Source organism: Hevea brasiliensis, chromosome 16, assembly GCF_030052815.1.
Source record: "Hevea brasiliensis isolate MT/VB/25A 57/8 chromosome 16, ASM3005281v1, whole genome shotgun sequence".
Lineage (NCBI taxonomy): Eukaryota > Viridiplantae > Streptophyta > Magnoliopsida > Malpighiales > Euphorbiaceae > Hevea > Hevea brasiliensis.
The window spans coordinates 12058456-12346813 of NC_079508.1; positions in this window are offsets into that span (position 1 = coordinate 12058456).

Here is a 288358-nt window from a genome sequence, read left to right on the forward strand (position 1 = left end):
ATTATGCTCTTTTAATCAAATTGGTCCTCCCACTAACTTAGCGAATCTTACACTTCCAAAGTAGAAAATAGAAATCCTAGTTGGATGGATTTCTAGTGGTGATTAATTCTTATAATTCTATTGATCAACCTCAGGTACATCTATTATTGGAATTACAATAAACTATAAGTGAGCAACTCCTTGCCCATCACATCTCATGTGAGGTTCAATCCTTTACCTAGCCCCTAATGCTCAAAATCTCAGGTACATCCATTATTGACTTATCGTGCATTATTTAAGTTGATCCTATTGAGCTAGTAATTATCCTAATATTTTTAATGTCCTCAGGTACATCCAATATTGGCCACCAAACCATTTACATATTTACAACATCTCATGCTTAACAATTATTCTTAAGAAAATCTCTTCAATTAATTGCATATTATACAACTATTTAAAATTTCTTAAAATAATTGCCCAAATGGAGGGCCTATATTATAATTACTTTAATTATAGCATTTCCAACAATCATTTGTTTGGAAGATTTTATGGTCATCCTAATTACTATTGAGGTCTCACTTTGCACATTATCCATTTAGCATGCATATATCATATAATTGCATACATTCCCATACATCTCATGCATTCATGGATAAGCCGTAAATCTGGTATGATCATGGACTTTCTCAGGGATTCAATTCTGAGCCACCAAGAATTGAATCATGGCAGTCCTAGGTGCATTTCATTCATTCATTTTACAAGAGTTGCTGAAGGAGTACATAATCAACACTTGATCTTGAATTCCTCCCACTGGTCCCACCAACGCTTTTGACCTCCTTGAACTTCTTGCAATCTAATATTACATAGTAATCCTTGGCATACCAAGGCAAATTTATAAGAACTTAAATAAATGAAATTACTACCCAAAAATTATTACAAACTTAATAATACATGCCCAAAATAAATAAAATAAATTAATTAATTTACAATCTCAAAGAAACATAAACGAAATAAATCCAATCACATTGGTCTTTTATAGTTCATGATCATCCATCATGCATATCACTATTTAACAATTAAATAAAAAATACATGCGTAAATTAAATTGAATATCTCATATTCAACTTAAAAATCCATATTTGAATATGATTCAAATAAATTTAAAAATTCAGATTTGAACCTCATTCAAACAAATTTAAAAATTCAGATTTGAATCACATTCAAATAACCTTAAAAACTCAGATTTGAATCACATTCAAACATTTTTTAAAAAATCAGATTTGAATCACGTTCAAACATTTTTTAAAAAATCAGATCTGAATATTATTCAATCAACTTAAAAAAAAATCAGATTTAAATATGATTCAAATAACTTTAAAAATTCAGATTTGAATCACATTCAAACAACTTTTAAAATTCAGATTTGAATCACATTCAAATAATTTTTAAAATTCTGATTTGAATTATAATTTAATTGTGTGATTAAAACTACTAATTAAACACTTTAATTAGTCAAAGAATAGGTCTTAGATCATACAACAATTGCAGAATTAAAAGCCAAACCTTGAACAATGCGCACCATTGATGGTGTTTTTTAAGCATGCTGCCAAACCTCCATTGCAACCAGCAATGGATAAATCATCTCATGATCATAACACACAATTAAATCATATAATCAACAATCTAAATGGAAAATATAGTGGCTCTGATACCAATTGAAGGAACAAAAGCGTGAAAAATACATGTTTATTTCATTGAATTCAAAATTTTCACCTAGGGTTACATGTATCATGCAAGATTTATTTTTATCTATTTGATTTCAATGATAAATAACATATTAAAACTCTTTTAATATAAATTTAACTTATACTATACATCCAATAATCTAGATTTAGTTTCAAGTCATGCTAGGGACTTTGCAATCTAATTGCAAACCAAACCTATTTAATTAATCAATTAAACTCTTTCATTAATTAATTAAATCATATTTAAATAGGTGATAACTTGTGTATGTGTGTGACTTACTAGGCTCATCACTAATTGGCAATGAGACATGATATCAACTCTTAATATCATCAGACCTCTTTCTTACCATAAATGATTTCTCTAAATCATTTTATGCACCTCATAGACCATGGTTAACACCTAGCATAACATGCCATGGCCACCCAATTAGTAATAAGGTTTACCTTAAATGAACCTATAATCATATGTTACCATGCACTAGAATCTCTATGCTACAAAATCCCAACTCAAGCTAGAGTCATGGTTTATGCCAAACTCCATTTGCTATGAATATTATGTTCTCTTTTAATTCCAGTTCTTGATTAAAAAGATTTTCTCATCAGAAACTCTTTTCTGATTAAATCTATCTGTCCTAGCTAGGAACTTGAAAATCAAGAACAATTAAATGAACATAGGATTTTATCTCTATTTACTTAGAGGAACAGATTCCATCTTGATCAACACCTACCTCCATATATAACTAGTAGGAGCTAACACATGCCCATATACCCATACACAGTATAAGTATGAAAGCAGTATCAAACTCAAACTATCTATATACAAGATAACTGTGCTATCTCAGGTCTAAAGATTATATTCATTGATATGATTTATGACAAAACATTGGCAAGAGTAAACTCCATGTGCTTGTCATAAGTGTCCTTAGTTGACCTACTTATCATTTATAAGTACCTATCATGTTTGTCATATGGCTTGAGACTCACCATTCCATCTTATTTATATCTCATATAAATAACTTGGGAACAAACATGAATACATTTTTTCTGGATAAGTCATGTCCTTATTATGAAGTATCCTCGATTGTGAAGCTATTTATGATACTTTGTGCTAGAAATAATGTCACTCATATTCTTAACAACTTAAGAATAATATTTCTAACAAAATATCAATGGACCTTTTCTATTACACATAAATATATTATGTAAATAGAAAAGTGAAAAAGCCTTTTATTAATAAAAATATGTACAAGATATATACTAAATGATATGCTCTAGGGCATACTACTAACACCTCGCGCAGGTACTGATGCTAAAACCAGTAGACTATCGACTGAGATTTTTGGAGTCCGGATCTGCAGAAGTGTCAGAAGAGTTCAAGATTGTCACCTCCTCAGCAATGCATGTAGATAGGGCTTATTTTAAGCATGTTTTATAATCTGTACATTATAATTACTGCTATTATTGTAATGTGAATTAATGCTGTAATTTTATTTATATATCCTGTACTTGATAAATTTATGTACTTTATTGGCAAATTATATACGTTAATGAAATATAAAAATTCTAATATCTGAGTTGATTATGTAATCATAATGATCCTGAATGAGATTGAGTTTGAGAAATTTTGAGACTGAATCTGAGTTTGAGAAACTGTTGAGAATGCTTTGAGACAACTTGAGTTATGAATTTGAGTATATATTAAAATTATTTTTAGCGGAGTTCAAAGAAATTTGTTAGTCTAAATTCTTTAGGCACTCTGTGGATTGTCATTAAAATTTTTGAATTTTCGAAATTAGTCAGATTTTGATAAACAGTAAAAATAGCCTAAACCTCAGATAAAGTTTTTGAACAAGTAAATCTATAACTATAATGAAATCAGATAAGATCAGCTCCGACACTTCGTGTGACACGCCTTACTCGGCTACTTTGTAGCGGGTGAGCGGTGTTACATTAGGTTATTTTTGGTATTTTGTATTTTATAAACTTTTGTAATTAGACTTTTATTTTACCATGTATATTATAAACTCATGTAATTATCTATAAACCATGTTCAGTAATAAATTTGAGTATTTCTTATTGAGTTGAGTATGAAATGAAACGAATTGAATTTTGAAATATTGAAGTCATTTGAGAAATTGTAGAAATATGTTGGTGGTTAACTGAGATTGATAATATGATTATATTGGAAGTGTTTTTAACAGATTCAGAAGAACTATTTTTCCAATTTACAGCCGGCACTCTGCCAAATTTTCTATAAAATTTACGAAAAATTCAGATTAATCAAATTGTAAATAAATGAATTAAAAAGGGTAAATTGTAATGAAAATATGATTTGGTGCTCCGGCACACTGTGTGGCATATCTTGCTCGGCTACACTGTAGATAGGTAAGGGGTGTCACAGGAACAGCTGTCTAGATATCTCATACCTAGCATTCCTGCTGTGCTCACCATACAACTTTTGTAGGTGAAGGAGGATCTCACTCACACTCTGCATGTTTTCATGCTGGTTCTGTAACTCATTACTCATGGAAGCAAGCATGTAATACTTAGCTCTCATATCATGCTCCTTCCACTTGTCCAAAGTTTCATGTTCCTCTTGAGTGGCCTCTAGAGGTAAGGGACGAGGAACATTTGAGTCTAGAACATATCCTATATGTTCAAGGTTCAGGACAAGTTTCAAATTTCTCAACCAATTAGACAGATTAGATCCTATCAACCTCTTGTGATCAAGTATGCTTGCAAGAATATTGGATGGTGGTGGCTGTTCTGTGCTCATTATTATCAAAAAATTGACTATAGAAAATAACCAGATTAATGAGCAAATGTATCATGTAATTTGTAACATCCTCATTTTAGCTAGTCAGTACAATCTACTGTTCCGGTGACCAGTGTCTGTCGGACAGTTAGAATGTTCGGAAAAATATTTAAACTAAAGTAAGGAACCAAAAATTAACTCAAATATTAATAAGAAAAAAAAATAAGGAAAAATTATAAAAAAAATTTTGGGACTCTAGAGAAGGGTCATTGAGGTTCTTATGGCATTAGAATGCCAAGAAAATACTTAGAAAAATTTTTCAACAGGTACAGACAATTTTGGCCTATTAAGCCAAACGGAGGGCATTTTGATCATTTCGTCTTCAGAGATGATTTTTGGGCCAACTTGTCCAGTTAAATAAATAATTTATATAACATAAAATATAAATAAATATTGTCAAAAATTTAATTGCAATTAAATAGATAAAAAATATAGAGGAAATGAAAGAAAATGGATTTATGACATCATCATGATGTCATTAAAACTCACCCAACCAACCCAATCTTGACACATGGCATAAACATATATAAAAGAGGTAAAATGGGCTGGAAAAAGAAAGAAAAATCAGTTGCTTCTTCAACCTTTGGGGCAGCCAAAAACGTGGAGAGAGAGAGAGAGGAAGGAAAAACTCCGTTAAAGCTCACCCAAGCTCCCAACCTCACCAAATCTCACTTCAAAACCCTAGCCTTCTTCACAAAAAATTAACCTAGCACCTTGAGGAAGCTTTGGGCAGCAAAAAGAAAGAAAAATCAAGAATTTTTCTAAGCTAGGGAAACTCTCCAACAAAGGTTAGTGACCTAACCGTGAATTTTTCTTTAAATTCATATTAAGAACTTTGAATATGTGTAAATTGCAAAGAAAAAAATTGTTGAATACCATTTGTATGTAAACCTTAGATTTTTGGTAGTCATAGTTAGGGTTTGATTGTGTTGAGTTTAATGAAATTAAAAGACTATCATGGCTGCCCATAATATGTATTTACTAAGTGGATTGAAGAAATGCAATGAAAATGCATGAAAGGTAATGTGTGAGTTAGGGTTTGGGGTGGAAAAATGGGATTTTGACCATGTGATGATGAAAATAGGTTTTAATGGTCAATTAGTGACCATTTAGTTCTGTTTAAATAAAAAATGAATTGTGTTGAGTGATGGGATTGGGTTTGGTGTGGCTGCCATGAAAGTGACCTGCAGAATGGAGTGACCTGCAGAATTGGACTTGAGTCCAGCAGGTTTGGGCAGCCATAACTTGAATTGTAGAGGTTCAATTGGTGCAAGGCCAATTGTACATGAAACTAGACACAAAATGGCACAACTTTGGTGAAGAAACCATGCCCATAAAACCAAAACAAGTGGACCAAAAGCCTTTCCTAATCCGGGTGACCTACAGTCTATTTCTGCAGAATGACCAAATGAACAGTGATTGTTCATTTAGCCATAACACAAGGTAGAAAGGTCCAATTGACCTGAAATTTTATCAGCAACAAGCTGAGATATAGACCAACAACTTTTATGAAGGAACCTAACCCAAATTATGACTAGAACCTATCCAACAAGTGAGTTGTAGTCACTATTCACTGCCTTTGTAGATATGGTCAGTCCAAAAAATTTCAATCTAGCCAGTTGCGGTTTTGGACCATAACTTGAGCTACAAAACTCCAAATGGAGTGATTAAAAAAGATATTCAACTAGACAAAATAAGGAACAACTTTTATGTTGATCATTTTGCCAAATTCCCACTGCAAAATTGACCAATGGAACAGTAAAAATAAGGTATGAAAACTGAAAATTCTGCTCAATTAACATTAAGCTTAGAAATGGTATTGGCATCCAATACCAACAAATTTTGAATGCAAAATGTGGTATGTTGGGAGTATTAAAACCAATATACCTATTGTATATGCAAAAGTCAACATTTTGGTTGACTAGTGAAGTGAATAGTAACACCAAAACTTGAAATTCAAATATACCCTAGTATACCTAACAAGATTGGTTTGGATAGCTTGGCATGCCAATAGGGTTACATTAGCGATGCGCATATGGCTTCATGCCATTCTGTGTTTCATGGCTCCCATGCCATTCTGTGACATAATATCCTTTGGCTGTGTTATTTGAGATGATATACTTGGTTTTGAACCCTGATAATTATTAAAGCTTATTAGGTACATTACATTGCGCCAAGGAGAACGCAGTGTGACCGATGGTGTGATGGTCCGAGGTACTTAGTACCCAGTGCCAGTTTACCCGTTTATCCAGTCCAGTCAACTAGTGTGGGTTACTCGGGCAATGATAATAAACCTTATCAAATTTTAAGTGAATAATACTACAAATAATACCAGAAATTAAGTCTACAATAAAATGAAATCATACATTCTGCATAATTATTTTATTCTATTTTATTTTATTTTATATTGTCACCACTAAGCAGAATTGCTTAGCGCGTCGCTTTTGCCACGTGCAGGTACTGGAGACCTAGCTGGGGAGCCCAGCAGATATCAGACGGGGTGAGTCTTCAGAGCTGCATCAGGAGTCCAGAGTCACCTCACATCTGCATCGCATATGGTAGGACATTAGGACTATAGGTGGCCCTTTTGTATTTTGCATTTTGTATTAGTTTGGATTGTAACTATAAACTCCTGTAATTATGTATTTATGTAAATATATGAAATTTCACATTATTGAGATTTTCTGCATTATGTATGTTGATAAATAAAATGTTGAGAATTATTTGTGAATATGCTTCTAGTGATGAAGTGAACAGAAAAGTTTTGGAAATAGTATTGTGATTTGAGATAGAGAGTTAGAGATTGACTTGAATATGTATAATGGAGTTTGGATTTAGAAATTATTTTGGAAGTGTTTTTAAACAGGTTGGAAGAAGCTGTTTTCAATTCTGGTAAGCACTCTGTCGGATTTTCTATAAAATTTGTGGATAAATTCAGAATTATCAAAATTGAAAATAAATGAATTTTAAAGGGATAAATTGTAATAGAAAAATAAATTGGTGCTCCGACACACTGAGTGGCATAACTTGCTCGGCTACTGCTGTATACGGGTAAGGGTGTCACATTTAGTGGTATCGAGCATCGGTTTAGGCATTTACGGGCCTAGATAGAGTGCATACCTTTGCATTGCATTTGTAAGTGTTGAGGTGACAACGATGCAGATCTGTTTATTTTCTTATTTTGAATAGGATATGTATCACCTTAGCAAAGCGATTGAGGAAGAGGTGGAAGTCATGCTCCACCAAGGGTGAAATCTGAGGGACGGGGAGAATCTGCTCCACCAGCGGTGGCGCTGTCCAACCTCGGTTGCTCTGTTTCAACAAATGACCAGTTTCTGCAAATGATGAGGGCAATTCCACCACCACAACCACGACCACAACCACCATGACACCACGAAATCTCATTTGGAGAAATTGAGGAAGCATGGGCTGTGGACTTCTTTGGGAAGAGGAAGATGATCCCATGGCCACGAGAAAATTGGTTGGATAGAACCATCAGTCTTTGAAAGCTAAATTGCACCCCAGCGAGAACTGGTGGGTCTTTGTGTCCCTACTTGAGGATGATGCATATCGGTGGTAGGACCACGATGGCAGTGAGTGCAACTGAGCGGATCACACAGGAATTCTTCCTCACAGATTTCGGGAAGAAATATATTAGCAAAGTGTATTTAGAAGAAGCGAAAAAGAGAATTAATCGATGCGAGACAAAGGCGTTGTCAATGGCTAAGTATGGCGTGAGTTTGTCAGTTGAGCGGATATGGGAGGAGATAGTCCCTCTGAGGCGAGAGGTGCGAAGGTTTGAAGAAGGACTCAATGATAACATCAAAGTCATGATCATAGCATTGAAGATCACAGATTTTGCTAAGCTAGTGGATGCTATATCAAAAGTGGGAAGAATCGAGAATCAATGAACAAATTAGAAGGAAAAACGAGAAGAAGTGCAGGTCGGTCAATACATTTCTGCTCCCAGTAAGAAGAGTAAGGGTCCTCCTGCTCAGAGTTTAGGATCACCACAAGGTCAGGGTCAGTTTCAGGGGCCCAGACCACAGTTCACACCTAGGAGAGGCCAGTCCACACCATCAATGGCGGCTCTCGGGGGCGGTGTTTAGGGACCAGCCTGCATCTTCTTATTGTCGATCTTGTCGGAAGTGGCATAAGGGGATTATTGGCGAGTGACCGGTGCATGCTTACGGTGTGGATCGGCGAGAACACGGATCAAGAATTGTCAGAAGAGGCTGCTCTGATTGCTCCAACACAAGCGATAGACTGTTCTGCACCACAAAGGGGTTGGAAGTCAGGTAAACTGAGGCGGTGGTCCATCAGAGGCTTACATGCGAGTTAGGTGAGAGGCGGACACTAGAATACCAGCCGGGGCCTATGCCATGAGCTCGGGAGGAGCAAGATGCCGGATGTCATCAGTGTATGTTTGCCTCTACAACATACGTACATGCATTGGTGGATCGGGGATCCACTCATTCCTACATTTGCATCAAACTACCCATAGAGAGGAGTTCGGTGAGAGAGTGATCAAGACATTCTAGTCACAAATCCACTAGGCCACAGTGTGGTAGTGAATAAGGTGTATAAAGGTTGCCCATTGAGGATTCAGGGGTATAAATTCTTGGCAGACCTAATTGAGTTGGCCTTCCACTATTTTGACATGATTTTGGGTATGGACTGGTTGTCACGTCATCAGGCAATAGTTGATTGCAAATTGAAGAGGATTTCTCTGAAAACTTCTAAGGGTAATGAGATCACTGTTGTGGGTGAAAGAATGATTTCTGTCAATGTTATCTCAGCCATGGTTGCAAGAAGATTGATGAGAAAAGGCTGTGAAGCTTACCTAGCACACGTGGTTGATACTAGGCAAGCTAAGCCAAACTTGAGTGATATACCCACAGTGAGAGACTTCCCAGATGTATTTCCTGAAGAGTTGCCTAGTTTACCACCAGAAAGGGAAGTCGAGTTTGCTATTGAGGTAATGCCGGGTACAGCACCCATTTCTATTGCTCCTTATAGGATGGCACCCACTAAATTGAGGGAGTTGAAAACTCAGTTGCAAGAGTTGCTTGGTAAGGGGTTCATACGCTTGATGTGTCACCATGGGAGCTCGGTCTTTGTTTGTGAAGAAGAAAGATGGAACCTTGAGATTGTATACTGATTACCAGCAGTTGAACAAAGTAACTGTGAAGAATAAATATCCGTTGCCCAGAATTGACGATTTGTTTGATCAGTTGAAGGGAGCCGGTGTATTTTCAAAAATTGATCTCAGATCAGGGTATCATCAGTTGAGGGTAAAGGATGCAGATGTGTCAAAAACTGCATTCAGAACCCAGTATGGGCACTATGAATTTCTAGTGACGTTTATGTTAACAAATGCACCAGCAACATTTATGGACCTTATGAACCGTATCTTCCATCCATACCTAGATCGGTTTGTAGTGGTCTTTATTGATGAAATTCTGGTGTATTCCAAGACCAAGGAAGAACATGATGAACATTTGAGGATTGTTCTGCAAACCCTGCTAGAAAAGAAGCTGTATGCTAAGTTGTCCAAGTGTGACTTTTGGATGAGTGAGATCTCTTTTCTTGGACACATAGTATCAGCTGAGGGGATTAGAGTGGATTCTAAAAAGATAGAAGCAGTGATGGAATGGAAGCCTCCCAGAAATACAACTGAGGTCAGAAGTTTCTTGGGGCTAGCTGGGTATTACAGAAGATTTGTGAAGGGGTTCTCTCTTATAGCTGCTCCAATGACCAAGTTGTTGCACAAGAAAGTGAAATTTGGCTGGAATGACAAGTGCCAAGCAAGTTTTGAGAGGTTGAAGGCTATGTTGATAGAAGCACCAGTGTTAACACAGTCAGTGTCAAGAAAAGACTTTGTGGTCTACAGTGATGCCTCACATAATGGGCTAGGGTGTGTATTGATGTAAGAGGGGAAAGTGGCTGCCTATGGTTCCAGATAGTTAGGGCCACATGAACAGAACTACCCTACTCATGACCTGGAGTTAGCAGTAATTATCTTCGCACTGAAGATATGGAGACATTATTTATATGGTGAAAAATGCTACATCTATACAGACCACAAGAGTCTAAAATATTCGCCAACCCAGAAGGAGCTCAATCTTAGACAGAGGAGATGGATTGAGTTTCTCAAGGACTATGATTGTGTGATAGATTATCATCCTTGGAAGGCAAATGTAGTTGCTGATGCTTTGAGTAGGAAGTCCATCACAGCTTTAAGATCACTAAATGCCTATCTATCCTTAGCTCAAGATGGAGCTATTTTGGCTGAGTTGTAAGTGAGGCCAACCACACTCTGACAGATACAAGATGGGCGGAGGGTAGATGAAAAATTAATGGCCATTGTGGGTAAAATTCTTGAGGAAGGAAAGCTGAATATGAGGTGAAAGCAGATGGGTGTCTGTACTACAGAGGATGAGTGTGTGTACCAAATGATGGGGAATTGAAAGCCAGTATTCTGAAAGAGGCACATACCAGTGTTTATGCTATGCACCCAGGAAGTACAAAAATGTATCATGATCTGAAGTTTAAGTATTGGTGGATTGGTATAAAGAAGGACATAGCTGACTATGTGACTAAATACTTGACATTTCAGCAAGTCAATGCAGAACATCAAGTTCCATCGGGATTGTTATAGCCTATCGTATACCTGAATGGAAATGGGATTGGGTCATTATGTATTGTGTAAGTGATCTACCTCTCACCCTAAAGAAGCATGATGCAGTATGGGTGATAGTAGATAGATTGGAAAGTCGACACACTTCTGCGATTGAGTGACTACTCACTAGAGAAGTTAGCAGAATTATATATCAGTGAGATAGTTAGACTATATGGAATCCCACTTTCCATCATATCTGATCGAGACCCAAGGTTTACATCAAGATTTTGGAAGAAGTTGCATGAATCCTTGGGTACACAACTCCACTTCAGCACAGCTTTCCATCCTCAGAAGGATGGGCAATCAGAAAGAGTAATCCAGGTAAACAATTGAAACCAATTGAACTAATACAAATATTGAAACGAAATGATAATAATAACATGAAATATATGTCAGGTCCTTGAGGATATCTTTGAGGAGTTGTGTCATTGAGTTTGAGGAAGTTGGGATAGATACCTTCCTTTGCGAATTTGCATACAACAATAGCTACCAAGCTAGCATCCAAATGGCCGTATGAAGCACTGTATGGGAGGAAATGTAGAACCCCTGTGTGTTGGACTGAATTGGGCGAAGATAAGCTGGTAGGACCAGACCTGGTGAAACAGACTGAGGAGAAAGTGAAGATAATCAAAGCTAACCTGAAGGTTGCCTCAGATAGACAAAAATCATATGCCGACTTAAACAGAAAAGAGATAGAGTATGCAGTTGGTGATAAAGTATTTCTCAAAATCTCACCGTGGAAGAAAATACTGAGGTTTGGGAGAAAGGGTAAGTTAAGCCCTAAGTTCATTGGCCCATATGAAGTCATTGAACGTGTGGGACCAGTGGCCTATCGGCTAGCTTTACCACCAGAACTGGATAAAATACACAGTCTATTCCATGTTTCTATGTTGAGAAGATATCGCTCAGACCCTTCACATGTTATTTCCATAGAAGAAATTGAAATCCAATCGGACTTGACATACATAGAAGAACCTATACAAATCCTAGCTCGGGAAGTGAAGGAACTGAGAAATAAACAAATTCCACTGGTGAAAGTGCTTTGGAGGGACCACAACACTGAAGAGGCAACTTGGGAAAGTGAAGAGATAATGAGGCAAAAGTTCCCTCAATTGTTTGCATCAGGTAAATTTTGAGGACGAAATTTTTCTTAGAGGGGAAGAGTTGTAACATCCTCATTTTAGCTAGTCCATACAGTCTACTATTCCGGTGACCAGTGTGGGTCCGGACAGCTAGAACGTTCAGAAAAATATTTAAACGAAAGTAAGGAAACAAAAATTAACTCAAATATTAATAAGAAAAAAAAAATTAGGAAAAATTATAAAATAATTTTTGGGACTCCAGAGAAGGGTCATTGAGGTTTTTATGGTATTAGAATGCCAAGAAAATACTTAAAAAATTTTTTCAATCGGTACAGACAATTTTGGCCTGTTAAGCCAAACGGAGGACATTTTGGTCATTTCGTCTTCAGAGATGATTTTTGGGCCAACTTGTCCAGTTAAATAAATAATTTATATAACATAAAATATAAATAAATATTGTCAAAAATTTAATTGCAATTAAATAGACAAAAATTGGAGAGGAAATGAAAGAAAATAGATTTATGACATCATCATGATGTCATTAAAACTCATCCAACCAACCCAATCTTGACACATAGCATAAACATATATAAAAGAGGTAAAATGGGCTGGAAAAAGAAAGAAAAATCAGTTGCTTCTTCAACCTTTGGTGCAGCAAAAAACGTGGAGAGAGAGAGAGAGGAAGGAAAAACTCCATTAAAGCTCACCCAAGCTCCCAACCTCACCAAATCTCACTCGAAAACCCTAGCCTTCTTCACAAAAAAATTAACCTAGCACCTTGAGGAAGCTTTCGGCAGCAAAAGGAAAGAAAAATCAAGAAGTTTTCTAAGCTAGGGAAACTCTCCAAGAAAGGTTAGTGACCTAACCATGAATTTTTCTTTAAATTCATGTTAAGAACTTTGAATATGTGTAAATTGCAAAGAAAAAAATTGTTGAATACCATTTGTATGTAAACCTTAGATTTTTGGTAGTCATGGTTAGGGTTTGATTGTGTTGAGTTTAATGAAATTAAATGACTATCATGGCTGCCCATAATATGTATTTACCAAGTGGATTGAAGAAATGCAATGAAAATGCATGAAGGGTAATGTGTGAGTTAGGGTTTGGGGTGGAAAAATGGGATTTTGACCATGTGATGATGAAAATAGGTTTTAATGGTCAATTAGTGACCATTTAGTTCTGTTTAAATAAAAAATGAATTGTGTTGAGTGATGGGATTGGGTTTGGTGTGGCTGCCATGAAAGTGACCTGCGAAATGGAGTGACCTACAGAATTGGACTTGAGTCCAGTAGGTTTGGGCAGCCATAACTTGAATTGTAGAGGTTCAATTGGTGCAAGGCTAATTGGACATGAAACTAGACACATAATGGCACAAATTTGGTGAAGAAATCATGGCCATAAAAACAAAACAAGTGGCCCAAAAGCTTGTCCTAATCCGGGTGACCTGCAGTCTGTTTTTGCAGAATGATCAAATTAACAGTGATTGTTCATTTGGCCATAACTCAATGTAGACCAACAAGAAGAAAGGTCCAATTGACCTGAAATTTTACCAGCAACAAGCTGAGATATAGACCAACAACTTTCATGAAGGAACCTAACCCAAATTATGACCAGAACCTATCTAACAAGTGAGTTGCAGTCATTGTTCACTGCACTGTAGATATGGTCAGTCCAAAAAAATTTCAATCCAGCCAGTTGTGGTTTTTGGACCATAACTTGAGCTACAAAACTCCAAATGGAGTGATTCAAAAAAAAAATTCAACTAGACAAAATAAGGAACAACTTTCATGTTGATCATTTTGCCAAATTCCCACTGCAAAATTGACCAATGGAATAGTAAAAATAAGGTATGAAAACTGAAAATTCTGCTCAATTAACATTAAGCTTAGAAATGGTATTGGCAACCAATACCAACAAATTTTGAATGCAAAATGTGGTATGTTGAGAGTATTAAAACCAATATACCTATTGTATATGCAAAACTCAACATTTTGGTTGACTAGTGAAGTGAATAGTAACACCAAAACTTGAAATTCAAGTATTGTAAAACTCAAATGTGTAAAATGCCCTAGTATACCTAACAAGATTGGTTTGGATAGCTTGGCATGCCAATAGGGTTCTGTTAGCGATCGCATATGGCTTCATGCCATTCTGTGTTTCATGGCTCCCATGCCATTCTGTGACATAATAGCCTTTGGCTAAGTTATTTGAGTTGATATACTTGGGTTTTAACCCTGATAATTATCACAGTTTATTAGCTGTTCTGTTGCACATCGAGAGACACAATGTGACCAATGGTGTGATGGTCTAAGGTACTTAGTACCCAGTGTCAGTTTACCCATTTATCCAGTCCAGTCAACTAGTATGGGTTACTCGGGCAATGATAATAAACCTTATCAATTTTTAAGTGAATAATACTACAAATAATACCAGAAATTAAGTCTACAATAAAATGAAATCATACATTCTCCATAATTATTTTATTCTATTTTATTTTATTTTATATTGTCACTACTAAGCAGAATTGCTTAGCGCGTCGCTTTTGCCACGCGCAGGTACTGGAGACCTAGCTGGGGAGCCCAGCAGATATCAGACGGGATGACTCTTGAGTTGCATCAAGAGTCGAGTCACCTCACATGCATTGCATATGGTAGGACATTAGGACTATAGGTGGCCCTTTTGTATTTTGCATTTTGTATTAGTTTGGATTGTAACTATAAACTCTTGTAATTATGTATTAATGTAAATATATGAAATTTGATTATTGAGATTTTAGAATTATGTATGTTGATAAATAAAATGTTGAGAATTATTTGTGAATATTCTTCTAGTGATGAAGTGAACAGAAAAAGTTTTGGAAATAGTATTGTGATTTGAGATAGAGAGTTAGAGATTGACTTGAATGTGTATAATGGAGTTTGGATTTGGAAATTATTTTGGGCATTTTTAAGCAGTTCGGAAGAAGCTATTTTCAATTCTGTAGGCACTCTGTCGGATTTTCTATAAAATTTGTGGATAAATTCAGAATTATCAAAATTGAAAATAAATGAATTTTAAAGGGATAAATTGTAATAGAAACATAAATTGGTGCTCCGGCACACTGAGTGGCATAACTTGCTCGGCTACACTGTAGATGGGTAAGGGGTGTCACATAATTAACCAAAATGATTATGGTCTTTTAATCAAATTGGTCCTCCCACTAACTTAGCGAATCCTACACTTCCAAAGTAGAAAACGGGAAATCCTAGTTGGATAGATTTCTAGTGGGTGGTTGAATTCTTATAATTCTATTGATCATCCTCAGGTACATCCATTATTGGAATTACAATAAACTATAAGTGAGCAACTCCTTGCCTATCACATCTCATGTGAGGTTCAATCCTTTACCTAGCCCCTAATGCTCAAAATCTCAGGTACATCCATTATTGACTTATCTTGCATTAGTTAAGTTGATCCCATTGAGCCAGTAATTATATAAATAATTTTAATGTCCTCAGGTACATCCAATATTGGCCACTTTACATATTCACAACATCTCATGCTTAACAATTATTCTTAAGAATATCTCTTAAATTAATTGTATCATATGCAACTATTTAAAATTTCTTAAAATAATTGCTCCAATGGAGGGACCATGTTATAATTACTTTAATTATAGCATTTCTAACTTAGTCATTTGTTTGGAAGATTTTATGGTCATCCTAATTACTATTAAGGTCTCACTTTGCACATTATCCATTTAGCATGCATATATCATATACTTGCATATATTACCATACATATCATCCATTTATTGATAAACAATAAATATGGTATGATCATGGACTTTCTAAGGGATTCAATTATGAGCCACTAAGAATTGAATCAGGGCATCCCTAGGTGCATTTCATTCATTCATATTACAAGAGTTATTGAAGGAGTACATAATCAACACTTGATCTTGAATTCCTCCCCCTAGTCCCACCAATGCTCTTAACCTCCTTGATCTTCTTGCAATCTAATTACATAGTAATCCTTGGCATACCAAGGTGAATTTACAAGAGCTAAATAAATGAAATTACAACAAAAAAATTATTACAACCTTAATAATACATGCCTAAAAATAAATTGAAATAAATTAATTTAAATTACAACCCAAATAAACATAAAAGAAATAAATCCAATCACATTGGTTTTTTATAGTCTATGATCATCCATCATGCATATCATTATTTAACAACTAAATAAAACATACATACTTAAATTAAATTGAATATCTCATATTCAACTTAAAAATTCAGATTTGAATATGATTCAAACAAATTTAAAAATTCATATTTGAATTACATTCAAACAAATTTAAAAATTCAGATTTGAATCACATTCAAACAAATTCAAAAAATTCAGATTTGAATCACATTCAAATAACTTTAAAAATTCATATTTGAATCACATTCAAATAACTTTTAAAATTCAGATTTGAATCACATGAAAACAACTTTAAGAATTCAGATTTAAATCTCATTCAAACAACTTTTAAAATTCAGATTTGAATGACATTCAAACAACTTAAAAAATTCAGATTTGAATAACATTCAAACAACTTTTAAAATTCAGATTTGAATCAAAATTTAATTGTGTGATTTAAAACTCTAATTAAACAATTTAATTAGATATAAAATGTACATAATTATGAGCATTAGATCATACAACAATTGAACAAATATTGCTTAAAACCATGCACACCATAAGGGATGAACAAACCTTGCGCACACAATGGTGTTCATCACCAAGCCGCCACCTTTCTTTACAACCAGCAATGGATCTATCATCTCATGATCATACCACACAATTAAATCATATAATCAGCAATCTAAATGGCAAATATAGTGGCTCTAATACCAATTGAAGGATCGGAAGCATGAGAAACATAAGTTTATATCATTGAATTCAAAACTTTTTCACCTAGGGTCACATGCATCATGCAAGATTTATTTTTATCTATTTGATTTCAATGATAAACAGCATATTAAAACTCTTTTAATATGTTTTTGGATCTACATTTGCCATTTAAGATTTTAGAATTAATCAGATTAATTTTAAGAACCCTAGATTAGATCAAGAACAAGTGCACTAACCTCTTGATGCACTACAGTATGTTTGGCACCTTTGGGATGCGTCTTTAGGACACCAGATGTTGTCCCTCTAGTTTGTCCACACCAAGATCACCTATGGCAGCTCTTGAACAGCTTCTAAAGCTTTTCTATGAATTAGAAAATCAAGTTTTGCCTTTTGAGAGATTACAAATGTAAACAGGACACTAGAAACAATTTCTAGTATTTTTAATTTAAGAGATTATTTACTAATCTCTTTAAAATGATGAGAGATGAAGAAGAAGAGAAGGGAGGGGAGCCAAGGGTGGCAACACCTTTTGAGAATGAGCAGATTGTGTGTTTGTTCTTTCATCCTTACACTTATATAGCTAGATCACCACTTAAAACCCTTGCCACATGTTACCTTCTGATTGGCTCTAGGTTTAATTGGCCCAATCACATTGTGTCAAGTGTCAAATCAATATTTCATCTTGACTTTGATCATCTTACATGAATAAAAGACATTTAGCAAGCTTATGTGTAGTGGAATGTGTTACCATCTCATGATGCCATATGTCACCCTATGAAATGACCAAAATATCCCTGTGTCTTAATTTTGAGTTCTCAACCCAAAATAATTATTTCTCTTCTTCTAATCAATTTATATCAAATATAAATTAATTAATTAATTAATATCTATTAATTAATTTCTCATTAATTAATTTCATATTTAAACACTTTAAATATAAACTTAACTTATACTATACATCCAATAACCTAGATTTGGTTTCAAGCCAAGCTAGGGACTTTGCAATCTAATTGCAAACTAAACCTATTTAATTTATCAATTAAACTCTTTAATTAATTAATTAAATCATATTTAATTTGGTGATTACTTGTGTATGTGTCTGACTTGCTAGGCTCATCACTAATTGGCAATGAGACATGATATCAATTCTTAATATCATCAGAACTCTTTCTTGCCATAAATGATTTCTCTAAATCATTTTATGCACCTCATAGACCATGGTTAACACCTAGCATAGCATTCTATGGCCACCCAATTAGTAATAAGGTTTACCTTAAATGAACCTATAATCATGTGTTACTATGCACTAGAATCTCTCTGTTACAAAATCCCAATTCGAGCTGGAGTCATGGTTTATGTCAAATCCCATTTGCTATGAATATTATGTTCTCTTTTAATTCCAGTTCTTTATTAAAAAGATTTCCTCATCAGAAACTCTTTTCTGATTAAATCTATCTGTCCTGGCCAGGAACTTAAAACATCAAGAATAATTAAATGAACATAGGATTTTATCCCTATTTACTTAGGGTAACAGATTCCATCTTGATCAACACCTACCTCCTTATATAACTAGTAGGAGCCAACACATGCCCATATACTCATACACAGTACAAGTATGAAAGCAGTATCAAACTCAAACCACCTATATACAAGATAACTGTGCTATCTCAGGTCTAAAGATTATATGCACTAATATGATTTATGACAATACATTGACAAGAGTAAACTCTATGTGCTTATCATAAATGTCACTGGTTCGGCTTACTTATCATATATAAGTGCCTATCATGTTTGTTATATGGCATGAGACTCACCATTCCATCTTATTTATATCTCGTGTAAATAACTTGGGAACAAACGTGAATACAATTTTACTGGATAAGTCATGTCCTTATTGTGAAGTATCCTCGATTGTGAACCTATTTGTGATACTTTGTGCTAGAAATACTGTCACTCATATTCTTAACAACTTAAGAATAGAATTTCTAACAAAATATCAATGGACCTTTTCTATTACACATAAATATATTATGTAAACGGAAAAGTAAAAATGTCTTTTTTTAATAAGAGATGTACAAGATACATATTAAATGATATGTTCTAGGGCGTACTACTAACACATGGCACAAGTCATGTTATAAGTAAAAGTTTGGGCAGTTGCTGGTAACAAGTCCATCCTACGTGAAATATTTGTGATGTGAAAACCTATGTGAATGATGCATAGCATTTTTATGAATAAATGATATTGTTAATGTTGGTTAGTTTACTCACTGAGCTTGTGTAAGCTTAGCCCATTCCCCTACCCCTCAGATGCAGGGTTATAAGACTAGAAGAGTTATTTGAAGAGAGAGCATCAGGGGTAGCTTTAGCCATCCCTTTAGGTATGATGTATGGGTAGATGGACATATAAATGTGGATGGATAGTACTGTGCTAGTAATTTAAAGAATTTGAAGTTATGTAATATTTTTAAATATGATGATGTATATTTTATACTACCCTTTCTTGGGAGTATGTGTGTTGGACCATTGCACTTTAGAACTTATATATGTTAAGGTTTAAATTATGAACCATTTTTATGTTAAAGACCTTTATGTATGGTTGAAAGGACTAAGATGTAATAGTTTGAAGCATACTTAGAAGGTAAGGTACAGGAAAATGTGTATGTTTTATAGGCTTTAGGCTTGCTTGAGTTAAACTGACCTTAAGTTGACCGATCCTGGCGCGATGTGGACCCCTTGGCTTGGGTTGTTACAAAGTTAGTATCAAAGTTCTAGGCTAGATGAGTGGTCCTATATGCTAGTAAAAATATAAAAGAGAGGTTAAAGGAAGTATGTTGACTAGCATAGTTAGGAAAATACATGTCCAGAAAGGTTGAGTCCTTATATGTTAGGTTTCATGTTATGCTTGATTATATGTTGTGTGTTTAGATTAATGCACATGAACTTTTTATGTGTTCAGTTCTTGTTTGTTTCAAAAATACAAGGTTCAAGATGGTCCACTTGGTTGATGGTGCTCTACCTGAGAATGAAGTTATTGAAGCCTTACCCACTAACCCTATTGTCAAGGAGAGAGCAAGCAAAAGTGGAAGGGGAGAATCTTCAAGAAGTCCTAGAATGTCCTTTGAAGTCAGTAGGGAGACTGCACAGGTGCACGAAGGAGTTCCCATGGCTTCTCACAATAGCATGAGAATCCTGAGCCTTTTGGTATGGGAAGGATGGGAGAAGATAGTTTTAAGGAAGGAGGAGATGAGTCAGAGTTTGTATCTCCTCCACAATCAGGACCAAAGTATGGGTTTAGGTATTGATATCATTAATAAGGAAGTTTTGGAAACCTTGGGTTTATGGGCTATTCCCAATATCCTCTTTCCATGCCCTACCCACCTTACTTCCCTCTGTACATCCTATATCGCTGTGCCCTCCATAATAGTACCCCTAAAGTTCTTCAACCACCATGGAAACTCAAAATCCCATGGAGGGAGTTATAAGAGAACAAGTACCATAGCCACCCCTTGTAGCTCCTACATTTCCTATATAAGAGACTATAATAAGTAGTCAAGGTAAAGAAAAGATGATGAACTACTTAAAGCTGGATGCTCCTAAGTACAAACAAGGGGATGATCCTTTCGAGTATGTTAGGGCAGTCAAAATGATAGCCTACAAATTGAATGCCAGTAATAGTAGGGCCATTCAGATGGTCAGCTTTACCTTAAAATGTAAGAAGGGAAGGATTGGTATAAGTCCTATATTGTTGACGGGGCCGACAGTATGACTTGGTCTCAGTTTATGATAGAATTTACCAATTAGGGTTTCCTAGAAAGCTTTAAGGAACTGAAGGTGGTGGAGTTTGCGCAATTAAGACAGACTACTGATATGAGTGTTGACGAGTACACATATAAGTTTGTTGATCTTTTGTAACATATGGATCAGAAGTATGATATGGATAAGAAAGTGAAGAGGTACACTCAGAGGTTGCACTCTAGATATTTCTCATTGATTTTGGCTACAAAAACCCACAACTTTCATTCCATAGTAGATGTTGCAAGAAAGATGGAGGCTGGGGCTATCATTGAAGGGAGTCTAAAGTTGAAAAGGAGCGAAAGCATGAAAAATTGTTCATTAGAGCATTGAATTACAAAAATTTTCTTCTAGGCTTACATGCATCATACCACATACTTTATGTGCCTAATTAATTTTAATGCTCAATTGCATATTAAAACACTTTTAATATGTATTAGGATCTATGTTTGCTATTCAAGATTGTGAATTAACAAATTAATTCATTTAAACCCTAGTTTAAAAGAGGAGTTAGAGCACTAACCTCTTTGATGCACTATGGATGTGATTGGCACCTTTAGGAAGCACTTAGGACCCCAAGTGTTATCCCTCTAGCTTGTCTACACTAAGATCACCAATGTGCATCCCCTAATCTTACTTCTCAAGCCTTGCCAACTAATTATAAATTGGGTTCTTACCTTTAGAGAAGTTGTATATGTATATAGAACACTAAAAACAATTTCTAGCAATTTTAATTCAAAGAAATTTTGGCAATTCTCTTTGAATTGATGAGACAATATGAAGAGGAGAGGAAGAAGAATAGGTGCCGCCACACATAAGAGAGAATGGAGAGAGTGGCTAAATTTTTCTTTCTTTTCCCTTTTATAATTAGGTCATCACTTAAAACCCTTGCCACATGTCATAACCACATTGCATCTAAATTTTAATTGACTTAATCACATTAAGCCAAGTGTTAAAGCTAGACTTAATCTTGACTTTGATCATCTTACATGATAGGAAGACAAATGGCAAGCTTATATGGTGCCACATGTCACACTGTGAAATGACCAAATTACCCTTATATTTTAATTTTGAGTCTCAACCCAAAATCATTATTTCTTCTCTTCTAATCAATTTATATCAAATATAAATTAATTAATTAATCTTCATTAATTAATTTCTCACAATTAAATTCATATTTAAACACTTTAAATATAAATTTAACTTGTACTATACATCCAATAACCTAGATTTGGTTTCAAGCCATGCTAGGGACTTTGCAATCTTATTACAAATAAAAGCTATTTAACTAATCAATTAAACTCTTTAATCAATCAATTAAATCACATTTAACTTGGTGATTAACTTGTGTATGTGTGTGACTCACTAGGCTCATCACTAATTGGCAATGAGATATGATATTAACTCTTAATATTATCAAAACTCTTTCTTACCATAAATGATTTCTCTAAATCATTTTAGGCACCTCATAGATCTTGGTTAATACCTAGCATAGCATGCTATGGCCACCTAATCAGTAATAAGGAATACCTTAAATGAACCTATAATCATATCTTACCATGCACTAGAATCTCTCTGTTACAAAATCCTAATATGAGCTGGAGTCATGATTCATGTCAAACCCCATTTGCTATTGTAACACCCCTTACCCGTCTACAGTATAGCCGAGTAAGATTTGTCACACAGTGTACCAGAACTCCCTATTTTATTTCATTCATTTTTATCCTTCCTAATTTATTTTTTTCAAAGTTATGAAGTACAATTTGTGAAATATAATTCATTTAAGTCATTTATTGAAATTATAATTTATTTGAGGTTTATAAATTTTATAGAAAACCCGGTAGTGTGCTGGCTAAAAATGGATAAAACAGTTCTTCGAAACCTGTGAAAAGCACTTCCAAAATTTTCTATCATTCCCAAACTTCATTTCATTAACAATGTCTCAATATATTTCAACAATATTTCCATTTCACATTCATTCATTTCACATAATATTCATATACAAGTCATAAATAAATACTCAATATTCCATTCATAAACACAATTTCCACTATTTACATTAATATCAAAATACATTACATAAGTCATAATTATATATGAGAAAATAAAAGTTTGATTACATAATACCAAAATGAAACCTAGTGTCCTACCAATGCACTGAAGACGGTGAGGTGACACGGACACTATGCAGAGCTGCAGATGGTCTCACTCAGTCTGTGGTCTACTGGGCTCTCGGTCGGTCTCTCCAGAACCTACGCGTGGCAAAAAGCAATGCGCTAAGCAATAGTGCTTAGTGGTGTCAATAATAAAATAAAAAGAAATAATAGAAAATAAATATGCAGTGCATGTTCTGATTTCTTATGCAGACAATTTTTTTATCATTATTAGCAATCTTATTTATTTTGTATTTGTTATATTCATAATTTCATTAAATTTATCCATTTCCATTTTTAGTTGCCCAAGTAACCTATACTGGATGATTGGACTGGATAAATGGGTAAACTGGCACTAGGTATCAAGTACCTCGGGCCGTCACACCATCGGTCACATATGTATCTCCCGGTGTGCAACAGAACAGCTAATGAGCTGTAATAAATATTAGGCACAAGGCCAAGTATCAACACAATGTCAGAATGGCTAAAAGCCATAAAATCACAGAATTACATAATGCCATGTGCAGTACTGCTAACTGAACCCTATTGGCATGCCAACCTATCCAAACCAATCTTGCTAGGTGTACTAGGGCATGTTACACTTTTAAACTTTACAATTCTTGAAATTTGAGTTTAGGTGTTACTATTCATTTCATTAGTCAACTAAAATATTGACTTTTGCATAGACAGTAGGTACATTGGTTCTAATACTCCCAACATACCACATTTTGCATTCTAAAGTTATTGGTATTGGTTATCAATACCATTTCTAAGCTTAATGTTAGTTATTCAAAATTTTTAGATTTCAAGCCTCATATTTATTGTTCCATTGGTCATTTGTACAGTAGGAATTTGGCAAAATTGTCTTCATGAAAGTTGTTCCTTATTTTGTCTAGTTACATTTCCTTTTTTGAATCACTCCATTTGGAGTTTTTTAGCTCAAGTTATGGCCTAAAAACCATAACTGGCCGGATTGGACAAAATCCAAAATTATGGGCAAAACTGGTTCTGCCAGATTTGGTAACCTAAGTTTGGTTGGCAATTTGACTAGGCTATGGTCAGGATTTGGATTTGTGTTCTTCATGAAAGTTTTAGGTCTATGTCTCAAATTTCTGCTGGTAAAATTTTAGTTCAATTGGACTTTTCTACACTGAGTTATTACTAAATGAATAAACACTGTTCATTTGGTCATTTTGCCTAGGCATAATGCTAGTCACCCGGATTAGGGCAATTTTTAGGTCAACTTGATTTGGTTTTCTCGGCAAGGTTTCTTCACCAAAATTGTGCCATTATGTGTCTAGTTTCATGTCCAATTGGCCTTACATCAATTAAACCTCTACAACTCCAGTTATTGCTACCCAAACCTGCTGACTCATGGTCAGTCCTGCAGGTCAGCCAAGGGCAGCTTGCCTAACCTCAATTCCATTGTTCGAAACCACTTCAATTCCTCCTCACATATAGTCAAATGGTCACTAATTGACCATTACAATTTTCATATACCATTATATGAGCAAAACCTAATTTTGTTCAAGTCTCCAAGTTTTTTAGTTCCATACATACATTTCACTTGCACTTAAATGTTTGAACACTCATCTCATGTCAAGGCAGCTCACATACCATTTAGTTTCAAGGAAATTGATGAAACCCTTAACATCCCTAAGCTGCAAAAATTGTAAAGATAAGTGCACATAAATTATATTATGTTTTTATGACAATTTCCACTTGACTCATGGCCTTAAACATGAATTAAGCAAGAAAAGGAGGAGATTGGACACTAACCTTTTGAGCAAAATTTTTCCACTCAAAATTCCTTCACTTTCTTTGGCTTTCTTGGCAGCCAAACACATGCTCAAGATGTAGAGACAAATGTTGTTGAAGTGGACTTAGGGTTTCAAGTGAGATTTGGGTGGGTTATAAAGCTTGGATAAGCTTTAATGGTGGTAAGGGTTAGGAGAGCTACGGATGGAAGAAGAAAGTAAAAAGAAAACAGATTTTTTTTTTCTTTCATTTCTGCCCATTTAACTCATTTTAAGTGAGTTATAGCCATGTGTCACCATGTGATTAGGTGGAGGCACACTAATGACATCATGTGATGTCATAATTTCTTCTTTAATTTATTTTCTTTTTTTTTTCTTTTCTGCTCAATTTCAATTTAATTTGTAGTAATATTTATTCATATTTTATGTCATAATAATTATTTACTTAACTAGACAAGTTGGCCAAAAATCATCTCTGAAGACGAAATGACCAAAATGCCCTCCGTTTGGCTTATTGAGCCAAAATTGTCTGTACCGATTGAAAAATTTTTCTAAGCATTTCCTTGTCATTCTAATGCCATAGAAACCTTAATGACCCTTCTCTAGAGTCTGAAAAATTATTTTATGAATTTTCCCCAGGGTCTAGGACTCTTAGTTGCAAGAATCGCAACATCCCATTAGGTTACCCATCACTAGGGCGTCGACTCATTTAACTTGGTTGTATTTTATTTTTAAAATTTTTTCTATTTTTTTTTATTAATATTTGAGTTAATTATGGTTCCTTGCTTTAGTTTAAATATTTTTCTAGACGTTGTAGCTGTCCGGACCGACACCGGTCACTGGAACAGTAGAATGTACGAAATTGCCACAGGGAGGGTGTTACAACTCTTCCCCTGTAATTTAAATTTCGTCCTCGAAATTTACCTAATGCAAACAGTTGAGGGAATTATTGTCTCATCATCTCTTCACTTTCCCAAGTTGCCTCCTCGATATTGTGGTGCCTCCAAAGCACTTTCACCAGTGGAATCTGCTTATTCCTCAACTCTTTCACTTCCCGAGCCAGGATCCATATGGGTTCTTCTTCATATGTCAAATCCGGTTGTACTTCAATTTCTTCCATAGAGATGACATGTGAAGGATCTGAGCGGTATCTTCTTAGCATAGATACATGGAACAAATTGTGGATATTGTCCAGCTCTGGTGGTAAAGCTAACCTAAAGGCCACTGGACCCACACGTTCAATGACTTCATATGGGCCAATGAACCTAGGTCTTAACTTACCTTTTCTTCTAAACCTCAGTATCTTCTTCCACGGTGATACCCTGAGGAATACTTTGTCACCAACCGCATATTCTATTTCTTTTCTCTTTAGGTCGGCATAAGATTTTTATCTATGTGAGGCAACCTTCAGATTGACTTTGATTAGTTTTCCCTTCTCCTACGTCTGTTTCACCAGGTCTGGCCCTACCAATTTATCTTCGCTCAATTCAGTCCAGCACACTGGAGTTCTACATTTCCTCCCATACAGTGCTTCATACAGGGCCATTTGGATGCTAGCTTGGTAGCTATTGTTGTATGCAAATTCTGCCAGTGGGAGGTATCTATCCCAACTTCCCTCAAATTCAATGACACAACTCGTCAGCATATCCTCAAGGACCTGACATATATTTCATGTTATTATTATCATTTCAGTTCAATATTTGTGTTAGTTCAATTGGTTTCAATTGTTTACCTGGATTACTCTTTCTGATTGCCCATCCGTCTGAGGATGGAAAGCTATGCTGAAGTGGAGTTGTGTACCCAAGGATTCATGCAACTTCTTCCAAAATCTCGACGTAAACCTTGGATCTCGATCAGATATGATGGAAAGAGGGATTCCATTCAGTCTAACTTTCTCATTGATATATAATTCTACTAACTCAAGGAACGGAAGCGTGAAAAACACAAGTTTATACCATTGAATTCAAAATTTTTCACCTAGGGTCACATGCATCATGCAAGATTTATTTTTATCTATTTGATTTCAATGATAAACAACAAATTAAAACTCTTTTAATATGTTCTTGGATCTGTATTTGCCATTTAAGATTTTAAAATTAATGAGATTAATTTCAGAACCCTAGATTAAATCAAGAACGATTACACTAACCTCTTGATGCACTGCAGCGTGTTTGCGCCTTTGAGATTTGTCTTCAGGACACCAAATGTTGTCCCTCTAGCTTGTCCACACCAAGAACACCTATGGCAGCCGTTGAACAACTTCTAAAGCTTTTTCTATTAATTAGAAATTCAAGTTCTGCCTTTTAAGAGATTAGAGATGTAAACAGGACACTAGAAACAATTTCTAGTGTTCGTAATTCAAGAGATTGATGGCTAATCTCTTTGAATTGATGAGAGATGAAGAAGAATAGATGGAGAGCCTCAAAATGGCGTGACAAAGGAGAGGAGTGGCTGTTGGTTGTTTTTCTTTTTCATAACAACACTTATATAGCTAAGTTAACACATTAAACCCTTGCCACATGTCACCCTTTGATTAGCTCTAGGTTTAAGTGACTCAATCACATTCTGCCAAGTGTCAAACTTATATTTAATCTTCATTTTAATCATCTTACATGATTAAAAAAAAAAACATTTGGCAAGCTTATGTGTAATCCCATGTGTCACCATCTCATGGTGCCACGTGTCACACTGTGAAATGACCAAAATGCTCATGTGTCTTAATTTTGAGTTCTTAACCCAAAATAATTATTTTTCATCTTCTAATTTATATCAAATATAAATTAATTAATTAGTCTCTATTAATTAATTTCTCATTAATTAAATTCATATTTAAACACTTTAAATATAAATTTAACTTATACTATACATCCAATAATCTAGATTGGGTTTCAAGTCATGCTAGGGACTTTGCAATTTAATTGCAAACCAAACCTATTTAATTAATCAATTAAACTCTTTAATTAATTAATTAAATCATATTTAAATAAGTGATAACTTGTGTATGTGTGTGACTTACTAGGCTCATCACTAATTGGCAATGAGACACGATATCAACTCTTAATATCATCAGAACTCTTTCTTACCATAAATGATTTCTCTAAATCATTTTATGAACCTCATAGACCATGGTTAACACCTAGCATAGCATGCCATGGCCACCTAATTAGTAATAAGGTTTACCTTAAATGAACCTATAATCATATGTTACCATGCACTAGAATCTCTCTGTTACAAAATCCCAACTCAAGCTAGAGTCATGGTTTATGTCAAACTTTATTTGCTATGAATATTATGTTCTTTTTTAATTCCAGTTCTTGATTAAAAAGATTTTCTCATCAGAAACTCTTTTCTGAATAAATCTATCTATCCTGTCCAGAAACTTGAAACATCCTATACAAGATAACTACCTATATACAAGATAACTGTGCTATCTCAGGTTTAAAGTTTATATGCACTGATATGATTTATGACAAAACATTGACAAGAGTAAACTCCATGTGCTTGTCATAAGTGTCCTTTACTTGACCTACTTATCATTTATAAGTGCCTATCATGTTTGTTATATGGCATGAGACTTACAATTCCATCTTATTTATATCTCATATAAATAACTTGGGAACAAATATAAATACAATCTTTCTGGATAAGTCATGTCTTTATTATGAAGTATCCTCGATTGTGAACCTATTTATGATACTTTGTGCTAGAAATATTGTCACTCATATTCTTAACAACTTAAGAATAATATTTCTAATAAAATATCAATGGACCTTTTCTATTACACATAAATATATTATGTAAACGGAAAAGTGGAAATGCCTTTTATTAATAAAAATATGTACAAGATACATACTAAATGATATGCTCTAGGGCATATTACTAACAATCTCCCACTAGCACTAGAGCCATTCATTACAATATCTTAGACCTATATTATCAAGATGTCGGTCTAACTGAGTCTGTGACATAGGCTTAGTGAATGGATCAGCTGGATTTTTAGCTGATGTTATTTTCTGAATGGCTACATCGCCTCGTCCAACTATTTCTCTGTTAATGTGGTAGCGCCTTTCTATGTGTTTGGATTTCTAGTGAGACCTTGGTACCTTAACCTGTATGACTGCTCCATTGTTGTCATAGTGTAGTGGAACTGCTGACTCAATGGTAGGAACTACTGTAAGTTCTGTCACGAACTTCTTTATCCAAACAGCTTCCTTTGCAGCATCTGATGCAGCAATATACTCAACCTCTGTAGTGGAATCTGCAGTCGTGCTCTGTTTGGAACTCTTCCAACTGACTGCACCTCCATTACAAATGAACACATATCCAGAGGTAGACTTTCTATCATCGATATCTAATTCGAAATCAGAATCAGTATAACCATCCAATTGCAAGTCTCCACCTCCATAAATCAAGAATAAATCCTTAGTTCTTCTCAAGTACTTAAGGATATTCTTGACAGCTATCTAGTGTTCCAAACCTGGATTGGATTGATACCTGCTAGTCAAACTAACAGCATATGCGATATCTGGCCTAGTACACAACATTGCATACATTAAACTTCCAATAGCCGAAGCATATGGAATCCTAGCCATCTTATCTCTTTCTTCAGGTGTCTTTGGAGACATCTCTTTAGAAAGGTGGATACCATGTCTCACTGCTAACAATCCTCTCTTGGAATCAAGCATGTTAAACCTCTTTAACACCTTTTCCAAGTATAGACTTTAGGATAAACAAATTATTCTTTTCGCTCTATCTCTATATATGCGAATCCCAAGAATATAGATTGCCTCCCCTAAGTCTTTCATGGAGAATGTATTTGACAACCATACCTTTATAGTTGTCAACATACCTGTGTCATTACCCATCAACAGTATGTCATCCACATATAAGACAAGGAAAGTGATAGCACTGTCACTAACCTTCTTATATACACATGGCTCATCCTCATTTTTTTATAAAACCAAAGGATTTAATGGCTTCATCAAAATGGATGTTCCAACTCCTCGAAGCTTGTTTCAACCCATAAATGGATCCCTTTAGCTTGCATACCTTGGAACCATCTTAGGATTCAAAACCCCTAGGTTGTTCCATGAAAATGTTTTCTTCAATGTATCCATTGAGAAAAGCTGTTCTGACATCCATCGGCCAAATCTCATAATCATAGTATGCAGCTATTGCTAATAAAATTCTAATTGATTTAAGCATGGCAACAGGCGAGAAAGTCTCCTCATAGTCGACTCCTTGCCTTTGGCGAAACCCTTTCACTACTAGCCTTGCCTTATAGGTCTCTACCTTTCCATCAGAACCAATTTTCTTCTTGAAAACCCATTTGTTCCCTATAGGTACAATACCTTCAGGTGGGTCAATAAGATCCCAAACTTGATTCTTATACATGGAATCAATCTCAGATTTCATAGCATCAATCCATTTTAAAGAGTCTATATCTGATATAGCTTCTTCATAGGTAAGTGTATCATCTCCATGATCTACTTCTTCATGAGTAGACAACTCTTGTTCTTCTTCATGAAGAAAACCATATCTCACTGGTGGGTGAGATACCCTGGTTGTTCTACGAGGAACAGCTATAGATGTTTCATCAACGGGTATAGATTGACTAGATGGATCTATATCCATCTGATCTGTTGGTTTGTCAGAATTCTCTAATTCTAACTCTATTTGCCTTCCTTTGCCTCCTTCTTGAACAAACTGTTGTTCAAGAAATGTGGCATCTCTACTTATCACAACCTTTTGTGAAGTAGGCAAATAAAAATAATATCCAAAACTATCTTTCGGATATCCAACAAATAGACCTTTTTCTGATCTGGTCTCCAATTTATCAGTGTTTAGCTTTTTGATATAAGCTGGATAACCCCAAATCTTAACATGCTTAAGACTTGGTTTTCTTCCATGCCATATCTCATAAGGTGTGGAAGAAACTGATTTTGATGGAATCCTATTCAGAATATACAGAGCTGATTCTAATGCGAATCCCCAAAAGAAGATTGGCATATAGCTCATCATACTACGTACCATATCCAATAGGGTACGATTTCTCCTTTCAGATACACCATTCAGCTGTGGCGTTCCTGGAGGAGTCAGCTGAGACACAATGCCTTGCTCTCTCAAGTAATCATCAAATTCAGTACTCAAATATTCACCTCCACGATCTGATCGAAGAGCTTTAATACTCTTTCCTGTTTGATTTTCTACTTCAGATTTAAATTCTTTAAACTTTTCAAAGGATTCATGTTTGTATTTCATCAAATACAAATACCCAAATCTTGATTTATCATCAGTAAAGGTAATAAAATAATGAAAACCGCCTCTAGCCATTTCCTTAAATGGACCACATACATCACTATGTATTAGCTTCAAAATATTTTCAGCTCTTTGCCCTTGTCCAACAAAGGGTGATCTAATCATTTTGCCTTGAAGTCAAGATTCATAAGTTGGAGTAGGCTCAGAGCCCAATGAGGATAGAATCCCCATTTTCTCCAGTTTTGCAATCCTATCTTCTGCAACATGACATAACCTTAAGTGCCAAATATATTTTGAACTTGAGTTGGTTTTCACCATGGCATTGCATTCTTTTAGATCACTTTCATTCAATTTGTGTTTGTCATTATAATCCAAATAATAAAGATCATCATTCATATAACTCGAACCCACATATTTATTTCCAAAATAAATATTGCAAATATGATCTGTGAACTGAAATTCATAGCCATTTCTAGTCAAACTAGATATAGAAATGATGTTCTTAAAAGCATCAGGTACATATAAAATATTATCCAAACACAAAACATGTCCAAACATATAAAAAGATTTAGATCCTATGGCTAAAGCTTCAACAGTTGAGCCATTGCCAATCCGGACTCTAATATCTTGAGAACGCAAGTCGCTACTATTTGCTAGTTCTTGTATATCATTAGAAATGTGAGAAGCGGCACGATATCTAAAACCCAAGCTATAGATGAACTATGAGTATCATCATAATCTAAATAATAAGATATGGACATACCTTCCGAAGGTGTATCCTTCTTGTCCTTCAGAGAAGCAAGATACTCTGGGTAGTTCCTTTTCCAGTGCCCATCCTTTTGGCAGTGGAAACACTTTCCTTTGCCTCCATTAGCTTTAGTCTACCTTTTCTGTTTAGCTATTTTCTTGGAAGGACCAGCAATCTGAGGTTTCTTTTTCTTATTGCCCTTCTTCTTGTTGGACTTTCCAGTGAAGAAGATGCAATCAAAGTTACCTCTTTTCCTTTATTGCCCGGCATATTCTTTTGGGCAATAACTAGCATGTTGAGTAAACCAGCTAAGGTGCATTCCTGTTAAGTCATATGGAAATTTGTCACAAAATTCCCAAAAGACTCAGGAAGGGACTGAAGGATCAAATCCGTCTGTAGTTGGAAATCCATGTTGAAGTCAAGATGTTCCAAGCTGCTCAATCACCGAATCATTTTGTGGACATGATCCCCAACATTACATCCCTTGGACATCCTCATACGGAATAGCTGTCTAGATATCTCATACCTAGAATTCCTGCTGTGCTCACCATACAACTCTTGTAGGTGAAGGAGGATCTCACTCGCACTCAACATGTTCTCATGCTACTTTTGTAACTCATTACTCATGGAAGCAAGCATGTAACACTTAGCTCTCATATCATGCTCCTTCCACTTATCCAAAGTTTCATGTTCCTCTTGAGTGGCCTCTAGAGGTAAGGGACCAGGAACATTTGAATCTAGAACATATCCTATATGTTCAAGGTTCAGGACAAGTTTCAAATTTCTTAGCCAATCAGACAGATTAGGTCCTGTCAACCTATTACGATCAAGTATGCTTGTAAGGATATTGGATGGTGGTGATTGTTCTGTGCTTATTTTTATCAGAAAATTAACTGTAGAAAATAACTAGATTAATTAGTAAATGTATCATGTAATTAACCAAAATGATTATGGTCTTTTAATCAAATTGGTCCTCCCTCTAACTTAGTGAATCCTACACTTCCAAAGTAGAAAATGAAAATCCTAGGTGGATGGATTTCTAGTGGGTGATTGAATTCTTATAATTCTATTCATCATCCTTAGGTACATCCATTGTTGGAATTACAATAAACTATAAGTGAGCAACTCCTTGCCCATTACATATCATGTGAGGTTCAATCCTTTACCTAGCCCCTAATGCTCAAAATCTCAGGTACATCCATTATTGACTTATCTTGCATTAGTTAAGTTGATCCCACTGAGCCAGTAATTATGCAAATAATTTTAATGTCCTCAGGTACATCCAATATTGGCCACCAAACTATTTACATATTTACAACATCTCATGCTTAACAATTATTCTAAAGAAAATCTCTTAAATTAATTGCATCTTATGCAACTATTTAAAATTTCTTAAAATAATTGCCCCAATAGAGGGCCTATGTTATAATTACTTTAATTATAGCATTTCTAACTTAATCATTTGTTTGGAAGATTTTATGGTCATTCTAATTACTATTATGGTCTCACTTTGCACATTATCCATTTAGCATGCATATATCATATAATTGCATACATTCCTATACATCTCATGCATTCATGGATAAGCAATAAATATGGTATGATCATGGACTTTCTAAGGGATTCAATTCTGAGCCACCAAGAATTGAATCAGGCCATTCCTAGGTGCATTTCATTCATTCATTTTACAAGAGTTGCTGAAGGAGTACATAATCAACACTTGATCTTGAATTCCTCCCACTAGTCTCACCAATGCTCTTGACCTCCTTGAACTTCTTACAATCCAATATTACATAGTAATCCTTGGCATACCAAGGCGAATTTACAAGAACTTAAATAAATGAAATTACAACCCAAAAATTATTACAAACTTAATAATACATGCCCAAAATAAATTAAAATAAATTAATTAATTTACAATCCCAAAGAAACATAAAAGAAATAAATCCAATCACATTGGTCTTTTATAGTCCATGATCATCCATCATGCATATCACTATTTAACATTTAAATAAAACATACATACTTAAATTAAATTGAATATCTCATATTCAACTTAAAAATTCAGATTTGAATATGATTCAAATAAATTTAAAAATTCAGATTTGAATCTCATTCAAACAAATTTAAAAATTCAGATTTGAATCACATTCAAACAACTTTAAAAATTCAGATTTGAATCACATTCAAACATTTTTTAAAAAATCAGATTTGAATCACATTCAAATATTTTTTAAAAAATCAGATCTGAATTTTATTCAATCAATTTTAAAAAATCAGATTTAAATATGATTTAAACAACTTTAAAAATTCAGATTTGAATCACATTCAAACAACTTTTAAAATTTAGATTTGAATCACATTCAAACAATTTTTAAAATTCTGATTTAAATCATAATTTAATTGTGTGATAAAAAATTCTCATTAAACAATTTAATTAGACATAAAATGGATCTTAGATCATACAACAATTGCACATTCACCATCTATTTACCTTTGCACACCATTGTGGTGCATCAACCATGCGCACCATGGTGTTCATCATTTGTGTCGCCACCTTGGCTTTGCAACCAGCAATGAACTTTTGATCTCATGATCAAACACACAATTAAATCATATAAACAACAATCTAAATGGCAAATATAGTGGCTCTGATACCAATTCAAGGAGGCAGGCGTGAAAAACACAAGTTTATTCCTTTGTATTCAAAAATTTTCACCTAGGGTCACATGCATCATGCAAGATTTATTTTTATCTATTTGATTTCAATGATAAACAATATATTAAAACTCTTTTAATATGTTTTTGGATCTTTATTTGCCATTTAAGATTTTAAAATTAATAAAATTAATTTTAAAACCCTAGATTAAATCAAGAACGATTACACTAACCTCTTGATGCCTTCGCAACGTATGCATGCCTTTGAGATTTGTCTTCAGGACACCAAATGTTGTCCCTCTAGCTTGTCCACACCAAGAACACCTATGGCAGCCTTTGAATAGCTTCTAAAGCTTTTTCTATTAATTATAAATACAAGTTCTGTCTTTTAAGAGATTAGAGATGTAAACAGGACACTAGAAACAATTTCTGGTGTTCGTAATTCAAGAGATTGATGGCTAATCTCTTTGAATTAACGAGAGATGAAGAAGAATAGATGGAGAGCCTCAAAATGGCGTGACAAAGGAGAGGAGTGGCTGCTGGTTGTTTTTCTTTTTCATAACAACAATTATGTAGCTAGGTTAACACATTAAACCCTTGCCACATGTCACCCTGTGATTAGCTCTAGGTTTAAGTGACTCAATCACAATATGCCAAGTGTCAAACCTATATTTAATCTTGATTTTAATCATCTTACATGATTAAAAAAAATATTTGGCAAGCTTATGTGTAATCCCATGTGTCACCATCTCATGGTGCCACATGTCACAATCGTGAAATGACCAAAATGCTCTGTGTCTTAATTTTGAGTTCTTTACCCAAAATAATTATTTTTCTTCTTCTAATTTATATCAAATATAGATAAATCAATTAATCTCTATTAATTAATTTGTCATTAATTAAATTCATATTTAAACACTTTAAATATAAATTTAACTTATACTATACATCCAATAATCTATATTTGGTTTTAAGTCATGCTAGGGACTTTGCAATTTAATTGAAAACCAAACCTATTTAATTAATCAATTAAACTCTTTAATTAATTAATTAAATCATATTTAAATAGGTGATAACTTGTGTATGTGTGTGACTTACTAGGCTCATCACTAATTGGTAATGAGACATGATGTCAACTCTTAATATCATCAGAACTCTTTCTTACCATAAATGATTTCTCTAAATCATTTTATGAACCTCATAGACCATGGTTAACACCTAGCATAGCATGCCATGGATACCTAATTAGTAATAAGGTTTACCTTAAATGAACCTATAATCATATGTTACCATGCACTAGAATCTCTCTGTTACAAAATCCCAACTCAAGCTGGAGTCATGGTTTATGTCAAACTTTATTTGCTATGAATATTATGTTCTCTTTTAATTCCAGTTCTTGATTAAAAAGATTTTCTCATCAGAAACTCTTTTCTGAATAAATCTATCTATCCTGGCCAGAAACTTGAAACATCAAGAACAATTAAATGAACATAGGATTTTATCTCTATTTACTTAGAAGAACAGATTCCATCTTGATCAACACCTACCTCCATATATAACTAGTAGGAGCCAACAGATGCCGATATACCCATACATAGTACAAGTATAAAAGCAGTATCAAACTAAAACTACCTATATATAAGATAACAGTGCTATCTCAGGTCTAAAGATTATATGCACTGATATGATTTATGACAAAAAATTGACAAGAGTAAACTCCATGTGCTTGTCATAAGTGTCACTGGTTCGGCCTACTTATCATTTATAAGTGCCTATCATGTTTGTTATATGGCATGAGACTCACCATTCCATCTTATTTATATCTCATATAAATAAAGTTTGATTACATAATACCAAAATGAAACCTAGTGTCCTACCAATACACTGAAGATGGTGGAGTGACACGGACACTATGCAGAGCTACAGATGGTCTCACCCAGTTTGTGGTCTACTGGGATCTCGGCCGGTCTCTCCAGAACCTACGCGTGGCAAAAAGCAACGCGCTAACCAATAATGCTTAGTGGTGCCAATAATAAAATAAAAAGAAATAATAGAAAATAAATATGCAGTTCATGTTTTGATGTCTTTTGCAGACAATTTTTCAATCATTATTGGTAATCTTATCTATTTTGTATTTGTTATATTCATAATTTCATTAAATTTATCCACTTCCATTTTTAGTTGCCCAAGTAACCTATACTAGATGACTGGACTGGATAAACAAGTAAACTGGCACTGGGTATCAAGTACCTCGGGCCGTCACACCATCAGTCACGTATGTATCTCCCAGTGTGCAATAGAACAGCTAATGAGTTGTAATAAATATTAGGCACAAGGCCAAGTATCAACACAATGTCAGAATTGCTAAAAGCCATAAAATCACAAAATGGCATAATGCCATATGCAGTACTGCTAACTGAACCCTATTGGCATGCCAACCTATCCAAACCAATCTTGCTAGGTGTATTAGAGCACGTTACACTTTTAAACTTTACAATTCTTGAAATTTAAGTTTAGGTGCTACTATTCATTTCATTAGTCAACTAAAATATTGACTTTTGCATAGACAATAGGTACATTGGTTCTAATACTCCCAACATACCACATTTTGCATTATAAAATTGTTGGTATTGGTTGCCAATACCATTTCTAAGCTTAATGTTAGTTATTCAAAATTTGCAGATTTCAAGCCTCATATTTACTATTCCATTGGTCATTTGTACAGTAGGAATTTGGCAAAATTGTCTTTATGAAAGTTGTTCCTTATTTTGTCTAGTTACATTTCCTTTTTTGAATCACTCCATTTAAATTTTTGTAGCTCAAGTTATAGCCTAAACACCATAACTAGCCGGATTGGACAAAATCCAAAATTATGGGCAAAACTGGTTCTGCCAGATTTGGTAACCTAAGTTTGGTTGGCAATTTGACTAGGATATAGTCAGAATTTGGATTTGTGTTCTTCATGAAAGTTTTAGGCCTATATCTCAGCTTTCTGCTGGTAAAATTTCAGGTCAATTGGACTTTTCTACACTGAGTTATGACCAAATGAATAAACACTGTTCATTTGGTCATTTTGCCCAGGCAGAATGCAAGTCACCTAGATTAGGGCAATTTTTAGGTCAACTTAGTTTGGTTTTCTGGGCAAAGTTTCTTCACCAAAATTGTGCCATTATGTGTATAGTTTCATTTCCAATTGGCCTTGCATCAATTGAACCTCTACAACTTCAGTTATTGCTGCCCAAACCTACTGGACTCATGGTCAGTCCTGCAGGTCAGCCAAGGGCAGCTTGCCTAACCTCAATTCCATTGTCCGAAATCACTTCAATTCCTCCTCACATATAGTCAAGTGGTCACTAATTGACCATTACAATTTTTCTATATCATTATATGAGCAAAACCTAATTTTGTTCAAGTCTCTAAGTTTTTTAGTTCCATACATACATTTCACTTGCACTTAAATGTTTAAACACTCATCTCATGTCAACGTAGCTCACATACCATTTAGTTTCAAGGAATTGATGAAACCCTTAACATCCCTAAGCTGCAGAAATTGTATAGATAAATACACATAAATTATATTATGTTTTTATGACAATTTCCACTTGACTCATGGCCTTAAACATGAATTAAGCAAGAAAAGGAGGAGATTGGACACTAACCTTTTGAGCAGAATATTTCCACTCAAAATTCCTTCACTTTCTTTGGCTTTCTTGGTAGCCAAACACTTGCTCAAGATGTAGAGACAAATTTTGTTGAAGTGGACTTAGGGTTTCAAGTGAGATTTGGGTGGGTTATAAAGCTTGGATAAGCTTTAATGGTGGTAAGGGTTAGGAGAGGTACGGATGGAAGAAGAAAGTAAAAAGAAAACTATTTTTTTTTCTTTCATTTCTGCCCATTTAACCCATTTTAAGTGAGTTATAGCCATATGTCACCATGTGATTGGGTGGAGGCACACTAATGACATCATGTGATGTCATAATTTCTTCTTTAATTTATTTTCTTTTTTTTTCTTTTCTGCTCAATTTCAATTTAATTTGTAGTAATATTTATTCATATTTTATGTCATAATAATTATTTACTTAACTGGACAAGTCGGCCAAAAATCATCTCTGAAGACGAAATGACCAAAATGCCCTCCGTTTGGCTTGTTGAGCCAAAATTGTCTGTACCGATTGAAAATTTTTTCTAAGCATTTCCTTGGCATTCTAATGCCATAGAAACCTCATGACCCTTCTCTGGAGTCTCAAAAATTATTTTATGAATTTTCCCTCGGGTCTAGGGCTCCTAGTTGCGAGAACTGCAACTTCCCACTAGGTTACCCATCGCTAGGGCACCGGCTCATTTAACTTGGTTGTATTTTATTTCTAAAATTTTTCCTAAATTTTTCTTATTAATATTTGAGTTAATTATGGTTCCTCACTTTAGTTGAAATATTTTTCTAGACGTTCTAGCTTTTCAGACCGATATCAGTCACTATAACAGTAGAATGTATGTAATTGCTACAGGGAGGGTGTTACAGCTGTCACACCCTACTCCTTATAAGATGTAACATGCTCCCGTTGTGACAACCCTTACCCGTGTACAGTATACCCGAGTAAGCAATGTCACACGGTGTACCGGCACACTCTATTATACCTTAATTAATTTTTATCATGCTTTTAAATATAATTTGTGAAATATAATATCTATGAGCCATTTTTCAAAAGTATAATTTATTGAGGTTCCGAAAATTTTATAGAAAATTCGGCAGAGTACCGGCTAAAAATGGAGAAAACAGTTCTTCGGAACCTGTGAAAAACACTTCTAATATTCATACTCAATCAATCTCAAACTCTAATATCGAAATCTCAACATTTTTCAATTTCATTTCTCAATCATTCATCTCATATAATATCATGTATAAATCACAATCAAACATTCACTTTTCCATTCACAAACACAATTCTCATTATTTACATGAACATCAAAATACATTTCATAAGTTCAACTACATATGAGAAAATAAAAATTTAGTTACAAAATACCAAAATGAAGCCTAGTGTCCTACCAATGCACTGTAGATGGTGAGGTGACACGGACACTGTGCAAAGCTGCAAGATGGACTCACCCAGTCTGCGGTCTACTGGGCTCAATATCAGTATCTCCAGAACCTACGCATGGCAAAAGCAACGCGCTAAGCAATGATGCTTAGTGGTGCAAAAATAAAATAAAAGAAAATAGCAGAAAATAAATATATATTTAATGTATATGTCTTATTTGTTTTGTATCTGTTATATTCATTTATTTCTTTAACTTTGTCCATTTTCATTCATTTGGTTGCCCAAGTAACCTATACTAGGCATCGGATGGATAAACGGGTAAAGCGCCTTTGGGTATTAAGTACCTCGGGCCGTCACACCATCGTTCACAAATGTATCTCCCGGTGTGCAACAGAACAGCTAACAAGCTGTAAATAATATTAGGCACGAGGCCACATCTCAATACAAGGTCAGAATGGCTAAAAGCCATGAAATCACAGAATGGCATATTGCCATGTGCGATCGCTAATCGAACCCTATTGGCATGCCAAACTATCCAAACCAATCTTGTTAGGTATACTAGGGCATTTGATACTTTTGAATTCTTCAAATTTTGAATTTCAAGTTTTGGTGTCACTATTCACCTCATTGGTCAACAAAAATGTTGACTTTTTGGTAGAAAATAGGTACATTGGTTTTGACACTCCCAACATACCACATTTTGCATTTAAAACTTGTTGGAATTGATCACCATTACCATTTCTAAACTTAAAACCAAGAGAGCAGAATTTTCAGTTTTTGAAGCCTAACTTTACTGTTCCATTAAGCACTGTTGCAGTGGTAATTTGAGGAAATGGTAAACATGAAAGTTGTTCCTTATTTTGTCTAGTTGAATTTATTTTTTTGAATCACTCCATTTGGAGTTTTGTAATTCCAGATATGGTTCAAAAACCACAACTGGCCGGATTTCAATTCTGCATAATTTACCAAATCTACAGTACCATGAACAGTGACTGCCACTGCCTTGTTGGATGGGTTCTGGCCATAATTTGGGGTAGGTTTCTTCATGAAAGTTGTTTGGCTATGTCTTATCTTGTTTCTGTAAAACTTTCAGGTCAATTGACCATATCTACAGTGAGTTATGGCCAAATGAACAGTTACTGTTCATTTGGTCATTCTGCAGAACCTGTTTGCAGGGTATCCGGATTGGGGCCAACTTTTGGTCCTCTTGCTTTGGTCTTTTGGACATGGTTTCTTCAGAAAAATTGTGCCATTATAAGTCTAGTTTCATGTACAATTGGCCAAACACCAATTGAATCTACACAGCCAAAGATATGGCAGTCCAAACAGGCTAGACTCATAACCTCATTTCTGCTGTCTTTAGGCAGCCTTCCCATTTCAGTTTGCCATGCATTAGCTCACTTCAAATTATGATTAACTTGCCTTAAATGGTCACTAATTGACCATTAGAATGTCCATTAATCATTTCATAAGCCAAGTCTAATTTTTCACTCCCAAAACCCTAATTTTCATTTCAATTCACCCATACACCTAATTAAACACTTTCATTCATTATATATGTGTATATACACCTTAAACATAATCTCTAATTCATTCTAAGTCCATTAAAACAATCAAACTCATTCCTTCCTTAGGGCTGCCGAAATTCATGTACACATATACATGAGTTTTTGTCCATTTAAATTACAATTTCTTACTAAATTCAAGTCCCTAATCATGAAATTAAAGAGTTTTAGGTATATAGATGCACTAACCTCTTGTAGGGCAGAATTTTCCAAGTTTAATCTTCACTTTCTTTCCTTTTCTAGGCTGCCAAACACTTTCCCAAGATGAGTGGACAAGTTTTAATGAAGAGAAGAAAGGATTTTATGGTGGGGAGTGAAGGGAATCAAGCTTGAGACAAGAGCTTCAATGGAGGGAGAGGGGAAGGGGTTTCGGCTGGTTTGGTTCTAAGGAGGAAGATGACTTTTTTTTTTTCTTATTTTCAGCCTCTTTTATTTGCTTTATATGTATTTGTTATATGGTTATTAGTGGACAATTTTAAATGACATCTTAATAATGTCATTATTTCCATTATTTTGATTTTTCTTTTCTTTTCTTTTCTTTTCTACTAGCTTTACATTAATTTTTCATCAACATTAATTCATATTTTATGTTATAATAATTATTTACTCAACTGGACAAGTCGGCCAAAAATCACCTCTGAAGGCAAAATGACCAAAATGCCCTCCGTTTGGCTTAACGGGTCAAAATTGTCTGTACCGATTGAAAATTTTTTCTAAATATTGTCTTGGCATTCTAATGCCATAGGAACCTCAATGACCCTTCTATGGAGTCCCAAAAATTATTTTATGAATTTTTACCCGTGTCTAGGGCTCCTAGTTGCGAGAACCGCAACTTCCCTCTGGGTTACCCATCGCTTGGGCACCGGCTCATTTAACTTGGTTGTATTTTATTTCTAAAATTTTTACTAAATTTTTCTATTTAATATTTGAGTTAATTATGGTTCCTCACTTTGGTTTAAATATTTTTCCGAACGTTCTAGCTGTCCGGACCGACACCGGTCACCGGAACAGTAGAATGTATGGAGTTGCTACCGGGAGGGTGTTACAACTCTTCCCCTCTAATTTAAATTTCGTCCTCGAAATTTACCTGATGCAAACAGTTGAGGGAACTGTTGCCTCATCGTCTCTTCACTTTCCCAAGTTGCCTCCTCAGTGTTGTGGTGCCTCCAAAGCACTTTCACCAGTGGAATCTGCTTGTTCCTCAATTCTTTTACTTCCTGAGCTAGGATCCGTAGAGGTTCTTCTTTATATGTCAAATCCGGTTGTATTTCAATTTCTTCCCTGGAGATGACATGTGAAGGATCTGAGCGGTATCTTCTGAGCATGGATACGTGGAACACATTGTGGATCTTGTCCAGCTCTGGTGGTAAGGCTAGCCTATAGGCTACTGGACCCACACGTTCAATGACTTCATATGGGCCAATGAACCTAGGGCTTAACTTACCTTTTCTTCCAAACCTCAATACCTTCTTCCAAGGTGTGACACCCCTTACCCATGTACAGTATACCCGAGTAAGTAAGGCCACACTGTGTACTGGCACACTATAATATACTGTACTTAATTTGTGTCATGCTTTTGAAGTTAATTTATGAAATATGATTTATTTTAACCATTTATCAAAAGTATCATTCATTTAAGGTTCCGAAAATTTTAAAGAAAATCCGGCGGAGTACCGGCTAAAAATGGAGAAAACCGTTCTTCGGAACCTGTTAAAAACACTTCCAATATTTTTTTATTCCATCATCTCAAACTCCAGTATTCAAAATCTCAATAATATTTCTCAATAGCAAATTCTCAATAATCTTTTCATTTCTCAACATCCATTTCTCATATACAAGCAATAAATACATGCTCAAATCTTGCATTCATAGTTATAACTTTCATTATTTACATAAACATCAAAATATATTACATGAGTTCAAATACATATGAGAAAATACAAATCTGCTACAAAATATCAAAATGACAAAATGACACCTAGTGCCCTACCGATGCACTGCAGGTAGTGAGGTGACACGGACAGAGCGTAATCGCCGGATGGACTCACCCGATCGTGGTCTACTGGGCTCACGATCGGGATCTCCAGTACCTACGCGTGGCAAAAGCAACGCGCTAAGCAATAATGCTTAGTGGTGCAATAATAAAATAAAAGAAAATAGCAAGAAAACAAATATATAGTGAATGTGTATGATTCATTTGTTTAGTATGGTTATATATACATTAATTCAGTAACTTGGTTCATTTTATTCATTTGGTTGCCCAGGTAACCTACACTAGACGACTGGACTGGATAACGGGTAAACTGGCACTGGGTACCTAGTACCTCGGGCCGTCACACCATTGGTCACATACGTATCTCCCGGTGTGCAACAGAACAGCTAACAAGCTGTAAATAATATCCGGCACAAGGCCAAGTCTCAATACAAAGTCAGAATGGCTAAAAGCCATGAAATCACAGAATGGCATTTTTGCCATGTGCAGTACTGCTAACTGAACCCTATTGGCATGCCAAACTATCCAAACCAATCTTGTTAGGTATACTAGGGCATTTGAAACTCTTAAATTTGTCAATTGTGAATTTCAATTTTTTTGGTGTTACTATTCATCATTGGTCAACAAAAATGTTGACTTTTAGAATAAAAATGTGTACATCAACTTTGGCACTCCCAACATACCACATTTGGTGTTTAAAACTTGTTGGCATTAAGTGTTTTTACCATTCCTAAGCATTAAACCAAAGGAGCAGATTTTTCAGATTTTGTACCATAAATTCACTGTTCCATTGGATACTGTTACTGTTGGAATTTGAAGAAATGTAAAACATAAAAGTTGTTCCTTATTTTGTCTAGTTCAATTTCCTTTTTTGAATCACTCCATTTGGAGTTTTGTAACTCCAGATATGGCTCAAAAACCCAAGCTGTCCGGATATGCACTCTGCAGAAATTTACCATATCTACAGTGCATGAACAGTAGCTTGAGTCACTTGGTTGAATGGGTTCTGGCCATAATTTGGGATAGGTTCCTTCATGAAAGTTGTTTGTCTATGTCTTAACTTGTTACTGTAAAAATTTCAGGCCAATTGACCAAATCTACAGTGATTTATGGCCAAATGAACAGTTACTGTTCATTTGGCAAATTCTGCAGAATTCAGTTTTAGGGTTCCCGATTGTGGCTGAGTTTTGACCCTTTTGCTTTGGTCTTTTGGGCATGGTTTCTTCAGCAAAAATGTGCCATTATAAGCCTAGTTTCATGTCCAATTGGCCAAACATCAATTGGACTAGCACAGCCCAAGTTATGGCTGTGCAAAGGGATTGAAATTTCAGTCCCTATGCTGCTGTGCATAGGGCAGCCTGCAACCTCACATTGCCATGGTATTTTTCAGTCCCATTTATGGTCAATACATCTAAAATGGTCACTAATTGACCATTACAATGTGCCCTAACAATTTCCTAAGCCAATTCACACTTTCACCTTTCCAAACCCTAATTTCTATATGAATTTTTCACAACATGCTTTAATTAACTATCTCTTTCAATAATCACATGCATACATGGTTTAATCTTGATATCTAGTCCACTTTAAGTCCATCAAAACACTCATACCTTTTCATTCAATAGGGCTGCCAAAACTTAGGGCATGGATAGACATAGATTTCATTCATTTTAGTTATAAATTCCTACTTATTCCAAGTCTCTAACATAGAATTTAAAAAGCTTTAATTGTATATATGTACTAACCTTGTTTGGGCAGAATTTTCCCAAGCAATTCCTTCACTTTCTTGGCTTTTCTTGGCTGCCAAAGGCTTTAGCAAGGTGCTAGGGCAAGTTTTAGTGAAGCTAGGTTAGGATTTTATGGTGAGACAAGGTAGGAAATCAAGCTTGCTTGATTGAGCTCCAATGGAGGGTGGAAGGAAGGGTTCACGTTTTTGGTGGAGAAGAAGGAGAAGAAGAGCAGCTGATTTTTGGTCCTCATTAGTCTTCATTTATCTCTTTAACTTGTTAGTCAATGTAACACCCCTAAGTTCGATAGTGCGTTCTGCTGTTCCGGTGACCAGTGCTGTCCGGACAGCTAGGATGCCTATAACTACACTTCTATATGAGTAAGGAGACATAAAATAATGAAATACAAGAAAAGAAAATACAAGAAAAACAAAGGAAAAATCATAGCAAAGAAATGTAACCAAGTTAAGCGAGCCGGGAACCCTAGCGATGGGTGACCGCACCGGGAAGTCACGGCGTGGACCGTTGACTAGCCCTGGACTGCGGGGAACCCTAGAAAACATTTTTAGGACTTAAATAGACCCTTATTGAAGTATAAATATCATTAGAAAAATCAAAGAAAAATTAAATAATTAGTACAAAGAAAAGTGAGAAATCGAAAAACAAACAAAACCCGGTGTTATCGAAAAATCGGGAATGCAACCCGAACAGGGGCATTATGGTCATTTGACATCCCGAATTGTCTTTTGACCTAAATTTCCATTAAAAATAAATAATATTACACTTAGAAAATAAAATGAAAAAATTAAATTGAGGGTACCTAAAATAAATAGCAAAAATTTATGGGTTTAATGTGGAATAAGTAAAAGTTTCATTAAACAAATATTATCTTAATACTTAGTGGACCACTAAGGGATTTTAAAATGGATTAAATATAACCATAAGTGGGCAGATTACTCCCACTCAAACATCATCTTCCTCATTTTAAACCTCCATTGCCGTGAATGAAATTCTCCAAAAAAGCTCCCATGGCCGCCCACCTTCAAGGCTTAAAAATCCCATGATCAAGCCTCCTTTTCCCACACCTAGCTTCATGAAAGTTTGTCTACTCATCACAAGGAAGAGTTTGATACCAAATTTGAGAAGTTTAAGCAAGGTTTAACAAGCTCCAACCATAAGGTAAGTTAGTATTTTGAAGATAGCTTTGTTAAGTTTTGTGTGCATGTTATGGGTGTTGGATTTGTGAAGAAAATTTTTGAGTTTGAAGAGTTATTGTTGTGTTCATTTTGGACAGCCATGTAGTCATGTAATTGATGAAATAATTGTGCATATAATTGATGAGAAATGGTGTTGATCATGATGATTTAATAACCTAGTGAATTACTTCACATGTATATGGTGAATTTTGCACTTGGAATGGGATTTAATGAATTGTAGGACACTTTGATGTTGAAGGACAATTTCGGCAGCCTTGAAACTCTTGGATAAGTGTATGTGTTCATGAAGATATGGGCAGAATTGTGGCATTAAGGATTGAAGGATATGTGTATGAAATTATTGTGTAAAGAGTATGTAAAAACTAGTAATGTTATGTGTATGTGTAATTGTGTTTGGACCTTGGGAATTAGAGCTATATTTGGTGTATTGAAGATAATTGTAATCTGCCCAAAGTGAGGATAATGTAAAGTAATATATAGTTTTGGTAATGTACCAAAACAGATTTGGTAGGGAAGTAAACATATTGCAAGGTAAATGTGTGTAATTGATGTGTGTTAAGCAAAGTAACCAAGGGCAGTGTACATTTTAGCCAATAAGTTTAAATGTGTAACCTCAATTGGTATGAGACCAATTGGAGGTGAAACTAGGCACAAAATGTGCAAACTTTCATTGAGAAAACATACCAAAATTCTGCTTGCAAGGTGACCTAAGAAAATGACCAATTCGGATTAGGTACAATTAGGACCTGAAAAATGACCAATTGGGCAGCAGTGAGTGTTTAGGCCATAACTCACTCAAAACAGGTCCAATTGACCTGAAATTTTAACCATGAATAGTTAAGACCACCCATACCTACAAGTCTTATGAAGACATCAAAGCCCAGAAATGACCATAAGCAAGTCAAACAACTTGCACAAGTTCGGGTCCAAAAACTGGCCGAACCAGAGTTGACCAAATTGACCTAGAATTGACCTAATTTGATACCATTTGACCAGCAATAGTATAATGACCATAACTTGGTCTACTTAACTCGGATTGACCTGAAATTTTGCCCCGCGTGCAATAAGACATAGATCTACAAGTTTGTAGTTTTGACCATAACCCGAAAACCGAGGGAACTAGGTCGTCCGGCTAGGTCAAACTAGTATCCCGGAATCCAACAAGTTGCATTAAAATGCACTAAACAAGGAAATGAGTTTAGCAAAACGTACCAACCCTAAAACCCTATCGAATGTGACATATTAACGACACTAAAACCTAATTTACCTAGAACGCATCGAGGGTCGGTATATTAGGTGATTAAGCAAATAAAGGTATTCAATGAATTGTTTATCGAACATTATCGTTAGAGACAGTTTAATTTAGTACTGAAACACTTCAAATTGTGTTTCTCAGTTACCAAAGACTCAGGAAAAGGGAAGGAAACACTGAGTCCAGACCGAGAGACAGTCATCAGAGGTTTGTGCACAACTAGTTTTTAACTGATTTTGTTTTGAATATTTCATATGATTAAATGACATATTTTTCTTATGTATTATGTTCAGCAAGCATTGGATTTAATTCAATGATTATTGAAACTGTTATAGTATGTATGAATTTAGCTTTGCGAAATGGTATTTCCACAGGTATTAAGCATTGTTATGGATTGAATAAATTATGTTTTGGAAATTTGTGATAGAACATGTTTTGAATTGTGATGGTAATTTTCATGGAAAAATGCAAATTTATGATTTGAATTGTGATGAGCATAAAAATTATTGGATATTGGAATTGACTTTGAATCGAATTGTATTGTGATTTATGCTCACTAAATGGATTGTAATATTGTTTTACATCTCACTATAGATGCTTGACTAGGTTATTACCCGTCTCACTCATTTGTTGAGAAGACAATGGAGATAGTTGTGTTTTGATTACCATGGTACGTGCACAGCTTAGATTTTCCTCCGATTTGAGGTTAGATCTAAGTTTATTTTATCGTTATGGCCCTTGCGGAAGATTCATTATTGTGATGGTGCATGCACGATGATTCGACCTCCCCGACCATAGGGAGTTAGAATCTGATTCGACCTCCCCGACCATAGGGAGTTAGAATCACATCGAATATGGCCCTTTCGGATTAGTCTTGCATAGTTAGTGAGATAAAGAATGAGTTTTGAGATACAGTATGATTTTTGAAATACAGTATGATTTTTGAGATACAACATGATTTTTGAGATACATAATGATTTTTGAGATATAGAATGGCTTTTGAATGGTAAGGAATGGTGATTTCAATTATGGTTTATGTATAATTGATTTTGTTGGAATTACTTAAATGGATAGTCAAGATTTGATAAATTGAATTTTGTGCTCCAAGTCATTTATACAAATGATTTACATTATTGGCAATGAATATTTTGAGTTGTGAAATTTGATCAGTATTCAGATTCTCAAATTATTTACTGTAAAATTTGTCAATGTATATTGTACTATGTTTTAAATTATAGTTGTGCACCATCGAAGTTCACCACTCGTGATAGCTTTGCATCTTTATCGCAGGTAAAAAGAGCATAGAGCAGTGATTAAGTTGCTTTGAGGACACTTTCAGATAAGCTCCAGGTATATCATAGGTATACCCATGTACATAGGTTTTGATGTATGCATGTAATAATATGTATGTAAATTATTTGAGCAGTTGTATAAAAACTCTTGTAAAATATTTTGGTATGTAATTAAATGTAAATTATCGTGAATGTAAATTTGAGATTTCATTTACTTGAATAGTTTTGTATTATATTTCTTGTATCCCAGTCTTTTAAGAATCACTATGGATTTGAGTTGAGAAAAATGTTGGAGTTGAGATTTGCAAATACATATTGAAGTGCTTTTTACAGGTTTTCTAAAGAACTGTTTTATCCAAAATACAGATGGCACTCTGCCAAAATTTTTACAGAAATTCCAAATAATTTAAATGTGTTAGCTCTATCACTTCAGTTCAAAAAGGTTTTTAACACCTGTAAATAGTGCTCACCATCAGAAAAGAAATAAGAAAAGTTTTTTAAAATCCCTTGTAGTGTATTTAATGGGTTATCAGTAGACGGAGTTGGTAATTCATTAGGTATACTACGGAATCATGTTACATCTTACAGAGGGGTAGGGTGTGACATGTTTTAGTGGTATCAGAGCAATGGTTTTAAAGTAAATTTCGAACTGTGAATTTGAAATCTTTTTGTCGGTAACTACAACTGCTCAAATGTTTGATACATATAGTACATTTACATCATAAATATGAACTAATGGAGAGGAATCTCCTTATGTTGGTTGTACAGGAATAGAGAATCTTGTGAAAAGATATGGAAGAGAAGAATGAGACAGTAGAACAGTCCGTAATGGCAGAAGTACAAGTTGAGGCCCCAGCTCCACAAAGTGTCGAAGGCCCGACTGTACCAGTTTTACCGGTGCCAATTACTGCACAAATGGCCCAACAAATGGCCACTTTCTTCCAACAAATGGCTGATAATCTGTCAGCCCAAACCCAAGTACAGACCCAACCTCCACAAGGGCAACATGAAATAGAGAAGAGGGAGAAACCTATAGGTCAGAGCTCGAACAGTAATTTGAGAAAGAGAAAAGAATTTGAGGAACCCCGAGCTCAGGGATACGATAGAGGTGGATCATTAAGACAGAGACCACCAAGGTCCAGTCGTCGAACAACTAGAAGTTCCTACCCTTCCCGCCAATGTGAAACTTGTGGAAAATATCATGGTGGGATATGCTATAAGACCTCTGGAGCCTGCTACAATTGTGGAAAACTTGGACACTTTGCTAAAAATTGTACTAAACCACCTCGATCTACTCTCCGGAGTTCACAGACCGTCAGTCAGAGTCAAGATAGAAATAGAGTTAGTACTCCTCACCACTATAACACAGTGAATCAACCCGAATATAGTAGCGCACCAGTCAGAGCGTCCACTATGCGCCAAGGAGAAAGAGCAGAAACTTCAGATGTAGCTGCTGGTAAGTTCTTAATTTTTGAAAGAAACAATTAGTTATTATTTGATCCCAGCACTACTTAGTTGTGTGTTAATGTCAGAACTATATGTTCTGTTGTTATTCCCTTACATGGGAATGAATTTTGATGTATTAGTGACTAGTCCTTTAGGATAATAATTATAATAACAAGTATGATTGACATTAATTTTGGAAGAATTGTTAGTTAAAAGTATTTTCTAACACACCATAAATTATAAAGCTAATTGGCAAGCCTACTTAATGTAAGGCATGAGGACCGAAAAGTAAGTTACAGTAATAGAATTGCTCTAGATGAGGGCAAAGATGTTACTGTTAGTAATTATTAATGGATATTGTAATCGGAATCGATTTAGGATATTAGTGGATTCGAGAAGGATAAGATGTTAGAAAACCTAGTCCATGAGGTTATAACGTAGTGACTATATAATGTTCTCAATGTTTGTATTATAAGCTGCAGATTACAGTACCGACATGAGATTATTGTGTAGAGCTACGTGCTTCCTTGTGGTATAATAAATTAAGAATAATTGTAAGTAATCTATAAATTGATACAGTTGCACCCGAATAGAGTATTATTATTAGAAATAAATGTGGAAATTTTAGTCATAAATTTAAAACTTCAGAACTAGCCTATCAAACGACTACACTTGTAAGGTAGCTAGAGTCAGTGACTCGGTTACATTAATGTGAATTACCTGTACCACAGTAATTGCTATAAGCTTAGAGATATCAGTACGACTTATCATCCTCAGATGGATGGACAGTCGAAACAAGTGATTAAGGTAAATTTTGAAATTCGTTGAGTTTCTATAAATAATGAAATGAAATGATAATAATAACCTGTAAAATGTAATAAACCCTCGAGAATATACTGAGAACTTCTGTCCTTGAATCCGAGGGGAGATGGGACAGATACATCCCACTAATAGAATTTGTATACATTAATAAGTGTCAAGCTAGCATACAAGTGGCACCCTATGAAACATTGTAAGGGAATAGATAACTATGGATTTTGTGATGAGATTTCCGAGGACACAGAATAGTCATAATGCAGTATAGGTTATAGTTGATAGACTAACCAAGTCTGCTCACTTTTTGCCAGTTCGGATGGATTATAGTTTGGAAAGATTGGCCAGATTGTACGTATATGAGATTGTAAAACTACATGGAATGCCAGTATCAATTGTGTCTGACAGAGATCCTAGGTTCACTTCTAGATTCTAGGGTAGTCTTCAGAGAGCCCTAGGACCTAGATTGAACTTCAAAGACAAAGATTCCACCCACGCATGCATGGCCACCCGAGAGGGTTATTCAGATATTAGAGGGTATGCTACGGGCTTGTGCGATTGAAATTGAAGGTAGTTGGGATACACACTTGCCTTTGATTGAGTTTGCTTATAACAACAGCTACCAATCAAGCATAGGGATGCCTCCATATGAAGCTTTGTATGGCAGAAAGTGCAGAACTCCCTTATGTTGGGATGAAGTAGGTGAAAGAAAGGTGATTGGGCCAGAAATTGTTCAGCAGACATAAAAAAAAGATCAAATTGATTAGAGATAGACTCAAGGCTGCGCATCATCGTAAGTCTTATGTTGATCTGAAGAGAAGAGATATTGGATATGCAGTGGGTGATAAAGTATTCCTCAAAGTTTTTCCTTGGAAGAGGAATGTGAGATTTGGCAAAAAGGGGAAACTGAGTCCTCGTTTCATTGGATCATATGAGGTTTTGGAAAGAGTGGGTCCTTTGGCATATCGGTTGGCATTACCTCTAGAATTAGCAAGGATACACAGTGTCTTCCATGTGTCCATGTTAAGGAGGTACATATCAGACCCATCTCATGTACTATCAGTTGAAGAGATTGAGGTAAATCCAGACCTCTCACATGAGGAAGAACCCATACAAATTCTGGCTTATGAGGTGAAGCAGCTGAGAAACAAACAGATACACCTGGTTAAAGTGCTGTGGAACCATCATTCAGGCCAGGAAGCTACTTGGGAACGTGAAGAGGATATGAGGAGACAGCACCCACAGCTGTTCAGAGACTAATACCAGGTAAAATTTCGAGACGAAATTTATTTAAGGGGGGGAGAATTGTAACACCCCTAAGTTCGGTAGTGCGTTCTGCTGTTCCGGTGACCAGTGCTGTCCGGACAGCTAGGATGCCTATAACTACACTTCTATATGAGTAAGGAGACATAAAATAATGAAATACAAGAAAAGAAAATACAAGAAAAACAAAGGAAAAATCATAGCAAAGAAATGTAACCAAGTTAAGCGAGCCGGGAACCCTAGCGATGGGTGATCAGACTGGAAGTCACTAGTGGACCGTTGACTAGCTCCTCGGATCATGGAACCCTAGAAAACATTTTTAGGACTTAAATAGACCCTTATTGAAGTATAAATATCATTAGAAAAATCAAAGAAAAATTAAATAATTAGTACAAAGAAAAGTGAGAAATCGAAAAACAAACAAAACCCGGTGTTATCGAAAAATCGGGAATGCAACCCGAACAGGGGCATTATGGTCATTTGACATCCCGAATTGTCTTTTGACCTAAATTTCCATTAAAAATAAATAATATTACACTTAGAAAATAAAATGAAAAAATTAAATTGAGGGTACCTAAAATAAATAGCAAAAATTTATGGGTTTAATGTGGAATAAGTAAAAGTTTCATTAAACAAATATTATCTTAATACTTAGTGGACCACTAAGGGATTTTAAAATGGATTAAATATAACCATAAGTGGGCAGATTACTCCCACTCAAACATCATCTTCCTCATTTTAAACCTCCATTGCCGTGAATGAAATTCTCCAAAAAAGCTCCCATGGCCGCCCACCTTCAAGGCTTAAAAATCCCATGATCAAGCCTCCTTTTCCCACACCTAGCTTCATGAAAGTTTGTCTACTCATCACAAGGAAGAGTTTGATACCAAATTTGAGAAGTTTAAGCAAGGTTTAACAAGCTCCAACCATAAGGTAAGTTAGTATTTTGAAGATAGCTTTGTTAAGTTTTGTGTGCATGTTATGGGTGTTGGATTTGTGAAGAAAATTTTTGAGTTTGAAGAGTTATTGTTGTGTTCATTTTGGACAGCCATGTAGTCATGTAATTGATGAAATAATTGTGCATATAATTGATGAGAAATGGTGTTGATCATGATGATTTAATAACCTAGTGAATTACTTCACATGTATATGGTGAATTTTGCACTTGGAATGGGATTTAATGAATTGTAGGACACTTTCATGTTGAAGGACAATTTCGGCAGCCTTGAAACTCTTGGATAAGTGTATGTGTTCATGAAGATATGGGCAGAATTGTGGCATTAAGGATTGAAGGATATGTGTATGAAATTATTGTGTAAAGAGTATGTAAATACTAGGAATGTTATGTGTATGTGTAATTGTGTTTGGACCTTGGGAATTAGAGCTATATTTGGTGTATTGAAGATAATTGTAATCTGCCCAAAGTGAGGATAATGTAAAGTAATATATAGTTTTGGTAATGTACCAAAACAGATTTGGTAGGGAAGTAAACATATTGCAAGGTAAATGTGTGTAATTGATGTGTGTTAAGCAAAGTAACCAAGGGCAGTGTACATTTTAGCCAATAAGTTTAAATGTGTAACCTCAATTGGTATGAGACCAATTGGAGGTGAAACTAGGCACAAAATGTGCAAACTTTCATTGAGAAAACATACCAAAATTCTGCTTGCAAGGTGACCTAAGAAAATGACCAATTCGGATTAGGTACAATTAGGACTCAAAATTGACCAATTGGGCAGCAGTGAGTGTTTAGGCCATAACTCACTCAAAACAGGTCCAATTGACCTGAAATTTTAACCATGAATAGTTAAGACCACCCATACCTACAAGTCTTATGAAGACATCAAAGCCCAGAAATGACCATAAGCAAGTCAAACAACTTGCACAAGTTCGGGTCCAAAAACTGGCCGAACCAGAGTTGACCAAATTGACCTAGAATTGACCTAATTTGATACCATTTGACCAGCAATAGTATAATGACCATAACTTGGTCTACTTAACTCGGATTGACCTGAAATTTTGCCCCGCGTGCAATAAGACATAGATCTACAAGTTTGTAGTTTTGACCATAACCCGAAAACCGAGGGAACTAGGTCGTCCGGCTAGGTCAAACTAGTATCCCGGAATCCAACAAGTTGCATTAAAATGCACTAAACAAGGAAATGAGTTTAGCAAAACGTACCAACCCTAAAACCCTATCGAATGTGACATATTAACGACACTAAAACCTAATTTACCTAGAACGCATCGAGGGTCGGTATATTAGGTGATTAAGCAAATAAAGGTATTCAATGAATTGTTTATCGAACATTATCGTTAGAGACAGTTTAATTTAGTACTGAAACACTTCAAATTGTGTTTCTCAGTTACCAAAGACTCAGGAAAAGGGAAGGAAACACTGAGTCCAGACCGAGAGACAGTCATCAGAGGTTTGTGCACAACTAGTTTTTAACTGATTTTGTTTTGAATATTTCATATGATTAAATGACATATTTTTCTTATGTATTATGTTCAGCAAGCATTGGATTTAATTCAATGATTATTGAAACTGTTATAGTATGTATGAATTTAGCTTTGCGAAATGGTATTTCCACAGGTATTAAGCATTGTTATGGATTGAATAAATTATGTTTTGGAAATTTGTGATAGAACATGTTTTGAATTGTGATGGTAATTTTCATGGAAAAATGCAAATTTATGATTTGAATTGTGATGAGCATAAAAATTATTGGATATTGGAATTGACTTTGAATCGAATTGTATTGTGATTTATGCTCACTAAATGGATTGTAATATTGTTTTACATCTCACTATAGATGCTTGACTAGGTTATTACCCGTCTCACTCATTTGTTGAGAAGACAATGGAGATAGTTGTGTTTTGATTACCATGGTACGTGCACAGGCTTAGATTTTCCTCTGATTTGAGGTTAGATCTAAGTTTATTTTATCGTTATGGCCCTTGCGGAAGATTCATTATTGTGATGGTACTGTGCACGATGATTCGACCTCCCCGACCATAGGGAGTTAGAATCTGATTCGACCTCCCCGACCATAGGGAGTTAGAATCACATCGAATATGGCCCTTTCGGATTAGTCTTGCATAGTTAGTGAGATAAAGAATGAGTTTTGAGATACAGTATGATTTTTGAAATACAGTATGATTTTTGAGATACAACATGATTTTTGAGATACATAATGATTTTTGAGATATAGAATGGCTTTTGAATGGTAAGGAATGGTGATTTCAATTATGGTTTATGTATAATTGATTTTGTTGGAATTACTTAAATGGATAGTCAAGATTTGATAAATTGAATTTTGTGCTCCAAGTCATTTATACAAATGATTTACATTATTGGCAATGAATATTTTGAGTTGTGAAATTTGATCAGTATTCAGATTCTCAAATTATTTACTATAAAATTTGTCAATGTATATTGTACTATGTTTTAAATTATAGTTGTGCACCACTGAGTTCACCACTCAGCGATAGCTTTGCATGCTGTCGCAGGTAAAAAGAGCATAGAGCAGTGATTAAGTTGCTTTGAGGACACTTTCAGATAAGCTCCAGGTATATCATAGGTATACCCATGTACATAGGTTTTGATGTATGCATGTAATAATATGTATGTAAATTATTTGAGCAGTTGTATAAAAACTCTTGTAAAATATTTTGGTATGTAATTAAATGTAAATTATCGTGAATGTAAATTTGAGATTTCATTTACTTGAATAGTTTTGTATTATATTTCTTGTATCCCAGTCTTTTAAGAATCACTATGGATTTGAGTTGAGAAAAATGTTGGAGTTGAGATTTGCAAATACATATTGAAGTGCTTTTTACAGGTTTTCTAAAGAACTGTTTTATCCAAAATACAGATGGCACTCTGCCAAAATTTTTACAGAAATTCCAAATAATTTAAATGTGTTAGCTCTATCACTTCAGTTCAAAAAGGTTTTTAACACCTGTAAATAGTGCTCACCACCGTAAAAGAAATAAGAAAAGTTTTTTAAAATCCCTTGTAGTGTATTTAATGGATTATCAGTAGACGGAGTTGGTAATTCATTAGGTATACTACGGAATCATGTTACATCTTACAGAGGGGTAGGGTGTGACAGTCAAAGGATGGCTTATTTGTGATTGGTCCACATTTCCTTAATGACATCACTTTGAGGTCATAATTTGCATTTGTTGCATTTTTCTTTTCTTTCCTCCACTACTCATTTTCAATTTAATTTCTAGCAATATTTCTTCATATTTTATGTCATATTAATTATTTACTCAACTGGACAAGTCGGCCAAAAATCATCTCTGAAGGCAAAATGACCAAAATGCCCTCCGTTTGGCTTAACGGGTCAAAATTGGTCATCTGATTGAAATATTTTTCTAGGTATTTTCTTGGCATTCTAATGCCATGGGAACCTCAATGACCCTTCTCTGGAGTCCCAAAAATTATTGTATAATTTTTCCCTCGGGACTAGGGCTCCTCGTTGCGTGAACCGCAACTTCCCGCCGGTGACCCATCGCTGGGCACCATTGCTTGACTCGGTTGTATTTTATTTCCAATATTATTACTAAATTTTTCTGATTAATATATAAGTTAATTAGTGTTCCTGAATTTAGTTTAAATATTTTTCAGGACATTCTAGCTGTCTGATCGACACCGATCTCGGAACAAGAGAATGTACGAGTGGTTACCGGAGGGTGTTTCAACTCTTCCTCTAATTTAAATTTCGTCCTCGAAATTTACTCGATGCAAACAGCTGAGGGAACTGTTGCCTCATCGTCTCTTCACTTTCCCAAGTTGCCTCCTCGGTGTTGTGGTGCCTCCAAAGCACTTTCACCAATGGAATCTGCTTGTTTCTCAACTCTTTCACTTCCCGAGTCAAGATCCGTAGAGGTTCTTCTTCATATGTCAAATCCGGTTGTATTTCAATTTCTTCTCTGGAGATGACATGTGAAGGATCTGAGCGGTATCTTCTGAGCATGGATACGTGGAACACATTATGGATCTTGTCCAGCTCTGGTGGTAAAGCTAGCCTATAGGCCACTGGACCCACACGTTCAATGACTTCATATGGGCCAATGAACCTAGGGCTTAACTTACCTTTCCTTCCAAACCTCAATACCTTCTTCCATGGTGACACCTTGAGGAACACTTTGTCGCCAACCACATATTCTATTTCTTTCCTCTTTAGGTCGGCATAAGATTTCTGTCTGTCCGAGGCAACCTTCAAGTTGGCTTTGATTTGTTTCACCTTCTCCTCACTGCTTCACTAGATCCGCCCTACCAGCTTGTTCGCCAATTCAGTCCAAAGACACCGAGTTCTACATTTTCTCCCATATAGTGCTTCATATGGGGCCATTTGAATGCTAGCTTGGTAGCTATTGTTGTATGCAAACTCGCGGTGGGAGGTATCTATCCCAACTTCCTCAAACTCAATGACACAACTCCTCAAAGATATCCTCAAGGACACGCAAGTATTTCACGTTATTGTTATCATTTCAATTCAATATTTGTATCAATTTCATGGGTTTCAATTGTTTACTGATTACTCTTTTCGATTGCCCATCCGTGCGAGGATGGAAAGTCAGGTTGAAATGGAGTTGTGTACCCAAGGATTCATGCAACTTCTTCCAAAATCTCGATGTAAACCTTGGGTCTCGATCGATATGATGGAAAGTGGGATTCCATGCGCCTAACTATCTCACCGATATACACCGCTAACTTCTCCGGTGAGTAGTCACCCTAATCGGCAGAAGTGTGCCGACTTCACAATCTATCAACTATCACCCATGCTGCATCATGTTTCTTCCGGGTGAGAGGTAGACCACTTACAAAATCCATGGTGACCCGATCCCATTTCCATTCAGGTATGCGTATAGGCTGTAGCAAACCTGATGGAACTTGATGTTCTGCCTTGACTTGCTGACATGTCAAGCATTTAGTCACATAGTCACCTATATCCCTCTTCATACCAGGCCACCAATACTGGAGTTTCAGATCATGATACATCTTTGTACTTCCTGGGTGCATAGCATATACACTAGTGTGTGCCTCTTTTAGAATACTAGCCTTCAATTCCCCATTATCTGGTACACACAGTCTTCCTTTGTAATACAAACACCCATCTGCTTTCACCTCATAGTCAGTTGCTTTTCCCTCTGAGATCTTGCTCCTACTAACCCTTAAGTTTTCATCCGCTTTTGCCCATCTAAAATCTGTCAGTAGCAGAGTTTGGCCTCACTTGCAACTCACCAAAATAGCTCCATCTCGAACCAAAGTTAGGCGGGCATTCAATGATCTCAAAGCTGTCATGGATTTTCTGCTCAAAGCATCAGCAACTACATTTGCCTTCCCAGGATGGTAGTCAATTACACAGTCATAATCCTTCAGGAACTCAATCCATCGCCTCTGTCTAAGGTTGAGCTCCTTCTGGGTTGGCAAATATTTCAGGCTTTTGTGGTCTGTGTAAATGTAGCACTTTTCACCATACAAGTAGTGCCTCCATATCTTCAGTGCGAAGATAATTGCTGCAAGCTCTAGATCATGGGTAGGGTAGTTCTGCTCATGTGGCCTTAGCTGCCTGGAAGCATAGGCGATCACTTTCCCCTCTTGCATCAACACACACCCTAACCCATTATGAGAGGCATCACTGTAGACCACAAAGTCCTTCCCTGACACTGGCTGTGTTAACACTGGTGCCTCTGTCAACATAGCCTTCAATTTCTCAAAACTGGTCTGACACTTGTCATTCCAGTCAAATCTGACATTCTTGTGTAACAACTTGGTCATTGGAGCAGCTATTAGGGAAAATCCCTTCACAAATCTCCTGTAATACCCAGCTAACCCCAAGAAACTTCGACTCGGTTGTATTTCTCGGGAGGCTTCCATTCCATCATCGCTTCTATTTTTTGGGATCCACCTAATCCCATCACCGACACTATGTGTCCAAGGAATGCAATCTCATTCACCAAAAGTCACACTTGGACAACTTAGCATACGCCTTCTTTTCCCGCAGGTTTGCGAACAATCCTCAAATGTTCATCATGTTCTTCCTCGGTCTTGGAGTACACCGTAATGTCATCAATAAAACCACTACGAACCGATCTAGGTATGGATGGAAGATACGGTTCATAAGGTCCATGAACGCCATTGGTGCATTTGTTAGGCCAAAGGGCATCACCGTAAACTCATAATGCCCATACCGGTCCCGAATGCGCCTTGGGCACATCTACATCTTTCACCTCACCGGTGATGATACCTCGATCCGAGATCAATCTTAGAAAATACTCCTGCTCCTTCACTGATCAAACAGATCATCAATTCTAGGCAACGGATATTTGTTCTTCATACCACTTTATTCAATCGCCAGAATCAATGCATAGCCTCAAAGTCCCATCCTTCTTTTTCACAACAAAGACCTGGAGCTCCCCATGGTGACACATTTGGGCGTATGAACCCTTATCCAAAGAATCCTTGCGGTTGAGTTTTCAACTCCTCAATTCGGTGGGTGCCATCCTATAAGGAGCAATGGAAATGGGTGTCAGATCTTGCAGTTGTCTCAATAGCAAACTCGACTTCCCTTTCTGGTGGCAAACCAGTCAACTCTACTGGAAATACCTCTGGGAAGTCTCTCACTGTGGGTATATTCCTCAGGTTTGGCTTAGCCTGCCTAGTATCAACCACATGTGCTAGGTAGGCTTCATGACCTTTTCTCATCATTCTTCTTGCAATCGTTTCGAGATGACATTGGACAAGAAATCATCCTTTCCCCACAACCGTGATCTCATTACCCTCTCAAGTTTTTAGAGAAATTCTCTTCAATTTGCAATCAACTATTGCCGATGACGTGACAACCAGTCCATTCCCAAAATCACGTCAAACTCATGGAAGGGCAACTCAATCAAGTCCGCCAAGAATTCATACCTCAATCCTCAACGGGCAACCTTTGTATACTTTGTTCACCACTACACTGTGGCCTAATGGATTAGTGACCGAATGTCTTGGTCACTTTCCCTACCAAGATCCCCTTTCTACGGGTAGATTGATGCAAATGTAGGAATGAGTGGATCTGGATCCACCAATGCATGCACAGGAGTAATGTAGAGGGAGAACGCACCCGATGACGCCCGGCATCTTGCTCCTCCCGAGCTCGTGGCATAATTTCGGCAGTGGTCCATTATCCGCCTCTCTCGCCGCTCGATGTAGGCCTCGAGATGGTCCCACGGCTGATTTACCCGACCTTCTACCCCTTGGTGGTGCAGAGCGTGTCCGCTTCACTTGTGTCTGAGCAACGTAGTAGTTCTGCGTGGGCGGTTCCTAAGTTGATGTTCTGTCGACCCACATCTCAAGCAAGCACCGCCACTCTCCAACATTCCCCCTTGTGCCATTTCTCGATGCAGTGGACATGCGTAAGATGCCGGGCTGGTCCTCGAACCCCATCCTCGGAGAGCTACCCACCGATGGTGTGGGTGACCTCTCCTAGGGGTGAACCGTGGCCCGGGCCTCGAGACCGACTCGCCCCGTGCTCGACCCGAACTCGTGTGAGGACCCTTAAACTTCTTCCCTGATGCAGGAGCTGAACTCGACTGACCCGATCCCCTCTTCTGCTGCCTCTCTCTTCTAGTCCACTCACTAATTCTCACTTTTTCAACCTTTATGGCAGCTTCCACTAACTTGGTAAATTCGGTGATTCCCAAGGCAAAGGAGCTGGATCTTGATGTTATCATTTAGTCCCTATACAATACACTTGAATCTTACACCTTCATTTGGGAAAATCTCCATTCCGTAGCGGCTTAATCGGACGACTTCTTTCTCATATTCAGCCACCGACATTTGTCTCGCTCAGGTTAATAAATTCCCTTCTTCTCTCTTCTAGGTATACAGAACCAACAAACTTCTACTTGAATTCCGAGAGAAAGAAATCCCAAGTTACAGCATAACCCTGCAATTCACTGGACACAGTGTCCCACCATTCATAAGAAACGACTTGTAGTAAAGAGATGGCGACTTCTGTGTTTTGCTCGAGTGCGGTGAAGTTGTTTTAGTATCGCCTGCCTGCTCAACCAATTCTCGGCTGCAACAGAGTCATCTTCTCTCTTACCATAGAAATCCACTACCCCAAATTTTCTTAACCTTTCCAGGTGTGATTTCTGCTGTGGAGCTGGTGGTGGTGGTGGTGGTGCTGGCATTACCCCAGCCATCTGTCTAAAGAAGTCGGCCATTTGTTGGAACATGGCCTGTGGAGGCCGAAAGGTGCTCGCTTGAGTCGGAGCAGATTCTCTCATGCCCCCAGTCTCAGCTGCTGCATGTGGAGTATGACTCTCCACTTCCTCCTCGACTGCCCTCTGCGATGAAGGGTCCATATCCTATTCAAAATAAGAAAGATAGACAGATCTGCGTTAGTGTCACCTCGACTCTTACAAATGCAATGCATGGTATGGACTCAATCTAGGCCCAGAAACGCCTAAACCGTGCTCTGATACCACTAAATGTGACACCCCTTACCCGTGTACAGTATACCCGAGTAAGTAAGGCCACACTGTAATCGCACACTATAATATACTCAGACTTAATTTGTGTCATGCTTTTGAAGTTAATATATGAAATATGATTTAATATAAACATTTAACAAAAGTATCATTCATTTAAGGTTCAAAATTTTAAAGAAAATCCATGAGTACCGCTAAAAATGGAGAAAACTGCTCTTCTGAACTGTTAAAAACTCTTCCAATATTTTTTTATTCCATCATCTCAAACTCCAGTATTCAAAATCTCAATAATATTTCTCAATAGCAAATTCTCAATAATCTTTTCATTTCTCAACATCCATTTCTCATATACAAGCAATAAATACATGCTCAAATCTTGCATTCATAGTCATAACTTTCATTATTTACATAAACATCAAAATATATTACATGAGTTCAAATACATATGAGAAAATACAAATCTGCTACAAAATATCAAAATGACAAAATGACACCTAGAGCCCTACCGATGCAATCGCAGTAGTGAGGTGACACGGACATCGAGCGTAATCGGATGGACTCACCTACCGTGGTCTACTGGGCTCACGATCGGGATCTCCAGTACCTACGCGTGGCAAAGCAACGCGCTTAGCAATAATGCTTAGTGGTGCAATAATAAAATAAAAGAAAATAGCAAGAAAACAAATATATAGTGAATGTGTATGATTCATTTGTTTAGTATGGTTATATATACATTAATTCAGTAACTTGGTTCATTTTATTCATTTGATTGCCCAGGTAACCTACACTAGACGACTGGACTGGATAACGGGTAAACTGGCACTGGGTACCTAGTACCTCGGGCCGTCACACCATTGGTCACATACGTATCTCCCGGTGTGCAATGTAGCTAACAAGTGTAAATAATATCCGCACAAGGACAAGTCTCAATACAAAGTCGAATGGCTAAAAGCCATGAAATCACAGAATGGCATTTTTGCCATGTGCGATCGCTAATCGAACCCTATTGGCATGCCAAACTATCCAAACCAATCTTGTTAGGTATACTAGGGCATTCGAAACTCTTAAATTTGTCAATTGTGAATTTCAATTTTTTTGGTGTTACTATTCATCATTGGTCAACAAAAATGTTGACTTTTAGAATAAAAATGTGTACATCAACTTTGGCACTCCCAACATACTACATTTGGTGTTTAAAACTTGTTGGCATTAAGTGTTTTTACCATTCCTAAGCATTAAACCAAAGGAGCAGATTTTTCAGATTTTGTACCATAACTTCACTGTTCCATTGGACACTGTTACTGTTGGAATTTGAAGAAATGTAAAACATAAAAGTTGTTCCTTATTTTGTCTAGTTGAATTTCCTTTTTTGAATCACTCCATTTGGAGTTTTGTAGCTCCAGATATGGCTCAAAAACCCAAGCTGTCCGGATATGCACTCTGCAGAAATTTACCATATCTACAGTGCATGAACAGTAGCTTGAGTCACTTGGTTGAATGGGTTCTGGCCATAATTTGGGATAGGTTCCTTCATGAAAGTTGTTTGTCTATGTCTTAACTTGTTGCTGTAAAAATTTCAGGCCAATTGACCAAATCTACAGTGATTTATGGCCAAATGAACAGTTACTGTTCATTTGGCAAATTCTGCAGAATTCAGTTTCAGGGTTCCGGATTGTGGCTGAGTTTTGACCCTTTTGCTTTGGTCTTTTGGGCATGGTTTCTTCAGTAAAAATGTGCCATTATAAGCCTAGTTTCATGTCCAATTGGTCAAACATCAATTGGACTAGCACAGCCCAAGTTATGGCTGTGCAAAGGGACTGAAATTTCAGTCCCTATGCTGCTGTCCATAGGGCAGCCTGCAACCTCACATTGCCATGGTATTTTTCAGTCCCATTTATGGTCAATACATCTAAAATGGTCACTAATTGACCATTACAATGTGCCCTAACAATTTCCTAAGCCAATTCACACTTTCACCTTTCCAAACCCTAATTTCCATATGAATTTTTCACAACATGCTTTAATTAACTATCTCTTTCAATAATCACATGCATACATGGTTTAATCTTGATATCTAGTCCACTTTAAGTCCATCAAAACACTCATACCTTTTCATTCAATAGGGCTGCCAAAACTTAGGGCATGGATAGACATAGATTTCATTCATTTTAGTTATAAATTCCTACTTATTCCAAGTCTCTAACATAGAATTTTAAAAGCTTTAATTGTATATATGCACTAACCTTGTTTGGGCAGAATTTTCCCAAGCAATTCCTTCACTTTCTTGGCTTTTCTTGGCTGCCAAAGGCTTTAGCAAGGTGCTAGGGCAAGTTTTAGTGAAGCTAGGTTAGGATTTTATGGTGAGACAAGGTAGGAAATCAAGCTTGCTTGATTGAGCTCCAATGGAGGGTGGAAGGAAGGGTTCACGTTTTTGGTGGAGAAGAAGGAGAAGAAGAGCAGCTGATTTTTGGGTCCTCATTAGTCTTCATTTATCTCTTTAACTTGTTAGTCAAAGGATGGCTTATTTGTGATTGGTCCACATTTCCTTAATGACATCACTTTGAGGTCATAATTTGCATTTGTTGCATTTTTCTTTTCTTTCCTCCACTACTCATTTTCAATTTAATTTCTAGCAATATTTCTTCATATTTTATGTCATATTAATTATTTACCTCTGAAGGCGAAATGACCAAAATGCCCTCCGTTTGGCTTAACGGGTCAAAATTGGCTGTACCGATTGAAATATTTTTCTAGGTATTTTCTTGGCATTCTAATGCCATGGGAACCTCAATGACCCTTCTCTGGAGTCCCAAAAATTATTTTATAATTTTTCCCTCGGGTCTAGGGCTCCTCGTTGCGAGAACCGCAACTTCTCTCCGGTGACCCATCGCTTGGGCACCGGCTCGTTTGACTCAGTTGTATTTTATTTCTAAAATTTTTACTAAATTTTTCTTATTAATATTTAAGTTAATTAGGGTTCCTGACTTTAGTTTAAATATTTTTCCGGACGTTCTAGCTGTCCGGACCGACACCGGTCTCCGAAACAGTAGAATGTACGGAGTGGTTACCGGAAGGGTGTTACACAAGGTGACACCTTGAGAAACACTTTGTCGCCAACCGCATATTCTATTTCTTTTCTCTTTAGGTCGGCATAAGATTTCTGTCTGTCTGAGGCAACCTTCAAGTTGGCTTTGATTAGTTTCACTTTCTCCTCAGTTTGTTTCACCAGGTCTGGCCCCACCAGTTTGTCTTCGCCCAATTCAGTCCAGCACACTGGAGTTCTACATTTCCTCCCATACAGTGCTTCATATGAGGCCATTTGGATACTAGCTTGGTAGCTATTATTGTATGCAAATTCTGCCAGTGGGAGGTATCTATCCCAACTTCCCTCAAACTCAATGACACAACTCCTCAGCATATCCTCAAGGACCTGACATATATTTCATGTTATTGTTATCATTTTAATTCAATATTTGTATCAATTCCATTGGTTTCGATTGTTTACCTGGATTACTCTTTCGGATTGCCCATCCGTCTGAGGATGGAAAGCTGTGCTGAAGTGGAGTTGTGTACCCAAGGACTCATGCAACTTCTTCCAAAATCTCAATGTAAACCTTGGGTCTCGATCAGATATGATGGAAAGTGGAATTCCATGCAGTCTAACTATTTCATTGATACACAATTCTGCTAATTTCTCCAGTGAGTAGTCAGTCCTAACTGGCAGAAAGTGTGCTGACTTTGTTAATCTATCCACTATCACCCATACTGCATCATGTTTCTTCCGGGTGAGAGGTAGACCACTTACAAAATCCATGGTGACCCGATCCCATTTCCATTCAGGTATGCGAATAGGCTGTAGCAAACCCGATGGAACTTGATGTTCTGCCTTGACTTGCTGACATGTCAAGCATTTAGTCACGTAGTCAGCTATGTCTTTCTTCATACTAGGCCACCAATACTGAAGCTTCAGATCATGATACATCTTTGTACTTCCTGGGTGCATAGCATATACACTGGTGTGTGCCTCTTTCAGAATACTGGCCTTCAATTCCCCATTATCTGGTACACACAGTCTTCCTTTGTAATATAGACACCCATCTGCTTTCACCCCATAGTCAGTTGCTTTTCCCTCTGGGATTTTGCTCATAATAGCCATTAACTTTTCATCTGCCTTTTGCCCATCTAAAATCTGCTGTAGCAGGTTTGGCCTCACTTGCAACTCAGCCAAAATAGCTCCATCTCGAATCAAAGTTAGACGGGCATTCAATGATCTCAAAGCTGTGATGGACTTTCTGCTCAAAGCATCAGCAACTACATTTGCCTTCCCAGGATGGTAGTCAATTACACAATCATAGTCTTTCAAGAACTCAATCCATTGCCTCTGTCTAAGGTTGAGCTCCTTCTGGGTTGGCAAGTATTTTAGGCTTTTGTGGTCCGTGTAAATGTAGCACTTTTCACCATACAAGTAATGCCTCCATATCTTCAGTGGGAAGATAATTGTTGCAACCTCTAGATCATGGGTAGGATAGTTCTGTTCATGTGGCCTTAGCTGCCTGGAAGCATAAGCGACCACCTTCCCCTCTTGTATCAATACATACCCTAACCCATTATGAGAGGCATCACTGTAGACCACGAAGTCCTTTCCTGACACTGGCTGTGTTAGCACTGGTGCCTCTGTCAACATAGCTTTCAACTTCTCAAAACTGGTCTGACACTTGTCATTCCAGTCAAATCTGACATTCTTGTGTAACAACTTGGTCATTGGAGCAGCTATTAAGGAAAATCCCTTCACAAATCTTCTATAATACCCAACTAGCCCCAAGAAGCTTCTGACCTCAGTTGTATTCCTGGGAGGCTTCCATTCCATCACTGCTTCTATTTTCTTGGGATCCACCCTAATCCCATCAGTTGACACTATGTGTCCAAGGAATGCAATCTCATTCAACCGAAAGTCACACTTGGACAACTTAGCATACAGCTTCTTTTCTCTCAGGGTTTGCAGAACAATCCTCAAATGCTCATCATGTTCTTCCCTGGTCTTGGAATACACCAAAATATCATCAATAAAGACCACTACGAACCGATCTAAGTGTGGATGGAAGATACGGTTCATAAGGTCCATGAATGCCGCTGGTGCATTTTTTAGTCCAAAGAGCATCACTAGAAACTCATAATGCCCATATCGGGTCCTGAATGCAGTCTTTGGCACATCTGCATCCTTCACCCTCAACTGATGATACCCTGATCTGAGATCAATTTTAGAAAATACTCCTGCTCCCTTCAACTGATCAAACAGATCATCGATTCTAGGCAACGGATATTTGTTCTTCACAGTCACTTTATTCAATTGCCGGTAATCGATGCATAGCCTCAAAGTCCCATCCTTCTTTTTCACAAACAACACTGGAGCTCCCCATGGTGACACACTGGGGCATATGAACCCCTTATCAAGCAACTCTTGCAACTGAGTTTTCAACTCCCTCAATTCAGTGGGTGCCATCCTATAAGGAGCAATGGAAAAGGGTGCTGTACCCGGCAGTGTCTCAATAGCAAATTCAACTTCCCTTTCTGGTGGCAAACTAGGTAACTCTTCAGGAAATACCTCTGGGAAGTCTCTTACTGTGGGTATATCACTCAGGTTTGGCTTAGCCTGCCTAGTATCCATGTCATACCCTACCCCTCTGTAAGGCATAACATGATCCCGTAGTATACCTAATGAATTACCAACTTCGTCTACTGATAACCCATTAAGTACACTACAAGGGATTTTTAAAAACTTTTCTTACTTCTTTTACAATGGTGAGCACTATTTACAGGTGTTAAAAACTTTTGTGAACTGAAGTGAAACAATTAACTCATTTGATTTATTTGGAATTTCTGTAAAAATTTTGGCAGAGTGCCATCTGTATTTTGGATAAAACAGTTCTTCAGAAAACCTGTAAAAAGACATTTCAATAATTTTCCAAATCTCAACTCCAATACATTTCTCAACACAACAATTTATCAACTCAATTCCATAGAAATTTTTCAAAGTCTGAGATAAGGAAATATAATACAGTTTTACAAGTCAAATAGCTCATAATTAATTTACAACTTCAAGGTACAATTTGAATTTGCAACTGCTCAAAACCAAAAACAAAATGTACATACAGTGTCATACATTATAGTACAAAATGCAAAATATTGGTATACTCATTATACTGTAATCCCTCCTTTGGATGTATTAGCGGCCTAGTCTGCACATACTGTCTCTCTACCGCAATGACAATAAAAGCTATCGCTGAGACAATGTCTCAGTGGTGCACAACATTAACCAAATACAATTTTAATTCACAATTCATAAATCATATCAATAGTGGATACTTAAAACCATAGTTAAATTCAAGACAATGAATGTCATAAGGAATTTAAACTCCAATTCACAAATTATCAAAATTCTTAATAACACAATTTAGTCAAATAGTTTAAGAATACCGTATTGCCAATTCATGCACAATTTGATCAAATAACTGAATAATACCTTTTTGCAAATCAATAACACAATTCGATTAAATAACTGAATAATATCGTTTTGCAAATCAATAACACAATTCAATCAAATAACTGAATAATATCGTTTTGCAAATCAATAACACAATTGATCAAATAACTGAATAATATCGTTTTGCAAATCAATAACACCATTCGATCAAATAATTGAATAATATCGTTTTGCAAATCAATAACACCATTCGATCAAATAATTGAATAATATCGTTTTGCAAATCAATAACACAATTGATCAAATAACTGAATAATATAATGTTGCCAATCAATAACACAATTTAGGCCATGACACAAATTTTTTCCATATATGCCGTGTTGTACACCACGACAAGACATACTCACCCCAATAATCGAAATCAATGAGGGAGGAAGCTAGCTATATAATGAGTACTCATCCATACTCACCTCAGACTGGGAAGTCAAAGAGGGAGGAACATAATCATACTCACCCTGTGGTAAGTCAAAGAGGGAGGAATAACCACACTCACCCCATTAATGGAGGAGGAACATAGTATCAGTGTCATGCCAATTGTGAGTCAAAACAATTCCAAACATTTTATTCAAATGATCCGTAAGAATCCAATAAATTTCCAAAGTTATAATTTCATTCACAAAATGGCAACACAATTCGTAATTCACTTCAATTTCCACAAAAACCATTTACAGTGCTTTTCAATCAATAAGTATCCATCAATATCATTCAAACAATTTTTCACAGTTTCAAACCATTCACAATGTTTTTCAATCAATAAGTGTCCATCAAACACATTTCCACAATTTAAAACAATAATATACAAATAGTCAATATTTATTTCAATTGAAAATAATTCAAAAGAAACAGTTGTTGTGCACAAACCTCTGATATTTGTCTCCTGGTCCTGACTCAGTATTTCTTTCCCTTTTGCTGAGTCCTTGTTAACTGAGAAACACAATCTGAAGTGTTTCAGTACCAAATTAAATTGTCTCTATCGATGGTGTTTGGTAAATAATGCATTGAACTCAATTATTCACTTAATCACCTAATATACCGACCCTCGTTGCGTTTTAGGTAAATTAGGTTTTAGTGTCGTTAATATGTCACATTCGATAGGGTTTTAGGTTTGGTACGTTTTGCCAAACTCGTTTCCTTGTTTAGTGCATTTTAATGCAACTTGCTGGATTCCGGGATACTGGTTTGACCTAGCCGGACGGCCTAGTTTCCTCGGTTTTCGGGTTTCGGTCAAAACTACAAACTTGTAGATCTAGGTCTTATTGCACGCGGGGAAAAATTTCAGGTCAATCCGAGTTAAGTAGACCAAGTTATGGTCATTATACTATTACTGGTCAGTTGGTATCGAATTAGGTCAATTTTTGGTCAATTTGGTCAACTTTGGTTCGGCCAGTTTTTGGACCCGAACTTGTGCAAGCTTTTTGACTTGCTTCTGGTCATTTCTGGGTTTTGGTGTCTTCATAAGACTTTTAGGTATGGGTCTTAACTATTCTTGGTCAAAATTTCAGGTCAATTGGATCTGTTTTGAGTGAGTTATGGCCTAAACACTCACTGCTGCCCAAATGGTCAGTTTTTAGGTCTCAAGTGTACCTAATCCGAATTGGTCATTTTTCACATCACCTTGCATGCAGAATTTTGGTATGTTCTCTCAATGAAAGTTGGCATATTTTGTGCCTAGTTCCACCTCCAATTGGTCTCATACCAATTGAGGTTACACATTTAAACTTATTGGCTAAAATGTACACTGCCCTTGGTTACTTTGCTTAACACACATCAATTACACACATTTACCTTGCAATTTGTTTACTTCTCTACCAATCTGTTTTGGTACATTACCAAAAGCATTTTCTACATTACATTAACATGACTTTGGGCAGATTACCATTACCCTCAACACACCAAATATAATTCACATTTACAATTTCTAAGTACCATTACATACACACCTAACCATTACAAATTTTACATACACTTTACAATATCAATCTACATACATATCATCAATCCTTCTAGGTCAATATTCTGCCTACACTTCCTTCAATATATACATTTACTCAAGTGTTCCCAAGCTGCATAAACCTTCTTCAACATCAAAGTGCCGTCCAACTTACCAATTCCCATCCAAGTGCATAAATCACCATATAAACATGAAGTAATTCACTAGGTTACTAACTCACCATGATCAACATTATTTCTCATCAATTATATGCATAATAAATCATTAAATGTGTGACCCCATGGCTGTCCAAAAATGGCTATCTCAATAACTATTTAAACTTTAAAATTTCCTTCACAAAACTAACACCCATAACATGAACATAAAGTTTAACAAAGGAATTCTCAAAAGTGTAAACTTACCTTTGATTGTAACTTGCTAAACCTTCACCAAACTTCTCAAATTTGGTATCAATATCTTCCTTGTGATGTGTAGACAAAGTTTAATGAAGAAACCTAAGAGGTTGGAGTTGAAAATGGAGAGTTAAGAAAGCTTGCATGAAAAATGGCTATGGAGTTTCCTCTCACCTTCATTCACGGCAATGTTGAGATAACTTTGAGGAAGATGAAGTTCAGCTGGTTAGTGGACTTGCATCAGTACCTTTTTATGTTTAATTAAATCTTTAGTGGTCCACTAACAAAGATTAAATCATATAATAAGGTAATTGTTCATTTATTCCACATTTAACCCATAATTTCCACTATTTATTTTAGGTACCACCAATTTAATTTTTCATTTTATTTTCTAAGTGTAATACTATTTATTTTTAATGGAAATTTAGGTCAAAAGACACTTCGGGATGTCAAATGACCATAATGCCCCTGTTCGGGAGGCATTCCCGATTTTTCGGTAATACCGGGTTTTGTCTGTTTTTCGATTTCTCACTTTTCTTTGTACTAATTATTTAATTTTTCTTTGATCTTTCTAATGAGATTTATTCTTCAACAAGGTTCTATTTAAGTCCTAAAAATGTTTTCCAGGGTTCCCTGCAGTCCAGGGCTAGTCAACGGTCCACGCCGTGACTTCCCGGTGCGGTCACCCATCGCTAGGTTTCCCGGCTCGTTTAACTTGATCACATTTCTTTGCTATCATTTTTCCTTTGTTTTTCTTGTACTTTCTTTTCTTGTATTTCATTATTTTATGTCTCCTCACTCTCATTGAAGTGTGGTTCTAGGCATCCTAGCTGTCCGACAAAGATCGGTCACCTGGAGCAATGAACGCACTACCGAACTTAGGGGTGGTACAATTCTCCCCCCCTTAAATAAATTTCGTCCACTAAATTTTTACCCAGTAGCCATCTTACAATAGTCATACGTTTATTTCTCCTTTCTATATGATCGTAAGACTTTTAACAATCTAATACAATGTTTAATTTGTTTGGATAACACCAATCTCCTCTTACTATTATCTTTGTCTAATATTTTGGTTCACGTTGCTCCTTGAATGACCCTTGAGGTCATGTTAGAATCATTCATCAGTCATTGGTCCTCGACCATTCTAGTCCATAGTCTTCCTCACATTTGTAATATTTCTTTGTTACACATGAATCAACATTCAATTCTCTACTTTCATAACTCTTTTTATCTGTCAATATTCTATAACTTACTTCCTTTTGTATTGAACTATAACCTTTCGATATTTTAACTTTTGAGTTTTAGATCCCTAAGTAGGATTTTCAAACTTATTTCTAACAATTAAATTCTGTCATGGCATAACTATACCAAAACAGATGCCGTTGGCAACTATTCTTATCTAGGTGTACTATCGGGTAGTACGTAGCTCTACACAATAATCTCAAGTCGATCAGTGTCTGCGACTTATAGTATAAACATCAAGAACATTGCATAGTTACTACGATACATCCCAATAGATCAAACTTTGTTATCTTTTATTCTTTTGAATTCAACGATATTCGAATCTTATTCTGATTACAATATCCATTAGCAATGTCTAACAGTAACCTACTTGCCCTCATCTAGAGCAATTCCATTACTGCATCTTACTTTTACGTCCTCTTTCCTTACATTAAGTAGGCTCGCCAATTAGCTTTATAATTTATGGTGTGTTAGAAAATACTTTTCGCCGATAAACTCTTTCAAAAGTAATTTCACTTATTATCACAATCCTTATCTCAAGGACTAATCACTAATGCATCAAAATTTATTCCCCTGTAAAGGAATAACAACAGAACATGTAGTTCTAACACTAACATAAAAGTATGCAAACTCGTGTCAAACAATACATATATATATCTTTGTTGATAATTGATAAAGTACCAGCAATGTTTTCAAAAGTCTCGATCTCTTTTCAGATATAGCGTATACTCTAGTTGAAGCATCACCTGTTTTGGTGATTCACGTGAGTCGACTTCTAGGTGTACTACCCCTACCTCTACCTTTGCCTCTACTAACTGATGGTGAACTATTTGGGGTAGAAACTTGGGTTGATCCCTTTGGTGTAGTAAATGATCCAGAACGACCTGGATTTACACAATCCCTACCAAAATGGCCAGTCTCTCCACAGTTAAAACATGCTCCTACGGCTCTATAACATACCCCACTATGTGGTTTACCACAAGTTTCACAAAGTCGATCTGACAGCGCATTTCTGGGTTTCTGTTGAGTTTGCTGATCGGATCGGGGTGGTTTCTGTCCAAAAGATCTATCTCTACCGGACTTCTTACTATCTCTGTCGTATCCCCCAAAGTTTTTCCTCTTTCCAGTAGGACCACTAGAACTCTGTTCTGCTGACTTTCCCTCTTTTTCTGTCTTCTCTGATTTCTTTTTCTCAAGAGCCGCTTCATATTCAATTCTTTCTAATTCTAGTGCTTGAGAAATAAGTTCAGAGAAGTCGTTATGTTTGAATCCGACCACTTGTAATCTGATACTAGGCTTCAAGCCGGTTTCAAACCTCTTACATCTCTCCCTGCTGGTAGAAAGTAAGTAGACTTACTGCATAATGGCTTAGACGGGAGAATTCCCTTTCATACTCAGCCACTGATCTGCCCCCGTGTTTCAGACTTAGGAATTCTTGCAGCTTCTGGTCTACATAAGCATCGGGGACATATTTTTGCCTGAATTCCCTGAGGAAGTCATTCCATGTTAGCACTGTAGGTTCTATCAGACTGTGGGGAATGGTTTTCCACCAGTCATAAGCATCCCCAGTAGCAAAGATCGAGTATTCAAATCTAAGCTCCTCTGCGGTCTGGTTTCTTGAATACCCTATCCATCCTCTCTAACCATTGTTCTGCCTCTAGAGGATTTACTGTCCCCTTGAACTCTGTAGCCCCATATTTCATCAATTTATCGTACTGCCTTGCAGAAGACTGTGGTTGTACCACTGGTGTCTGTATTGGGACTTGAGTAGGCACATTACCAGCCATTTGTTGGGACATTGCGACCATCTGGCGGCTGACCGAGCAGAAATCGCAGATCGTATCAGAGTGGTCTTCTTGAACCACTAACATTATGTACGGCTGGGGCATCCCTTTGCACCTCAGCCTCTATAGATTGATCGACTAAACGATCACCCTCTTCCATAGTCAATGCGAGGATTCTAGACCTCCTGTACAATAATACAAGGAGATTTCCTCCCGTTAGTGCATATTTATAATGTAATGTACTGTATGTATCAAACAATGATATTGAGCAGTTGTACTGTGAAGAAAGAATATTCAAATAACATGTTAAAGAGTAATTTAAAAACTTTGCTCTGATACCACTAAAACATGTCACACCCTACCCCTCTGTAAGGCATAACATGATCCCGTAGTATACCTAATGAATTACCAACTTCGTCTACTGATAACCCATTAAGTACACTACAAGGGATTTTTAAAAACTTTTCTTACTTCTTTTACAATGGTGAGCACTATTTACAGGTGTTAAAAACTTTTGTGAACTGAAGTGAAACAATTAACTCATTTGATTTATTTGGAATTTCTGTAAAAATTTTGGCAGAGTGCCATCTGTATTTTGGATAAAACAGTTCTTCAGAAAACCTGTAAAAAGACACTTCAATAATTTTCCAAATCTCAACTCCAATACATTTCTCAACACAACAATTTATCAACTCAATTCCATAGAAATTTTTCAAAGTCTGAGATAAGGAAATATAATACAGTTTTTACAAGTCAAATAGCTCATAATTAATTTACAACTTCAAGGTACAATTTGAATTTGCAACTGCTCAAAACCAAAAACAAAATGTACATACAGTGTCATACATTACAGTACAAAATGCAAAATATTGGTATACTCATTATACCAGGTAATCCCTCACTGGATGTATTAGCAGCCTAGTCTGCTGCCCTGTCTGTCTCTCTACCTGCGACAGCAATAAAAAGCTATCGCTGAGACAATGTCTCAGTGGTGCACAACATTAACCAAATACAATTTTAATTCACAATTCATAAATCATATCAATAGTGGATACTTAAAACCATAGTTAAATTCAAGACAATGAATGTCATAAGGAATTTAAACTCCAATTCACAAATTATCAAAATTCATAATAACACAATTTAGTCAAATAGTTTAAGAATACCGTATTGCCAATTCATGCACAATTTGATCAAATAACTGAATAATACCTTTTTGCAAATCAATAACACAATTCGATTAAATAACTGAATAATATTGTTTTGCAAATCAATAACACAATTCAATCAAATAACTGAATAATATCGTTTTGCAAATCAATAACATAATTGATCAAATAACTGAATAATATCGTTTTGCAAATCAATAACACCATTTGATCAAATAATTGAATAATATCGTTTTGCAAATCAATAACACCATTCGATCAAATAATTGAATAATATCGTTTTGCAAATCAATAACACAATTGATCAAATAACTGAATAATATAATGTTGCCAATCAATAACACAATTTAGGCCATGACACAAATTTTTTCCATATATGCCGTGTTGTACACCACGACAAGACATACTCACCCCAATAATCAAAATCAATGAGGGAGGAAGCTAGCTATATAATGAGTACTCATCCATACTCACCTCAGACTGGGAAGTCAAAGAGGGAGGAACATAATCATACTCACCCCAGACTGGTAAGTCAAAGAGGGAGGAATAACCACACTCACCCCATTAATGGAGGAGGAACATAGTATCAGTGTCATGCCAATTGTGAGTCAAAACAATTCCAAACATTTTATTCAAATGATCCGTAAGAATCCAATAAATTTCCAAAGTTATAATTTCATTCACAAAATGGCAACACAATTCGTAATTCACTTCAATTTCCACAAAAACCATTTACAGTGCTTTTCAATCAATAAGTATCCATCAATATCATTCAAACAATTTTTCACGATTTCAAACCATTCACAATGTTTAACAATCAATAAGTGTCCATCAAACACATTTCCACAATTTAAAATAATAATATACAAATAGTCAATATTTATTTCAATTGAAAATAATTCAAAAGAAACAGTTGTTGTGCACAAACCTCTGATATTTGTCTCCTGGTCCTGACTCGGATTTCTTTCCCTTTTCTTTGAGTCCTTGTTAACTGAGAAACACAATCTGAAGTGTTTCAGTACCAAATTAAATTGTCTCTATCGATGGTGTTTGGTAAATAATGCATTGAACTCAATTATTCACTTAATCACCTAATATACCGACCCTCGTTGCGTTTTAGGTAAATTAGGTTTTAGTGTCGTTAATATGTCACATTCGATAGGGTTTTAGGTTTGGTACGTTTTGCCAAACTCGTTTCCTTGTTTAGTGCATTTTAATGCAACTTGCTGGATTCCGGGATACTGGTTTGACCTAGCCGGACGGCCTAGTTTCCTCGGTTTTTGGGTTTCGGTCAAAACTACAAACTTGTAGACCTAGGTCTTATTGCACGCGGGGCAAAATTTCAGGTCAATCCGAGTTAAGTAGACCAAGTTATGGTCATTATACCATTGCTGGTCAATTGATATCAAATTAGGTCAATTTTTGGTCAATTTGGTCAACTTTGGTTCGGCCAGTTTTTGGACTCGAACTTGTGCAAGCTTTTTGACTTGCTTCTGGTCATTTCTGGGTTTTGGTGTCTTCATAAGACTTGTAGGTATGGGTCTTAACTATTCTTGGTCAAAATTTCAGGTCAATTGGACCTGTTTTGAGTGAGTTATGGCCTAAACACTCACTGCTGCCCAAATGGTCAGTTTTTAGGTCTCAAGTGTACCTAATCCGAATTGGTCATTTTTCACATCACCTTGCATGCAGAATTTTGGTATGTTCTCTCAATGAAAGTTGGCATATTTTGTGCCTAGTTCCACCTCCAATTGGTCTCATACCAATTGAGGTTACACATTTAAACTTATTGGCTAAAATGTACACTGCCCTTGGTTACTTTGCTTAACACACATCAATTACACACATTTACCTTGCAATTTGTTTACTTCTCTACCAATCTGTTTTGGTACATTACCAAAAGCATTTTCTACATTACATTAACATGACTTTGGGCAGATTACCATTACCCTCAACACACCAAATATAATTCACATTTACAATTTCTAAGTACCATTACATACACACCTAACCATTACAAATTTTACATACACTTTACAATATCAATCTACATACATATCATCAATCCTTCTAGGTCAATATTCTGCCTACACTTCCTTCAATATATACATTTACTCAAGTGTTCCCAAGCTGCCGCAAACCTTCTTCAACATCAAAGTGCCGTCCAACTTACCAATTCCCATCCAAGTGCATAAATCACCATATAAACATGAAGTAATTCACTAGGTTACTAACTCACCATGATCAACATTATTTCTCATCAATTATATGCATAATAAATCATTAAATGTGTGACCCCATGGCTGTCCAAAAATGGCTATCTCAATAACTATTTAAACTTTAAAATTTCCTTCACAAAACTAACACCCATAACATGAACATAAAGTTTAACAAAGGAATTCTCAAAAGTGTAAACTTACCTTTGATTGTAACTTGCTAAACCTTCACCAAACTTCTCAAATTTGGTATCAATATCTTCCTTGTGATGTGTAGACAAAGTTTAATGAAGAAACCTAAGAGGTTGGAGTTGAAAATGGAGAGTTAAGAAAGCTTGCATGAAAAATGGCTATGGAGTTTCCTCTCACCTTCATTCACGGCAATGTTGAGATAACTTTGAGGAAGATGAAGTTCAGCTGGTTAGTGGACTTGCATCAGCACCTTTTTATGTTTAATTAAATCTTTAGTGGTCCACTAACAAAGATTAAATCATATAATAAGGTAATTGTTCATTTATTCCACATTTAACCCATAATTTCCACTATTTATTTTAGGTACCACCAATTTAATTTTTCATTTTATTTTCTAAGTGTAATACTATTTATTTTTAATGGAAATTTAGGTCAAAAGACACTTCGGGATGTCAAATGACCATAATGCCCCTGTTCGGGTGGCATTCCCGATTTTTCGGTAATACCGGGTTTTGTCTGTTTTTCGATTTCTCACTTTTCTTTGTACTAATTATTTAATTTTTCTTTGATCTTTCTAATGAGATTTATTCTTCAACAAGGTTCTATTTAAGTCCTAAAAATGTTTTCCAGGGTTCCCCGCAGTCCAGGGCTAGTCAACGGTCCACGCCGTGACTTCCCGGTGTGGTCACCCATCGCTAGGTTTCCCGGCTCGTTTAACTTGATCACATTTCTTTGCTATCATTTTTCCTTTGTTTTTCTTGTACTTTCTTTTCTTGTATTTCATTATTTTATGTCTCCTCACTCTCATTGAAGTGTGGTTCTAGGCATCCTAGCTGTCCGGACAGCACTGGTCACTGGAACAGCAGAACGCACTACCGAACTTAGGGGTGTTACAATCCAGTACATGTGCTAGGTAGGCTTCACAGCCTTTTCTCATCATTCTTCTTGCAACTGTGGCTGAGATGACATTGGACAAGAAATCTATCCTTTCCCCCACAACTGTGATCTCATTACCCTGAGGAGTTTTCAAAGAAATCCTCTTCAGTTTACAATCAACCATTGCCTGATGACGTGACAACCAGTCCATTCCCAAAATCACGTCAAACTCATGGAAGGGCAACTCAATTAGGTCTGCCAAGAATTTATATGCCTGAATCCTTAACGGGCAACCCTTGTATACTTTGTTGACCACTACACTGTGGCCCAATGGATTAGTGACTAGAATGTCTTGGTCACTCTCCCCTACTAGTATCCCCCTTTCTACGGGTAAGTTGATGCAGATGTATGAATGGGTGGATCCTGGATCCACCAATGCATGCACAAGTGTATTGTAGAGGGAGAACGTACCCCTGATGACGTCCGGGGCATCTTGCTCCACCTGGGCTCTAATGGCATAGGACTCTGCCTGTTCTGTTCAACCAATTTTCGGCTGCAACAGAATCATCTTCTCTCTTGCCGAAGAAGTCCACTGCTCCAAACTTTCTTAATCTTTCCAGGTGTGATTTCTGCTGTGGAGCTAGTGGTGGTGGTGGTGGTACTGGCATTACCCCGGCCATTTGTCTAAAGAATTCGGTTATTTGTTGGAACATGGCCTGTGGAGGCTGAGCAGGCTCTGCTTGAGCTGGCGGAGCAAGTTCTCCCATGCCCCCAGTCTCAGCTGCTGTAGGTGGAGCATGACTCTCCACTTCCTCCTCAACTGTCCTCTGAGATGTAGGGTCCATACCCTATTCAAAATAACAAAGACAAACAGATCTGCATTAGTGTCACCTCGACTCTTACAAATGCAATGCATGGTATGGACTCAATCTAGGCCCAGAAACGCCTAAACCGTGCTCTGATACCACTAAATGTGACACCCCTTACCCGTGTACAGTATACCCGAGTAAGTAATGTCACACGGTGTACCGGCACACTCTATTATACCTTAATTAATTTTTATCATGCTTTTAAATATAACTTGTGAAATATAATATCTATGAGCTATTTTTCAAAAGTATAATTTATTGAGGTTCCGAAAATTTTATAGAAAATCCGGCAGAGTACCGGCTAAAAATGGAGAAAACAGTTATTCGGAACCTGTGAAAAACACTTCCAATATTCATACTCAATCAATCTCAAACTCCAATATCGAAATCTCAACATTTTTCAATTTCATTTCTCAATCATTCATCTCATATAATATCATGTATAAATCACAATCAAACATTCACTTTTCCATTCACAAACACAATTCTCATTATTTACATGAACATCAAAATACATTTCATAAGTTCAACTACATATGAGAAAATAAAAATTTAGTTACAAAATACCAAAATGAAGCCTAGTGTCCTACTAATGCACTGTAGATGGTGAGGTGACACGAACACTGTGCAGAGCTGCAAGATGGACTCACCCAGTCTGCGGTCTACTGGGCTCACGATTAGTATCTCCAGAACCTACGCGTGGCAAAAGCAACGCGCTAAGCAATGATGCTTAGTGGTGCAATAATAAAATAAAAGAAAATAGCATAAAATAAATATATATTTAATGTATATGTCTTATTTGTTTTGTATCTGTTATATGCATTTATTTCTTTAACTTTGTCCATTTTCATTCATTTGGTTGCCCAAGTAACCTATACTAGACGACTGGACTGGATAAATGGGTAAACTGGCACTGGGTATCAAGTACCTCGGGCCGTCACACCATCGATAACATATGTATCTCCCGGTGTGCAACAGAATAGCTAACAAGCTGTAAATAATATTAGGCACGAGGCCACATCTCAATACAAGGTCAGAATGGCTAAAAGCCATGAAATCACAGAATGGCATATTGCCATGTGCAGTACTGCTAACTGAACCTAATTGGCATGCCAAACTATCCAAACCAATCTTGTTAGGTATACTAGGGCATTTGATACTTTTGAATTCTTCAAATTTTGAATTTCAAGTTTTGGTGTCACTATTCACCTCATTGGTCAATAAAAATGTTGACTTTTTGATAGAAAATAGGTACATTGGTTTTGACACTCCCAACATACCACATTTTGCATTTAAAACTTGTTGGAATTGATCACCATTACCATTTCTAAACTTAAAACCAAGAGAGCAGAATTTTTAGTTTTTGAAGCCTAATTTTACTGTTCCATTAAGCACTGTTGTAGTGGGAATTTGAGGAAATGGTAAACATGAAAGTTGTTCCTTCTTTTGTCTAGTTGAATTTTCTTTTTTGAATCACTCCATTTGGAGTTTTGTAGCTCCAGATATGGTCCAAAAACCACAACTGGCCGGATTTCAATTCTGCAGAATTTTCTAAATCTATAGTACCATAAACAGTGACTGCCACTACCTTGTTGGATGGGTTCTGGCCATAATTTGGGGTAGGTTTCTTCATGAAAGTTGTTTTTCTATGTCTTATCTTGTTGCTGTAAAAATTTCAGGTCAATTGACCATATCTACAGTGAGTTATGGCCAAATGAACAGTTACTGTTCATTTGGTCATTCTGCAGAACCTATTTGCAGGGTATCCGGATTGGGGCCAACTTTTGGTCCTCTTGCTTTGGTCTTTTGGAGATGATTTCTTCAGCAAAATTGTTCCATTATAAGTCTAGTTTCATGTACAATAGGCCAAACACCAATTGAACCTACACAGCCAAAGATATGGCAGTCCAAACAGGCTGGGCTCACAGCCTCATTTCTGTTGTCTTTAGGCAGCCTTCCCATTTCAGTTTGCCATGCATTAGCTCACTTCAAATTATGATTAACTTGTCTTAAATGGTCACTAATTGACCATTAGAATGTCCATTAATCATTTCATAAGCCAAGTCCAATTTTTCACTCCTAAAACCCTAATTTTCATTTCAATTCACCCATACACCTAATTAAACACTTTCATTCATTATATATGTGTATATACACCTTAAACATAATCTCTAATTCATTCTAAATCCATTAAAACAATCAAACTCATTCCTTCCTTAAGGCTGCCAAAATTCATGTACACATACACATGAGTTTTTGTCCATTTAAATTACAATTTCTTACTAAATTCAAGTCCCTAATCATGAAATTAAAGAGTTTTAGGTATATAGATGCACTAACCTCTTGTAGGGCAGAATTTTCCAAGTTTAATCTTCACTTTCTTTCCTTTTCTAGGCTGCCAAACACTTTCCCAAGATGAGTGGACAATTTTTAATGAAGAGAAGAAAGGATTTTATGGTGGGGAGTGAAGGGAATCAAGCTTGAGACAAGAGCTTCAATGGAGGGAGAGGGGAAGGGGTTTCAGCTGGTTTGGTTCTAAGGAGGAAGATGACTTTTTTTTTTTTTCTTATTTTCAGCCTCTTTTATTTGCTTTATATGTATTTGTTATATGGTTATTGGTGGACAATTTTAAATGACATCTTAATGATGTCATTATTTGCATTATTTTGATTTTTCTTTTCTTTTCTTTTCTACTAGCTTTACATTAATTTTTCATCAACATTAATTCATATTTTATGTTATAATAATTATTTACTCAACTGGACAAGTCGGCCAAAAATCACCTCTGAAGGCGAAATGACCAAAATGCCCTCCGTTTGGCTTAACAGGTCAAAATTGTCTGTACCGATTGAAAAATTTTTCTAAATATTGTCTTGGCATTCTAATGCCATAGGAACCTCAATGACCCTTCTCTGGAGTCCCAAAAATTATTTTATGAATTTTTACCCGGGTCTAGGGCTCCTAGTTGCGAGAACCGCAACTTCCCTCTGGGTTACCCATCACTTGGGCACCGGCTCATTTAACTTGGTTATATTTTATTTCTAAAATTTTTACTAAATTTTTATATTTAATATTTGAGTTAATTATGGTTCCTCACTTTGGTTTAAATATTTTTCCGAACGTTCTAGCTGTCCGGACCGACACCGGTCACCGGAACAATAAAATGTACGGAGTTGCTACCGGGAGGGTGTTACACCTGTAGTACACCTAATGAATTACCGTACCTTGTCTACTAGTAACTCATTAAATATACTACAATGAATTTTGAAACAATTTTCTTACTATTGATAAGTGGTGAGCATTTTCTAATAGGTATTAAAATCATTTATTAGAAGTTGAAACTAGTTAAAATTTTTGGCCCATTTTATTTTTCCACAAATTTTATAAAAATTTCGACAGAGTGCCATTTGTATTTTGAGAAAACAGTTCTTCAAATTCCTATAAAAAGCACTTTCAATAATTTTTTTCTCAACAACTTCTTCAAAAGTCACAATCATCTCAGTCAATTTCAACAGATTTATCAACTTCCAAACTTCAAATTCACCATTTCCAATATCCAACAATTATCAAAATACCATTAATGAATTTCATTCAATTTAAAATAAAATACTACCAATCATATTTCATTAATGACAACATATTTTATATATACATGTCACATCCTACCCCTCCGTAAGGCATAACATGATCCCGTAGTATACCTAATGAATTACCAACTTCGTTTACTAATAACCCATTAAATACACTACAAGGGATTTTTTTTTTTTTTTTTTTTACAGTGGTGAGCACTATTTACAGGTGTTAAAAACTTTTTGAACTAAAGTGATAGAACTAACACATTTGAACTATTAGTAATTTCTGTAAAAATTTTGGCAGAGTGCCATCTGTATTTTGGATAAAACAGTTCTTAAGAAAACCTATAAAAAGCACTTCAAATATATTTCCCAATCTCAACTTCAACAGTTAAATTACACAATATTTTTCTCAACTCAAATCCACAATAATTTTTCAGTATTTTCAAAGGATGAGATAAAAGAAATATAATACAAATTTTACAAGTCAAAATGACTCATAATTTACTTTACAACTTTAACATACAATTTTAAAGTTTACAACTGCTCAAAACCAAGAACAATATGTACATATAGTGGTCATACATTACAGTACAAAATGCAAAATGTGGTATACTCGTTATACCCGATAATCTCTCGCTGGATGTACTAGCAGCCTAATCTGCTGCCCTGTCCGTCTGTCTATCTGCGACAGCAATGAAGAGCTATCGCTGAGACAATGTCTCAGTGGTGAACAACATTAACAAAATACAATTTTAAATCACAATTCATAAATCATATAAATGATGGATATGTAAAATCATAGTTAAATTCAAGACAATTAATTTCATAAGGAATTTAACACAATATCACAATAAATCTCAGAGATCAAAACATAGTTAACTTCAAAAGACAGATAATGTCGATAAGAGCTTAAATTCATTTCACAATCTCAGAATACATATCAATAAATCACACACAGCTTAATCATGTTCCAAGGTTCAATTCGTCCCAAAAGTCGATGGCTTATGAGGTATTCAATTCGTCCCAAAAGTCGATGACTAATGAGGAATAACATAGCTAGCTAGCAAAAATATGAGTACTCATTCTATTCGTCCTCAACAGGCACACACCTCAACACTTCAGCCAGAGAGGGAATTCAATTCGTCCCAGTAAATAAGCTAGCGAGGAATACAATCAATATACATGATAGCTTTGGTTTCAAATCATTTCCAAAGCTTTTCAATCAATAAGTATCCATCAATATCATTCAAATAATTTCTCACAGTTTCAAATTTTTGCCTCTAAACCCTAGGTGTCCAAAACCCTAATTCACCAATTAATTACATTTAACCACTTCAATGCATATCAATCTCATTACCACATTCATACAAGCTTGCCTAACATATTAAATTCAATCAAAACACAAGCATATGCGCAGCAACCCTAGTTGGCCAAATTTTCAGTTTGGTCCTTCACAAATGTTTTTATTTCATTTTAAGTTAAGATCTAAGTGACCTATACCAAGAACACAAATATTAAACATAAATTTTCAATTTAAATTCACTAACCTTAAACTTTGAATTTCAATCTTCAATTCCACCACTCTTTCCTTCTTTCTTTCTTGCTCAATCCTCTTCTTAAGTGAGGTTATCAAGTTCTAATGGATTAATTTGGGGTCAAGGTAAAGTTTAGTGGGAGTTTTAAAGCTTGAACTCAAGCTTCAATGGAGTTTCTTCCATGGTGGCTTATGGAGAGGTGGGGCGGCAACTAAGGTGATGGAAGAACACTTTTTGGTTTTTTTTTTTTTCTTTCTTTTCTTGTATTTTTATCTCTTAGGAAGACCATAAATCGATTTAATTAAATTTATTAATTATAACATTTATGGCACCATGCATGATGTCATCTCCTTTCACCTTTTCATTTTCTTCTTTTTTTTTTTTCTATTAGTTCTTTAATTTAATTCCAGACTCCGAAATTTTCTTTTCTCCAATTTTATTTGACAGTTAGGTCAGGAGTCAGCTCTCGAAGTCAATTGACCAAATTGCCCCTCATCGGTTCAACCCCATTTGCAAATAATTCAATATTTCTTTTGGCTCCCTGACCTAATTATTTGACTGACTTAACAATTCTTTTTCGTGATTTTCTCTTTTCCACTGTGTTCGTAATGGTCCTAAGGACCGCGGCATCACATTTTATGGTTCGAAATTTGAGTTTGAATTGACTTCGCAGTTGTTCCTGAGAAGGTCACCCATCGCTGTGACTCTCGGCTCGTTTAACTTCTTATATTCTGTTTTTCTTATTTATACTTAACTAATTGACAATTACTAATTATTTGTGTTCAGGGATTAACTAGGTGTCTTAAACACAGTTCTAATCCCCTTAATTGTCCGGACCGATACCGATCACCGGAATAGTAATATATACCAGACTATGCAAATAGGGGTGTTACAACAGCTATGAATATTATATTCTTTTTTAATTCCAATTCTTGATTAATTAGATTTTCTTGCCAGAAACTCTTTTTTGACTAAATCTGTCTGTCCTGGCCAGGAACTTGAAACATCAAGAATAATTAAATGAATATAAGACTTTATCCCTATTTACTTAGGGTAGCAGATTCTATCTTAATCAACACCTACCTCCACATATAACTAGTAGGAGGCAACACATGCCCATATACACATACACAGTATAAGTATGAAAGCAGTATCAAACTCAAACCACCTATATAAAAAATAACTATGTTATCTTAGGCCTAAAGATTATATGCACTGATATGATATATCACAATGCATTGACAAGAGTAAACTCCATGTGCTTGTCATATGCGTCACTGGTTCGGCCTACTTATCATGTATAAGTGCCTATCATGTTTGTTATATGGCATGAGACTCACTATTCTATCTTATTTATATCTCATATAAATACCTTAGGAATAAACATGATTGCAATCTTTCTGGATAAGTTATGTCCTTATTATGAAGTATCCTCGATTGTGAACCAATTTATGATAATTTGTGCTAGAAATACTGTCACTCATATTCTTAACAACTTAATAATAGAATTTCTAAGAAAATATCAATGGACCTTTTCTATTACACATAAATACATTATGTAAACGGAAAAGTGAAATAGCCTTTTTATTAATAAAATATGTACGAGATACATACTAAATGATATGCTCTAGGGCATACTATTAAAAATCTCCCACTAGCACTAAAGCCATTCATTATAATATCTTAGACCCATCTTCTCAAGATGTCGGTCTAACTAAGCTTGTAACTTTAACGATCGAACTGTAACCACTAGAGGAATTGTCCGCTTTGGCCGTAAGCATTACGATTTTGTCCCATAGGTGGAATGGAGAACTTCTCACGAGATCACCCATCCTAGGTTTTCTCTCAAGCGAGGACGCTTAACCCTGGAGTTCTTCCAACTCTCCAGGCCATTCCACCAAAAGGCACCTCTAGTGATTAGTTCCCCCATTTTATATATCATTACTTTTTGAACCCAAGACCATCTCCGTGCTTTACCAAAAGGTCTGTGACACCCCTTACCTGACTACAGTGTAGCCGAGCAAGTTATGCCACTCAGTGTGCCGAGCACTCTATTTTATCTTAATTCATTTTTATTCTTTCTTTTGAATATAACTTGTGAAATATAATTTATTTAAGCCATTTATCGAAATTATAATTTATTTGAGGTTCCGAGAATTTTATAGAAAATCCGGCAGAGTACCGGCTAAAAATAGAGAAAACAGTTCTTCGGAACCTGTGAAAAACACTTCTTATGATCATATTCAATCATCTCATCACTCTCAAACTTCAATATCAAAATCTCAACATTTTTCACCATTCATTTCTCAATCATTCATCTCATGTGATAATCATGTACAAGCCACAGTTATGTATTCACTTTTCCTTTCACAAATGCAATTTTCTTAACAATTCCTCTATTTGCCATTCATTCATTTCACATCATCATTAGACTCAAATCATAAATAAATTCTCACATGTGATTTATAATCACAAATTACAAGTACTTACATTAATACAAAATTATATTACATTTGTTTCAAATACACATGATAAAATAAGAGTTTAATTACAAAATTTATAAAAATCTCAAAATACAAAATGGGACCTAGTGTCCTACCAATGCACTGTAGCCTGTGACATGACACGGACACTATGCAGAACTGTGAACTGCCTTACCGAATCTGTGGTCTACTGGGCCCTTTATCCAAATCTTCAGTACCTACGCGTTGCAAAAGCGACGCGCTAAGCATAAAGCTTAGTGGTGCCAATAATACAAGAAAATATAATATGCAAATAAAAATAATAATTTCTTAGCCATTGTGTTCATAAGAACTGAATAATTACTAACTTATTGTTTAGTCGAGGGCTAATCATGTTTTATGATATTAACTTCTTCATGCATTTCGTTAATTATTTTCTTTTTTCATGATCTTGAGCTTCTTTGTATTTTTATAATCATTTCTGATACTTAATTTTCGTATTTTCTTTAATAATCAGTTCACAGTTATACTTTTCCATGCCCAAGTAACCTATACTGGACGACTGGACTGGATAACGGGTCGTTGGCACTGGACACCATGGTGCCTCAGGCCGTCATACCATGGGACGCAGAACGTCAACCATGTATGCAGTCAGTATGGCTAAAAAGCCATGATATCACATAATCGGGCATAAAAGCCATGCATACGGGCATAAAAGCCATGAATACGGGCATAAAGCCTTTCGCAGTACTGCTAAAACAATACCCTATTGGCATGCCAAACTATCCAAACCAATCTTGTTAGGTATACTAGGGCAATTGATACTTTAAATTCTTCAATTTGTGAATTTCATGTTTTGGTGTTACTATTCACCTCATTGGTCAACAAAAATGTTGACTTTTGGATAGAAAATATGTACATTGACTTTGGCACTCCCAACATACCACATTTGGTGTTTAAAACCTGTTGGAATTAAGTGTTAATACCATTTCAAAGTATAAACCCACACAAGCAGAATTTTCAGTTTTGGTGAGTCAACTTCACTGTTCCATTGGACACTGTTACTGTGGGAATTTGAAGAAATGTAAAACATGAAAGTTGTTCCTTATTTTGTCTAGTTGAATTTCCTTTTTTGAATCACTCCATTTGGAGTTTTTTAGCTCCAGATATGGTCCAAAAACCACAGCTTGCCGGATTCCCATTCTGCAGAAAATACCATATCTACAGTAACAGGAACAGTAACTTCCACTACCATTTGGGTTAGGTTATGGCCATAATTTGGGGTAGGTTCCTTCATGAAAGTTGTTTGTCTATGTCTTAACTTGTTTTTGTAAAAATTTCAGGTGAATTGACCATATCTACAGTGAGTTATGGCCAAATGAACAGTTACTGTTCATTTGGTCAATTCTGCAGAACCAGTTGCAGGGTATCCGGATTGGGGCCAAGTTTTGGTCCTCTTGCTTTGGTCTTTTGGGCATGTTTTCTTCAGCAAAAATGTGCCATTATAAGCCTAGTTTCATGTCCAATTGGCCAAACACCAATTGGACTAACACAGCCCAAGTTATGGCAGTGCAAGTGGACTGAAATTTCAGTCCCTATGCTGCTGTCCTAGGGCAGCCTGCAACCTCACTTTGGAATCCCATTCTTCAGTCCATTTGTTGGTCAAATTACCTAAAATGGTCACTAATTGACCATTACAATGCTCTCTAATAATTTCCTAAACCAAGTTTACATTTTGCTCACAAAACCCTAATTCAAATCCTTGTTTTTAAACAATATGTCTTAGTTAGCTTTTTAATCATTGTTCTTGTATTTATAAACTTCCAACATAACTCTAATTCACTTCAAGCTCATAAAAACACTCCCTCCTATTCCATAGCTAGGGCAGCCGAAATTCACAAGCTCAAACACATAGGTTTATGTTCATTTAAATCACAATTCTCACTAAGTTTAAAGTCCCAAACCATGAAAATAAAGAGTTTAATGAATATAGGTGCACTAACCTCAAGTGGCAGAATTTTTCCAAGCCCCAAACTTCAATTTCCTTCCTCTTGTTGGCTGCCAAGAGCTTGTTTAAGGTGTGGGGTAAAGTTTTAATGAAGAGGGGTTAGGGAAATATGGTGGAAATGATGGAGATCTAAAGCTTGAAAAAGCTTGAATGGAGGTGGCTATGGAGGTGAGTTTCGGCTGGTCTTTTGGGGAGGGTGGCTGCTGCAATTTCTTTCTTATTTTGGTCTTCTTTTATGTCTTTTAATAGTTTAGTCAAATGGTAGATTAATTGTGATTGGTCATAGTTTATAAATGACATCATCAAGATGTCATAAATGAGCTTTTCTTGATTTTTCTTTTCTTTTCATCACTACTCAATTTCAATTTAATTTCTAGTAATATTTCTTCATATTTTATGTCATATTAATTATTTACTTAACTGGACAAGTTGGCCAAAAATCACCTCTGAAGGCGAAATGACCAAAATGCCCTCCGTTTGGCTTAACGGGTCAAAATTGTCTGTACCGATTGAAAAATTTTCCTAGGTATTTTCTTGGCATTCTAATGCCATAGGAACCTCAATAACCCTTCTCTGGAGTCCCAAAATTTATTTTATAATTTTTCCCCCGGGTCTAGGGTTCCTCGTTGCGAGAACCGTAACTTCCCTCCGGTTACCCATTACTTTGGCACCGGCTCGTTTTACTTGGTTGTATTTTATTTCTAAAATTTTTACTAAATTTTTCTTATTAATTTTTGAGTTAATTATGGTTCCTGACTTTAGTTTAAATATTTTTCCGGACATTCTAGCTGTCCGGACCGACACCGGTCACCGGAACAGTAGGATGTACGGAATTGCTATCGGGAGGGTGTTACAACTCTTCCCTTCTAATTTAAATTTCATCCTCGAAATTTACCTGATGCAAATAGTTGAGGGAACTGTTGCCTCATCATCTCTTCACTTTCCCAAGTTGCCTCCTCGGTGTTGTGGTGCCTCCATAGCACTTTCACCAGTGGAATCTGCTTGTTCCTCAACTCTTTCACTTCCGAGCCAAGATTCATAGAGGTTCTTCTTCATATGTCAAATTCGGTTGTATTTCAATTTCTTCTCTGGAGATGACATGTGATGGATCTGAGCGGTATCTTCTGAGCATGGATACGTGAAACACATTGTGGATCTTGTCCAGCTCTGGTGGTAAAGCTAGCCTATAGGCCACTGGACCCACACGTTCAATGACTTCATATGGGCCAATGAACCTAGGGCTTAACTTACCTTTCCTTCCAAACCTCAACACTTTTTTCCATGTTGACACCTTGAGAAACACTTTGTCGCCAACCCCATATTCTATTTCTTTTCTCTTCAGGTCGGCATAAGATTTCTGTCTGTCTGAGGCAACTTTGAGATTGGCTTTGATTGATTTTACCTTCTCCTCAGCCTGTTTCACCAGGTCTGGCCCTACCAGTTTGTCTTCGCCCAATTCAGTCTAGCACACTGGAGTTCTACATTTTCTCCCATACAGTGCTTCATATGGAGCCATTTGGATACTAGCTTGGTAGCTATTGTTGTATGCAAATTCTTCCAGTGGGAGGTATCTATCCCAACTTCCCTCAAACTCAATGACACAACTCCTCAGCATATCCTCAAGGACCTGACATATATTTCATGTTATTGTTATCATTTTAATTCATTATTTGTACTAATTGAATTGGTTCAATTGTTTACCTGGATTACTCTTTCAGATTGCCCATCCGTGCGAGGATGGAAAGTCATCTTTGAAATGGAGTTGTGTACCCAAGGATTCATGCAACTTCTTCCAGAATCTCGATGTAAACCTTGGGTCTCGATCAGATATGATGGAAAGTGGAATTCCATGAAGTCTAACTATCTCACTGATATACAATTCTGCTAACTTCTCCAGTGAGTAGTCAGTCCTAACTGACAGAAAGTGTGCTGACTTGGTCAATCTATCCACTATTACCCATGCTGCATCATGCTTCTTTCGGGTGAGAGGTAGGCCACTTACAAAATCCATGGTGACCCGATCCCATTTCCATTCAGGTATGCGTATAGGCTGTAGAAAACCCGATGGAACTTGATGTTCTGCCTTGACTTGCTGACATGTCAAGCATTTAGTCACATAGTCAGCTATGTCTCTTTTCATACCAGGCCACCAATACTGAAGCTTCAGGTCATGATACATCTTTGTACTTCCTGGGTGCATAGCATATACACTAGTGTGTGCCTCTTGCAGAATATTAGCTTTCAATTCCCCATCATCTGGTACACACAGTCTTCCTTTGTAATACAGACACCCATCTGCTTTCACCTCATAGTCAGTTGCTTTTCCTTCTGAGATTTTGCTCATAATAGCCATTAGCTTCTCATCTACCTTTTGCCCATCTAAAATCTGCTGTAGCAGGTTTGGCCTCACTAGCAACTCAGCCAAAATAGCTCCATCTCGAATCAAAGTTAGACGGGCATTCAATGATCTCAAAGCTGTGATGGACTTTCTGCTCAAAGCATCAGCAACTACATTTGCCTTCCCAGGATGGTAGTCAATTACACAATCATAGTCCTTCAGGAACTCAATCCATCGCCTCTGTCTAAGGTTGAGCTCCTTCTGAGTTGGCAAATATTTTAGACTCTTGTGGTCTGTGTAAATGTAGCACTTTTCACCATACAAGTAATGCCTCCATATCTTCTGTGCGAAGATAATTGCTGCAAGCTCTAGATCATGGGTAAGGTAGTTCTGTTCATGTGGCCTTAACTGCCTGGAGGCATAGGCGACCACCTTCCCCTCTTGCATCAATACACACCCTAACCCATTATGTGAGGCATCACTGTAGACCACGAAGTCCTTTCCTGACACCGGCTGTGTTAACACTGGTGCCTCTGTCAACATAGCCTTCAACTTCTCAAAACTGGTCTGACACTTGTCATTCCAGTCAAATTTGACATTCTTGTGTAACAACTTGGTCATTGGAGCAGCTATTAAGGAAAATCCCTTCACAAATCTCCTATAATACCCAGTTAGCCCCAAGAAGCTTCAGACCTCAGTTGTATTCCTGGGAGGCTTCCATTCCATCACTGCTTCTATTTTCTTGGGATCAACCCTAATCCCATCAGCTGACACTATGTGTCTAAGGAATGCAATCTCATTCAGCTAAAAGTCACACTTGGACAACTTAGCATACAGCTTCTTTTCCCGCAGGGTTTGCAGAACAATCCTCAAATGTTCATCATGTTCTTCCCTGGTCTTGGAGTACACCAGAATATCATCAATAAAGACCACTACGAACCGATCCAGGTATGGATGGAAGATACGGTTCATAAGGTCCATGAATGCCGCTGGTGCATTTGTTAGGCCAAAGGGCATCACCAGAAACTCATAATGCCCATACCGGGTCCTGAATGCAGTCTTGGGCACATCTACATCTTTCACCCTCAACTGATGATACCCTGATCTGAGATCAATCTTAGAAAATACTCCTGCTCCCTTCAACTGATCAAACAGATCATCAATTCTAGGCAACGGATATTTGTTCTTCACTGTCACTTTATTCAACTGCCGGTAATCAATGCATAGCCTCAAAGTCCCATCCTTCTTCTTCACAAACAGCACTGGAGCTCCCCATGGTGACACACTGGGGCGTATGAACCCCTTATCTAACAACTCTTGCAACTGAGTTTTCAACTCCCTCAATTCAGTGGGTGCCATCCTATAAGGAGCAATAGAAATGGGTGCTGTACCCGGCAGTGTCTCAATAGCAAATTCAACTTCCCTTTCTAGTGGCAAACCAGGCAACTCTTCAGGAAATACCTCTGGGAAGTCTCTCACTGTGGGTATATCAATCAAATTTGGCTTAGCCTGCCTAGTATCCACCACATGTGCTAGGTAGGCTTCACAGCCTTTTCTCATCATTCTTCTTGCAGCTGTGGCTGAGATGACATTGGACAGGAAATCTGTCCTTTCACCCACAACTATAATCTCATTACCCTTTGGAGTTTTCAGAGAAATCCTCTTCAATTTGCAATCAACCATTGCCTGATGACGTGACAGCCAGTCCATTCCCAAAATCACGTCAAACTCGTGGAAGGGCAACTCAATCAGGTCTGCCAAGAATTCATACCCCTGAATCCTTAACGGGCAACCCTTGTATACTTTGTTCACTACCACACTGTGACCCAATGGATTAGTGACCAGAATGTCTTGGTCACTCTCCCTTACTAGTATCCCCCTTTCTACGGGTAGGTTGATGCAAATGTAGGAATGAGTGGATCCTGGATCCACCAATGCATGCACAGGAGTATTGTAGAGGGAGAACGTACCCCTGATGACGTCCGGGGCATCTTGCTCCTCCTGAGCTCTCAAGGCATAATTTACGGCGGGTGGTGCATTATCGGCCTCTCTGGCGGCTCGAATCGAGCCTGCGAGATGGTCCCACGGCCGGTTTACGGATCTTCTACCCCTTGGTGGTGCGGAGGCGGTGCATGCGCTTGTGTTGGAGCAATTGTAGTAGTTCTGCGTGGACAGTTCTTCAACTGATGCTCTGTTGACCCACACCTCAAGCAGGCACCAGTTACTCTCCAACATTCCCCCTTGTGCCATTTCAGGCAATGCGGACATGCAGAAGATGTTGGGGCTGGTCCCCTGAACCCCATCCTCGAGGCGCCCGCGATGGTGTGGGTGACCTCTCCTAGGGGTGAGCGTGGCACAGGCCCCGAGGTGACCCTGACCATGTGGCTGAGCTGAACTCTGTGCAGGTGGACCCTTGAACTTCTTTCCAAATGCAGGAGCTGAACTAGACTGACCGGATCCCCTCTTCTGCTGTCTCTCCCTTTTGGTCTGCTCAGTGATTCTCACTTTTTCAACCCTTATTGCTACTTCCACTAGCTTGCTAAATTCTGTGATTCCCAAGGCAATGAGCTGGATCCTGATATTCTCATTCAGTCCCTCTTCGAATCTCTTGCACCTTTCAGCTTCATTTGGGACTATCTCCCTTCCATAGCAGCTTAATCGGACGAATTCCTTTTCATATTCGGCCACTGACCACTGCCTCTGCCTCAGGTTAATAAACTCTCTCCTTCTCTCTTCCAGGTATACAGTACCCACATATTTCTTCTTGAATTCGGAGAGAAATAAGTCCTAAGTTACAGCTTCTGGCTGCACTTCACTGGACACAGTGTCCCACCACTCATAAACATCATCTTGCAACAGAGATATGGCAGCTTCCAGGTTTTGCTCTGGAGTGCAGTGGAGTTGTTTTAGGACTCTGCCTGTTCTGTTCAACCAATTCTCGGCTGCCACAGAGTCATCTTCCCTCTTGCCGAAGAAATCCACCGCCCCAAACTTCCTTAATCTTTCTAGGTGTGATTTTGGTTGTGGAGCTGGTGGTGGTGGTGCTGGCATTACTCCGGCCATTTGTCTGAAGAAGTCGGCCATTTGTTGGAACATGGCCTGTGGAGGCTGAGGTGCTCTGCTGGTGGCGGAGTAGGTTCTCCCCTACCCCTAGTCTCAGCTGCTGCAGGTGGAGCATGACTCTCCACTTCCTCCTCAACTGCCCTCTGAGATGAAGGGTCCATATCCTATTCAAAATAAGAAAAACAAACAGATCTGCATTAGTGTCACCTCGACTCTTACAAATGCAATGCATGGTATGGACTCAATCTAGGACCAGAAATGCCTAAACCGTGCTCTGATACCACTAAATGTGACACCCCTTACCCGACTACAGTGTAGCCGAGCAAGTTATGCCACTCAGTGTGCCGAGCACTCTATTTTATCTTAATTCATTTTTATTCTTCCTTTTGAATATAACTTGTGAAATATAATTTATTTAAGCCATTTATCGAAATTATAATTTATTTGAGGTTCCGAGAATTTTATAGAAAATCCGGCAGAGTACCGGCTAAAAATAGAGAAAACAGTTCTTCGGAACCTGTGAAAAACACTTCTTATGATCATATTCAATCATCTCATCACTCTCAAACTTCAATATCAAAACCTCAACATTTTTCACCATTCATTTCTCAATCATTCATCTCATGTGATAATCATGTACAAGTCACAGTTATGTATTCACTTTTCCTTTCACAAACACAATTTTCTTAACAATTCCTCTATTTGCCATTCATTCATTTCACATCATCATTAGACTCAAATCATAAATAAATTCTCACATGTGATTTATAATCACAAATTACAAGTACTTACATTAATACAAAATTATATTACATTTGTTTCAAATACACATGATAAAATAAGAGTTTAATTACAAAATTTATAAAAATCTCAAAAAACAAAATGGGACCTAGTGTCCTACCAATGCACTGTAGCCTGTGAGGTGACACGGATACTATGCAGAACTGTGAACTGCCTTACCGAATCTGTGGTCTACTGGGCCCTTTGTCCAAATCTTCAGTACCTACGCGTTGCAAAAGCGACGCGCTAAGCATAAAGCTTAGTGGTGCCAATAATACAAGAAAATATAATATGCAAATAAAAATAATAATTTCTTAGCCATTGTGTTCATAAGAACTGAATAATTACTAACTTATTGTTTAGTCGAGGGCTAATAATGTTTTATGATATTAACTTCTTCATGCATTTCGTTAATTATTTTCTTTTTTCATGATCTTGAGCTTCTTTGTATTTTTGTAATCATTTCTGATACTTAATTTTCATATTTTCTTTAAAATTTTCGGAACCTTCAATGAATAATACTTTTGATAAATGGCTTAAATAAATTGTATTTCATAAATTATGCAAAAGCATGATATAAATTAATTGAGAAATATTAGAGTGTGCCGGTACACTGTGTGGCATTACTTACTCGGGTATACTGTACACGGGTAAGGGGTGTCACAAGGTCCCTTAGGCAAATCCCACATCGGCAAAGCACGGAGATGGTCTTGGGTTCAAAAAGTAATGATATATAAAATGGGGGAACTAATCACTAGAGGTGCCTTTTGGTGGAATGGGCTGGAGAGTTGGAAGAACTCCAGGGTTAAGCGTGTTAGTAGTATGCCCTAGAGCATATCATTTAGTATGTATCTTGTACATATTTTTATTAATAAAAGGCATTTCCACTTTTCCATTTACATAATATATTTATGTGTAATAGAAAAGGTCCATTGATATTTTGTTAGAAATATTATTCTTAAGTTGTTAAGAATATGAGTGACAATATTTCTTGCACGAAGTATCATAAATAGGTTCACAATCGAGGATACTTCATAATAAGGACATGACTTATCCAGAAAGATTGTATTCATGTTTGTTCCTAAGTTATTTATATGAGATATGAATAAGATGGAATGGTGAGTCTCATGCCATATGACAAACATGATAGGCACTTATAAATGATAAGTAGGCCGAACCAGTGACACTTATGACAAGCACATGTAGTTTACTCTTGTCAATGTTTTGTCATAAATCATATCAGTGCATATAATCTTTAGACCTGAGGTAGCACAGTTATCTTGTATATAGGTAGTTTGAGTTTGATACTGCTTTCATACTTGTACTATGTATGGGTATATGGGCATGTGTTGGCTCCTACTAGTTATATATGGAGGTAGGTGTTGATCAAGATGGAATCTGTTCCTCTAAGTAAATAGAGATAAAATCCTATGTTCATTTAATTGTTCTTGATGTTTCAAGTTCCTGGCCAGGACAGATAGATTTATTCAGAAAAGAGTTTCTGATGAGAAAAATCTTTTTAATCAAGAACTGGAATTAAAAGAGAACATAATATTCATAGCAAATGGAGTTTGACATAAACCATGACTCCGCTTGAGTTGGGATTTTGTAACAGAGAGATTCTAGTGCATGGTAACATATGATTATAGGTTCATTTAAGGTAAACCTTATTACTAATTGGGTGGCCATGGCATGCTATGCTAGGTGTTAACCATGGTCTATGAGGTTCATAAAATGATTTAGAGAAATCATTTATGGTAAGAAAGAGTTCTGATGATATTAAGAGTTGATATCATGTCTCATTGCCAATTAGTGATGAGCCTAGTAAGTCACACACATACACAAGTTATCACCTATTTAAATATGATTTAATTAATTAATTAAAGAGTTTAATTGATTAATTAAATAGGTTTGGTTTGCAATTAAATTGCAAAGTCCCTAGCATAACTTGAAACCAAATCTAGATTATTGGATGTGTAGTATAAATTTAATTTATATTTAAAGTGTTTAAATATGAATTTAATTAATGAGAAATTAATTAATAGAGATTAATTAATTAATTTATATTTGATATAAATTAATTAGAAGAAGAAAAATAATTATTTTGGGTTGAGAACTCAAAATTAAGACACAGGGGCATTTTGGTCATTTTGCAGTGTGACACGTGGTACCATGAGATGGTGACACATGGGATTACACATAAGGTTGCCAAATGTTTTTTAATCATGTAAGATGATTAAAATCAAGATTAAATATAGGTTTGACACTTGGCACAATGTGATTGGGTCACTTAAACCTAGAGCTAATCAAAGGGTGACATGTGGCAAGGGTTTAATGTGTTAACCTAGCTATTTAAGTGTTGTTATGAGAAAATAAAACACAACCAGCAGCCACACTCCTTTGTCACGCCACTTTGAGGGTTTTCATCTCTTCTTCTTCATCTCTTATCAATTCAAAGAGATTAGCCATCAATCTCTTGAATTAAGAACACTAGAAATTGTTTCTAGTGTCCTGTTTACATCTTTAATCTCTTAAAAGGCAGAACTTGATTTTCTAATTAATAGAAAAAGCTTTAGAAGCTATTCAAGGGCTGCCATAGGTGTTCTTGGTGTGGACAAGCTAGAGGGACAACATCTGGTGTCCTGAAGACGAATCTCAAAGGCGCAGACATGCTGCAGTGCATCAAGAGGTTAGTGTAATCGTTCTTGATTTAATCTAGGGTTCTAAAATTAATCTGATTAATTTTAAAATCTTAAATGGCAAATACAGATCCAAAAACATATTAAAAGAGTTTTAATATGTTGTTTATCATTGAAATCAAATAGATAAAAATAAATCTTGCATGATGCATGTGACCCTAGGTGAAAATTTTTGAATTCAATGGTATAAACTTGTGTTTTTCACGCTTCCGTTCCTTCAATTGATATCAGAGCCACTATATTTGCCATTTAGATTGTTTATTATATGATTTAATTGTGTGATTTGATTATGAGATGATTGATCCATTGCTGGTTGGATCAAGAGGTGTGGCGGCATGCTTGATGAACTCCAACATGGTGCGCATGGTTGTTATTAAATTCTGCAATTGTTGCATGATGAAAGGTTCATCATATGACTAATTAAAATGTTTAATTAGGAATTTTAATCACACAATTAAATTATGATTCAAATCAGAATTTTAAAAATTGTTTGAATGTGATTCAAATCTGAATTTTAAAAGTTGTTTGAATGTTATTCAAATCTGAATTTTTAAAGTTGTTTGAATCATATTTAAATCTGATTTTTTAAAATTGATTGAATAAAATTCAGATCTGATTTTTTTAAAAAATGTTTGAATGTGATTCAAATATGATTTTTTAAAAAATGTTTGAATGTGATTCAAATCTGAATTTTTTAAGTTGTTTGAATGTGATTCAAATCTGAATTTTAAAATTTGTTTGAATGAGATTCAAATCTGAATTTTTAAATTTATTTGAATCATATTCAAATCTGGATTTTTAAGTTGAATATGAGATATTCAATTTAATTTAAGTATGTATGTTTTATTTAATTGTTAAATAGTGATATTCATGATAGATGATCATGGACTATAAAAGACCAATGTGATTGGATTTATTTCTTTTATGTTTCTTTAGGATTGTAAATTAATTAATTTATTTTAATTTATTTTGGGCATGTATTATTAAGTTTGTAATAATTTTTGGGTTGTAATTTCATTTATTTAAGTTCTTGTAAATTCGCCTTGGTATGCCAAGGATTACTATGTAATATTGGATTGCAAGAAGTTCAAGGAGGTCAAGAGCATTGGTGGGACCAGTGGGAGGAATTCAAGATCAAGTGTTGATTATGTACTCCTTCAGCAACTCTTGTAAAATGAATGAATGAATGAAATGCACCTAGGAATGCTCTGATTCAATTCTTGGTGGCTCAGAATTGAATCCCTTAGAAAGTCCATGATCATACCATATTTACTGCTTATCCATAAATGCATGAGATGTATGGATATGTATGCAATTATATGATATATGCATGCTAAATGGATAATGTGCAAAGTGAGACCTTAATAGTAATTAGAATGACCATAAAATCTTCCAAACAAATGATTAAGTTGGATATGCTATAATTAAAGTAATTATAACATAGGCCCTCCATTGGGGCAATTATTTTAAGAAATTTTAAATAGTTGCATGAGATGCAATTAATTTAAGAGATTTTCTTAAGAATAATTGTTAAGCATGAGATGTTGTAAATATGTAAATGGTTTGGTGGCCAATATTGGATGTACCTGAGGACATTAAAATTATTTACATAATTACTGGCTAAATGGAATCAACTTAACTAATGCAAGATAAGTCAATAATGGATGTACCTGAGATTTTGAGCATTAGGGGCTAGGTAAAGGATTGAACCTCACATGAGATGTGATGGGCAAGGAGTTGCTCACTTATAGTTTATTGTAATTCCAATAATGGATGTACCTGAGGATGATCAATAGAATTATAAGAATTCAATCACCCACTAGAAATCCATCCAACTAGGATTTCCGTTTCTTACTTTAGAAGTGTAGGATTCGCTAAGTTAGTGGGAGGACTAATTTGATTAAAAGACCATAATCATTTTGGTTAATTACATGGTACATTTACTAATTAATTTGGTTATTTTCTGCAGTTAATTTTCTGATAAAAATGAGCACAAAACAACCACCACCATCCAATATCCTTGCGAGCATACTTGATCACAATAGGTTGACAGGACCAAATCATGCGATTGGCTAAGAAATTTGAAGCTTGTCCTGAACCTTGAACATATAGGATATGTTCTAGATTCAAATGTTCCTGGTCCCTTACCTCCAGAGGCCACACAAGAGGAACATGATACTTTGAACAAGTGGAAGGAGCATGATATGAGAGCTAAGTGCTACATGCTTGCTTCCATGAGTAATGAGTTACAGAAGCAACATGAGAACATGCAGAGTGCGAGTGAGATCCTCCTTCACCTACAAGAGTTGTATAGTGAGCACAGCAGGAATGCTAGGTATGAGATATCTAGACAGCTATTCCGTATGAGGATGTCTGAGTGACAGAATGTTGGGGATCATGTCCACAAGATGATTCGGCTGATTGAGCAGTTGGAACATCTTGACTTCAACATGGATTTCCAACTACAGATGGATTTGATCCTTCAGTCCCTTCCTGGGTCTTTTGGGAAATTTTGTGACAAATTTCCATATGACTCAACAGGAATGCACCTTAGCTGGTTTACTCAACATGCTGGTTATTGCCCAAAATAATATGCCAGGCAATAAAGGAAAAGAGGTAGCTTTGGTTGCATCTTCTTCTGCTGGAAAGTCCAACAAGAAGAAGGGCAATAAGAAAAAGAAACCTCAAATTCCTGATCCTTCTAAGAAAATAGCTAAACAGAAAAGGAAGACTAAAGCTGATGAAGGCAAAGGAAAGTGTTTCCACTGCCAACAGGAAAGTGTTTCCATTGCCAATAAGAAAGTGTTTCCATTACCAGTAAGAAAGTGTTTCTACTGGCCAGAGTATAGCAATCTAAATGAAAGCAATGCCATGGTGAAAAACAACTCAAGTTCAAAATATATTTGGCACTTAAGGCTATGTCATGTTGCAGAAGATAGGATTACAAAATTGGAGAAAATGAGGGTTCTATCCTTATTGGACTCTGAGCCTACTCCAACTTGTGAATCTTGCCTTCAGGGCAAAATGACTAGATCACCCTTTGTTGGACAGGGGCTAAGAGCTGAAAATATTTTGGAGCTAATACATAGTGATGTATGTGGTCCATTTAAAGAAATGGCTAGAGGGGGCTTTCATTATTTTATTACCTTTACTGATGATAAATCAAGGTTTGGGTATTTGTATTTGATGAAATACAAACATAAATCTTTTGAAAAGTTCAAAGAATTTAAATCTGAAGTAGAAAATCAAACAGGAACGAATATTAAAGCTCTTTGATCAGATCGTGGAGGTGAATATTTGAGTACTGAATTTGATGAATAGTTGAGAGAGCATGGCATTGTTTCTTAGCTGACTCCTCCAGGAACGCCACAGCTGAATGGTGTATCTGAAAGGAGAAATCATACCCTATTGGATATGGTACGTAGTATGATGAGCTATACTGATATGCCAATATTCTTTTGGGGATTTGCATTAGAATCAGCTTTGTATATTCTGAATAGGATTCCATCAAAATCAGTTTCTTCCACACCTTATGAGATATGGCATGGAAGAAAACCAAGTCTTAAGCATGTTAAGATTTGGGGTTGTCCAGCTTATATCAAAAAGCTGAACACTAATAAATTGGAGACCAGATCAGAAAAAGGTCGATTTGTTGGATATCCAAAAGATAGTTTTGGATATTATTTTTATTTGCCTACTTCACAAAAGGTTGTGATAAGTAGAGATGCCACATTTCTTGAACAACAGTTTATTCAAGAAGGAGGCAAAGGAAGGCAAATAGAGTTAGAATTGGAGAATTCTGACCAACCAACAGATCAGATGGATATAGATCCATCTAGTCAACCAATACCCGTTGATGAAACATCTACAGCTGTTCCTCGTAGAACAACCAGGGTATCTCACCCACTAGTGAGATATGGTTTTCTTCATGAAGAAGAACAAGAGTTGTCTACTCATGAAAAAGTAGATCATAGAGATGATTCACTTACCTATGAAGAACCTATATCAGATATAGACTCTTCAAAATGGATTGATGCTATGAAATCCGAGATTGATTCCATGTATAAGAATCAAGTTTGGGATCTTGTTGACCCACCTGAAGGTATTATACCTATAGGGAACAAATGGGTTTTCAAGAAGAAAATTGGTTCTGATGGAAAGGTAGAGACCTATAAGGCAAGACTAGTAGCGAAAGGGTTTTGCCAAAGGCAAGGAATCGACTATGAGGAGACTTTCTCGCCTGTTGCCATGCTTAAATCAATTAGGATTTTATTAGCAATAGCTGCATACTATGATTATGAGATTTGGTAGATGGATGTCAAAACATCTTTTCTCAATGGATACATTGAAGAAAACATTTTCATGGAACAACCTAGAAAATTTGAATCCCAAGATGGTTCCAAGGTATGCAAGCTAAAGCGATCCATTTATGGGTTGAAACAATCTTCGAAGAGTTGGAACATCCGTTTTGATGAAGCCATTAAATCCTTTGGTTTTATCAAAAATGAGGATGAGCCATGTGTATATAAGAAGGTTAGTGACAGTGCTATCACTTTCCTTGTCTTATATGTGGATGACATATTGTTGATGGGTAATGACACAGGTATGTTGACAACTATAAATGTATGGTTGTCAAATACATTCTCCATGAAAGACTTAGGGGAGGCAACCTATATTCTTGGGATTCGCATCTATAGAGATAGAGCGAAAAGAATAATTAGTTTATCCCAAAGTCTATACTTGGAAAAAGTGTTAAAGAGGTTTAACATGCTTGATTCCAAGAGAGGATTGCTACCAGTGAGACATGGTATCCATCTTTCTAAAGAGATGTCTCCAAAGACACCTGTAGAAAGAGATAAGATGGCCAGGATTCCATATGCTTCGGCTATTGGAAGTATAATGTATGCAATGTTGTGTACTAGGCCGGATATCGCATATGCTGTTAGTTTGACTAGCAGGTATCAATCCAATCCGGTTTGGAACATCTGGATAGTCACAAGAATATCCTTAAGTACTTGAGAAGAACTAAGATTTATTCTTGATTTATGGAGGTGGAGACTTGCAATTGGATGGTTATCTCGATTACGATTTCCAATCGATATTGATGATAGAAAGTCTACCTCTAGATATGTGTTCATTTGTAATGGAGGTGCGATCGATTCGAAGAGTTCCAAACAGAGCATGATAGAAGATTCAACTACAGAGGTCGAGTATATTCTCGCATCGATGTCGCAAAGGAAGCTGTTTGGATAAAGAAGTTCGTGACAGAACTTACAGTAGTTCCTTCCATTGAGTCAGCAGTTCCACTACACTGTGACAATAATGGAGTAGTCATACAGGCTAAGGAACTGAGGTCTCACCAAAATCCAAACACATAGAAAGGCACTACCATATTATCAGACATATAGTTGGGCAAGGCGATATAGCCATGCAGAAAATTAATATCAGCTGAAAAATCCAGCTGATCCATTCACTAAGCTTTTGTCACAAGTTCAGTTAGACCGACATCTTGAGAAGATGGGTCTAAGGTATTGTAATGAATGGCTCTAATGCTAGTGGGAGATTGTTAGTAGTATGCCCTAGAGCATATCATTTAGTATGTATCTTCTACATATTTTTACTAATAAAAGGCATTTCCACTTTCCCGTTTACATAATATATTTATGTGTAATAGAAAAGGTCCATTGATATTGTAACATCCTCCCGGTAGCAATTCCGCACAGTCTACTGTTCCGGTGACCAGTGTCGATCCGGACAGCTAGAACTTCTAAAAAAAATATTTAAACTAAAGTGAGGAACCATAATTAACTCAAATATTGATGAGAAAAATTTAGTAAAAATTTTAGAAATAAAATACAACTAAGTCAAATAAGCTGCATTCTAGCGAGGGTAACTGGAGGGAAGTTGTTTCGCAACGAGGAGCCCTAGACCTGGGGGAAAAATTATAAAATAATTTTTGGGACTCCAGAGAAGGGTCATTGAGGTTCCTATGGCATTAGAATGCCAAGAAAATACCTAGAAAATTTTTTCAATCGGTACAGATGATTTAGACCCGTTAAGCCAAACGGAGGGCATTTTGGTCATTTCACCTTCAGAGGTGATTTTTGGCCGACTTGTCCAGTTAAGTAAATAATTAATATGACATAAAATATGAAGAAATATTGCTGAAAATTAAATTGAAATGTGGTAGAAAAGAAAAGCAAAGAAAAATCAAAATAATGCAAATAATGACATCACATGATGTCATTTATAAATTACCAACCAATCACAAGCTAATAAGCTTTCTTAAATACTTAAAAGAGACAAATTAAAGACCAAAGGAAAGGAAAAAAAACGTGAGCAGCCAGCTTCATCCTCCCAACCAGCCGAAAATGTCTTTCTCTCCTCCATAAACATTTTCTTTCATCTCTCTTTCATTCCCATGAATTCTCACCATCAAAACCTAAATTGCCTTCATTAAAAATTGTCTACCTCTTTTGGGGAAGTGTTTGGTTACTAAGAAAAGTTAAGGAAATGAAGGATTGTGAAGGGACAAAAAGCTCATGCAAAGGTTAGTGCTTACTTATGCTAATATTCCTTTATTTCCATATTAAGGACTTGAATTTAGTATGAAATTGTAAGTTAAATGGACTAAATTCATGTGTATACATACCATGGATTTCAGCTGCCCTAAGGAAGGAATAGGATTGAGTGTTGATGATGGACTTAGAATGAATTAGAGCTTATGTTTAAAGTGTATAAACACATATATAATGAATGGAAGTGTGTAACTAAGGTGTATGGGTGAATTGCAATGAGAAATTAGGGTTTTAAGGGTGAAAATTGGACTTGGCATTTGAATTGAGTAATGGACATTTTAGTGGTCAATTAGTGACCATTTTAGGTATGTTGACCATGAATTGGACTGAAAAATAGGATTGCAAAGTGAAGATGTAGGCTGCCCTAGGACAGCAGCAGAGGGACTGAAAATTCAGTCCAATTACACAGCCATAACTTGGGCTGTGTTGGTCCAATTGGTGTTTGGCCAATTGGACATGAAACTAGGCTTATAATGACACATTTTTGCTGAAGAAACCATGCCCAAAAGACCAAAGCAAGAGGACCAAAACTTGGCCCTAATCCGGATCCCCTGCAACAGCACCCGCAGAAATGACCAAATGAACAGTAACTGTTCATTTGGCCATAACTCACTGTAGATTTGGTCAATTGACCTGAAATTTTTACAGAAACAAGTTAAGACATAGAAAAACAACTTTCATGAAGAAACCTACCCCAAATTATGACCAGAACCTAATCAAATCATTGAGCAAAGTGAAGTTTACTGTACTGAGATTTCCAGAATTTTCACTTGAGCAGTAATGTTTGGATGGCTATAACTCTCTCTAGAAAACTCGGATTTAGGCGATTCTTGAACCGATGGAAACCTAAGGTATGGTAGAACATTTCATAAGAAGAAAGTTAGAACAAATTATGAACTTAACTTGATCAAATTACTGACCAAAATTGGACCAAAAATCTGCCAGACCCAAAATCTCAGCATGAACAGTGCACGTGAACAGTAAACTTATTTTGACCATAACTTGAGCTACAAAACTTCAAATGGAGTGATTCAAAAAAAGAAATTCAACTAGACAAAATAAGGAACATTTTCTATGAAGGAAGTTTTGTCAAATTCCAACAGTAAATCGACCAATGAAACAGTGCAACTTCGGAGCACCAAAACCGAAAATTGGCAATTTTGCCAAAATGACCTAAGCTTTGAGAAAGTGACCAAAACCAACAAGTTTTAAATGAAAAATGTAGTATGTTGGAAGTGCCAAAGTCAATGTACATATTTTCTATGCAAAAGTCAACATTTTAGTTGACTAATGAAGTGAATAGTGACATGAAAACTTGAAATAAGCTTAGAAATGGATTTGGTAATTGATTCCAACAAGTTTTAAATGCAAAATGTGGTACATCGGGAGTGTTAAAACCAATGTACCTATTGTCTATGCAAAAGTCAATATTTTTGTTGACCAATGAGGTGAATAGTGACACCAAAACTTGAAATTCAAAATTTGAAATTAGAAATGCATCTAGGGACTTTAAATTGCAATTGGCAATTAATACTAGTAAATGTAAAACTCAAAATGTGGGATCTTGGTGTAATTAGAATTAATATATACATTAAGTATAAAAGGTCAACATTTTGGTTGACTAGTATGGTGAATAGTAATCAAAATGATTAGTGAATTAAGATGAAGACCTAGAACCAATTCTAAGCTTAAATGCTTAGAATTGTATGACAAATATGGACTATGCATCCTAGTCAAATTTGTTAAAAAGAAATTTAGGCCATAAATTTGAAATCCATGAAATATTCATGGATTACTTGAAACATGAAAAATAAGTCACCTAATTGATGTGAATAGATAGTTAGGGCATATATGCCCATCACAAATGGAATTCATAAAATATTAGTAACTCAACTTGAAATATAAAATTTGTAATTACATAAGTAGATTCTTGAATGTATAAATGAGAAAGGAAAAATGTTTTGAATACAATGGTACATGTGAACCATTGTTTAGAATTGTGATCAATATGAATAACATAATGAATGGATAAATAAACCACACTAATGTATGAATGAGACATTAGTTCTCATTATTGTAAAGAGGAAAAGTATTTTGAGTACAATGGTATAAAAGGATAATTGATGTGAATTGTGATCACATAAATGATCAAATGAATGTATGAATTATGATTGAAATTTATCATGAAATAATGAAGTCATAAAGCACAATATATTAAAGAATTTTAAATTATCAAATGCCCTAGTATACCTAACAAGATTGGTTTGGATAGTTTGGCATGCCAATAGGTTATTGTTTTAGCAGTACTGTGAAAGGCTTTATGCCTGTATTCATGGCTTTATGCCCGTATTCATGGCTTTTATGCCCGTATGCATGGCTTTTATGCCCGATTATGTGATATCATGGCTTTTTAGCCATACTGACTGCATACATGGTTGACGCTCTGCGTCCCATGGTATGACGGCGAGGCACCACGGTGTCGGTGCAATGACTCGTTATCCATCCGATCATCTAGTATAGGTTACTTGGGCGATCAATTAAAGTATAATTCAATTAAGGCATCTAAGTTAAGTTAAGTATAATGAAAATCCAATACAATTAAATTAAGTATTGAATGAATAAAAAAAAGAGATTAGCAAAAGAAACATAACAAAAATATAAATTGCAGAACCGTATAGACTTGAAATACAATACAGATAGAATAAATTATATACCTGCTAGTATTACTGAAAAGTTATAAACTAAGCACTTCCAAAGAGGAACAAACTAGTATATAAGATCGTTGATACTAGAAATACCATACCAAATTAAATTGATTCTTGAGTATCTGAATTATCATTTATTTCTTTCTTTACTTGTATATATTATTTCTGGTTATATTATTGCACCACTAAGCAGAAATGCTTAGCGCGATGGAATTGTTTCCTCGCGCAGGTACTGAAGGTAAAACCAGATGGTATCGATCGAGATTTTTGGAGTCGGATCTGCGAAGTGTCGAAGAGTTCAAGATTGTCACCTCCTCAGCAATGCATGTAGATAGGGCCCATATAGATCATATTTTGTATTTTGTATAAAATGCTAGATATTGTATTATAATGTAGATTATGAACAGGTAATTAATAGGAATGCGATGTAAATTAATTAATTAGCTTTTTCATATGTACTTAATTTATATATCATGTAAATTATGAAATTATGTAAATTAAAGAAATTTGAAAATTTTACTTATGTGATTTGAACATGAATGAGATTGTATGGATTCGAAGACAGATTTGAAATATATAGATAATGCATGAAAATGAATATGAAATTGAGATATATGAATGAGATGTGAATTATGAGATAGTTATGAAAATAATTGATGAGATTTTATTTGTAAAATATTATTGAAACTTTCAAACAGGTAAATAGTAAAATACGTCAACTGGTAATAAAATAGGGGAAACTCCGCTGGTTTCTCTGTCGAAAAATAATTAATATTAAAATATAACGAGATCAAAATATGAAAGGAATAAAGTAAGATAAGATAGGGTGCTCCGGCACCGAATGTAGCACACTTTGCTCGGCTACACTGTAGTCGGGTGAGGGGTGTTACATCTAGTTGTATCAGAGCGCGGTTTAGGCGTTTCTGGACCTAGATAGATTGCATATCATGCATTGCATTCATAAGAGTCGAGGTGACACTATTGCAGATCTGTATTTCCTGTTTATTTTAGGTTAAGGTATGGAATAAGAGAGTGAAAAGACAATGAGATAGTGAATGGAGATGAGAAGGAGACTGTATTTAAGATGAAAAAGGATGAGTACATAACTGTTTGAGGATAGGATTGAGACTAAGGAGAAAGTGAAGTAGGATAACACGGAAAGGTGAAGAAATAAAGAGGTAGTAGCTCCTTGGCTATTTACATTGGATAAATTTCGAGGACGAATTTTAAATTAGAGGGGAAGAGTTGTAACATCCTCCCAGTAGCAATTCCATACATCTCTTGCTCGTGACCATGTCGGTCCGAGCTAGAACTTCGAAAAAATATTTAAACTAAAGTGAGGAACCATAATTAACTCAAATATTGAAGAGAAAAATTTAGTAAAAATTTTAGAAATAAAATACAACTAAGTCAAATGAGCCGGTACCCTAGCGAGGGGTAACCAGAGGGAAGTTGCGGTTCTATAACGAGGAGCCCTAGACCCGGGGGAAAGATTATAAAATAATTTTTGGGACTCCAGAGAAGGGTCATTGAGGTTCCTATGGCATTAGAATGCCAAGAAAATACCTAGAAAAATTTTTCAATCGGTACAGACGATTTAGACCCGTTAAGCCAAACGGAGGGCATTTTGGTCATTTCGCCTTCAGAGGTGATTTTTGGCCGACTTGTCCAGTTAAGTAAATAATTAATATGATATAAAATATGAAGAAATATTGCTAAAAATTAAATTGAAATGTGGTAGAAAAGAAAAGCAAAGAAAAATCAAAATAATGCAAATAATGACATCACATGATGTCATTTATAAATTACCAACCAATCACAAGCTAATAAGCTTTCTTAAACGCTTAAAAGAGACAAATTAAAGACCAAAGGAAAGGAAAAAAAATGTGAGCAGCCAGCTTCATCCTCCGAACCAGCCGAAAATGTCTTTCTCTCCTCCATAAACATTTTCTTTCATCTCTCTTTCATTCCCATGAATTCTCACCATCAAAACCTAAATTGCCTTCATTAAAAATTGTCTACCTCTCTTGGGGAAGTGTTTGGTTACTAAGAAAAGTTAAGGAAATGAAGGATTGTGAAGGGACAAAAAGCTCATGCAAAGGTTAGTGCTTACTTATGCTAATATTCCTTTATTTCCATATTAAGGACTTGAATTTAGTATAAAATTGTAAGTTAAATGGACTAAATTCATGTGTATACATACCATGGATTTCAGCTGCCCTAAGGAAGGAATAGGATTGAGTGTTGATGATAGAGTTAGAATGAATTAGAGCTTATGTTTAAAGTGTATAAACACATATATAATGAATGGAAGTGTGTAACTAAGGTGTATGGGTGAATTGCAATGAGAAATTAGGGTTTTAAGGGTGAAAATTGGACTTGGCATTTGAATTGAGTAATGGACATTTTAATGGTCAATTAGTGACCATTTTAGGTATGTTGACCATGAATTAGACTGAAAAATAGGATTGCAAAGTGAAGATGTAGGCTGCCCTAGGACAGCAGCAGAGGGACTGAAAATTTAGTCCAATTACACAGCCATAACTTGGGATGTGTTGGTCCAATTGCTGTTTGGCCAATTGGACATGAAACTAGGCTTATAATGACACATTTTTTCTGAAGAAACCATGCCCAAAAGACCAAAGCAAGAGGACCAAAACTTGGCCCCAATCCGGATCCCCTGCAACAGCACCCGCAGAAATGACCAAATGAACAGTAACTGTTCATTTGGCCATAACTCACTGTAGATTTGGTCAATTGACCTGAAATTTTTACAGAAACAAGTTAAGACATAGACAAACAACTTTCATGAAGAAACCTACCCCAAATTATGACCAGAACCTAATCAAATCATTGAGCAAAGTGAAGTTTACTGTACTGAGATTTCCAGAATTTTCACTTGAGCAGTAATGTTTGGATGGCTATAACTCTCTCTAGAAAACTCGGATTTAGGCGATTCTTGAACCGATGGAAACCTAAGGTATGGTAGAACATTTCATAAGAAGAAAGTTAGAACAAATTATGAACTTAACTTGATCAAATTACTGACTAAAATTGGACCAAAAAACTGCTAGACCCAAAATCTCAGCATGAACAGTGCACGTGAACAGTAAACTTATTTTGACCATAACTTGAGCTACAAAACTTCAAATGGAGTGATTCAAAAAAAGAAATTCAACTAGACAAAATAAGGAACATTTTCTATGAAGGAAGTTTTGTCAAATTCCAACAGTAAATCGACCAATGAAACAGTGCAACTTCGGAGCACAAAAAACCGAAAATTGGCAATTTTGCCAAAATGACCTAAGCTTTGAGAAAGTGACCAAAACCAACAAGTTTTAAATGAAAAATGTAGTATGTTGGAAGTGCCAAAGTCAATGTACATATTTTCTATGCAAAAGTCAACATTTTAGTTGACTAATGAAGTGAATAGTGACATGAAAACTTGAAATAAGCTTAGAAATGGATTTGGTAATTGATTCCAACAAGTTTTAAATGCAAAATGTGGTACATCGGGAGTGTTAAAACCAATGTACCTATTGTCTATGCAAAAGTCAATATTTTTGTTGACCAATGAGGTGAATAGTGACACCAAAACTTGAAATTCAAAATTTGAAATTAGAAATGCATCTAGGGGACTTTAAATTGCAATTGGCAATTAATACTAGTAAATGTAAAACTCAAAATGTGGGATCTTGGTGTAATTAGAATTAATATATACATTAAGTATAAAAAGGTCAACATTTTGGTTGACTAGTACGGTGAATAGTAATCAAAATGATTAGTGAATTAAGATGAAGACCTAGAACCAATTCTAAGCTTAAATGCTTAGAATTGTATGACAAATATGGACTATGCATCCTAGTCAAATTTGTTAAAAAGAAATTTAGGCCATAAATTTGAAATCCATGAAATATTCATGGATTACTTGAAACATGAAAAATAAGTCACCTAATTGATGTGAATAGATAGTTAGGGCATATATGCCCATCACAAATGGAATTCATAAAATATTAGTAACTCAACTTGAAATATAAAATTTGTAATTACATAAGTAGATTCTTGAATGTATAAATGAGAAAGGAAAAATGTTTTGAATACAATGGTACATGTGAACCATTGTTTAGAATTGTGATCAATATGAATAACATAATGAATGGATAAATAAACCACACTAATGTATGAATGAGACATTAGTTCTCATTATTGTAAAGAGGAAAAGTATTTTGAGTACAATGGTATAAAAGGATAATTGATGTGAATTGTGATCACATAAATGATCAAATGAATGTATGAATTATGATTGAAATTTATCATGAAATAATGAAGTCATAAAGCACAATATATTAAAGAATTTTAAATTATCAAATGCCCTAGTATACCTAACAAGATTGGTTTGGATAGTTTGGCATGCCAATAGGTTATTGTTTTAGCAGTACTGTGAAAGGCTTTATGCCTGTATTCATGGCTTTATGCCCGTATTCATGGCTTTTATGCCCGTATGCATGGCTTTTATGCCCGATTATGTGATATCATGGCTTTTTAGCCATACTGACTGCATACATGGTTGACGTTCTGCGTCCCATGGTATGACGGCCCGAGGCACCACGGTGTCCAGTGCCAATGACTCGTTATCCAGTCCAGTCATCTAGTATAGGTTACTTGGGCAGTCAATTAAAGTATTATTCAATTCAGGCAGCTAAGTTAAGTTAAGTATAATGAAAATCCAATACAATTAAATTAAGTATTGAATGAATAAAAAAAAGAGATTAGCAAAAGAAACATAACAAAAATATAAATTGCAGAACCGTATAGACTTGAAATACAATACAGATAGAATAAATTATATACCTGCTAGTATTACTGAAAAGTTATAAACTAAGCACTTCCAAAGAGGAACAAACTAGTATATAAGATCGTTGATACTAGAAATACCATACCAAATTAAATTGATTCTTGAGTATCTGAATTATCATTTATTTCTTTCTTTACTTGTATATATTATTTCTGGTTATATTATTGCACCACTAAGCAGAAATGCTTAGCGCGATGGAATTGTTTCCTCGCGTAGGTACTGAAGGTAAAACCAGATGGTATCATTGAGATTTTGGAGTCGGATCTGCAGAAGTGTCAGAAGAGTTCAAGATTGTCACCTCCTCAGCAATGCATGTAGATAGGGCCCATATAGATCATATTTTGTATTTTGTATAAAATGCTAGATATTGTATTATAATGTAGATTATGAACAGGTAATTAATAGGAATGCGATGTAAATTAATTAATTAGCTTTTTCATATGTACTTAATTTATATATCATGTAAATTATGAAATTATGTAAATTAAAGAAATTTGAAAATTTTACTTATGTGATTTGAACATGAATGAGATTGTATGGATTCGAAGACAGATTTGAAATATATAGATAATGCATGAAAATGAATATGAAATTGAGATATATGAATGAGATGTGAATTATGAGATAGTTATGAAAATAATTGATGAGATTTTATTTGTAAAATATTATTGAAACTTTCAAACAGGTAAATAGTAAAATACGTCAATGGTAATAAAATAGGGAAACTCATTGGTTTCTCTGTCGAAAAATAATTAATATTAAAATATAACGAGATCAAAATATGAAAGGAATAAAGTAAGATAAGATAGGGTGCTCCGGCACCGAATGTAGCACACTTTGCTCGGCTACACTGTAGTCGGGTGAGGGGTGTTACATCTAGTTGTATCAGAGCGCGGTTTAGGCGTTTCTGGACCTAGATAGATTGCATATCATGCATTGCATTCATAAGAGTCGAGGTGACACTATTGCAGATCTGTATTTCCTGTTTATTTTAGGTTAAGGTATGGAATAAGAGAGTGAAGAGACAATGAGATAGTGAATGGAGATGAGAAGGAGACTGTATTTAAGATGAAAAAGGATGAGTACATAACTGTTTGAGGATAGGATTGAGACTAAGGAGAAAGTGAAGTAGGATAACACGGAAAGGTGAAGAAATAAAGAGGTAGTAGCTCCTTGGCTATTTACATTGGATAAATTTCGAGGACGAATTTTAAATTAGAGGGGAAGAGTTGTAACATCCTCCCAGTAGCAATTCCGCACAGTCTACTGTTCTGGTGACCAGTGTCGGTCCGAACAGCTAGAACTTCTGAAAAAAATATTTAAACTAAAGTGAGGAACCATAATTAACTCAAATATTGAAGAGAAAAATTTAGTAAAAATTTTAGAAATAAAATACAACTAAGTCAAATGAGCCGGTACCCTAGCGAGGGTAACTGAGAGGAAGTTGCGGTTCTATAACGAGGAGCCCTAGACAGGGAAAGATTATAAAATAATTTTTGGGACTACAGATAAGGGTCAATGAGGTTCCTATGGCATTAGAATGCCAAGAAAAAACCTGAAAAAATTATTCAATAGGTAAAGACGATTTAGACCCGTTAAGCCAAGCGGAGGCATTTTGGTCATTTCGCCTTAAGAGGTGATTTTTGGCCGACTTGTCCAGTTAAGTAAATAATTAATATGATATAAAATATGAAGAAATATTGCTAAAAATTAAATTGAAATGTGGTAGAAAAGAAAAGCAAAGAAAAATCAAAATAATGCAAATAATGACATCACATGATGTCATTTATAAATTACCAACCAATCACAAGCTAATAAGCTTTCTTAAACGCTTAAAAGAGACAAATTAAAGACCAAAGGAAAGGAAAAAAAATGTGAGCAGCCAGCTTCATCCTCCGAACCAGCCGAAAATGTCTTTCTCTCCTCCATAAACATTTTCTTTCATCTCTCTTTCATTCCCATGAATTCTCACCATCAAAACCTAAATTGCCTTCATTAAAAATTGTCTACCTCTCTTGGGGAAGTGTTTGGTTACTAAGAAAAGTTAAGGAAATGAAGGATTGTGAAGGGACAAAAGGCTCATGCAAAGGTTAGTGCTTACTTATGCTAATATTCCTTTATTTCCATATTAAGGACTTGAATTTAGTATAAAATTGTAAGTTAAATGGACTAAATTCATGTGTATACATACCATGGATTTCAGCTGCCCTAAGGAAGGAATAGGATTGAGTGTTGATGATAGAGTTAGAATGAATTAGAGCTTATGTTTAAAGTGTATAAACACATATATAATGAATGGAAGTGTGTAACTAAGGTGTATGGGTGAATTGCAATGAGAAATTAGGGTTTTAAGGGTGAAAATTGGACTTGGCATTTGAATTGAGTAATGGACATTTTAATGGTCAATTAGTGACCATTTTAGGTATGTTGACCATGAATTAGACTGAAAAATAGGATTGCAAAGTGAAGATGTAGGCTGCCCTAGGACAGCAGCAGAGGGACTGAAAATTTAGTCCAATTACACAGCCATAACTTGGGATGTGTTGGTCCAATTGCTGTTTGGCCAATTGGACATGAAACTAGGCTTATAATGACACATTTTTTCTGAAGAAACCATGCCCAAAAGACCAAAGCAAGAGGACCAAAAATTGGCCACAATCCTGATCCCCTGCAATGACACCATGAAATGACCAAATGAACAGTAACTGTTCATTTGGCCATAACTCACTGTAGATTTGGTCAATTGACCTGAAATTTTTACAGAAACAAGTTAAGACATAGACAAACAACTTTCATGAAGAAACCTACCCCAAATTATGACCAGAACCTAATCAAATCATTGAGCAAAGTGAAGTTTACTGTACTGAGATTTCCAGAATTTTCACTTGAGCAGTAATGTTTGGATGGCTATAACTCTCTCTAGAAAACTCGGATTTAGGCGATTCTTGAACCGATGGAAACCTAAGGTATGGTAGAACATTTCATAAGAAGAAAGTTAGAACAAATTATGAACTTAACTTGATCAAATTACTGACTAAAATTGGACCAAAAAACTGCTAGACCCAAAATCTCAGCATGAACAGTGCACGTGAACAGTAAACTTATTTTGACCATAACTTGAGCTACAAAACTTCAAATGGAGTGATTCAAAAAAAGAAATTCAACTAGACAAAATAAGGAACATTTTCTATGAAGGAAGTTTTGTCAAATTCCAACAGTAAATCGACCAATGAAACAGTGCAACTTCGGAGCACAAAAAACCGAAAATTGGCAATTTTGCCAAAATGACCTAAGCTTTGAGAAAGTGACCAAAACCAACAAGTTTTAAATGAAAAATGTAGTATGTTGGAAGTGCCAAAGTCAATGTACATATTTTCTATGCAAAAGTCAACATTTTAGTTGACTAATGAAGTGAATAGTGACATGAAAACTTGAAATAAGCTTAGAAATGGATTTGGTAATTGATTCCAACAAGTTTTAAATGCAAAATGTGGTACATCGGGAGTGTTAAAACCAATGTACCTATTGTCTATGCAAAAGTCAATATTTTTGTTGACCAATGAGGTGAATAGTGACACCAAAACTTGAAATTCAAAATTTGAAATTAGAAATGCATCTAGGGGACTTTAAATTGCAATTGGCAATTAATACTAGTAAATGTAAAACTCAAAATGTGGGATCTTGGTGTAATTAGAATTAATATATACATTAAGTATAAAAAGGTCAACATTTTGGTTGACTAGTACGGTGAATAGTAATCAAAATGATTAGTGAATTAAGATGAAGACCTAGAACCAATTCTAAGCTTAAATGCTTAGAATTGTATGACAAATATGGACTATGCATCCTAGTCAAATTTGTTAAAAAGAAATTTAGGCCATAAATTTGAAATCCATGAAATATTCATGGATTACTTGAAACATGAAAAATAAGTCACCTAATTGATGTGAATAGATAGTTAGGGCATATATGCCCATCACAAATGGAATTCATAAAATATTAGTAACTCAACTTGAAATATAAAATTTGTAATTACATAAGTAGATTCTTGAATGTATAAATGAGAAAGGAAAAATGTTTTGAATACAATGGTACATGTGAACCATTGTTTAGAATTGTGATCAATATGAATAACATAATGAATGGATAAATAAACCACACTAATGTATGAATGAGACATTAGTTCTCATTATTGTAAAGAGGAAAAGTATTTTGAGTACAATGGTATAAAAGGATAATTGATGTGAATTGTGATCACATAAATGATCAAATGAATGTATGAATTATGATTGAAATTTATCATGAAATAATGAAGTCATAAAGCACAATATATTAAAGAATTTTAAATTATCAAATGCCCTAGTATACCTAACAAGATTGGTTTGGATAGTTTGGCATGCCAATAGGTTATTGTTTTAGCAGTACTGTGAAAGGCTTTATGCCTGTATTCATGGCTTTATGCCCGTATTCATGGCTTTTATGCCCGTATGCATGGCTTTTATGCCCGATTATGTGATATCATGGCTTTTTAGCCATACTGACTGCATACATGGTTGACGTTCTGCGTCCCATGGTATGACGGCCCGAGGCACCACGGTGTCCAGTGCCAATGACTCGTTATCCAGTCCAGTCATCTAGTATAGGTTACTTGGGCAGTCAATTAAAGTATTATTCAATTCGATGACTAAGTTAAGTTAAGTATAATGAAAATCCAATACAATTAAATTAAGTATTGAATGAATAAAAAAAAGAGATTAGCAAAAGAAACATAACAAAAATATAAATTGCAGAACCGTATAGACTTGAAATACAATACAGATAGAATAAATTATATACCTGCTAGTATTACTGAAAAGTTATAAACTAAGCACTTCCAAAGAGGAACAAACTAGTATATAAGATCGTTGATACTAGAAATACCATACCAAATTAAATTGATTCTTGAGTATCTGAATTATCATTTATTTCTTTCTTTACTTGTATATATTATTTCTGGTTATATTATTGCACCACTAAGCAGAAATGCTTAGCGCGATGGAATTGTTTCCTCGTGCAGTCTTGAAGGTAAAACCGATGGTATCGTGAGATTTTTGGAGTCGGATCTGCGAAGTGTCGGAAGAGTTCAAGATTGTCACCTCCTCGAATGCATGTAGATATGGCCCATATAGATCATATTTTGTATTTTGTATAAAATGCTAGATATTGTATTATAATGTAGATTATGAACAGGTAATTAATAGGAATGCGATGTAAATTAATTAATTAGCTTTTTCATATGTACTTAATTTATATATCATGTAAATTATGAAATTATGTAAATTAAAGAAATTTGAAAATTTTACTTATGTGATTTGAACATGAATGAGATTGTATGGATTCGAAATGATTTGAAATATATAGATAATGCATGAAAATGAATATGAAATTGAGATATATGAATGAGATGTGAATTATGAGATAGTTATGAAAATAATTGATGAGATTTTATTTGTAAAATATTATTGAAACTTTCAAGCAATTAAATAGTAAAATACGTCAGCTGGTAATAAAATAGGAAACTCACTGGTTTCTCTGTCGAAAAATAATTAATATTAAAATATAACGAGATCAAAATATGAAAGGAATAAAGTAAGATAAGATAGGGTGCTCAGCACCGAATGTAACACACTTTGCTCGGCTACTGCTGTAGTCGGGTGAGGGGTGTTACATCTAGTTGTATCAGAGCGCGGTTTAGGCGTTTCTGGACCTAGATAGATTGCATATCATGCATTGCATTCATAAGAGTCGAGGTGACACTATTGCAGATCTGTATTTCCTGTTTATTTTAGGTTAAGGTATGGAATAAGAGAGTGAAGAGACAATGAGATAGTGAATGGAGATGAGAAGGAGACTGTATTTAAGATGAAAAAGGATGAGTACATAACTGTTTGAGGATAGGATTGAGACTAAGGAGAAAGTGAAGTAGGATAACACGGAAAGGTGAAGAAATAAAGAGGTAGTAGCTCCTTGGCTATTTACATTGGATAAATTTCGAGGACGAATTTTAAATTAGAGGGGAAGAGTTGTAACATCCTCCCAGTAGCAATTCCGCACAGTCTACTGTTCTGGTGACCAGTGTCGGTCCGAACAGCTAGAACTTCTGAAAAAAATATTTAAACTAAAGTGAGGAACCATAATTAACTCAAATATTGAAGAGAAAAATTTAGTAAAAATTTTAGAAATAAAATACAACTAAGTCAAATGAGCCGGTACCCTAGCGAGGGGTAACCAGAGGGAAGTTGCGGTTCTCGCAACGAGGAGCCCTAGACCCGGGGGAAAGATTATAAAATAATTTTTGGGACTCCAGAGAAGGGTCATTGAGGTTCCTATGGCATTAGAATGCCAAGAAAATACCTAGAAAAATTTTTCAATCGGTACAGACGATTTAGACCCGTTAAGCCAAACGGAGGGCATTTTGGTCATTTCGCCTTCAGAGGTGATTTTTGGCCGACTTGTCCAGTTAAGTAAATAATTAATATGATATAAAATATGAAGAAATATTGCTAAAAATTAAATTGAAATGTGGTAGAAAAGAAAAGCAAAGAAAAATCAAAATAATGCAAATAATGACATCACATGATGTCATTTATAAATTACCAACCAATCACAAGCTAATAAGCTTTCTTAAACGCTTAAAAGAGACAAATTAAAGACCAAAGGAAAGGAAAAAAAATGTGAGCAGCCAGCTTCATCCTCCGAACCAGCCGAAAATGTCTTTCTCTCCTCCATAAACATTTTCTTTCATCTCTCTTTCATTCCCATGAATTCTCACCATCAAAACCTAAATTGCCTTCATTAAAAATTGTCTACCTCTCTTGGGGAAGTGTTTGGTTACTAAGAAAAGTTAAGGAAATGAAGGATTGTGAAGGGACAAAAAGCTCATGCAAAGGTTAGTGCTTACTTATGCTAATATTCCTTTATTTCCATATTAAGGACTTGAATTTAGTATAAAATTGTAAGTTAAATGGACTAAATTCATGTGTATACATACCATGGATTTCAGCTGCCCTAAGGAAGGAATAGGATTGAGTGTTGATGATAGAGTTAGAATGAATTAGAGCTTATGTTTAAAGTGTATAAACACATATATAATGAATGGAAGTGTGTAACTAAGGTGTATGGGTGAATTGCAATGAGAAATTAGGGTTTTAAGGGTGAAAATTGGACTTGGCATTTGAATTGAGTAATGGACATTTTAATGGTCAATTAGTGACCATTTTAGGTATGTTGACCATGAATTAGACTGAAAAATAGGATTGAGAAGGGAAGATGTAGGATGCCCTAGGGCGTGAGAGGGACTAAAAATTTAGTCCAATTACACAGCCATAACTTGGGATGTGTTGGTCCAATTGCTGTTTGGCCAATTGGACATGAAACTAGGCTTATAATGACACATTTTTTCTGAAGAAACCATGCCCAAAAGACCAAAGCAAGAGGACCAAAACTTGGCCCCAATCCGGATCCCTGCAACAGCACCATGAAATGACCAAATGAACAGTAACTGTTCATTTGGCCATAACTCACTGTAGATTTGGTCAATTGACCTGAAATTTTTACAGAAACAAGTTAAGACATAGACAAACAACTTTCATGAAGAAACCTACCCCAAATTATGACCAGAACCTAATCAAATCATTGAGCAAAGTGAAGTTTACTGTACTGAGATTTCCAGAATTTTCACTTGAGCAGTAATGTTTGGATGGCTATAACTCTCTCTAGAAAACTCGGATTTAGGCGATTCTTGAACCGATGGAAACCTAAGGTATGGTAGAACATTTCATAAGAAGAAAGTTAGAACAAATTATGAACTTAACTTGATCAAATTACTGACTAAAATTGGACCAAAAAACTGCTAGACCCAAAATCTCAGCATGAGCGATTGCGTGAGCAGTAAACTTATTTTGACCATAACTTGAGCTACAAAACTTCAAATGGAGTGATTCAAAAAAAGAAATTCAACTAGACAAAATAAGGAACATTTTCTATGAAGGAAGTTTTGTCAAATTCCAACAGTAAATCGACCAATGAAACAGTGCAACTTCGGAGCACAAAAAACCGAAAATTGGCAATTTTGCCAAAATGACCTAAGCTTTGAGAAAGTGACCAAAACCAACAAGTTTTAAATGAAAAATGTAGTATGTTGGAAGTGCCAAAGTCAATGTACATATTTTCTATGCAAAAGTCAACATTTTAGTTGACTAATGAAGTGAATAGTGACATGAAAACTTGAAATAAGCTTAGAAATGGATTTGGTAATTGATTCCAACAAGTTTTAAATGCAAAATGTGGTACATCGGGAGTGTTAAAACCAATGTACCTATTGTCTATGCAAAAGTCAATATTTTTGTTGACCAATGAGGTGAATAGTGACACCAAAACTTGAAATTCAAAATTTGAAATTAGAAATGCATCTAGGGGACTTTAAATTGCAATTGGCAATTAATACTAGTAAATGTAAAACTCAAAATGTGGGATCTTGGTGTAATTAGAATTAATATATACATTAAGTATAAAAAGGTCAACATTTTGGTTGACTAGTCGGTGAATATTAATCAAAATGATTAGTGAATTAAGATGAAGACCTAGAACCAATTCTAAGCTTAAATGCTTAGAATTGTATGACAAATATGGACTATGCATCCTAGTCAAATTTGTTAAAAAGAAATTTAGGCCATAAATTTGAAATCCATGAAATATTCATGGATTACTTGAAACATGAAAAATAAGTCACCTAATTGATGTGAATAGATAGTTAGGGCATATATGCCCATCACAAATGGAATTCATAAAATATTAGTAACTCAACTTGAAATATAAAATTTGTAATTACATAAGTAGATTCTTGAATGTATAAATGAGAAAGGAAAAATGTTTTGAATACAATGGTACATGTGAACCATTGTTTAGAATTGTGATCAATATGAATAACATAATGAATGGATAAATAAACCACACTAATGTATGAATGAGACATTAGTTCTCATTATTGTAAAGAGGAAAAGTATTTTGAGTACAATGGTATAAAAGGATAATTGATGTGAATTGTGATCACATAAATGATCAAATGAATGTATGAATTATGATTGAAATTTATCATGAAATAATGAAGTCATAAAGCACAATATATTAAAGAATTTTAAATTATCAAATGCCCTAGTATACCTAACAAGATTGGTTTGGATAGTTTGGCATGCCAATAGGTTATTGTTTTAGCAAGATCTTGTGAAAGGCTTTATGCTGTATTCATGGCTTTATGCCCGTATTCATGGCTTTTATGCCCGTATGCATGGCTTTTATGCCCGATTATGTGATATCATGGCTTTTTAGCCATACTGACTGCATACATGGTTGACGTTCTGCGTCCCATGGTATGACGGCCCGAGGCACCACGGTGTCCAGTGCCAATGACTCGTTATCGATCCGATCATCTAGTATAGGTTACTTGGGCGATCAATTAAAGTATTATTCAATTCAGACTAAGTTAAGTTAAGTATAATGAAAATCCAATACAATTAAATTAAGTATTGAATGAATAAAAAAAAGAGATTAGCAAAAGAAACATAACAAAAATATAAATTGCAGAACCGTATAGACTTGAAATACAATACAGATAGAATAAATTATATACCTGCTAGTATTACTGAAAAGTTATAAACTAAGCACTTCCAAAGAGGAACAAACTAGTATATAAGATCGTTGATACTAGAAATACCATACCAAATTAAATTGATTCTTGAGTATGAATTATCATTTATTTCTTTCTTTACTTGTATATATTATTTACGGTTATATTATTGCACCACTAAGCGAAATGCTTAGCGCGATGGAATTGTTTCCTCGCGCAGTCTTGAAAGGTAAAACCGATGGTATCGACTGAGATTTTTGGAGTCCAGATCTGCAGAAGTGTCAGAAGAGTTCAAGATTGTCACCTCCTCAGCAATGCATGTAGATAGGGCCCATATAGATCATATTTTGTATTTTGTATAAAATGCTAGATATTGTATTATAATGTAGATTATGAACAGGTAATTAATAGGAATGCGATGTAAATTAATTAATTAGCTTTTTCATATGTACTTAATTTATATATCATGTAAATTATGAAATTATGTAAATTAAAGAAATTTGAAAATTTTACTTATGTGATTTGAACATGAATGAGATTGTATGGATTCGAAGACAGATTTGAAATATATAGATAATGCATGAAAATGAATATGAAATTGAGATATATGAATGAGATGTGAATTATGAGATAGTTATGAAAATAATTGATGAGATTTTATTTGTAAAATATTATTGAAACTTTCAAACAGGTAAATAGTAAAATACGTCAACTGGTAATAAAATAGGAAACTCATTTGGTTTCTCTGTCGAAAAATAATTAATATTAAAATATAACGAGATCAAAATATGAAAGGAATAAAGTAAGATAAGATAGGGTGCTCAAACCGAATGTAGCACACTTTGCTCGGCTACTTTGTAGTCGGGTGAGGGTGTTACATCTTGTTGTATCAGAGCGCGGTTTAGGCGTTTCTGGACCTAGATAGATTGCATATCATGCATTGCATTCATACGAGTCGAGGTGACACTATTGCAGATCTGTATTTCCTGTTTATTTTAGGTTAAGGTATGGAATAAGAGAGTGAAGAGACAATGAGATAGTGAATGGAGATGAGAAGGAGCGTATTTAAGATGAAAAAGGATGAGTACATAACTGTTTGAGGATAGGATTGAGACTAAGGAGAAAGTGAAGTAGGATAACACGGAAGGTGAAGAAATAAAGAGGTAGTAGCTCCTTGGCTATTTACATTGGATAAATTTAGAGGCCAATTTTTAAATTAGAGGAAGAGTTGTAACATCCTCCCGGTAGCAATTCACGATCTCATTGCAGTGACGATGTCGGTCGAAACGCTAGAACTTCTGAAAAAAATATTTAAACTAAAGTGAGGAACCATAATTAACTCAAATATTGAAGAGAAAAATTTAGTAAAAATTTTAGAAATAAAATACAACTAAGTCAAATGAGCCGGTACCCTAGCGAGGGGTAACTGAGAGGAAGTTGCGGTTCTATAACGAGGAGCCCTAGACAGGGGAAAGATTATAAAATAATTTTTCGGACTCCAGAGAAGGGTCATTGAGGTTCCTATGGCATTAGAATGCCAAGAAAATACCTAGAAAAATTTTTCAATCGGTACAGACGATTTAGACCCGTTAAGCCAAACGGAGGGCATTTTGGTCATTTCGCCTTCAGAGGTGATTTTTGGCCGACTTGTCCAGTTAAGTAAATAATTAATATGATATAAAATATGAAGAAATATTGCTAAAAATTAAATTGAAATGTGGTAGAAAAGAAAAGCAAAGAAAAATCAAAATAATGCAAATAATGACATCACATGATGTCATTTATAAATACCAACCAATCACAAGCTAATAAGCTTTCTTAAACGCTTAAAAGAGACAAATTAAAGACCAAAGGAAAGGAAAAAAAATGTGAGCAGCCAGCTTCATCCTCCGAACCAGCCGAAAATGTCTTTCTCTCCTCCATAAACATTTTCTTTCATCTCTCTTTCATTCCCATGAATTCTCACCATCAAAACCTAAATTGCCTTCATTAAAAATTGTCTACCTCTCTTGGGGAAGTGTTTGGTTACTAAGAAAAGTTAAGGAAATGAAGGATTGTGAAGGGACAAAAAGCTCATGCAAAGGTTAGTGCTTACTTATGCTAATATTCCTTTATTTCCATATTAAGGACTTGAATTTAGTATAAAATTGTAAGTTAAATGGACTAAATTCATGTGTATACATACCATGGATTTCAGCTGCCCTAAGGAAGGAATAGGATTGAGTGTTGATGATAGAGTTAGAATGAATTAGAGCTTATGTTTAAAGTGTATAAACACATATATAATGAATGGAAGTGTGTAACTAAGGTGTATGGGTGAATTGCAATGAGAAATTAGGGTTTTAAGGGTGAAAATTGGACTTGGCATTTGAATTGAGTAATGGACATTTTAATGGTCAATTAGTGACCATTTTAGGTATGTTGACCATGAATTAGACTGAAAAGTAGGATTGCAAAGTGAAGATGTAGGCTGCCCTAGGACAGCGGAGGGGATGAAAATTTAGTCCAATTACACAGCCATAACTTGGGATGTGTTGGTCCAATTGCTGTTTGGCCAATTGGACATGAAACTAGGCTTATAATGACACATTTTTTCTGAAGAAACCATGCCCAAAAGACCAAAGCAAGAGGACCAAAACTTGGCCCCAATCCGGATCCTACATGACACCATGAAAATGACCAAATGAACAGTAACTGTTCATTTGGCCATAACTCACTGTAGATTTGGTCAATTGACCTGAAATTTTTACAGAAACAAGTTAAGACATAGACAAACAACTTTCATGAAGAAACCTACCCCAAATTATGACCAGAACCTAATCAAATCATTGAGCAAAGTGAAGTTTACTGTACTGAGATTTCCAGAATTTTCACTTGAGCAGTAATGTTTGGATGGCTATAACTCTCTCTAGAAAACTCGGATTTAGGCGATTCTTGAACCGATGGAAACCTAAGGTATGGTAGAACATTTCATAAGAAGAAAGTTAGAACAAATTATGAACTTAACTTGATCAAATTACTGACTAAAATTGGACCAAAAAACTGCTAGACCCAAAATCTCAGCATGAGCGATTGCGTGAACAGTAAACTTATTTTGACCATAACTTGAGCTACAAAACTTCAAATGGAGTGATTCAAAAAAAGAAATTCAACTAGACAAAATAAGGAACATTTTCTATGAAGGAAGTTTTGTCAAATTCAAACAGTAAATCGACCAATGAAACAGTGCAACTTCGGAGCACAAAAAACCGAAAATTGGCAATTTTGCCAAAATGACCTAAGCTTTGAGAAAGTGACCAAAACCAACAAGTTTTAAATGAAAAATGTAGTATGTTGGAAGTGCCAAAGTCAATGTACATATTTTCTATGCAAAAGTCAACATTTTAGTTGACTAATGAAGTGAATAGTGACATGAAAACTTGAAATAAGCTTAGAAATGGATTTGGTAATTGATTCCAACAAGTTTTAAATGCAAAATGTGGTACATCGGGAGTGTTAAAACCAATGTACCTATTGTCTATGCAAAAGTCAATATTTTTGTTGACCAATGAGGTGAATAGTGACACCAAAACTTGAAATTCAAAATTTGAAATTAGAAATGCATCTAGGGGACTTTAAATTGCAATTGGCAATTAATACTAGTAAATGTAAAACTCAAAATGTGGGATCTTGGTGTAATTAGAATTAATATATACATTAAGTATAAAAAGGTCAACATTTTGGTTGACTAGTATGGTGAATAGTAATCAAAATGATTAGTGAATTAAGATGAAGACCTAGAACCAATTCTAAGCTTAAATGCTTAGAATTGTATGACAAATATGGACTATGCATCCTAGTCAAATTTGTTAAAAAGAAATTTAGGCCATAAATTTGAAATCCATGAAATATTCATGGATTACTTGAAACATGAAAAATAAGTCACCTAATTGATGTGAATAGATAGTTAGGGCATATATGCCCATCACAAATGGAATTCATAAAATATTAGTAACTCAACTTGAAATATAAAATTTGTAATTACATAAGTAGATTCTTGAATGTATAAATGAGAAAGGAAAAATGTTTTGAATACAATGGTACATGTGAACCATTGTTTAGAATTGTGATCAATATGAATAACATAATGAATGGATAAATAAACCACACTAATGTATGAATGAGACATTAGTTCTCATTATTGTAAAGAGGAAAAGTATTTTGAGTACAATGGTATAAAAGGATAATTGATGTGAATTGTGATCACATAAATGATCAAATGAATGTATGAATTATGATTGAAATTTATCATGAAATAATGAAGTCATAAAGCACAATATATTAAAGAATTTTAAATTATCAAATGCCCTAGTATACCTAACAAGATTGGTTTGGATAGTTTGGCATGCCAATAGGTTATTGTTTTAGCAGTACTGTGAAAGGCTTTATGCCTGTATTCATGGCTTTATGCCCGTATTCATGGCTTTTATGCCCGTATGCATGGCTTTTATGCCCGATTATGTGATATCATGGCTTTTTAGCCATACCGATCGCATACATGGTTGGCGTTACGTCCCATGGTATGACGACCCGAGGCACCACGGTGTCGGTGCCAATGACTCGTTATCGATCCGATCATCTAGTATAGGTTACTTGGCGATCAATTAAAGTATTATTCAATTCAGCTAAGTTAAGTTAAGTATAATGAAAATCCAATACAATTAAATTAAGTATTGAATGAATAAAAAAAAGAGATTAGCAAAAGAAACATAACAAAAATATAAATTGCAGAACCGTATAGACTTGAAATACAATACAGATAGAATAAATTATATACCTGCTAGTATTACTGAAAAGTTATAAACTAAGCACTTCCAAAGAGGAACAAACTAGTATATAAGATCGTTGATACTAGAAATACCATACCAAATTAAATTGATTCTTGAGTATCTGAATTATCATTTATTTCTTTCTTTACTTGTATATATTATTTCTGGTTATATTATTGCACCACTAAGCAGAAAAGCTAATCGCGATGGAATTGTTTCCTCGCAGTAGTCTGAAAGGTAAAACCAGATGGTATCATGAGATTTTTGGAGTCCAGATCTGCAGAAGTGTCAGAAGAGTTCAAGATTGTCACCTCCTCAGCAATGCATGTAGATAGGGCCCATATAGATCATATTTTGTATTTTGTATAAAATGCTAGATATTGTATTATAATGTAGATTATGAACAGGTAATTAATAGGAATGCGATGTAAATTAATTAATTAGCTTTTTCATATGTACTTAATTTATATATCATGTAAATTATGAAATTATGTAAATTAAAGAAATTTGAAAATTTTACTTATGTGATTTGAACATGAATGAGATTGTATGGATTCGAAGACAGATTTGAAATATATAGATAATGCATGAAAATGAATATGAAATTGAGATATATGAATGAGATGTGAATTATGAGATAGTTATGAAAATAATTGATGAGATTTTATTTGTAAAATATTATTGAAACTTTCAAACAGGTAAATAGTAAAATACGTCAACTGGTAATAAAATAGGGGAAACTCCGCTGGTTTCTCTGTCGAAAAATAATTAATATTAAAATATAACGAGATCAAAATATGAAAGGAATAAAGTAAGATAAGATAGGGTGCTCCGGCACCGAATGTAGCACACTTTGCTCGGCTACACTGTAGTCGGGTGAGGGTGTTACATCTAGTTGTATCGAGGCGCGGTTTAGGCGTTTCTGGACCTAGATAGATTGCATATCATGCATTGCATTCATAAGAGTCGAGGTGACACTATTGCAGATCTGTATTTCCTGTTTATTTTAGGTTAAGGTATGGAATAAGAGAGTGAAGAGACAATGAGATAGTGAATGGAGATGAGAAGGAGACTGTATTTAAGATGAAAAAGGATGAGTACATAACTGTTTGAGGATAGGATTGAGACTAAGGAGAAAGTGAAGTAGGATAACACGGAAAGGTGAAGAAATAAAGAGGTAGTAGCTCCTTGGCTATTTACATTGGATAAATTTCGAGGCAATTTTAAATTAGAGGAAGAGTTGTAACATCCTCCCGGTAGCAATTCATACGATCTCATTGCAGTGACGATGTCGGTCGAACAGCTAGAACTTCGAAAAAATATTTAAACTAAAGTGAGGAACCATAATTAACTCAAATATTGAAGAGAAAAATTTAGTAAAAATTTTAGAAATAAAATACAACTAAGTCAAATGAGCCGGTACCCTAGCGCGGGGTAACCAGAGGGAAGTTGCGGTTCTATAACGAGGAGCCCTAGACCCGGGGGAAAGATTATAAAATAATTTTTGGGACTCCAGAGAAGGGTCATTGAGGTTCCTATGGCATTAGAATGCCAAGAAAATACCTAGAAAAATTTTTCAATCGGTACAGACGATTTAGACCCGTTAAGCCAAACGGAGGGCATTTTGGTCATTTCGCCCAGAGGTGATTTTTGGCCGACTTGTCCAGTTAAGTAAATAATTAATATGATATAAAATATGAAGAAATATTGCTAAAAATTAAATTGAAATGTGGTAGAAAAGAAAAGCAAAGAAAAATCAAAATAATGCAAATAATGACATCACATGATGTCATTTATAAATTACCAACCAATCACAAGCTAATAAGCTTTCTTAAACGCTTAAAAGAGACAAATTAAAGACCAAAGGAAAGGAAAAAAAATGTGAGCAGCCAGCTTCATCCTCCGAACCAGCCGAAAATGTCTTTCTCTCCTCCATAAACATTTTCTTTCATCTCTCTTTCATTCCCATGAATTCTCACCATCAAAACCTAAATTGCCTTCATTAAAAATTGTCTACCTCTCTTGGGAAGTGTTTGGTTACTAAGAAAAGTTAAGGAAATGAAGGATTGTGAAGGGACAAAAGCTCATGCAAAGGTTAGTGCTTACTTATGCTAATATTCCTTTATTTCCATATTAAGGACTTGAATTTAGTATAAAATTGTAAGTTAAATGGACTAAATTCATGTGTATACATACCATGGATTTCAGCTGCCCTAAGGAAGGAATAGGATTGAGTGTTGATGATAGAGTTAGAATGAATTAGAGCTTATGTTTAAAGTGTATAAACACATATATAATGAATGGAAGTGTGTAACTAAGGTGTATGGGTGAATTGCAATGAGAAATTAGGGTTTTAAGGGTGAAAATTGGACTTGGCATTTGAATTGAGTAATGGACATTTTAATGGTCAATTAGTGACCATTTTAGGTATGTTGACCATGAATTAGACTGAAAAATAGGATTGCAAAGTGAAGATGTAGGCTGCCCTAGGACAGCGGAGAGGGATGAAAATTTAGTCCAATTACACAGCCATAACTTGGGATGTGTTGGTCCAATTGCTGTTTGGCCAATTGGACATGAAACTAGGCTTATAATGACACATTTTTTCTGAAGAAACCATGCCCAAAAGACCAAAGCAAGAGGACCAAAACTTGGCCCCAATCCGGATCCCCTGCAACACCCATGAAATGACCAAATGAACAGTAACTGTTCATTTGGCCATAACTCACTGTAGATTTGGTCAATTGACCTGAAATTTTTACAGAAACAAGTTAAGACATAGACAAACAACTTTCATGAAGAAACCTACCCCAAATTATGACCAGAACCTAATCAAATCATTGAGCAAAGTGAAGTTTACTGTACTGAGATTTCCAGAATTTTCACTTGAGCAGTAATGTTTGGATGGCTATAACTCTCTCTAGAAAACTCGGATTTAGGCGATTCTTGAACCGATGGAAACCTAAGGTATGGTAGAACATTTCATAAGAAGAAAGTTAGAACAAATTATGAACTTAACTTGATCAAATTACTGACTAAAATTGGACCAAAAAACTGCTAGACCCAAAATCTCAGCATGAGCGATTGCGTGAGCGATAAACTTATTTTGACCATAACTTGAGCTACAAAACTTCAAATGGAGTGATTCAAAAAAAGAAATTTAACTAGACAAAATAAGGAACATTTTCTATGAAGGAAGTTTTGTCAAATTCCAACAGTAAATCGACCAATGAAACAGTGCAACTTCGGAGCACAAAAAACCGAAAATTGGCAATTTTGCCAAAATGACCTAAGCTTTGAGAAAGTGACCAAAACCAACAAGTTTTAAATGAAAAATGTAGTATGTTGGAAGTGCCAAAGTCAATGTACATATTTTCTATGCAAAAGTCAACATTTTAGTTGACTAATGAAGTGAATAGTGACATGAAAACTTGAAATAAGCTTGGAAATGAATTTGGTAATTGATTCCAACAAGTTTTAAATGCAAAATGTGGTACATCGGGAGTGTTAAAACCAATGTACCTATTGTCTATGCAAAAGTCAATATTTTTGTTGACCAATGAGGTGAATAGTGACACCAAAACTTGAAATTCAAAATTTGAAATTAGAAATGCATCTAGGGGACTTTAAATTGCAATTGGCAATTAATACTAGTAAATGTAAAACTCAAAATGTGGGATCTTGGTGTAATTAGAATTAATATATACATTAAGTATAAAAAGGTCAACATTTTGGTTGACTAGTATGGTGAATAGTAATCAAAATGATTAGTGAATTAAGATGAAGACCTAGAACCAATTCTAAGCTTAAATGCTTAGAATTGTATGACAAATATGGACTATGCATCCTAGTCAAATTTGTTAAAAAGAAATTTAGGCCATAAATTTGAAATCCATGAAATATTCATGGATTACTTGAAACATGAAAAATAAGTCACCTAATTGATGTGAATAGATAGTTAGGGCATATATGCCCATCACAAATGGAATTCATAAAATATTAGTAACTCAACTTGAAATATAAAATTTGTAATTACATAAGTAGATTCTTGAATGTATAAATGAGAAAGGAAAAATGTTTTGAATACAATGGTACATGTGAACCATTGTTTAGAATTGTGATCAATATGAATAACATAATGAATGGATAAATAAACCATACTAATGTATGAATTAGACATTAGTTCTCATTATTGTAAAGAGGAAAAGTATTTTGAGTACAATGGTATAAAAGGATAATTGATGTGAATTGTGATCACATAAATGATCAAATGAATGTATGAATTATGATTGAAATTTATCATGAAATAATGAAGTCATAAAGCACAATATATTAAAGAATTTTAAATTATCAAATGCCCTAGTATACCTAACAAGATTGGTTTGGATAGTTTGGCATGCCAATAGGGTATTGTTTTAGCAGTACTGTGAAAGGCTTTATGCCTGTATTCATGGCTTTATGCCCGTATTCATGGCTTTTATGCCCGTATGCATGGCTTTTATGCCCGATTATGTGATATCATGGCTTTTTAGCCATACTGACTGCATACATGGTTGACGTTCTGCGTCCCATGGTATGACGGCCTGAGGCACCACGGTGTCCAGTGCCAATGACCCGTTATCTAGTCCAGTCATCTAGTATAGGTTACTTGGGCAGTCAATTAAAGTATTATTCAATTCAGGCAGCTAAGTTAAGTTAAGTATAATGAAAATCCAATACAATTAAATTAAGTATTGAATGAATAAGAAAAAGAGATTAGCAAAAGAAATATAATAAAAATATAAATTGCAGAACCGTATAGACTTGAAATACAATACAGATAGAATAAATTATATACCTGCTAGTATTACTGAAAAGTTATAAACTAAGCACTTCCAAAGAGGAACAAACTAGTATATAAGATCATTGATACTAGAAATACCATACCAAATTAAATTGATTCTTGAGTATCTGAATTATCATTTATTTCTTTCTTTACTTGTATATATTATTTCTGGTTATATTATTGCACCACTAAGCAGAAATGCTTAGCGCGATGGAATTGTTTCCTCGCGTAGTCTTGAAAGGTAAAACCAGATGGTATCGTCGAGATTTTTGGAGTCCAGATCTGCAGAAGTGTCAGAAGAGTTTAAGATTGTCACCTCCTCAGCAATGCATGTAGATAGGGCCCATATAGATCATATTTTGTGTTTTGTATAAAATGCTAGATATTGTATTATAATGTAGATTATGAACAGGTAATTAATAGGAATGCGATGTAAATGAATTAATTAGCTTTTTCATATGTACTTAATTTATATATGAAGTAAATTATGAAATTATGTAAATTAAAGAAATTTGAAAATTTTACTTATGTGATTTGAACATGAATGAGATTGTATGGATTCGAAGACAGATTTGAAATATATAGATAATGCATGAAAATGAATATGAAATTGAGATATATGAATGAGATGTGAATTATGAGATAGTTATGAAAATAATTGATGAGATTTTATTTGTAAAATATTATTGAAACTTTCAAACAGGTAAATAGTAAAATACGTCAACTGGTAATAAAATAGGGGAAATTCCGCTGGTTTCTCCGTCGAAAAATAATTAATATTAAAATATAACGAGATCAAAATATGAAAGGAATAAAGTAAGATAAGATAGGGTGCTCCGGCACCGAATGTAGCACACTTTGCTCGGCTACACTGTAGTCGGGTGAGGGGTGTTATAGATATTTTGTTAGAAATATTATTCTTAAGTTGTTAAGAATATGAGTGACAATATTTCTAGCACGAAGTATCATAAATAGGTTCACAATCGAGGATACTTCATAATAAGGACATGACTTATCCAGAAAGATTGTATTCATGTTTGTTCCCAAGTTATTTATATGAGATATAAATAAGATGGAATGGTGAGTCTCATGCCATATGACAAACATGATAAGCACTTATAAATGATAAGTAGGTTGAACCAGTGACACTTATGACAAGCACATGGAGTTTACTCTTGTCAATGTTTTGTCATAAATCATATCAGTGCATATAATCTTTAGACACGAGGTATACAGTTATCTTGTATATAGGTAGTTTGAGTTTGATACTGCTTTCATACTTGTACTATGTATGGGTATATGGGCATGTGTTGGCTCCTACTAGTTATATATGGAGGTAGGTGTTGATCAAGATGGAATATGTTCCTCTAAGTAAATAGAGATAAAATCCTATGTTCATTTAATTGTTCTTGATGTTTCAAGTTCCTGGCCAGGACAGATAGATTTATTCAGAAAAGAGTTTCTGATGAGAAAATCTTTTTAATCAAGAACTGGAATTAAAAGAGAACATAATATTCATAGCAAATGGAGTTTGACATAAACCATGACTCCAGCTTGAGTTGGGATTTTGTAACAGAGAGATTCTAGTGCATGGTAACATATGATTATAGGTTCATTTAAGGTAAACCATGGCATGCTATGCTAGGTGTTAACCATGGTCTATGAGGTTCATAAAATGATTTAGAGAAATCATTTATGGTAAGAAAGAGTTCTGATGATATTAAGAGTTGATATCATGTCTCATTGCCAATTAGTGATGAGCCTAGTAAGTCACACACATACACAAGTTATCACCTATTTAAATATGATTTAATTAATTAATTAAAGAGTTTAATTGATTAATTAAATAGGTTTGGTTTGCAATTAAATTGCAAAGTCCCTAGCATGACTTGAAACCAAATATAGATTATTGGATGTGTAGTATAAATTAAATTTATATTTAAAGTGTTTAAATATGAATTTAATTAATGAGAAATTAATTAATAGAGATTAATTAATTAATTTATATTTGATATAAATTAATTAGAAGAAGAAAAATAATTATTTTGGGTTGAGAACTCAAAATTAAGACACAGGGGCATTTTGGTCATTTTGCAGTGTGACACGTGGTACCATGAGATGGTGACACATGGGATTACACATATGGTTTCCAAATGTTTTTTAATCATGTAAGATGATTAAAATCAAGATTAAATATAGGTTTGACACTTGGCACAATGTGATTGAGTCACTTAAACCTAGAGCTAATCAAAGGGTGACATGTGGCAAGGGTTTAATGTGTTAACCTAGCTATTTAAGTGTTGTTATGAGAAAATAAAACACAACCAGCAGCCACACTCCTTTGTCACGCCACTTTGAGGGTTTTCATCTCTTCTTCTTCATCTCTTATCAATTCAAAGAGATTAGCCATCAATCTCTTAAATTAAGAACACTAGAAATTGTTTCTAGTGTCCTGTTTACATCTTTAATCTCTTAAAAGGCAGAACTTGATTTTCTAATTAATAGAAAAAGCTTTAGAAGCTATTCAAGGGCTTCCATAGGTGTTCTTGGTGTGGACAAGCTAGAGGGACAACATCCGGTGTCCTGAAGACGAATCTCAAAGGCGCAGACACGCTGCAGTGCATCAAGAGGTTAGTGTAATTATTCTTGATTTAATCTAGGGTTCTAAAATTAATCTGATTAATTTTAAAATCTTAAATGGCAAATACAGATCCAAAAACATATTAAAAGAGTTTTAATATGTTGTTTATCATTGAAATCAAATAGATAAAAATAAATCTTGCATGATGCATGTGACCCTAGGTGAAAATTTTTGAATTCAATGGTATAAACTTGTGTTTTTCACGCTTCCGTTCCTTCAATTGGTATTAGAGCCACTATATTTGCCATTTAGATTGTTTATTATATGATTTAATTGTGTGATTTGATTATGAGATGATTGATCCATTGCTGGTTGGATTAAGAGGTGTGGCGGCATGCTTGATGAACTCCAACATGGTGCGCATGGCTTTGGAAGATCATGGTGCGCATGGTTGTTATTAAATTCTGCAATTGTTGCATGATGAAAGGTTCATCATATGACTAATTAAAATGTTTAATTAGGAATTTTAATCACACAATTAAATTATGATTCAAATCAGAATTTTAAAAATTGTTTGAATGTGATTCAAATCTGAATTTTAAAAGTTGTTTGAATGTGATTCAAATCTGAATTTTTAAAGTTGTTTGAATCATATTTAAATCTGATTTTTTAAAATTGATTAAATAAAATTCAGATCTGATTTTTTTAAAAAATGTTTGAATGTGATTCAAATATGATTTTTTAAAAAATGTTTGAATGTGATTCAAATCTGAATTTTTGAAGTTGTTTGAATGTGATTCAAATCTGAATTTTAAAATTTGTTTGAATGAGATTCAAATCTGAATTTTTAAATTTATTTGAATCATATTCAAATCTGGATTTTTAAGTTGAATATGAGATATTCAATTTAATTTAAGTATGTATGTTTTATTTAATTGTTAAATAGTGATATTCATGATAGATGATCATGGACTATAAAAGACCAATGTGATTGGATTTATTTCTTTTATGTTTCTTTAGGATTGTAAATTAATTTATTTATTTTAATTTATTTTGGGCATGTATTATTAAGTTTGTAATAATTTTTGGGTTTTAATTTCATTTATTTAAGTTCTTGTAAATTCGCCTTGGTATGCCAAGGATTACTATGTAATATTGGATTGCAAGAAGTTCAAGGAGGTCAAGAGCATTGGTGGGACCAGTGGGAGGAATTCAAGATCAAGTGTTGATTATGTACTCCTTCAGCAACTCTTGTAAAATGAATGAATGAATGAAATGCACCTAGGAATGCCTTGATTCAATTCTTGGTGGCTCAGAATTGAATCCCTTAGAAAGTCCATGATCATACCATATTTACTGCTTTTCCATAAATGCATGAGATGTATGGATATGTATGCAATTATATGATATATGCATGCTAAATGGATAATGTGCAAAGTGAGACCTTAATAGTAATTAGAATGACCATAAAATCTTCCAAACAAATGATTAAGTTTGATATGCTATAATTAAAGTAATTATAACATAGGCCCTCCATTGGGGCAATGATTTTAAGAAATTTTAAATAGTTGCATGATGCATGTGACCCTAGGTGAAAATTTTTGAATTCAGTGGTATAAACTTGTGTTTTTCACGCTTCCGTTCCTTCAAAGCATGCTCACTTGAGAGAAATCCTAGGATGGGTGACCTCCTGAGAAGTTCTCCATTCCACCTATGGGACAAAACTGTGATGCTTATAGCCAAAGCGGACAATTCCTCTAGTGCTTAGAGCCCGATCGTTACAATTGGTATCAGAGCCGCTCACGTGTCCTCTTGAGCGATGGTGGGGCAAACCTCAGCGAGGACGCTGAGTCCTGAAAGGGGGGTAGAAAGGTCCCTTAGGCAAATCCCACATCGGCAAAGCACAGAGATGGTCTTGGGTTCAAAAAGTAATGATATATAAAATGGGGGAACTAATCACTAGAGGCGCCTTTTGGTAGAATGGCCTGGAGAGTTGGAAGAACTCTAGGGTTAAGCGTGCTCACTTGAGAGAAATTCTAGGATGGGTGACCTCCTGAGAAGTTCTCTATTCCACCTATGAAACAAAACCGTGATGCTTACGGCCAAAGCGGACAATTCCTCTAGTGCTTAGAGCCTTCATGAATGGATCAGCTAGATTTTCAGCTGATGCTATTTTCTGCATGGCTACATCGCCTCCCCCAACTATCTCTCGGATAATGTGGTAGCGCCTTTTTATGTGTTTAGATTTCTGGTGAGACCAGGGTTCCTTATATCCAAACAGTCTCTTTTGCAACATCTGATGCAGCATTATACTCGGCCTCTGTAGTGGAATTTGTAGTCGTACTCTGCTTGGAACTCTTCCAACTGACTGCACCTCCATTACAAATGAACACAAACCCAGAGGTAGACTTTCTATCATCGATATCTGATTGGAAATCAGAATCAGTATAACCATCCAATTGTCAGTCACCACCTCCATAAATCAAGAATAAATCCTTAGTTCTTCACAAGTTCTTAAGGATGTTCTTGATAGCTGTTCCAAACCTGGATTGGATTGAAACTTGCTAGTCAAACTAATAACATGTGCGATATCCGGCCTAGTACACATCATTGCATACATCAAACTTCCAATAGCTGAAGCATTTGGAATCCTGGCCATTTTATCTCTTTTTTCAGGTGTCTTTGGAGACTTCTTTTTAGAAAGGTGGATACCATGTCTCACTGGTAACAATCCTATCTTGGAATCAAGCATGTTAAACCTCTTTAACACCTTTTCCAAGTATAGACTTTGGGATAAACCAATTATACTTTTTGCTCTATCTCTATAGATGCGAATTCCAAGAATATAGGTTGCCTCCCCTAAGTCTTTCATGGAGAATGTATTTGACAACCATACCTTTACAGCTGTTAACATACCTATGTCATTACCTATTAACAAAATATCATCCACATATAAGACAAGGAAAGTGATAGCACTATCACTAATCTTCTTATATGCACATGGTTCATCCACATTTTTTATAAAACCAAATGACTTTATGGCTTCATCAAAACAGATGTTCCAACTCCTCGAAGCTTGTGTCAACCCATAAATGGATCGCTTTAGCTTGCATACCTTGGAACCATCTTGGGATTCAAAACACCTAGGTTGTTCCATGAAAATGTTTTCTCTAATGTATCCATTGAGAAAAGCTGTTTTGACATTCATCTATCAAATCTCATAATCATAGTATACAGCTATTGCTAATAGAATCCTAATTGATTTAAGCATGACAACAGGCGAGAAAGTCTCCTCATAGTCAATCTTTGCCATTAGCGAAACCCTTTCACTACTAGCCTTGCTTTATAGGTCTCTACCTTTCCATTAAAAGCAATTTTCTTCTTGAAAACCCATTTATTCCCTATAGGTACAATACCTTTAGGTGGGTCAACAAGATCCTAAACTTGATTCTTATACATGGAATCAATTTTGAATTTCATAGCTTCAATCCATTTTGAAGATTCTATATCTGATATAGCTTCTTCATAGGTAACTGGATCATCTCCATGATCTACTTCTTCATGAGTAAACAACTCTTATTCATCCTCATGAAGAAAACCATATCTCACTTGTGGGTGAGATATCCTGGTTGATCTGCGAGGAATAACTGTAGATGTTTCATCAATAGGTGTAGGTTGACTAGCTGGATCTATATCCATTTAATCTGTTGGTTGGTCAGAATTCTCCAATTCTAACTCTATTTGCCTTGCTTTGCCTCCTTCTTGAATAAACTGTTGTTCAAGAAATGTGGCATCTCTACTTACCATAACCTTTTGTGATGTAGGCAAATAAAAATAATATCGAAAACTCTCTTTTGGATATCCAACAAATCGACCCTTTTCTGATCTGGTTTCCAATTTTTCAGTCTTCAGCTTTTTGATATAAGCTGGACAACCCCAAATCTTAACATGCTTAAGACTTGGTTTTCTTCCATGCCATATCTCATAAGGTGTGGAAGAAACTAATTTTGATAGAATCCTATTCAGAATATGCAAATTTAATTCTAATGCAAATCCCCAAAAGGAGATTGGCATATCAGTATAGCTCATCATACTACGTACCATATCTAATAGGGTACAATTTCTCCTTTCAGATACACCATTCAGCTGTGGCGTTCCTAGAAGAGTTAGCTGGGAAACAATGCCATGCTCTTTGAAGTATTCACCAAATTCAGTACTCAAGCATTCACCTCCACGATCTGATCAAAGAGCTTTAATACTTTTTCCTGTTTGATTTTCTACTTCAGATTTAAATTCTTTAAACTTTTCAAAGGATTCATGTGTTTGTATTTCATCAAATACAAATACCCAAACCTTGCTATATCATCAGTAAAGGTAACAAGGTAATGAAAACCGCCTCTAGCCATTTCTTTAAATGGACCACATACATCACTACGTATTAGCTCCAAAATATTTTCAGCTCTTAGTCCTTGTCCAAAAAAGAGTGATATAGTCATTTTGCTTTGAAGGCAGGATTCACAAGTTGGAGTAGGTTCATAACCCAATGAGGATAAAATCCCCATTTTCTCTAGCTTTGCAATCTTATCTTTTGCAACATGACCTAATCTTAAGTGCCAAATATATTTTGTGTCACACCTTACCCCTCTGTAAGGCATAACATGATCCTATAGAATACCTAATGAACTACTGAACTTCACCTACCGATAACTCATTAAGTACCCTACAAGGGATTTTAAAACAATTTTCTTACTTTTTATAAGTGGTGAGCATTTTCTAATTGGTATCAAAACATTTAATTAAAGTTGAAAGCTAGTTGAAATTTTTGGCCCATTTTATTTTTTCGCAAATTTTATAAAAATTTTGATAGAGTTCCGTATGTATTTTGAGAAAATAGTTCTTCAAATACCTGAAAAAAAACACTTCCAATAATTTTTCTCAATAACTTCTACAAATTCACAATCAATCTCAATCAATTTCATCACATTATCAACTTCCAAAATTCAAATCCACCATTTTCAATAACCAACAATCATCAAATACCATTAATGAATTTCATTCAATTCAAAATAAAATACTACCATTCATATTTCATTAATGACAAAGTAATTTATATACATCATTGCAAAAATTTACATTAAAAGAAATTTAAACTAAATTTTATTACAAACTTTATACAAACTTTGTACAAGCTGCTCAATACCCATTTTACATGTCCATACATTTATGTGCAATACATACATCAAAATAAATATTTATAATCAGGGTATAATTTATACCTGATAGCTTAAAAGCAGGAAGCTCTTCTGTCCTCAGCAGCTCAATCTGCTGCTCCTCTAGTCTCTATATCTGCGATAGTAATAATAGCTATCGCTGAGTACTAAGACTCTGTGGTGCACAACATACTAAAATAATCTTTATGCATAATTTAAATCACATTTATTCAAAAATTGAACTGAACATGAGAATTTAATACAAAACATGAATCATGAGATTTTAATCCAAACAAGTTCATTTCGAAGTGCCAAAACACATTTCATAAAACCCACAGTTATATCATGCCATTCGAAACAAATATAATCTCAATAGCTAGAGGCTAAGGAGAAGTCACATCACAAGGCTAGCTAGCTCAAATATATGGATATCCATTGAATTTCTTCTTCTACTGGCACACACCTCAACACTTCAGCCAGAGAAGGAATCAAAATTCGAAGCTGATTACCCCCACTAGTCATGCTAGTGAGGTGTTCAAATATATGGTCATGACACTATGGTTTCAAAACTTATCTTAACAATTTGCTAAACATTGCCATTTCAAATATACACAATTAACTTTCAATAATTTAAACCAAAAACATCATAAGAATGTCATAATTCAATATTTCACATTATCCAAAACAATATGCAGAAGATAATTTACAAAGTTATATGTTGTGCACAAACCTTAAGTGAGTCGCCTCTTGGCCTTGAGTTGATTCCTCGGGTTCTTTCTCAGTGTTCTTTTCAATTGAAACACACAATTTTACAGTGTTTCAGTACCATAACTTAACATAAATCCAAAAATAAATTTAACTTCACTTTTACCTAGCTCTAATGTGCTAAACTCGACATTCTTTAAATTTTTTTATTTCGGGGTTACTATTCACTATACTATTCAAGACAAATTCTTGACTTTCTAAGGCTTAATAGGTATGGGAATTCCAACTTCACCCACATACCACATTTTGGTCACTAAATTTGTTGGTTTTGGTTGTTTACTCAAATCTAAGTCTTTTAGGCAAATTTGCAAATTTTCAATTTTGGTGTCTTAAGTTGCACTGTTCCATTGGTTATTTTTCTGTTGGAATTTAGCAAAACTTTCTTCATAGAAAATGTTCCCTATTGTCTTAAGTTTATTCTCCTTTGTGAATCACTCAAATTGGAGTTTTGTAGCTCGAGTTATAGCTATTTGAACCATGGCTACCGGATTGGACTTATCCCAAATTTTCTGGGCAAATTTTGGTTCTAGAAGTTTTAGGTCACCAAATTTGGGTGGCCAAATGACTTGGCTAATGGCATAATTTGGGTTTGTGTTCTTCATGAAAGTTTTAGGTCTATATCTCATCTATCCAATGATAAAAGTTCAGGTCATTTAGACCTGCCTAACTCAAGTTATGGCCAAATGAATAAACACTGTTCATTTGGTCAGTTTGTACAGGGCAGACTGAGATATTCCGGATTTGGTTAATTTTTTCACTAGGTTTTGGTCACTTTTTAGGCATGGTTCCTAAATGAAAATTGTGTCATTTAGTGTCTATTTTCATTCCCAATTGGTCTCATACCAATTGGACTTGTAAATTTTCATTTTTGGTCCCTCAAAGGGACCTTGGTCATGCTGCTAGCAGCATGACCACACTCAATCCGAATTTGATCTCAACTCCAACACTTTCAACATACTTCATTTGGTCACCATTGACCATTTCTCACTTCAAACTAGGTCAAAGACATCATTTACCAATTTCTCACATTTTTGTTTCTAAACCTTACTTGCCAAAACCCTAACTACACTAATTGTTTCAATTCATGCAATTTCAATACTTTAAACATACATATAACTTCACTAACCTTAGAATTCATATTCAATTAGGTTAAAGCACACTAAACCCTAACCACTTATAGCTGATCGAATTTCATATAGTTCTTAAACATATCATTTTTTTTCATTTTTCAACAAATCATCACTCCATCAAGTTGCCTAAGTATATATGTAAAGATACAAAAAAGAGAACTCAACTAACCTTTTATGCAAAATTTTTTTTTTTCCTTCAAAACTTCTTCCTTTCTTTTTCTTTTTGTTGTCAAGCTCCTTATCAAGGTCTAACTACAAGATTTAATGTTGGAGAGTAAGGTTTCTATGGTGGAATTTAAAGTTTATGAAGCTTAGTTTAATGCTTCAATGGAGTTGTGTGAGAGAACTTAGGGAGAGGGATATGTCACGGCAACAAGAAGAAGAATGACTTTTATTTTTTTTTCTTTTCTTTAGTTCTTTTAATATAATTCTGGGTTATGAAATTTTCTTTTCTCCAATTTTATTTGATAGTTAGGTCAGGAGTCAGCTCTCGGGGTCAATTGACCAAATTGCCCCTCGTCGGTTCGACTCGGTTTGTAAATAATTCAATATTTCTTCCGGCTCTCTGACTTAATTATTTGACTGGCTTAACAACCTTTTTCCATGATTTTCTCTTTTCCACTGTGTTCGTAAAAGTCCTAAGGATGGTAGCGTCACATTTTACGGTTCGAAATTTGAGTTTAAATCGACTTCGCAATCCTTCCCGAGAAGGTCACCCATCGCTGTGACTCTCAGCTCGTTTAACTTCCTATGTTATGTTTTTCTTATTTATACTTAACTAATTGACAATTACTAATTATTTGTGTTTATGGCTTATCTAGTTGTCTTAAGTATGGTTCTAATCTCCTTAATTGTTCGGACCGACTCCGATCACCGGAATAGTGAAATATACCAGGCTATGCAAATAGGGGTGTTACAATTCTCCCCCCCTTAAAATAAATTTCGTCTTGAAATTTTACCTGCTATTAATCTATGAACAGCTATGGGTGTTGTTTCCTCATGTCCTCCTCTCGTTCCCAAGTAGCCTCCTGGTCCGAATGATAGTTCCACAGCACTTTTACCAACGGTATCTGCTTGTTCCGTAGCTGCTTTACCTCATAAGCCAGAATCACTATGGGTTCTTCTTCATATGTGAGGTCTGGATTCACTTCAATTTCTTCGACTGGTAGTATATTAGATGGGTCTGATCGATACCTCCTCAACATGGACACATGGAAGACATTATGTATCTTCTCCAACTCTGGAGGTAGTGCCAAACGATATTCTAAGGGACCCACTCCTTTTAGAACCTCATATGGCCCAATGAAACGAGGATTCAGTTTCCCCTTTCTGCCGAATCTCATAATTCTCTTCCAAGGAGAAACCTTGAGGAATACTTTCTCACCCACTGCATACTCAATATCCCTTCTCTTTATATCAATATAGGACTTTTGACGGTCTGATGCAGTCTTAAGTCGATCTCTGATCACTCTGATTTTCTCTTCAGTTTACTGAACAATTTCGGGTCCAATCATCTTTCTTTCACTCACGTCATCCCAACACAACGGGGTTCTACATTTTCTGCCACACAAAGCTTCATATGGAGGCATCCCAATGCTTGATTGGTAGCTGTTGTTATAAGTAAACTCAATCAAAGGCATGTGTGTGTCCTAACTGCCCTCAAATTTAATCACACAAGCCCGTAACATGTCCTCCAATATCTGAATTATCCTTTCAGACTGGCCATCTGTCTGTGGGTGGAATGCAGTACTGAAGTTCAATCTAGTTCCTAGGGCTCTCTGAAGACTACCCTAGAATCTAGAAGTGAACCTAGGATCTCTGTCTGACACGATGGATAATGGCACTCCATGCAGTCTCACAATCTCATTAATGTACAACTTGGCCAATCTTTCTAAACTGTAGTCCATTCGGACTGGCAGAAAATGAGCAGACTTGGTCAGTCTATTAATAATAACCCATACTGCATCATAACTCTTCTGTGTCCTCGGAAGTCCCATCACAAAATCCATCGTTATTCTCTCTCATTTCCATTCTGGTACTAGCAGTGGATGTAACAACCCAGCAGGTACTTTGTCACACCCTACCCCTCTGTAAGGCATAACATGATCCCGTAGTATACCTAATGAATTCCCAACTTCGTCTACTGATAACCCATTGAATACACTACGAGGAATTTTAAAACTTTTCTTACTTCTTTTTACAGTGGTGAGCACTATTTACAGGTGAAAAAAAAATTTTTGAACTGAAATGATAATACATTTGAATTATTGGTAATTTCTGTAAAAATTTTGGCAGAGTGCCATTTGTATTTTGAACAAAACAGTTCTTCAGAAATCCTGTAAAAAGAACTTCAAATGTATTTCTCAATCTCAACTCCAACAGTTAATCAACACAATATATTTCTCAACTCAAATCCACAATAATTTTTTTTTTCAATATTTCCAAAGGATGAGATAAAAGAAATATAGTACAAATTTTACAAGTCAAAATAACTCATAATTTATTTTACAACTACAATGTACAATTTTAATTTATAACTACTCAAAACCAAGAACACTATATACATACAGTGAACATACATTACAGTATAAATTGCAGAATATGGTATACTCAATATACCCGATGATCTCTCACTGAATGCACTAGCAGCCTAGTCTGGCCGCATCCATCTGTCTACTGCGACAAAGAATGAAAGCTATCGCTGAGACATTGTCTCAGTGGTGCACAACATTAACCAAATACAACTTTAAATCTAAAATCATCAGTCATATAAATAGTGGATACTAAAACCATAGTTAAATTCAAGACAATGAATGTCATAAACAATTTAAACTCCATTTCACAATATCACAATAAATCTCAATAAGTTAAAACATGGTTAAAATCAAAAGACAGTGAATGTCAATAAGAATTTAAACTCCATTTCAAAATCTCACAATACATATCAATAAATCACACACAGCTTAATCATGTTCCAAAGTTCAATTCATCCCAAAAGCCAATGGCTAATGAGGTATTCAATTCGTCCCAAAAGCCGATGGCTAATGAGGAATAATATAGCTAGCTAGCAAAAATATGAGTACTTATTCTATTCGTCCTCAACAGGCACACACCTCAACACTTCAGCCAGAGAGGGAATTCAATTCGTCCCACTAGACAAGCTAGCGAGGAATTCAATCAATATACATGATAGCTACGGTTTCAAATCATTTCGAATGCTTTTCATTCAATAAGTATCCATTCAAACACATTTCCACAAGTTAAAACAATAATAAACAAATAGTCATAATTTATTTCAATTGAAAAATTTCAAAAGAAAAACTGTTGTGCACAAACCTCTGAAAACTGTCTCTTGGCCTTGACTCAGTGTTTCCTTCCCTTTCCCTGAGTCTTTGCTAACTGAGAAACACAATTTGAAATGTTTCAGTACTCATTTAAACTGTTTCTAAGAATAAGGTTCAATAATTAATTTATTGAATTCTATTATTTCCTTAGTCAACCTAATATGTTGACCCTCGATGTAGTCTAGGTGAATTAGGTTTTAATGTTACCAATATGTCACATTTGTAGCCTTTTAGTATTGGTACATGTTACCAAATTCATTTCCATGTATATTGCGCTTTATTACAATTTGTTGGATCTCGGTATACTAATTTGTCCTAGCCGGACGACCTAGTTTCCTCTATTTTCGGGCTTCGGTCGAAACTAAAAACTTGTAAATCTATGTCTTATTCCACGCGAGGCAAAATTTCAGGCTATTCCGAGTTTACTAGACCAAGTTATGGTCATTTTACTATTGCTGGTCAAAGTGCATCAAAATTGGTCACTTTAGGTCATTTTAGGTTCGGTCAGTTTTTGGACCCAAACTTGTGCAAGCTATTTGACTTGCTTATGGTCATTTCTGGGCTTTGGTGTCTTCATAAGACTTGTAGATATAGGTCCTAATTCATGGTAAAAATTTCAGGTCAATTGGACCTGTTTTGAGTGAGTTATGGCCAAAACACTAACTGCTGCCCAAATGGTCATTTTTTAGGCCTTAATTGCACTAATCCAGATTTGGTCACTTTACAAGTTACCTTACAAGCAGATTTTTGGTAAGTTTCCTTCATAAAAGTTGGCACATTTTGTGCCTAGTTTTACCTCCAATTGGTCTCATACCAATTGGAGCTACACACTTAAGGTTCTAGGCCCAAAACATAAACTGCCCTCTTGCATTTTGTTCATTACTCATCAAGGACACTTTTAACATTTACCAAACTACACATTCATGCCTATTTTGGTTTGTACCATAACCTAAACACATTTCACAACATATTTTTGGCCACTTTGGCAGCTAATAACCACACTCAATATGTACCATATAGTACAGAATTTTTCAAGCTCAAATTTCAACAATTCAATCACCTAACCTAGCTCATTTACTTGTCCAACCTCACACCATCATACATACACACAAGCTGCCATAACAAGTACCACAATTCAACATTAATATTCCATAAACCAAACATGAAATAACATTTTTATGGTTCACCAAATCAAGCTGTCGATTCATACACATCTCTCCATTAATTTCCAAGCTTCCAAATTCAAGTACACATTCACATATACTAAGTATACATCACCCAAATTAATTCCTACACACATAAACATTTAATCAACCCTTTAATCTACCATTTACAAGCAAGAATAAACTGTCCTTAAGGAGTTTCTATGGCTGCCAAAAGTACACATCTCCCTTTAAACATCAAACCTCAAAAATCTCTCCACAATTCAAGTACCCATAACATCCTTACAAACTTTAATGAAACAATAATAAAAAACACAAACTTACCACTTTGGAAATTCTTCAAAACCTCACAAAAAATTCTTAAAATTGCTAACAAATTCTTTTTTGCAAGGTGAGGATAAACTTTAATGAAGACAAGTGTGGGAAAAGATGGCTTGATCATGGAGTTTTAATAGCTTAAAGGTGGGCGGCCATGGGAGAGGTTTTGAGAGCTTCCATTTGGCTAATTGAACTTTTCAAGTGAAGAAGATGGATTGTAGATTGTTAGTGGATATTTTTGTCCACTTATGATATAATATGTTGTATAATGGTCCACTAACATAGTGTAATAATAAATAAATATTAATCTTTCCATATTCCCACATTAAGCTCCTAATTTTTGTTAATTGAATTAGGTACCATTAATATAATTTTCATAACATTTTCCAAGTGTAATATCATATATTTATAACGGAAATTTAGGTCAAAAGACAACTCAGGGTGTCAAATGACTACAATGCCCCTGTTCGGGTTGCATTCCCGATTTTTCGGTAACACCGGGTTTTGTCCGTTTTTCGATTTCTCACTTTTCTTTGTACTAATTAATTAATTTTTCTTTGATATTTCTAATGGTATTTATACTTCAATAGACATTTATTTAAGTCCTAAAAGTATTTTCTAGGGTTCCCCGAGATTTAGGGTTAGTCAACGGTCCACGCCGCGACTTTCCGGTGCGGTCACCCATCGCTAGGGTTCTCGGCTCATTTAACTTGGTTACATTTCATTGCTATATTTTTTCCTTTATTTTTCTTGTATTTTCTTTTCTTGTATTTCATTATTTTATGTCTCCTCACTCGTATCCAAGTGTAGTTCTAGGCATTCTAGCTATCCGGACAACACTGGTCACTGAAACAGTAGAACGCACCACCGAACATAGGGGTGTTAAAATTCTCCCCCCTTAAAATAAATTTCGTCTCGAAATTTTTCCTGGCATTAGTCTCTGAACACCTGTGGGTGTTGTCTCCTCATATCCTCTTCACGTTCCCAAGTAGCTTCCTGGCCTGAATGATGGTTCCACAACACTTTAACCAGGTGTATCTGTTTATTCCTCAGCTGCTTCACCTCATAAGCCAGAATTTCTATGGGTTCTTCATCATATGAGAGGTCTGGATTTACCTCAATCTCTTCAACTGATAGCACATGAGATGTAACACCCTCCCGGTAGCAACTCCGTACATTCTACTGTTCCAGTGACCAGTGTCTGTCCGGACAGCTAGAACGTCCGGAAAAATAATTAAACTTAAGTGAGGGACCAAAATTAACTCAAATATTAATAAGAAAAATTTAGTAAAAATTTTAGAAATAAAATACAAACAAGTTAAACGAGCCGGTGCCCTAGCGATGGGTAACTAGAGGGAAGTTGCGGTTCTCGCAACGAGGAGCCCTAGACCCGGGGGAAAAATTATAAAATAATTTTTGGGACTCCAGAGAAGGGTTATTGAGGTTCCCATGGCATTAGAATGCCAAGAAAATACCTAGAAAAAATTTTCAATCGGTACAGACAAATTTGACCCGTTCAGCCAAACGGAGGGCATTTTGGTCATTTCGCCTTCAGAGGTGATTTTTGGCCGACTTGTCCAGTTGAGTAAATAATTAATATGACATAAAATATGAATAAACATTACTAGAAATTAAATTGAAACTTGATAGAAAAGAAAAGAAAGAAAAAGGAGCTAAATTGGGAATTATGATGTCATGCTTAGGTAATTAAAAGTGTATTGGCCAATCAAATTTAAGCAAGTCCGTTAAAATGAAATAAAAATGGGTAATGAGGCAGAATTCTAGAAACACAAAACCAGCTCCCTCTCTTCTTCTTCACGCCACCCACTCACCCTTACCCATTCCACCATTAACAACCTTTCATCCTTCATCTTTCTTAGCTTTCTTCCACTAAAAACCCTAATTACCAACACAAAAATTCATTCTATCATCTTGGTGATTATTGTGGGAGAAAAAAGAAAAGGAAACCAAGACTTTGAGGAAGGGAGAAAAGCTCCTAAGTGAGGTTAGTGCATAATAACTTCCTAATCTTGTTTACTTATTGAAATTTAGTTTGAATATGAATAAATAATTAAGAAATTGAAGAAACTCATGTGTGAAATTGAGAAGCAAATTTTGGCCAGCACTTATAGGATGAGGAATTGATGAGTTTTATTGGGCTAAAATCTAAATACAAGCTTAGATAAATGACATATGAATGATTGATGACCTTAATTGGGATGTGTTGCATGATTCATGGATTGGAAGCTAGGGTTTTGGGGAGTGAAAATTGATTTGGCTTATGAAATTGTTAGAGGACATATTAATGGTCAATTAGTGACCATTTGAGGAGATTTGACCTTAATATGGACTGAAAAATAGCATGGAAAAAGGGAATGACTATGCTGCCTATGGACAGCAGAAATGGACTGAAATTTCAGTCCGATTACACAGCCATAACTTTGGCTGTGTTAGTCCAATTGATGTTTGGCCAATTGGACATGAAACTAGGCTTATAATGGCACATTTTTGCTGAAGAAACCATGCCCAAAAGACCAAAGCAAGAGGACCAAAACTTGGCCCCAATCCGGACACACTGCAACAGCCCCTGCAGAATTGACCAAATGAATAGTAACTGTTCATTTGGCCATAACTCACTGTATATTTGGTCAATTGACCTGAAATTTTTACAGCAACAAGTTAAGACATAGACAAACAACTTTCATGAAGTAACCTACCCCAAATTATGGCCAGAACCCATCCAACCAAGTGACTCTAGTTACTGTTCATGCACTGTAGATATGGTAATTTTCTGCAGAATGCACATTCGGCCAGCTTGGGTCTTTGGACCATATCTAGAGCTACAAAACTCCAAATGGAGTGATTCAAAAAAAGAAATTCAACTAGACAAAATAAGGAACAATTTTCATGTTTTACATTTCTTCAAATTCCTACAGTAACAGTGTCCAATGGAACAGTGAAGTTGACTCACCAAAACTGAAAATTCTGCTTGTGTTGAGTTACACTTTGAAATGGTATTAACACTTAATGCCAACAAGTTTTAAACACTAAATGTGGTATATTGGGAGTGCCAAAGTCAATGTACATATTTGCTATCAAAAAGTCAACATTTTAGTTGACCATAGAGGTGAATAGTAACACCAAAACTTGAAATTCAAAGATTGAAGAATTTAAAAGTTTCAAATGCCCTAGTATACCTAACAAGATTGGTTTGGATAGTTTGGCATGCCAATAGGGTTCAGTTAGCAGTACTGCATATGGCAATATGCCATTCCGTGATTTCATGGCTTTTAGCCATTCTGACTTTGTATTGAGACTTGGCCTTGTGCTCGATATTATTCTGACTTGTTAGGCGTTACATTTACTGCCGGGAGATGCATATGTGACCGATGGTGTGACGGCGAGTACTAGGTACCCGGTGCGGTTTACCGTTATCGATCCAGTCATCTAGTGTAGGTTACTTGGGGCAACCAAAGGAATAAAAGTGAACAACGTTAATAAGACAATGAATATATCAATACCAGACAAAGAAAGCATATACATGCAATACATATTTATATCTGTTATTTCTTATTATTTTATTATTGCACCACTAAGCATTATTGCTTAGCACGTTGCTTTTGCCACGCGTAGGTACTAGAGATCCTGATCGTGAGCCCAGTAGACCACAGACTGGGTGAGTCCATCCTGCAGTTCTGCGCAGTGTCCGTGTCACCTCACTACCTGCAGTGCATTGGTCGGGCACTAGGCATCATTTTGTCATTTTGATATTTTGTAGTAGATTATTACTTTTTCATATGTATTTTAACTCATGTAATATATTTTGATGTCCATGTAAATAATGAAAGTTATGACTATGAATGCAAAATTTGAGCATGTATTTATCGCTTGTATATGAGAAATGGATGTTTGTGAAATGAAAAGATTATTGAGAATTTGCTATTGAGAAATATTGTCGAGATTTTGAATATTGGAGTTTGAGATGATGGAATAAAAATATTGGAAGTGTTTTTAACAGGTTCCGAAGAACGGTTTTCTCCATTTTTAACCGGTACTCCGCCGGATTTTCTTTAAAATTTTCGGAACCTTAAATGAATAATATTTTTGATAAATGGTTTAAATAAATTGTATTTCATAAAATATATGCAAAAGCATGATATAAATTAATTGAGGAATATTAGAGTGTGCCGGTACACCGTGTGGCATTACTTACTCGGGTATACTGTACACGGGTAAGGGGTGTCACATTTAGTGGTATCAGAGTACGGTTTAGGCGTTTCTGGGCCTAGATTGAGTCCATACCATGCATTGCATTTGTAAGAGTTGAGGTGACACTAACGCAGATCTGTTTATCCTTCTTATTTTGAATAGGATATGGACCCTTCATCTCAGAGAGCCGTTGAGGAGGAAGTGGAGAGTCATGCTCCACCTGCAGCAGCTGAGACTGGGGGCATGAGAGAATCTGCTCCGCCAGCTCAAGCAGAGCCTGCTCAACCTCCACAGGCCATGTTCCAACAAATGGCCGACTTCTTCAGACAAATGGCTGGGGTAATGCCAGCACCACCACCACCGCCACCACCAGCTCCACAGCAGAAATCACACCTGGAAAGGTTAAGAAAGTTTGGGGCGGTGGATTTCTATGGCAAGAGAGAAGATGACTCCGTGGCAGCCGAGAATTGGTTGAACAGAACAGGCAGAGTCCTAAAACAACTCCACTGCACTCCAGAGCAAAACCTGGAGGCCGCTATATCCCTGCTGCAAGACGATGCCTACGAATGGTGGGACATCGTGTCGATGAAGTGCACCGAAGTCAGTAACACAGGACTTCTTCCTCTCTGAATTCAAGAAGAAATATGTGGGTACTGTATACCTGGAAGAGAGAAGAAGAGAGTTTATTAACTTGAGGCAGAGACAGTTGTCAGTGACTGAATATGAGAAGGAATTTGTTTGATTGAGCCGTTATGGAAGGGAGATAGTCCCTAATGAAGCTGAAAGATGCAAGAGATTTGAAGAGGGACTAAATGATAACATCAAGATCCAGCTCACTGCCTTGGGAATCACAGAATTTACCAAGTTAGTGGAAGCTGCAATAAAAGTTGAAAAAGTAAGAATTAGTGAACAGATCAGAAGGGATAGACAGCAGAAGAGGGGACCAGGTCAGTCTAGTTTCGCTCCTAGATTTGGGAAGAAGTTTAAGGGTCCTCTTGCACAGAGTTCGGGTCGACCACGAGTCGTGGTCGGTCTCGGGGCCAGTCACAGTTCACCCCTAGGAGAGGTCAGTCCACACCATCAGTGGGTAGCTCTCCAGGGATGGGGTTCAGGGGACCAGCCCCAACATCTTCTGCATGTCCGCATTGCCTGAAATGGCACAAGGGGGAATGTTGGAGAGTGACTGGTGCTTGCTTGAGGTGTGGGTCAGCAGAGCATCAGCTGAGAAACTGTCCACGCAGAACTACTACAGCTGCTCCAACACAAGCGATGGACACGCTCTGCACCACCAAGGGGTAGAAGGTCCGTAAATCCGGCTGTGGGACCATCTCGAGGCCTACATCGAGGCCAGAGAGGCGGATAACGGACCACCTGCCGAGAAATTATGCCACGAGAGCTCGGGAGGAGCAAGATGCCGGGCGTCATCGAGTGCGTTCTCCCTCTACAATACTCCTGTACATGCATTGGTGGATCCAGGATCCACTCATTCCTACATTTGCATCAACCTACCCGTAGAAAGGGGGATACTAGTAGGGGAGAGTGACCAAGACATTCTGGTCACTAATCCATTGGGCCACAGTGTGGTAGTGAACAAAGTATACAAGGGTTGCCCGTTAAGGATTCAGGGGTATGAATTCTTGGCAGACCTAACTGAGTTGCCCTTCCATGAGTTTGACGTGATATTGGGAATGGACTGGTTGTCACGTCATCAGGCAATAGTTGATTGCAAATTGAAGAGAATCTATCTAAAAACTTCAGAGGGAAATGAGATCACAGTTGTGGGGGAAAGGACAGATTTCTTGTCCAATGTCATCTCAGCCACAGTTGCAAGAAGAATGATGAGAAAGGGCTGTGAAGCCTACCTAGCAAATATGGTGGATACTAGGCAGGCTAAGCCAAACTTGAGTGACATACCCACAGTGAGAGACTTCCCAGAAGTATTTCCTGAAGAGTTGCCTGGTTTGCCACCATAAAGGGAAGTTGAATTTGCTATTGAGACACTGCCGGGTACAACACCCATTTCCATTGCTCCTTATAGGATGGCACCTACTGAATTGAGGGAGTTGAAAACTCAGTTGCAAGAGTTGCTGGATAAGGGGTTCATACGCCCTAGTGTGTCACCATGGGGAGCTCCAGTGCTGTTTGTGAAAAAGAAGGATGGGACTTTGAGGCTTTGCATTGATTACCGGCAGTTAAACAAAGTGACTGTGAAGAACAAATATTCGTTGCCTAGAATTGATGATCTGTTTGATCAGTTGAAGGGAGCAGGAGTATTTTCTAAGATTGATCTCAGATCAGGGTATCATCAGTTGAGGGTGAAGGATGCAGGTGTGCCAAAGACTACATTCAGGACCCGATATGGGCATTATGAGTTCCTAGTGATGCCCTTTGGCCTAACAAATGCACCAGCAGCATTCATGGACCTTATGAACCGTATCTTCCATCCATACTTAGATCGGTTCATAGTGGTCTTTATTGATGATATTTTGGTGTATTCCAAGACCAGGGAAGAACATGATGAGCATTTGAGGATTGTTCTGCAAACCCTGCGGGAAAAGAAGTTGTATGCTAAGTTGTCCAAGTGTGACTTTTGGCTGAATGAGATAGCATTCCTTGGACACATAGTGTCAGATGATGGGATTAGGGTGGATCCCAAGAAAATAGAAGCAGTGATGGAATAGAAGCCTCCCAGAAACACAACTGAGGTCAGAAGCTTCTTGGGGCTAGCTGGGTATTACAGGAGATTTGTGAAGGGATTTTCCTTAATAGCTGCTCCAATGACCAAGTTGTTACACAAGAATGTCAAATTTGACTGGAATGACAAGTGTCAGACTAGTTTTAAGAAGTTGAAGGCTATGTTGACAGAGGCACCAGTGTTAACACAGCCGGTGTCAGGAAAGGACTTCGTGGTCTACATTGATGCCTCACATAATGGGTTAGGGTGTGTATTGATGCAAGAGGGGAAGGTGGTCGCCTATGCCTCCAGGTAGTTAAGGCCACATGAACAGAACTACCCTACCCATGATCTAGAGCTTGCAGCAATTATCTTCGCACTGAAGATATGGAGGCATTACTTGTATGGTGAAAAGTGCTACATTTACACAGACCACAAGAGCCTGAAATATTTGCCAACCCAGAAGGAACTTAACGTTAGACAGAGGCGATGGATTGAGTTCCTGAAGGACTATGACTGTGTAATTGACTACCATCCTGGGAAGGCAAATGTAGTTGCTGATGCTTTGAGTAGAAAATCCATCATAGCTTTGAGATCATTGAATGCCCGTCTATCTTTGATTCGAGATGGAGCTATTTTGGCTGAGTTGTAAGTGAGGCCAAACCTGCTACAGCAGATTTTAGATGGGCAAAAAGTAGATGAAAAGTTACTGGCTATTATGAGCAAACTCCCAGAGGAAGCGGTGACTATGAGGTGAAAGCAGACGGGTGTCTGCACTACAAAGGAAGACTGTGTGTACCAGATAACGGGGAATTGAAAGCCAGTATTCTAAAAGAGGCACACACTAGTGTATATGCTATGCACCCAGGAAGTACAAAGATGTATCATGATCTGAAGCTCCAATATTGGTGGCCTGGTATGAAGAAGGACATAGCTGACTACGTGACTAAATGCTTGACATGTCAGCAAGTCAAGGCAGAACATCAAGTTCCATCGGGTTTGCTACAGCCTATACGCATACCTGAATGGAAATGGGATCGGGTCACCATGGATTTTGTAAGTGGTCTACCTCTCACCCGGAAGAAACATGATGCAGCATGGGTAATAGTGGATAGATTGACAAAGTCAGCACACTTTCTGCCAGTTAGGACTGACTACTCACTAGAGAGGTTAGCAGAATTGTATATCAGTGAGATAGTTAGACTGCATGGAATTCCACTTTCCATCATATCTGATCGAGACCCAAGGTTTACATCGAGATTTTGGAAGAAGTTGCATGAATCCTTGGGTACACAACTCCATTTCAGCACAGCTTTCCATCCTCAGACGGATGGGCAATCAGAAAGAGTAATCCAGGTAAACAATTGAAACCCATGAAATTGATACAAATATAGAACTGAAATGATAATAATAACATGAAATATTTGTCAGGTCCTTGAGGATATGCTGAGGAGTTGTGTCATTGAGTTTGAGGGAAGTTGGGATAGATACCTCGCTCTGGCAGAGTTTGCATACAACAATAGCTACCAAGCTAGCATTCAAATGGCCCCATATGAAGCGTTGTATGGGAGAAAATGTAGAACTCGGTGTCTTTGGACTGAATTGGCGAACAAGCTGGTAGGGCGGACACAGTGAAACAGGCTGAGGAGAAGGTGAAATCAATCAAAGCCAACTTAAAGGTTGCCTCAGACAGACAGAAATCTTATGCCGACCTGAAGAGAAAGGAAATAGAATATGTGGTTGGCGATAAGGTGTTCCTCAAGGTGTCACCATGGAAGAAAGTATTGAGGTTTGGAAGGAAAGGTAAGTTAAGCCCTAGGTTCATTGGCCCATATGAAGTCATTGAACGTGTGGGTCCAGTGGCCTATAGGCTAGCTTTACCACCAGAGCTGGACAAGATCCACAATGTGTTCCACGTGTCTGTGCTCAAAAGATACCGCTCAGATCCTTCGCATGTCATCTCCAGAGAAGAAATTGAAATACAGCCGGATTTGACATATGAAGAAGAACCTCTACGAATCTTGGCTCGGGAAGTGAAAGAGTTGAGGAACAAACAGATTCCACTGGTGAAAGTGCTTTGGAGGCACCACAACACCGAGGAGGCAACTTGGGAAAGTGAAGAGACGATGAGGCAACAGTTCCCTCAACTGTTTGCATCAGGTAAATTTCGAGGACGAAATTTAAATTAGAGGGGAAGAGTTGTAACAACCTCCCGGTAGCAACTCCGTATATTCTCTTATTCGGTGACGATGTCGGTCCGCATACCTAGAACGTCCGGAAAAATAATTAAACTTAAGTGAGGGACCAAAATTAACTCAAATATTAATAAGAAAAATTTAGTAAAAATTTTAGAAATAAAATACAAACAAGTTAAACGAGCCGGTGCCCTAGCGATGGGTAACCAGAGGGAAGTTGCGGTTCTCGCAACGAGGAGCCCTAGACCCAGGGGAAAAATTATAAAAATAATTTTTGGGACTCCAGAGAAGGGTTATTGAGGTTCCCATGGCATTAGAATGCCAAGAAAATACCTAGAAAATTTTTTCAATCGGTACTGACAAATTTGTCCCGTTCAGCCAAATGGAGGGCATTTTGGTCATTTCGCCTTCAGAGGTGATTTTTGGCTAACTTGTCCAGTTGAGTAAATAATTAATATGACATAAAATATGAATAAACATTACTAGAAATTAAATTGAAACTTGATAGAAAAGAAAAGAAAGAAAAAGGAGCTAAATTGGGAATTATGATGTCATGCTTAGGTAATTAAAAGTGTATTGGCCAATCAAATTTAAGCAAGTCCATTAAAATGAAATAAAAATGGGTAATGATGCAGAATTCTAGAAACCCAAAACTAGCTCCCTCTCTTCTTCTTCACGCCACCCACTCACCCTTACCCATTCCACCATTAACAACCTTTCATCCTTCATCTTTCTTAGCTTTCTTCCACTAAAAACCCTAATTACCAACACAAAAATTCATTCTATCATCTTGGTGATTATTGTGGGAGCAAAAAGAAAAGGAAACCAAGACTTTGAGGAAGGGAGAAAAGCTCCTAAGTGAGGTTAGTGCATATTAACTTCCTAATCTTGTTTACTTATTGAAATTTAGTTTGAATATGAATAAATAATTAAGAAATTGAAGAAACTCATGTGTGAAATTGAGAAGCAAATTTTGGCCAGCACTTATAGGATGAGGAATTGATGAGTTTTATTGGGCTAAAATCTAAATACAAGCTTAGATAATGACATATGAATGATTGATGACCTTAATTAGGATGTGTTGCATGATTCATGGATTGGAAGCTAGGGTTTTGGGGAGTGAAAATTGATTTGGCTTATGAAATTGTTAGAGGACATATTAATGGTCAATTAGTGACCATTTGAGGAGATTTGACCATAATATGGACTGAAAAATAGCATGGAAAAAGGGAATGACTATGCTGCCTATGGACAGCAGAAATGGACTGAAATTTCAGTCCAATTACACAGCCATAACTTTGGCTGTGTTAGTCCAATTGATGTTTGGCCAATTGGACATGAAACTAGGCTTATAATGGCACATTTTTTCTGAAGAAACCATGCCCAAAAGACCAAAGCAAGAGGACCAAAACTTGGCCCCAATCCGGACACACTGCAACAGCCCCTGCAGAATTGACCAAATGAACAGTAACTGTTCATTTGGCCATAACGCGCTGTAGATTTGGTCAATTGACCTGAAATTTTTATAGCAACAAGTTAAGACATAGACAAACAACTTTCATGAAGGAACCTACCCCAAATTATGGCCAGAACACATCCAACCAAGTGACTCTAGTTACTGTTCATGCACTGTAGATATGGTAATTTTCTGCAGAATGCACATTCGGCCAGCTTGGGTCTTTGGACCATATCTAGAGCTACAAAACTCCAAATGGAGTGATTCAAAAAAAGAAATTCAACTAGACAAAATAAGGAACAATTTTCATGTTTTACATTTCTTCAAATTCCTACAGTAACAGTGTCCAATGGAATAGTGAAGTTGACTCACCAAAACTGAAAATTCTGCTTGTGTTGAGTTACACTTTGAAATGGTATTAACACTTAATGCCAACAAGTTTTAAACACTAAATGTGGTATATTGGGAGTGCCAAAGTCAATGTACATATTTGCTATCAAAAAGTCAACATTTTAGTTGACCATAGAGGTGAATAGTAACACCAAAACTTGAAATTCAAAGATTGAAGAATTTAAAAGTTTCAAATGCCCTAGTATACCTAACAAGATTGGTTTGGATAGTTTGGCATGCCAATAGGGTTCAGTTAGCAGTACTGCATATGGCAATATGCCATTCCGTGATTTCATGGCTTTTAGCCATTCTGACTTTGTATTGAGACTTGGCCTTGTGCCTGATATTATTCTGACTTGTTAGCGTTACATTACTGCCGGGAGATGCATATGTGACCGATGGTGTGACGGCCCGAGGTACTAGGTACCCAGTGCCAGTTTACCCGTTATCCAGTCCAGTCATCTAGTGTAGGTTACTTGGGGCAACCAAAGGAATAAAAGTGAACAACGTTAATAAGACAATGAATATATCAATACCAGACAAAGAAAGCATATACATGCAATACATATTTATATCTGTTATTTCTTGTTATTTTATTATTGCACCACTAAGCATTATTGCTTAGCGCGTTGCTTTTGCCACGCGTAGGTACTGGAGATCCTAATCGTGAGCCCAGTAGACCACAGACTGGGTGAGTCCATCCTGCAGTTCTGCGCAGTGTCTGTGTCACCTCACTACCTGCAGTGCATTGGTAGGGCACTAGGCGTCATTTTGTCATTTTGATATTTTGTAGCAGATTATTACTTTTTCATATGTATTTGAACTCATGTAATATATTTTGATGTCCATGTAAATAATGAAAGTTATGACTATGAATGCAAAATTTGAGCATGTATTTATCGCTTGTATATGAGAAATGGATGTTTGTGAAATGAAAAGATTATTGAGAATTTGCTATTGAGAAATATTGTCGAGATTTTGAATATTGGAGTTTGAGATGATGGAATAAAAATATTGGAAGTGTTTTTAACGAGTTAGAAGAGCAGTTTCTCCATTTTTAGCCGGTACTCCGCCGGATTTTCTTTAAAATTTTCGGAACCTTAAATGAATAATATTTTTGATAAATGGTTTAAATAAATTGTATTTCATAAATTATATGCAAAAGCATGATATAAATTAATTGAGGAATATTAGAGTGTGCCGGTACACCGTGTGGCATTACTTACTCGGGTATACTGTACACGGGTAAGGAGTGTCACATGAGATGGGTCAGATCTGTACCTCCTTAACATGGACACATGAAAGACACTGTGTATCCTTTTTAACTCCAGAGGTAATGTCAACTGATATGCCAAAGGACCCACTCTTTTCAGAACCTCATATGGTCCGATAAAGCGAGGACTCAGTTTCCCTTTCTACCAAATCTCATAATCCTCTTCCAAGGAGAACTTTGAGGAATACTTTATCACCCACTGCATATTCAATATCTATTCTCTTCAGATCAACGTAGGACTTCTGACGGTCTGATGCAGCCTTGAGTCTATCTCTGATTAATTTGATCTTTTCCTTTGTCTGCTGAACAATTTCTGGCCCAATCATCTTCCTTTCACCTACTTTATCCCAACATAAGGGAGTTCTGCACTTTCTGCCATACAAAGCTTCATCCCAATGCTTGATTGGTAGCTGTTGTTATAAGCAAACTCAATCAAAGACAAGTGTGTATCCTAACTACCTTCAAACTCAATCACACAAGCCCGTAGCATATCCTCCAATATCTGAATAACCCTCTCGGGTGGCCATCATGCATGCGTGGGTGGAATCTTTGTCTTGAAGTTCAATCTAGTTCCTAGGGCTCTCTGAAGACTACCCCAGAATCTAGAAGTGAACCTAGGATCTCTGTCAGACACAATTGATACTGGCACTCCATGCAGTTTTACAATCTCATATATGTACAATCTTTCCAGGCTATAGTCCATCCGAACTGGCAAAAAGTGAGTAGACTTGGTCAGTCTGTCAACTATAACCCATACTACATCGTGACTATTCTGTGTCCTTGGAAGTCTCGTAACAAAATCCATAGTTATTCATTCCCATTTCCACTCTGGTACTGGCAAAGAATGTAACAAACCAGCTGGAACTTGATGTTCTGCCTTTAGTTGCTAACAAGTTAGGCATTTGGAAACAAATTCAGCTATATCTCTCTTTATAACCATCCACCAGTAATGCTCTTTTAGCCCTCTGTACATTTTAGTTTCACCAGGGTGCAAAGCAAAAGGAGAGTTATGTACTTCCTTCATAATGATCTGTCTCAATTCAACATCATTAGGAATGCACATTTTGCCCTGATGTAGCAATAAACCATCATCTTTCACAGAAAATTCAGGTTTCTTGCCCTGCTGGACTTCTTTCAATAGCTTCTGATATTTATCATCACTCTGAGCAGCCATTCTTATCTGATCAATCAATACTGGCTGTACATGCCATGCAACTATTGTCTGTCCCTCATCATCAATCTCTAAACTGGCATGTTGTGCTTTCAATTCATATACCATGGACAAAGGAGAAACTCTGAGACTTGCCATAGTCTTGCGACTTAAGGCGTCAGCCACCACATTTGCTTTCCCTGGCTGATAGTCTATTAAACAATCATAGTCTTTAATTAGTTCTAACCATCTCCTCTACCTCAAATTCAATTCCTTCTGGGTGCCTAAGTACTTAAAGCTTTTGTGATCTGTGTAAATGTAACATTTCTCCCCATAAAAATAGTGTCTCCAGATCTTCAGAGCAAAAATAATAGTTGCTAGCTCCAAATCATGTGTTGGGTAGTTCCTCTCATGCGGTTTCAGCTGGTGTGATGCATAAGCAATGACATTCCGATCTTGCATTAGTACACAGCCTGACCCATTGTGAGAAGCATCACTATAAACTGTGTATTCTTTACCCGGAGTAGGTAAAGTAAGGACTGGAGCTTCAGTCAAACACCTATTCAACTCATCAAAACTCTGCTGACATTTGTCTATCCACTGAAATTTTACATCTTTCCGAAGCAGCTTGGTCAGTGGAAAAGATAACATAGAAAACCCTTTCGCAAACCGACGGTAATATGCAGCTAAACCCAGAAAACTGTGAATTTCTGTGATGTTCCTGGGTGGCTTCCAATTAAGGATAGCTTCTACCTTGCTAGAATCTACCTTGATCCCTTCAGCTGACACAACATGTCCCAAAAAGGAGATTTCTTTCAGCCAAAATTCACATTTCGACAATTTGGCATATAACTGTTTCTCCCTTAAGGTCTGCTGTACAATCCGCAGATGTCTGTCATGCTCCTCTGCATTCCTCGAATATATCAAAATGTCATCAATAAACACCACCACAAATTGGTCAAGATATGGTCTGAAGATAGTGTTCATCAGATCCATAAAAGCAGCTGGAGCATTTGTTAACCCGAATGACATTACCAGAAACTCATAGTGGCCATACCGAGTTCTAAAAGCAGTTTTTGGAATACTCTGCTCTTGCACCTTCAACTGATAATAACCAGATCGCAAATCAATTATGGAGAATATAGCTGCACCCTTCAACTGATCAAACAGATCATCAATGCGAGGCAATGGATATATGTTCTTCAACTGATCAAACAGATCATCAATGCGAGGCAATGGATATCTGTTCTTTATTGTCACCTTATTCAACTGCCGGTAGTCAATACATAAGTGAAGAGTGCCATCCTTCTTCTTAACAAACAATACTGGCGCTCCCCACAGTGACACAATAGGGCAGATGAAGCCCTTTTCAAGTAATTCTTGCAACTGTACCTTCAACTCTACTGGTGCCATTCTGTATGGTGTTATGGAGATTGGATCCACACCAAGCAAAACATTAATTTCAAACTGCACTTCTCTTTCCGGAGGTAATCCTGGCAATTCATCAGGAAGCACATATGGAAAGTCATATATTATAGGGATGTCCCTCAATGCTGGACTCCCCACTTGGGTGTCTACCACATGTGCCAAGTATGCTTCAGACCCCTTTCTGATCATTTTTCTTGCTAGTGCAGCCGAAATGATGTTTGATGGCAATAGCTGCCTCTCCCCATGTATTACCACATCACTGTACTGAGGGAAACCAAAAGTGACTGTCTTCAGCCTACAGTCAATCATGGCGTGATGCCTGGCTAACCAATCCATGCCCAAGATGATATCATAATCTCTGAAGGGCATTTCAATTGGATCAGATAGAAAAGTGTGTCCTTGGATCACCAAAGGACAATCCCTATACATTCTATTAACCCTGTCCTCCTATCCTAATGGACTCGTTACTAGCACCTCAAAGTCCATTTTTGTACATGGAACAGTAATGCAATCAATGGTGCTAGCACTCACATAAGAATGGGTAAAACCCGGATCAAATAACACAAACACATCTTGATTAAAGGTTGAGAAGGTACCAGCCACAACATCAGATGTCTCGGCCTCTTCTCTCTGTCTCATTGCATAGACTCTGACCGGACCACTGTCTTGCTCTGATTGTTTCACTGTGCCTTGGCTGCCTGCTAGGCTACCTCTACCCCTGCCTCTACCTCTGCTGGGTGGTTGTGAACTTCTGATGACAGGGCTCTGAACTGACTCTTCTACAGTAGTAGGAGGTGGTCTAACTCTGCGAGCACTGGTGCAGTCCTTAGCGAAGTGTCTTGTGCCTCCACAGTTATAACAGGCTCCAACAGCCTTGTAGCATATCCCACCATGATTTCTTCCACAAGTTTCACATTGGCAGGGAGGGTAGGAACCTCTGGTACTCTACTGACCAGATAGAGGAGGTTTCTGTCCTGAATATCTTCCCCTACCGGACTTCTTGCCACCTTTGCTATGTCCCCCATGGTTCTTTCTCTTTCCAGTAGGACCACTGGAACTCTGTTCTACTGATTTTCCCTCTTTCTCTGTCTTCTCTGATTTCTTTTTCTTAGGGGCAGCTTCAGATTCAACTCTTTCTAACTCTAGGGCTTGAGAAATAAGTTCAGAGAAGTTATTATGTTTGAATCCGACCACTTGTAATCTGATACTGGGCTTCAAGCTAGTTTCAAACCTCTTGCATCTCTCCCTGCTGGTAGAAAGTAAACTTACTGCATAATGGCTTAGGCATGATCTACTCCCTTGTTTCAAACTTAGGAACTCTTACAGCTTCTGGTCTACATAAGCATCAAGGACATATTTTTGTCTGAATTCCCTGAGAAAGTCATTCCATGTTAGCACTACAGGTTCTACCAGACTGTGGGGAATGGTTTTCCACCAGTCATAAGCATCCCCCTGTAGCAAAGATACTGAATATTCAAATCTGAGCTCATCTGTACAATGTAGCTTCTTGAATACCCTATCCATCCTCTCTAACCACTGTTTTGCCTCTAGAGGATCTACTGTCCCCTTAAACTCTATAGCCCCATATTTCATCGGTTTGTCATACTGTCTAGCGAAAGACTGTGGTTGTACCACTGGAGTCTGTATTGGGACTTGAGTAGGCACATTACCAGCTATTTGTTGAAACATTGCAGCCATCTGCTGAGTGAATTGAGCAGGAAACTGTGGTACTGCAAGGGCTGGTGCTACTGAACCACTGACGTTGTGTAAGGCTGGGGCATCCCCTTGCACCTCAGCCTCTATCGATTGATCGACTGAACAATCACCCTCTTCCATAGTCAATGCGAGGATCTTAGACCTCCTGAACAAATAACACAAGGAAATTTCCTCCCGTTAATGCATTTTTATAATGTAATGTACTGTATGTATCAAACAATGACATTGAGCAGTTGTACTATGAAGAAAGAATAGTCAAATTACAGGTGAAAACAGAATTTAAAAACTTTGCTCTGATACCACTAAAACATGTCACACCCTACCCCTCTGTAAGGCATAACATGATCCCGTAGTATACCTAATGAATTGCCAACTTCGTCTACTGATAACCCATTAAATACACTATAAGGGATTTTAAAACTTTTCTTACTTATATTTTACAGTGGTGAGCACTATTTACAGGTGTAAAAAATTTTTTTTTAACTGAAGTGAAATAGCTAATACATTTGAATTATTAGTAATTTCTATAAAAATTTTGGTGGAGTGCCATTTGTATTTTGAACAAAACAGTTCTTCAGAAAACATGTAAAAAGCACTTTAAATATATTTCTTAATCTCAATTCCAACAGTTAATCAACACAATATATTTCTCAACTCAAATCCACAATAATTTTTTTTTTCAATATTTCCAAAGGATGAGATAAAAGAAATATAGTACAAATTTTACAAGTCAAAATAACTCATAATTTATTTTACAACTTTAATGTACAATTTTAATTTACAATTGCTCAAAACTAAGAACTCTATATACATATAGTGAACATACATTACAGTATAAAATGCAGAATATGGTATACTCAATATACTCGATGTTCTCTCACTGAATGCACTAGCGACCTTAGTCTCGCTGCCTCGTCTGTCTACTGCGACAAAGAATGAAAGCTATCATTTGAGACATTGTCTCAGTGGTGCACAACATTAACCAAATACAACTTTAAATAAAAAATCATCAGTCATATAAATAATGGATACTAAAACCATAGTTAAATTCAAGACAATGAATGTCATAAAGAATTTAAACTCCATTTCACAATATCACAATAAATCTCAATAAGTCAAAACATGGTTAAATTCAAAAGACAATGAATGTCAATAAGAATTTAAACTCCATTTCACAATCTCACAATACATATCAATAAATCACACACAGCTTAATCATGTTCCAAAGTTCAATTCGTCCCAAAAGCCGATGGCTAATGAGGAATAGCATAGCTAGCTAGCAAAAATATGAGTACTCGTTCTACTCGTCCTCAACAGGCACACACCTCAACACTTCGGCCAGAGAGGGAATTCAATCCGTCTCACTAGACAAGCTAGCGAGGAATTCAATTAACCTACATGATAGCTGTGGTTTCAAATCATTTCTAATGCTTTTCAATTAATAAGTATCCATTCAAACACATTTCCACAATTTAAAACAATAATATACAAATAGTAATAATTTATTTCAATTGAAAAATTTCAAAAGAATAACTGTTGTGCACAAACCTCTGATAACTGTCTCCTGGTCTTGACTCAGTGTTTCCTTCCCTTTCCCTGAGTCTTTGCTAACTGAGAAACACAATTTGAAGTGTTTCAGTACTCATTTAAACTGTTTCTAAGAATAAGGTTCAATAATTAATTTAATGAATTCTATTATTTCCTTAGTCAACCTAATATGTTGACCCTTGATGCAGTCTAGGTGAATTAAGTTTCAATGTTACCAATATGTCACATTTGTAGCCTTTTAGTATTGGTACATGTTACCAAATTCATTTCCATGTATATTGTGCTTTATTGCAATTTGTTAGATCCCGGTATACTAATTTGTCCTAGCCGGACGACCTAGTTCCCTCGGTTTTCTAGTTTTGGTTGAAACTACAAACTTGTAGATCTATGTCTTATTGCACGCGAGGCAAAATTTCAGGTCATTCTGAGTTTACTAGACCAAGTTATGGTCATTTTACTATTGCTGGTCAAAGTACATCAAAATTAGTCACTTTATGTCATTTTAGGTCATTTTAGGTTCGGCCAGTTTTTGGACCCGAACTTGTGCAAGCTATTTGAATTGCTTATGGTCATTTCTGGGCTTTGGTGTCTTCATAAGACTTGTAGATATAGGTCTCATGGTAAAAATTTTAGGTCAATTGGACCTGTTTTGAGTGAGTTATGGCCAAAAAACTAACTGCTACCTAAATGGTCAATTTTCAGGCCTTAATTGCACTAATCCGGATTTGGTCACTTTTCAAGTTACCTTACAAGCAGAATTTTAGCAAGCTTCCTTCATGAAAGTTGGCACATTTTGTGCCTAGTTTTACCTCCAATTGGTCTCATACCAATTGGAGCCACATACTTATGGTTCTAGGCCCAAAACATAAACTGCCCTATTGCATTTTGTTCATTACTCATCAAATGACACTTTTAACATTTACCAAACTACACATTCATGCCAATTCTGGTTTGTACCATAACCTAAACATATTTCACAACATATTTTTGGTCACTTTGGCAGCTTATAACCACACTCAATATGTACCATATGGTACAAGATTTTTCAAGCTCAAAGTACAACAATTCAATCACCTAACCTAGCTCATTTACATGTCCAACCTCACACCATCATACATACATACAAGCTGCCATAACAAGTACCACAATTCAATATTAATATTCCATAAACCAAACATGAAATAACATTTTTATGGTTCACCAAATCAAGCTGCCGATTCATACACATCTCTCCATTAATTTCCAAGCTTCCAAATTCAAGTACACATTCACATATACTAAGTATACATCACCCAAATTAATTCCTACACACATAAACATTTAATCAACCCTTTAATCTACCATTTGCAAGCAAGAATAAACTGTCCTTAAGGAGTTTCCATGGCTTCCAAAAGTACACATCTCCCTTTAAACATCAAACCTCAAAAATCTCTCCACAATTCAAGTACCCATAACATCCTTACAAACTTTAATGAAACAATAATAAAAAACACAAACTTACCACTTTGGAAATTCTTCAAAACCTCACCAAAACTTCTTAAAATTGCTATCAAACTCTTCCTTGCAAGGTGAGGATAAACTTTAATAAAGACAAGTGTGGGAAAAGATGGCTTGATCATGGAGTTTTAATGGCTTAAAGGTGGGTGGCCATGGGAGAGGTTTTGAGAGCTTCCATTCGGCTAATTGAACTTTTCAAGTGAATAAGATGGATTGCAGATTGTTAGTGGATATTTTTGCCCACTTATGATATAATATGTTGTATAATGGTCCACTAACATAGTTTAATAATAAATAAATGTTAAACTTTCCATATTCCCACATTAAGCTCCTAATTTTTGCTAATTGAATTAGGTACCACTAATTTAATTTTTCTTGAAATTTTCCAAGTGTAATATCATATATTTTTAATGGGCATTTAGGTCAAAAGACAACTCAGGGTGTCAAATGACTACAATGCCCCTGTTCGGGTTGCATTCTCGATTTTTCGGTAACACCGGGTTTTGTCCGTTTTTCGATTTCTCACTTTTCTTTGTACTAATTAATTAATTTTTCTTTGATATTTATAATTGTATTTATACTTCAATAGACATTTATTTAAGTCCTAAAAATATTTTCCAAGGTTCCCCGTGGTCTAGGGTTTGTCAACGGTCCACGTCGCGACTTCCTGGTGCGGTCACCCATCGCTAGGGTTCTTGGCTCGTTTAACTTGGTTACATTTCATTGCTATGATTTTTCCTTTGTTTTTCTTGGTTTTTCTTTTCTTGTATTTCATTATTTTATGTCTCCTCACTCGTATCCAAGTGTAGTTCTAGGCATTCTAGCTGTCCGGACAACACTGGTCACTGGAATAGTAGAATGCACCACCGAACATAGGGGTGTTACATACTTGATGCTCTGCCTTTACTTGCTGACAAGTTAGGCATTTGGATACAAACTTTACCACATCTCTTTTCATACCCATCCACCAGTAATGCTCCTTTAGCCCTCTATACATTTTTGTGCCACCAAGGTGCATGGCAAAAGGAGACTCATGTGCTTCCTTCAAAATGATCTGCCTCAAATCAACATCATTAGGAGCACACATTCTGCCCTGGTGTAGCAGTAGACCATTATCTCTTATTGAGAAATCTAGTTTCTTGCCCTGCCTGACTTCTTCCAACAGCTTCTGATACTTTTCATCATTCTGAGTAGCCATTCTGATCTGATCAATCAACACTGGCTGTACATGCCATGCAACTGTTGTCTGCCCCTCATCATTAATCTCTAAGTTGGCATATAATGATCTCAACTCATGTACCATAGACAAAGGAGTAACATGTAGACTTGCCATAGTCTTGTGACTTAAGGCATTAGCCACAACATTAGCTTTCCCTGGCTGATAGTCTATCAGACAATCGTAGTCTTTTATCAATTCTAACCATCTCCTCTGTCTCAAATTCAACTCTTTCTGGGTGCCCAAATACTTCAAACTCTTATGATCTGTGTAGATGTAACATTTCTCCCCATACAGATAGTGTCTCCAAATTTTAAGAGCAAACACTATAGCTGCAAGCTCTAAGTCATGTGTTGGATAATTCCTCTCATGTGGTTTTAGCTGGCGTGATACATAGGCAATGACATTTCGATCTTGCATCAGTACACAGCATAACCCATTGTGAGAAGCATCACTATAAACTGTATATTCTTTACCCGGAGTAGGTAAAGTTAGGACTGGAGCTTCAATCAAACATTTCTTCAATTCATCAAAACTTTTTTGGCATTTATCTGTTCACTGAAATTTCACATATTTTCTAAGCAGCTTGGTCAATGGAGATGCCAACATGGAGAATCCCTTCATAAATCGACGGTAGTATCCAGCTAAACCCAGAAAACTACAAATCTCTGTGACATTTCTGGGTGGCCTCCAATTAAGGACAGCTTCAATCTTACTTGGATCTACCTTGATGCCCTCTCTTGATACTACATGCCCCAAGAAAGATATTTCCTTTAGCCAAAATTCACACTTCGATAATTTGGCATATAGCTGTTTCTCCCTCAAAGTCTGCAGTATAATCCACAGATGTCTATCATGCTCTTCTGCATTCCTCGAATAGACCAATATATCATCTATGAATACCACAACAAATTGGTCGAGGTATGGTCTGAAGATAGTGTTCATCAGATCCATAAAAGCAACCGGAGCATTAGTTAACCCGAATGGCATGACCAAGAACTTATAATGGCCATAGCGGGTTCTAAAGGCAGTTTTAGTAATACTCTGCTCTTGTACTTTCAGCTGATAATAACCTGATCTTAGATTAATTTTGGAGAATACAGCTGCACTCCTCAACTGATCAAACAAGTCATTAATGCAGGGCAATGGATATCTATTCTGTATTGTCACCTTATTCAACTACCGATAGTCAATGCACAACCGGAGAGTGTCATCCTTCTTCTTTACAAACAACACTGGTGCTCCCCAAGGTGACACACTAGGGCGGATAAAGCCCTTATCAAGTAGCTCTTGCAACTGCACTTTCAACTCTTTCAATTCTGCAGGTGCCATTCTATACAGTGTTATGGAGATTGGGTCCACAGCAGGCATAACATCAATCTCAAATTGCACCTCTCTTTCTGGAGGAAATCCTAGCAATTCATTAGGAAACACATCCGGAAAGTCACATACAGTAAGGATGTCCCTCAATGCTGGACTCCCCACTTGGGTGTCTATCACATGTGCCAAGTATGCTTCACACCCCTTTCTGATCATCCTTCTGGCTAGTGCAGCCGAAATGATGTTTGATGGCAGTAAATGCCTCTCCCCATGTATTACCATATCATCGCATGCAGGAGACCAAAAGTGATATCTTGATCTACAAATCAATCATGGAGTGATGCCTGGCTAACCAATCCATGCCCAAGACAGTATCATACTCTCTGAAATGCATTTCAATCAAATCTGATAGAAAACATGTCCTTGGATCACCAAAGGACAGTCTCTATAAATTCTATTAACCTGGACCTCTTATCCTAACGAACTAGTTACTAGCACTTCAAAACCCATTTGGACACATAGAACAGTAAGTGAACTGATTATACTAGCACTAACATATGAGTGGGTTGAACCTGGATCAAACAACACAAATAGTTATTGATCAGAGATAGAAAATGTACCAGCTACCACATCGAAAGTTTCAGCCTCTTCTCGATGTCTCATCATGTAAACTCTGGCTGAAGCACTTCCTCAGCCGATCGACCAACCGCACTCGATCGCCGTAAGGTGCCTCTACCTCTACCTCTTCTTCTGCTAATAGGTTGTGAACTTCTGGAAGCAGGACTCTGAATAGATCCTTCTGCAGTCGTAAGAGCTGGACCGTATCTCGGAGCACTAGTGCAGTCTTTAGCAAGATGGCCCTTGCCTCCACAGTTAAAACAGGCTCCAGTGGCCCAATAGCATTCCCCCCCATGAATCTTGCCACAAGTCTCACAGGGGCGGGCAGGATATGAACCCTTGCTCGACTGCTGACCAGACCTAGGGGGTCTCTGTCCAGAAAATCTGCCTCTTCCAAATCTTCCACCTCGACCCCTACTGGGTCTACTAAATTTCTTCTTCTTTCCAGAGGTACCACCAGAACTTGGCTTTACTGACTTTTCCCCCTTATCTTTTTCTGATTTCTCAGCTTTCTCTGATTTTTCTTTCACTAGGGTTGCTTCTAATTCAATTCTCTCCAACTCAAGTGCTTAAGACATGAGTTCTGAAAAATTGCTGTGTCTGAATCCCACTACTTGCATTCTCAAACTGGGCTTCAAACCAGTCTCAAATCTCTTGCATCTTGCCTTGCTGGTAGAAAGGAGAGTCCCACCATAATGACTTAAGTGGGAGAACTCCCTCTCATACTCTGCCACTGATCGGTTCCCTTGTTTCAAACTTAAAAATTCTTGCAATTTCTGATTAACATATGCATCTGGGATGTATTTTTGTCTGAATTCTCTGATGAAGTCATCCCAGGTCAGTACTGGTGGTTCAGCTAAGCTGTGGGGGATGGTTTTCCACCAATCATATGCATCCCCTTGTAGTAGCGATACAAAATATTCAAACTTCAGTTCATCTTGGCAGTGCAGCTTCTTAAATACTCTATCCATTCTTTCAAGCCATTGCTCTGCCTCTAAAGGGTCCACTGTACCCTTAAATTCTGTAGGCCCATACTTCAGTAATTTATCATACTGTATGGCTGGAGGCAATGGTTGTGCCACAGGTGTCTAGGGTGGAGCTTGACCAGGCATACCCCCAGCCATTAGTTGAAACATCGTAGGCATTTGTGGGGCTGGTGCTACTGATCCACTGACATTCTGTAGAGCTGGGGCTTCCTCTTGTGCCTCAGCTTCAATAGATTACTCGACTGAGTGATCTCCTTCTTCCATTTCAGTCTGAAATTAGGGTATCTCCTGAACAAGTAACACATAGAGATTTCCCTCCGTTAGTTCATATTTATGATGTAATGCACTGTATGTAACAAATATGGACATTGAGCAGTTGCACTTAATAAGGAAAGACACAAATTCACAAGTTAAAACATACTTCAAAAATTTTGCTCTTATACCACTAAAACATGTCACACCTTACCCCTCTGTAAGGCATAACATGATCCCGTAGAATACTTAATGAACTACTGAACTTCACCTACCGATAACTCATTAAGTACCCTATAAGGGATTTTAAAACAATTTTCTTACTTTTTATAAGTGGTGAGCATTTTCTAATTGGTATCAAAACATTTAATTAAAGTTGAAAGCTAGTTGATATTTTTGGCCCATTTTATTTTTCCGCAAATTTTATAAAAATTTTGACAGGTTTTGTTTGTATTTTAAGAAAACAATTCTTCAAATACCTGAAAAAAAACACTTCCAATAATTTTGCTCAACCACTTCTACAAATTTACAATCAATCTCAATTAATTTCATCACATTATCAACTTCCAAAATTCAAATCCACCATTTTCAATATCCAACAATCATCAAATACCATTAATGAATTTCATTCAATTCAAAATAAAATACTACCATTCATATTTCATTAATGACAAAGTAATTTATATACATTATTGCAGAAATTTACATTAAAAGAAATTCAAACTAAATTTTATTACAAACTTTGTACAAGCTGCTCAAGACCCATTTTACATGTCCATACATTTATGTGCAATACATACATCAAAATAAATATTTACAATCAGGATATAAATTATACCCGATAGCTTCAAAGCAGGAAGCTCCTCTATCCTCAGCAGCTCAATCTACTGCTCCTGTAGTCTCTATATCTGCGATAGCAATAACAGCTATCGCTGAGTACTAGGACTCAGTGGTGCACAACATACTAAAATAATCTTTATGAAGAATTTAAATCACATTTATTCAAAAATTGAACTAAACATGAGAATTTAATACAAAACATGAATCATGAGATTTTAATCCAAACAAGTTCATTTTGAAGTGCCAAAACACCTTTCATAAAACCCACAGTTATATCATGTCATTCGAAACAATATAATCTCAATAGCCAGAGGCTAAGGAGAAGTCACATCACAAGGCTAACTAGCTCAAATATATGGATATCCATTGAATTTCTTCTTCTACTGGCACACACCTCAACACTTTAGCCAGAGAAGGAATCAAAATTCGAAACAGATTACCCCCACTAGTCATTTTAGTGAGGTGTTCAAATATATGGTCATGACACTGTGGTTTCAAAACTTATCTTAACAATTTGCTAAACATTGCCATTTCAAATATACACAATTAACTTTCAATAATTTAAATCAAAAGCATCATAAGAATGTCATAATTCAGTATTTCACATTATCCAAAACAATATGCAGAAGATAATTTACAAAGTTATATGTTGTGCACAAACTTTAAGCGAGTCGCCTCTTGGCCTTGACTCGATTCCTCGGGTTTTTTCCCGGTGTTCTTTTCAACTAAAATACACAATTTTACAGTGTTTCAGTACCATAACTTAACATAAATCCAAAAATAAATTTAACTTCACTTTTACCTAGCTCTAATGTGCTAAACTCGATGTTCTTTAAATTTTTTTGTTTCGGGGTTACTATTCACTACACTATTCAAGTCAAATTGTTGACTTTCTAAGGCTTAATAGGTATGGGAATTCCAACTTCACCCACATACCACATTTTGGTCACTAAATTTATTGGTTTTGGTTGTTTACTCAAATTCCAAGTCTTTTAGGCAAATTTGCAAATTTTCAGTTTTGGTGTCTTAAGTTGCACTGTTCCATGGATTATTTTTATGTTAGAATTTGGCAAAACTTTTTTCATAGAAAATGTTCCCTATTGTCATTCTCCTTTTTGAATCACTCCAATTGGAGTTTTGTAGCTCAAGTTATAGCCATTTGAACCATGGCTGCCGAATTGGACTTATCCCAGATTTTCTGGGCAAATTTTGGTTCCGGTAGTTTTAGGTCACCAACTTTGGGTGGCCAAATGACTTGGATAATGGAATAATTTGTGTTTGTGTTCTTCATGAAAGTTTTAGGTCTATATCTCATCTGTCCACTAGTAAAATTTCAGGTTATTTAGACCTGCCTAACTCAAGTTATGGCCAAATAAACAAACACTATTCATTTGGTTAGTTTGTACAGGGCAAACTGAGATTTTCCGGATTTGGTCAATTTGTTCACTAGGTTTTGGTCACTTTTTGGGCATGGTTCCTGAATGAAAATTGTGTCATTTAGTGTCTATTTTCATTCTCAATTGGTCTCATACAAATTGGACTTGTAAATTTTCATTTTTGGTCCCTCAAAGGGACCTTGGTCATGCTGCCAGCAGCATGACCACACTCAATTCGAATTTGATCTCAACTCCAACACTTTCAACATACTTCATTTGGTCACCATTGACCATTTCTCACTTCAAACTAGGTCAAAGACATCATTTACCAATTTCTCACATTTTTTTCTCTAAACCCTAATTGCCAAAACCCTAACTACACTAATTGTTTCAATTCATACAATTTCAATACTTTAAACATACATGTAACTTCACTAAGCTTCGAATTCATGTTCAATTAGGTTAAAGCACACTAAACCCTAACCACTCATAGCTGATCAAATTTCATATAGTTCTTAAACATATCATTTTGTTTCATTTTTCAACAAATCATCACTCCATCAAGTTGCCTAAGTATATATGTAAAGATACAAAAAAGAGAACTCAACTAACCTTTTATGCAGAATTTTTTTTTTCCTTCAAAACTTCTTCCTTTCTTTTTCTTTTTGTTGTCAAGCTCCTTATCAAGGTCTAACTACAAGATTTAATGTTGGAGAGTAAGGTTTCGATGGTGGAATTTAAATTTTATGAATCTTAGTTTAATGCTTCAATGGAGTTGTGTGAGAGAACTTGGGGAGAGGGATATGTTACGGCAACAAGAAGAAGGACTTTTTTTTCTTTTTCTTTTCTTTAGTTCTTTTAATTTAATTCTCGATTATGAAATTTTCTTTTCTCTGATTTTATTTGACAGTTAGGTCAGGAGTCAGTTCTCAGGGTCAATTAACCAAATTGCCCTTCGCCGGTTCGACCTGGTTTGCAAATAATTCAATATTTCTTCTGGCTCTCTAACCTCATTATTTGACTGGCTTAACAACCTTTTTGCGTGATTTTCTCTTTTCCACTATGTTCACAATAGTCCTAAGGACCGCAGCATCACATTTTACGGTTTAAAATTTGAGTTTAAATCGACTTCGCAGTCCTTCCCGAAATGGTCACCCATCACTGTGACTCTCGGCTCATTTAACTTCTTATGTTCTGTTTTTCTTATTTATACTTAACTAATTAATAATTACTAATTATTTGTATTTATGGCTTATCTAGTTGTCTTAAGTGTGAATCTAATCCCCTTAATTGACCAGACTGACTCCGGTCACCGAAATAGTGAAATATACCAGGCTATGCAAATAGGGGTGTTACATTTTGAACTTGAGTTGATTTTCATCATGGCATTGCATTCTTTTAGATAACTTGCATTCAATTTGTGTTTATCATTATTATCCAGATAATAAAGACCATCATGCATATAACTCGAGCCAACATATTTATTTCCAAAATAAATATTGCAAAAAACATTTGTGAACTGAAATTCATAACCATTTCTAGTCAAACTAGATATATAAATGATGTTCTTAAAAGCATTAGGTACATACAAAATATTATTCAAATACAAAACATGTTCAGACATGTAAAAAGATTTAGATCCTATGGCTAAAGCTTCAATAGTTGAGCCATCGCCAATCCGGAGTCTAACATCTCTAGCATGCAAGCTGCTACTGTTTGCTAGTTCCTACATATCATGAGAAATGTGAGAACTGGCACCGGTATCTAAAACCCAAGCTGTAGATGAATTATGAGCATCATCAGCATCTAAATAACAAGATATAGACATACCTTCTGAAGGTGTATCCTTTTTGTACTTCAAAGAAGCAAGATACTCTGAGCAATTTCTTTTCTAGTGCCCATCCTTCTAGTAGTGGAAACACTTTCCTTTGCCTCCATCAGCTTTGGTCTTCCCTTTCTGTTTGGCTATCTTCTTGGAAGGTCCTAGAACTTGAGATTTTTTTTTTTCTTATTGCCCTTCTTCTTGTTGGACTTTCCAGCAAAAGAAGATGCAATCAAAGCTACATCTTTTCCTTTCTTGCCCAGTATATTCTTTTGGGCAATAACCAGCATGTTATGTAAAGCAGCCAAAGTGTATTCCTACTTAGTCATATGGAAATTTATCACAAAATTCCCAAATGACATAGGTATGGACTGAAGGATCAAATCCGTTTGCAGTTGAAAATCCATGTTAAAGTCAAGATGTTCCAACTGTTCTATAAGCTGAATTATCTTGTGGACATGATCCCCAACATTCTGTCCCTCAGACATCCTCATTCGAAGTAGCTGCCTAGATATCTCATACCTAGCATTCCTACTATGCTCACCATATAACTCTTGTAGGTGAAGGAGTATCTCACTTGCACTCTACATGTTCTCATGTTGCTTTTGAAACTCATTACTCATAGAAGCAAATATGTAACACTTGGCTCTCATATCATGCTCCTTCCACTTGTCCAAAGTGTCATGTTCCTCTTGAGTGGCCTCTGGAGGTAAAGGACCAAGAACATTTGTGTCTAGAACATATCTAATACATTCTAGGTTAAGAACAAGTTTTAAATTTCTTAGCCAATCTGAAAGATTAGGTCCCGTCAACCTTTTGTGATCAAGTATGCTTGCAAGGATATTAGATGGTGGTGGTTATTGTATGCTTATTATTAACAAAAGAATAACTGTAGAAAATAACTAGATTAATTAGTAAATGTATCAAGTAATTAACCAAAATGATTATGGTTTTTTAATCAAATTGGTCCTCCCACTAACTTAGCGAATCCTACACTTACAAAGTAGGAAACGGAAATCCTAGTTGGATGGATTTGTAGTGGGTGATTGAATTCTTATAGTCTTATTGATCATCCTCAAGCACATCCATTATTGGAATTACAATAAGCTATAAGTGAGCAACTCCTTGCCCATCACATCTCATGTGAGGTTCAATCATTTACCTAGCCCCTAATGCTCAAAATCTCTGGCACATCCATTATTGACTTATCTTGCATTAGTTAAGTTGATCTCATTGAGCCAGTAAACATGCAAATAATTTTAATATCCTCAGGCACATCCATTATTGGCCACCAAACTATTTACATATTTACAACATCTCATGCTTAACAATTATTCTTAAGAAAATCTCTTAAATTAATTGCATCATATACAAGTATTTAAAATTTCTTAAAATAATTGCCTCAATGGAGGGCCCATTATATAATTACCTTAATTATACCATTTCCAACTTAATCATTTGTTTGGAAGATTTAGTGGTCGGCTTAATTACTATTATGGTCTCACTTTGCACATTATCCAATTAGCATGCATATATCATATACTTGTATACATTCCCATACATCTCATGCATACATGGATAAACATAACATATGGTATGATCATGGACTTTCTAAGAGTTTCAATTCTGAGCCACCAAGAATTGAATCAGGGCATTTCTAGGTGCATTTCGTTCATTCATATTACAAGAGTTGCTGAAGGAGTACATAATCAACACTTGATCTTGAATTCCTCCCACTGGTCTCACCAATGCTCTTGACCTCCTTGATCTTCTTGCAATCCAATTATATTATAATCCTTGGAATACCAAGGCGAATTTACAAGAATATGGACTTTAAAGTCCTCAAATAAATGAAATTACAACCTAAAAATATTAAAATAATTATAATACAATGCCACCAAAATAAAATTAATTATTTTACGACCCAAAGAAAAATAAAAGAAATAAATCCAATCACATTGATCTTTTATTGTCCTTGATCATCCATCATGCATATTAAAATTTAACAACTAAATAAAATATACATCCTAAGAAATTAAATTGAATATCTTATATTCAACTAAAAATTCATATTTGAATCTCATTCAACCAAATTTAAAAATTCATATTTGAATCACATTCAAACAAATTTAAAAATTCAAATTTGAATCTTATTCAAACAAATTTAAAAATTCATATTTGAATCTCATTCAACCAAACTTAAAAATTCAGATTTGAATCTCATTCAAACAAATTAAATTTAGAAAATCTTTCCAAATTTAATACCTAGAAAACAATTTTCAAATTTTAATTGTGTGATTAAGATACCTAATTAAACAATTTAATTAGATATAATATATATACAACAATTGTATAAAGGATCACCAAACCTTGCGCACCCTTGGTGCCCTATACATGCCACCACCTATGGTGACTCCATCATGTATGCCGCCACTTTTGATGAACCAAACAGCAATGAATCAATCAAATTTAATCAAATCACACAATTAAATCTCATATTAAACAATCTAAATGGCAAATATAGTGGCTCTGATACTAATTGAAGGAGCGGAAGTATGAAAAATTGTTCATTAGAGCATTGAATTATAAAAATTTTCTTCTAGGGTTACATGCATCATACCACATACTTCATGTGCCTAATTAATTTCAATGCTCAATTACATATTAAAACACTTTTAATATGTATTAGGATCTATGTTTCCCATTCAAGATTGTGAATTAACAAATTTATTCATTTAAACCCTAGTTTAACTAACCTCTTTGATGCACCATGGATGTGATTGGCACCTTTAGGAAGCACCTAGGACCCCAAGTGTTGTCCCTCTAGCTTGTCCACACAAAGATCACCAATAGGCAGCCCCTAATCTTGCTTCTCAATCCTTTCCCACTAATTATAAATTGGATTTTTACCTTTAGAGAGGTTATATATGTATATAGAATACTAGAAACAATTTCTAGCAATTTTAATTCAAAGAAATTTTAGCAATTCTCTTTGAATTGATGAGACAAGATGAAGAGGAGAGGAAGAAGAATAGATGCCACCACACATAAGAGAGAATGGAGAGAGTAGCTAAATTTTTCTTTCTTTTTCCTTTTATAATTAGGTCATCACTTAAAACCCTTGCCACATGTCATCACCACATTGCATCTAAATTTTAATTGACTTAATTACATTAAGCCAAGTGTCAAAGCTAGACTTAATCTTGACTTTGATCATCTTACATGATAGGAAGACAAATGGCAAGCTTATATGGTACCATGTGTTACCATCTAATGGTGCCACATGTCACCCTGTGAAATGACCAAATTACCCTTATGTTTTAATTTTGAGTTCTCAACCCAAAATCATTATTTCTTCTCTTCTAATCAATTTATATCAAATATAAATTAATTAATTAACCTCCATTAATTAATTTCTCATAATTAAATTCATATTTAAACACTTTAAATATAAATTTAACTTGCACTATACATCCAATAACCTAGATTTGGTTGCAAGTTATGCTAGGGACTTTGCAATCTTATTACAAACCAAACCTATTTAATTAATCAATTAAATCACATTTAACTTGGTGATTAACTTGTGTATATTTGTGACTCACTAGGCTCATCACTAATTGGCAATGAGATATGATATTAAATCTTAATATCATCAAAACTCTTTCTTACCATAAATGATTTCTCTAAATCATTTTAGGCACCTCATAGACCATGGTTAACACATAGCATAACATATCATGGCCACCCAATCAGTAATAAGGAATACCTTAAATGAACCTATAATCATATCTTACCATGCACTAGAATCTCTCTGTTACAAAATCCCAATTCGAGCTAGAGTCATGGCTTACGTTAAACCCCATTGCTATGAATATTATGTTCTCTTTTAATTCCAGTTCTATATTAATTAGATTTTCTTATCAGAAACTCTTTTCTGACTAAATATGTCTGTCATGGCCAGGAACTTGAAACATCAAGAACAATTAAATGAATATAGGACTTTATCCTTATTTACTTAGGGTAGTAGATTCCACCTTGATCAACACCTACCTCTATATTTAACTAGTAAGAGCCAACACGTGCCCATATACCCATACACAGTACAAGTATGAAAGCAGTATCAAACTCAAACCACCTATATACAAGATAACTGTGTTATCTCAAGTCTAAAGATTATATGCACTGATTGATATATGACAATGCATTAACAAGAGTAAACTCCAGGTACTTGTCATATGCGTCACTGGTTCTGCCTACTTATCATGTATAAATGCCTATCATGTTTGTTATATGGCATGAGACTCACCATTTCATTTTATTCATATCTCATATAAATACCTTGGGAAGAAACGTGATTATAATCTTTCTGGATAAGTCATATCCTTATTGTGAAGTATGCTCGATTGTGAACCAATTTATGGTACTTTGTGTTAGAAATACTGTCACTTATATTCTTAACAACTTAAGAATAGAATTGCTAATAAAATATCAATGGACCTTTTCTATTACACATAAATATATTATGCAAACGGAAAAGTGAAATTGCCTTTTTATTAATAAAATATATACAAGATGCATATTAAATGACATGCTATAGGGCATACCACTAACAGATAAAAGCCGAGCAATTTGCAATTCCTAAGGCTACAGATGCAGGGAGGTTCAGTCATTTAACTAAGACTATTTTCTCATCCGAAACCAAGAAAGATAAAGGGGGAAAGTTTTTCAAGAAGCAAAAGAAGAATAAGTTCTAGAATAGAATCAAGTCAGGCCTTGGGATGGGAGGCGAATCTAGTTCAAGTTCAAATATGTCTGATTGTGTCAGATGTGGGGAAGCCTCATCTAGGAGTTTATAGGCTTGGAACCTCCCAATGCTACAGGTGTGGTTAGAAGGGGCACATGTCTAGGGAATGTCCTAATATAGAAAGGGTAGCCTCATAATAGCAGACTGGGTCAGGCAGTGTGGCTCAACCAGACTTCTTTGGGTCCCTTATCAGGAAGAGGATAGGGTAGAGGACAAGGTTCTTCTTTTTCTTCTATAGTAGGCTTACAAGGGAGTGGTTTGACAGCACTGGCATGGATCTTTGCCATGACACAATAGGAAGCCAATACATCCAACACAGTGGTGTCAGGTAGCCTCTATATTGGAAATTCAATGTGCATGTTTTGATTGATCCCAGTGCATCCCATTCTTTTGTTAAACCCAAAGTAGTTTTAAGATGGGGTTTAGTAGTTTGAAGTCTACGATGTCTGTTGCTTGTTAGTGGGCCCAAGTGTGATCCTTCGATAACAAAAATGATAAGGTATGCCTATCCAATAATTGTGGAAGATAAATGCTTTCCAACTCACCTGGTGATCCTAGAATTGATGAATTTTGATGTTATCTTAGGGATGAATTGGCTCTCAGCAAATTATGCTACTTTAGATGGTAGAAACAAGGTAGTAAGGTTTATAGGACAGGATAAGTCAGAGGTAGTCTTTCAGGGAGATCAAATATCAACAGTGAAGGGGATGATCTCCGCCATGCAAGCTAGGAAGATGCTTCGAAAAGGATATAGTGGGTTTTTAATCCATGTTAGAGAGGTTGTGGAAAACAGAAGTGGACCAAAATTAATTTGTGCAGTAAGAGAGTTTCCATATGTGTTTCCAGAGGAACGACCTAGTTTGCCACTTGAGAGAGAGATAGATTTTGAAATTGATCTAGTGCCTAGTACTATACCCATATCTATTTCTCCTTACAGGATGGCTCCTACGGAGTTGAAAGAGCAGCTACAGGAATTAGTGGATAAGGGATTCATACGATCGAGTACCTTTTCTTTTGGTGCTCCAGTACTATTTGTAAAGAAGAAGGGTGGATCCTTGAGGTTGTGCATTGACTCTAGCCAATTAAATAATGTAACTATAAAGAACAAGAACCCTTTTCCCTGTATTGATGACTTGTTTGATCAATTAGCCAAAGCTAAGATAGATTTGAGGCCGAGATATCACTAGTTGAGGATAAAGGAGTCATATATTCTAAAGATTGCCTTGCATACTAGATATGGGCATTATGAGTTTATTGTGATGCTGTTTGGGTTAACTAATGCCCCGGCTAGATTCATGGACCTCATGAACAAGGTATTCAAGCCTTATCTGGATCACTTTGTAATTGTCTTTATTGATGACATACTAGTGTATTCCAGAAGTCCAGAAGAGCATGCACAATGTCTAAGAATGGTTCTTCATATATTGAGGGCATCAGTTTTATGCTAAGTTCTCTAAGTGTGAGTTTTGGCTAAAAAACATATTCTTTTTGGGGCATATAGTGTCAAATAGTGGAATAGAAGTAGATCCTAAGAAGGTAGAAGTAGTGGCAGATTGGCCAAGGCCAACTACAATGATGGAGATTAAGAGTTTCCTAGGTTGTGATGAAGTCAAATTATATAGACATTTAAAGCTAATATTCATTACATCATGTTAGCATTTTGTCTTTTTTATGTTTATTTTTAAGTGTTTTTAGTAATATTTTAGAAAACATGTTAATCCAATCTAATTCATTGATTTTTATACTTTATCAATATTTTTATGCGATTTTAGAACCAAGGACGAGTTTGAAAGAGGTCTGGAGGTCAAAACGTGAAGAATAAAAGGCTAGAAGCTTTACATGGCCAGTGTAACCTACCCCGTGCAACTTCCGACACCTTATGTAACCTTCTGGATGAAAGAAAACTTAAAGATTCAAGCTACAAAAAATTATACGGGGTACCCTATGTAATGTTACACGGCCCGTATACTGTTCCCAAATAGTAATTTTAACTCGACTTTTCTGACGGAGCGGAAGCATAAAAAACACAAGTTGAAATCATTGAATTCAAAAATTTTTCATCAAGGGTCTCATGCATCATGCAAGATTTATTTTTATCCATTTGATTTTAATGATAAATAGCATATTAAAACTCTTTTAATATATTTTTTTGATCTACATTTGCCATTTAAGATTTTAGAATTAATAGATTAATTCATTACAACCCTAAATTACATCAAGAACAAGTGAACTAACCTTTTTGATGCACTGTAGTGTGTTTGGCACCTTTGGGATGCGCCTAGGACACCAGATGTTGTCCCTCAAACTTGTCCACACTAAGATCACCAATGGCAGCCCCTTAAACAGCTTCTAAAGCTTTTCCAATCAATTAGAAAATCAGGTTTTACCTTTTGAGAGATTACAGATATAAACAGGACACTAAAAACAATTTTTAGTATTTTTAATTCAAGAAATTATTGGAAAATCTCTTTGAATTGATGAGAGATGAAGAAGATGAAAAGAAGAACACTCCAAGGGTGGCGGCACCAAGAGAATACAGCAGCTTGTATTTTTGTTCTTTCATCCTTACACTTATATAGCTAGGTCACCACTTAAAATCATTGCCATATGTCACCTTCTGATTGGCTCTAGGTTTAATTGACCTAATCACATTATGCCAAGTGTCAAACCTAGATTTAATCCTGACTTTAATCATCTTACATGATTAAAAGACATATGGCAAGCTTATGTGTAGTGCCATGTGTCACCATCTCATGGTGCCACATGCCACCCTGTGAAATGACCAAAATACCTCTGTGTCTTAATTTTGAGTTCGCACCCCAAAATAATTATTTCTCTTCTTCTAATCAATTTATATCAAATATAAATTAATTAATTAATCTCTATTAATTAATTTTTCATTAATTAAATTCATATTTAAACACTTTAAATATAAATTTAACTTATATTATACATCTAATAACCTAGATTTAGTTTCAAGCTATGCTAGGGACTTTGCAATCTAATTGCAAACCAAACCTATTTAATGTTAGTAGTATGCCCTAGAACATATCATTTAGTATGTATCTTGTACATGTTTTTATTAATAAAAGGCATTTCCACTTTTCCGTTTACATAAGATATTTATGTGTAATAGAAAAGGTCCATTGATATTTTGTTAGAAATTATATTCTTAAGTTGTTAAGAATATGAGTGACAGTATTTCTAGTATAAAGTATCATAAATAAGTTCACAATCGAGGATACTTCATAATAAGGACATGACTTATCCAGAAAGATTGTATTCATGTTTGTTCCTAAATTATTTATATGAGATATAAATAAGATGGAATAGTGAGTCTCATGCCATATGACAAACATGATAGGCACTTATAAACGATAGGTAGGCCGAACCAGTGACACTTATGACAAGCACATGGAGTTTACTCTTGTCAATGTTTTATCATAAATGATATTAGTACATATAATCTTTAGACCTGAGATAGCACAGTTATCTTGTATATAGGTAGTTTGAGTTTGATACTGCTTTCATACTTGTACTGTGTATGGGTATATGGGCATGTGTTGGCTCCTACTAGTTATATATGGAGGTAGGTGTTGATCAAGATGGAATCTGTTCCTCTAAGTAAATAGAGATAAAATCCTATGTTCATTTAATTGTTCTTGATGTTTCAAGTTCCTGGCCAAGACAGATAGATTTAATAAGAAAAGAGTTTCTGATGAGAAAATCTTTTTAATCAAGAATTGGAATTAAAAGAGAACATAATATTCATAGCAAATGGAGTTTGACATAAACCATGACTCCAGCTTGAGTTGGGATTTTGTAACAGAGAGATTATAGTGTATGGTAACATACGATTATAAGTTCATTTAAGGTAAACCTTATTACTGATTGGGTGGTAATGGCATGCTATGCTAGGTGTTAACCATGGTCTATGAGGTGCATAAAATGATTTAGAGAAATCATTTATGGTAAGAAAGAGTTCTGATGATATTAAGAGTTGATATCATGTCTCATTGCCAATTAGTGAGGAGCCTAGTAAGTCACACACATACACAAGTAATCACCTAATTAAATATGATTTAATTAATTAATTAAAAAGTTTAATTGATTAATTAAATAGGTTTGGTTTGCAATTAGATTGTAAAGTCCCTAGCATGACTTGAAACCAAATCTAGATTATTGGATGTACAGTCTAAGTTAAATTTATATTTAAAGTATTTAAATATGAATTTAATTAATGAGAAATTAATTAATAAAGATTAATTAATTAATTTATATTTGATATAAATTGATTAGAAGAAGAGAAATAATTATTTTGGGTTGAGAACTCAAAATTAAGACACAGGGGCATTTTGGTCATTTCACAGGATGACATGTGGCACCATGAGATGGTGACATATGGCATTACACATAAGCTTTCCAAATGTCTTTTAATCATGTAAGATGATTAAAATTAAGATTAAATATAGGTTTGACACTTGGCACAATGTGATTGGGTCAATTAAACCTAGAACCAATAAGAGGGTGACATGTGGCAAGGGTTTAATGTGTTGACCTAGCTATATAAGTGTTTTTATAAAAAAAAAAAAAAAAAGAAGACAACCAGCTGCTACTCTCATTTGTGCCGCCACTTTAAAGCTTTCCCTCTCTTCTTCTTCATCTCTCATTTATTCCAAGAGATTAGCAAGCAATCTCTTGAATTAAAAATACTAGAAATTGTTTCTAGTGTCCTGTTTACATCTTTAATCCCTTAAAAGGCAGAAATTGATTTTCTAAATAATAGAAAAAGCTTTAAAAGCTGTTCAAGGGCTGCCATAGGTGTTCTTGGTGTGGACAAGCTAGAGGGACAACATCTGGTGTCCTGATGACGCATCTCAAAGGCATAAATACACTGCAGTGCATCAAGAGGTTATTGTGTTTGTTCTTGATTTAATCTAGGGTTCTAAAATTAATCTGATTAGTTTTAAAATCTTAAATGGCAAATACAAATCCAAAAACATATTAAAAGAGTTTTACTATGTTGTTTATCATTGAAATCAAATAGATAAAAATAAATCTTGCATGATGCATGTGACCCTATGTGAAAATTTTTGAATTCAATGGTATAAACTTGTGCTTTTCATGCTTCCACTCCTTCAATTGATATCAGAGCCACTATATTTGCCATTTAGATTGTTGATTATGTGATTTAATTGTGTGTTTTGATCATGAGATGATTTATCCATTGCTGGTTGCAATCGATGTGTGGCGGCTTGCAAGAGAACACCTAATGCTGCGCAAGGTTTGCGGTTCCATGGGTGGCTCAAGGTTTGGCTTTTTAATTTGAAATTGTTGCATGATTTAAAAGCTCATCCTATGTCTAATTAAATTGTTTAATTATAATTTTAATCACACAATTAAATTTTGATTCAAATCAAAATTTTAAAAATTGTTCGAATGTGATTCAAATATGAATTTTAGAAGTTGTTTGAATGTAATTCAAATCTGAATTTTTAAAGTTGTTTGAATCATATTTAAATCTGATTTTTTAAAATTGTTTGAATAATATTCAGATATGAATTTTTAAAAATTGTTCGAATGTGGTTCAAATCTGATTTTTTTAAAATTATTTGAATGTGATTCAAATCTGAATTTTTAAGGTTGTTTGAATGTGATTCAAATATGAATTTTTAAATTTGTTTGAATGAGATTCAAATCTAAATTTTTAAATTTATTTGAATCATATTCAAATCTAGATATTTAAGTTGAATATGAGATATTCAATTTAATTTAAGTATGTATGTTTTATTTAATTGTTAAATATTGATATGCATGATGGATGATCATGGACTATAAAAGACCAATGTGATTGGATTTAATTCTTTTATGTTTCTTTGGGATTGTAAATTAATTAATTTATTTTAATTTATTTTGGGCAAGTATTATTAAGTTTGTAATAATTTTTGGGTTGTAATTTCATTTATTTAAGTTCTTATAAATTCGCCTTGGTATGCCAAGGATTACTATGTAATATTGGATTGCAAGAAGTTCAAGGAGGTCAAGAGCATTGGTGGGACCAGTGGGAGAAATTCAAGATCAAGCATTGATTACGTACTCCTTCAGCAACTCTTGTAAAATGAATGAATGAAATGCACCTAGGAATGCCCTGATTCAATTGTTGGTGGCTCATAATTGAATCCCTTAGAAAGTCCATGATCATACCATATTTACTGCTTATCTATGAATGCATGAGATGTATGGGAATGTATGCAATTATATGATATATGCATGCTAAATGGATAATGTGCAAAGTGAGACCTTAATAGTAATTATGATGACCATAAAATCTTCCAAATAAATGATTAAGTTGGAAATGCTATAATTAGAGTAATTATAACATGGGCCCTCCATTGGGGCAATTATTTTAAGAAATTTTAAATAGTTGCATAAGATGCAATTAATTTAAGAGATTTTCTTAAGAATAATTTTTAAGCATGAGATGTTGTAAATATGTAAATGGTTTGGTGGCCAATATTGGATGTACCTGAGGACATCAAAATTATTTGCATAATTACTAGCTTAATGGGATCAACTTAACTAATGCAAGATAAGTCAATAATGGATGTACCTGAGATTTTGAGCATTAGGGGCTAGGTAAAGGATTGAATCTCACATGAGATGTGATGGGCAAGGAGTAGCTCACTTATAGTTTATTGTAATTCCAATAAAGGATGTACCTGAGGATGATCAATAGAACTATAAGAATTCAACCACCCACTAGAAATCCATCCAACTAGGATTTCCATTTTCTACTTTGGAAGTGTAGGATTCGCTAAGTTAGTGGGAGGACCAATTTGATTAAAAGACCATAATCATTTTGGTTAATTACTTGATATATTTACTAATTAATCTGATTATTTTCTACGGTTAATTTTCTGATAATAATGAGCACAAAACAACCACCACCATCCAATATACTTGCAAGCATACTTGATCGCAATAGGTTGACAGGACCTAATCTCTCTGATTGGCTAAGAAATTTGAAACTTGTCCTGAAGCTTGTGAAGGAATGGAAGTGTGAAAAACACAAGTTTATACCATTGAATTCAAAAATTTTCACCTAGGGTCACATGCATCATGCAAGATTTATTTTTATCTATTTGATTTCAATGATAAACAACATATTAAAACTCTTTTAATATGTTTTTGGATCTGTATTTGCCATTTAAGATTTTAAAATTAATCAGATTAATTTTAGAACCCTAGATTAAATCAAGAACGATTACACTAACCTGTTGATGCACTGCAGCGTGTCTGCGCCTTTGAGATTTGTCTTCAGGAAACCAAATATTGTCCCTCTAGCTTGTCCACACCAAGAACACCTATGGCAGCCCTTGAACAGCTTCTAAAGCTTTTTCTATTAATTATAAATTCAAGTTCTGCCTTTTAAGAGATTAGAGATGTAAACAGGACACTAGAAACAATTTCTAGTGTTCTTAATTCAAGAGATTGATGCCTAATCTCTTTGAATTGATGAGAGATGAAGAAAAATAGATGGAGAGCCTCAAAATGGCGTGACAAAGGAGAGGAGTGGCTGCTAGTTGTTTTTCTTTTTCATAACAACACTTATACAGCTAGGTTAACACATTAAACCCTTGCCACATGTCACCCTTTGATTAGCTCTAGGTTTAAGTGACCCAATCACATTGTGCGAAGTGTCAAACCTATATTTAATCTTGATTTTAATCATCTTACATGATTAAAAAACATTTGGCAAGCTTATGTGTAATCCCATGTGTCACCATCTCATGGTGCCACGTGTCACACTGTGAAATAACCAAAATGCCCCTGTGTCTTAATTTTGAGTTCTTAACCCAAAATAATTATTTTTCTTCTTCTAATTTATATCAAATATAAATTAATTAATTAATCTCTATAAATTAATTTCTCATTAATTAAATTCATATTTAAATACTTTAAATATAAATTTAACTTATACTATACATCCAATAATCTAGATTTGGTTTCAAGTCATGCTAGGGACTTTGCAATTTAATTGCAAACCAAACCTATTTAATTAATCAATTAAACTCTTTAATTAATTAATTAAATCATATTTAAATAGGTGATAACTTATGTATGTGTGTGACTTACTAGGCTCATCACTAATTGGCAATGAGACATGATATCAACTCTTAATATCATCAGAACTCTTTCTTGCCATAAATGATTTCTCTAATACATTTTATGAACCTCATAGACCACGGTTAACCCCTAGCATAGCATGCTATGGCCACCCAATTAGTAATAAGGTTTACCTTAAATGAACCTATAATCATATGTTACCATGCACTAGAATCTCTCTGTTACAAAATCCCAACTCAAGCTGGAGTCATGGTTTATGTCAAACTCCATTTGCTATGAATATTATGTTCTCTTTTAATTATAGTTCTTGATTAAAAAGATTTTCTCATCAGAAACTCTTTTCTGAATAAATCTATCTGTTCTGGCCAGGAACTTGAAACATCAATAACAATTAAATGAACATAGGATTTTATCTCTATTTACTTAGAGGGACAGATTCCATCTTGATCAACACCTACCTCCATATATAACTAGTAGGAGCCAACAAATGCCCATATACCCATACATAGTACAAGTATGAAAGCAGTATCAAACTCAAACTGCCTATATATAAGATAACTGTGCTATCTCAGGTTTAAAGATTATATGCACTGATATGATTTATGACAAAACATTGACAAGAGTAAACTCCATGTGCTTGTCATAAGTGTCACTGGTTCGGCCTATTATCATTTATAAGTGCCTATCATGTTTGTTATATGGCATGAGACTCACCATTCCATCTTATTTATAACTCATATAAATAACCTGGGAACAAATATGAATACAATCTTTCTGGATAAGTCATGTCCTTATTATGAAGTATATTCGATTGTGAACCTATTTATGATACTTTGTGCTAGAAATATTGTCACTCATATTCTTAACAACTTAAGAATAATATTTCTAACTAAATATCAATGGACCTTTTCTATTGCACATAAATATATTATGTAAACGGAAAAGTGGAAATGCCTTTTATTAATAAAAATATGTACAAGATACATAGTAAATGATATGCTCTAGGGCATATTACTAACAGCTTGAACATATAGGATATGTTTTAGATTCAAATGTTCTTGGTCCCTTACCTCTAGAGGCCGCACAAGAGGAAGATGAAACTTTGGACAAGTAGAAGGAGCATGATATTAGAGCAAAGTGTTACATGCTTGCTTCCATGAGTAATGAGTTACAGATGCAGCATAAGAACATGCAGAGTGCGAGTGAGATCCTCCTTCACCTATAAGAGTTGTATGGTGAGCACAGTAGGAATGCTAGGTATGAGATATCTAGGCAGCTGTTCTGCATGAGAATATCTGAGGGACAGAATATTGGGGATCATGTCCACAAGATGATTCGGCTGATTGAGCAGTTGGAATATCTTGACTTCAACATGGATTTCCAACTATAGACGGATTTGATCCTTCAGTCCCTTCCTGAGTTTTTTGGGAATTTTGTGACAAATTTCCATATGACTAAATAGGAATGCACCTTAGCTAGTTTACTCAACATGCTGGTTATTGCCCAAAAAATTATGCCAGGCAATAAAGGAAAAGAGGTAGCTTTGATTGCATCTTCTTCTGCTAGAAAGTCCAACAAGAAGAAGGGCAATAAGAAAAAGAAACCTCAGATTCCTGGTCCTTCAAAGAAAAATAGCTAAACAGAAAGGGAACACTAAAGCTGATAGAGGCAAAGGAAAATTGTTTCCACTGCCAGAAGGATGGGCACTGGAAAAGGAACTGCCCAGAGTATCTTGCTTCTCTGAAGGACAAGAAGGATACACCTTTAGAAGGTATGTCCATATCTTGTTATTTAGATTCTGATGATACTCATAGTTCATCTATAGCTCGGGTTTTAGATACTGGTGCCAGTTCTCGCATTTCTAATGATATGCAGGAACTAGCAAATAGTAGCAGCTTGCGTTCTCAAGATGTTAGAGTCCGGATTGGCAATGGCTTAACTGTTGAAGCTTTAGCCATAGGATCTAAATCTTTTTACATGTTAGGACATGTTTTGTGTTTGGATAATATTTTATATGTACCTGATGCTTTTAAGAACATCATTTCTATATCTAGTTTGACTAGAAATGGCTATGAATTTCAATTCACAAAAGATGCTTGCAATATTTATTTTGGAAATAAATATGTTGGTTGGGGTTATATGAATGATGGTCTTTATTATTTGGATAATAATGACAAGCACAAAATGAATGCAAGTGATCTAAATGAATGCAATGCCATGGTGAAAACCAACTCAAGTTCAAAATATATTTGGCACTTAAGATTATGTCATGTTGTAGAAGATAGGATTGCAAAATTGGAGAAAATGGGGATTTTATCCTCATTGGGCTCTGAGCCTACTCCAACTTGTGAATCTTGCCTTCAGGGTAAAATGACTAGATCACCCTTTGTTGGACAAGCGCTAAGAGCTGAAAATATTTTGGAGCTAATATTTAGTGATGTATGTGGTCCATTTAAGGAGATGGCTAGAGGCGGTTTTCATTACTTTATGACCTTTACTGATGATAAATCAAGGTTTGGGTATTTGTATTTGATGAAATACAAACATGAATCTTTTGAAAAGTTCAATGAATTTAATTCTGAAGTAAAAAATCAAACAGGAAAGAGTATTAAAGCTCTTCGATCAGATTGTGGAGTTGAATATTTGAGTACTGAATTTGATGAATACTTGAGAGAGCATGGCATTGTTTCCCAGTTGACTCCTCTAGGAACGCCACAATTGAATGGTGTATCTGAAAGAAGAAATCGTACCCTATTAGATATGGTACGTAGTATGATGAGCTATACTGATATGCCAATCTCCTTTTGGGGATTTGCATTAGAATCAGCTTTGTATATTCTGAATAGGATTCCATCAAAATCAGTTTCTTCCGCACCTTATGAGATATGTTATGGAAGAAAACCAAGTCTTAAGCATGTTAAGATTTGGGGTTGTCCAGCTTATATCAAAAAGCTGAACACTGATAAATTGGAAACCAAATCAGAAAAGGGTCGATTTGTTGGATATCCAAAAGATAGTTTTGGATATTATTTTTATTTGCCTACATCACGAAAGGTTGTGGTGAGTAGAGATGCCACATTTCTTGAACAATAGTTTGTTCAAGAAGGAGGCAAAGGAAGGCAAATAGAGTTGGAATTGAAGAATTCTAACCAACTAGCAGATCAGATGGATATAGATCCATCTAGTCAACCTACACCCATTGATGGAACATCTACAGTTGTTCCTCGTAGAACAACCAGGCTATCTCACCCACTAGTGAGATATGGTTTCCTTCATGAAGAAGAACAAGAGTTGTCTACTCATGAAGTAGTAGATCATGGAGATGATCCATTTACCTATGAAGAAGCTATATCAGATATAGACTCTTCAAAATGGATTGATGCTATGAAATCTAAAATTGATTCCATGTATAAGAATCAAGTTTGGGATCTTGTTGACCCACCTAAGGGTATTGTACCTCTAGGGAACAAATGGGTTTTCAAGAAGAAAATTAGTTCTGATGTAACGGTAGAGACCTATAAGGCAAGGCTAGTAGTGAAAGGGTTTCGCCAAAGGAAGGAATCGACTATGAGGAGACTTTCTCACCTGTTGCCATGCTTAAATCAATTAGGATTCTATTAGCAATAGCTGCATACTATGATTATGAGATTTGGCAGATGGATGTCAAAACAGCTTTTCTCAATGGATACATTGAAGAAAACATTTTCATGGAACCTAGGAGTTTTAAATCCCAAGATGGCTCCAAGGTAGGCAAGTTAAAGCGATCCATTTATGGGTTGAAGCAAGCTTTGAGGAGTTGGAACATCCATTTTGATGAAGCCATTAAATCCTTTGGTTTTATCAAAAATGAGGATGAGCCATGTGTATATAAGAAGGTTAGTGACAATGCTATCACTTTCCTTGTCTTATATGTGGATGATATACTATCGATGGGTAATGACATAGGTATGTTGACAACTGTAAAGGTATGATTGTCAAATACATTCTCCATGAAAGACTTAGAGGAGGCAACCTATATTCTTAGGATTCACATCTATAAAGATAGAGCAAAAAGAATAATTGGTTTATCCCAAAGTCTATACTTGGAAAAGGTGTTAAAGAGGTTCAACATGCTTGATTCCAAGAGAGGATCATTACCAGTGAGACATGGTATCCACCTTTCTAAATAGATGACTCCAAAGACACCTGAAGAAAGAGATAAGATGGCCAGGATTCCATATGCTTTGGCTATTGGAAGTTTAATGTATGCAATGTTGTGTACTAGGTCGAATATCGCATATGCTGTTAGTTTGACTAGCAGGTATCAATCCAATCCAGGTTTGGAACATTGGATAGCTGTCAAGAATATCCTTAAGTACTTGAGAAGAACTAAGGATTTATTCTTGATATATAGAGGTGGAGACTTGTAATTGGATGGTTATACTAATTCTAATTTCTAATCAGATATCGATGATAGAAAGTCTACCTCTAGATTTGTGTTCATTTGTAATGGAGGTGTAGTCAGTTGGAAGAGTTCTAAACAAAGCACGACTGCAGATTCCGCTCGAGAAATTTGAGTATATTCTGCATCAAATCTCGCAAAGGAAAATTTGGATAAAGAAGATCGTGACAGAACTTACGATAGTTCCTTCCATTGAGTCGATAGTTCCACTACCTTTGTGACAACAATGGAGCGATCATCTGAGCTAAGGAACCCAGGTCTCACCAGAAATCCAAACACATAGAAAGGCGCTACCAAATTATCAGAGAAATAGTTGGATGAGGCGATGTAGCCATGCAGAAAATAGCGTCAGCTGGAAATCCAGCTGATCCATTCACTAAGCCTATGTCACAGACTCAGCTAGACTGACATCTTGAGAAGATGGGCCTAAGATATTGTAATGAATGGCTCTAGTGCTAGTGGGAGATTGTTAGTAGTATGCCCTAGAGCATATCATTTAGTATGTATCTTGTACATGTTTTTATTAATAAAAGGCATCTTCACTTTTCCATTTACATAAGATATTTATGTGTAATAGAAAAGGTCCATTGATATTTTGTTAGAAATTCTATTCTTAAGTTGTTAAGAATATGAGTGACAGTATTTCTAGTACAAAGTATCATAAATAGGTTCACAATCGATGATACTTCATAATAAGGACATGACTTATCCAGAAAGATTGTATTCATGTTTGTTCCAGGGTTTTTTATATGAGATGTAAATAAGATCAAATGGTGAGTCTCATACCATATGACAAACATGATAGGCACTTATAAATGATAGGTAGGGTGAACCAGTGATACTTATGACAAGCACATAGAGTTAACTCTTGTCAATGTTTTGTCATAAATCATATCAGTGCATATAATCTTTAGACCTAAGATAGCACAGTTATTTTGTATATAGGTAGTTTGAGTTTGATACTGCTTTCATACTTGTACTGTGTATGGGTATATGGGCATGTGTTGGCTCCTACTAGTTATATATGGAGGTAGGTGTTGATCAAGATGGAATCTGTTCCTCTAAGTAAATAGAGATAAAATCCTATGTTCATTTAATTGTTCTTGATGTTTCAAGTTCCTGGCCAGGACAGATAGATTTAATTAGAAAAAAGTTTCTGATGAGATAATCTTTTTAATCAAGAACTGGAATTAAAAGAGAACATAATATTCATGGCAAATGGAGTTTGGTATAAACCATGACTCCAGCTTGAGTTGGGATTTTGTAACGGAGAGATTCTAGTGCATGGTAACATATGATTATAGGTTCATTTAAGGTAAATCTTATTACTGATTGGGTGGCCATGGCATGCTAGGTGTTAACCATGGTCTATGAGGTGTATAAAATGATTTAGAGAAATCATTTATGGTAAGAAAGAGTTCTGATGATATTACGAGTTGATATTATGTCTCATTGCCAATTATTGATGAGCCTAGTAAGTCACACACATACACAAGTAATCACCTAATTAAATATGATTTAATTAATTAATTAAGAAGTTTAATTGATTAATTAAATAGGTTTGGTTTGCAATTAGATTACAAAGTCCCTAGCATGACTTGAAACCAAATCTAGATTATTGGATGTATAGTATAAGTTAAATTTATATTTAAAGTGTTTAAATACGAATTTAATTAATGAGAAATTAACTAATAAAGATTAATTAATTAATTTATATTTGATGTAAATTGATTAGAAGAAGAGAAATAATTATTTTGGGTTGAGAACTCAAAATTAAGACACATGGGCATTTTGGTCATTTCACAGGGTGACATGTGGCACCATGAGATGGTGATACATGGCGTTGCACATAAGCTTGCCAAATGTCCTTTAATCATGTAAGATGATTAAAATTAAGATTAAATATAGGTTTGACACTTGGCACAATGTGATTGGGTCAATTAAACCTAGAACCAAACAGAGGGTGACATGTGGCAAGGGTTTAATATGTTGACCTAGCTATATAAGTGTTGTTGTAAAAAAAAAAATTAGACAACTAGCTGCTACTCTCATTTGTGCTGCCACTTTGAAGCTCTCCCTCTCTTCTTCTTCATCTCTCATCTATTTCAAGAGATTAGCAAACAATCTCTTGAATTAAAAATACTAGAAATTGTTTCTAGTGTCCTGTTTACATCTTTAATCTCTTAAAAGGCAGAACTTGATTTTCTAAATAATAGAAAAAGCTTTAAAAGTTGTTCAAGGGCTGCCATAGGTGTTCTTGTTGTGGACAAGCTAGAGGGACAACATCTGATGTCCTGAAGACGCATCTCAAAGGTGCAAATACACTGCAGTGTATCAAGAGGTTAGTGTGTTTGTTCTTGATTTAATCTAAGGTTCTAAAATTAATCTGACTAATTTCAAATCTTAAATGGCAAATACAGATCCAAAAACATATTAAAAGAGTTTTACTATGCTGTTTATCATTGAAATCAAATAGATAAAAATAAATCTTGCATGATGCATGTGATCCTAGGTGAAAATTTTTGAATTCAATGGTATAAACTTGTGTTTTTCGCGCTTTCGCTCCTTCATTTAATTAATCAATTAAACTCTTTAATTAATTAATTAATTTATATTTAATTTGGTGATTACTTGTTTATGTGTGTGACTTACTAGGCTCATCACTAATTGGCAATGAGATATGATATCAACTCTTAAAACCATCAGAACGCTTTCTTACCATAAATGATTTCTCTAAATCATTTTATGCATCTCATAGACTATGGTTAATACCTAGGATAGCATGCCATGGCCACCCAATTAGTGATAAGGTTTACTTTAAATGAACCTATAATCATATGTTACCATGCATTAGAATCTCTCTGTTATAAAATCCCAATTCGAGCTGGAGTCATGGTTTATGTGAAACCCCATTTGCTATGAATATTATGTTTTCTTTTAATTCTAGTTCTTGATTAAGAAGATTTTCTCATCAGAAACTCTTTTCTGAATAAATCTATCTGTCCTGGCCAGGAACTTGAAATATCAAGAACAAGTAAATGAACATAAGATTTTATCCCTATTTACTTAGGGTAACAGATTCCATTTTGATTAACACTTACCTCCATATATAACTAGTAGGAGTTAACACATGCCCATACACCCATACACAATACAAGTATGAAAGCAGTATCAAACTCAAACCACCTATATGCAAGATAATTATGCTATCTTAGGTCTAAAGATTATATGCACTGATATGATTTATAACAATACATTGACAAGAGTAAATTCCATGTGCTTGTCATAAATGTCATTGGTTCGGCCTACTTATCATTTATAAGTGCCTATCATGTTTGTTATATGGCATGAGACTCACCATTCCATCTTATTTACATCTCATATAAATAACTTGGGAACAAACAAGATTACAATCTTTCTGGATAAGTTATGTCTTTATTGTGAAGTATCCTTGATTGTGAACCAATTTATAATACCTTGTGCTAGAAGTACTATCACTCATATTCTTAACAACTTAAGAATAATATTTCTAACAAAATATCAATGGACCTTTTCTATTACACATAAATATATTATATAAATGGAAAAGTGAAAATGCCTTTTGTTAATAAAATATGTATAAGATACATACTAAATGATATGCTCTAGGGCATACTACTAACAATCTCCCACTAGCACTAGAGCCATTCATTACAATATTTTAGACCCATCTTCTCAAGATGTCTGTCTAGCTGAGTTTGTGACATAGGCTTAGTGAATGGATCAGCTGGATTTTCAGCTGATGCTTTTTTCTGTATGGCTATATCTCCTCGTCCAACTATTTCTCTGATAATGTGGTAGCGCCTTTCTATGTGTTTGGATTTCTGGTGAGACCAGGGTTCCTTAGCCTGTATGACTGCTCCATTGTTGTCACAATAAAGTGAAACTGCTGACTCAATGGAAGGAACTACTGTAAGTGCTATCACGAACTTCTTTATCTAAATAGCTTCCTTTGCAGCATTTGATTTAGCAATATACTCAGCCTCGGTAGTGGAATCTGTAGTCGTACTCTGTTTGGAACTCTTCCAACTAACTGCACTTCCATGACAAATGAACACAAACCTAGAGATTGATTTTCTATCATCAATATCTGATTGGAGATTAGAATCAGTATAACCATCCAATTGCAAGTCACTACCTCCATATATCAAGAATAAATCCTTAGTTCTTCTCAAGTACTTAAGAATATTCTTGATAGCTATCCAGTGCTCCAAACCTGGATTGGATTGGTACCTACTAGTCAAACTAATAGCATATGCAATATTCGACCTAGTACATAACATTGCATACATTAAACTTCCAACAGCCGAAGCATATGGAATCCTGGCCATCTTATCTCTTTCTTCAGGTGTTTTTGGAGACATCTCTTTAGAAAGGTGGATACCATGTCTCACTGGTAATGATCCTCTATTGGAATCAAGCATGTTAAACTTCTTTAACACCTTTTCCAAGTATAGACTTTGGGATAAACCAATTATTCTTTTCGCTCTATCTTTATAGATGTGAATCCTAAGAATATAGGTTGCCTCCCCTAAGTCTTTCATGAAGAATGTATTTGACAACCATACCTTTGCAGTTGTCAACATACCTGTGTCATTACCCATCAACAAAATATCATTCACATATAAGATAAGGAAGGTGACAGCACTATCACTAACCTTCTTATATACACATGGCTCATCCTCATTTTTGATAAAACCAAATGACTTAATGGCTTGGTCAAAACGGATGTTCCAACTCCTCGAAGCTTGTTTCAACCCATAAATGGATCGCTTTAGCTTGCATACTTTGGAACCATCTTGGGATTCAAAACCCCTAGGTTGTTCCATGAAAATGTTTTCTTCAATATATCCATTGAGAAAAAACGTTTTGACATTCATCTGCTAAATCTCATAATCATAGTATGCAGCTATTGCTAATAGAATCCTAATTGATTTAAGCATGGCAACTGGTGAGAAAGTTTTCCTCATAGTCAATTCCTTGCCTTTGGCGAAACACTTTCGCTCTTCGCCTTGCTTTATAGGTCTCTACCTTTCCATCAGAACCAATTTTCTTCTTGAAAACCCATTTGTTCCTTATAGGTATAATACCTTTAGGTGAGTCAACAACATCCCAAACTTGATTCTTATACATGGAATCAATCTCGGATTTCATAGCATCAATCCATTTTGAAGAGTCTATATCTGATATAGCTTTTTCATAGGTAAGTGGATCATCTCCATGATCTACTTCTTCATGAGTAGACAACTCTTGTTCTTCTTCATGAAAGAAACCATATCTCACTAGTGGGTGAGATACCCTGATTGTTCTACGAGGAACAGTTGTAGATGTTTCATCAATAGGTGTAGGTTGACTAAATGGATCTATATCCATCTGATCTGTTGGTTGGTCAGAATTCTCCAATTCTAACTCTATTTGCCTTGTTTTGCCTCCTTTTTGAACAAATTATTGTTCAAGAAATGTGGCATCTCTACTTATCATAACCTTTTGTGATGTAGGAAAATAAAATTAATATCCAAAACTATCTTTTGGATATCCAACAAATCGACCCTTTTCTAATATAGTTTTCAATTTATTAGTGTTCAACTTTTTGACATAAGCTAGATAACCCCAAATCTTAACATGCTTAAGACTTGATTTTCTTCCATGCCATATCTCATAAGGTGTAGAAGATACTGATTTTGATGGAATCCTATTTAGAATATACAAAGCTGATTCTAATGCAAATCCCCAAAAGGAGATTGGCATATCAGTATAGCTCATACTACGTACCATATCCAATAGGGTACGATTTCTTCTTTCAGATATACTATTCAGCTGTGGTGTACCTAGAGGATTCAGCTGGAAACAATGCCATGTTCTTTCAAGTATTCATCAAATTCAGTACTCAAGTATTCACCTCCACAATCTGATTGAAGAGCTTTAATACTTTTTCCTGTTTGATTTTCTACTTCAGATTTAAATTCTTTGAACTTTTCAAAGGATTCATGTTTGTATTTCATCAAATACAAATACCCAAACCTTGATTTATCATCAGTAAAGGTAATAAAATAATGAAAATCGCCTCTAGCCATTTCTTTAAATGGACCACATACATCACTATGTATTAGCTCCAAAATATTTTCAGTTCTTAGTCTTTGTCCAACAAAGGGTGATCTAGTCATTTTGCCTTGAAGGCAGGATTCACAAGTTGGAGTAGGCTCAGAGCCCAATGAGGATAAAATCCTCATTTTCTCCAGTTTTGCAATCCTATCTTCTGCAACATGACCTAACCTTAAGTGCCAAATATATTTTGAACTTGAGTTGATTTTCATCATGGCATTGCATTCTTTTAAATTGCTTGCATTAGATTTGTATTTAATATTATTATCTAGATAATAAAGTCTGTCATGCATATAACCCGAACCAACATATTTATTTTCAAAATAAATATTGCAAACATCATTTGTGAACTGAAATTCATAACCATCTCTAGTTAAACTAGATGTAGAAATGATGTTCTTAAAAGGTATCAGGTACATGCAAAATGTTATTTAAATACAAAACATGTCCACGCATGTATAAAGATTTAGATCCTATGGCTAAAGCTTCAAAAGTTGAGCTTTTGCTAACCCAGAGTCTAATATCTCGTTAGTGCAAGTTGCTACTACTTGCTATACTCTGGGCAGTTCTTTTTCTAGAGCCCATCCTGCTGGCAGTAGAAACACTTTCCTTTGCCTCCATCAGCTTTAGTCTTCCCTTTCTGTTTAGATATTTTCTTGGAAGTTCTTAGAACTTGAGGTTTTTTTTTTCTAATTGCCCTTCTTCTTGTTGGACTTTCTAGCAGAAGAAGATGCAATCAAAGCTATCTCTTTTCCTTTATTGCCCGGCATATTCTTTTGGGCAATAACCAGCATGTTGAGTAAACCAGCCAAGGTGCACTCCTACTTAGTCATATGGAAAATTGTCACAAAATTCCCAAATGACTCAGGAAGGGACTGAAGGATCAAATCCATCTGCAGTTGGAAATCCATGTTAAAGTTAAGATGTTCCAGCTGCTTAATCAGTCGAATCATCTTGTAGACATGATCTCCAACATTCTGTCCCTCAAACATCCTCATGCGGAATAGTTACCTAGATATCTCATACCTGGCATTTTTGTTGTGCTCACCATATAACTCTTGTAGGTGAAGGAGAATCTCACCCGCACTCTGCATGTTCTCATGCTGCTTCTGTAACTCATTACTCATAGAAGCAAGCATGTAACATTTGGCTCTCATATCATGCTCTTTCCATTTGTCAAAAGTTTCATGTTCCTCTTGTGTGGCCTCTGGAGGTAAGGAACCAGGAACATTTGAGTCTAAAACATATCCTATATGTTCAAGGTTCAGGACAAGTTTCAAATTTCTTAGCCAATAAGAGAGATTAGGTCCTATCAACCTATTGTGATCAAGTATGCTTGCAAGGATATTAGATGGCGGTGGTTGTGGTGTGCTCATTATTATCAGAAAATTAACTGCAGAAAATAACCAGATTAATTAGTAAATGTATCATGTTTTTAACGAAAATGATTATGGTCTTTGAATCAAATTAGTCCTCCCACTAACTTAGCAAATCCTATACTTCCAAAGTAGAAAACGGAAATCCTAATTGGATGGATTTTCTAATGGGTGATTGAATTATTATAGTCTTATTGATCATCCTCAGGTACATCCATTATTGGAATTACAATAAACTATAAGTGAGCAACTCCTTGCCCATCACATCTAATGTGAGGTTCAATCCTTTACCTAGCCCCTAATGCTCCAAATCTCAGGTACATCCATTATTGACTTATCTTGCATTAGTTAAGTTGATCCCATTGAGCCAGTAATTATGCAAATAATTTTAATGTCCTCAGATACATCTAATATTAGCCACCAAACTATTTACATATTTATAACATCTCATGCTTTACAATTATTCTTAAGAAAATTTCTTAAATTAATTGCATCTTATGCAAGTATTTAAAATTTCTTAAAATAATTGCCTCAATGGAGGGCCCATGTTATAATTACTTTAATTATACTATTTCCAACTTAATCATTTGTTTGGAAGATTTTGTGGTCATCCTAATTACTATTAAGGTCTCACTTTGCACATTATCCAATTAGCATGCATATATCATATACTTGCATACATTTCCATACATCTCATGCATTCATGGATAATAAATATGGTATGATTATGGACTTTCTAAGGGATTCAATTCTGAGCCACCAAGAATTGAATCAGGGCATTTCTAGGTGTATTTCATTCACTCATATTTCAAGAGTTGCTGAAGGAGTACATAATCAACACTTGATCTTGAATTCCTCCCACTGGTCCCACCAATGCTCTTGACCTCCTTAATCTTCTTGCAATCTAATTACATAGTAATCCTTGGCATACCAAGGCGAATTTACAAGAACTAAATAAATGAAATTACAACCAAAAAATATTACAACCTTTATAATACATGCCCAAAATAAAATTAAAATAAATTAATTAATTTACAACCCAAAGAAACATAAAAGAAATAAATCCAATCACATCGGTCTTTTATTGTCCATGATCATCCCTCATGCATATCACTATTTAATAATTAAATAAAACATACATACCTAAAATAAATTGAATATCTCATATTCAACTTCAAAATCCAAATTTGAATATGATTCAAACAAATTTAAAATTTTATATTTGAATCACATTCAAACAAATTTTAAAATTCAGATTTGAATCACATTCAAAAAATTTTAAAAATTTCAGATTTGAATCAAAATTTAATTGTGTAATTAAAACTCCTAATTAAACACTTTAATTAGTTATGGGCCTCATTATGGGCCTTGGAACCAAGCCCACAAACAAACCCAAACAGCCATGCACATGGTTGAATAGATCAAACCATGCGCACCATGGTGTTCTTCCATAAGCCGCTAACTTTGTTGGTCCAACCAGCAATGAAACAATCATCTTATGATCAACTCACACAATTAAATCACATAATCAACAATCTAAATGTCAAATATAGTGGCTCTGATACCAATTGAAGGAGCGGAAGCATGAAAAACATAAGTTTAGATCATTGAATTCAAAAATTTTTCATCTAGGGTCTCATGCATCATGCAAGATTTATTTTTATCCATTTGATTTCAATGATAAACAGCATATTAAAATCTTTTAATATATTTTTTGATCTGCATTTGTCGTTTAAGATTTTAGAATTAACAGATTAATTCATTAGAACCCTAGATTAGATCAAGAATAAGTGCACTAACCTTTTTGATGCACTGCAGTGTGTTTGGCACCTTTGGGATGTGCCTAGGACACCATATGTTGTCCCTCTAGCTTGTCCACACCAAGATCACCAATAGTAGCCCCTTGAAGAGCTTCTAAAGCTTTTCCAATCAATTAGAAAATCAAGTTTTGCCTTTTGAGAGATTACAGATATAAACAGGACACTAGAAATAATTTCTAGTATTTTTAATTCAAGAGATTGTTGGGAAATATCTTTGAATTGATGAGAGATGAAGAAGATGAGAAGAAGAACACTCCAAGGGTGGCGGTACAAGGAGAATACAGAAGCTTGTATTTTTGTTCTTTCGTCCTTCCACTTATATAGCTAAGTCACCACTTAAAACCCTTGCCACATGTCACCTTCGTATTGGCTCTAGGTTTAATTGACCCAATCACATTGTGACACGTCAAACCTAGATTTAATCTTGACTTTGATCATCTTACATGATTAAAAGACATATGGTAAGCTTCTGTGTAGTGCCATGTGTCACCATCTCATAGTGCCACATGTCACCTTGTGAAATGACCAAAATACCCCTGCGTCTTAATTTTGAGTTCTCAACCCAAATAATTATTTCTCTTCTTCTAATCAATTTATAACAAATATAAATTAATTAATTAATCTCTATTAATTAATTTCTCATTAATTAAATTCATATTTAAACACTTTAAATATAAATTTAACTTATACTATACATCCAATAACCTAGATTTGGTTTCAAACCATGCTAGGGACTTTGCAATCTAATTGAAAACTAAACCGATTTAATTAATCAATTAAACTCTTTAATTAATTAATTAATTAAATCATATTTAATTTGGTGATTACTTGTGTATGTGTTTGACTTACTAGGCTCATCAGTAATTGGCAAGGAGATATGATATCAACTCTTAATATCATCAAAACTCTTTCTTACCATAAATGATTTCTCTAAATCATTTTATGCATCTCATAGACCATGGTTAACACCTAGCATAGCATGCCATGGCCACCTAATGAGTAATAAGGTTTACCTTAAATGAACCTATAATCATATGTTACCATGCACTAGAATCTCTCTGTTACAAAATCCCAATTCGAGCTAGAGTCATGGTTTATGTCAAATCCCATTTGCTATGAATATTATGTTCTCTTTTAATTCCAGTTCTTGATTAAAAAGATTTTCTCATCAGAAACTATTTTCTGAATAAATCTATTTGTCCTGGCCAGGAACTTGAAAAATCAAGAATAATTAAATGAATAAAGGATTTTATCCCTATTTACTTAGGGTAATAGATTCCATCTTGATCAACACTTACCTCCATATATAACTAGTAGGAGCCAACATATGCCCATATACCCATACACAGTACAAGTATGAAAACAGTATCAAACTCAAGCCACCTATATATAAGATAACTGTGCTATCTCAGCTCTAAAGATTATATGCACTGATATGATTTATGATAATACATTGACAAGAGTAAACTCCAAGTACTTGTCATAAATGTCACTAGTTCGGCCTATTTATTATGTATAAGTGCCTATCATGTTTGTTATATAGCATGAGACTCACCATTCCATCTTATTTACATCTCATATAAATAACTTGGGAATAAACATGATTACAATCTTTCTGGATAAGTCATATCCTTATTTTGAAGTATCCTTGATTGTGAACCAATTTATGATACCTTGTGCTAGAAATACTGTCACTCATATTCTTAACAACTTAAGAATAATATTTCTAACAAAATATCAATGGACTTTTCCTATTACACATAAATATATTATGTAAACAGAAAAGTGAAAATGCCTTTTATTATTAAAATATATACAAGACACATACTAAATGATATGCTATAGGGCATACTACTAACATTTTCTTCCCTCTAACTCAACTTGGATGGACTTCTAAGGCTTTTAGGACTCTGAAACAATGGGTTTTGCACTAGATATAAATATAATAAGTCAAGAATTGAGGGAGGAAGAACCAATTTACATTCAAGAGTGCACATTAAATTCAAAAAAGGCAAAGGAGAAACAAGACCTGCAAGATTGCTAGAAAGGACTTTCAGCTAATGTTCCAAAAGTCCAAGGCTGTAATTCTCCATGTGGGTTCTTTTATTCTATTTCTTCTCATGTCTTTTCTTTATTTTACAAACTTGATTGTAAAACTCACCATGTGTGAGTAGTTTCTTTATTCTAGGTTTAGGGATATAACACTCTTAATTTAATTATGGGTCTCGTTTTGTTTAATTTAATATATTAGGTATTTTATTCTTTTATTCAATCTCTTGTGTTCTCAATGTATGTTATGTATTGGTATCCACTTAGTATTGATTCTAAATATTAATTGAATGATTGAAAAGTGAAAATTAATATTAAAAAATGAAGATTTTGAACTTAGGATTCTTGAACTAGAGATAGAATGGAATTCTATGTGGATCTAACAATTAATCAAAGAACATAATGGATTTTAATTAATTCAATCGCCATAAAAGTATGGTTTAGGTTAATTAAAATGCACTTTGAGTGCCTTGAGAGAGGACTTAAGATAACTTAGGATTAATTTCCTTTAAAGAAATAATCTCCCATTTATTGAATGAATTAGATTGATTCTATAATTGATTGAAGTGTGAACCCCCTAGTTCTATAATGTTTTTATTAATTAATATTCAAGTTTAGTTAATCGTTTTAGATTTATTTCTTTTAATTTAGATTTACTTACTATTTCTATATAATTAGATTATCTAGATGATTAAAATCACTATAGTTTGGTACTCAACACGGTCCTCATGGGAACGATACTATACTCACTACTTTATTACTTATTAACGATCCATGCACTTGCAGGGTTGTAAACTAGCATACAAGTTTTTGGTGCCATTGCTAGGGACTGGTGCTTGATATCAGATGATTAGTGAATTGATTAATCTAGATATTCTTATTTATTTTTTTGCTTTTACTTTTTTATATGTCTAATTTTATTTGTTTTTCTTATGAGGATCATTGAGATGTTTCATTTGTAACGCCCTCACCATAGGTAGTCCGTACATTCTACTATTCCAGTGACTAATATTTGTTCAGACAGTTAGAATGTTTGAAACTACACTTAAACTATAGTGAAGAGACCTAAATTAATGAAATAAATGTAAAGAAAATTTAATAAATATAGGAAATAATTTTGGGACCCAATTTTAAGGTTTATTTAGGTAAAAAAAATGACATTAAATATGTTAAAGAAAATTTAGAGAAAATAAAATAAAATTTAGAAAATTTATTAATTGATATAAAAGTAATAAAAATAACCCGATATGCACCCCGAAGGGCATTTTGGTCATTTCACCTCCCAGAGGTGAATTTTGACCTAAATGTCAAATTAAAAATTGAGAGAAAAAAATAATTAACATAAGTTAAAAATTTATGAAATGAATTAGAAAATGAGAAAAGAAAAGAAAAGAAAAGAAAATGAAAAAGGCTTATGACATAAAATAAAAATAAAGTACAATAAAAACATATATATATATATATATATATATATATATATATATATACACAAGATGACAAGAGCCACCAATCATCTTCTTCCTCCCTCTTCTCTCTCCTTGGAGTCGGCTGCCTTGGTTCCTTTTTCCTCCATTGTTATTCAAGCTTCAAGCTTGAATCCTCCCTCATTTACTCATCAAAACCCATAGCCCCCTTCATTAAAAATTTAGCCCACACCATAAGGAAGCTTTAGATACCCATAAGAAGAAGAAAGGTTGAAGTTTGAAGTGGGTCACAAGAGGTTAGTGCACTAATCCATCTCTTTCTCTTCATTAAACATGAAAAACATGTTTAGCCAAGTATAAATTTCATGAAATAAAAAAAGGAAAATCTTAAGGAAAGAATCCCTTGAATTTCGGCAGCCCTAGATGAAGTATGAAAGTGACGATTTTGATAGTTTTAATTTAGTTAGGGAATTGAATTAATGAGGTATTATATGTTGGAATTGATTTGCATATGCATTTATGTAATTGAAACTTTGAAACTAGGATTTGTGTACATGATTTGAGGATTGTTGTGTAATTGTTGAGATTGACTTGGTTGAGACTATTTGTTGCCAAATTGAAGTGTTATGTATGCAAATTGAAGTAAGGAAGATGGAGGAGATTGAATTTTGGGAGTATCATTTTTTTGCAGGTTGGGACTCAATGAGTCTAGTGTGTTTGTGGAACCATAACTGAAAATGTGTGACTCCAATTGCTATGAGGCAATTGGAGGTGAAATCAGACTCAAAATAGCCCATTTTTCATGTGGACACCATGCTCAAATTTTGTCAAAAACTTAACCTAAACACTGCCCAAATCTGGATGACCCTACACAAAACCTAGAAAATGACCAAATGAACAATACACATTCATTTGGTCATAACTCCCACTGTATCAGTCCAAATGACTTGAATTTGACACCATTGTAATGCTTAGATATAGGGCTACAATTTTCATGAAGACCATTAAACCCAAAATGCCAAAAACCAAACCAAATTGCTGGCCCAAGTTGGGTCACAAAACTGTCTAGACCTGTGTTGCCCAAAAACTGCTGGACACAAACTTACCGGACTAGTTTTGGAAAAATGGCCATAACTTGGTCTACAAGAACTCAAATGAAATGAAACTAGTGGAAAAATGTCCACAAGATATAGATATATAAAATTGGTATTTTCACCAAAACCTAGAAATCAAGAGAACTAGGTCAAATTTTTAAAACAAGTCAATATATCAAACCTGGAATCTGACCAAATTTCACTTGACCCCGGAACAGTCTTTTAGTCATATCTTCCACTAGAAAAATTTAATTGAGATGAGCCAGAAACCTAAGAAATAGGGTTACAACTTTGTTTTAGAAACCTTCCTTAAATTATGAATGTAAGAACCTCATAAAGTCACTCGCAGTCACTGACCTGAACTGAAGGTCTGTTGGCACAGGGTATAAGAGTTCAGCCTAGTAAATTGGCTATAAATAATTCCAAAAAACTTGAAAAATTGTGATACAAATTTCTAATTGATCATAAGACATAGGACAACAATTTCTATGAAGATCACTATGCCTAAAAGTGACTACAACATGTTCCATTAATTAGGTAAACTCTAAGTCTAAAAGCTACCCAGTTATAGAACCAGAAATAAGAAATGAATCAGTTATAGTCATATGATCATAACTTGAGTTATACAAATCCAAATGACATGATTAAAAAAGGAAAATAATGATAAGACATAGAAAAACAATTTCCATGAAGGAAGTGGGGCTAAACAGTAGCCACAAGTTTGCTCAATTTGATATGTAAAGTCAAAACAGTGAAACTGAACCTAAAGAAAGGTTCTTGAATTAAATTGTTTTTAGTAAAGACTTATCCCTAATAAATCACTACATGCTGAATTACATGAAATAGGTATGTCGGACTTACTTTCTCACTATAAGGTAACATGAAATTAGTTGATACATAAAATATAAATTTACCTAAATGGTTTGCTAAACACATAAGTCATAATGTATTTATGTGTAATAGAAAAAGCCCATTGATATTTTGTTAGAAATTCTATTCTTAAGTTATTAAGAATATGAGTGACAGTATTTCTAGCATAAAGTATCATAAATTAGTTCACAATCGAGGATACTTCACAATAAGGACATGACTTATCCAAAAAGATTATAATCATATTTATTCCCAAGGTATTTACATGAGATATAAATAAGATGGAATGGTGAGTCTCATGCCATATAACAAACATGAAAGGCACTTATACATGATAAGTAGGCCGAACCAGTGATGCATATGACAAACACATAGAGTTTACTCTTGTCAGTGCATTGTCATATATCATATTAGTGCATATAATCTTTAGACCTGAGATAACACAGTTATCTTGTATGTAGGTGATTTGAGTTTGATACTGCTTTCATACTTGTACTGTGTATGGGTATATGGGCATGTACTGGCTTCTACTAGTTATATAGGAGGTCGGTGTTGATCAAGATGGAATCTGTTACCCTAAGTAAATAGGGATAAAGTTCCATGTTCATTTAATTGTTCTTGATGTTTTAAGTTCCTGGCCAGGACAGACAAATTTAGTCAGAAAAGAGTTTCTGACAAGAAAATCTAATTAATCAAGAACTGAAATTAAAAGAGAACATAACATTCATAGCAAATGGGGTTTGACATAAACCATTACTCCGGCTCGAATTAGGATTTTATAACAGAGAGATTCTATTGCATGGTAACATATGATTATAGGTTCATTTAAGGTATTCCTTATTACTAATTGGGTGGCCATGGCATGCTATGCTAGGTGTTAACCATGGTCTATGAGGTGCCTAAAATGATTTAGAGAAATCATTTATGGTAAGAAAAACTTCTAATGATATTAAGAGTTGATATCATATCTCATTGCCAATTAGTGATGAGCCTAGTGAGTCACACACAAACACAAGTTAAAACCCAAGTTAAATGTGATTTAATTAACTAATTAAAGAGTTTAATTGATTAATTAAATAGGTTTGGTTTGCAATAAGATTGCAAAGTGTCTAGCATGGCTTGAAACCAAATCTAGGTTATTTGATGTATAGCACAAGTTAAATTTATATTTAAAGTGTTTAAATATGAATTTAATTATGAGAAATTAATTAATAGAGATTAATTAATTAATTTATATTCGATGTATATTGATTTGAAGAGGAGAATTAATGATTTTGGGTTGAGAACTCAAAATTAAAACATAAGGGTAATTTGGTCATTTCACAAGGTGACATGTAGCACCACGAGATGGTGATACATGGCATCATATAAGTGTTAGTAGTATGCCCTAGAGCATATCATTTAGTATGTATCTTGTATATATTTTTAATAATAAAAGGCATTTCCACTTTTCCGTTTACATAATATATTTATGTGTAATAGAAAAGGTCCATTGATATTTTGTTAGAAATATTATTCTTAAGTTGTTAAGAATATGAGTGACAATATTTCTAGCACAAAGTATCATAAATAGGTTCACAATCGAGGATACTTCATAATAAGGACATGACTTATCCAGAAAGATTGTATTCATGTTTGTTCCCAAGTTATTTATATGAGATATAAATAAGATGGAATGGTGAGTCTCATGCCATATAACAAACATGATAGGCACTTATAAATGATAAGTAGGCCGAACCAGTGACACTTATGACAAGCACATGGAGTTTACTCTTGTCAATGTTTTGTCATAAATCATATCAGTGCATATAATCTTTAGACCTGAGATAGCACAGTTATCTTGTATATAGGTGGTTTGAGTTTGATACTGCTTTCATACTTGTACTATGTATGGGTATATGGGCATGTGTTGGCTCCTACTAGTTATATATGGAGGTAGGTGTTGATCAAGATGGAATCTGTTCCTCTAAGTAAATAGAGATAAAATCCTATGTTCATTTAATTGTTCTTGATGTTTCAAGTTCCTGGCCAGGACAGATAGATTTATTCAGAAAAGAGTTTCTGATGAGAAAAATCTTTTAATCAAGAACTGGAATTAAAAGAGAACATAATATTCATAGCAAATGGAGTTTGACATAAACCATGACTCCAGCTTGAGTTGGGATTTTGTAACAGAGAGATTCTAGTGCATGGTAACATATGATTATAGGTTCATTTAAGGTAAATCTTATTACTAATTGGGTGGCCATGGCATGCTATGCTAGGTGTTAACCATGGTCTATGAGGTTCATAAAATGATTTAGAGAAATCATTTATGGTAAGAAAGAGTTCTGATGATATTAAGAATTGATATCATGTCTCATTGCCAATTAGTGATGAGCCTAGTAAGTCACACACATACACAAGTTATCACCTAATCAAATATGATTTAATTAATTAATTAAAGAGTTTAATTGATTAATTAAATAGATTTGGTTTGCAATTAAATTGCAAAGTCCCTAGCATGACTTGAAACAAAATCTAGATTATTGGATGTGTAGTATAAATTAAATTTATATTTAAAGTGTTTAAATATGAATTTAATTGATGAGAAATTAATTAATAGAGATTAATTAATTAATTTATATTTGATATAAATTAATTAGTAGAAGAAAATAATTATTTTGGGTTAAGAACTCAAAATTAAGACACAGGGGCATTTTGGTCATTTCACAGTGTGACACGTGGCACCATGAGATGGTGACACATGGTATAACACATAAGCTTGCCAAATGTTTTTTTTTTTTAATCATGTAAGATGATTAAAATCAAGATTAAATATAGGTTTTACACTTGGCACAATGTGATTGGGTCACTTAAACCTAGAGCTAATCAAAAGGTGACATGTGGCTAGGGTTTAATGTGTTAACCTAGCTATTTAAGTGTGGTTATGAAAAGAAAACATAACCACCAGCCTCTCCTCTCAATTGTCACGCCACTTTGAGCCTCTCCAGCTATTTCTCTTCATCTCTCATCAATTCAAAGAGATTAGCCATCAATCTCTTGAATCAAGAACACTAGAAATTGTTTCTAGTGTCCTGTTTACATCTCTAATCTCTTAAAAGGCAGAACTTGAATTTCTAATTAATAGAAAAGGCTTTAGAAGCTATTCAAGGGCTGCCATAGGTGTTCTTGGTGTGGACAAGCTAGAGGGACAACATCTGGTGTCCTGAAGACGAATCTCAAAGGCGCAGACACGCCGCAAAGACATCAAGAGGTTAGTGTAATCTTTCTTGATTTAATCTAGTGTTCTAAAATTAATCTGATTAATTTTAAAATCTTAAATGGCAAATACAGATCCAAAAACATATTAAAAGAGTTTTAATATGTTGTTTATCATTGAAATCAAATAGATAAAAATAAATCTTGCATGGTGCATGTGACCCTAGGTGAAAATTTTTGAATTCAATGGTATAATCTTGTGTTTTTCACGCCTGCCTTCAATTGGTATCAGAGCCACTATATTTGCCATTTAGATTGTTGATTATATAATTTAATTGTGTCTTTGATCATGAGATCAAGAGATTCATTGCTGGTTGGATCATGAGGTGTGGCGGCACACATGGTGAAGCCACCATTGGTGGCGGCAACAATGGTTCCTTGGGTGGTTCAAGGTTTGGCTTTTAATTCTGCAATTGTTGTATGATCTAAGGCCTATTCTTTGACTAATTAAAGTGTTTAATTAGTTGTTTTAATCACACAATTAAATTATGATTCAAATCAGAATTTTAAAAATTGTTTGAATGTGATTCAAATCTGAATTTTAAAAGTTGTTTGAATGTGATTCAAATCTGAATTTTTAAAGTTGTTTGAATCATATTTAAATCTGATTTTTTTAAAATTGATTCAATAAAATTCAGATCTGATTTTTTAAAAAATATTTGAATGTGATTCAAATCTGATTTTTTAAAAAATGTTTGAATGTGATTCAAATCTGAATTTTTGAAGTTATTTGAATGTGATTCAAATCTGAATTTTTAAATTTGTTTGAATGAGATTCAAATCTGAATTTTTAAATTTATTTGAATCATATTCAAATCTGGATTTTTAAGTTGAATATGAGATATTCAATTTAATTTAAGTATGTATGTTTTATTTAATTGTTAAATAGTGATATGCATGATGGATGATCATGGACTATAAAAGACCAATGTGATTGGATTTATTTCTTTTATGTGTCTTTGGGATTGTAAATTAATTAATTTTATTTTAATTTATTTTGGGCATGTATTATTAAGTTTGTAATATTTTTGGGTTGTAATTTCATTTATTTAAGTTCTTGTAAATTCGCCTTGGTATGCCAAGGATTACTATGTAATATTGGATTGCAAGAAGTTCAAGGAGGTCAAGAGCATTGGTGGGACCAGTGGGAGGAATTCAATATCAAGTGTTGATTATGAATGAATGAAATGCACCTAGGAATTCAATACCCCTTAAGCAACTATTGTAAAATGAATGAATGAAATGCACCTAGGAATGCCCTGATTCAATTCTTGGTGGCTCAGAATTGAATCCCTTAGAAAGTCCATGATCATACCATATTTACTGCTTATCCATGAATGCATGAGATGTATGGGAATGTATGCAATTATATGATATATGCATGCTAAATGGATAATGTGCAAAGTGAGACCTTAATAGTAATTAGGATGGCTATAAAATCTTCCAAACAAATGATTAAGTTGGAAATGCTATAATTAAAGTAATTATAACATAAGCCCTCCATTGGGGCAATTATTTTAAGAAATTTTAAATAGTTGCATGAGATGCAATTAATTTAAGAGATTTTCTTAAGAATAATTGTTAAGCATGAGATGTTGTAAATATGTAAATGGTTTGGTGGCCAATATTGGATGTACCTGAGGACATTAAAATTATTTGCATAATTACTGGCCCAATGGGATCAACTTAACTAATGCAAGATAAGTCAATAATGGATGTACCTGAGATTTTGAGCATTAGGGGCTAGGTAAAGGATTGAACCTCACATGAGATGTGATGGGCAAGGAGTTGCTCACTTATAGTTTATTGTAATTCCAATAATGGATGTACCTGAGGATGATCAATAGAATTATAAGAATTCAATCACCCACTAGAAATCCATCCAACTAGGATTTCCGTTTTCTACTTTGAAAGTGTAGGATTCGCTAAGTTAGTGGGAGGACCAATTTGATTAAAAGACCATAATCATTTTGGTTAAATACATGATACATTTACTAATTAATCTGGTTATTTTCTGCAGTTAATTTTCTGATAAAAATGAGCACAAAAAAAAAACCACCATCCAATATCCTTGCAAGCATACTTGATCACAACAGTTGACAGGACCTAATCTGCGATTGGCTAAGAAATTTGAAACTTGTCCTGAACCTTGAACATATAGGATATGTTCTAGATTCAAATGTTCCTGGTCCCTTACCTCCAGAGGCCACACAAGAGGAACATGAAACTTTGGACAAGTGGAAGGAGCATGATATGAGAGCTAAGTTTTACATGCTTGCTTCCATGAGTAATGAGTTGCAGAAGCAACATGAGAACATGCAGAGTGCGAGTGAAATCCTCCTTCACCTACAAGAGTTGTATGGTGAGCACAGCAGTAATGCTAGGTATGAGATATCTAGACAGCTATTCCGTATGAGGATGTCTGAGGGACAGAATGTTGGGGATCATGTCCACAAGATGATTCGGCTGAATGAGCAGTTGGAACATCTTGACTTCAACATGGATTTCCAACTACAAACGGATTTGATCCTTCAGTCCCTTCCTGAGTCTTTTGGGAATTTTGTAACAAATTTCCATATGACTAAACAGGAATGCACCTTAGCTGAATCACTCAACATGCTGGTTATTGCCCAAAAGAATATGCCAGGCAATAAAGGAAAAGAGGTAGCTTTGGTTGCATCTTCTTCAGCTGGAAAGTCCAACAAGAAGAAGGGCAATAAGAAAAAGAAACCTCAGATTCCTGGTCCTTATAAGAAAATAGCTAAACAGAAAAGGAAGACTAAAGCTGATGGAGGCAAAGGAAAGTGTTTCCACTGCCAAAAGGATGGGCACTGGAAAAGGAACTACCCAGAGTATCTTGCTTCTCTGAAGGACAAGAAGGATACACCTTCGGAAGGTATGTCCATATCTTGTTATTTAGATTCTGATGATACTCATAGTTCATCTACAGCTTGGGTTTTAGATATGGTGCCGCTTCTCACATTTCTAATGATATGCAGGAACTAGCAAACGATGGCGACATGCGTTCTCAAGATATTAGAGTCCGGATTGGCAATGGCTCAACTGTTGAAGCTTTAGCCATAGGATCTAAATCTTTTTACATGTTTGGACATGTTTTGTGTTTGGATAATATTTTATATGTACCTGATGCTTTTAAGAACATCATTTCTATATCTAGTTTGACTAGAAATGGCTATGAATTTCAGTTCACAGATGATGTTTGCAATATTTATTTTGGAAATAAATATGTTGGTTCGGGTTATATGAATGATGGTCTTTATTATTTGGATAATAATGACAAACACAAATTGAATGCAAGTGATCTAAAAGAATACAATGCCATGGTGAAAACCAACTCAAGTTCAAAATATATTTGGCACTTAAGGTTATGTCATGTTGCAGAAGATAGGATTACAAAATTGGAGAAAATGGGGATTTTATCCTCATTGGGCTCTGAGCCTACTCCAACTTGTGAATCTTGCCTTCAGGGCAAAATGACTAGATCACCCTTTGTTGGACAAGGGCTAAGAGCTGAAAATATTTTGGAGCTAATACATAGTGATGTATGTGGTCCATTTAAAGAAATGGCTAGAGGGGGCTTTCATTATTTTATTACCTTTACTGATGATAAATCAAGGTTTGGGTATTTGTATTTGATGAAATACAAACATGAATCCTTTGAAAAGTTCAAAGAATTTAAATCTGAAGTAGAAAATCAAACAGGAAAAAGTATTAAAGCTCTTCGATCAGATCGTGGAGGTGAATATTTAAGTACTGAATTTGATGAATACTTGAGAGAGCATGGCATTGTTTCTCACCGACTCTCCAGAATGCCACGGTGAATGGTGTATCTGAAGGAGAAATCGTACTTATTGGATATGGTACGTAGTATGATGAGCTATACTGATATGCCAATCTCCTTTTGGGGATTTGCATTAGAATCAGCTTTGTATATTCTGAATAGGATTCCATCAAAATCAGTTTCTTCCACACCTTATGAGATTTGGCATAGAAGAAAACCAAGTCTTAAGCATGTTAAGATTTGGGGTTGTCCAGCTTATATCAAAAAGCTGAACACTGATAAATTGGAGACCAGATCAGAAAAAGGTCAATTGGTTGGATATCCAAAAGATAGTTTTGGATATTATTTTTATTTGCCTACTTCACAAAAGGTTGTAATAAGTAGAGATGCCACATTTCTTGAACAACAGTTTGTTCAAGAAGGAGGCAAAGGAAGGCAAATAGAGTTAGAATTGGAGAATTCTGACCAACCAACAGATCAGATGGATATAGATCCATCTAGTCAACCTATACCCATTGATGAAACATCTACAGTTGTTCCTCGTAGAACAACCGGTGGTATCTCACCCACGGTGAGATATGGTTTTCTTCATGAAGAAGAACAAGAGTTGTCTACTCATGAAGAAGTAGATAATGGAGATGATCCACTTACCTATGAAGAAGCTATATCAGATATAGAATCTTCAAAATGGATTGATGCTATGAAATCCGAGATTGATTCCATGTATAAGAATCAAGTTTGGGATCTTGTTGACCCACCTGTAGGTATTGTACCTATAGGGAAGAAATGGGTTTTCAAGAAGAAAATTGGTTCTGATGGAAAGGTAGAGACCTATAAGGCAAGGCTAGTAGCGAAAGGGTTTCGCCAAAGGCAAGGAATAGACTATGAGGAGACTTTCTACTTTGTTGCCATGCTTAAATCAATTAGGATTTTATTAGCAATAGTGCATACTATGATTATGAGATTTGGCAGATGGATGTCAAAACAGCCTTTCTCAATGGATACATTGAAGAAAACATTTTCATGGAACAACCTAGGGGATTTGAATCCCAAGATGGTTCCAAGGTATGCAAGCTAAAGCGATCCATTTATGGGTTGAAACAAGCTTCGAGGAGTTGGAACATCCGTTTTGATGAAGCCATTAAATCTTTTGGTTTTATCAAAAATGAGGATGAGCCATGTGTATATAAGAAGGTTAGTGACAGTGCTATCACTTTCCTTGTCTTATATGTGGATGACATATAGTTGATGGGTAATGATACAGGTATGTTGACGACTATAAAGGTATGGTTGTCAAATACATTCTCCATGAAAGACTTAGGGGAGGCAACCTATATTCTTGGGATTCGCATCTATAGAGATAGAGCGAAAAGAATAATTGGTTTATCCCAAAGTCTATACTTGGAAAAGGTGTTAAAGAGGTTTAACATGCTTGATTCCAAGAGAGGATTGTTACCATGAGACATGGTATCCACCTTTCTAAAGAGATGTCTCCAAAGACACCAAGAAAGAGATAAGATGGCCAGATTCCATATGCTTCGGCTATTGGAAGTTTAATGTATGCAATGTTGTGTACTAGGCCTGATATCGCATATCTCGTTAGTTTGACTAGCGTATCAATCCAATCCGGTTTGGAACACTAGATAGTCACAAGAATATCCTTAAGTACTTGAGAAGAACTAAGGATTTATTCTTGATTTATGGAGGTGGAGACTTGCAATTGGATAGTTATACTGATTCTGATTTCCAATCAGATATCAATGATAGAAAGTCTACCTCTGGATATGTGTTCATTTGTAATGGAGGTGCGATCGGTTGGAAGAGTTCAAAACAGAGCACGCATCGCAGATTCCACTCATCGAGGTCGAGTATATTGCCGCATCGATGTCGCAAAAGAAGTCGTTTGGATAAAGAAGTTCGTGATGTAACTTACGTAGTTCCTTCCATTGAGTCGCCAGTTCCACTACACCGTGACAATAATGGAGCGATCATACAAAGCTAAGGAACCAAGGTCTCACCGTAAATCCAAACACATAGAAAGGCGCTACCACATTATTAGAGAAATAGTTGGGCGGCGATGTAGCCATGCAGAAATAGCATCACTGAAAATCCAGTGATCCATTCACTAAGCCTATGTCACAGACTCAGTTAGATCGACATCTTGAGAAGATAGGTCTAAGATATTGTAATGAATGGCTCTAGTGCTAGTGGGAGATTGTTAGTAGTATGCCCTAGAGCATATCATTTAGTATGTATCTTGTATATATTTTTAATAATAAAAGGCATTTCCACTTTTCCGTTTACATAATATATTTATGTGTAATAGAAAAGGTCCATTGATATTTTGTTAGAAATATTATTATTAAGTTGTTAAGAATATGAGTGACAATATTTCTAGCACAAAGTATCATAAATAGGTTCATAATCGATGATACTTCATAATAAGGACATGACTTATCCAGAAAGATTGTATTCATGTTTGTTCCCAAGTTATTTATATGAGATATAAATAAGATGGAATGGTGAGTCTCATGCCATATAACAAACATGATAGGCACTTATAAATGATAAGTAGGCCGAACCAGTGACACTTATGACAAGCACATGGAGTTTACACTTGTCAATGTTTTGTCATAAATCATATCAGTGCATATAATCTTTAGACCTGAGATAGCACAGTTATCTTGTATATAGGTAGTTTGAGTTTGATACTGCTTTCATACTTGTACTATGTATGGGTATATGGGCATGTGTTGGCTCCTACTAGTTATATATGGAGGTAGGTGTTGATCAAGATGGAATCTGTTCCTCTAAGTAAATAGAGATAAAATCATATGTTCATTTAATTGTTCTTGATGTTTCAAGTTCCTGGCGAGGACAGATAGATTTATTCAGAAAAGAGTTTCTGATGAGAAAAATCTTTTAATCAAGAACTGGAATTAAAAGAGAACATAATATTCACAGCAAATGGAGTTTGACATAAACCATGACTCCAGCTTGAGTTGGGATTTTGTAACAGAGAGATTCTAGTGCATGGTAACATATGATTATAGGTTCATTTAAGGTAAATCTTATTACTAATTGGGTGGCCATGGCATGCTATGCTAGGTGTTAACCATGGTCTATGAGGTTCATAAAATGATTTAGAGAAATCATTTATGGTAAGAAAGAGTTCTGATGATATTAAGAGTTGATATCATGTCTCATTGCCAATTAGTGATGAGCCTAGTAAGTCACACACATACACAAGTTATCACCTAATCAAATATGATTTAATTAATTAATTAAAGAGTTTAATTGATTAATTAAATAGATTTGGTTTGCAATTAAATTGCAAAGTCCCTAGCATGACTTGAAACCAAATCTAGATTATTGGATGTGTAGTATAAATTAAATTTATATTTAAAGTGTTTAAATATGAATTTAATTGATGAGAAATTAATTAATAGAGATTAATTAATTAATTTATATTTGATATAAATTAATTAGAAGAAGAAAATAATGATTTTGGGTTAAGAACTCAAAATTAAGACACAGGGGCATTTTGGTCATTTCACAGTGTGACACGTGGCGCCATGAGATGTTGACACATGGTGTAACACATAAGCTTGCCAAATGTTTTTTTTTTTTTTTTTTTAATCATGTAAGATGATTAAAATCAAGATTAAATATAGGTTTTACACTTGGCACAATGTGATTGGGTCACTTAAACCTAGAGCTAATCAAAAGGTGACATGTGGCTAGGCTTTAATTTGTTAACCTAGCTATTTAATTGTGGTTATGAAAAGAAAACATAACCAGCAGCCTCTCCTCTCAATTGTCACGCCACTTTGAGCCTCTCCAGCTATTTCTCTTCATCTCTCATCAATTCAAAGAGATTAGCCATCAATCTCTTGAATCAAGAACACTAGAAATTGTTTCTAGTGTCCTGTTTACATCTCTAATCTCTTAAAAGGTAGAACTTGAATTTCTAATTAATAGAAAAGGCTTTAGAAGCTATTCAAGGGCTGCCATAGGTGTTCTTGGTGTGGACAAGCTAGAGGGACAACATCTGGTGTCCTGAAGACGAATCTCAAAGGCGCAGACACGCTGCAGCACATCAAGAGGTTAGTGTAATCGTTCTTGATTTAATCTAGGGTTCTAAAATTAATCTGATTAATTTTAAAATCTTAAATGGCAAATACAGATCCAAAAACATATTAAAAGAGTTTTAATATGTTGTTTATCATTGAAATCAAATAGATAAAAATAAATCTTGCATGGTGCATGTGACCCTAGGTGAAAATTTTTGAATTCAATGGTATAATCTTGTGTTTTTCACGCTTCCGTTCCTTCAATAAGCTTGCCATTTGTCTTTCAATCATGTAAGATGGTCAAAGTCAAGATTAAGTCCAGCTTTGGCACTTGGCTTATGTGATTAAGTCAATTAAAATTAAGATGCAATGTGGTGATGACATGTGGCATGGGTTTTAAGTGATGACCTAATTATAAAAGGGAAAAAAAAGAAAAATAAAACACACTCTCTTATTTTTCTATAGGTGCCGCCACCTTTAGCCCTCTCTCTTCTCTTCACCTTTTCTCATCAATTGAAAGAGAATTGCCAAAATTCCTTTGAATTAAAATTGTTAGAAATTGTTTCTAATGTCCTATACATATCTACAACCTCTCTCAAGGTAAAAACCTAAATTATAATTGGTTGGCAAGGCTTGAGAAGCTAATTGAGGGGCTGCCCATTGGTGATCTTGGTGTGGACAAGCTAGAAGGACAACATTTGGGATCCTAGGTGCTTCCTAAAGGTGTCAATCACATCCATAATGCATCAAAAGGTTAGTGCACATTTTCTTCTTTAAACTATGGTTCAATTGAATTAATTTGTTAATTCAAAAATCTTAAATAGCAAACATAGATCCTAATACATATTAAAAGTATTTTAATATGCAAATGAGCATTGAAATTAATTAGGCACATAATAGATGTGGCATGATGCATGAAACCCTAGAAGAAATTTTTGAAATTCAATGCTCTAATCTAACAATTTACATGCTTCCGCTCCTTCAATTGGTATCAGAGCCACTATATTTGCGATTTAGATTGTTTAATATGAGATTTAATTATGTATTTTGATCAATTATTGATTGATTCATTGCTGGTTGGACATCAAGAGGTGGCGGCATGTTTTGAATGCACCAAATGGTGCGCATGCTTTGGACCCTCTCATACCATTGATGCTGCGTATGGTTTATGAGAAGTATGGGCTTGGTTTTAAGGCCCATAGTTAGGCCCATACCTAATTAAATTGTTTAATTAGGAAGTATAATCACACAATTAAATTTTGAAAATTATTTTCAAGGTATTAAATTTGGAAAGAGTTTCTAAATTTAATTTGTTTGAATGAGATTCAAATCTGAATTTTTAAATTTGGTTAAATGAGATTCAAATATGAATTTTTAAAGTTGTTTGAATGAGATTCAAATCTGAATTTTTTAAATTTGATTGAATAAGATTAAAATCTGAATTTTTTACTTGAATATGAGATATTCAATTTAATTTCTTAGGATGTATATTTTATTTAGTTATTAAATTTTAATATGCATGATGGATGATCATGGATAATAAAAGACTAATGTGATTGGATTTATTTCTTTTATTTTTCTTTGGGTTGTAAATCAATTAATTTATTTTGGTGGCATCTGTTATAAGTGTTGAAATAATTTTTGGATTGTAATTTCATTTATTTGAGGAGTTTAAAGTCCATGTTCTTGTAAATTCGCCTTGGTATGCTAAGGATTACAATATAATTGGATTGTAAGAAGATCAAAGAGGTCAAGAGCATTGGTGGGACCAGTGAGAGGAATTTAAGATCAAGTGTTGATTATGTAATCCTTCAGCAACTCTTGTAATATGAATGAATGAAATGCACCTAGGAATGCCCTGATTCAATTCTTGGTAGCTCAGAATTGAATTCCTTAGAAAGTCCATGATCATACCATATTATATGTTTATCCATGTATGCATGAGATGTATGGGAATGTATGCAAGTATATGATATATGCATGCTACTTGGATGATGTGCAAAGTGAGACCATAATAGTAATTAAGGTGGCCACTAAATCTTCTAAACAAATGATTAAGTTGGAAATAGTAAAATTAAGGTAATTATATCATAGGCCCTCCATTGAGGCAATTATTTTAAGAAATTTTTAATACTTGTATATGATGCAATTAATTTAAGAGATTTTCTTAAGAATAATTATTAAGTATGAGATGTTGTAAATATGTAAACGGTTTAGTGGTCAATAATGGATGTGCCTGAGGATATTAAAATTATTTGCATATTTACTGGCTCAATGGGATTAACTTAACTAATGCAAGATAAGTCAATAATGGATGTGCTTGAGATTTTGAGCATTAGAGGCTACGTAAATGATTTAACCTCACATGAGATGTGATGGGCAAGGAGTTGCTCACATACAGTTTATTGTAATTCCAATAATGGATGTGCCTGAGGATGATCAATAAGACTATAAGAATTCAATCACCCACTAGAAATCCATCCAACTAAGATTTCCGTTTCCTACTTTGGAAGTGTAGGATTCGCTAAGTTAGTGGAAGGACTAATTTGATTAAAAGACCATAATCATTTTGGTTAATTACATGATACATTTACTAATTAATCTAGTTATTTTCTGTAATTATTCTTCTGATAATAATGAGCACACAACAACCACCACCATCTAATATCCTTGCGAGCATACTTGATCACAATAGGTTAATAGGACCAAATCTTTTTGATTGGCTAAGAAATTTAAAACTTGTCCTGAACTTAGAACGTAATGGATATATTCTAGACTCAAAGGTTCCTGGTCCCTTACCTCCAGAGGTCACTCAAAAGGAACATGGTACTTTGGACAAGTGGAAGGAGCATGATATGAGAGCTAAGTGTTACATGCTTGCTTCTATGAGTAATGAGCTACAGAAGCAACATGAAAATATGCAATATGCAAATGAGATCCTTCTTCACCTGTAAGAGTTGTATGTTGAGCATAACAGGAATGCTAGGTATGAGATATCTAAACAACTATTCGGCATGAGGATGTCTAAGGGACAGAATGTTGGGGATCATGTCCACAAGATGATTTGGCTTATTGAGTAGCTGGAACATCTTGACTTTCACATGGATTTTCAATTGCAGACGGATTTGATCCTTCAGTCCCTACCTGAGTCCTTTGGGAATTTTATGACAAATTTCCATATGATTAAGTGGTAATACAACTTGGCTGGTTTACCTAACATGTTTGTTATTGCCCAAAAGAATATGCTGGGCAATAAAGGAAAAGAGGTAGCTTTGATTGCATCTTCCTCAGCTGGAAAGTCCAATAAGAAGAAGGGCAATAAGAAAAAGAAACCTCAAGTTCCAGGACCTACCAAGAAGATAGCCAAACAGAAAGAGAAGACCAAAGCTGATGGAGGCAAAGGAAAGTGTTTCCATTACCAGAAGAATGGGCATTGGAAAAGGAAATGCCTAGAATATCTTGCTTCTTTGAAGGATAAGAAGGATACACCTTCAGAAAGGTATGTCTGTATCTTGTTATTTAGATGCTGATGATGCTCATAGTTCATCTACAGCTTAGGTTTTAGATACTGGTGCCAGTTCTTACATTTCTTATGATATGCAGGAACTAGAAAGCAGTAGCAGTTTGCGTTCTCGAGATGTTAGACCTTGGATTGGCGATGGCTCAACTGTTGAAGCTTTAGCCATAGGATCTAAATCTTTTTACATGTCTGGACATATTTTGTGTTTGAATAATATTTTATATGTACCTGATGATTTTAAGAACATCATTTCTATATTTAGTTTGACTAGAAATGGCTATGAATTTCAGTTCACAGATGATGTTTGCAATATTTATTTTGGAAATAAATATGTTGGCTCGGGTTATATGCATGATGGTCTTTATTATTTGGATAATAATAATAAACACAAATTGACTGCAAGCGACATAAATGAATGCAATGCCATGATGAAAATCAACTCAAGTTCAAAATATATTTGGCACTTAAGGTTAGGTCATGTTGCAGAAGATAGGATTGCAAAACCGGAGAAAATGGGGATTTTATCCTCATTGGGTTTTGAACTTACTCCAACTTCTGAATCCTGCCTTTAGGGCAAAATGACTAGATCACCCTTTGTTGGACCAGGACTAAAAGCTGAAAATATTTTAGAGCTAATACATAGTGATGTATGTGGTCCATTTAAAGAAATAGCTAGAGGTAGTTTTCATTACTTTATTACCTTTACTGATGATAAATCAAGGTTTGGGTATTTATATTTGATGAAATACAAACATGAATCCTTTGAAAAGTTTAAAGAATTTAAATCTAAAGTAGAAAAACAAACAGGAAAAAGTATTAAAGCTCTTCGATCAGATCGTGGAGGTGAATACTTGAGCACTGAACTTGATGAATACTTGAAAGTGTTAGTAGTATGCCCTAGAGCATATCATTTAGTATATATCTTGTACATAATTATATTAATAAAAGGCATTTCCACTTTTCTGTTTACATAATATATTTATGTGTAATAGAAAAGGTCCATTGATATTTTGTTAGAAATATTATTCTTAAGTTGTTAAGAATATGAGTGACAATATTTCTAGCACAAAGTATCATAAATAGGTTCACAATCAAGGATACTTCATAATAAGGACATGACTTATCCAGAAAGATTGTATTCATGTTTGTTCCCAAGTTATTTATATGAGATATAAATAAGATGGAATGGTGAGTCTCATGCCATATAACAAACATGATAGGCACTTATAAATGATAAGTAGGCCGAACCAGTGACACTTATGACAAGCACATGGAGTTTACTCTTGTCAATGTTTTGTCATAAATCATATCAGTGCATATAATCTTTAGACCTGAGATAGCACAGTTATCTTGTATATAGGTAGTTTGAGTTTGATACTACTTTCATACTTGTACTATGTATGGGTATATGGGCATGTGTTGGCTCCTGCTAGTTATATATGGAGGTAGGTGTTGATCAAGATGGAATCTGTTCCTCTAAGTAAATAGAGATAAAATCCTATGTTCATTTAATTGTTCTTGATGTTTCAAGTTCCTGGCCAGGACAGATAGATTTATTCAGAATAGAGTTTCTGATGAGAAAAATCTTTTTAATCAAGAACTGGAATTAAAAGAGAACATAATATTCATAGCCAATGGAGTTTGACATAAACCATGACTCCAGCTTGAGTTGGGATTTTGTAACAGAGAGATTCTAGTGCATGGTAACATATGATTATAGGTTCATTTAAGGTAAATCTTATTACTAATTGGGTGGCCATGGCATGCTATGCTAGGTGTTAACCATGGTCTATGAGGTTCATAAAATGATTTAGAGAAATCATTTATGGTAAGAAAGAGTTCTGATGATATTAAGAGTTGATATCATGTCTCATTGCCAATTAGTGATGAGCCTAGTAAGTCACACACACACACAAGTTATCACCTATTTAAATATGATTTAATTAATTAATTGAAGAGTTTAATTGATTAATTAAATAGGTTTGGTTTGCAATTAAATTGCAAAGTCCCTAGCATGACTTGAAACCAAATCTAGATTATTGGATGTGTAGTCAACTCAACTCAACTCAACTAAGCCTTTATCCCAAAAATTTGGGGTCGGCTATATGGATTCGCTTTTTCCACTCTGAACGATTTTGGGTTAAATCCTCAGAAATTTGTAATGCTTCTAAGTCATGCTGTACTACTCTCCTCCAAGTCAATTTAGGTCTACCCCTTTTTTTCTTTCTATCCTCTAGCCTAATGTGCTCTACTTGTCTAACTGGAGCCTCCGTATGTCTACGCTTCACATGACCAAACCACCTCAATCTCCCTTCTCTATTGGATGTGTAGTATAAATTAAATTTATATTTAAAGTGTTTAAATATGAATTTAATTGATGAGAAATTAATTAATAGAGATTAATTAATTAATTTATATTTGATATAAATTAATTAGAAGAAGAAAATAATTATTTTGGGTTAAGAACTCAAAATTAAGACACTGGGGCATTTTGGTCATTTCACAGTGTGACACGTGGCACCATGAGATGGTGACACATGGGATTACACATAAGCTTGCCAAATGTTTTTTTAATCATGTAAGATGATTAAAATCAAGATTAAATATAGGTTTGACACTTGGCACAATGTGATTGGGTCACTTAAACCTAGAGCTAATCAAAAGGTGACATGTGGCTAGGCTTTAATGTGTTAACCTAGCTATTTAAGTGTGGTTATGAAAAGAAAAAATAACCAGCAGCCTCTCCTCTCATTTGTCACGCCACTTTGAGCCTCTCCAGCTATTTCTCTTCATCTCTCATCAATTCAAAGAGATTAGCCATCAATCTCTTGAATTAAGAACACTAGAAATTATTTCTAGTGTCCTGTTTACATCTCTAATATCTTAAAAGGCAGAACTTGAATTTCTAATTAATAGAAAAAGCTTTAGAGGCTGTTCAAGGGCTGCCATAGGTGTTCTTGGTGTGGACAAGCTAGAGGGACAACATTTGGTGTCCTGAAGACGAATCTCAAAGGCATAGACACGCTGCAGTGCATCAAGAGGTTAGTGTAATCGTTCTTGATTTAATCTAGGGTTCTAAAATTAATCTGACTAATTTTAAAATCTTAAATGGAAAATACAGATCCAAAAACATATTAAAAGAGTTTTAATATGTTGTTTATCATTGAAATCAAATAGATAAAAATAAATCTTGCATGGTGCATGTGACCCTAGGCGAAATTTTTTTGAATTCAATGGTATAATCTTGTGTTTTTCACGCTTCCGTTCCTTCAATTGGTATTTAAAACATACATACTTAAATTTAATTGAATAAATAGTGATATGCATGATGGATGATCATGGACTGTAAAAGACCAATGTGATTGGATTTATTTCTTTTATGTTTCTTTGGGATTGTAAATTAATTAATTTATTTTAATTTATTTTGGGCATGTATTATTAAGTTTGTAATATTTTTGGGTTGTAATTTCATTTATTTAAGTTCTTGTAAATTCGCCTTGGTATGCCAAGGATTACTATGTAATATTGGATTGCAAGAAGTTCAAGGAGGTCAAGAGCATTGGTGGGACCAGTGGGAGGAATTCAATATCAAGCGTTGATTATGTACTCCTTCAGCAACTCTTGTAAAATGAATGAATGAAATGCACCTAGGAATGCCCTGATTCAATTCTTGGTGGCTCAGAATTGAATCCCTTAGAAAGTCCATGATCATACCATATTTACTGCTTATCCATGAATGCATGAGATGTATGGGAATGTATGCAATTATATGATATATGCATGCTAAATGGATAATGTGCAAAGTGAGACCTTAATAGTAATAAGGATGGCTATAAAATCTTCCAAACAAATGATTAAGTTGGAAATGCTATAATTAAAGTAATTATAACATAAGCCCTCCATTGGGGCAATTATTTTAAGAAATTTTAAATAGTTGCATGAGATGCAATTAATTTAAGAGATTTTCTTAAGAATAATTGTTAAGCATGAGATGTTGTAAATATGTAAATGGTTTGGTGGCCAATATTGGATGTCCCTGAGGACATTAAAATTATATGCATAATTACTGACTCAATGGGATCAACTTAACTAATGCAAGATAAGTCAATAATGGATGTACTTGAGATTTTGAGCATTAGAGGCTAGGTAAAGGATTGAACCTCACATGAGATGTGATGGGCAAGGAGTTTCTCACTTATAGTTTATTGTAATTCCAATAATGGATGTACCTGAGGATGATCAATAGAATTATAAGAATTCAATCACCCACTAGAAATCCATCCAACTAGGATTTTCGTTTTCTACTCTGGAAGTGTAGAATTCGCTAAGTTAGTGGGAGGACCAATTTGATTAAAAGACCATAATCATTTTGGTTAATTACATGATACATTTACTAATTAATCTGGTTATTTTCTGCAGTTAATTTTCTGATAAAAATGAGCACAAAACAACCACCACCATCCAATATCCTTGCAAGCATACTTGATCACAACAGGTTGACAGGACCTAATCATGCGATTGGCTAAGAAATTTGAAACTTGTCCTGAACCTTGAACATATAGGATATGTTCTAGATTCAAATGTTCCTGGTCCCTTACCTCCAGAGGCCACACAAGAGGAACATGAAACTTTCGACAAGTGGAAGGAGCATGATATGAGAGCGAAGTGTTACATGCTTGCTTCCATGAGTAATGAGTTACAGAAGCAACATGAGAACATGCAGAGTGCGAGTGAGATCCTCCTTCACCTACAAGAGTTGTATGGTGAGCACAAAGAGAATGCTAGGTATGAGATATCTAGACAGCTATTCCGTATGAGGATGTCTGAGGGACAGAATGTTGGGGATCATGTCCACAAGATGATTCGGCTGATTGAGCAGTTGGAACATCTTGACTTCAACATGGATTTCCAACTACAAACGGATTTGATCCTTCAGTCCCTTCCTGAGACTTTTGGGAATTTTGTGACAAATTTCCATATGACTAAACAGGAATGCACCTTAGCTGGTTTACTCAACATGCTGGTTATTGCCCAAAAGAATATGCCAGGCAATAAAGGAAAAGAGGTAGCTTTGGTTGCATCTTCTTCTGCTGGAAAGTCCAACAAGAAGAAGGGCAATGAGAAAAAGAAACCTCAGATTCCTGGTCCTTCCAAGAAAATAGCTAAACAGAAAAGGAAGACTAAAGCTGATGGAGGCAAAGGAAAGTGTTTCCACTGTCAAAAGGATGGGCCTTTGGAAAAGGAACCGCCTGCAGTATCTTGCTTCTCTGAAGGACAAGAAGGATACACCTTCGGAAGGTATGTCCATATCTTGTTATTTAGATTATGATGATACTCATAGTTCATCTGACTTGGGTTTTAGATCGGTGCCGATTCTCACATTTCTAATGATATGCAGAACTAGCAAATAGTAGCGACTTGCGTTCTCAAGATATTAGAGTCGGATTGGCAAAGGCTCAACTGTTGAAGCTTTAGCCATAGGATCTAAATCTTTTTACATGTTTGGACATGTTTTGTGTTTGGATAATATTTTATATGTACCTGATGCTTTTAAGAACATCATTTCTATATCTAGTTTGACTCGAAATGGCTATGAATTTCAGTTCACAGATGATGTTTGCAATATTTATTTTGGAAATAAATATGTTGGTTCGGGTTATATGAATGATGGTCTTTATTATTTGGATAATAATGACAAACACAAATTGAATGCAAGTGATCTAAAAGAATACAATGCCATGGTGAAAACCAACTCAAGTTCAAAATATATTTGGCACTTAAGGTTATGTCATGTTGCAGAAGATAGGATTGCAAAATTGGAGAAAATGGGGATTCTATCCTCATTGGGCTCTGAGCCTACTCCAACTTGTGAATCTTGCCTTCAAGGCAAAATGACTAGATCACCCTTTGTTAGACAAGGGCTAAGAGCTGAAAATATTTTGGAATTAATACATAGTGATGTATGTGGTCCATTTAAAGAAATGGCTAGAGGGGGCTTTCATTATTTTATTACCTTTACTGATGATAAATCAAGGTTTGGGTATTTATATTTGATGAAATACAAACATGAATCCTTTGAAAAGTTTAAGGAATTTAAATCTGAAGTAGAAAATCCCTAGCATGACTTGAAACCAAATCTAGATTATTGGATGTGTAGTATAAATTAAATTTATATTTAAAGTGTTTAAATATGAATTTAATTGATGAGAAATTAATTTATAGAGATTAATTAATTAATTTATATTTGATATAAATTAATTAGAAGAAGAAAATAATTATTTTGGGTTAAGAACTCAAAATTAAGACACAGGGGCATTTTGGTCATTTCACAGTGTGACACGTGGCACCATGAGATGGTGACACATGGGATTACACATAAGCTTGCCAAATGTTTTTTTAATCATGCAAGATGATTAAAATCAAGATTAAATATAGGTTTGACACTTGGCACAATGTGATTGGGTCACTTAAACCTAGAGCTAATCAAAAGGTGACATGTGGCTAGGCTTTAATGTGTTAACCTAGCTATTTAAGTGTGGTTATGAAAAGAAAAAATAACCAGCAGCCTCTCCTCTCATTTGTCACGCCACTTTGAGCCTCTCCAGCTATTTCTCTTCATCTCTCATCAATTCAAAGAGATTAGCCATCAATCTCTTGAATTAAGGACACTAGAAATTGTTTCTAGTGTCCTGTTTACATCTCTAATATCTTAAAAGGCAGAACTTGAATTTCTAATTAATAGAAAAAGCTTTAGAGGCTGTTCAAGGGCTGCCATAGGTGTTCTTGGTGTGGACAAGCTAGAGGGACAACATTTGGTGTCCTGAAGACGAATCTCAAAGGCGCAGACACGCTGCAGTGCATCAAGAGGTTAGTGTAATCGTTCTTGATTTAATCTAGGGTTCTAAAATTAATCTGATTAATTTTAAAATCTTAAATGGCAAATACAGATCCAAAAACATATTAAAAGAGTTTTAATATGTTGTTTATCATTGAAATCAAATAGATAAAAATAAATCTTGCATGGTGCATGTGACCCTAGGCGAAATTTTTTTGAATTCAATGGTATAATCTTGTGTTTTTCACGCTTCCGTTCCTTCAGAAAGAGCATGGCATTATTTCCCAGCTGACTCCTCCAGGAACACGACAGTTGAATGGTGTATCTGAAAGGAGAAATCGTACTCTATTAGATATGGTACATAGTATGATGAGCTATACTGAAATGCCAATCTCTTTTTGGGGATTTGCATTAGAATCAACTTTGCATATTCTGAATAGGATTCCATCAAAATCAGTTTCTTCCACACCTTATGAGATATGGCATGGAAGAAAACCAAGTCTTAAGCATGTTAAGATTTGGGGTTGTCCAGCTTATATCAAAAAGCTGAACACTGATAAATTGGAAACCAGATCAGAAAAAGGTCAATTTGTTGGATATCCAAAAGAGAGTTTTGGATATTCTTTTTATTTGCCTACATCACAAAAGGTTGTGGTAAGTGGAGATACCACATTTCTTGAACAACAATTTGTTCAAGAAGGAGGCAAAGGAAGGCAAATAGAGTTATAATTGGAGAATTCTGACTAACCAACAGATCAAATAGATATAGATCCATCTAGTCAACCTACACCTATTAATGAAACATCTACAATAATTCCTCGCAGATCAACTAGGATATCTCACCCACCAGTGAGATATGGTTTTCTTCATGAAGAAGAACAAGAGTTGTTTACTCATGAAGAAGTAGATCATGGAGATGATCCACTTACCTATGAAGAAGCTATATTTGATATAGACTCTTCCAAATAGATTGATGATATAAAATTCAAAATTGATTCCATGTATAAGAATTAAGTTTGGGATCTTGTTGACCCACCTGAAGGTATTGTACCTATAGGGAATAAATGGGTTTTCAAGAAGAAAATTAGTTTTGATAGAAAGGTAGAGACCTATAAAGCTAGGCTAGTAGCGAAAGGGTTTCGCCAAAGGCTAGGAATCGACTATGAGGAGACTTTCTCGCCTGTTGCCATGCTTAAATCAATTAGGATTCTTTTAGCTATAGCTGCATCCTATGATTATGAGATTTGGCAAATAGATGTCAAAACAACTTTTCTCAATGGATACATTGAAGAAAACATTTTCATGGAACAACCTAGGGGTTTTGAATCCCAAGATGGTTCCAAAGTATGCAAGCTAAAGCGATCTATTTATAGGTTGAAACAAGCTTCGAGGAGTTGGAACATCCATTTTGATGAAGCCATTAAGTCATTTATTTTTATAAAAAATGTGGATGAGCCATGTGTATAAAAGAAGGTTAGTGATAGTACTATCACTTTCCTTGTCTTATATATGGACGGCATTTTGTTGATGGGTAATGACATAGATATATCGACAGCGATAAAGGTATGATTGTCAAATACATCCTCCATGAAAGACTTAGGGGAGGCAACCTATATTCTTGGAATTCGCATCTATAGAGATAGAGCGAAAAGAATAATCAAAGTTTATACTTGGAAAAGGTGTTAAAGAGGTTTAACATGCTTGATTCTAAGAGAGGATTGTTACCAGTGAGACATGGTATCCACCTTTCTAAAGAGATGTCTCCAATGACATCTGAAGAAAGAGATAAAATGGCATGGATTCCATATGCTTTGGTTATTGAAAGTTTGATGTATGCAATGATGTATACTAGGCAAGATATTGCACATGCTGTTAGTTTGACTAGCAGGTTTCAATCTAATCCAGGTTTGGAACACTGGATAGCTGTCAAGAATATCCTTATGTACTTGAGAAGAACTAAGGATTTATTCTTGATTTATAGAGGTGGTGACTTGCAATTGGATGATTATACTGATTCTGATTTCTAATCAGATATCGATGACAGAAAGTCTACCTCTGGGTTTGTGTTCATTTGTAATGGAGGTGCAGTCAGTTGGAAGAGTTCCAAATAGAGTATGACTGCTGATTCCACTACAGAGGCCGAGAACATTATTGCATCAGATGTTACAAAAGAGGCTGTCTGGATATAAGGAATCCCGGTCTCACTAGAAATCCAAACACATCAAAAGGCACTACCACATTATTAGAAAGATAGTTGGGCAAGGCGATGTAGCCATGCAGAAAATAGCATTAGCTGATAATACAGCTGATCCATTCACTAAGCCTATGTCACAAGCTCAGTTAGACCGACATTTTAAAAAGATGGGTCTAAGATATTGTAATGACTGGCTCTAGTGCTAGTGAAAGATTGTTAGTAGTATGCCCTATAGTATATCATTTAGTATATATCTTGTACATATTTTATTAATAAAAGGCAATTTCACTTTTCAGTTTATATAATGTATTTATGTGTAATAGAAAAGGTTAGCTGATATTTTGTTAGAAATTCTATTCTTACGTTGTTAAGAATATGAGTGACAGTATTTCTAGCACAAAGTATCATAAATTGGTTCACAATCGAGGATATTTCATAATAAGGACATGACTTATCCAGAAATATTGTAATCATATTTGTTCCCAAGGTATTTATATGAGATATAAATAAGATGGAATTGTGAGTCTCATGCCATATAACAAACATGATAGGCACTTATACATGATACGTAGGCCGAACCAGTGATGCATACGACAAGCACATGGAGTTTACTCTTATCAATGTATTGTCATATATCATATCAGTGCATATAATTTTTAAACCCAAGATAACATAGTTATTTTGTATATAGATGGTTTGAGTTTGATACTACTTTCATATTTGTACTGTGTATAAGTATATGGGCATGTGTTGGCTTCTACTAGTTATATATGGAGGTAGGTGTTGATCAAGATGGAATTTGTTATCCTAACTAAATAGGGATAAAGTCCTATGTTTATTTAATTGTTCTTGAAGTTTTAAGTTCCTGGCCAAGACAGACAGATTTAGTCAGAAAAGAGTTTCTGATAAGAAAATCTAATTAATCAAGAATTGGAATTAAAAGAGAACATAACATTCATAGCAAATGGGGTTTGACATAAACCATGACTCTAGCTTGAATTGGGATTTTGCAACAGAGAGATTCTAGTGCATGGTAACATATGATTATAGGTTCATTTAAAGTATTCCTTATTACTGATTGGGTGGCCATGGCATGCTATGCTAGGTGTTAACTATGGTCTATGAGGTGCCTACAATGATTTAGAGAAATCATTTATGGTAAGAAAGAGTTCTGATGATATTAAGAGTTGATATCATATCTCATTGCCAATTAGTGATGAGTCTAGTGAGTCACACACATAAACAAGTTAATCACTAAGTTAAATGTGATTTAATTTATTAATTAAAGAGTTTAATTGATTAATTAAATAGGTTTGGTTTGCAATAAGATTTCAAAGTCTCTAGCATGGCTTGAAACCAAATCTAGGTTATTGGATGTATAATACAAGTTAAATTTATATTTAAAGTGTTTAAATATGAATTTAATTATAAGAAATTAATTAATGGAGATTAATTAATTAATTAATTTATATTTGATATAAATTGATTAGAAGAGGAGAAATAATGATTTTGGGTTGAGAACTCAAAATTAAAACATAAGGGCAATTTGGTCATTTCATAAGGTGACATGTGGCACCATGAGATGGTGACACATGGCACCATATAAACTTTTCATTTGTCTTCCAATCATGTAAGATGATCAAAGTTAAGACTAAGTCTAGCTTTGATAATTGGCTTAATGTGATTAAGTCAATTAAAATTAAGATGCAATGTGGTGATGACATGTGGCAAGGGTTTTAAGTGATGACCTAATTATAAAAGGGAAAAGAAAGAAAAATAAAACACACTCTCTTATTTTTCTATAGGTGCCGCCACGTTTAGCCCTCTCTCTTCTCTTCACCTTTTCTCATCAATTCAAAAAGAGTTTACCAAATTCCTTTGAATTAAAATTGCTAGAAATTATTTATAGTGCTCTATACACATATACAACCTCTCTAAAGGCAAAAACCTAAATTATAATTGGTTGGCAAAGCTTGAGGAGCTGATTTAGGGGCTGCCCATTGGTGAACTTAGTGTGGATAAGCTAGAGGGACAACATTTGGGGTCCTAGGTTCTTCTTAAAGGTGCCAATGACATCCATAGTCCATCAAAAGGTTAGTGCACATTTTCTTCTTTAAACTAGGCTTCAATTGAATTAATTTGTTAATTCAAAAATCTTAAATGGCAAACATAAATCCTAATACATAATAAAAGTGTTTTAATAAGCAATTGAGCATCAAAATTAATTAGGCACATAATGGATGTGGCATGATACATGAAACCCTAGAAGAAATTTTTGAAATTCAATGCTCTAATATAACAATTTAGATGCTTCCGCTCCTTCACTACTTACAGAGCAAATCATGAACTGACAATATATGTCTGATATGATTGCTCTACGAGCTATATGCCTACTTATTGGCCATTGTGCCTAACCTTATTTTTGGCTTTACAAGCCTAACAACAGGCCTCGTGCCTGACAGCTGGCCTCGTGCCTGACAGATGTATATAGGGTAGACATATGGCTATCTAACCTGTATGCTCCCATGTATCTAGCATTATAGTTTGTTATAGGTTACTTGGGCACAAAAATACAGATATGACATAAAATACACCTACTTGACACAAAAATACAGATATGACATAAAATACAGATATGATATGAAATACACCGATATGACATAAAATACACTGATATGATTCCAAAGACTCTAATATTAGTTTAAAAAGCTAGAGAATGCAATTAATACCTAGAAAAGATATTGATAATTAATGTATTACCAAAGTATAGAAAAGTCATAAATGACTTAAACTGTATAAGAAATGAACAGAAAGGATACTGATAATTAATTTATAACCAAAGTACAGAAAAGTCATAAATGACTTAGACTGTATGAGAAATGAACAGAAAAGATACTGATAATTAATTTATTCCCAAAGTGCAAGAAATTTCTAAATGACTTAGAATTGATGACAAATTTACTGATATGAGTTTAAGGGGACTGAAAATAAAATATATATATAGATAAATTCCTGATAAATATATTCATTCCAAAGTGTTATAAAATATGCCATTGACTTAGAATTATGAAATTACACATCTTATTGTCATTTTAAATCATTTAGTTATTCTGCTTTAAGATTATGCACCACTAAGTAATTTGCTTAGCGCATTGAATTTTCCATCGCATAGGTACTGGGGATCAGCAGCCGCCACAGTGTCACGGTCCCAAGTTTTAGCACTCACTTGGGACCATGTGGCACTTGGCCTGAACTCTTTCAAGACAAGTTAGCCAGGAGATTCTCATAATAATCTGCACATCAAAAGGGTATTTCATTAGAATGGGGCTTTAATAAGCCAATTAAGGGAAATTCTCCCACATGTCTCATATAAGCAAGCATCACAGGCATAGCAGACACATCAAGCAACGAGGCAATAATATATATACACAAGCATCTCAAGCTTCATGAACAATGAGGCATAGATATATCAAGAACGAGCTACTTATTTCATTTGAATATCATAATCAATACAATGAAATAGGGATTCCTCACTTTCACTTGTAAGCAGGGGTAAAACCCACAAGCATTGAAGAAATAGGGACTCACCAACCGATGACTATTGGGCCCAGCACTTGCTGACTAGTCACTCCCCCCAAAAGAGCATTAGGAACACAATGAGGTATGATAGGAGGAGACATCACTATGCTTGATGCATCACACCCCAAAATTACATAAATAGAAAATAATTATAAAATATCCCCTTTAGTCCCTAAAATTTACATATTACTACTTAAACTTTCTAACCCCCTGACATTCTCCCCCATTTGAACGGTCGACGTCCTCATCGATTAAGCTTATGGCAACTCTTTAATCTTTTGTGCATGTGGTTGTAAGATACGTGATGGGATACTACCTCATTAAAAAACCTTGACCAAGTAAAACCTAGTGGGAAAAAACCCTGGTGAAGGAAAAAGAGTGCAGTGCGTATATATAACTAGGATTACACTTGCAAGAACTCTCCACTGTACTGCCTTTATGGTTGGATGTCTGTTTCCAATTTGATGAGGTACTCCTTGTATGCCTGTTGCTAGGTGGTTTTGATAGCTTGCTGTGGTAGGATTTCTTCTACAGCTTGGTTGAAACCTAATCTGGTGGGTTTGTCACGGCTAGGATCTATCTCTTCTGCATGGTGTTGCTTTGTACTAGTAGCATGGCAAAGTGATTAAAACTTCATCCATTTTGATAACTCTGCTCTGCAAGTTAGCTGGTCGACCCCGATAATCAGTGACATTGGCTTCTTATCCTTGTGAATTAGTCTCTTATTTTGATTGTGAAGGAGGTGTAGTTGGTCTGGTAGTCGTATCATCATCACTTGTTCTTCAGCTTGCGATTCTTGCTGCTGTTGGTTTTCATTTGCCCAATCCTTCATCTGATTTGATGCTTGTTCTAATTGGACCCTTGCCTTCTCTCCATTTTGATCCCACTCCTTTAGGAAGTAGGATGTGGCGCGATCTCTACTCTATTAGGATGCATAGCTTAGGAAGTTAACTTGCATCTTCTATAACACCTAGTTTGCTATAGTGCAACAAGTAGCTATTTCGTTATTTTGTAATCACCGCAAGTGCACGTATCGCTAATAAGTAATAAAGTGATAAGTAGAGTATCGTTCCCATAAGGAATTTTGTTTAGCAAGTACCAATCTACACAGAAATCTTGACTGTCTAGGCTATCGAATACTTAGGGAATGAAGTTTGTTAACTTTAAACACTAAAATGGTAAACTTAAAAAGAAATGATTTATTTGAAGCAATTCCGGAATTAAGATTTCACACTTGAATCTTACTAGGAATGTTATCTCGTTTATTTACTGAATTAAGGATCGTTTTCCTTGATGGAAATCAGTCCTAAGCTATCCTAAATCCTCTCTCAAGGCATCTTGGGTGTATTCTAATTAACTCGAACCCTACTTTCGTGGTGATCAAATTAATTAAAATCCTGTAAGAACTTTGACCAATTTTTAGGTTCCATAATGGTATCAGCCTATGTCTAGGTCAGAATTCCTAGGTTCAAGATCTTGATTTTCTAATGTTAATCTTCACCTTTTAGTCCTTCAATTAACATCTACAATCAAAAGTAAGTGGGTACCAACACATAGCATGCATTAAGATCTCAAGAAATTAAATCAAGACACGAATCTCAAATCTAATAAATAAATCTCAGTGTTCATCCATAATAATAATTACAAGAGCTACTGCCCCAAATCCAGAATAAGAAAACTACTCACTCATGGTGAGTTCAGCAAATGTCATGATAAAAAGTAAAAACAATAAAAAAATAGTTATGCAGAAGAAATAAAATAATAAAAATCTATCTAAGGAGATGAAACGAAGAAACAAAAGAGAGTTTGTAGCTTTGATCTTGTGGAGCTTTAGCTAGAAAACTTTTTTTAGTACTGATATAGAGCCCGACAGCAGCAACCTTCAGTAGCAGTCCCGACGACAGTCACCCCCTTCTTGATGTTTTCTTTTCTATTATATTGGTTACTTTAGGGTTATGTCATTTTGAGTCCAAAAGGCTTTAGGAGTCTCATTCGAATAAAAAAACAGGAGGGGAATTCGAGTCAAAAAATAGGCTGCAGCATAGTACACAGCCCGTGTGTCACTACAATGGTCCTGCAAAGTAGGGCCATGTAACTTGTTAGAGGAGAATCACGTGGTCTTATTGTGGCACAGAAAGTTACATGGGTCGGTGCCAACTGCATGGGCCTAATTACATGGGTTGTGTACTGTTATATCCATAAGGTTCTTCAAGCTTGCGCCCGGCAGAGACTTACACGGGTCCTTGCAGATTACACGGGTCTAATTACATGACCCGTGTACTTGTGTTTCTCATCGATTCTCTTGGCTTTCTTCTGGCAGAGAGTTACATGGGTCTGGGGCTTGGTTTACACGACCCGTGTACTTTGAATCAGCAGCAATTCTTTGTCTTTTTACCTCTCCAAGCTTTCTTTTGCACTCCCATTCTTTGGGGCTTAACCCAAACACCTGAAATAATGAAAAAAACATGGAATTAAGGGCTTGGCAACATAATTTATGAAAACTAATGAAATCAACTACTATGCATGAAAATACTTGCCTAAATACTATGATTTAGAATACGAATGTGTTTAAAAACATCTATACAATTCAAGTGTATCAAATACCCCTAAACTCAAACTTTTACTTGTCCTCAAGCAAAACAAAACTCTGTTTTAAAGCACATTTCAGGGGATACTTAGGAATACAACCATCAATTTAATAAGCATAGAATTGAACTCCTCCAACCTTCATACTAACTTCTCCCTTTCAAGGCATAAGGGTTCTAATAGCTGGCTGTTTTGGAACTTCACCTCATTTCATGGTGTTTCGACTAATTATTCCTCTATACAGGACCATTAATAAGCCACAAACAATCTGTTTTATCCGGATAGAAGTAAGAAACACTAACTCCCCCAATTTTGCCTCTTTTGGGAGTAATTGTGGAGAAGTTATTCAATTCCAACTCCATAGGCATATCTCAATTCTCTATCTCCACTAATAAAGCATGTATTTTTCAAAAGATTAAAAGGTTTTCAAAAGGGTTATAATGGGGCTAAGGTATAATGACTTGGTTACCAATGGAAGGTCTTTAGGGAATGCAAATGTGAGGATAGTGTGTATGCATAAAATGAAGGAACGGAAGCGTGAAAAACACAAGATTATACCATTGAATTCAAAAAAAAATTTCGCCTAGGCTCACATGCACCATGCAAGATTTATTTTTATCTATTTGATTTCAATGATAAACAACATATTAAAACTCTTTTAATATGTTTTTGGATCTGTATTTGCCATTTAAGATTCGAAGATTAATCAGATTAATTTTAGAACCCTAGATTAAATCAAGAACGATTACACTAACCTCTTGATGCACTACAGCGTGTCTGCGCCTTTGAGATTCGTCTTCAGGACACCAAATGTTGTCCCTCTAGCTTGTCCACACCAAGAACACCTATGGAAGCCCTTGAACAGCCTCTAAAGCTTTTTCTATTAATTAGAAATTCAAGTTCTGCTTTTTAAGAGATTAGAGATGTAAACAGGACACTAGAAACAATTTCTAGTGTTCTTAATTCAAGAGATTGATGGCTAATCTCTTTGAATTGATGAGAGATGAAGAGAAATAGCTGGAGAGGCTCAAAGTGGCGTGACAAATGAGAGGAGAGGCTGCTGGTTATTTTTTTCTTTTCATAACCAAACTTAAATAGCTAGGTTAACACATTAAACCCTAGCCACATGTCACCTTTTGATTAGCTCTAGGTTTAAGTGACCCAATCACATTGTGCCAAGTGTCAAACCTATATTTAATCTTGATTTTAATCATCTTACATGATTAAAAAAACATTTGGCAAGCTTATGTGTAATCCCATGTGTCACCATCTCATGGTGCCACGTGTCACACTGTGAAATGACCAAAATGCCCCTGTGTCTTAATTTTGAGTTCTTAACCCAAAATAATTATTTTCTTCTTCTAATTAATTTATATAAAATATAAATTAATTAATTAATCTCTATTAATTAATTTCTCATCAATTAAATTCATATTTAAACACTTTAAATATAAATTTAATTTATACTACACATCTAATAATCTAGATTTGGTTTCAAGTCATGCTAGGGACTTTGCAATTTAATTGCAAACCAAACCTATTTAATTAATCAATTAAACTCTTTAATTAATTAATTAAATCATATTTAAATAGGTGATAACTTGTGTATGTGTGTGACTTACTGGGCTCATCACTAATTGGCAATGAGACATGATATCAACTCTTAATATCATCAGAACTCTTTCTTACCATAAATGATTTCTCTAAATCATTTTATGAACCTCATAAACCATGGTTAACACCTAGCATAGCATTCCATGGCCACCCAATTAGTAATAAGATTTACCTTAAATGAACCTATAATCATATGTTACCATGCACTAGAATCTCTCTGTTACAAAATCCCAACTCAAGCTGGAGTCATGGTTTATGTCAAATTCTATTTGCTATGAATATTATGTTCTCTTTTAATTCCAGTTCTTGATTAAAAAGATTTTTTCTCATCAGAAACTCTTTTCTGAATAAATCTATCTGTCCTGACCAGGAACTTGAAACATCAAGAACAATTAAATGAACATAGGATTTTATCTCTATTTACTTAGAGGAACAGATTCCATCTTGATCAACACCTATCTCCATATATAACTAGCAGGAGCCAACACATGCCCATATACCCATACATAGTACAAGTATGAAAGCAGTATCAAACTCAAACTACCTATATACAAGATAAATGTGCTATCTCAGGTCTAAAGATTATATGCACTGATATGATTTATGACAAAACATTGACAAGAGTAAACTCAATGTGCTTGTCATAAGTGTCACTGGTTCGACCTACTTATCATTTATAAGTGCCTATCATGTTTGTTATATGGCATGAGACTCATCATTCCATCTTATTTATATCTCATATAAATAACTTGGGAACAAACATGAATACAATCTTTCTAGATAAGTCATGTCCTTATTATGAAGTATCCTCGATTGTGAACCTATTTATGATACTTTGTGCTAGAAATATTGTCACTCATATTCTTAACAACTTAAGAATAATATTTTTAACAAAATATCAATGGACCCTTTCTATTACACATAAATATATTATGTAAACGAAAAAGTGGAAATGCCTTTTATTAATAAAATTATGTACAAGATACATACTAAATGATATGCTCTAGGGCATACTACTAACAATCTGCCACTAGCACTAGAGCCATTCATTACAATATCTTAGACCTATCTTCTCAAGATGTCGGTCTAACTGAGTCTGTGACATAGGCTTAGTGAATGGATCAGCTGGATTTTCAGCTGATGTTATATTTTTTGCATGGCTATATCACCTTGCCCAACTATATCCCTGATAATATGGTAGTGCCTTTCTATGTGTTTGGATTTCTGGTGAGACCTTGGTTCCTTAGCCTGTATGACTGCTCCATTATTGTCACAGTGTAGTGGAACTGCTGACTCAATGGAAGGAACTACTGTAAGTTCTGTCACGAACTTCTTTATCCAAACAGCTTCTTTTGCAGCATCTGATGTAGCAATATACTCAGCCTCAGTAGTGGAATCTGCAGTCGTGCTCTGTTTGGAACTCTTCCAACTGACTGCACCTCCATTACAAATGAACACATATCCAGAGGTAGACTTTCTATCATCAATATCTGATTGGAAGTCAGAATCAGTATAACCATCTAATTGTAAGTCTCCACCTCCATAAATCAAGAATAAATCCTTAGTTCTTCTCAAGTACTTAAGGATATTCTTGACTGCTATCCAGTGTTCTAAACCTAGATTGGATTGATACCTGCTAGTCAAACTAACAGCATATGCGATATCTGGCCTAGTACACAACATTGCATACATTAAACTTCCAATAGCCGAAGCATATGGAATCCTGGCCATCTTATCTCTTTCTTCGGGTGTCTTTGGAGACATCTCTTTAGAAAGATGGATACCATGTCTCACTGGTAACAGTCCTCTCTTGGAATCAAGCATGTTAAACCTCTTTAACACCTTTTCCAAGTATAAACTTTGGGATAAACCTATTATTCTTTTCGCTCTATCTCTATAGATGCGAATCCCAAGAATATAGGTTGCCTCCCCTAAGTCTTTCATGGAGAATGTATTTGACAACCATACCTTTATAGTTGTCAACATACCTGTGTCATTACCTATCAACAGTATGTCATCCACATATAAGACAAGGAAAGTGATAGCACCGTCACTAACCTTCTTATATACAAATGGCTCATCCTCATTTTTGATAAAACCAAAGGATTTAATGGCTTCATCAAAATGGATGTTCCAACTCCTCGAAGCTTGTTTCAACCCATAAATGGATCGCTTTAGCTTGCATACCTTGGAACCATCTTGGGATTCAAATCCCCTAGGTTGTTCCATGAAAATGTTTTCTTCAATGTATCCATTGAAAAAAGCTATTTTGACATCCATCTGCCAAATCTCATAATCATAGTATGTAGCTATTGCTAATAAAATCCTAATTGATTTAAGCATGGCAACAGGCGAGAAAGTCTCCTCATAGTCTATTCCTTGCCTTTGGCGAAACCCTTTCGCTACTAGCCTTGCCTTATAGGTCTCTACCTTTCCATCAGAACCAATTTTCTTCTTGAAAACCCATTTGTTCCCTATAGGTACAATACCTTCAGGTGGGTCAACAAGATCCCAAACTTGATTCTTATACATGGAATCAATCTCGGATTTCATAGCATCAATCCATTTTGAAGAGTCTATATCTGATATAGCTTCTCCATAGGTAAGTGGATCATCTCCATGATCTACTTCTTCATGAGTAGACAACTCTTGTTCTTCTTCATGAAGAAAACCATATCTCACTGGTGGGTGAGATACCCTGGTTGTTCTACGAGGAATAGCTGTAGATGTTTCATCAATGGGTATAGGTTGACTAGATGGATTTATATCCATATGATCTGTTGGTTGGTCAGAATTCTCCAATTCTAACTCTATTTGCCTTCCTTTGCCTCCTTCTTGAACAAACTGTTGTTCAAGAAATGTGGCATCTCTACTTATCACAACCTTTTGTGAAGTAGACAAAAAAAAATAATATCCAAAACTATCTTTTGGATATCCAACAAATCGACCTTTTCCGATCCGGTCTCCAATTTATCGGTGTTCACTTTTGATATAAGCTGGACAACCCCAAATCTTAACATGCTTTAGACTTGGTTTTCTTCCATGCCATATCTCATAAGGTGTGGAAGAAACTGATTTTGATGGAATCCTATTCAGAATATACAAAGCTGATTCTAATGCAAATCCCCAAAAGAAGATTGGCATATCAGTATAGCTCATCATACTACGTACCATATCCAATAGGGTACGATTTCTCCATTCAGTTGTGGCGTTCCTGGAGGAGTCAGCTGAGAAACAATGCCATGCTCTCTCAAGTATTCATCAAATTCAGTACTCAAATATTCACCTCCACGATCTGATCGAAGAGCTTTAATACTTTTTCCTGTTTGATTTTCTACTTCAGATTTAAATTCCTTAAACTTTTCAAAGGATTCATGTTTGTATTTCATCAAATATAAATACCCAAACCTTGATTTATCATCAGTAAAGGTAATAAAATAATGAAAGCCCCCTCTAGCCATTTCTTTAAACGGACCACATACATCACTATGTATTAATTCCAAAATATTTTCAGCTCTTAGCCCTTGTCCAACAAAGGGTGATCTAGTCATTTTCCCTTGAAGGCAAGATTCACAAGTTAGAGTAGGCTCAGAGCCCAATGAGGATAGAATCCCCATTTTTTCCAATTTTGCAATCCTATCTTCTGCAACATGACATAACCTTAAGTGCCAAATATATTTTGAACTTGAGTTGGTTTTCACCATGGCATTATATTCTTTTAGATTGCTATACTCTGGCCAGTGGAAACACTTTCTTACTGGCAATGGAAACACTTTCCTATTGGCAATGGAAACACTTTCCTGTTGGCAGTGGAAACACTTTCCTGTTGGCAGTGGAAACACTTTCCTTTGCCTTCATCAGCTTTAGTCTTCCTTTTCTGTTTAGCTATTTTCTTAGAAGGACCAGGAATCTGAGGTTTCTTTTTCTTATTGCCCTTCTTCTTGTTGGACTTTCGAGCAGAAGAAGATGCAACCAAAGCAACCTCTTTTCCTTTATTGCCTGGCATATTCTTTTAGGCAATAACCAGCATGTTGAGTAAACCAGCTAAGGTGCATTCCTGTTTAGTCATATGGAAATTTGTCACAAAATTCCCGAAAAACTCAGGAAGGGACTGAAGGATCAAATCCGTTTGTAGTTGGAAATCCATGTTGAAGTCAAGATGTTCCAACTGCTCAATCAGCCGAATCATCTTGTGGACATGATCCCCAACATTCTGTCCCTCAGACATCCTCATACGGAATAGCTGTCTAGATATCTCATACCTAGCATTCCTGCTGTGCTCACCATACCACTCTTGTAGGTGAAGGAGGATCTCACTCGCACTTTGCATGTTCTCATGTTGCTTCTGTAACTCATTACTCATGGAAGCAAGCATGTAACACTTAGCTCTCATATCATGCTCCTTCCACTTGTCCAAAGTTTCATGTTCCTCTAGTGTGGCCTCTGGAGGTAAGGGACCAGGAACATTTGAATCTAGAACATATCCTATATGTTCAAGGTTCAGGATAAGTTTCAAATTTCTTAGCCAATCAGACAGATTAGGTCCTGTCAACCTGTTGTGATCAAGTATGCTTGCAAGGATATTGGATGGTGGTGGTTTTTTTGTGCTCATTTTTATCAGAAAATTAACTGCAGGAAATAACCAGATTAATTAGTAAATGTATTATGTAATTAACCAAAATGATTATGGTCTTTTAATCAAATTGGTCCTCCCACTAACTTAGCGAATCCTACACTTTCATAGTAGAAAACGGAAATCCTAGTTGGATGGATTTCTAGTGGGTGATTAAATTCTTATAATTCTATTGATCATCCTCAGGTACATCCATTATTGGAATTACAATAAACTATAAGTGAGCAACTCCTTGCCCATCACATCTTATGTGAGGTTTAATCCTTTGCCTAGCCCCTAATGCTCAAAATCTCAGGTACATCCATTATTGACTTATCTTGCATTAGTTAAGTTGATCCCATTGAGTCAGTAATTATGCAAATAATTTTAATGTCCTCAGGTACATCCAATATTGGCCACCAAACCATTTACATATTTACAACATCTCATGCTTAACAATTATTCTTAAGAAAATCTCTTAAATTAATTGCATCTCATGCAACTATTTAAAATTTCTTAAAATAATTGCCCCAATGGAGGGCTTATGTTATAATTACTTTAATTATAGCATTTCCAACTTAATCATTTGTTTGGAAGATTTTATAGCCATCCTTATTACTATTAAGGTCTCACTTTGCACATTATCCATTTAGCATGCATATATCATATAATTGCATACATTCCCATACATCTCATGCATTCATGGATAAGCAGTAAATATGGTATGATCATGGACTTTCTAAGAGATTCAATTCTGAGCCACCAAGAATTGAATCAGGGCATTCCTAGGTGCATTTCATTCATTCATTTTACAAGAGTTGCTGAAGGAGTACATAATCAACACTTGATATTGAATTCCTTCCACTGGTCCCACCAATGCTCTTGACCTCCTTGAACTTCTTGCAATCCAATATTACATAGTAATCCTTGGCATACCAAGGCGAATTTACAAGAACTTAAATAAATGAAATTACAACCCAAAAATATTATAAACTTAATAATACATGCCCAAAATAAATTAAAATAAATTAATTAATTTACAATCCCAAAGAAACATAAAAGAAATAAATCCAATCACATTGGTCTTTTATAGTCCATGATCATCCATCATGCACATCACTATTTAACAATTAAATAAAACATACATACTTAAATTAAATTGAATATCTCATATTCAACTTAAAAATCCAGATTTGAATATGATTCAAATAAATTTAAAAATTCAGATTTGAATCTCATTCAAACAAATTTAAAAATTCAGATATGAATCACATTCAAACATTTTTTAAAAAATCAGATTTGAATCACATTCAAATATTTTTTTTAAAAAATCAGATCTGAATTTTATTGAATCAATTTTAAAAGATCAGATTTAAATATGATTCAAACAAATTTAAAAATTCAGATTTGAATCACATTCAAACAACTTTTAAAATTCATATTTGAATCACATTCAAACAATTTTTAAAATTCTGATTTGAATCATAATTTAATTGTGTGATTAAAACTACTAATTAAACACTTTAATTAGTCAAAGAATAGGCCTTAGATCATACAACAATTGCAGAATTAAAAGCCAAACCTTGAACCACCCATGGAACCAATGTTGCCGCCACCAATGGTGGCTTCACCATGTGTGCCACCACACCTCTTGATCCAACCAGCAATGAATCAATTATCTCTTGATCAAATCACACAATTAAATCATATAATCAACGATCTAAATGGAAAATATAGTGGCTCTGATACCAATTGAAGGAACGGAAGCATGAAAAACACAAGATTATACCATTGAATTCAAAAAAAAATTTCGCCTAGGGTCACATGCACTATGCAAGATTTATTTTTATCTATTTGATTTCAATAATAAACAACATATTAAAACTCTTTCAATATGTTTTTGGATCTGTATTTGCCATTTAAGATTTGAAAATTAATCAGATTAATTTTAGAACCCTAGATTAAATCAAGAACGATTACACTAACCTCTTGATGCACTGCAGCGTGTCTGCGCCTTTGAGATTCGTCTTCAGGACACCAAATGTTGTCCCTTTAACTTGTCCACACCAAGAACACCTATGGAAGCCCTTGAACAGCCTCTAAAGCTTTTTCTATTAATTAGAAATTCAAGTTCAGCCTTTTAAGAGATTAGAGATGTAAACAGGACACTAGAAACAATTTTTAGTGTTCTTAATTCAAGAGATTGATGGCTAATCTCTTTGAATTGATGAGAGATGAAGAGAAATAGCTAGAGAGGCTCAAAGTGGCGTGACAAATGAGAGGAGAGGCTGCTGGTTATTTTTTTCTTTTCATAACCACACTTAAATAGCTAGGTTAACACATTAAAGCCTAGCCACATGTCACCTTTTGATTAGCTCTAGGTTTAAGTGACCCAATCACATTGTGCCAAGTGTCAAACCTATATTTAATCTTGATTTTAATCATCTTACATGATTAAAAAAACATTTGGCAAGCTTATGTGTAATCCCATGTGTCACCATCTCATGGTGCCACGTGTCACACTGTGAAATGACCAAAATGCCCCTGTGTCTTAATTTTGAGTTCTTAACCCAAAATAATTATTTTCTTCTTCTAATTAATTTATATCAAATATAAATTAATTAATTAATCTCTATTAATTAATTTCTCATCAATTAAATTGATATTTAAACACTTTAAATATAAATTTAATTTATACTACACATCCAATAATCTAGATTTGGTTTCAAGTCATGCTAGGGACTTTGCAATTTAATTGCAAACCAAACCTATTTAATTAATCAATTAAACTCTTTAATTAATTAATTAAATCATATTTAAATAGGTGATAACTTGTGTATGTGTGTGACTTACTGGGCTCATCACTAATTGGCAATGAGACATGATATCAACTCTTAATATCATCAGAACTCTTTCTTACCATAAATGATTTCTCTAAATCATTTTATGAACCTCATAAACCATGGTTAACACCTAGCATAGCATGCCATGGCCACCCAATTAGTAATAAGATTTACCTTAAATGAACCTATAATCATATGTTACCATGCACTAGAATCTCTCTGTTACAAAATCCCAACTCAAGCTGGAGTCATGGTTTATGTCAAACTCTATTTGCTATGAATATTATGTTCTCTTTTAATTCCAGTTCTTGATAAAAAGATTTTTCTCAACAGAAACTCTTTAAAGAATAAATCTATCTGTCCTGGCCAGGAACTTGAAACATCAAGAACAATTAAATGAACATAGGATTTTATCTCTATTTACTTAGAGGAACAGATTCCATCTTGATCAACACCTATCTCCATATATAACTAGCAGGAGCCAACACATGCCCATATACCCATACATAGTATAAGTATGAAAGCAGTATCAAACTCAAACTACCTATATACAAGATAACTGTGCTATCTCAGGTCTAAAGATTATATGCACTGATATGATTTATGACAAAACATTGATAAGAGTAAACTCCATGTGCTTGTCATAAGTGTCACTGGTTCGGCCTACTTATCATTTATAAGTGCCTATCATGTTTGTTATATGGCATGAGACTCACCATTCTATCTTATTTATATCTCATATAAATAACTTGGGAACAAACATGAATACAATCTTTCTGGATAAGTCATGTCCTTATTATGAAATATCCTCGATTGTGAACCTATATATGATACTTTGTGCTAGAAATATTGTCACTCATATTCTTAACAACTTAAGAATAATATTTCTAACAAAATATCAATGGACCTTTTCTATTACACATAAATATATTATGTAAACGAAAAAGTGGAAATGCCTTTTATTAATAAAATTATGTACAAGATACATACTAAATGATATGCTCTAGGGCATACTACTAACATAAAATACTGACTTTGTATGGAGAAGAGGGGCTTTTGTCTTTTTACAGTGCTAAGCATGCTTCCATGATACTCATCTTGGGACTTCTTTTCTTTTCTCTTTTTCTTTCTTTTTATGTTCCTTTTGTCCTCTCCCCCAAACTTATTGCTTTTGCTGATTCAGAAAGGTAAGTTTTTCTTTGATTTTAATTGCACACTTGCACTCTTTCTCGAGTACTACATCCTCTCTTCATTTTCCTTATGCATATTGCTTCCTCAAAAGGGTGTGGTAGGTGTTTAGGCTAGGGGCTAGGTAAATAACATTGTCACACCCTACCCCTCTGTGAGGCACAACATGATCCAGTAGTATACCTAATGAATTACCAACTTCGTCTACTGATAACCCATTAAATACACTACAATGGATTTTAAAACTTTTCTTACTTCTTTTTACAGTGGTGAGCACTATTTACAGGTGTTAAAAAATTTTTTGAACTGAAGTGAAACAGCTAATACATTTGAATTATTAGTAATTTCTGTAAAAATTTTGGCAGAGTGCCATCTATATTTTGAATAAAACAGTTCCTCAAAAACCTATAAAAAGAATTTCAAATATATTTCCCAATCTCAAACTCCAACATTTAATCAACACAATATGTTTCTCAACATTTGTCAACTCAAATCCACAATAATTTTTCAGTGTTTTCAAAGGTTGAGATAAAAGAAATATATTACAATATTTACAAACCAAATTAATTTACAATTTATTTTACAACTTCAATGTACAATTTTAATTTACAACTGCTCAAAACCAAAAACACTATAAACATACAGTGAACACATTACAATATAAAATGCAAAATATGGTATACTCAATATACCCGATGATCTCTCAGTGTAGGCCTAGCAGCCTAGTCTGCTGCCCTGTCAGTCTATCTACTTGCGACAACAATGGAAAGCTATCGCTGAGCCAATGTCTCAGTGGTGCACAATATTAACACAATGTAACTTTAAATCACAAATCATAAGTCATATAAATAGTGGATACTTAAATCCATAGTTAAATTCAAAGACACTGAATGTCATGAAGAATTTAAACTCCATTTCACAATATCACAATAAATAACAATAAATCACACACACAGCTTAATCATGTTCCAAAGTCCAATTCATCCCAAGAGCCGATGGCTAATGAGGAATAACATAGCTAGCTAGCAATAATATGAGTACTCATTTTATTCGTCCTCAACAGGCACACACCTCTACACTTCAGCCAGAGAGGGAATTCAAAGTCAATTCATCCCACTAGACAAGCTAGCGAGGAATTCAATCAATGTACATGATAGCTGTGGTTTCAAACCATTTACAATGTTTTTCAAGCAATAAGTATCCATCAAATATCATTAAGACAATTTTTCACAATTAAAACAATAATAGACAATTTGTTATAATTCATTTCAATTGAAAATTCAAAAGAAGTAACTGTTGTGCACAAACCTCCGATAACTATCTCTTGGCTCTGACTCAGTGTTTCCTTCCCCTTCCCTGAGTTTTTGCTAACTGAAACACACAATTTGAAGTGTTTCAATACTCATTTAAACTGTCTCTAAGAATAAAGCTTAATACTTAATTTATTGAATTCTATTATTTTCTTAGTTAACCTAAGATGTTGACCCTCAATGCACTCTAGGTGAATTATGTTTTAATGTTACCAATATGTCACATTTGTAGCTTTTTAGTATTGGTACATGTTACAAATTTATTTCCAAGTATGTTGCATTTTATTGCAATTTGTCGGATTTCGGTATACTAATTTAACCTAGCCGGACGACTTAGTTCTCTCAGTTTTCGGGTTTTGGTCAAAACTACAAACTTGTAGATCTATGTCTTATTGCACTTGGAGCAAAATTTCAGGACATTATGAGTTATGTAGACCAAGTTATGGTCAATCTACCAATGTTAGACAGAATGTACCAAAATGGTAGGTTTAGGTCATTTTTAGGTCACTTTTGGTTTGCCAGTTTTTGGACCTGAAATTTTGCAAGCTATTTGGCTTGGTTCTAGCCATTTCTGGGCTTTGGTGTCTTCATAAGAATTGTAGATATATGTCTCAACTATTCATGGTAAAAATTTTAGGTCAATTGGACCTGTTTTGAGTGAGTTATGCAAAAAAACTAACTGCTGCCCAAATGGTAAATTTTCAGTCTTTCAAAGCACTAATCCGGATTTGGTCATTTTTCAAGTCACCTTCCAAGAAGAATTTTGGTAAGCTTCCTTCATGAAAGTTGGCACTTTTTGTGCCTAGTTTCACCTCCAATTTGTCTCATACCAATTGGAGTCACACATTTAAGGTTCTAAGCCAAAACATACACTTCCCTATCGTACATTATTCATCACTCATCAATTACACATCCTATGCTTACCAAGTCAACTCTTCCATGTCATTTCTGTTTTGTACCTTACCATTAACACATTTCACAACACATTTTTGGTCATTTTGGCAGCTTATAATCATTCTCAATATGCACATTATAGTACAGAATTTTCCAAGTCCAATTACAAACAATTTAACCACATGACATAGCTCATTTACATGTCCAAATTCAAACCTTTATACACATATACATGCTGCCATAACAAGCACCATAATTCAAAAATATAATTCCATAAACCAAACCATGAAACAACACATTTCAGTCTACACTTCAAAGTTGCCGATTGTACTGTAACACCCCTATGTTAGGTAGTGCATTTTACTGTTCTAATGACTAGTGTTGTCCGGACAGCTAGAATGCCTAGAACTACACTTCGATATGAGTGAGGAGACATAAAATAATGAAATACAAGAAAAGAAAATACAAGAAAAAAAAGGAAAAATAATAGCAAAGAAATGTAACCAAGTTAAGCGAGCCGAAAACCTTAGCGATGGGTGACCGCACCGGGAAGTCACGGCGTGGACCGTTGACTAGCCCTGGAATGCGGGGAACCCTGGAAAATATTTTTAGGACTTAAATAGACACCTATTGAAATACAAATACCATTAGAAATATTAAATGAAAATTAAATAATTAGTACAAAGAAATGTGAGAAATCGAAAAATGGACAAAACCCGGTGTTACCGAAAAATCGGGAATGCAACCCGAACAGGGGCATTGTGGTCATTGGACACCCTGAGTTGTCTTTTGACCTAAATGTCCATTAAAAATAAATAATATTACACTTGTAAAATATAATGAAAAATTAATTTAGTGGTACCTAATGTAAATAGCAAAAATAGGGTTCAAATTGGGTAATTAACATTTAAAACATAGAATATAATTGATTTTTTGGTGAGTGGAGCACTATGGATTAAAATATTCACTAAGCGGGCCGATGTAAACCCACTAAACTTGTGACACCCCTTACCCGACTACAGTGTAGCCGAACAAGTTATGCCACTCAGTGTGCCGGAGCACTCTATTTTATCTTAATTCATTTTTATCATAGTTTTGAAAAAAACTTGTGAAATATAATTTATTTATTGAAATTGTAATTTATTTGAGGTTTCGAAAATTTTAAAGAAAATCCGGCAGAGTACCGGCTAAAAATGGAGAAAACAGTTCTTCGGAACCTGTGAAAAACACTTCCTATGATCATATTCAATCATCTCAAACTCTATTTATCAAAATCTCAATATTTTTCACCATTCATTTCTCAATCATTCATTTCATGTAATAATCATGTACCAATCACAGATCAATATTCACTTTTCCATTTACAAACACAAATTTGCATTATTTACATGAAAATCAAAATACATTACATATGAGAAAATCAAAATTTATTACAGAATGCCAAAATGACACCTAGTGTCCTACCAATGCACTGCAGAAGTTGAGGTGACACGGACACTATGCGTAATCGTGAACGCCTTACCCAACTGTGGTCTACTGGGCCCTCTGTCCCAAATCTTCAAGCACTACGCTGCAAAAGCGACGCGCTAAGCATAAAGCTTAGTGGTGCCAATAATATAAGAAAATACAATATGCAAATAAAAATAATAATTTCCTTGCTATTGTGTTCATAAGAAATGAATAATTACTAACTTATTGTGTAGTCGAGGCTAATCATGTTTTATGATATTAACTTCTTCATGCATTTCGTTAATTATTTTCTTCATGATCTTGAGCTTCTTTGTATTTTTGTAATCATTCCTGATTCTTAATTTTCGTATTTTCTTTAATAATCAGTTCAATCACAGTTATACTTTTCCATGCCCAAGTAACCTATATCTTGGACGATCGGATCGATAATGTGTCGTTGGCAATCGACACCGCAGCGTTTCTGCCGTCATACCATGGGACGCAGAACGTCAACCACGTATGCAGTCAGTATGGCTAAAAAGCCATGATATCACATAATCGGCATAAAAGCCATGAATACGGGCATAAAAGCCATGAATACGGGCATAAAGCCATGAATACAGGCATAAAGCCTTTCCTTTCGCAGTACTGCTAAAACAATACCCTATTGGAATGCCAAACTATCCAAACCAATCACATTAGGCCTACTAGGGCATTTTGCATTTTTAAGTTTCATAATTTTTGAATTTCAAGTTTTCATGTCACTATTCATTTCATTAGTCAACTAAAATGTTGACTTTTGCATAAACAATAGGTACATTAGTTTTAGTACTCCCAACATACCACATTTTGTATTCAAAACTTGTTGGTTTTGGTCACTTTCTCAAAGCTTAGGTCATTTTGGCAAAATTGCCAATTTTTGGTTTTGGTGTCACTATTCACCTCATTGGTCATAAAAAATGTTGACTTTTGGATAGAAAACAGGTGTATTGGTCTTAACACCTCAAACATACCACATTTTGCATTTCAAACTTGTTGGTATTGGTTGCCAATACCATTTTTAAGCTTAATGCTAATTGAGGAAAATTTTCGGTTTTCATGCTTCATTTTTACTATTCCATTTGTTATTTTTACAGTAGGAATTGGAGGAAATGGTAAACATGAAAGTTGTTCCTTATTTTGTCTAGGTGAATTTCCTTTTTTGAATCACTCCATTTGGAGTTTTGTAGCTCAAGTTATGGCCAAAATAAGTTTACTGTTCACGTAATCGCTCATGCTGAGATTTTGGGTCTGGCAGATTTTTGGTCCAACTTTGGTCAGTAATTTGATCAAGTTAAGTTCATAATTTGGTCTAACTTTCTTCATATGAAATGTTCTAATATGCCTTAGGTTTCCATCGGTTCAAGAATCGCCTAAATCTGAGTTTTCTAGAGAGAGTTATAGTCCTCCAAACATTGCTGCTCAAATGAAAATTCTGGAAATCTCAGTACAGTAAACTTCACTTTGCTCAGTGATTTGATTTGGTTCTGGTCATAATTTGGGGTAGGTTTCTTCATGAAAGTTGTTTTTCTATGTCTTAACTTGTTGCTGTAAAAATTTCAGGTCAATTGACCATATCTACAGTGAGTTATGACCAAATGAACAGTTACTGTTCATTTAGTCATTTCTGCAGGGGCTGTTTGCAGGGTGTCCGGATTGGGGCCAAGTTTTGGTCCACTTGCTTTGGTCTTTTGGGCATGGTTTCTTCAGCAAAAATGTGTCATTATAAGCCTAGTTTCATGTCCAATTGGCCAAACACCAATTGGACCTACACAGCCAAAGTTATGGCAGTGCAAGTGGACTGAATTTTCAGTCCCTCTGCTGCACTAACAAGGCAGCCTACACATTCACTTGGCTATACTATTTTTCAGTCCAATTCATGGTCAACATACCTAAAATGGTCACTAATTGACCCATTATAATGTTCTTTCACAATTCCATAAGCTAAATCCAAGTTTCACTTCTCAAAACCCTAATGTCCAATTTAAATTATCCATAAACCTCAATTAGCACACTAATTCAACATCCATGCATATTCATACCTTAAACATCATTTCTATCCATTCTAAATTCATTTAAACAATCAACCTCATCCTTCCTTAGGGCTGCCAAAAATTAAAGATGCCCTAACACATATAACTTACTTCAAACTCTTACAATTTCTTAACTTAAAATGATGCTTTAACAAGGATTAAAGGAGTGAGAGTGAAAGGATAGCACTAACCTCACTTTAACCTCTTGTAGGGCAGATTTCTTCAATCTAAAACTTCACTTTCCTTCCTTTTCTAGGCTGCCAAAAGATTTGTCTAGGTGTGGGATTAATTTTTGATGAAGAGACTTATGGGTTTTAGTGAGTGGATGAAGAGAAAATCAAGTTCAAAGCTTGATAAAATGGAGGGAGAGGGAGAGATTCACGTCCAAATGAAGAAGAAGAACCAGAAATTTTGTGTCTTCATTTCTCATTTTTTTCTCTTTTTAATTTGGCTTATTAGGTTGTGATTGGTGGAAGCTCTCCAAATGACATCATGTGATGTCATATTAGGTTTTTCTTTCATTTTCTTTTCTTCTTATCTCTACTCATTTTCACATTAATTTTTAGTAATATTTATTCATATTTTATGTCATATTAATTATTTACTCAACTGGACAAGTCGGCCAAAAATCACCTCGGAAGGCGAAATGACCAAAATGCCCTCCGTTTGGCTTAACGGGTCAAAATTGTCTATACCGATTGAAAAATTTTTCTAAGTATTTTCTTGGCATTCTAATGCCATAGGAACCTCAATGACCCTTCTCTGGAGTCCCAAAAATTAATTTATAATTTTTCCCCCGGGTCTAGGGCTCCTCGTTGTGAGAACCGCAACTTACCTCTGGTTACCCATCGCTTGGGCACCTCTTTTTGACTTAATCAGATTTTATTTCTAAAATTTTTACTAAATTTTTCTCATTAATATTTGAGTTAATTATGGTCCCTCACTTTGATTTGAATATTTTTTCGGACGTTCTAGCTGTCCGGACTGACACCGGTCACCGGAACAGTAGACTGTGTGGAATTGCTACCGGGAGGATGTTACAAAACTCATCTTCAACCTTCATTCACTCCCATTGCCGAAATGAAGCTTCTAAAGTTCTCCCATGGCCGATTTGCTTGAAGCCTTCAAATCTCGTCCATTCCACCTCCAAACACCAAAGTTGCTTCATTAATTTTGAGCCCCACCTCACAAGGAAGAAGTAGATACCAAAATCAAGGGAGATTAGTGAAGATTTAATAAGTCCCAACAATAGGTAATTTTGTGTTTTTGATTGTTGCTTTGTTAAAGTTTGTAAGGATGTTATGGGTGTTTGATTTATGGAGAAATTTTTGAGGTTTGATGTTTAAAGGGGGAAGTGTACTTGTGGGAGCCATGGAAACACCTTGAAGACAATTTATTTTTGCTTGTAAATGGTGCATTAAAGGATTTATTAAATGTATATTGTGTAGGAAATTATTTAGGTGATGTATACTTAGGATATGTGAATGTGTATTGAAATTTGAATGCTTGGAAATTATGGGAATGAAATGGCAACCTGGTTTGGTGAACCAGAAGGATGTTATTTCATGTTTGGATTATAGAATATTAATGTTGAATTGTGTTGGTTATTATGGCAGTTTGGGTATGTGTGTGATGGTGTGAAGTTGGACATGTAAAAGTGTTATGGTTAGGTGATTGAATTATTGTAAATTGGGTTTGAAAAATTCTGTACTAAATGGTGCACATTGAATGTAATTGTAAGCTGCCAAAATGACCTATAATATGTTGTGAATTATGTTTAGGTTATGGTACAACCAGAATTGGCTTGAATGTTGAGTTTGGTAAGTGTTAAAAGTGATCCTTGATGTGTATGAAAGAAATGCAACAAGGCAGTTTGAGAGTTAGGCCTAGAACTTTAAGTGTGTGGCTTCAATTGGTATAAGACCAATTGAAGGTGAAACTAGGCACAAAATGTGCCAACTTTCATGAAGAAAGCTTGCCAAAATTCTGCTCGCAAGGTAGCTTGAAAAATGACCAAATCCTGATTAAGTGCAAATAAGGCCTGAAAATTGACTATTTGGGCAGCAGTTAGTATTTAAGCCATAACTCACTCAAAACAGGTCCAATTAACCTGAAATTTTGAACATGAATAGTTAAGAACCATATCTGCAAGTCTTATGAAGACACCAAAGCCTAGAAATGACCATAAGCAAGTGAAAAAGCTTGCACAAGTTCAGATCCAAAAACTGGCCGAACCAAAATTGACCTAAAATGACCTAAAATGACCAATTTTAGTGCAATTTGACCAGCAATAGTAAAATGACCATAACTTGGTCTACATAACTCAGAATGACCTGAAATTTTGCCCCGCATGCAATAAGACATAGATCTACAAGTTTGTAGTTTTTACCGAAACCCGAAAACTGAGGGAACTAGGTCGTCCGACTAGGTCAAACTAGTATTCTAGAATCCAGCAAATTGCAAGAAAATGTAGTATACACGGAACTGAAATTGGTAACATGTACCAACCCTAAAAGACTATCGAATGTGACATATTAGTAACACTAAAACCTAATTTACCTAAAACGCATTTAGGGTCAACATATTAGGTTGACTAAAGAAATAATAGAATTTAGCGAATTAATTATCGAGCATTATCGTTACAGACAGTTTAAATGAATACTAAAACACTTCAAATTGTATTTCTCAGTTAGCAAAGACTCAGGAAAAGGGAAGAAAACACTAAGTCAAGACCAGGAGACAGTTATCAGAGGTTTGTGCACAACAACTATTTCTTTTGAATTTTTTTCAATTGAAATGAATTATGACTATTTGTACATTATTGTTTTAAATGTGGAAATGTGTTTGAATGAATATTTATTGCTTGAAAAGCATTGTAAATGGTTTGAAACTGTGAAAAATTTTTTGAATGATATTGATGGATACTTATTGATTGAAAAGCATTGGAAATGATTTGAAACCATAGCTATCATGTATATTGATTGTATTCCTCGCTAGCTTGTCTAATGGGATGAATTGAATTCCCTCTCTGGCTGAAGTGTTGAGGTGTGCGCCTGTTGAGGACAAATCGAATGAGTACTCATATTTTTGCTAGCTAGCTATGTTATTCCTCATTAGCCATTGGCTTTTGGGATGAATTGAATGCCTCATTAGCCATCGGCTTTTGGGACGAATTGAACTTTGGAACATGATTAAGTTGTGTGTGATTTATTGATATGTATTATGAGATTGTGAAATGGAGTTTAAATTCTTATTGACATTCACTGTCTTTTGAATTTAACGATGATTTGATTTATTAAAATTTATTGTGATATTAATAAAGGGAGTTTAAATTCTTGTTGACATTTACTGTCTTAAATTTAATTATGGTTTTAAGTATCCACTATTTATTTAACTTATGATTTGTGATTTAAAGTTGTATTTGGTTAATGTTGTGCACCACTGAGACATTGTCTCAAGGATAGCTTTTTATTGCTGTCGCAGATAGACAGACGGAGAGGACAGGAGATTAGGCTGCTAGTACATCCAGAGAGAGATTATCGGGTATAATGAGTATACCACATTTTGCATTTTATACTATAATGTAGGTTCACTGTATGTATATATTGTTTTTGGTTTTGAGCAGTTGTAAATTAAAGTTGTACATTGAAGTTGTAAAGTAAATTATGAGTTATTTTGGCTTGTAAAATTTGTATTGTATTTCTTTATCTCAGCCTTTGAAAAATTATTGTGGATTGAGTTGAAAAACATATTGTGTTGAATTTTGTTGGAGTTTGAGATTGAGGAAAATATTGAAGTCCTTTTTACAAGTTTTCTGAAGAACTGTTTTATCCAAAATACAGAGGGCACTCCGCCAAAATTTTTACAGAAATTACTAATAGTCTAAATGTGTTAGTTGTTTCACTTCAGTTTAAAAGGGTTTTTAACACCTGTAAATAGTGCTCACTACTGTAAAAGAAGTAAGAAAAGTTTTAAAAATCCCTTGTAGTGTATTTAATGGATTATCAGTAGATGAAGTTGGTAATTCTTTAGGTATATTACGGGATCATGTTATGCCTTACAGAGGGGTAGGGTGTGACATATTTTAGTGGTATCAGAGCTAGTTTTTAAATTCTGTTTTCACCTGTTACTTGAATATTCTTTCTTCATAGTACAACTGCTCAATATCATTGTTTGATACATACAGTACATTACATTACTTGAATATTCTCTAAGATCCTCATATTGACCATGGAAGAGGGTGATCGTTCAGTCGATCAATCTATAGAGGTTGAGGTGCAAGGGGATGCCCCAGCTCTACACAATGACAGTGGTTCAGCAGTACCAGCCCCTGCAGTACCACAGTTTCCTGCTCAGTTCGCTCAGCAGATGGTTACAATGTTTCAACAAATGGCTGGTAATGTGCCTACTCAAGTCCCAATACAGACACCAGTGGTACAACCATAATCTCCTGCGAGGCAGTATGACAAATTGATGAAATATGGGGCTACAGAGTTCAAGGGGACAGTAGATCCTCTAGAGGCAGAACAGTGGTTAGAAAGGATAGATAGGGTATTCAAGAAACTGCATTGCACGGAGGAGCTCAGATTTGAATACTCAGTATCTTTGCTACAGGGGGATGCTTATGACTGGTGGAAAACCATTCCCCACAGTCTGGTAGAACCTGCAGTGCTAACATGGAATGACTTTCTCAGGGAATTCAGACAAAAATATGTCCCTGATGCTTATGTAGACCAGAAGTTGCAAGAGTTCCTAAGTCTGAAACAGGGGAGCAGATCAGTGGCTGAGTATGAAAGGGAATTTTCCCGCCTAAGCCATTATGCAGTGAGTTTACTTTCTACCAGCAGGGAGAGATGCAAGAGGTTTGAAACTGGCTTGAAGCCTAGTATCAGATTACAAGTAGTCGGATTCAAACACACTAACTTCTCTGAACTTGTTTCTCAAGCCCTAGAGTTGGAAAGAATTGAGTCTGAAGCTGCTCCTGAGAAAAAGAAATCAGAGAAGACAGAGAAAGAGGGAAAATCAATAGAACAGAGTTCCAGTGGTCCTACTGGAAAGAGGAAGAATCATGAAGGACACAGCAGAGGTGGCAAGAAGTCTAGTAGGGGAAGATATTTAGGACAGAAGCCTCCCCTATCTAGTCAACAGAGTACTAGAGGTTCCTACCCTCCTTGCCAATGTGAAACTTTTGGAAGAAATCATGGTGGGATATGCTATAAGGCTATTGGAGCCTGTTATAACTGTGGAGGCACAGGACACTTTGCCAAGGACTGCACCAGTAGTCGCAGAGTTGGACCACCTCCTACTACTGCAGAAGTGTGACACCCCTTACTCGGCTACAGTATATCCGAGTAAGATATGTCACACGGTGTACCGGCACACTCTATTTTACCTTAATTAATTTTTGTCATAATTTTGAATATAATTTATGAAGTATAATTTATTTAAGCCATTTATCAAAAGTATTATTTTTTTGAGGTACCGAAAATTTTAAAGAAAATCTGGCAAAGTACCAACTAAAAATGGAGAAAACAGTACTTCGGAACCTGTGAAAAACACTTCCAATATTCATATCTCATCATCTCAAACTCCAATATCAAAATCTCAACAACATTTCTCAATTTCAGTTCTCAATCATCCATCACATGTGATAATCAAGTATAAATCACAATTAGATATTTACTTTTCCATTCACAAATACAATTTTCATAATTTACATGAACATCAAAATACATTACATAATTCTAAATATATATGAGAAAATAAAAATTTAGTTACAAAATGACAAAATGACAGCTAGTGCCCTACCAATGCAATCGCAGTGGTGAGGTGACACGCAATCGTGCGTAATCGCAGATGGACTCACCGGTCTGCGGTCTACTGGGCTCACGATCGGTATCTCCGGTACTACGCGTGGCAAAGCAACGCGCTAAGCAATAATGCTTAGTGGTGCAATAATAAAATAAAAGAAAATAGCAGAAAATAAATATGTAGTGAATGTATATGTTTTATTTGTTTTGAATTTGTATATCATTAACTTTGTCCACTTTCATTCATTTGGTTGCCCAAGTAACCTACACTAGATGACTGGATCGATAAACGGGTAACCGCACCTGGGTATCAAGTACCTCGGGCCGTCACACCATCGGTCACATATGCATCTCCCGGTGTGCAATAGAACAACTAACAAGCTGTGATAACATCAGGCACAGGGCCAAATCTCAATACAAGGTCAGAATGGCTAAAAGCCATAAAATCATAGAATGGCATATTGCCATGTGCAGTACTGCTAACTGAACCCTATTGGCATGCCAAACTATCCAAACCAATCTTGTTAGGTATACTAGGGCATTTGAAACTTTTAAATTCTTCAATTTGTGAATTTCAAGTTTTGGTGTCACTATTCACCCCATTGGTCAACAAAAATGTTGACTTTTGGATAGAAAATAGGTATATTGGTTGTGACACTCCCAACATACCACATTTTGCATTTAAAACTTGTTGGAATTAACCCCTAAATCCATTTCCGAACCTAAAACCTAGAGAGCAGAATTTTCAGTTTTTGTGACCCAAATTTACTGTTCCATTGGGTCCTGTTGCAGTGGGAATTTGAGGAAATGGTAAACATGAAAGTTGTTCCTTATTTTGCCTAGTTGAATTTCCTTTTTTTAGTCACTCCATTTGGAGTTTTGTAGCTCTAGATATGGTCCAAAAACCAAAGCTTGCCGGATTGGAAAAACTGAAGAATTACCAAATCTACAGTACCATGAACAGTGACTATGACTGCCATTTGGGTTAGGTTCTGGTCATAATTTGGGGTATGTTTCTTCATGAAAGTTGTTTATCTATGTCCTAACTTGTTTCTGTAAAACGTTCAGGTCAATTGACCATATCTACAGTGAGTTATGGTCAAATGAACAGTTAATGTTCATTTGCTCATTTCTGCAGGTGCTGTTGCAGGGTATCCGGATTGGGGCCAACTTTTGGTCCACTTACTTTGGTCTTTTGGGCATGGTTTCTTCAACAAAAATGTGCCATTATAAGTCTAGTTTCATGTCCAATTGGCCAAACACCAATTGAACCTACACAGCCAAAGTTATGGCTGTCTAAGTGGGCTGGAATCACAGCCACCCTTGCTGCTGTCCTTAGGCAGCATACTCATTCACTTTGCCATGCTATATTTCAGTCCAAATTATGGTCAACTTTCCTAAAATGGTCACTAATTGACCATTAAAATGTTCTCTAACAATTTCCTAAGCCAAGCCAAATTTTCTCTTCTCAAAACCCTAATTCCCATATGAGTTTTCACAACATGCTTTAATTAACTAACTAATCCATTTTACTTATATTTACATACTTTAAACATAATCTCTAGTGCACTCCAAGTCCATCAAAACACTCAATCTTGTTCCTTACTCAGGGGCAGCCGAAATCCATGGGCTACATACACTTAACTTTTGTTCATTTAAGTCACAAGTTCATGTTGATTTCAAGTCCCTAACATAGAAAATAAGAGTTTTAAATAGATAGGTGCACTAACCTCTTGCAGGCAGATTTTTCCCAAGCTCAAAACTTCACTTTCTTTCCTTTTCTTGGCTGCCAAACACTTCCCAAGAGGTATAGACAAGTTTTTGGTGAAAGGTGTCTAGGGTTTAAGGTGAAATAAAGAGGGAAATTGAGCTTTGATTGAAGTTGTCAATGGAGGTTTGGGCATGTAAGGGTTTCGACTGCACTTGAAGAAAGGGGATGGCTGCTGGCTTTTTGATGATTTTGGTCTTCATTTATCTCTTTTATTAGTTAATGAATTGGTTTTTTAATTATAATTGGTTATAGCTTTTAAATGACATCATCATGATGTCATAAATAAGCCTTTTTCCTCATTTTCTTTTCTTTTCTTCACTACTCATTTTCAATTTAATTTCTAGTAATGGTTATTCATATTTTATGTCATATTAATTATTTACTCAACTGGACAAGTCAGCCAAAAATCACCTCTGAAGGCGAAATGACCAAAATGCCCTCCGTTTGGCTTAACGGGTCAAAATTGTCTGTACCGATTGAAAAATTTTTCTAGGTATTTTCTTGGCATTCTAATGCCATGGGAACCTCAATAACCCTTCTCTGGAGTCCCAAAAATTATTTTATAATTTTTCCCCGGGGTTTAGGGCTCCTAGTTGCGAGAACCGCAACTTCCCTCTGGGTTACCCATCGCTAGGGCACCGGCTCGTTTAATTTGGTTGTATTTTAATTCTCAAATTTTTACTAAATTTTTCTTATCAATATTTGAGTTGATTATGGTTCTTCACTTTAGTTTAAATATTTTTCCGGATATTCTAGCTGTCCGGACCGACACTGGTCACCGGAACAGTAAGATGTACGGAGTAGTTACCGAGAGGGTGTTACAACTCTTCCCCTCTAATTTAAATTTCGTCCTTGAAATTTACCTGATGCAAACAGTTGAGGGAACTGTTGCCTCATCGTCTCTTCACTTTCCCAAGTTGCCTCCTCGGTGTTGTGGTGCCTCCAAAGCACTTTTACCAGTGGAATCCGTTTGATCCTCAATTCTTTTACTTCCCGAGCCAGGATCCGTAGAGGTTCTTCTTCATATGTCAAATCCGGTTGTATTTCAATTTCTTCCCTGGAGATGACATGTGAAGGATCTGAGCGGTATCTTCTGAGCATGGATACGTGAAACACATTGTGGATCTTGTCCAGCTGTGGAGGTAAAGCTAGCCTATAGGCCACTGGACCCACACGTTCAATGAGTTCATATGGGCCAATGAACCTAGGGCTTAACTTACTTTTCCCTCCAAACCTCAATACTTTCTTCCACGGTGACACCTTGAGGAATACTTTGTCGCCAACCTCATATTCTATTTCTTTTCTCTTCAAGTCGGCATAGGATTTCTGTCTATCTGAGGCAACCTTCAGATTAGCTTTGATTAGTTTTACCTTCTCCTCAGTATGTTTCACTGTGTCCGCCCTCCCGCTTGTCTTCGCCAATTCAGTCCAAAGACACCGAGTTCTACATTTCCTCCCATACAGTGCTTCATATGGAGCCATTTGGATGCTAGCTTGGTAGCTATTATTGTATGCAAATTCTGCCAGTGGGAGGTATCTATCCCAACTTCCCTCAAAGTCAATGACACAACTCCTCAGCATATCCTCAAGAACCTGACATATATTTCAGGTTATTGTTATCATTTTAATTCAATATTTGTATTAATTCCATTGGTTTCAATTGTTTACCTGGATTACTCTTTCTGATTGCCCATCCGTCTGAGGATGGAAAGCTGTGCTGAAGTGGAGTTGTGTACCCAAGGACTCAAGTAACTTCTTCCAAAATCTTGATGTGAACCTTGGGTCTCGATCAGATATGATGGAAAGTGGAATCCCATGTAGTCTAACTATCTCACTGATATACAATTCTGCTAACTTCTCCAGTGAGTAGTTAGTCCTAACTGGCAGAAAGTGTGCTGACTTCGTCAATCTATCTACTATCACCCATACTGCATCATGTTTCTTCCGGGTGAGAGGTAGACCACTTACAAAATCCATGGTGACCCGATCCCATTTCCATTCAGGTATGCGTATAGGCTGTAGCAAACCTAATGGAACTTGATGTTCTTCCTTGACTTGCTGACATGTCAAGCATTTAGTCACATAGTCAACTATGTCCTTCTTCATACCAGGCCACCAATACTGAAGCTTCAGATCATGATACATCTTTGTACTTCCTAGGTGCATAGCATATACACTGGTGTGTGCCTCTTTTAGAATACTGGCCTTCAATTCCCCATCATCTGGTACACACAGTCTTCCTTTGTAATACAGACACCCATCTGCTTTCACCTCATAGTCAGTTGCTTTTCCCTCTGAGATTTTGCTCATAATAGCCATTAACTTTTCATCTGCCTTTTGCCCATCTAAAATCTGTCAGAGTGTTTGGCCTCACTTGCAACTCAGCCAAAATAGCTCCATCTCGAATCAAAGTTAGACGGGCATTCAATGATCTCAAAGCTGTGATGGACTTTCTGCTCAAAGCATCAGCAACTACATTTGCCTTCCCAGGATGATAGTCAATCACACAATCATAGTCCTTTAGGAACTCAATCCATCGCCTCTGTCTAAGGTTGAGCTCCTTCTGGGTTGGCAAGTATTTCAGGCTTTTGTGGTCTGTGTAAATGTAGCACTTTTCCCCATACAAGTAATGCCTCCATATCTTCAGTGCGAATATAATTGCTGCAAGCTCTAGATCATGGGTAGGGTAATTCTGTTCATGTGGCCTTAGCTACCTGGGAGCATAAGCGACCACCTTCCCCTCTTGCATCAATACACACCCTAACCCATTATGAGAGGCATCACTGTAGACCACGAAGTCCTTTCCTGACACTGGCTGTGTTAACACTGGTGCCTCTGTCAACATAGCTTTCAACTTCTCAAAACTGGTCTGACACTTGTCATTCCAGTCAAATCTGACATTCTTGTGTAACAACTTGGTCATTGAAGCAGCTATTAAGGAAAATCCCTTCACAAATCTCCTGTAATACCCAGCTAGCCCCAAGAAGCTTCTGACCTCAGTTGTATTTCTGGGAGGCTTCCATTCCATCACTGCTTCTATTTTCTTGGGATCCACCCTAATCCCATTAGCTGACACTATGTGTCCAAGGAATGCAATCTCATTCAGCCAAAAGTCACACTTGGACAACTTAGCATACAGCTCCTTTTCTCTCAGGGTTTGCAGAACAATCCTCAAATGCTCATCATGTTCTTCACTAGTCTTGGAATACACCAGAATATCATCAATAAAGACCACTATGAACCGATCTAAGTATGGATGGAAGATACGATTCATAAGGTCCATGAATGTCGCTGGTGCATTTGTTAGGCCAAAGGGCATCAACAGAAACTCATAATGCCCGTACCGGGTCCTGAATGCAGTCTTGGGCACATCTACATCCTTCACCCTCAACTGATGATACCCTGATCTGAGATCAATCTTAGAAAATACTTCTGCCCCTTCAACTGATCAAACAGATCATCAATTCTAGGTAATGGATATTTGTTCTTCACAGTCACTTTATTCAACTGCCGGTAATCGATACATAGCCTCAAAGTCCCATCCTTCTTTTTCACAAACAGCACTGGAGCTCCCCATGGTGACACACTGGGGCGTATGAACCCCTTATCAAGCAACTCTTGCAACTGAGTTTTCAACTCCCTTAATTCTGTGGGTGCCATCCTATAAGGAACAATGGAAATGGGTGCTGTACCCGGCAGTGTCTCAATATCAAATTCAACTTCCCTTTCTGGTGGCAAACCAGGTAATTCTTCAGGAAATACTTCTGGGAAGTCTCTTACTATGGGTATGTCACTCAGGTTTGGCTTAGCCTGCCTAGTACCCACCACATGTGCTAGGTAGGCTTCGCAGCCTTTTCTCTTCATTCGTCTTACAACTGTGGCTGAGATGACATTGGACAAGAAATCTGTCCTTTCCCCCACAACTGTGATCTCATTACCCTCAAAAATTTTCAAAGAAATCCTCTTCAGTTTACAATCAACTATTGCTTGATGACGTGACAACTAGTCCATTCCCAAAATCACGACAAACTCGTGGAAGGGCAACTCAATCAGGTCTGCCAAGAATTCATACCCCTGAATCCTTAACGGGCAACCCTTGTACACTTTGTTCACTACCACACTGTGGCCCAATGGATTAGTGACCAGAATGTCTTGGTCACTCTCTCCTACTAGTATCCCCCTTTCTACGGGTAAGTTGATGCAAATGTATGAATGAGTGGATCCTGGATCCACCAATGCATGCGCAGGTATATTGTAGAGGGAGAACGTACCCCTGATGACGTCCGGGGCATCTTGCTCCTCCTGAGCTCTAATAGCATAAGCTCTTGCAGGTGGTCTGCTATCAGGCCCCTCTCGCCGCTCGATGCAGCCTCTGTGATGGTCCCACGGCGTCAGATTTGCTAGATTTTCTACCTCTTTGCGGTGCAGGAGCAGGTCTGTTTGTTTGTGTTGGAGCAGCTGTAGTAGTTCTGCGTGGATAGTTCCTCAGCTGATGCTCTGTCGACCCACATCTTAAGCAGGCACCAGTTACTCTCCAACATTCCCCCTTGTGCCATTTCAGACAGTGTGGACATGCAGAAGATGTTGGGGCTGGTCCCCTGAACCCCATCCCTGGAGAGCTGCCCACTGATGGTGTGGACTGACCTCTCCTAGGGGTGAACTGTGGCCTAGGCCCCTGGGACTGACCCTGACCTTGTAGCTAACCCGAAATCTGTGCAGATGGACCTCTGAACTTCTTTCCAGGTGCAGGAGATGAGCTAGACTGACCTGGTCCCCTCTTCTGCTGTCTCTCCCTTCTGGTCTGCTCACTCATTCTTACTTTTTCAACCCTTATTGTAGCTTCCACTAACTTGCTAAATTCTGTGATTCCCAAGGCAGTGAGCTGAATCTTTATGTTATCATTTAGTCCCTCTTCAAATCAATTACATCTTTCAGCTTCATTAGGGACTATCTCCCTTCCATAGCGGCTTAATCGGACGAATTCCTTCTCATACTCGGCCACTGACAACTGTCTCTGCCTCAGATTAATAAACTCTCTTCTTCTCTCTTCCAAGTATACAGTACCCACATATTTCTTCTTGAATTCTGAGAGAAAGAAGTCCCAAGTTATAGCTTCTGGCTGCACTTCACTGGACACAGTATCCCACCATTCGTAGGCATCATCTTACAACAGGGATATGGCAGCCTCTAGGTTTTGCTCTGGGGTGCAGTGGAGTTGTTTTAGAACTCTGCCCGTTTTGTTCAACCAATTCTACCGCAATGTAGTCATCTTCTCTCTTACCGAAAAGTCCATCGCTCCAAACTTTCTTAGCCTTTCCAGTGTGATTTACTGTGGAGGTGGAGGTGGTGGTGGTCTTGGCATTACTGGCCATTTGTCTCAAGAAATCGGCCATTTCTTTGGAACATGGCTGTGGAGGATGAGCAGCTCGCTTGAGCCGGGCAGAGCGTGTTCTCCCATGCCCCAGCCTCACTGCCAGTGGAGCATGACTCTCCACTTCCTCCTCGACTGCTCTTTGAGATGAAGGGTCCATATCCTATTTAACAAAGACAAACAGATCTGCATTAGTGTCACCTCGACTCTTACAAATGCAATGCATGGTATGGACTCAATCTAGGCCCAGAAACGCCTAAACCGTGCTCTGATACCACTAAATGTGACACCCCTTACCCGGCTACAGTATATCCGAGTAAGATATGTCACACGGTGTACCGGCACACTCTATTTTACATTAATTAATTTTTGTCATAATTTTAAATATAATTTATGAAGTATAATTTATTTAATCCATTTATCAAAAGTATTATTTATTTGAGGTACCGAAAATTTTAAAGAAAATCCGACAGAGTACCGGCTAAAAATGGAGAAAATAAAGATTTGAACTCGTGAAAAACACTTCCAATATTCATGTCTCATCATCTCAAACTCCAATATCAAAATCTCAACAACATTTCTCAATTTCAGTTCTCAATCATCCATCACATGTGATAATCAAGTATAAATCACAATTAGATATTTACTTTTCCATTCACAAATACAATTTTCATAATTTACATGAACATCAAAATACATTACATAATTCTAAATACATATGAGAAAATAAAAATTTAGTTACAAAATGACAAAATGACACCTAGTGCCCTACCAATGCAATCAGAGGTGGTGAGGTGACACGACATCGTGCGTAATCGCAGGATGGACTCACCTAGTCTGCGGTCTACAGGGCTCATGATCAGTATCTCCAGTACCTACGCGTGGCAAAAGCAACGCGCTAAGCAATAATGCTTAGTGGTGCAATAATAAAATAAAAGAAAATAGCAGAAAATAAATATATAGTGAATGTATATGTTTTATTTGTTTTGAATTTGTATATCATTAACTTTGTCCACTTTCATTCATTTGGTTGCCCAAGTAACCTACACTAGATGACTGGACTGGATAAACAGTAACCGCACTGGTATCAAGTACCTCGGGCCACACCATCGGTCACATATGCATCTCCCGGCAGTAATGTAATGCTAACAAGCTGTGATAACATCAGGCACAAGGCCAAATCTCAATACAAGGTCAGAATGGCTAAAAGCCATAAAATCACAGAATGGCATATTGCCATGTGCGATCGCTAATCGAACCCTATTGGCATGCCAAACTATCCAAACCAATCTTGTTAGGTATACTAGGGCATTTGAAACTTTTAAATTCTTCAATTTGTGAATTTCAAGTTTTGGTGTCACTATTCACCCCATTGGTCAACAAAAATGTTGACTTTTGGATAGAAAATAGGTATATTGGTAGTGACACTCCCAACATACCACATTTTGCATTTAAAACTTGTTGGAATTAACCCCTAAATCCATTTCCAAACCTAAAACCTAGAGAGCAGAATTTTCAGTTTTTGTGACCCAATTTTACTGTTCCATTAGGCCCTGTTCCAGTGGGAATTTGAGGAAATGGTAAACATGAAAGTTGTTCCTTATTTTGTCTAGTTGAATTTCATTTTTTGAATCACTCCATTTGGAGTTTTTTAGCTCCATATATTGTCCAAAAACCACAGCTGGCCGGATTGGAAAAACTGCAGAATTACCAAATCTACAGTACCATGAACAGTGATTGTGACTGCCATTTGGGTTAGGTTCTGGTCATAATTTGGGGTATATTTCTTCATGAAAGTTGTTTATCTATGTCTTAACTTGTTGCTGTAAAAATTTCAGGTCAATTGACCATATCTACAGTGAGTTATGGCCAAATGAACAGTTACTGTTCATTTGGTCATTTCTGTAGGTGCTGTTGCAGGGTATCCGGATTGGGGCCAACTTTTGGTCCACTTACTTTGGTCTTTTGGGCATGGTTTCTTCAGAAAAAATGTGCCATTATAAGTCTAGTTTCATGTCCAATTGGCCAAACACCAATTGGACCTACACAGCCAAAGTTATGGCTGTCTAAGTGGGCTGGAATCACAGCCACCCTTGCTGCTGTCCCTAGGCAGCATACTCATTCACTTTGCCATGCTATATTTCAGTCCAAATTATGGTCAACTTACCTAAAATGGTCACTAATTGACCATTAAAATGTTTTCTAACAATTTCCTAAGCCAAGCCAAATTTTCACTTCTCAAAACCCTAATTCCATATGAGTTTTCACAACATGCTTTAATTAACTAACTAATCCATTATACTTATCTTTACATACTTTAAACATAATCTCTAGTGCACTCCAACTCCATCAAAACACTCAATCTTGTTCCTTACTTAGGGGCAGCCAAAATCCATGGGCTACATACACTTAACTTTTGTTCATTTAAGTCACAAGTTCATGTTGATTTCAAGTCCCTAACATAGAAAATAAGAGTTTTAAATAGATAGGTGCACTAACCTCTTGTAGGCGGATTTTTCCCAAGCTCAAAACTTCACTTTCTTTCCTTTTCTTGGCTGCCAAACACTTCCTAAGAGGTATAGACAAGTTTTTGGTGAAAGGTGTCTAGGGTTTAAGGTGAAATAAAGAGGGAAATTGAGCTTTGATTGAAGTTGTCAATGGAGGTTTGGGCATGCAAGGGTTTCGGCTGCACTTGAAGAAAGGGGATGGCTACTGGCTTTTTAATGATTTTGGTCTTCATTTATCTCTTTTATTAGTTAATGAATTGGTTGTTTAATTATAATTGGTTATGGCTTTTAAATGACATCATCATGATGTCATAAATAAGCCTTTTTCCTCATTTTCTTTTCTTTTCTTCACTACTCATTTTCAATTTAATTTCTAGTAATGTTTATTCATATTTTATGTCATATTAATTATTTACTCAACTGGACAAGTCGGCCAAAAATCACCTTTGAAGGCGAAATGACCAAAATGCCCTCCGTTTGGCTTAACGGGTCAAAATTGTCTGTACCGATTGAAAAAATTTTCTAGGTATTTTCTTGGCATTCTAATGCCATGGGAACCTCAATAACCCTTCTCTGGAGTCTCAAAAATTATTTTATAATTTTTCCCCCGGGTCTAGGGCTCCTAGTTGCGAGAACCGCAACTTCCCTCTGGGTTACACATCACTAGGGCACCGGCTCGTTTAATTTGGTTGTATTTTAATTCTAAAATTTTTACTAAATTTTTCTTATCAATATTTGAGTTGATTATGGTTCTTCACTTTAGTTTAAATATTTTTCTGGACATTCTAGCTGTCCGGACCGACACTGGTCACCGGAACAGTAGGATGTACGGAGTAGTTACCGGGAGGGTGTTACAAGAAGGGTCAGTTCAGAGCCCTGTCACCAAAAGTTCACAACCACCTAGCAGAGTTAGAGGTAGGGGTAGAGGTAGCCCAGCAGGCAGCCAAGGCACAGTGAAACATTCAGAGCAAGATAATGCTCCAGTCAGAGTCTATGCAATGAGACAGAGAGAAGAGGCCGAGACATCTGATGTTGTGGCTGGTACCTTCTCAACTTTTAAGCAAGATGTGTTTGTGTTATTTGATCCGGGTTCTACCCATTCTTATGTGAGCGCTAGCTCATTGATTGCATTGCTGTTCCATGTACAAAAATGGACTTTGAGGTGCTAGTAACAAGTTCGCTAGGACAGGAGGTCAAGGTTAATAGAATGTATAGAGATTGTCCTCTGGTGATCCAAGGATACACTTTTCTGTCTGATTTCATTGAAATGCCCTTCAGAGATTATGATATCATCTTGGGCATGGATTGGTTAGCCAGGCATCATGCCATGATTGACTGCAGGCTGAAGACAGTCACTTTTGGCCTCCCTCAGTACAGTGATGTGGTAATACATGGGGAGAGACAATTATTGCCATCAAACATCATTTCAGCTGCACTAGCCAGAAAAATGATCAGAAAGGGGTGTGAAGCATACTTGGCACATGTGGTAGACACCCAAGTGGGGAGTCCAGAATTGAAGGACATCCCTACAGTATATGACTTTCCAGATGTGTTTCCTGATGAATTGCTAGGATTACCTCCGGAAAGAGAAGTGCAGTTTGAAATTAATATTATGCTTGGTGTGGACCCAATCTCCATAATGCCATACAGAATGGCACCAGCAGAGTTGAAGGAGTTGAAGATACAATTGCAAGAATTACTTGAAAAAGGCTTCATCCGCCCTAGTGTGTCACCTTGGGGAGCACCAGTGTTGTTTGTTAAGAAGAAGGATGGTACTCTCCGCTTATGTATAGATTACCGGCAGTTGAATAAGGTGACAATAAAGAATAGATATCCATTGCTTCGCATTGATGATCTGTTTGATCAGTTGAAGGGTGCAGCGGTATTCTCCAAAATTGATTTGCGATCTGGTTATTAGCAGTTTAAGGTACAAGAGCAGAGTATTCCAAAAACTGCTTTCAAAACTTGGTATGGCCACTATGAGTTTCTTGTAATGCCATTCGGGTTAACAAATGCTCCAGCTGTTTTTATGGATCTGATGAACACTATCTTCAAACCATATCTCAACCAATTTATGGTGGTGTTCATTGATGACATTTTGATATACTCGAGGAATGCAGAGGAGCATGATAGACATCTGCGGATTGTACTGCAGACTTTAAGGGAGAAACAGCTATATGCCAAATTGTCGAAGTGTGAATTTTGGCTGAAAGAAATCTCATTTTTGGGACATGTTGTGTCAGCTGAAGGGATCAAGGTAGATTCCAGCAAAGTAGAAGCTATCCTTAATTGGAAGCCACCCAAGAATATCATAGAAATTCGCAGTTTTCTGGCTTTAACTGGATATTACCGTCGGTTTGTGAAAGGGTTTTCTATGTTATCTTCTCCACTAACCAAGCTACTTCGGAAAGATGTAAAATTTCAGTGGACAGATAAATGTCAGCAAAGTTTTGATGAGTTGAAGAGGTGTTTAACTGAAGCTCCAGTCCTCACTTTACCTACTCCGGGTAAAGAATACACAGTTTATAGTGATGCTTCTCGCAATGGCTTAGGCTGTGTACTGATGCAAGATCGGAATGTCATTGCTTATGCATCACGCCAACTAAAACAGAATGAGAGGAACTACCCAACACATGATCTGGAGCTAGCAGCTATTGTTTTTGCCCTGAAGATCTGGAGACACTATTTGTATGGGGAGAAATGCTACATTAACACAGATCACAAGAGCTTGAAGTACTTAGGCACCCAAAAGGAATTAAATTTGAGGCAGAGGAGATGGTTAGAACTCATTAAAGATTATGATTGCGTAATAGACTATCAGCCAAGGAAAGCAAATGTGGTGGCTGACGCCTTAAGTCGCAAGACTATGGCAAGTCTCAGAGTTTCTCCTTTGTCTATGGTATATGAATTGAAAGCACAGCATGCTAGTTTAGAGATTGATGATGAGGGATAGACAGTAGTTGCATGGCATGTACAGCCAGTGTTGATTGATCAGATCAGAATGGCAGCTCAGAGTGATGATAAATATCAGAAGCTACTGAAAGAAGTCCAGCAGGGCAACAAACCTAGATTTTCTATGAGAGATGATGGTTTATTGCTACATCAGGGCAGAATGTGTGTTCCTAGTGATGTGGAATTGAGACAGATCATTATGAAGTAAGCACATGAGTCTCTATTTGCTATGCACCCTGGTGGAACTAAAATGTACAGAGGGCTGAAAGAGCATTACTGGTGGATGGGTATGAAGAGGGATATAGCTGAGTTTGTTTCCAAATGCCTGACTTGTCAGCAAGTAAAGGCAGAACATCAAGTTCCAGCTGGTTTGTTACATCCTTTGCTAGTACCAGAGTGGAAATGGGAACGAATAACTATGGATTTTGTTACAGGACTTCCAAGAACACAGAACGGTCACGATGCAGTATGGGTTATAATTGACAGATTGACCAAGTTTGCTCACTTTTTGCCAGTTCGGATGGATTATAGCCTGGAAAGATTGGCCAGATTGTACATATATGAGATTGTAAAATTGCATGGAGTGCCAGTATCAATTGTGTCTGACAGAGATCCTAGGTTAACTTCTAGATTCTGGGGTAGTCTACAGAGAGCCCTAGGAACTAGATTGAACTTCAGCACAGTATTCCACCCACAGACAGATGGCTAATATGAAAGGGTAATTCATATATTGGAGGATATGCTACGGGCTTGTGTGATTGAGTTTGAAGGTAGTTGGGATACACACTTTCCTTTGATTGAGTTTGCTTATAACAATAGCTATCAATCAAGCATTGGGATGCCTCCATATGAAGCTTTGTATGGCAGAAAGTGCAGAACTCCCTTATGTTGGGATGAAGTAGGTGAAAGGAAGATGATTGGGCCAGAGATTGTTCAGCAGACAGAGGAAAAGATCAGATTGATCAGAGATAGACTCAAGGCTGCATCAGACCGTCAGAAGTCTTATGTTGATCTGAAGAGAAGAGATATTGAATATGCAGTGGGTGATAAAGTATTCCTCAAAGTTTCTCCTTGGAAGAGGATTATGAGATTTGGCAGAAAGGGGAAACTGAGTCCTCGTTTCATTGGACCAGATGAAGTTCTGGAAAGAGTGGGTCCTATGGCATATCGGTTAGCATTACCTCCAGAGCTAGCAAGGATACACAGTGTCTTCCATGTGTCCATGTTAAGGAGGTACATATCAGACCCATCTCATGTACTATCAGTTGAAGAGATTGAAGTAAATCCAAACCTCTCATATAAGGAAGAACCCATAGAAATTCTGGCTTATGAGGTGAAGCAGCTGAGGAATAAACAGATACACCTGGTTAAAGTGCTGTGGAACCATCATTTAGGCCAGGAAGCTACTTGGGAACATGAAGAGGATATGAGGAGACAACACCCACAGCTGTTCAGAGACTAATGCCAGGTAAAATTTCGAGACGAAATTTATTTTAAGGTGGGGAGAATTGTAACACTCCTATGTTCAGTAGTGCGTTCTGCTGTTCCAATGACTAGTGTTGTCCGGACAGCTAGAATGCCTAGAACTACACTTCGATATGAGTGAGGAGACATAAAATAATGAAATACAAGAAAAGAAAATAGAAGAAAAACAAAGGAAAAACAATAGCAAAGAAATGTAACCAAGTTAAGCGAGCCGAGAACCTTAGGGATGGGTGACCGCACCGGGAAGTCACGGCGTGGACCGTTGACTGGCCCTAGAATGCGGGGAACCCTAGAAAATATTTTTAGGACTTAAATAGACACCTATTGAAATACAAATACCATTAGAAATATTAAATGAAAATTAAATAATTAGTACAACGAAATGTGAGAAATCAAAAAACGGACAAAACCCGGTGTTACCGAAAAATCGGGAATGCAACCCGAACAGGGGCATTGTGGTCATTTGACACCCCGAGTTGTCTTTTGACCTAAATTTCCGTTAAAAATAAATAATATTACACTTGGAAAATATAATGAAAAATTAATTTAGTGGTACCTAATATAAATAGCAAAAATAGGGTTCAAATTGGGTAATTAACATTTAAAACATAAAATATAATTGATTTTTGGTGAGTGGAGCACTATGGATTAAAATATTCACTAAGTGGGCAGATGTAAACCCACTAAACTCATCTTCAACCTTCATTCACTCCCATTGCCGAAATGAAGCTTCCAAAGTTCTCCCATGGCCGATTTGCTTAAAGCCTTCAAATCTCCTCAATTCCACCTCCAAACACCAAAGTTGCTTCATTAATTTTGAGCCCCACCTCACAAGGAAGAAGTAGATACCAAAATCAAGGGAGATTAGTGAAGATTTAACAAGTCCCAACAATAGGTAAGTTTGTGTTTTTGATTGTTGCTTTGTTAAAGTTTGTAAGGATGTTATGGGTGTTTGATTTATGGAGAAATTTTTGAGGTTTGATGTTTAAAGGGGGAAGTGTACTTGTGGCAGCCATGGAAACACCTTGAAGACAGTTTATTTTTGCTTGTAAATGGTGAATTAAAGGATTGATTAAATGTATATTGTGTAGGAAATTATTTGGGTGATGTATACTTAGGATATGTGAATGTGTATTGAAATTTGAATGCTTGGAAATTATGGGAATGTAATGCATGAAATGGTAGCCTGGTTTGGTGAACCATAAGGATGTTATATCATGTTTGGATTATAGAATATTAATGTTGAATTGTGTTGGTATTTATGGCAGTTTGGGTATGTGTGTGATGGCGTGAAGTTGGACATGTAGAAGTGTTATGGTTAGGTGATTGAATTGTTGTAAATTGAGTTTGAAAAATTCCGTACTAAATGGTGTACATTGACTGTAATTGTAAGCTGCCAAAATGACCTATAATATATTGTGAATTATGTTTAGGTTATGGTACAACCATAATTGGCTTGAATGTTGAGTTTGGTAAGTGTTAAAAGTGATCCTTGATGTGTATGAAAGAAATGCAATAAGGCAGTTTGAGAGTTAGGCCTAGAACTTTAAGTGTGTGGCTTCAATTGGTATAAGACCAATTGGAAGTGAAACTAGGCACAAAATTTGCCAACTTTCATGAAGAAAGCTTGCCAAAATTCTGCTTGCAAGATAGCTTGAAAAATGACCAAATCCGGATTAAGTGCAAATAAGGCCTGAAAATTGACCATTTGGGCAGCAGTTAGTTTTTAGGCCATAACTCAAGCAAACCAGGTCCAATTGACCTGAAAGTTTGACCATGAATAGCTAAGACCCATATCTACAAGTCTTATGAAGACACCAAAGCCCAGAAATGATCATAAGCAAGTCAAAAAGCTTGAACAAGTTAGGGTCCAAAAACTGGCCGAACCAAAATTGACCTAAAATGACCAATTTTAGTGCAATTTGACCAGCAATAGTAAAATGACCATAACTTGGTTTACATAACTTAGAATGAGCTGAAATTTTTCCCCGCATGCAATAAGACATAGATCTACAAGTTTGTAGTTTTGACCAAAACCCAAAAACTGAGGGAACTAGGCCGTCCGGCTAGGTCAAACTAGTACTCCGGAATCCAGCAAATTGCAAGAAAATGCAGTGTACACGGAACTGAAATTGGTAACATGTACCAACCCTAAAAGACTATCGAATGTGACATATTAGTAACACTAAAACCTAATTTACCTAGAACGCATTTAGGGTCAACATATTAGGTTGACTAAGCAAATAATAGAATTCAGTGAATTAATTATTGAGCATTATCGTTAGAGACAGTTTAAATGAATACTGAAACACTTCAAATTGTGTTTCTCAGTTAGCAAAGACTCAGGAAAAGGGAAAGAAACACTGAGTTAAGACCAGGAGACAGTTATCAGAGGTTTGTGCACAACAGCTATTTCTTTTGAATTTTTTTTCAATTGAAATGAATTATGACTATTTGTACATTATTGTTTTAAATTGTGAAAATATATTTGAATGAATATTTATTGCTTGAAAAGCATTGTAAATGGTTTGAAACTGTGAAAAATTGTTTGAATGATATTGATGGATACTTATTGATTGAAAAGCATTGGAAATGATTTAAAACCACAGCTATCATGTATATTGATTGTATTCCTCGCTAGCTTGTCTAGTGGGACGAATTGAATTCCCTCTCTGGCTGAAGTGTTGAGGTGTGTGCCTGTTGAGGACGAATCGAATGAGTACTCATATTTTTGCTAGCTAGCTATGTTATTCCTCATTAGCCATCGGCTTTTGGGACGAATTGAATACCTCATTAGCCATCGGCTGTTGGGACGAATTGAACTTTGGAACATGGTTAAGTTGTGTGTGATTTATTGATATGTATTATGAGATTGTGAAACGGAGTTTAAATTCTTATTGACATTCACTGTATTTTGAATTTAACCATGATTTGATTTATTGAAATTTATTGTGATATTGAGAAAGGGAGTTTAAATCCTTGTTGATATTTACTGTCTTGAATTTAACTATGGTTTTAAGTATCCACTATTTATTTAACTTATGATTTGTGATTTAAAGTTGTATTTGGTTAATGTTGTGCACCACTGAGACATTGTCTCAGAGATAGCTTTTAATTGCTATCGTAGGTAGACAGACGGACAGGGCAGCATATTAGGCTGCTAGTACATCCAGCGAGAGATTATCGGGTATAATGAGTATACCACATTTTGCATTTTGTACTGCAATGTAGGTTCACTGTATGTATATATTATTTTTGGTTTTGAGCAGTTGTAAATTAAAGTTGTACATTGAAGTTGTAAAGTAAATTATGAGTTATTTTGGCTTGTAAAATTTGTACTGTATTTCTTTATCTCAGCTTTTGAAAAATTATTGTGGATTGAGTTGAAAAACATATTGTGTTGAATTTTGTTGGAGTTTGAGATTGAGGAAAATATTGAAGTGCTTTTTACAGGTTTTCTGAAGAACTGTTTTATCCAAAATACAGAGGGCACTCTGCCAAAATTTTTACAGAAATTACTAATAGTCTAAATGTGTTAGTTGTTTCACTTCAGTTTAAAAGGGTTTTTAACACCTGTAAATAGTGCTCACCACTGTAAAAGAAGTAAGAAAAGTTTTAAAAATCCCTTGTAGTGTATTTAATGGATTATTAGTAGATGAAGTTGGTAATTCTTTAGGTATACTACGGGATCATGTTATGCCTTACAGAGGGGTAAGGTGTGACATGTACATCTCTTTCAATTAGCTTCCAAGCTTCCAAAATCATACCTTACACATGGAATTCAAGTACCATACAATCAAACCTATAAATCATCATTCAAACCACTTTTTACATGCAAGTATAAACTGTTCTTATTGAAGTTTCATGGCTACCAAAATGTACCTCTCCATTAACTCATCAAACTTCAAAAATCCTTCCACAAATCAACTACCCATAACACCCATTCAAGGTTTAATGAAACAAGAATAAAAAATACATACTTATCACTTTTGAAATTCTTCAAAACTCACCAGAACTTAATTTTATTGCTGCTTATCTACTGGCCAAGTTGTGTAGAACAACTTTAGTGCAGGAAAATGTAAAGATCATGGCTTGAAGATGAAGGAGTGAAGCTTGCATGGAGCTTGGAAGCTTCGGCCATGGAGGTTTTCCTTCAAGGGAATTTCGGCTGGTTTTGGCAAGGTGAGGAAGATGAAGTTTCTGTCCAAAATATGCTTAGTGGTCCACTTAAGTGGAGTTAGTGGAGCACCATCACCCATTTTAATGTTTATTTATTCTAAAGTTCCCAAATTATCACATTTAACTCCTATCTTTTCCTATTTAAATTAGGTACCACCAATTTAATTTTTCATAACATTTTCCAAGTGTAACATCATTTATTTTTAATGAATATCTAGGTCAAAAGACAACTTGGGGTGTCAAATGACCACAGTGCCCCTGTTCGGGTTGCATTCCCGATTTTTCAATAACACCGAGTTTTGTTCGTTTTTCGATTTTTCGTTTTTCTTTATACTAATTATTTAATTTTTCTTTGATATTTCTAATGATATTTATACTTCAATAGATGTTTATTTAAGTTATAAAAATATTTTCCAAGGTTCCTCGTGGTCCAGGGCTAGTCAACGGTCCACGCCGCAACTTCCCGGTGCGGTCACCCATCGCTAGAGTTCTCGACTCGTTTAACTTGGTTACATTTCATTGCTATTATTTTTCCTTTATTTTTGTTGTATTTTCTTTTCTTGTATTTCATTATTTTATGTCTCCTCACCCATAACTAAGTGTAGTTCTAGGCATTCTAGCTGTCTGGACAACACTGGTCACAGGAATAGTAGAACTCACTACCGAGCATAGGGGTGTTACAATTCTCCCTCCCTTAAAATAAATTTTGTCTCGAAATTTTACCTAGCATCAGTCTCTAAATGCTGTGGGTGCTGTCTCCTCATATCCTCTTCACGTTCCCAAGTAGCTTCCTGGCCGAAATGATGGTTCCACAGCACTTTAACCAGGTGTATTTGTTTATTCCTTAGCTGCTTCACCTCATAAGCCAGAATTTCTATGGGTTCTTCCACATATGAGAGGTCTGGATTTACCTAAATCTCTTCAACTGATAGCACATCAGATGGGTCAGATCTCTACCTCCTTAACATGGACACATGGAAGACACTGTGTATCCTTTCTAGCTCTGGAGGTAATGCCAACTGATATGCCAAAGGACTCACTCTTTCCAGAACCTCATATGGTCCGATGAAATGAGGACTCAGTTTCCCCTTTCTGCCAAATCTCATAATTCTCTTCCAAGGAGAAACTTTAAGGAATACCTTATCACCCACTGCATATTCAATATCTTTTCTCTTCAGGTCAACATAGGACTTCTGATGGTCTGATGCAGCCTTGAGTCTATTTCTGATCAATCTGATCTTTTCCTCTGTCTGCTGAACAATTTCTGGCCCAATCATCTTTCTTTCACCTACTTCATCCCAACATAGGGGAGTTCTGCACTTCCTGCCATACAAAGCTTCATATGGAGGCATCCCAATGCTTGATTGGTAGCTATTGTTATAAGCAAACTAAATCAAAGGCAAGTGTGTATCCCAACTACCTTCAAACTCAATCACACAAGTCCGTACCATATCCTCCAATATCTGCATTACCCTTTCAGACTGGCTATCTGTCTATGGGTGGAATGCTGTGCTGAAGTTCAATCTAGTTCCTAGGGCTCTCTGTAAACTACCCTAGAATCTAGAAGTGAACCTAGGATCTCTTTCAGATACAATTGATACTGGCACTCCATGTAGTTTTACAATTTCATATATGTACAATCTGGCCAATCTCTCCAGGCTATAGTCCATCCGAACTAGCAAAAAATGGGTAAACTTGGTCAGTCTGTCAACAATAACCCATACTGCATCATGACTATTATGTGTCCTCGGAAGTCCCGTAACAAAATCCATAGTTATTCATTCCCATTTTCACTCTGGTACTGGCAATGGATGTAACAAACCAGCTGGAACTTGATGTTCTGCCTTTACTTGCTAACAAGTTAGGCATTTAGAAACAAATTCAGCTATATCCCTCTTCATACCCATCCACCAGTAATTTTCTTTCAACCCTCTGTACATTTTAGTTCCACCAAGGTGCATAGCAAAAAGAGACTCATGTGCTTCCTTCATAATGATCTGTCTCAATTCCACATTATTAGGAAAACACATTCTACCCTGATGTAGTAGTAAACCATCATCTCTCACAGAGAATTCAGGTTTCTTGCCCTGCTGGACTTCTTTCAGTAGCTTTTGATATTTATCATCACTCTGAGCAGCCATTCTGATATGATCAATCAACACTGGCTGTATATGCCATGCAACTACTGTCTGTCCCTCACCATCAATCTCCAAACTGGCATGCTGTGCTTTCAACTCATGTACCATGGACAGAGGAGAAACTCTGAGACTTGCCATAGTCTTGCAACTTAAGGCGTCAGCCACCACATTTGCTTTCCCTAGCTGATAGTCTATTAAGCAATCATAGTCTTTAATCAGTTCTAACCATCTCCTCTGCCTCAAATTCAATTCCTTCTGGGTGCCTAAGTACTTCAAGCTCTTGTGATTTGTGTAAATGTAGCATTTCTCCCCATACAAATAATGTCTCCAGATCTTCAGAGCAAAAAACAATAGTTGCTAGCTCCAAATCATGTGTTGGGTAATTCCTCTCATGCAGTTTCAGCTGGCGTGATGCATAAGCAATGACATTCCGATCTTGCATCAGTACACAGCCTTATCCATTGTGAGAAACATCACTATAAACTGTGTATTCTTTACCTAGGGTACGTAAAGTAAGGACTGGAGCTTCAGTCAAACGCTGTCACACCCTACTCCTTGTAAGATGTAACATGCTCCCGTAGTACACCTAATGAATTACCGTACTTCGCCTACCGGTAACCCGTTAAATATACTACAAGGGATTTTAAAACAATTTTTGTTCATTTTTAAATTGGTGGGTAAAATTTTTTTTTTTCAGATTTTAAAAACCTTTATTTAAAGTCCAAACATAAATTAAATTTTTAGATATTTAAAATCTCCGCAATTTTTACAAAAATTTTGGCAGAGTGCCGTCTGTATTTTGAGAAAGCAGTTCTTTAAAACCTAAAAATAAAGATACTCCCAATATTTTTCTCAATCACAACTCCATTAATCAATTTCATTTCCCAAATCATCACAAGCAACTCAATACACAATTTAAATTAAATCAAACATTGAAATATCTCATTAAGGTAACAAAATTAATATTTACATTCATGGGATCATTAAAAAATTTAGTAGTGCAAAACTTTATAAATGCATAAAATCTCAAGATAACCTTACAATAATTTGTATTTCATTACAATCCAAAAATATATTACAAAAGAGTTGGTACAACTGCTCAAAGTAAATTTCATACATATAATTACAGAATTACATCAAAATCTAAAGTACAAGGGTATACCTATGATACACCCAAAGATAGACTCACTATGTCTTTCAGTAATCTTGCTCAGCTGCTTTATATTTTCTTTCACCTGCGACAGCATATAAAGCTATCGCTGAGTGGTGAACTCAGTGGTGCACAAACTAATAATTTAAAACTTAATACAAGTTTTGCTTGACAATTCATAACAAATAAAAATTTAAAATTTCTAAATTCTTCAAAATTCATAACATTGAGAAATCAATATTTTCATTCATACAAATTATTCATTTGAATATCATTTTGATCAATAGTAACTATTTATCTACATTTCTTTTAAATCCTGAAACAATATAAAAATATTTTGAATCACTGATAAATTATTTATTTTAACTACAATTTATCAAACTATACATAATTTAAAGGGTGTTGCCAACAATTTTCACAGTTGAACCCATGATCCAAAATTTAAATAGATGTCGTGTTGTACACCACGACATTTCACACTCTCCCAATAACTGAGGCTAAAAGGGAGGAACAAAGACTAGTTAGTATATATGAGTACTCATTCAAACTCTTCCCCAATTGGCAAGCCAGAGAGGAAGGAACTCGCCCCATCTAGTGGAGGAGATATCTCAATAGACATGCTAATGAGAATTCACAACATATTTTGCTATGTCCACTGTGGTTTCAAATCATATTCAAAACAATTTCTATTTACAAAGTGTTTACAAATCATCAACACATTTAATCATCATAAATTAATGCTCAAGGTTGCCAACACATTAAACTTAAAATTTACAATCCTCAAAATCATGCAATAAATCCTTAAATGCATAAAAAAAAATTTAAATTTAATTTATACAATTTCATTCAACAAATTAAAATCCTCAACACAACAAAATTATAAATCATAAAATAAACTCGTTCAAATCAATTTAGAAGTGAAAAGTAACAAAATAGTTAGTTGTGCACAAACCTTATACGAGTCGCCTCTCGGCCTTGACTCGTTGTCTCGGGTTCTTACCGATAATCTTTTCCACTGAAACACATAATTTCACAGTGTTTCAGTATCACAACTTATCATAAGTCCAAAAATAAATTCAAATCTACTTATACCTAGCTTTAACAAGTTAAACTTAACATTCTTTAAATTTTGTGTTTCGGGGTTTTTATTCACTATACTATTCAAGTTAATTTATTGACTTTCTAAGGCTTAATAGGTATGGGAATTCCAACTTCACCCACATACCACATTTTGGTAACTAAATTTGTTGGTTTTGATTATTTACTCAAATTCTAAGTCTTTTAGGCAAATTTGCAAATTTTCAATTTTGGTGTCTTATGTTGCACTGTTCCATTGGTCATTTTTTTGTTAGAACTTGGCAAAACTTTCTTCATAGAAAATGTTCTCTATTGTCTTAAATTTATTCTCCTTTTTGAATCACTCCAATTAGAGTTTTGTAGCTCAAGTTATAGCCATTTGAATCATGGCTACCAGATTGGACTTAACACAGATTTCTAGGCACCAAACTGGTTCTGGCAGTTTTAGGTCACCAACTTTGGGTGGCCAAATGACTTGGTTAAGAGCATAATTTGGGTTTGCATTCTTCATGAAAGTTTTAGGTCTATATCTCAACTATCTACTTGTAAAGGTTCAGGTCATTTAGACCTGCCTAGCTCAAGTTATGGCAAAATGAACAAACACTATTTATTTGGTCATTTTTGTACAGGTCAGACTGAGAAAATTCGGATTTGGTCAATTTGTTCAGTAGGCTATGGTTACTTTTTGGGCATGATTCCTAAATGAAAAATGTTCCATGTTGTGTCTATTTTCATTCCAAATTGGTCTCATACCAATTGGACTTGTAAATTTTCAGTTTTGGTCCCTCAAAGGGACCTTGGTCCTGCTACCTGCAGCATGACCATTTTCAGTCCGAATTTAAACTCACTTCTAACACTTCCAACACATCTCAATTGGTCACAAATGACCATTTTTCATCTCAAACAACGTCAAACACACCACTTGACAATTTCTCACATTTTTGGCTTCCAAAACCCTAGATGCCATAACCCTAATTCACATATTTATTACATTTAATCAATTCTAAGCATACCAACATCACTTCCACCTTCAATTAAGCTTCCTAACATAATTAATTCAATCAAAACGCAAGCAAATCACTCCCCTCATAGGCTGGCCAAATTTTTCTTTGGTCCTCTAACAATTATTTTCATTTCATTTTAAGCGTAATTCTAGGTTTATTCAACTATAAACACAATTAATTCAACTAACAAATCAAGTTTAGTTTACTAACCTAAGTGTAGAACATTTTTCCTCTTCAAACCTCGTTCTTTCTTCTTTCTTTCTTCTTCAATCTTCTTCTCAACACTCAAATACAAGTTTTAGCTAAGAAATCTATAAATTCTATGGCTCAAATCTTGGGTTTAAGAAGCTTTTTAGTGAGCTATAATGGAAGAAGTTAAGAAAAATGAGAGAGATGAGAAAGGAGAGGTGGACGGCAACTTTCAAGAAGATAAGTATTTTTTTTTTCCTTTTCTTTTTCTTTTATGGATTTATCCTTTAGGAAGACCATAAAATAAATTAATTAAATTTATTAATTATAGTATTTACGGCATCATGCATGATGTCATACATGATGTCATCTCTTTTCACTTTTTCATTTTTTTTTTCTATTTATTTTTCCATTAGTTCTTTAATTTAGTTCCCGATTCTGAAATTTTATTTTCTCTGATTTTATTTGACAGTTAGGTCAGGAGTCAGCTCTCGGGGTCAATTGGCCAAATTGCCTCTCGCCAGTTCAACTCGATTTGCAAATAATTCAATATTTCTTCCGGATCCCTGACCTAATTATTTGACTGGCTTAACAAATTTATTTCGTGATTTTCTCTTTTCTACTATGTTTGCAATAGTCCTAAGGACAGCAACGTCACATTTTACGGTTCAAAATTTGAGTTTAAATCGACTTCGCAGTCCTTCCTAAGAAGGTCACCCATCTCTGTGACTCTCAGCTCATTTAACTTCTTATGTTTTGTTTTTCTTATTTATACTTAAGTAATTGACAATTACTAATTATTTGTATTTAGGGCTTAACTAGGTGTCTTATGCGTGGTTCTAATTCTCTTAATTATCTGGACTGACACCGGTCACCGGAACAGTAACATATACCAGGCTATGCAAATAGGGGTGTTACAAATGCCTCTTCAACTCATCAAAACTCTGCTGACATTTATCTATCCACTGAAATTTTACATCTTTCCAAAGCAGCTTGGTCAGTGGAGAAGATAACATAGAAAACCCTTTCACAAATCGACGGTAATATCCAGCTAAACTAGAAAACTGCGAATTTCTATGATATTCCTGGGCGGCTTCCAATTAAGGATAGCTTTTACCTTGCTGGAATCTACCTTGATCCCTTCAGCTGACACAACATGTCCCAATAAGGAGATTTCTTTCAGCCAAAATTTACATTTCGATAATTTGGCGTATAGTTGTTTCTCCCTTAGAGTCTGCAGTAAAATCCGCAGATGTCTATCATGCTCCTCTGCATTCCTCGAATATATCAAAATATCATCAATAAACACCACCACAAACTGGTCGAGATGTGGTCTGAAGATAGTGTTCATCAAGTCCATAAAAGCAGCTGGAGCATTAGTTAACCCGAATGGCATTACCAGAAACTCATAGTGGCCATACCGAGTTCTGAAAGCAGTCTTTGGAATACTCTGCTCTTGCACTTTTAACTGATAATAACCAGATCACAAATCAATTTTGGAGAATACAGCTGCACCCTTCAACTGATCAAATAGATCATCAATGCGAGGAAATGGATACCTGTTCTTTATTGCTACCTTATTCAACTGCCGGTAGTCAATACATAAGCGAAGAGTGCCATCTTTCTTCTTAACAAACAATACTAGCGCTCTCCAAGGTGACACACTAGGGCAGATGAAGCCCTTTGCAAGTAGTTCTTGCAATTGTGCCTTCAACTCTTTCAACTCTGCTGGTGCTATTCTATATGGTGTGATGGAGATTGGATCCACACCAGGCATAACATTAATTTCAAACTGCACTTATCTTTCCGGTGGTAATCCTGGCAATTCATCAGGAAACACATCTGGAAAGTCATATACTGTAGGGATGTCCCTCAATGGTGGACTCCCCAATTGGGTGTCTACCACATGTGCCAAGTATGCTTCACACCCCTTTCTGATCATTTTTAGTGCAGTCGAAATGATGTTTGATGGCAATAGCTGCCTCTCCCCATGTATTACCACATCACTGTACTGAGGAAGGCCAAAAGTGACTGTCTTCGGTCTATAGTCAATCATGGCGTGATGCCTGGCTAACCAATCCATGCCCAAGATGATATCTTAATCTCTGAAGGGCATGTCAATGAGATCAGACAGAAAAGTATGTCCTTGGATCACCAAAGGACAATCCCTATACATTCTATTAACCCTGACCTCTTGTCCTAGCGTACTTGTTACTAGCACCTAAAAGTCCATTTTTGTACATGGAACAATAATGCAATCAATGATGCTAGCACTCACATAAGAATAGGTGGAACCTAGATCAAAAAACACAAACACATCTTGATTAAATGTTGAGAAGGTACCAACCACAATATCAGATGTCTTGGCCTCTTCTCTCTGTCTCATTGCATAGACTCTGATTGGAGCACTACCTTGCTCTGATTGATTCACTATGCCTTGGCTGCCTACTGGGTTACCTCTACCCCTGCCTCCACCTCTGCTAGGTGGTTGTGAACTTCTGGTGACAGGGCTCTGTACTGACCCTTCTGCAGTAGTAGGAGGTGGTCTAACTCTGCGAGTACTGGTGCAGTCCTTGGCAAAGTGCCCTATGCCTCCACAGTTATAACAGGCTCCAATAGCCTTGTAGCATATCTCACCATGATTTCTTCCATAAGTTTCACATTGGTGGGGAGGGTAGGAACTTCTGGTACTCTGCTGACCAGATAGAGGAGGTTTCTGTCATGAATATCTTCCCCTACCAGACTTCTTACCACCTCTGTTGTGTCCCCCATGGTTCTTCCTCTTTCTAATAGGACCACTGGAACTCTGTTCTACTGACTTTCCCTCTTTTTCTGTCTTCTCTGATTTCTTTTTCTTAGGGGCCGCTTCAAATTCAATTCTTTCTAATTCTAGTGCTTGAGAAATAAGCTCAGAGAAGTTAGTATGTTTGAATCCGACCACTTGTAATCTGATGCTGGGCTTCAAGCCGGTTTCAAACCTCTTGCATCTCTCCCTACTGGTAGAAAGTAGACTTACTGCATAATGGCTCAGGCGAGAAAATTCCCTTTCATATTTAGCCACTGATCTACTCCCCTATTTCAGTCTTAGGAACTCTTGCAGCTTCTGGTCCACATAAGCATCAGGGACATATTTTTGTCTGAACTCCTGTAGAAAATCATTCCATGTTAGCACTGAAGGTTTTACCAGACTATGGGGAATGGTTTTCCACCAGTCATATGCATCCCCCTATAGCAAAGACACTGAATATTGAAACCTGATCTCCTCTGTACAATGTAACTTCTTGAACACCCTATCCATTTTCTCAAACCACTGTTCTGCCTCTAGAGGATCTATTGTCCCCTTGAACTCAGTAGCCCCATATTTCATCAATTTGTCATACTGCCTAGCAGAAGACTGTGGTTGTACCATTAGTGTCTGTAGTGGGACTTGAGTAGGCACATTGCCAGCCATCTGTTAAAACATCGCAGCCATCTACTGAGCGAATTGAGCAGGAAACTGTGGCACTGAGGGGGCTGGTGCGGCTGATCCACTGACATTGTGTAGGGCTGGGGCATCCCCTTGTACCTCAACCTCTGTAGATTGATTGACTGAACGATCACCCTCTTCCATAGTTAATTCGAGGATCTTAGACCTCTTGAACAAATAACACAAGGAGATTTCCTCTTGTTAGTGCATATTTATAATGTAATGTATTGTATGTATCAAACAATAACATTGAGCAGTTGTACTATGAAGAAAGAATATTCAAATTACCGGTGAAAATAGAATTTAAAAACTAGCTCTGATACCACTAAAACATGTCACACCCTACCCCTCTGTAAGGCACAACATGATCCCGTAGTATACCTAATGAATTACCAACTCCGTCTACTGATAACCTATTAAATACACTACAAGGGATTTTAAAACTTTTCTTACTTCTTTTTACAGTGGTGAGCACTATTTACAGGTGTTAAATTTTTTTTTGAATTGAAGTGAAACAGCTAACACATTTGAATCATTAGTAATTTTTGTAAAAATTTTGGCAGAGTGCCATCTATATTTTGAAAAAACAGTTCTTCAAAAACCTGTAAAAAGCACTTGAAATATATTTCTCAATCTCAAACTCCAACATTTAATCAACATAATATGTTTCTCAACATTTGTCAACTCAAATCCATAATAAATTTTCAGTGTTTTCAAAGGCTGAGATAAAAGAAATATATCACAATATTTACAAACCAAATTAATTTAAAATTTATTTTACAACTTCAATGTACAATTTTAATTTACAACTGCTCAAAATCAAAAACACTATATACATACAGTGAACATACATTACAATACAAAATGCAAAATATGGTATACTCAATAGGCCTGATGATCTCTCAGTGTAGCCCTAGAAGCCTAGTATGCTGCCCTGTCGATCTGTCTACCTGCGACAGCAATGGAAAGCTATCTCTGAGCCAATGTCTCAGTGGTGCACAACATTAACACAATGTAACTTTAAATCACAAATCATAAGTCATAAAATAGTGAATACTTAAAACCATAGTTAAATTCAAAGACAGTGAATGTCATAAAGAATTTAAACTCCGTTTCACAATATCACAATAAATATCAATAAATCACACACACAGCTTAATCATGTTCCAAAGTCCAATTCATCCCAAGAGCCGACGGCTAATGAGGAATAACATAGCTATCTAGCAATAATATGAGTACCATTCTATTCGTCCTCAACAGGCACATACCTTAACACTTCAGCCAGAGAGGGAATTCAAAGTCAATTCATCCCACTAGACAAGCTAAGGAGGAATTCAATCAATGTACATGATAGTTGTGGTTTAAAACCATTTACAATATTTTTCAAGCAATAAGTATCCATTAAATATCATTACGACAATTTTTCACAATTAAAAAAATAATAGACAATTTATTATAATTCATTTCAATTGAAAATTCAAAAGAAGTAAATATTGTGCACAAACCTCTGATAACTTTCTCTTAGCTCTGACTCAGTGTTTCTTTCCCCTTCCCTGAGTCTTTGCTAACTGAAACACACAATTTGAAGTGTTTCAGTACACATTTAAACTGTCTCTAAAAGCTTAATACTTAATTCATTGAATTCTATTATTTCCTTAGTCAACCTAAGATGTTGACCCTCGATGCACTCTAGGTGAATTAGGTTTTAATGTTACCAATATGTCACATTTGTAGCCTTTTAGTATTGGTACATGTTACCAAATTCATTTCCAAGTATGTTGTATTTTATTGCAATTTATCAGATTTCAGTATACTAATTTGACCTAGCCGGACGACCTAGTTCCCTATATTTTCGGGTTTCGGTCAAAACTAAAAACTTGTAGGTCTATGTCTTATTGCATGCGAGGCAAAATTTCAGGTCATTCTGAGTTATGTAGACCAAGTTATGCTCAATCTACTAATGCTGGACAGAATGTACTAAAATGGTAGGTTTAGGTTATTTTTAGGTCACTTTTGATTCGGCCAGTTTTTGGACCTGAACTTGTGCAGGCTATTTGGCTTGGTTCTGGCAATTTCTAGGCTTTGGTGTCTCCATAAGAATTGTAGATATATGTCTCAACTATTCATGGTAAAAATTTCAGGTCAATTGGACCTGTTTTGAGTGAGTTATGGCCAAAACACTAACTGCTGCCCAAATGGTAAATTTTCAAGCTTTCAAAGCACTAATCCGGATTTGGTCATTTTTCAAGTCACCTTCCAAGCAGAATTTTAGTAACTTCCTTCATGAAAGTTGGCACTTTTTGTGCCTAGTTTCACCTCCAATTGGTCTCATACCAATTGGAGTCACACACTTAAGGTTCTAAGCCAAAACATACACTGCCCTATTGTACATTGTTCATCACTCGTCAATTACACATCCTCTGCTTACCAAGTTAACTCTTCCATGTCATTTCTGTTTTATACCTTACTATTAACACATTTCACAACACATTTTCGGTCATTTTAGCAACTTATAACCATTCTCAATATGCAAATTATAGTATAGAATTTCCCAAGACCAATTACAAACAATTTAACCACATGACATAGCTCATTTACATGTCCAAATTCAAACCTTTATACACATATACATGCTGCCATAACAAACACCATAATTCAACAATATAATTCCATAAACCAAACCATGAAACAACACATTTTGGTCTACACTTCAAAGTTGCCGATTGTACATCTCTTTCAATTAACTTCCAAGCTTCCAAAATCAAAACTTACACATGGAATTCAAGTACCATACAATCAAACCTATAAATCATCATTCAAACAACTATTTACATGCAAGTATAAACATTTCTTATTGAAGTTTCATGGCTGCCAAAATGTACCTCTCCATTAACTCATCAAACTTCAAAAATCCTTCCACAAATCAACTACCCATAGCATCCATTCAAGGTTTAATGAAACAAGAATAAAAAATATATACTTACCACTTTTGAAATTCTTCAAAACCTCACCAAAACTTAATTTTATTGCTGCCTGTATATTGCCCAAGTTGTGTAGAACAACTTTAGTGAAGGAAAATGTAAAGATTATGGCTTGAAGTTGGAGTGAAGCTTGCATGGAGCTTGTAAGCTTCGGCCATGGAGGTTTTCCTTCAAGGGAATTTCGGCTGGTTTTGGCAAGGTGAGGAAGATGAAGTTTCTGTCCAAAATATGCTTAGTGGTCCACTTAAGTGGAGTTAGTGGAGCACCATCACCCATTTTAATGTTTATTTATTCTAAAGTTCCCAAATTATCACATTTAACTCCTATCTTTTCCTATTTAAATTAGGTACCGCCAATTTAATTTTTCATAACATTTTCCAAGTGTAACATCATTTATTTTTAATGAATATTTAGGTCAAAAGACAACTTGGGGTCTCAAATGACCACAGTGCCCCTGTTCGGGTTGCATTCCCGATTTTTCAATAACACCGAGTTTTGTTCGTTTTTCGATTTTTCGTTTTTCTTTATACTAATTATTTAATTTTTCTTTGATATTTCTAATGACATTTATACTTCAATAGATGTTTATTTAAGTCCTAAAAATATTTTCTAGGGTTCCCCGCGGTCCAGGGCTAGTCAACGGTCCACGCCGCAACTTTTCGATGCGGTCACCCATCGCTAGAGTTCTCGGCTCATTTAACTTGGTTGCATTTCATTGCTATTATTTTTCCTTTGTTTTTCTTGTATTTTATTTTCCTGTATTTCATTATTTTATGTCTCGTCACCCATAACTAAGTGTAGTTCTAGGCATCCTAGCTGTCCGGACAACACTGGTCACAGGAACAGTAGAACGCACTATCGAGCATAGGAGTGTTACAAACATGGGTAATCAATAAATTCTAAGGGATAAACATAGGCTTCAAGTTGGCTATAAGGGATATACATTTTAATTAGGGATGGCTAAGGCTTAGTGAGGCTATATCAAAGAATGCCTTAATCATTTCTTCATCAAGCATATGCTAGGATTTCGCCTTGATA